At 51.4% G+C, this 244,818-nt stretch overlaps 88 protein-coding genes; 45 read left to right on the forward strand and 43 right to left on the reverse strand.

The window, feature by feature from the left end:
- Positions 1 to 3,185: 3,185 nt before the first annotated feature.
- RCC_08808 (uncharacterized protein) lies at positions 3,186 to 3,611 on the forward strand (the record flags this gene model as incomplete). XM_023774054.1 has 2 exons in its annotated part: positions 3,186 to 3,237; positions 3,298 to 3,611. 2 exons carry the CDS (start codon positions 3,186 to 3,188, stop codon positions 3,609 to 3,611), a joined length of 366 nt encoding a protein of 121 aa, XP_023629822.1.
- Positions 3,612 to 3,870: 259 nt separating this feature from the next.
- On the forward strand, positions 3,871 to 4,518 carry RCC_08809 (uncharacterized protein; the record flags this gene model as incomplete). The annotated part of the gene is made up of 1 exon (XM_023774055.1): positions 3,871 to 4,518. One exon carries the CDS (start codon positions 3,871 to 3,873, stop codon positions 4,516 to 4,518), a length of 648 nt encoding a protein of 215 aa, XP_023629823.1.
- Positions 4,519 to 4,681: 163 nt separating this feature from the next.
- On the forward strand, positions 4,682 to 5,070 carry RCC_08810 (uncharacterized protein; the record flags this gene model as incomplete). XM_023774056.1 has 2 exons in its annotated part: positions 4,682 to 4,733; positions 4,790 to 5,070. 2 exons carry the CDS (start codon positions 4,682 to 4,684, stop codon positions 5,068 to 5,070), a joined length of 333 nt encoding a protein of 110 aa, XP_023629824.1.
- A 5,035-nt stretch (positions 5,071 to 10,105) lies between these two features.
- Positions 10,106 to 10,828, forward strand: RCC_08811 (uncharacterized protein; the record flags this gene model as incomplete). Its single annotated transcript, XM_023774057.1, has 1 exon — positions 10,106 to 10,828. The coding sequence occupies one exon, from the start codon at positions 10,106 to 10,108 to the stop codon at positions 10,826 to 10,828; it is 723 nt and encodes a 240-aa protein (XP_023629825.1).
- Positions 10,829 to 11,979: 1,151 nt separating this feature from the next.
- On the reverse strand, positions 11,980 to 13,023 carry RCC_08812 (uncharacterized protein; the record flags this gene model as incomplete). XM_023774058.1 has 2 exons in its annotated part: positions 11,980 to 12,244; positions 12,308 to 13,023. 2 exons carry the CDS (start codon positions 13,021 to 13,023, stop codon positions 11,980 to 11,982), a joined length of 981 nt encoding a protein of 326 aa, XP_023629826.1.
- A 298-nt stretch (positions 13,024 to 13,321) lies between these two features.
- Positions 13,322 to 13,967, forward strand: RCC_08813 (uncharacterized protein; the record flags this gene model as incomplete). XM_023774059.1 has 3 exons in its annotated part: positions 13,322 to 13,513; positions 13,572 to 13,705; positions 13,760 to 13,967. 3 exons carry the CDS (start codon positions 13,322 to 13,324, stop codon positions 13,965 to 13,967), a joined length of 534 nt encoding a protein of 177 aa, XP_023629827.1.
- Positions 13,968 to 16,545: 2,578 nt separating this feature from the next.
- RCC_08814 (uncharacterized protein) lies at positions 16,546 to 17,370 on the reverse strand (the record flags this gene model as incomplete). The annotated part of the gene is made up of 1 exon (XM_023774060.1): positions 16,546 to 17,370. One exon carries the CDS (start codon positions 17,368 to 17,370, stop codon positions 16,546 to 16,548), a length of 825 nt encoding a protein of 274 aa, XP_023629828.1.
- A 2,479-nt stretch (positions 17,371 to 19,849) lies between these two features.
- RCC_08815 (uncharacterized protein) lies at positions 19,850 to 20,269 on the reverse strand (the record flags this gene model as incomplete). The annotated part of the gene is made up of 1 exon (XM_023774061.1): positions 19,850 to 20,269. One exon carries the CDS (start codon positions 20,267 to 20,269, stop codon positions 19,850 to 19,852), a length of 420 nt encoding a protein of 139 aa, XP_023629829.1.
- A 916-nt stretch (positions 20,270 to 21,185) lies between these two features.
- On the reverse strand, positions 21,186 to 22,385 carry RCC_08816 (uncharacterized protein; the record flags this gene model as incomplete). Its single annotated transcript, XM_023774062.1, has 1 exon — positions 21,186 to 22,385. One exon carries the CDS (start codon positions 22,383 to 22,385, stop codon positions 21,186 to 21,188), a length of 1,200 nt encoding a protein of 399 aa, XP_023629830.1.
- Positions 22,386 to 25,338: 2,953 nt separating this feature from the next.
- On the reverse strand, positions 25,339 to 25,761 carry RCC_08817 (uncharacterized protein; the record flags this gene model as incomplete). Its single annotated transcript, XM_023774063.1, has 1 exon — positions 25,339 to 25,761. The coding sequence occupies one exon, from the start codon at positions 25,759 to 25,761 to the stop codon at positions 25,339 to 25,341; it is 423 nt and encodes a 140-aa protein (XP_023629831.1).
- A 1,091-nt stretch (positions 25,762 to 26,852) lies between these two features.
- On the forward strand, positions 26,853 to 27,592 carry RCC_08818 (uncharacterized protein; the record flags this gene model as incomplete). XM_023774064.1 has 2 exons in its annotated part: positions 26,853 to 26,977; positions 27,184 to 27,592. The coding sequence occupies 2 exons, from the start codon at positions 26,853 to 26,855 to the stop codon at positions 27,590 to 27,592; spliced, it is 534 nt and encodes a 177-aa protein (XP_023629832.1).
- Positions 27,593 to 30,811: 3,219 nt separating this feature from the next.
- Positions 30,812 to 31,290, forward strand: RCC_08819 (uncharacterized protein; the record flags this gene model as incomplete). XM_023774065.1 has 2 exons in its annotated part: positions 30,812 to 30,863; positions 30,920 to 31,290. 2 exons carry the CDS (start codon positions 30,812 to 30,814, stop codon positions 31,288 to 31,290), a joined length of 423 nt encoding a protein of 140 aa, XP_023629833.1.
- A 1,537-nt stretch (positions 31,291 to 32,827) lies between these two features.
- RCC_08820 (uncharacterized protein) lies at positions 32,828 to 33,220 on the forward strand (the record flags this gene model as incomplete). Its single annotated transcript, XM_023774066.1, has 1 exon — positions 32,828 to 33,220. One exon carries the CDS (start codon positions 32,828 to 32,830, stop codon positions 33,218 to 33,220), a length of 393 nt encoding a protein of 130 aa, XP_023629834.1.
- A 524-nt stretch (positions 33,221 to 33,744) lies between these two features.
- Positions 33,745 to 36,480, reverse strand: RCC_08821 (uncharacterized protein; the record flags this gene model as incomplete). Its single annotated transcript, XM_023774067.1, has 1 exon — positions 33,745 to 36,480. One exon carries the CDS (start codon positions 36,478 to 36,480, stop codon positions 33,745 to 33,747), a length of 2,736 nt encoding a protein of 911 aa, XP_023629835.1.
- An 827-nt stretch (positions 36,481 to 37,307) lies between these two features.
- On the forward strand, positions 37,308 to 40,337 carry RCC_08822 (uncharacterized protein; the record flags this gene model as incomplete). The annotated part of the gene is made up of 1 exon (XM_023774068.1): positions 37,308 to 40,337. The coding sequence occupies one exon, from the start codon at positions 37,308 to 37,310 to the stop codon at positions 40,335 to 40,337; it is 3,030 nt and encodes a 1,009-aa protein (XP_023629836.1).
- Positions 40,338 to 45,067: 4,730 nt separating this feature from the next.
- On the forward strand, positions 45,068 to 45,538 carry RCC_08823 (uncharacterized protein; the record flags this gene model as incomplete). Its single annotated transcript, XM_023774069.1, has 1 exon — positions 45,068 to 45,538. The coding sequence occupies one exon, from the start codon at positions 45,068 to 45,070 to the stop codon at positions 45,536 to 45,538; it is 471 nt and encodes a 156-aa protein (XP_023629837.1).
- A 743-nt stretch (positions 45,539 to 46,281) lies between these two features.
- RCC_12176 (uncharacterized protein) lies at positions 46,282 to 48,729 on the forward strand (the record flags this gene model as incomplete). The annotated part of the gene is made up of 1 exon (XM_023774070.1): positions 46,282 to 48,729. The coding sequence occupies one exon, from the start codon at positions 46,282 to 46,284 to the stop codon at positions 48,727 to 48,729; it is 2,448 nt and encodes an 815-aa protein (XP_023629838.1).
- A 753-nt stretch (positions 48,730 to 49,482) lies between these two features.
- Positions 49,483 to 50,460, forward strand: RCC_08825 (uncharacterized protein; the record flags this gene model as incomplete). The annotated part of the gene is made up of 1 exon (XM_023774071.1): positions 49,483 to 50,460. One exon carries the CDS (start codon positions 49,483 to 49,485, stop codon positions 50,458 to 50,460), a length of 978 nt encoding a protein of 325 aa, XP_023629839.1.
- Positions 50,461 to 51,417: 957 nt separating this feature from the next.
- Positions 51,418 to 53,670, forward strand: RCC_08826 (uncharacterized protein; the record flags this gene model as incomplete). The annotated part of the gene is made up of 1 exon (XM_023774072.1): positions 51,418 to 53,670. The coding sequence occupies one exon, from the start codon at positions 51,418 to 51,420 to the stop codon at positions 53,668 to 53,670; it is 2,253 nt and encodes a 750-aa protein (XP_023629840.1).
- Positions 53,671 to 55,078: 1,408 nt separating this feature from the next.
- Positions 55,079 to 55,852, forward strand: RCC_08827 (uncharacterized protein; the record flags this gene model as incomplete). The annotated part of the gene is made up of 1 exon (XM_023774073.1): positions 55,079 to 55,852. The coding sequence occupies one exon, from the start codon at positions 55,079 to 55,081 to the stop codon at positions 55,850 to 55,852; it is 774 nt and encodes a 257-aa protein (XP_023629841.1).
- A 1,496-nt stretch (positions 55,853 to 57,348) lies between these two features.
- On the forward strand, positions 57,349 to 59,654 carry RCC_08828 (uncharacterized protein; the record flags this gene model as incomplete). XM_023774074.1 has 2 exons in its annotated part: positions 57,349 to 58,224; positions 58,272 to 59,654. 2 exons carry the CDS (start codon positions 57,349 to 57,351, stop codon positions 59,652 to 59,654), a joined length of 2,259 nt encoding a protein of 752 aa, XP_023629842.1.
- Positions 59,655 to 60,579: 925 nt separating this feature from the next.
- On the forward strand, positions 60,580 to 62,622 carry RCC_08829 (uncharacterized protein; the record flags this gene model as incomplete). The annotated part of the gene is made up of 1 exon (XM_023774075.1): positions 60,580 to 62,622. The coding sequence occupies one exon, from the start codon at positions 60,580 to 60,582 to the stop codon at positions 62,620 to 62,622; it is 2,043 nt and encodes a 680-aa protein (XP_023629843.1).
- Positions 62,623 to 63,313: 691 nt separating this feature from the next.
- Positions 63,314 to 64,321, forward strand: RCC_08830 (uncharacterized protein; the record flags this gene model as incomplete). Its single annotated transcript, XM_023774076.1, has 1 exon — positions 63,314 to 64,321. The coding sequence occupies one exon, from the start codon at positions 63,314 to 63,316 to the stop codon at positions 64,319 to 64,321; it is 1,008 nt and encodes a 335-aa protein (XP_023629844.1).
- Positions 64,322 to 66,692: 2,371 nt separating this feature from the next.
- On the forward strand, positions 66,693 to 67,961 carry RCC_08831 (uncharacterized protein; the record flags this gene model as incomplete). The annotated part of the gene is made up of 1 exon (XM_023774077.1): positions 66,693 to 67,961. One exon carries the CDS (start codon positions 66,693 to 66,695, stop codon positions 67,959 to 67,961), a length of 1,269 nt encoding a protein of 422 aa, XP_023629845.1.
- Positions 67,962 to 69,114: 1,153 nt separating this feature from the next.
- On the reverse strand, positions 69,115 to 69,681 carry RCC_08832 (uncharacterized protein; the record flags this gene model as incomplete). The annotated part of the gene is made up of 1 exon (XM_023774078.1): positions 69,115 to 69,681. The coding sequence occupies one exon, from the start codon at positions 69,679 to 69,681 to the stop codon at positions 69,115 to 69,117; it is 567 nt and encodes a 188-aa protein (XP_023629846.1).
- A 3,407-nt stretch (positions 69,682 to 73,088) lies between these two features.
- RCC_08833 (uncharacterized protein) lies at positions 73,089 to 74,198 on the reverse strand (the record flags this gene model as incomplete). XM_023774079.1 has 2 exons in its annotated part: positions 73,089 to 74,023; positions 74,078 to 74,198. The coding sequence occupies 2 exons, from the start codon at positions 74,196 to 74,198 to the stop codon at positions 73,089 to 73,091; spliced, it is 1,056 nt and encodes a 351-aa protein (XP_023629847.1).
- Positions 74,199 to 75,252: 1,054 nt separating this feature from the next.
- On the reverse strand, positions 75,253 to 75,492 carry RCC_08834 (uncharacterized protein; the record flags this gene model as incomplete). Its single annotated transcript, XM_023774080.1, has 1 exon — positions 75,253 to 75,492. One exon carries the CDS (start codon positions 75,490 to 75,492, stop codon positions 75,253 to 75,255), a length of 240 nt encoding a protein of 79 aa, XP_023629848.1.
- A 436-nt stretch (positions 75,493 to 75,928) lies between these two features.
- On the forward strand, positions 75,929 to 77,075 carry RCC_08835 (uncharacterized protein; the record flags this gene model as incomplete). XM_023774081.1 has 3 exons in its annotated part: positions 75,929 to 76,114; positions 76,217 to 76,698; positions 76,751 to 77,075. The coding sequence occupies 3 exons, from the start codon at positions 75,929 to 75,931 to the stop codon at positions 77,073 to 77,075; spliced, it is 993 nt and encodes a 330-aa protein (XP_023629849.1).
- A 4,512-nt stretch (positions 77,076 to 81,587) lies between these two features.
- Positions 81,588 to 82,324, reverse strand: RCC_08836 (uncharacterized protein; the record flags this gene model as incomplete). XM_023774082.1 has 2 exons in its annotated part: positions 81,588 to 82,033; positions 82,126 to 82,324. The coding sequence occupies 2 exons, from the start codon at positions 82,322 to 82,324 to the stop codon at positions 81,588 to 81,590; spliced, it is 645 nt and encodes a 214-aa protein (XP_023629850.1).
- A 3,041-nt stretch (positions 82,325 to 85,365) lies between these two features.
- RCC_08837 (uncharacterized protein) lies at positions 85,366 to 85,848 on the reverse strand (the record flags this gene model as incomplete). The annotated part of the gene is made up of 1 exon (XM_023774083.1): positions 85,366 to 85,848. The coding sequence occupies one exon, from the start codon at positions 85,846 to 85,848 to the stop codon at positions 85,366 to 85,368; it is 483 nt and encodes a 160-aa protein (XP_023629851.1).
- An 866-nt stretch (positions 85,849 to 86,714) lies between these two features.
- On the reverse strand, positions 86,715 to 87,296 carry RCC_08838 (uncharacterized protein; the record flags this gene model as incomplete). Its single annotated transcript, XM_023774084.1, has 1 exon — positions 86,715 to 87,296. The coding sequence occupies one exon, from the start codon at positions 87,294 to 87,296 to the stop codon at positions 86,715 to 86,717; it is 582 nt and encodes a 193-aa protein (XP_023629852.1).
- Positions 87,297 to 89,422: 2,126 nt separating this feature from the next.
- RCC_08839 (uncharacterized protein) lies at positions 89,423 to 89,767 on the reverse strand (the record flags this gene model as incomplete). The annotated part of the gene is made up of 1 exon (XM_023774085.1): positions 89,423 to 89,767. The coding sequence occupies one exon, from the start codon at positions 89,765 to 89,767 to the stop codon at positions 89,423 to 89,425; it is 345 nt and encodes a 114-aa protein (XP_023629853.1).
- A 549-nt stretch (positions 89,768 to 90,316) lies between these two features.
- Positions 90,317 to 91,564, forward strand: RCC_08840 (uncharacterized protein; the record flags this gene model as incomplete). The annotated part of the gene is made up of 1 exon (XM_023774086.1): positions 90,317 to 91,564. The coding sequence occupies one exon, from the start codon at positions 90,317 to 90,319 to the stop codon at positions 91,562 to 91,564; it is 1,248 nt and encodes a 415-aa protein (XP_023629854.1).
- A 1,426-nt stretch (positions 91,565 to 92,990) lies between these two features.
- RCC_08841 (uncharacterized protein) lies at positions 92,991 to 94,508 on the forward strand (the record flags this gene model as incomplete). Its single annotated transcript, XM_023774087.1, has 1 exon — positions 92,991 to 94,508. One exon carries the CDS (start codon positions 92,991 to 92,993, stop codon positions 94,506 to 94,508), a length of 1,518 nt encoding a protein of 505 aa, XP_023629855.1.
- Positions 94,509 to 95,387: 879 nt separating this feature from the next.
- Positions 95,388 to 95,690, forward strand: RCC_08842 (uncharacterized protein; the record flags this gene model as incomplete). Its single annotated transcript, XM_023774088.1, has 1 exon — positions 95,388 to 95,690. The coding sequence occupies one exon, from the start codon at positions 95,388 to 95,390 to the stop codon at positions 95,688 to 95,690; it is 303 nt and encodes a 100-aa protein (XP_023629856.1).
- Positions 95,691 to 98,177: 2,487 nt separating this feature from the next.
- Positions 98,178 to 99,852, reverse strand: RCC_08843 (related to glucan 1,3-beta-glucosidase; the record flags this gene model as incomplete). XM_023774089.1 has 6 exons in its annotated part: positions 98,178 to 98,672; positions 98,730 to 98,939; positions 98,989 to 99,096; positions 99,200 to 99,424; positions 99,487 to 99,726; positions 99,787 to 99,852. The coding sequence occupies 6 exons, from the start codon at positions 99,850 to 99,852 to the stop codon at positions 98,178 to 98,180; spliced, it is 1,344 nt and encodes a 447-aa protein (XP_023629857.1).
- Positions 99,853 to 102,710: 2,858 nt separating this feature from the next.
- Positions 102,711 to 103,256, reverse strand: RCC_08844 (uncharacterized protein; the record flags this gene model as incomplete). XM_023774090.1 has 2 exons in its annotated part: positions 102,711 to 103,058; positions 103,116 to 103,256. The coding sequence occupies 2 exons, from the start codon at positions 103,254 to 103,256 to the stop codon at positions 102,711 to 102,713; spliced, it is 489 nt and encodes a 162-aa protein (XP_023629858.1).
- Positions 103,257 to 104,525: 1,269 nt separating this feature from the next.
- RCC_08845 (uncharacterized protein) lies at positions 104,526 to 105,632 on the reverse strand (the record flags this gene model as incomplete). The annotated part of the gene is made up of 1 exon (XM_023774091.1): positions 104,526 to 105,632. The coding sequence occupies one exon, from the start codon at positions 105,630 to 105,632 to the stop codon at positions 104,526 to 104,528; it is 1,107 nt and encodes a 368-aa protein (XP_023629859.1).
- Positions 105,633 to 111,222: 5,590 nt separating this feature from the next.
- Positions 111,223 to 111,423, reverse strand: RCC_08846 (uncharacterized protein; the record flags this gene model as incomplete). Its single annotated transcript, XM_023774092.1, has 1 exon — positions 111,223 to 111,423. The coding sequence occupies one exon, from the start codon at positions 111,421 to 111,423 to the stop codon at positions 111,223 to 111,225; it is 201 nt and encodes a 66-aa protein (XP_023629860.1).
- A 786-nt stretch (positions 111,424 to 112,209) lies between these two features.
- RCC_08847 (related to nicotinamide mononucleotide permease) lies at positions 112,210 to 113,891 on the reverse strand (the record flags this gene model as incomplete). XM_023774093.1 has 3 exons in its annotated part: positions 112,210 to 113,522; positions 113,576 to 113,715; positions 113,782 to 113,891. The coding sequence occupies 3 exons, from the start codon at positions 113,889 to 113,891 to the stop codon at positions 112,210 to 112,212; spliced, it is 1,563 nt and encodes a 520-aa protein (XP_023629861.1).
- A 2,088-nt stretch (positions 113,892 to 115,979) lies between these two features.
- RCC_08848 (related to alpha-amylase A precursor) lies at positions 115,980 to 118,121 on the reverse strand (the record flags this gene model as incomplete). The annotated part of the gene is made up of 1 exon (XM_023774094.1): positions 115,980 to 118,121. One exon carries the CDS (start codon positions 118,119 to 118,121, stop codon positions 115,980 to 115,982), a length of 2,142 nt encoding a protein of 713 aa, XP_023629862.1.
- A 1,793-nt stretch (positions 118,122 to 119,914) lies between these two features.
- RCC_08849 (uncharacterized protein) lies at positions 119,915 to 120,828 on the reverse strand (the record flags this gene model as incomplete). XM_023774095.1 has 2 exons in its annotated part: positions 119,915 to 120,613; positions 120,670 to 120,828. 2 exons carry the CDS (start codon positions 120,826 to 120,828, stop codon positions 119,915 to 119,917), a joined length of 858 nt encoding a protein of 285 aa, XP_023629863.1.
- Positions 120,829 to 124,477: 3,649 nt separating this feature from the next.
- Positions 124,478 to 125,161, reverse strand: RCC_08850 (uncharacterized protein; the record flags this gene model as incomplete). The annotated part of the gene is made up of 1 exon (XM_023774096.1): positions 124,478 to 125,161. One exon carries the CDS (start codon positions 125,159 to 125,161, stop codon positions 124,478 to 124,480), a length of 684 nt encoding a protein of 227 aa, XP_023629864.1.
- Positions 125,162 to 126,711: 1,550 nt separating this feature from the next.
- RCC_08851 (uncharacterized protein) lies at positions 126,712 to 127,827 on the reverse strand (the record flags this gene model as incomplete). Its single annotated transcript, XM_023774097.1, has 1 exon — positions 126,712 to 127,827. One exon carries the CDS (start codon positions 127,825 to 127,827, stop codon positions 126,712 to 126,714), a length of 1,116 nt encoding a protein of 371 aa, XP_023629865.1.
- A 721-nt stretch (positions 127,828 to 128,548) lies between these two features.
- RCC_08852 (uncharacterized protein) lies at positions 128,549 to 129,034 on the forward strand (the record flags this gene model as incomplete). Its single annotated transcript, XM_023774098.1, has 1 exon — positions 128,549 to 129,034. One exon carries the CDS (start codon positions 128,549 to 128,551, stop codon positions 129,032 to 129,034), a length of 486 nt encoding a protein of 161 aa, XP_023629866.1.
- A 505-nt stretch (positions 129,035 to 129,539) lies between these two features.
- On the reverse strand, positions 129,540 to 131,007 carry RCC_08853 (uncharacterized protein; the record flags this gene model as incomplete). XM_023774099.1 has 3 exons in its annotated part: positions 129,540 to 130,499; positions 130,551 to 130,792; positions 130,905 to 131,007. 3 exons carry the CDS (start codon positions 131,005 to 131,007, stop codon positions 129,540 to 129,542), a joined length of 1,305 nt encoding a protein of 434 aa, XP_023629867.1.
- A 1,212-nt stretch (positions 131,008 to 132,219) lies between these two features.
- Positions 132,220 to 132,768, forward strand: RCC_08854 (uncharacterized protein; the record flags this gene model as incomplete). Its single annotated transcript, XM_023774100.1, has 1 exon — positions 132,220 to 132,768. One exon carries the CDS (start codon positions 132,220 to 132,222, stop codon positions 132,766 to 132,768), a length of 549 nt encoding a protein of 182 aa, XP_023629868.1.
- Positions 132,769 to 137,380: 4,612 nt separating this feature from the next.
- Positions 137,381 to 138,301, reverse strand: RCC_08855 (uncharacterized protein; the record flags this gene model as incomplete). XM_023774101.1 has 3 exons in its annotated part: positions 137,381 to 137,470; positions 137,525 to 137,992; positions 138,050 to 138,301. 3 exons carry the CDS (start codon positions 138,299 to 138,301, stop codon positions 137,381 to 137,383), a joined length of 810 nt encoding a protein of 269 aa, XP_023629869.1.
- A 1,137-nt stretch (positions 138,302 to 139,438) lies between these two features.
- Positions 139,439 to 140,387, reverse strand: RCC_08856 (uncharacterized protein; the record flags this gene model as incomplete). XM_023774102.1 has 2 exons in its annotated part: positions 139,439 to 140,116; positions 140,169 to 140,387. 2 exons carry the CDS (start codon positions 140,385 to 140,387, stop codon positions 139,439 to 139,441), a joined length of 897 nt encoding a protein of 298 aa, XP_023629870.1.
- A 534-nt stretch (positions 140,388 to 140,921) lies between these two features.
- RCC_08857 (uncharacterized protein) lies at positions 140,922 to 142,034 on the reverse strand (the record flags this gene model as incomplete). The annotated part of the gene is made up of 1 exon (XM_023774103.1): positions 140,922 to 142,034. One exon carries the CDS (start codon positions 142,032 to 142,034, stop codon positions 140,922 to 140,924), a length of 1,113 nt encoding a protein of 370 aa, XP_023629871.1.
- A 770-nt stretch (positions 142,035 to 142,804) lies between these two features.
- RCC_08858 (uncharacterized protein) lies at positions 142,805 to 144,044 on the reverse strand (the record flags this gene model as incomplete). XM_023774104.1 has 3 exons in its annotated part: positions 142,805 to 143,479; positions 143,532 to 143,768; positions 143,820 to 144,044. The coding sequence occupies 3 exons, from the start codon at positions 144,042 to 144,044 to the stop codon at positions 142,805 to 142,807; spliced, it is 1,137 nt and encodes a 378-aa protein (XP_023629872.1).
- A 762-nt stretch (positions 144,045 to 144,806) lies between these two features.
- On the reverse strand, positions 144,807 to 146,002 carry RCC_08859 (uncharacterized protein; the record flags this gene model as incomplete). XM_023774105.1 has 2 exons in its annotated part: positions 144,807 to 145,552; positions 145,609 to 146,002. The coding sequence occupies 2 exons, from the start codon at positions 146,000 to 146,002 to the stop codon at positions 144,807 to 144,809; spliced, it is 1,140 nt and encodes a 379-aa protein (XP_023629873.1).
- A 924-nt stretch (positions 146,003 to 146,926) lies between these two features.
- RCC_08860 (uncharacterized protein) lies at positions 146,927 to 147,957 on the reverse strand (the record flags this gene model as incomplete). XM_023774106.1 has 2 exons in its annotated part: positions 146,927 to 147,703; positions 147,754 to 147,957. The coding sequence occupies 2 exons, from the start codon at positions 147,955 to 147,957 to the stop codon at positions 146,927 to 146,929; spliced, it is 981 nt and encodes a 326-aa protein (XP_023629874.1).
- Positions 147,958 to 148,367: 410 nt separating this feature from the next.
- RCC_08861 (uncharacterized protein) lies at positions 148,368 to 149,520 on the forward strand (the record flags this gene model as incomplete). XM_023774107.1 has 2 exons in its annotated part: positions 148,368 to 148,510; positions 148,566 to 149,520. The coding sequence occupies 2 exons, from the start codon at positions 148,368 to 148,370 to the stop codon at positions 149,518 to 149,520; spliced, it is 1,098 nt and encodes a 365-aa protein (XP_023629875.1).
- A 2,259-nt stretch (positions 149,521 to 151,779) lies between these two features.
- On the forward strand, positions 151,780 to 152,703 carry RCC_08862 (uncharacterized protein; the record flags this gene model as incomplete). Its single annotated transcript, XM_023774108.1, has 1 exon — positions 151,780 to 152,703. The coding sequence occupies one exon, from the start codon at positions 151,780 to 151,782 to the stop codon at positions 152,701 to 152,703; it is 924 nt and encodes a 307-aa protein (XP_023629876.1).
- A 3,833-nt stretch (positions 152,704 to 156,536) lies between these two features.
- On the reverse strand, positions 156,537 to 157,168 carry RCC_08863 (uncharacterized protein; the record flags this gene model as incomplete). XM_023774109.1 has 2 exons in its annotated part: positions 156,537 to 156,649; positions 156,706 to 157,168. The coding sequence occupies 2 exons, from the start codon at positions 157,166 to 157,168 to the stop codon at positions 156,537 to 156,539; spliced, it is 576 nt and encodes a 191-aa protein (XP_023629877.1).
- A 2,371-nt stretch (positions 157,169 to 159,539) lies between these two features.
- Positions 159,540 to 161,287, forward strand: RCC_08864 (uncharacterized protein; the record flags this gene model as incomplete). XM_023774110.1 has 6 exons in its annotated part: positions 159,540 to 159,683; positions 159,737 to 160,006; positions 160,061 to 160,070; positions 160,132 to 160,284; positions 160,369 to 160,754; positions 160,808 to 161,287. 6 exons carry the CDS (start codon positions 159,540 to 159,542, stop codon positions 161,285 to 161,287), a joined length of 1,443 nt encoding a protein of 480 aa, XP_023629878.1.
- A 1,024-nt stretch (positions 161,288 to 162,311) lies between these two features.
- Positions 162,312 to 162,849, forward strand: RCC_08865 (uncharacterized protein; the record flags this gene model as incomplete). XM_023774111.1 has 2 exons in its annotated part: positions 162,312 to 162,564; positions 162,626 to 162,849. 2 exons carry the CDS (start codon positions 162,312 to 162,314, stop codon positions 162,847 to 162,849), a joined length of 477 nt encoding a protein of 158 aa, XP_023629879.1.
- A 6,042-nt stretch (positions 162,850 to 168,891) lies between these two features.
- Positions 168,892 to 169,563, reverse strand: RCC_08866 (uncharacterized protein; the record flags this gene model as incomplete). Its single annotated transcript, XM_023774112.1, has 1 exon — positions 168,892 to 169,563. One exon carries the CDS (start codon positions 169,561 to 169,563, stop codon positions 168,892 to 168,894), a length of 672 nt encoding a protein of 223 aa, XP_023629880.1.
- Positions 169,564 to 170,384: 821 nt separating this feature from the next.
- On the reverse strand, positions 170,385 to 170,941 carry RCC_08867 (uncharacterized protein; the record flags this gene model as incomplete). XM_023774113.1 has 3 exons in its annotated part: positions 170,385 to 170,414; positions 170,475 to 170,686; positions 170,743 to 170,941. The coding sequence occupies 3 exons, from the start codon at positions 170,939 to 170,941 to the stop codon at positions 170,385 to 170,387; spliced, it is 441 nt and encodes a 146-aa protein (XP_023629881.1).
- An 885-nt stretch (positions 170,942 to 171,826) lies between these two features.
- Positions 171,827 to 172,558, forward strand: RCC_08868 (uncharacterized protein; the record flags this gene model as incomplete). Its single annotated transcript, XM_023774114.1, has 1 exon — positions 171,827 to 172,558. One exon carries the CDS (start codon positions 171,827 to 171,829, stop codon positions 172,556 to 172,558), a length of 732 nt encoding a protein of 243 aa, XP_023629882.1.
- An 857-nt stretch (positions 172,559 to 173,415) lies between these two features.
- RCC_08869 (related to threonine dehydrogenase and related Zn-dependent dehydrogenases) lies at positions 173,416 to 174,626 on the forward strand (the record flags this gene model as incomplete). XM_023774115.1 has 3 exons in its annotated part: positions 173,416 to 173,707; positions 173,806 to 174,307; positions 174,362 to 174,626. 3 exons carry the CDS (start codon positions 173,416 to 173,418, stop codon positions 174,624 to 174,626), a joined length of 1,059 nt encoding a protein of 352 aa, XP_023629883.1.
- A 1,952-nt stretch (positions 174,627 to 176,578) lies between these two features.
- On the forward strand, positions 176,579 to 177,484 carry RCC_08870 (uncharacterized protein; the record flags this gene model as incomplete). XM_023774116.1 has 2 exons in its annotated part: positions 176,579 to 177,418; positions 177,476 to 177,484. 2 exons carry the CDS (start codon positions 176,579 to 176,581, stop codon positions 177,482 to 177,484), a joined length of 849 nt encoding a protein of 282 aa, XP_023629884.1.
- Positions 177,485 to 179,714: 2,230 nt separating this feature from the next.
- Positions 179,715 to 180,914, forward strand: RCC_08871 (uncharacterized protein; the record flags this gene model as incomplete). Its single annotated transcript, XM_023774117.1, has 1 exon — positions 179,715 to 180,914. The coding sequence occupies one exon, from the start codon at positions 179,715 to 179,717 to the stop codon at positions 180,912 to 180,914; it is 1,200 nt and encodes a 399-aa protein (XP_023629885.1).
- A 1,952-nt stretch (positions 180,915 to 182,866) lies between these two features.
- RCC_08872 (uncharacterized protein) lies at positions 182,867 to 184,384 on the forward strand (the record flags this gene model as incomplete). The annotated part of the gene is made up of 1 exon (XM_023774118.1): positions 182,867 to 184,384. One exon carries the CDS (start codon positions 182,867 to 182,869, stop codon positions 184,382 to 184,384), a length of 1,518 nt encoding a protein of 505 aa, XP_023629886.1.
- A 1,140-nt stretch (positions 184,385 to 185,524) lies between these two features.
- On the reverse strand, positions 185,525 to 187,208 carry RCC_08873 (uncharacterized protein; the record flags this gene model as incomplete). XM_023774119.1 has 2 exons in its annotated part: positions 185,525 to 185,731; positions 185,787 to 187,208. The coding sequence occupies 2 exons, from the start codon at positions 187,206 to 187,208 to the stop codon at positions 185,525 to 185,527; spliced, it is 1,629 nt and encodes a 542-aa protein (XP_023629887.1).
- Positions 187,209 to 187,906: 698 nt separating this feature from the next.
- Positions 187,907 to 188,395, reverse strand: RCC_08874 (uncharacterized protein; the record flags this gene model as incomplete). Its single annotated transcript, XM_023774120.1, has 1 exon — positions 187,907 to 188,395. The coding sequence occupies one exon, from the start codon at positions 188,393 to 188,395 to the stop codon at positions 187,907 to 187,909; it is 489 nt and encodes a 162-aa protein (XP_023629888.1).
- A 6,283-nt stretch (positions 188,396 to 194,678) lies between these two features.
- Positions 194,679 to 195,461, forward strand: RCC_08875 (uncharacterized protein; the record flags this gene model as incomplete). The annotated part of the gene is made up of 1 exon (XM_023774121.1): positions 194,679 to 195,461. The coding sequence occupies one exon, from the start codon at positions 194,679 to 194,681 to the stop codon at positions 195,459 to 195,461; it is 783 nt and encodes a 260-aa protein (XP_023629889.1).
- Positions 195,462 to 197,115: 1,654 nt separating this feature from the next.
- Positions 197,116 to 197,766, forward strand: RCC_08876 (uncharacterized protein; the record flags this gene model as incomplete). The annotated part of the gene is made up of 1 exon (XM_023774122.1): positions 197,116 to 197,766. One exon carries the CDS (start codon positions 197,116 to 197,118, stop codon positions 197,764 to 197,766), a length of 651 nt encoding a protein of 216 aa, XP_023629890.1.
- Positions 197,767 to 198,510: 744 nt separating this feature from the next.
- On the reverse strand, positions 198,511 to 199,551 carry RCC_08877 (uncharacterized protein; the record flags this gene model as incomplete). XM_023774123.1 has 2 exons in its annotated part: positions 198,511 to 198,594; positions 198,643 to 199,551. The coding sequence occupies 2 exons, from the start codon at positions 199,549 to 199,551 to the stop codon at positions 198,511 to 198,513; spliced, it is 993 nt and encodes a 330-aa protein (XP_023629891.1).
- Positions 199,552 to 202,246: 2,695 nt separating this feature from the next.
- RCC_08878 (uncharacterized protein) lies at positions 202,247 to 203,419 on the reverse strand (the record flags this gene model as incomplete). Its single annotated transcript, XM_023774124.1, has 1 exon — positions 202,247 to 203,419. The coding sequence occupies one exon, from the start codon at positions 203,417 to 203,419 to the stop codon at positions 202,247 to 202,249; it is 1,173 nt and encodes a 390-aa protein (XP_023629892.1).
- A 298-nt stretch (positions 203,420 to 203,717) lies between these two features.
- RCC_08879 (uncharacterized protein) lies at positions 203,718 to 204,143 on the forward strand (the record flags this gene model as incomplete). The annotated part of the gene is made up of 1 exon (XM_023774125.1): positions 203,718 to 204,143. One exon carries the CDS (start codon positions 203,718 to 203,720, stop codon positions 204,141 to 204,143), a length of 426 nt encoding a protein of 141 aa, XP_023629893.1.
- Positions 204,144 to 205,652: 1,509 nt separating this feature from the next.
- RCC_08880 (uncharacterized protein) lies at positions 205,653 to 206,995 on the forward strand (the record flags this gene model as incomplete). XM_023774126.1 has 2 exons in its annotated part: positions 205,653 to 206,519; positions 206,567 to 206,995. The coding sequence occupies 2 exons, from the start codon at positions 205,653 to 205,655 to the stop codon at positions 206,993 to 206,995; spliced, it is 1,296 nt and encodes a 431-aa protein (XP_023629894.1).
- A 2,039-nt stretch (positions 206,996 to 209,034) lies between these two features.
- On the reverse strand, positions 209,035 to 210,134 carry RCC_08881 (uncharacterized protein; the record flags this gene model as incomplete). XM_023774127.1 has 2 exons in its annotated part: positions 209,035 to 209,094; positions 209,154 to 210,134. The coding sequence occupies 2 exons, from the start codon at positions 210,132 to 210,134 to the stop codon at positions 209,035 to 209,037; spliced, it is 1,041 nt and encodes a 346-aa protein (XP_023629895.1).
- A 1,618-nt stretch (positions 210,135 to 211,752) lies between these two features.
- Positions 211,753 to 213,657, reverse strand: RCC_08882 (uncharacterized protein; the record flags this gene model as incomplete). Its single annotated transcript, XM_023774128.1, has 1 exon — positions 211,753 to 213,657. One exon carries the CDS (start codon positions 213,655 to 213,657, stop codon positions 211,753 to 211,755), a length of 1,905 nt encoding a protein of 634 aa, XP_023629896.1.
- Positions 213,658 to 218,562: 4,905 nt separating this feature from the next.
- On the reverse strand, positions 218,563 to 219,809 carry RCC_08883 (uncharacterized protein; the record flags this gene model as incomplete). XM_023774129.1 has 2 exons in its annotated part: positions 218,563 to 219,404; positions 219,560 to 219,809. The coding sequence occupies 2 exons, from the start codon at positions 219,807 to 219,809 to the stop codon at positions 218,563 to 218,565; spliced, it is 1,092 nt and encodes a 363-aa protein (XP_023629897.1).
- A 2,157-nt stretch (positions 219,810 to 221,966) lies between these two features.
- Positions 221,967 to 222,488, reverse strand: RCC_08884 (uncharacterized protein; the record flags this gene model as incomplete). Its single annotated transcript, XM_023774130.1, has 1 exon — positions 221,967 to 222,488. One exon carries the CDS (start codon positions 222,486 to 222,488, stop codon positions 221,967 to 221,969), a length of 522 nt encoding a protein of 173 aa, XP_023629898.1.
- Positions 222,489 to 224,745: 2,257 nt separating this feature from the next.
- On the forward strand, positions 224,746 to 225,750 carry RCC_08885 (uncharacterized protein; the record flags this gene model as incomplete). Its single annotated transcript, XM_023774131.1, has 1 exon — positions 224,746 to 225,750. One exon carries the CDS (start codon positions 224,746 to 224,748, stop codon positions 225,748 to 225,750), a length of 1,005 nt encoding a protein of 334 aa, XP_023629899.1.
- A 569-nt stretch (positions 225,751 to 226,319) lies between these two features.
- RCC_08886 (uncharacterized protein) lies at positions 226,320 to 227,141 on the forward strand (the record flags this gene model as incomplete). Its single annotated transcript, XM_023774132.1, has 1 exon — positions 226,320 to 227,141. One exon carries the CDS (start codon positions 226,320 to 226,322, stop codon positions 227,139 to 227,141), a length of 822 nt encoding a protein of 273 aa, XP_023629900.1.
- Positions 227,142 to 227,343: 202 nt separating this feature from the next.
- Positions 227,344 to 228,129, forward strand: RCC_08887 (uncharacterized protein; the record flags this gene model as incomplete). Its single annotated transcript, XM_023774133.1, has 1 exon — positions 227,344 to 228,129. The coding sequence occupies one exon, from the start codon at positions 227,344 to 227,346 to the stop codon at positions 228,127 to 228,129; it is 786 nt and encodes a 261-aa protein (XP_023629901.1).
- Positions 228,130 to 228,854: 725 nt separating this feature from the next.
- RCC_08888 (uncharacterized protein) lies at positions 228,855 to 229,038 on the reverse strand (the record flags this gene model as incomplete). XM_023774134.1 has 2 exons in its annotated part: positions 228,855 to 228,945; positions 228,998 to 229,038. 2 exons carry the CDS (start codon positions 229,036 to 229,038, stop codon positions 228,855 to 228,857), a joined length of 132 nt encoding a protein of 43 aa, XP_023629902.1.
- A 614-nt stretch (positions 229,039 to 229,652) lies between these two features.
- Positions 229,653 to 230,829, forward strand: RCC_08889 (uncharacterized protein; the record flags this gene model as incomplete). XM_023774135.1 has 3 exons in its annotated part: positions 229,653 to 229,713; positions 229,768 to 230,560; positions 230,634 to 230,829. 3 exons carry the CDS (start codon positions 229,653 to 229,655, stop codon positions 230,827 to 230,829), a joined length of 1,050 nt encoding a protein of 349 aa, XP_023629903.1.
- A 2,145-nt stretch (positions 230,830 to 232,974) lies between these two features.
- On the reverse strand, positions 232,975 to 233,579 carry RCC_08890 (uncharacterized protein; the record flags this gene model as incomplete). XM_023774136.1 has 2 exons in its annotated part: positions 232,975 to 233,197; positions 233,248 to 233,579. The coding sequence occupies 2 exons, from the start codon at positions 233,577 to 233,579 to the stop codon at positions 232,975 to 232,977; spliced, it is 555 nt and encodes a 184-aa protein (XP_023629904.1).
- A 480-nt stretch (positions 233,580 to 234,059) lies between these two features.
- RCC_08891 (uncharacterized protein) lies at positions 234,060 to 234,582 on the reverse strand (the record flags this gene model as incomplete). XM_023774137.1 has 2 exons in its annotated part: positions 234,060 to 234,520; positions 234,573 to 234,582. The coding sequence occupies 2 exons, from the start codon at positions 234,580 to 234,582 to the stop codon at positions 234,060 to 234,062; spliced, it is 471 nt and encodes a 156-aa protein (XP_023629905.1).
- Positions 234,583 to 236,733: 2,151 nt separating this feature from the next.
- On the forward strand, positions 236,734 to 237,372 carry RCC_08892 (uncharacterized protein; the record flags this gene model as incomplete). Its single annotated transcript, XM_023774138.1, has 1 exon — positions 236,734 to 237,372. One exon carries the CDS (start codon positions 236,734 to 236,736, stop codon positions 237,370 to 237,372), a length of 639 nt encoding a protein of 212 aa, XP_023629906.1.
- Positions 237,373 to 238,183: 811 nt separating this feature from the next.
- Positions 238,184 to 238,672, forward strand: RCC_08893 (uncharacterized protein; the record flags this gene model as incomplete). The annotated part of the gene is made up of 1 exon (XM_023774139.1): positions 238,184 to 238,672. The coding sequence occupies one exon, from the start codon at positions 238,184 to 238,186 to the stop codon at positions 238,670 to 238,672; it is 489 nt and encodes a 162-aa protein (XP_023629907.1).
- A 1,268-nt stretch (positions 238,673 to 239,940) lies between these two features.
- Positions 239,941 to 240,615, forward strand: RCC_08894 (uncharacterized protein; the record flags this gene model as incomplete). Its single annotated transcript, XM_023774140.1, has 1 exon — positions 239,941 to 240,615. The coding sequence occupies one exon, from the start codon at positions 239,941 to 239,943 to the stop codon at positions 240,613 to 240,615; it is 675 nt and encodes a 224-aa protein (XP_023629908.1).
- A 1,477-nt stretch (positions 240,616 to 242,092) lies between these two features.
- Positions 242,093 to 243,535, forward strand: RCC_08895 (uncharacterized protein; the record flags this gene model as incomplete). The annotated part of the gene is made up of 1 exon (XM_023774141.1): positions 242,093 to 243,535. The coding sequence occupies one exon, from the start codon at positions 242,093 to 242,095 to the stop codon at positions 243,533 to 243,535; it is 1,443 nt and encodes a 480-aa protein (XP_023629909.1).
- Between the last annotated feature and the right edge of the window lie 1,283 nt (positions 243,536 to 244,818).

Consider the following 244,818-nt stretch of genomic DNA (forward strand, 5'->3'; position numbering starts at 1 on the left):
GACCATGCTGCGGCGACGATGCTGCTCTCAGCACAGCTATGAGATCAAGTAGAACGCAACCCAGTGCTCAGTGTCTAAGAGCGAGTGATAGAGCACGTCCACACTCCACATCTCCACCAGTCCATCACGCGTCGAGCGGCGGTGAGCAGCATCCTCATAGTGATGGCGACACGTCACACCATCACACTCAAATCAAATCACACCAACTTCTTCCCGTCATCGCGTAAAGCAACGATCAAAATGAAATCAAGTTAAACCCCTCTGCAGCACGGCATAAAGCACGCAAGACAATGGGGTCAGTACATTCACCAGTTTTGTCGTGTTGGAACTTACCCGCGACGCCAGCAGATCAGGTGCCAACCGTCACCGCCTACGCCGAGACTTGCAAAATCTGTATGCCAGTGTATCACGTTATGTTGCCAGCACGCAGAGGAGGAGGGGGAGGAGGGAGGAGGGGGATGGTGCTGGTGGTGATGGTGATGATGATGATGGAGGGAGGGGGAGGGGAGTGGACTCACGAGAGAGAGACTCGACCGCTGGTGCGGCCGAGCCCCCGACCATGCTGTGGTTCAGACATGGTTGAAGAAGAAAAGGAAGTGGATTTGCAGGGGAGGAAAATTTTGGGTATAGGTGAGGGAGAAGCTTGGACCAGCGTGATACAGCTCGCGCAAGCGTGCTTCAAGATTTGCGGCGGGAGGGTGGGGTGGGGGTATTTGTGGAGGCCGAAGGCGGAGGGGGTGGCTGGGATGACACGGGGGTTCATTCACTAAAGGGCATCTTGTCGTGCTTTGGGGGAATTGAGGCTATTGAAAGATAAAGCGGAAGAATCAGATGCTTTCCTATTGCTTATGTATCTCTGTCTTGGTCTCTCAGAGTTGTGATATGCAGCATTCTTTGCGGTGGATCCACTTCATCCTTGTGAAGCTCAGGAGGGCAGACCACAGACACCGTGAACCGACAACACAACACCAGCAAGGATTCCTTTGCTCTAATCACAAAGACGAAGGAAAGGCCCCTTACGTGAGGGAATCCTGCGGCCGACACCGAGGAAGTATGATGGAGAGCTCCTCTCCGCCAAGGTCATTCGTCAGGAGCAGCTTCAAGCTTGCCAAGTCGATGACCCGCAGCGCCGTACATCTCCTCGACCCCCAATGCACTCAAGCCTCCTTGTCAGGTTTTCGAATAAAGCTTCCAAATCTGCAGGCCAAGAGCAACAAAACGCCTGCTAGCCGTCGAAAAGCTTCAGCAGCAGCACAGCATGCGGCCATCGACAGCACATCCACGCCGGGCCATGAGGTCTTTGCAGAACCAACTTTCAGTCCAGCTTGCCAATGACAGGAACAGGCAATGTCGAGACCTCGAAGTTTTCACCCGACCTGCAGCATATTGTGTCTCCGAATCGAACGAAGTCCATTTTTGCGGCCTCTGCAAACCTCCTGGCCTCTGAGGAGGCACTTTCTGGTCTGGAAGGCAGAGGGATGAGCAAGACGATGAAGGAGGTAATCGGAACCGAAATTGTACAACACGGGGTTTGCAACGACACAGAGCATGTCAAAAGGGACGATGGACAATCTTCAAGGATATGAGATTGCGGCAATGGCTCGCGTCAACATCTGAGGCAATGTTCGCGGTAAAGTGTAGAAAGCAGGGGAAAGATGGCGATGGTACAGCAAGAGACAGGAAAGCCGTCCCAGCTACAGCGGAAGGTGATATCAAATATACAGTCAGGCTTGGTGAAGAGGACGCAGACACTGGCAGTGATCTGCAGGCTACAGAATTCAGCCGGCGAATACCATACAGGGCTGATTTATACATGTCAAGCTACACGAGTCTTGCCTGTAACCTACCTTCATCGTTTCTATGCGGCCGAGAGAATGGAAACCGCCGGTCCCTCACGAGGGATCTGAACAATCTGGTCGGGATGGAGGAATGCTAGAACACTCATTGAYCAACTGCTCGTAACTCGCTCAAGGGAGAATAGATGGGGGCCGACCTTCGAGCTTTGGATGCGCTCAATGCGTCAATCCTAGTGAGTTAGGTCTCGAGGAGGCAGTGTCGGGATGTAGGGAAGTGGTTCGTGGCCAGTGAAGCAAGTTGGCCTTCGCATCCATGATGGCATCGCATCTTCGTCTCTCATGATACTGTTCATATCGCGCTCATCATGAACTCATGAACGCCGGCATTCAACGTACTTTCTTACGTGCTGCAGGCATGACGCTGGACATGTAGACCGCCTCCGGTCCACGCATCGAGACGGAATCTGAGACCAACATCCAGTGACGAAATGGAAACCAGGGCATTCCACGCGACTTTCTCCAGCATAGGCTGACGAGGATGACCAAGAGTAGAATGGTGAGAGCGAAGGCATTCAAGAGCGAGGATTCGTCGCTTTTTGTCACTGCCTTGACAGGCAAGTAAGTAGTAACGCCGCAGATTTTCTCCCAGGACTCTGTCATAACGTCGTTGAAAGCCATGGTGGGTGAGTGAACAGGTTCGAACGTTGCGTCGCCGTTCATGTAGGGTATCACGTAATGGCGACGGTGATGCATCAGGATTTGTTCGAGCAGGAATGGAGGCTGTCACTTGATGAACGATGAACCCCGGTTTTGATCGTRCTTACCTTGCCTTACCTTGTGTTACGAAAGGAACTACCTGGTGTCGGCAGTTACTCGAACTTCTTCATATAGTTACTACCGTATGAATCAGACATCATCGATGGTAGCTTCGAACAGAACCACGCCGTGAAAGTTTTCACAGCACCATTCCACCTTCATACTATCCCTGACATTTTTTGATGAACGCAGATATCGGGGCAAGGTGACTTGATTTGGAAGAGGGCTGATAGCCACTTTGATGAGTTGTAGATGATTTGCTTTCACTCAGAGTCTTGAATGCTCGATCATCTTGGGTATGCGGGGGCGTAGATGGAGTTTGTTATGCTTTTCTATTGTCGTCATCAACATTGTATGTAAAGCTGCAGCCGTAGAACCATGGAGACAAGTCTTCGTTGCAGAGTTTAGTTCAGCAAGTTGCCTTTCAATGAAGTCAGCAAAGCTTAGGGGTCCGTGCTCCGGAAATCCGAGATGGAGAATCTTTGCCTTCGAATTCTTCTTCCTCACTCCAACAACATCGATCAATCAAAGATCGACATCAACCATAAAAGCCCCTATCAAATCAACACCACCATGTCAGACGGCGGATACGACTGGGAGGGCATCACGCTCTGGGAAGAAAGCAGTAATTATCCCCACATCCCCCATCATCAACGCACACATACTAACACATTTCGCGCCATAGGATCTCCCGGAGCGGGTCCCCGGCCCACGGCAGAGATCTTGGCGGCGGTGGAGAAAGGCAGAGCGATGACGGCGAAGGAGGCGGGCGAGTTGGAGGCTGCGCTGCTGGTGGAGGATATGGAGATTATGAGGGCGGAAAAAAATGCGGCGATGAGGGCGGAGATTAGGCACACTCGACTCCGGATAATCATCTACCGAATCGGCTGCCGGGGTTGTGCGGTGGTGATTCGTGTGCTTCTGTGGATCATGCCTTTTGCCGTGGTGATTCGGGATGGGATGCAGGCTACGCGTCGGTTCTTCGGACGGTTTTTCTGAGTGTTTGGGCGGGGTTTCCGGCGGCCGGGGTGGAATATGAAAGCGCGTGGTGACTGTCCTTCTTCCTCTGTTTCCACGTGCCTCACAAGTGTATCAATCATGCGCTGTCTTACGTGTGCTCTAGGATGCTGTCCGTGTATCCCATGACCGGGTTGAATGATCCCAAGCGCACCTCGAACCCGCTCTGCTTGAGCCCGCATAGCCGCAAAGCTACTACACCGTACATTGTAACACATCCAACCGGAGCAAGACCCTCGAAATGAACACGTCCTACACCGCAAACCTCAAATCCTTCACAGAAGCCGTACACTATGCCCTTCAATCTCAAAACACAGTCCAATTATGCATGACGACAGCATGGATCCTCTTCAGCGACAAGTCCAGCAAGCCAAACARGAACCCAAACATCTACATGATGGCAATAGCTCTTGCAGTCGCCCGAAACATACAACGTGCTCAAGGAGGCGAACGAATGATCCGTTTCTCAGAAGGACCTCTCCTTACGGATTCCAACAGGGAAGAGCTTAGAGAGTGGGTCCGCAAGCAGATCGACCTGAACAGCAAGGTACACAATGGATACGTGGACACGCCGCTACAGACCATAGTACAAATACTATTAAGTCAGCTGCGAGCTGAAGACGTTCAATTCAAGACCGAGATGAGCAGAGCAAGACAAGCAGGCTCATGTATTTACACTCCAGAGGAACTCGAGAGGGAACTCGATAAGGTGGGACTTACTCCTGCTTGGGAAAACAAATTAAGCAGAGACGGCGCGACATTGGCGGATCTTGCCAGTTCGGTAATAAATAGCAGACTGCAAAGAAAGCTACATCCTTGGAGACCGCGAGCAGATAGGCTTATTGTCAAGATGCGAGACATCAAGGAAAAGTGCTTTGCATCCACGTAGAATCTTGAATAATACATACCCTTCCTTCGTTAAAACAACCCCTCTTGCGAACTCCTAAAGTCACGCGCGTCGTTCCCCGTAAAGCTCTTCATCAACAGAGATTCTTCCCACCAGGACCAACGCCATCTTCACCAACACCCAACCCATCAACAACAGCACCACCATGAGCGACATTGAGCTCAGAAACCTCCGCGCAGAGAGCCGCGCGGCGGAACGTAGGTCTTTCCTCATCTCGCAACTACTTGCATCTAACATACTTCCTCCCACGTAGTCCACCGCCGTGAACTCTTCATCACCAACCGCGTCCAGCGCCTCGCGGACGCAGAGGCCTCTGGTCTCTTCATGGAAGGCATCGAAGCTGAGAAGAAGGCTATGTTCGGGATGATTGATGTTTTGCGCGCTGAGCAGAAGAAGGAGTGGTGGAGGTTGTGGCGGGGGCGAGTTTGGCGACGGGTGGAGTTGTTAGGGGGTCGGGCTTTAGTGGATTTTTTGGGGTGGGTTGGAGATTTGGTGGGCTGGTTGCCGGAGGGGAGGGGAGGTGGTGATGGGTAGGATGTTGGGGATTTTGGATGGTGTTTTGGTCGGGCTTAGGTGTTGTTGGTTTTGTCGCGTATGGGCGGACCCCTTTTTGGACCCTTTTTTTCGGGAGTTTCGGATTTTGGACTCTTTGGAGATATCTCACATGCCTGAGCTCTCTCGGCGGTATGAAAGGCAGCTATGCAATGCTATCGATGCTTGTGCCATTCAGGCAATCAACAAGTACAGAGAAAGCGTATTCGGGCTTTGACTCAACCTAGGCGTCTCGAGGCCAAGAATCTCTGTGTGTTCGCGATATCATCGCGAACCAACTACCCCAGAGCCTCTGTGCGCTCTTTATTCGCAACCAAAATCTCAAATCACTCTGCGTCGGAACTACAATCTCAACATCCCAGACCTGGGGCGCTGATAGTGAAGGAGCAGCAAGGCGGCAAGATTATCAAGGACACGCTCAAGTCTATCATTCCAGCGGAAGAAGCCCACATCCCCAACCATCACTGTCCCTGCTACAGTTAGAGTCACTGTCGCTACCGATTGTACCAGCTCGGGTGAGAAAAGACAGATGTCTGAGTAGGAAGAGGCGGACAAGATCAGTTTCCTTTGCCCTGGATAACAWGCAGTAATATTCCCAAGTATCACTAACGACTCCTCTGTTGGCGAATAGCGGTATATTGCTTATATCGCAGGTGCGGCACACYCTGATGCCATAGCCCGCCGTGAACTGCTTCGAGACTCTGATTCGTCCGATAACCACCGATATCACAATGTCGCAAAACGCAGCATGAAGGCTACAGCATGCGAAGTTATGTGCTGCAGCCTCCCTTCTGCGGCACTGTATTCAACGATACTTCACAATCGGGTCGAAGTTTGAATGCTTCCTGTACGGTCCACTCGGCGTGCTACGGTCCACTCGGATAGGAGAACGTCTCGGATCCCAATGAATGCAGGTGGGGTGTATCGATTGTGATTCTGAGCTTTYGGGTATAATCACGGCTTTCGAGTACTTGATGCTGTTGTCGATAATTGTCTTCAGAGAACCGGGATGATGCTTGCTTGTAGGGGTGGTAATGATCAAAGAGAGAGCCACAAGAACCCACTTGCTCGTACGAGAAGCAGTAACATGCCTTCACAAGCGCCGGGGCCCATGAAGTGGGTGTGGATAAGCGAGTTGAAGAGGTAGCGTTGTGCGTGGGGTATCTTCGGCCTGTAAGTACATCATGTACTCGAAACATAATTGTTTCGCAACACTTGCTGGCTTCGCCACGCCGCATATCTCGGGCGTCTGGTTCCAAGTTCCTGGTTCCAGACCTGATCGGTACCTCTGCCGTTTCCTGCTTTCACATGCTACTCGATGAGCACGAGCACGGAGGGATTGCTGTAGGGAATATCCGGAAGGAGTACGCGTGGCGGGGGTGAACATGATGTGGGTCAGCGTCTATCGCTACATTCAACACGTCTTATGACCAGTGTCCCGCATGATAGTCTGCCCATCTTTCTACCCGGTTCTGAAGTCTCACCATCATCTATCAATCCAGCAGCAAGGTCTTCAAAGGGAATATCAAACTGACCGCAGCCCACCCAGCCGAGTATAACAACACCAATATCGTCATTTTTCAAGATGGAACAACAGCCACACTTGGCACAATTTCCGGAATCGATTCGGAGGAAACCGGTCTTTCAGTAAGTCGCAGATGTTGCTTATCACCGCCATCGCAATATTCCCCACACTCTTCCAGCCCGCCCGCTCGGCATCTCGAGCAGAAGTTGAGACAAAGGCCAAGAAAGGGGCTGAGAGGGCGGCGAGAAGAGAGAATTGAAGGCCGAGGAGTCCAGTCGAGCAGTGGAAGCTGAAGAGCCTAGAAGCATGCCATGTGTATGTTTGAGCGATAACGAGAGTGMCGTTGTGTGGCAAGCCTGACTTACGTGGAATGCTTGATGTGGCAGTTGTTGAGTGGCAGTTATTGAAGTCAACAAGGAGCAGTCCCGAGCCTTAATGGACCAATTTCTGCATGCCCCGAATGATCGCCTTCTGACGGTCATAGCCACCTTGATAGCTTGAACAACAACCTCTGAACACAAGATGCAAGATCTAGAGCTTGGAGTAGGGGCTTCCGTTATTCAGGATGACAAGGATACAGAGAAGGCCACTTGAGATGCCTTGGTAGAGGAAGTGCAGCAGAAGGCAAGGCTCGAGCAGGTTGATGCAAGGCAGGCGTTGAATGTAAAGGGCCGTGAGGAAGCGTTAAGGTCAACGCTCGAGCGAGAAATCGCAGTGGCGAGAGCGATTTGTAGACTTGGTTCTCCGGCATAGTGTTGAGAGCATTTGTTTGAGGAACCTACATGGTAAGCGACAGCTATCGGCTCTCCACTGACGGATCCAGACATCGATCATTCCAACCCACTTCCTCATTGCAAACCTCAGCTTTGAATGCGCGTTCCTGCATCCATGATCTGTCCTTGGATATCGAGCGGCCGCCTATATATGTTGAAGTTTGAAAGTATCTCATCAATCCACGTCGCGGATATGACATGCGTCGACATCGAACTCGCCTTCGTCTAGTCAGGAGGACTAGGCGGAACGATTGAGCTCAAGAAAGGATTTGAATTTTCGACTGTGATGTCTAGATGGCAACGGTGTTGACGGATGGTCGGAGAGTCAAGTGACGATCGTGAAGCGGAGAACGATCAAAGATCGTGGAGATTCTACGCGCGTGATCGCCGGACGCACTGTAAGCAAACATCGATCAGCTCAAAATAATCCCAATTTTCCTAACAGCTACATCCCCTTCTACTCGCCGAATCAACAACATCGTAAGATCGGCGACTACACGGGAGTGACTTCCTCAAGGGGACCAAGTTCGGCGGTTCATCACAACAACCTCACCGGGGGAGTAAGTTCAAATTGTCTGCAGAATGAAGAAATGCATTTATGCAGGTGAAAGAGCTGCAAACTGACTTCTGCATGCGGCAGTAACGGAGGACGTTCAGCCTAGCAGGCACGATTACATTAGGAGGCCATTCCATCTGGAGCGAAAAATGGCGGAGTCTTTTGGATGGAAGTCGTTCGATAATTCTTTTCTTACGCGCACGCGTACTAAAAGCAACGATCAACGAAGTCACCAGGTGATCGGTCGTGCCGCATGACTCCCGACCCGTGGCCAACTTACACCTAGCATCCGACGGTACCCTCATGGGCTACTCTCTTCCAGACCATCAAAGACATCGAGGCCAAACTACACGACCGACATCTACGCAGCCATCCTGCAAAAGTGACTAKAATACGGGCAGAATCAAACTTGCCTGGCCAAAGGCTGCCTGGCGGACCAGATAGATCCTCGATTGTAGGACACAAAGATGACCATTTGATGAGCAGTTGCAGTGAAGCAAAACTCAACTCTTTTCCCAGACGTGGTGGCTATCGTTGCCAACAGCAAAATCAGGAAATGGGACCAGGGCCTTGCTGGAGAATTCAACAAAGCCATGATAACAGACTTCAACTTTGCAACAGCATTCATGTGCTCAAGATGAAGTTCCCAGAAGAAGACGCTACGGGTGCCGAAGGACAGGAGTCCGATCTCTCCATGAACAACTGCAACAGTCATTGATTCAGCAACGAGAAACGATGTTACTCACTGGACATACGAACGACGAGACTGCAGATTGTATGAATCTGCCATGCAGCTAGTTCCAATCAAGAGGAGCCGAGAGCCTCAGTACCTCGAGAATCTCTCACCCAATGATCTGAATCATCGATGCCGATGATCGCCGGATAGTATCGCAAATGGATATTTGACATTGGCTTCGGTAGCGGTCAAAATCAGGCCACAACGAGCTTAAACTCAAGTGAGGCCGCCATCAAAGACCTTGACAGGGCAGAATCTCTTCAATGTATCGGGGACCATCCGAGACACCGTTGTAGAAATGTTCGCATAGGCCCAACGACCCAAGGATGACATGTCAAATGCAGTTAGAGGAAGAGATGATGATAACCGGCTATCAACTCCACGGGTATTTGACAAAAGCGGAAGTCTCCAACACAATTGCACTGCCCATGAACTCCAACTACACCATTCTCGTATCCCTAACCATTGCTCCAGTGGGCCAGCAGAGAGCAACGGCACATAAAAGCATATCGTCACGCTGGGGAAAGGTAATACTCACGTAAGTCAACGTTTGAAAGGCCATGGGTGTTATTAAGAGCCGCGATTTTGAAGATCGTAAACGATCCCGACGGGAATAAGAAGTTTTGAATGATCTCCTGCAGAAACGTAGCAGCGAGTCCAATCGAGACTTTGGCAACATGACTTTGGATCTTGTCTACGGCTGAGATGGAGGTCCAGATCATGGACCAACAAATGAGTCTAACGCGGTTGAATATTTGCAAGCCTCCTGAGCTACACTTTCTCAACGGCCTGTCTTAGCACCCAAAGATAGAGACGATCGACATATAGTCGACTTCTCGTTTGAGCTTGAATGCAAGTAATCTTTTCGTTACGTGCGTGGCAATACGGGCCAGAGGGAGATCAAGGAATAATTGGGCCTGGGCATGAGAAATCCATGCAGTCCGTGCAATCAATCTTTGAAATTATTCTTAATGATGTCGAGAGATATCTGAGAGACAAATTCCCACCCACTTTGCTGACTTCATACCTTCCCGGCGTTGAGTTGGGTAGAAGATATGCGTAACAAGTCCTTCGTCTCCCACGACGAGGAAATTGTATTTCAAAAGGCCAACAAAAGCCTTAGAGAGGAAGTCGGTGCTTTTTGCGTCCAATGCGGGGAATCTTCAATCCGATGGTCAGCCGTTGTCAGCGACTCAAGAAGCATATATACGTGTTGGTGAACTTGGTCACCCGCCCCCCCTAATCATCGCACCCTGTCTTCTGACCATCGCGGTAAACGTCTGATCGCGTCGCGTCCAACATACACAACAAACACATCCTCAACTATCCTCAAGATCCCCCCCCGTACAACACTCACTCCACGGCTCAAAATCGCAAGACATTCGAACCCCAAAACAATACATCCCGCTCCTCGCATCCAAAAAACCATGTCACCCCCCAATGCCTGGCCCGCAAACCTTTCCGAAACAGCCAAACTAGCCGCCCAAATGGCCAAAATCTCCAAGCTCAGATCCCACACATACGCCGGCGCAGCAATCTTCCTCCTGGACAAAAACCTCGGGAAACCCGGCCCTCACCCCATGGCTCGACGCGGGAGACGACTTCTACAAGCGCAAAATTTCATAAAAAGTCTCCCTGCTTTGCGAAAGTATTCTGATCTGGGTGGGGAATTTGCGGGAAAGACTACGACGGGGACGGATGAGTGGATCATTATGATTGTTAAAGAACAGCGGCGATCGAGGAGATGGAGGGGGGATTTGGTGAGATTGTTGGATGTTGTTCGATTGGAGATGGAGAGTTATTTACAGGCTCTGCGGTACGTTCGGGGTGGAGAGGGAGTGGGGAGGTGTGATGTTGGGGTTTGGTTGGATGAGTGTGAGCTTGATGAAGAGTGGGTTGGGGATATTGGGAATACTTTGGACTGGATTGAGGATTGGTGTGGTGGATACTCGGTGAGGCAGGGGTCGAAGGCTTGTGGATCGGAAGTGGTGTTCGGGACTGCAATGAAAGTTGGTATTGTGTTTCAGAATCTTACACGGACGAGGGTTACGCGAAGTCCACGCTTACGACTGGATATTGAGTTGGCGAATTATGGCGAGTTCCACAAGATCTTGCTGGATAAGGTCAAGAAGGGAGAATGTCTTCTGTGAGGAGGACTTTGGATATGTATGCTTGGATGAACTTAGTTCTCTGCAAATGGAGACCACACAGGTCTATCAATGGGTTTCCAGATTTGCTTAATCATCGAACCAATTCTGTCAATGGAACTGCCTCATGACTGAATCACCATGACCTGTCTGGCTCTGAATGGTACGTCCACGACATCGACTAGCGAGCAGTTTTGTCACAGGACTACTATCAAGTTAAGTGCCCAGCATTGTATGCGACCAGACTAGAAGGCCATCGGCGTTGTTCTCTTTGCACCTCACTGTGGCCCGATCAAGTGCTGGTGGGATTGAGAGGAATGCAACTCGAAATGTGTGTACATCGATGCACACGCGGTGTTCAACTCGCCAACCATTTCCTTCAAATCGCGGATCAGTGCCGCACAGAGACGAAGCCAGAAAATTCTGGAGTGAGGAGGATATCTGTAAGAGCGTGTCCAAGACTTCGCGTGTCAAAGAGCCTCTCGCCAGTTTTCTGATCATGAGCTAGTCTTTAAATCCTGCTAAGCCATGTTAAGAATAGAGAGCAGATTGCATAGAGACCTGGAATTGCATCATCAAAGAATGAACTTTTGGAGTCTATTGACAATTGAATCATAACGAAGGGGCTTGCTTACGTTCTGAACGTTGAATGGTCCAAATTGGTGCTCAAAAGCAGCCACGGCGAACGCGCGGTCCGCCTTCGTTGAAAACCCACCCTGCGGACGCGTAGCGAGGAGTCTTTTCGCGAAAAGATACTCCTCGTACACTCCGTGCAGAACGAAGCAGCTATAAGAGAGAACCTACGGAGTATCGAGGCCGATTAGAATGTTTCTAGCTCCTAGAGGCTGGGGAGTGTTTAGATCGGCGTAGTTACGACACTTCGGCATGTAGTCTCGGTTGTTCGCGCGCCAGAAACGAATAGAGATCGCCTTAGGGGAGTCGCCAATTGCACCGGCAGTCATCAGAGGATCGCGGAACTGGGCTGCCGGGCCGAACTGGTAGTAATATCGAATGATGGCGCGCTTGTCTCTGTCTCGTTCGTTAGTACCGAAGCAGCTAATATCCCTTCGGAGACAACGTACGCCTGAGTAGCAGTAGCCCACGCCCGACCGATCTCCTGGAGGTAGTGCTGGGCCTGACGGCTCGTCGTAGTGCTAAGGGAGTTGGCGGGGATCAGGTGAGGGAGAACCCTCTGTCGCCGCAAAGGCGCGCTGGTGTCCGAAGTCGTGTGGAGGCGCCGGTGAAAGGGCCGTCGTAAGAGCGGGAGGCGAAGGGGTGGTATGGAAGTTGCTATGAGAGAGGCTTTCCTCCTCCTTCTCATCTTTCGCCTTCTTCTTATCCCGCGCGGATGGCTTCTTCTTTTCGAACTCCACCTTCTTCTCCGGGTGCTTAGTGAAGCAGTCGGCCTCGAGGTGGCCACTCTTCTTATACTAAGTACAGCGCTTCGTGCTGTTCGAAATGTAATCCAGGATATACGCTTACCCGTCCTCTTCAACTTCCAGATCTCCACCTCCAGTCCATTCGCCCTTCCATCTCTCTATCCACTCCTCTTCTCCACCCGGCCTTCCCTTCTCCTCCCCTTCCCTCCCGAGCCGAGTACTTTTCTGTCTCTCAGTTTCCTCCTCTACGGGTTCCAAGTCTCCCCCTCCKCTCCATTCCGTCCTCCATCTCTCAATCCACGCCTCGTCGCCATCATCCCTTGCCTCTGGTCGCTGCTCATTTCCGGAATCCCTGCCCTCCTGTCGTTGAGCTTGCATCTCTGTCAAGACCATGAGAGGTGTCCCTTGCGCRGCGGACTCTGTGCGATTTGCAGGCGTGAGTGGTGCGGATCTAGCTTGCAGCTGTGCTCGCCTCGCGGTAATACCATCTCCTTCTGCGGCTCCGTGATGCTTTGCTGCGGCGGCGAGAGCAAGACTAGTGAGATTGCGCGTAGTGGAGTATGTCGCGTTCTCTGGCGTGTTTCTCTGTAGCGGGCTTGGTGGGTTGGCTGCTTGCCTCTTCTTTCCCATGCCGGCAGCTGCATGTCTTCGTCCTTGTCTCTCGATTGGAGCCGTTGGAGCAGATCTTCTTGGAAAGCGTCCAATTGTGGGGGAGGTGGCGGACAACTCGGGTGTTGGCACTGACTCGACGATTGCGAGGAGAGCGTCGGCCGCGCGGTTGTCGTTGACGGACAACTGGTCCTGGCGATCAGCGGCCATTGTGCAGTGTTGTTGATCTTGTTATACAATGTCGTTGATCTTGCTGACGAGGATGATCGATTCCGAGAATGTAGAAATTCAAAGCCTGATCCACAAAGTCATGGGGAAAGTCCCAGAGCCTTGCAGATATGTCGACGGCGTGCAAGAAGACGGAGTTCCGTGCCGCACGAGGTGTTCCCGTGGTTTGTTGATCTTCCGGGTTCCTCTACTAGCGCGCTTTATCTTCCCCAAGTTCCCCCACAGAAGAATTCCCAACACCAAAACTTTCGACAACAACAACAGCTTTTCGAACAACACCATGGAAGACCTCGAGACCTTGATCGCCCAATCGCGGTTCACGGCATCGCTCTACCTTGCCGTCGCCTTCGCTCTCTACACCGACAAAATGAAGAGCAAGGCCGAAGCGCATGACGCGCATATCATCGCACTCAACGCGTGCAATGTGTTCGAGAATGGAGGAGACCTGGTGCARGCTGGGGTTCTCAAACCCGTAAGTATACATAGACTTCCCCTGACATATATCTGGTAAAGGGTACTAACGCGCACAGATGGGACAATGGGCCAAAAGCCTCCTCGAGCAGCCCGACTCTCTCGAAGAATGGACCGTTCCCTTCCACGACCTGATCGGTCTAGCGGAACGCGAGTTGGCGGCATATGATGAGGTCATGGAGAAGGAGAAGTCGTAGGTCGTGTCGTCTGCCGTCTTCGTATCATCGATGCTGATGTTGAATCGTAGTGGTGAAGAGGATCCTGATTGGAGAGTCCAGCAGGGCGCCAATATCACCTTTCTACAGGGTCTTGGTGTCGTTGCTGGGGAGAAGAAAGTTGGGCGCTGGGAGGAGCGCAAGCAGAGGCTGCGTCGTGCTGTTGGAAGCGTCAAGCTGAAGACGAAGCGGTCGTTGAGTCGGTTGAGGGATACGTTGCGTGGGAAGGTGGATGGATGAGGCCTTTGCACATAGCGCTCGACCGGGGTTGAGGAGTTTTTTGGATGCATACCGCGGACTTATTTGTGTCTTTGGTGCTTAGCATAGCGTTCTATATCCAAAAGCTTTGTCGTTACTGGAGACTACTGTGTGTGATTCTGTCTGCTGTATACTGTGAGAGCTTCTTCTGAAGTGGCGTCGAATGATCCTTCGTTGGGAAAGGGAATGTTGAGCCAGGCTAATCGCTCACTCCCATGTGCAGAGGAGCAGCTAATGTACCCACGTATGAGCTGTTTGCGTCTGCTTGCCAGGCAGCTTTCACCTCATAGCAAACGAAGCAACTCATCGTAGGCGACAGTATGCTCGGTGGTCTTTTTGTTGAATACGGCGATAGCAAATGGTGGCGCGTACGCGTACTTAGGAGATTTCAACAGCAGAGAGTAAAATACAATTGAGATGCTGAAGGCCCAAGATTCAAATAGTGAGCCTTTCAAATGATGAGCCTTCCGATCATTACCACTGTCATTCTTTCCCTCAACGTCTCTTGTGTTGTACAGTGGCTTGGAAAAGACTTTGCTTACTTGACCATAAACACCGCCGTTATCCAGGGGCTTACCGTTACCCTGGGAGTCATCACCGCTTACGTTACCCTACTATTTATGTCATCGCCGACACCGCTGTCAGCCTACGCGTACACTGTAGTCTCCTTGCGCGAGCTGTAGAACGGAGAAGGTAGCATATATAAAGCCATTCAATTCTCCCCCCAACAATCTTCTTCCCCCAGGCGGTGTTGTTTGTTGTGAGTCGGCCCTCCATCCCCATTTCTTCCTCGATCATCCTAATATCTTCCACAGGTGCAGTGGCCTTTCGAGCTCATGAATCCGATTGGCCCGTTAATCTCTTCTCATTGCACATCGAGTATGAGATAGACGTTGCGTAAGTTTTGATTTCAACCGCTCTTTTGAGCGAGACCTTTTTTTTTCTTCATCAGTGTTGCTGCCTTGTGCAGTGGCTTGGAGAAGATCATTGGCTTTGTCTTCGTGATTGTTGTTGTGCATATTGTTTTGATGGGGGCCGACGCGTGCGAGCTTGAGTCACAATGATGCCCAGATTCGCGGACGGTGAGCTCTACCTTTCACAAAGCAACGATACAGCGGGCGATCACTCTTCTCTGCGGACGAGCATTGAAAGAAGTGGCTCTGACACCGCCGTAGTGACTTGTGCATATTTACACCAGGAACATGTCGTTGGCCAGGCTCAACGTGCGGTAGACGTGTTCTCATGCATTCGATGTGCCGCGTCTCACCCAAGACATTTCGTCGCTCCACGGTAGAGACATTCGATATTCTGACATATCCATAGCTTCTCATCGCCCTACTCATTCGACCCCATTACTCAGTATGCCTTGAATACCGTCAAGTCCTCCGGTAAGACTCACGGGTAAAGGTAACAGCGACGAAAACTATCCCCTCCCCCCCCACACCACCGACATCGGTGGTTTGAAGACGAGAGGAGCCGCAGAGTGGAGGGTGATGAAAGTAGAGGCCTTTCCAACGATCTTACAAGGTGCGGGTCAACTGCCCGCTACATTAGCACAAACCAGCGCACGAAAGCTGACAGCTGACAGCTGTAGCTCTGGTGGATAACGAGGAAGAAGATCATTGAAGTGCTTGACGGATGGCATCCCCAGCGGCGAAGCGAGCATTATTCAAGCACCCAAGCCTGGGGTCACCAGCCACGGAAAAGAACAAAGGAAGATGAGGGCTGCTTGGATGCTCAAAAGATCAAGATAACGCCTGGCGAACCGCCTGCCTGGAAGCCAGCATACTCCGAACAAAGTCACAAACTTCTGCAGCAAGCGATCTTGAATGACACACTTATGTTACACTTCACATGCGCAGTGGTGGCGAGATCTGGACTTCAAATTCATCCTGCGATGCAGACGTCTTTGACTTTCGTTGGATCATTGCGATCGCCCAAGAAGAGAAAGCAAGAGAAGCCATATGTGCTTCGAGAAATCCCGTCTTCCATTCTGTTAGCTGCAGCAGGCCTTTCCTGCGTTGTCCATGGATTGAAATTGATGCCTAGCGACGATCCTGCATCAAATGGCGAGGCATGTTTTGAACTTTGAAGTAGGCGCCTGGAATCAGAAACCATCGATACCTCCGTGCTACTTTCGGGGACATACCGGCGTGATGAAGATGAGGAGGAAACGTCAAGCGTTGGAAAGTCAACCAAGGAAGGGGCAGCGACATAGGGTGCAGAGGGTAGATAAAAGAAGATATCAGGCGTGCAAGCTACTCACTTGGTGGTGATGATATCCAATATCTTCAGCTCGTTCCGAGTTCCAAGCTCGAATTGTCTCCCATTCCTTTGTTTCTGGATGCCTATCGCGAAGATCCTTTGTTCGTGCTGCACTCTCCGTCGAGCCTTTGCATTGCCTAGAGCAGGTCTTTCAACGAGCCGACTTGTCATTGAAGCGTGCGCACTTTCGGACCGTCGACTCGTCTATTCTGCCAGTGAGGAAATGCCAATGTGCGGTATCGATGTTCGCCATTTTGTTGATCACAATAAACACTGACAGCCTTTTCGACGCAGCTCAAATTTTGCCATATCTCAAATTACCCACAGGAATCCACTCATCACTGTGCTCCGCAAGCACGACACCAAGTCTCTCCAATTCATCCGTCCCTTCCATCTCCCCCTCCCCCAAGCAAGCCATCTCCTTCACCAGCAATCTCTCATCCATATATACCAAGCAACTCAAATAAGAGTCCGCATAGCTTACCATGATGTACTTCTCCCTGACATCGACTCGCAGAACTGAAGCGATTACTCCCCCACAGAACTCATCAAGATCATCCCCAGCATCAGGTTGCTCGCCATTCCCATCCCCACCAAGTAAGTAGCGCCGCTTGAGCGCAACATGCAAGACTCGAAGTCGTGGATACGCGATACCGGCATCTGCGATCCTGCTGGCAATGGCATGCAGAGTGGCTTGTGGACCAGGGAACGCCACCCCTATCTCTAGACTCGTCAGGGCGGCGCTGTTGAGGTTCGGAAAGATTCCATGTAGGACGATGGTAGTCAATCTATCCGTGTGGATTTTGACGCGGGCGACTTCCGCGATAGCGTATTCGGCTTCCTTATCCATGACGAGGAGTTCTGCGGGAAGTAGCGCTCTTACGGCGAGCCGGGCGGCGCCGTTTACAAAGGTTGGCATGCGTGCGAAGAGGGTTGGTAGGCGGCGCGCGGCCATGGATCTTATTATATGCTGGCGGAGTTCACTTGGGAGGGCAAGGATCCTATTGCAGAGAGAAACGTGATCTTGGGTGGAGAGGGTTGCGCGCTTGGTCATGGTTCTCTTCGAGACTGCGACTGTGCTTGGGATGATACGGCCGTTGGCTTGGTTGGTTGGTGCCATGTTGAGAGTGACTTGACCTGAGCAGTCTACTCTTGTTTTGGGGAAGATGTCTTCAAAGACCTGCGCGGTCTCTGAAGAAGACAGCCCTGCTCAATGAACCAAGCTTTGGAGAAATTGTCCTGGCGAAAGTCAGCTTGATGTCGAGATATGTGCGCGCGGCATTGCACCTACAAGCTGGTGTAGCAAGACTGCTACAGCTCAGATGGCGTGATAATCGATCGTGTATACAAGATCTGTAAGAGAGGCTGCCGGAACTTGGACAAGAGTTGAAGCGATGTTGTTCTCTGTTGCGTTGTATTGTGTTGTAAGTGGTGCAATGTCGATGTTGAGACCCCAGAATTTGTCGAGATGTGAAGCGACCCCTGTTACACATCTGAAGCGTCCTTCTCAAGAGGCGGCCTGGGCTTGTCACACAGCCAAAGATCTAGCAAAAATCCAACAACATTGATTGAAAGGTTACTGCGAGATGTCTTCCATCCACATATGAGCTATGGCGGAAGGGGCTTCCACCGTACAGCCGATCTGCCCATATTGCGCGTTCCATCGGCGAAGGGATTCGGCAGAGGACCCAGAGCGTCCCCTCAATTCGAATGACTGGCAAACGAGGAACAGGTGAGATCTTGTCTTTGCACACCCAGAAGGCCGTGGATGAGTTCATTCGCCCGGTCGATCAATTGGCTTCAGCACCGACATCTCCAGATGAATATGTCCAGTCGACTGGTGCCCTCCAATGGTCGGTGGCGTAGTAGCACTTGTCGCCGCAGAATGTGTAGCGCACCTGGAACTCTCTGCTCGTCGGCGCGTTGAAGTAGTCGATGGTCTGTACGTCGAGCAGTCAGTGGATGTGGCGATAACGATACTCGAGGCTCCATTGCCGTCGTCGTGGATTTCTAAACTGTCAGCATCTCAGACTATCGAAGCTGCCGGACATACGGGACATCTCTCATTGAGAGTTGTCGGCTGAGCAACATCTCTAGCCTCCTCAAAATATCAGCTCATGTCTTCCTCCGATGTGAGAAATCTTGCGGCTACAGCAGCAGATGGTTGGGATAGGTCTGAGAATCGATGGCTATACAGCAGGAAATGAACTTCCGAGATCAAGTGAGCATCTTCCATGATTCCGACACCCCAGGAGATCCACTGTAATCGACATCCTGCCTCGCCTCGCCATAGCCTGATTCTCGATGGAGTGATGCCATCCTCGCGGATCTAACAGCCGAAGGCTGATGAGTTCTCGCTCTACCGTTTCTTTAAGGATTCTAAGCCTGAACAACAATGTGTACTCCCTCGATAGCTCCTCTGCGTTTCCCACAGCGGACAGGCAATGAATACTCGCTCGATAGCTCGCAGCGAAGGCTAATTGCCGTCGTCCAGATTCCGTCTTAGCTCTCCCGTTTCCCTGCTTCTGGGTCGTAGGTGTCGTCGATGAKTTCAGGAAGGAGGTCCACCATCGTATTGAGGGCGAATCTCATACAGTCTATCTGGTCTGCTGGCAGGCCTCGGCTATGGATTCGTACCTCTCCATCCGTAAAGGCCTTTTGCCCCGTCGCTACGTTGTATCGGACAAGTTCACGAGACACCGCAATCCCTGTAATATCGCCAAAGCGGGCCACCACACCTGCACCTCTAGGATCACTTCGCAAGCGGCCTCTGAGGTGAAAATCGTCCAGCAATGGCCGATTCCGGAGCACGAGGGTCGCGTGCCCTGCCCGGCCTTGTGAGTGTAGGGGAGGGGTGACGTTAGGCCAAGATGATCTTGTTAACGGCCATTCTACTAAGAGCCGAGCCGACTGTCGTCGAGTGCTGAGCAGGAACATTGCGAACGGGCTTGCTAGTGAACCCATGAGGCGGGTGGTCTGGAGGAATGACATAACAGCCAGTACCAGTTCAGCGAGATTGTCCCATTTCCTCTGCTTGCATCGGCGTGGAGGACGCTTATGCAAGTCCTTGAAGATATTCAACGGGTTGTCGACGTCGTCGACTTGGTTGCACCTGATTGCGCGAAGGCGGTGCGACTTCGATATCTGAACCATCTTGGGAGATGTCTTCGCGTTGGGTCTGAGGTCTTTGAGAGCGTCCCTTCCGTTGTACATATTCGTCGTCAGGGCTTTCTCGTTTCTTCTTCCTTGGCGCCGCAGTAGGCTTCCGCTTCGGAATTGTGGTCGCAGGGAATGCAGGAGCAGTGCCAGGGACTTCGTCTTGCTCGTTCTCTTCATCCCTCACGGGGGTGTCTTGCTGAAGTTGACCAACCATGATTTTTCCCAGACTCATATTAGCACCTTCCCGTGCGAGAGGATCCTACGCAGATATGGGCACTGCTGCACCCTTCTATAACTTCGATCTCTTGACGATTTGTATAGCAAAATCACATACTCCGAGACGATAAGTTAGCTAAGCGTGAATTCTCGCAAGCTGGTCTGGGTTGTTAAAGTTTCCAGCCTCAAAGTGACGAATCATGTCAATCAGAATGTTGTCCTTGTCAGTTTCTTGTGGGAAGCAGAGCGTGTGCGCCAGGAACCTCGGGTTGAGCTTGTGTCTTCTCCCTCTCTGCATCCGAGATCCACGCCCTGTGCTGCAACAAGCCAGCTAGCGAGGATTTTGATACGTTGCGTATCTCATTCCCCGCCAACCACTTTGCTACTGCATCCTCGATGATACTATACCAAGCCCCTTTGTACTTGAGCTCCCCGACGGAAAGTACAGGACCCTTCTCAACGACTTCCTCGGCGACATCGTCGTTGAGACGCTGGTGCTTGCGTTCTGACCGGCGGGCGACGATGTCTGCGTTTTTGGTCGCGTGGCCGATGTCCTGTATGAACTCGTCTTTGGCGTATTGGCGTGTCTTTTCACGCGAGGAGTTCGAAGAGAAGTCATCGTGGGGCTTGTTGTTCCATTCCATTGTGCTACTGGTGCTGGGGACGGGTGTGATATTGATGCGCGGGCTGTTTGTGTGCTTGTTGAGGTGACGGCTGCGCTGCGGAGGAGAAGCGACGCGATGGTCTGGTGTTTTTGATACGTTGATTTGTTGATGTGTATTTATAGTGAAAACGATGGATGCGGTGAATTGTCTCAGACTGTGAAGTGATCAAGCTTGTAGGGCGGCGAAGATGAAAGGCGCTCGGAGCTGTGGTGATTCTCGGTGAAAGGTTTGGATCAGGCGTTGGCATAGGTGTGCAGGAAGAACAGTCGGAGATCAAGAAGATGAAGTTCAAATGCCGCAGAAAGCTGGTGGTCGAGCAAAAAGCCTGAATGTGAATTCGTAGACTGTTCACCCATTCGCCAACAGCATGTGTGGCAATCGGACTTGTATTGGAGTCATCTCAGATAGAACAAGCACTATGGTGGMCATGGAGATGTCCAGAATGACCATTGAAGAACGAATGTGGATGATTGAGTGTAGACGAGTAGATTGAAGAGAAGGAGGACCTTGATGGGTTATATGCAGCACCGTGAGTCGGTAGTTCAGAAATCGAGCGATTGGATATTTGTTGGGCAAAGCTCTTTATTTAGTAGGCAATAGCGAATGACAAAGAACTTGTTTGTGGAGCTGTTCAGATTGTGTGTATCGAACAGGAGCAAAGATGCTTAGGAGACACAGATCATWTCAGCCACCAATAACGGCAACTGCATCATTGCTAAGTCGATCAAACGAAAGGTATGACGGCCAGGGCATCTAGTAACGCTGATAGTGTAGACGGTAACGTAACTAAACGGCAAGTCATGAGATGAAATTCACTCGGTAGAGCAATACGCTGATGGAAAAATGACCATTTTGAGAAGTTAAGAGTAGGGATTCTGGCTACAATGGACAGCGCTCAAAATTTTCCCTGCATGAGAAAGGTCCGCTCACCATCTTCATACTCCCCTTCACTGTCGGATTCCTCCTCAAGTGCGGTTGCCGTACGCTCATCGTCAGCGTCAAAGCCCCGCTCTGTCAACGTCTTCTCCACCTCGCTCTCGTCCTCCAAGACCGGGCTCGTCATGTCCACGTCCGCATCGTCAGCCTCCTCAAGAGGCTCGTTCGCTGAGTCGACGAACCCATCAGGCAATGCCTGTCCCCCATCCCCAAGGCGCCGCCAGGCCTCCTCCACATAGCGCCAATTTAGATCATCAGTCTCCAGGCACTGGTCCAGCACCGTCTTCCGCAGTGCCTCGTCATCGCAACCCGCCTTGGTGAGCCGGAAATCGTTCCGCTTTACCAGCCACTCTCGGTACTTCCACAGCCCCATGGGCTCCAGAGCACCGATGCCAGGAGACTGGTATGCGCGGGTTCCCGCAAATCCTTCGACACCACAAGTTGCCTGATCGTAGGTGTGTGGCTTCTGTTGCTTGGGCCACGCACCGAGGAAGTTGCCTTGCACGTCTGTAAGGAAGATGTTTGTGGCTCTGTCTGCGTTGGCGAAGTCCCGGGCGAGGCGATCGCTCATTGGAGCTTGTTCATCGCTCAATGCGTAGGGATGTCGTGGCGTGCTCGCGCGTGGGGCGAGTGGTGCTGCGAGGTCACCGCCTCTGATTGGGCGTAACGCTTCTTCGGCAGTGTCGATGTCCATGTCCACGCGCGCCACAGCAGGATATCCGGCTGCCTCACGCGCAGCAACGGCCTTCGAAGATCTTGCCTGTACCTGCGCTGTTCGAGCGGCTACAGTGCCCCTGTTACCGTTGGCCTCCCGGCGCTCATCAGAGACGTCGTCCGCCAAGATACCACCCCACGTGGTGGAGATCATAAGTCGATGGATCTCAGGAACATTGCGGCAGCGGCAGCCCCAGATCATGCCCAACTCATGCCGCTGGATGGCGACCCACCTCCCGTGCCAGTAGAATGATCCGAGGTCTTCTACATCCTTGTTGACCGGACCATTGAGGTACGTCTCAAGTTCGGCCAGGAGACGAGGGTTGGGAGCGGAGTTGCGGCGGAGGCCAGCGCGGGTGGTGGTTGCTGCGGACGCGTGGGTGTTGTTTGGCTGGTTGCGGCGGCCGTACCTGGAGCGCGCGGCGGCGGCGTTTGTGTTCGACATGTTGAATGCTATCGGAGGTGTTAGTCGGATATCTGGCAGGGTAATCATCAGGGCGACTTACTCGACGGAAAGGTTAAAAGGAAGACAGCGGCCTGAAAGTGCGCGTGGAAAACCGAAAGCTGAGGCCCGGGCAAGTCTGCTATTACGCGTTCGTTAGTAGACGCGCGGAGGCAAGGGGACAGCAACGACCATACCACAAGTCTTCGAGGCGGGACGTGATCTCAAGAGCAATCTATTCGGGAAAGAAGATCGTCTCGAGGTAAGCGAATGTCTGCTAGAGATGTCAGTACATGCGCGTCGCCTCGAGGTAAGAGAACACTAACCGGAAGTGTCCGAGTTGACGGTTGCTGTAGCAGGACAGCAGGGCAGGGGAATGCGCAGCTTGGAAGTGTTGATGTCGAAGAGAGCGTTCGACAGTGGGATGTTGTGAAGCTTTTGAAGTCAAAGTTGTTGATCACTAGCGCGGATCCCGAGAGTGAACAACAGCGGGAAGGGGGTGGGGCCGCAGGACTTCCGCTGCAGGGTCTTTATATTCATTTCTTGAATCAACGAGTGACTTGATAGAGAGGTTGGCTTGGGTTTATACTGTGTGATTAAGTTCATATAACGGGATAAGAAGTCCAAGGAGAGGAATAGAGAAAGGGGAAGGGGCATTAAGTATCGCTGGAGATCCCATTTGTCGCGGATGCCGAGCAAACTCTACTGGCAAACCACATAGACAAACCGTCAAATCACGACTACAGCGTTGCTACAGCTGGTACGACAGGAGCAGCAAACCCAGGCAGGCCATCTAACACCCCGGGATCTCAGTAGGGAGAATCAGGACCACTGGCGTCGTCCATCGACTTTCCATATTTTGACTGGGTCGGTCGCAGTACTCGCTTCATGCCACTCAGCCTGGATCTAGGATTGTTACAGCTGCCACTCGCGATCTCTTGTGCCTTTTGAGTTCACCTGAGGAGCCAAGGGCAATAGCCTCCGCTGAGCCCAACAGTTCCATGGTCGCTGATTCCTCGCACTCCGTCAGCTATGCGAACGAGTTCTCTGACTGCAAGCCGTACGAGAGCTTTGAAGACATGGATCAGGACATACGGAAGACATGTTGGCTCAGCGACTCTGATGGCTTTCGCAACAACGGTCCCGTGGTTGGGTATAGACTTTTTGAATGGCAGCTTGCGAAGCTTGACTTCAACTGGCTTGGTCCTACGGTTCACGGGAGATCGTAGGACAAGGTGATATGCCTTCTCATCTATGTTCGACCTCATCTCAGCAGGATACCCCAACTTGAAAGCCTCAGCAATTTCTGGGACGGACGAGAGGTCAATCAGATTATTTTGCTAATTGATTGAGAACCGCGTGGTCTGCTAGATGTCCACGATATTGGCTTTACACTAACGGACTCACAGGATAGCCTTCCATGTCTCAGCTCTCTTCTATGCATCCAGGACCTACATACTTGGCGCAGCCATCGTCTCGATCAACAACAACATGCCTGGAGTCGCCGTGCTGTTCCTTGGTGCCATTAAGAAGGTCTTCAACCGCAGGTAAGGTCTCATCGATCTTGTCTGTATTTGGYTCGTCGATGTTAGATCCCCACTTGCCATCCTTTGGTCCAGTAGGGACGTTTGCAGCAACGTACGAGCCAACACCGGTATTGGAGCCTGTGGGTGCCGAAAGTGTGTTGTCATCTGGCACCCCGATCAAGAGAAGACGATGCTACTCCGATACCATGATCACGTCCTCCCTTCACCGCCGACTTTGAGCATCAGGTCTTGTTAGCCGTTAGGGAGGTCGAAGGATTCCCGTCTTCGGTGTAGTGCGCTTCTTCTTGACATGCGGGCTGCTCGGTCGAATGCTGAAGGGGAAAACCTGCAGTAATCAGGGATTGCGTGAGAGATGTGCGGATCTGACCACAATGCTCCATTCGCGTGGTTTCTGTTAGCGAGGAGTATCAGGATGTCCACCCTAACAGCGGTACTCAAGACGTACTGACGATATAGCCCTCCGTCGGACAGCTCTTTCCCACCCGTTCACCACGCGCCAGCCTAGCTCACTACGATCAACAAAGTACGGAGAAACAGAAAGGAACGAGGCGGTATGGCACCGGTGTGGAATTTTAGACCCTGCGGATCCCCTGAATCTCAACCATGTCAACCATATGTCAAAATTTGGCAAACCATGAATCCCATTTTACAGTCCCCCGTTCACCGCCTAGTACCCTTCAGCTTCGCTCTCTCGAGACGATATAAGAGAGAGCCAAGCGGAAGACAAGGCGGAACGGATTAAAGTTGCTCAGCTGCCATGCTGCGAAACGACAACATGACGCTTTTTCGGCGGGTCATTGACTCCGTCATTCTCTGTAAGCTACTTCGTGGGATGTCCACGCTGCTTGAGCGGCATGACTGCGATTGCGATTATCTGTTGTCGCCGCCAAGAAAGACTCCCTTTCCGATTCTTTTGATAAAGACTACGAAGTGAAATCAAATTTGGGAAACAACCTTCCCGTTCAGGTCCCACTTTCACGCGTCCGGCAAGCATCAGGGCAGCTCAGTACCTGCAATAGATTAGAGAGACGTAGATGAGGACTGGGCGAAATAGTTTGGGAGTACGGTAACATGGCTTTGCAAAACGAGAACGTAGCAAAATCTCCATGAACCCAMAGAAGTATAAACAGATTTTGAAAGTATCCTTCCTTCCCACACACGTCTTTCACGCGTCCATCAACCCTCAACCCAGCACAATAGAGTCAATTCAAACCAGAGAGTGAACAACGATACGGCCAAACACGACAAGTGAAAAGGCGTAACACAACACCAGCAAAAAATCCTTCCATTCAGGGCGATTTGCCCAAGGAAGTGGGACCGCACCCCAGCAGCACACGCAAGACCTGATAATACAAAAAGCGCCTTTTAACGTCATGCAGGACGATTCCACACCCACACACAACCACCAATCATCTCCCGCGAGAGCGCATCTCCGCAGCAATCTCCTCCAGGCGAAGCGCAGAAGCAGCGCTCTCTGCCTCGAGGGCCCGGGCAGCCACCGCTCTCTTCTTCTCCTCTTCCTCCCGGAACAGCGCAGAGATTTCCTCGTCGAAGGCGGCGAGTTCTGCCTTCTCCTTCTTCTCCCGCACGAATTTCGCCAGCTCTGGCCCCTTTCTCTTCAGCAGTTCCTGCCGAATTTCTGCCACGCTCCGCTTCTTCTCCACGCGGCCGGATTTGATGCCGAAGGCACCGGGAGTCGTCGCTGGCCGGAGAGCCAGGGTGGTGGTGGTGGTGGCGGGTGGTGGTGCCGCCGGAGGAGGGAGGGCGCACCCGATCGCCGCAAGGTCCATGCTGCTGTTGTTGCTGCCTTCCGCCTTGTTGGGGTCGGCCATCGTGGTGTGTGTGTCTCTATGTGACAGTTAGCCTTTGGACAATGGTCTTCGAATACCGTTGCTTTGTCGCAGTTGACGGCGGTGAGAGGAGGGGGTACGTACGTTTTCTGATGGCGGAGGTCGCTGAAGAAAAAATGGAGGAGGGAAGCGAGGAAGTTGGGAGTTTTGGTCGTTCCGCTAGCGCGGTGGCCAAGCAAAGGGGTCAGTGCTGTGCAGGCCGCTGTCGGTAGCAGGCTTCTATATGTGAAGGTCGATGTGAGTGTATAGCGTCAGGAGGGTTGCCTCAGGAGTATAGGTGTGCTGGGATCTGTTCGTCAAGAGCAGGCATATTGAGGGAGACAGATAGTCTGTTCGGATGTGATGGATGTTGTGAACGAAGGAGGAATGGAACGCACGAAGGAAGGCTTCCTATATCATCCAGGAAGTGCTCCATCGACGACGGGCAGATTCTACATGGCTCTTGAGACTTGCTCTAGTTTCTGCATGCCGGAATTTTCACAACTGACAAGGACACAGGTGGTTCYGTCTGGAAGATGTACTCTGGAACCGGAGGGCCACGACTGCGATCTTCCTRAACTGACTGCAACGTCCGATCCTTCCAGAACTTGAGTGCCTTTTACCATGGTAGAAGAGCATTCCGAGTGAATGCCCCTTATCACAGCGCCTATGACAGCCTCGTATTCACAACACAAAGGCTCGACAGTGAATCAGTGCTGGCAGTTTCATTGAGACAATCGATCCGAACTGCCACGAATCTTCGATGGAAGATGAGTAAATACGCAAATAATGAGTGAATAGTAGCCGGAACACGGTCGCCGGGTTTGCTGATGACATATGGAACTACTTATACTTCAACATCGGATTCCTGCTGTTGACGACTCCAACAACTCCAACATCTTCCACCATCCCAACAAGTCCATCAACTTCAACAGCTTCAGCAACTCCAACGGCCTCAGCAACTCCAACAGCTGCAGATATCCTAACAGCTTCAGCAATCCCGACAGCTTCAGCGACTCCAACAGCTTCAGCAACTCCAGCAAACATAAATACAAACACAACATCGCCCTATATAACAGCCACCCACACGCGCAATGGCTCCCAACACCACCGCACCAACAGGCGCCGCATCCGCACCAACACCCCCACTCGCCCGCATGAAATGGGACGACCTCGACGGGATCCGCACCCTTCTTTTCGTCCTCTACAAGCGCTACACGTACGTAAACTCCCACCTGCATGCAATGAACCTCGATTCATCATGGATTTGCCTCATGGCGTCACGGTCTCAGATGCTCTGTTCGAACAGTTCAGTCACCTCGAGGTGATCGTTCCGTGCATGTTCACACAACACCGCGAGAGGGAGCACGATCAGATCAAGAACCTTACCATGAAGTTCGCTCTAACACCATGAATTTCTCACAGGTACTGGAACGCCACCCAGTACGCGCTGATCATCAACGCGATTTGTCAGAGGCGCATGCCAGCAATGGGTCTCCCTAACGGCATCGACAATCACCGGATCGGTGCGGAGTGGAGAGCTCGCAAGAACGCGAGTGTGAGGCATAAGTGGATTGTGGTGCGCTCGAGGGGAAATGAGGCGGAGGCCAGGCAGAGAGATTTCTGGGAGGCGATTGTGAGGATTGTGGCTCCGCAGGTGGAATTGACGTTGCGGGAGGAGGTGGAGGAGGAGCAGGACGATGATGGTAGTGATGTCGAGGAGGATGGTGGTGGTGATGATGAGTTGACTGCTGAGGAGGCGGCGCGGGAGACGAGGGAGTTTCGGAGGAAATTTGAGAGGATGCAGGGTACTGGCGAGGACGAGGACGATTAACCTTGGGCAATCTGTTCGTTTTATGATAGACTGCGACATAATATGGATTGGTGCATCGATGGTGTTCAAAATGTGTTGCCCATGTTCTATGAGCCGTAAAAGTCTTACTCACATTCTGGGCTCAGTTCCTCCAGCGCCTACGTCGCGTCTCGCGGTGACATTTCCATTCTACATCGTGTCAGCACATATCAACAGAGTTGAAAGGACTTCTCGATCGGATTGGAAATGCGTGTTAGCTACTCCGCTCACCACATTTCTCGCACGACGCGACCATTCTCCCGGTCCTACGCGCACGGCACCTCGTTCGAACATCTCAGCAACCAATTGTTCGAGCCACTGGGACCTTCATGCCACTCGATAAGTTTTCCCAGATCGTCCACCCACGCGCCATCCCCTTCTACGATATCCTCCTACATTTTTCTTGCATGTCTCACGGCCGCGTAGGTATAGCTCCACAGCACAACTCCTCGTTTCATGATGGCGGGGACCTCGGGCAACGATGGCTGCAGTTTCTCAAGATTTGGAAATGTACTCGAGACCGATTCAAGAGATAAATGGACATAACATTGGATCTGCATGCTTAGAGGCGAGCGTATACCTTGCTAGAAGGCGTCTCCGCTGATATTTGGGCAACATAGACTAGTGTCCAAGGAATTTACAGAACCTGCCATATTGGACGGAGAAGAACAGCGACTCTGCTACTCGTTGCAATGAGGAGCACCTCTGATCTTCCATCAAGCTACTTCCTGCGACCTCAAAGGCTATCGATCCGGGCGGGGGGGACTCTTCAGTGCAATGAGTATGATGACTGGCAATTTGGTCCGTCGACTTCGCGATCTACGCCCAGTCGAACGGGCCTTCCTATCCTTCGCATTTACTATAATGAAAGCTAGATTAGAACAGTTTGCCTTGTTGCGGCACCTCTCCTACACGTAGAGACTGCGAAGGTCTTACCAGCGAGCCAGCTTTCAAGATGATGTACTTGCGTCCTCCGACTTGTCGCCACGAGGCTAAATTGCTTCTCATCTCCTGAAGCGGAAGGACAAGAAGATTTTAACGATAGCATTACCCACGATGCACTGGTGCCAAGTCAACCATAGCCAAATCGAGACACTTCATGGCCGTACGTAAGTCGAGGAGTCTTCCAACTGCCCGGTAAGGCCGGGGATACTCTGCAAGAGGTATCCTTGTGCTGATAGTGGAGTACTGAGGCCCTGAGTGACTCGCCAGCATAGGAAGTGGTCGGGCGGCGAAGCTGTCGACGACGCATGCAGAGCTTTGAACAACTAGAGAAGAGCAGAATCTCCGCGTTAAGACCGCCGCCATGCTAAGGGTTCAAAGCTGCCAGCTTCTCAATTCGACAAAAGCTATCGAAACCAACATACTTGCAGCTAACATGATGTGAATCAGCTAAGATGCGGCTCCTCAGAGAGGAAAATGCCTATGGAACTTCGCGGCTTCGTTCCTGATGGATCTGTCGAATCGATAACCCGTCCTTGCGACAAGCTGTGTTGGGAACGGCATGGCTGAATGCCTGCTACAATCGGCCTTCTCCACAAACTGCAACTTCACTATCTTGAGCAAAGGCGGGTCCAGCGATGAGTTGAGCTTATTGGAAGGATCTGCTACTCCACTCCGACCGAGAAGATGAGATAAAGGCTCCTGGTCCACTACGAAACCATTTACATCCACTGAAGCGGACTCTTTTTTTACTCCGACAACAACTCGCAGCTGCTAGGAGAGAAGGATGAGGGGCAGCCGCCATCCAAGGCGCAGGCGATGTCCTGGTTAATTGGACATATCAAGCTATCATGTCATCCTCACAGCTTGACCCGGAATCAGCACCTTCATTACACCAATGGCTCCGTAGCTAAATGAAACTGGGTCCATCGACCCATGTACAGCATGTTGGCTGTGCCGATTCTTTTGACAGGAGCAAGATCCCTCAGATTTGACAGATGTTGTAGACGAGCCTGGCGGCAAGATGCCAAGCTTCGGGCCTCTGGATCGTTGAATGGAAACGGTCTCTCGCGGAGATCGCCAGAAGGGAAGCATTCCTCTGGCCACGAAGACCTCTTTTCTCGCGGAAGCTTGCTCCTTGAAATCCCGCAGTCGAGCTTGATGTGTACATTAATACGCCTGTCTTTGTAGGTATCGAGGAGCGTCTCCCGGAACGATAGCTAGAACTGAGAGAGTGTCGAGACCAGCGTATTTCAGAGCAGAAGCTTTCAGTCCTATCGTATAGCTGGCGGTCGTCGAGGGCCTGCTGTGTAGTAGCTACACCGTGGGAAAGAAACTTTCGAGAGGAGGAGGGTCTGATCTCAAATCTGTTCGGAGAGCTGACAGCGTGCAGCGTACTTATACGTTTAGGCAGACTACAGAAGTCTCTTRCCCCGGAAGGCTCAATTCGGGCGACAAGCAGAGGGAAAAAAAACCTAGATCGGCGTGCGACCATCAGGATCTCTAGGGCATTGATRGACGACATCTTGACGAGACTGAGCATTGTTGTCCTGTCTAGTCGCAGGCGCATCGGGATCGGCGAATAGAAATGTGCTCAGGGGCATTCAAGCTCCGAGATCTCTTGAAGCCTCCTCTCGGCGTTCAGGTGATATTGATCCAGCAGACTTTTTTGTTTGCTGTGGCCGGGTTTGGAAGATATTGTGATAGCGCGCGAGGATGGTGCGAGACGAGCGGAGTAAATCGCCATGTAGAATGAACATCGCATCTAATGCGTTGAATCAGTATGGGAGGGCGGCTGTTACACCCATTGTATCTGTTCAAATGGCAAGTATAATGGCATTCGTAAAAGATTCTCTGAATTCCAAGGATCGGCTTTTGATGTCTTCGATATGAGCGTCCAAGCGATGGACCACATGTCGTGCTCCTCCACTGCAAAGCAATGCCTCTCGGCATATAGAATCGGTGGCAAGTTTCAGTAAGCTGTCTAGACCTCATGCTTTTTGGCATTGAAATGAAGGTGAGAAGACCAGGTACTTGTCCTCTCCCGGMATATCTTCGCCCGGAGTGTCCCGCGTAGAGCGACGTCGATGTCAGCTGAACATCCAATTCGGACTAGAAGCTTCTCTAAATACACTTTCCGCTTCAAGTGTGCTTGTTTGCTCATTCTGAACTTTTCTACTTAAACCACCACCACAGCTTCTCATCCCTTCATCCCTCAAACACACAACATTCAAAAAACATATACGCACAACCAGAATCATGAACGACCAGCGCAACAACAACGAGCAGRACGGCGAGGCGCGCAAGAAGGGTATGTCTCTTCATCCATCGTCCCCAAGCAATAGGCGACTGACAACGCGCATACAGCACCAGACCGTAACCTCTACGGCCACGCCAAAATCGAGGCATTCGAGAAGGAGCGCCTGGCTCGCCGCGACGAGCACCAAGCGGACTCCATCGAGCACAACCGCAAGACGGAGCGCTCCCACGCCAAGTGGGCCTACTTCTCGGAGCGCAAGACGCGCCTCGAGAAGATCTACAAGGACTCCGAGGCGCGCATTGAAGCTCTGCGAGCGGAGATGACGGCGTTGGAAGAGAAGAAGGAGGAGACGACGGAGGCGTTGGAGAGGTTGGAGGAGGTGTATGGGGAGGGGGCGAAGGAGGGGAAGGAGGACGCGGAGGTGTCGAAGAAGTATCGGAAGTTTCTGGACATGGAGAGTAATGAGTTGGGGTTGTGAGTGCTGGGTTGTGAGAATACGGGCCGCATCGTCTTCTCATGTATGTCCTGAATGAAAGGCTTAAATGATGTCCTGTTTTCCCGTCACCTATCTTAATGGTTCGAGCAGCGACTTTAGGTATCTGCGCCAGTGATCAGGGAGGTTGTCTCTTCGTCGATTTCGACTTGGCAATGTCGCACAAAGTATCCCGACTTGATTTCTTCCCGCGGGTACGCCAGTCTGTATTCTCACCCGCGCTAGCATGTCTCAAGTGTCTGGACCCACACCCAAGTCTTGAGATGCAGTCTCCATTACCAAGAGCGTCCGTTATCAATCCAGGCAACTCGTTCTGTTGACTACAGTCTCGTCCACCTGGTCGAACTCAGAAAGCCACCCTTGTGGCTTAGTACCAACGCTTCGAACAGACGGCCGAGCAGAAACACTACAGGGAGGCTGTATACTCGAACAAGCTTAACTGGGACATTCGAATGGCCATGAAATCCATGAAGAAGAAGAGCGCGTTGATCAGCGAGAGGAAGATCAGCACCACCTACAAGATGCATGGAATCTCCCTGTGGGTAAGGCAAGAAGCTCTAGGCTTCACAGTCCTTTGACTCGCAGATGACGAGCTAGCGGGGATCAAGGGTCAAGCTTCAGCAGATCGAGAATTAGTGCCGCCATTTCTAGAGAGACTCACCTGGAACGTATCAGATTGATGTGCCAATCTACCTTTAGGAGAAAATGCATTACTATCACAGGCGAGGTTGACGAGATTTTAGGTGACGAGGCAACCTGGAGTACTGTGTACTGGTCTTTCAACGAAGCTCGGGTCGCTTGGGTCGCTGCCCTGAGATTTTTTGCTGATTAGAGGAAGCTCGAAGAGCTGAATTCGGAAATTGAGATGGTTAAGAGGAGACAGCAGCGGTACAGGAGGGTGTATCAAGATCAAAGATGTAAGTACAAGGCTCTTGGAGTCCAGAACTCAGATCCCGAAGTTGGTGCTGCGGCTGTAGAAGTCGAATAATTCGAAATCGGCCAGCGGTCGACAGGTTCTTTGACCTCGGGCGCTACGGAGAGGCGAAGGGAACAAAAAGTCGGAGGAATCTGTAATACTTCTGGTAAGCTTATAAGTATCTCAACGTAGGTTTATTTCACCGTGAGACAGAGTTGGGAGGCCGTTCGCAAGGATGGAGCTGTCAAGCCTGCGAAGCGTTCATGCTCCAGGACAAAAACTCCATGGACATAAGATACTCGGGTTCCATCCCATGTGGTCGAATTTCAAATATTTAAACGCCCCACTTTTTCCCTCTGCATTACCCCTTGGTCACGTAAGTGATGTCTATCACGTGATCCACTAGCACAGTCAGCAGCGAAATCGACCGCACTCTTTCGGCGACACCTTTTCGGACTCGACTTTCTCTTCCACACCTCTTCACAATCACAAGAAACTTCAATTCTAGAAACACCATATTCACCTCCAAGGTATGATAACGGAAACCCGAGTGGCAACAACTCATCTAACAAAATCCAGCAGAAACTCCAAGCAAAACAGTTCACTATGGCACAATCCGCCAACAAAGCCCCCGAAATCATTATCATCAGCGACAGCGACAGCATCAGCTCTGCCGCCTCCTCCGTGACAGAGGGCCGCAATGATGCCACCGAGGCATCTGAGGCGCATACCTCAGCGAAGGACTTCCATCCCAAGCGCAAGGCCTTCCTCGCCAATCTCAAGAAGATGATGGCCTCGATCCCGGAGAATCTCGCTTTTGGCAGTGGAAATGGGGAGAGATCTGAGCGGGAGAAGGTGAAGGAGTTCGCGGAGACGAATCTGGCGCTCAGTAAAGGTTTAGTGGAGAGGAACTATCAGGAATTCGCTCGTAAGGATGCGTTGTTGCAGGCTGCTGTCAGGAACTGGGAGAATGAGGTGAAGAGACTCGGTGGGCAGTAGATTGTCAGATGATAGGGAAGCTTGTTTAAAGACACCAATGAATTACGTGGAAGAATCTGCGCCGTACCATGATCTCAATCACAATTAATTTGAAAACAATTACACCAGCTTTTTCATGGTCTACTAGCTGCAAAATCCTGCCAACCTAACATAACAACGAACCCGCCAGTCTCGATGCCGTGATCAAGGGAGCCAGGAACAGGGTCTGACACTTCGTCGCAATACCAGTTATTGTATGGGTCAGACGGAGAAGCGATGGCCAACACAGCGGAAACAGGTTCATTAATAGGATATCGTGGTGTCCTCCTTCTACCTCCTCGTCGTTCAAGGCTCGATCTCGCCCGCTATCCTCCTCGCTACCGGCTTTGCTGCTGTCGACTTCGTTAACGACCTTGTATTCAACATTTCCATGCAGATCCTCCACCATCTCGAGCTCGGTACCGCTAGGAAGGTTGTGACCATTCGACACCGCGTCCGTCAACCTGCTGTTACTCCGGAAGCTGTCGAGGAATATCAAAGGTATACTACTCATCGTCGAAGGGATATCGTGCGGCGAAGTCCTTCGAACTAGCATCTTCCTGCTCCTCAATATACTTGTTTTGCATCTCGGTGTCGCCATGCTTTGTGTGCGCCTCCGCCGTAACGTCATCTCCGCCCGAGACCGATTCAACGACCCTGAGTTCGTCGTGCTTCTTGCAAACCTCGCAATGGTCGCGCACACAAACCATTACTTTGTCCGCGTGCCGGGTGAACTTCACGGTCTTTTCTTCCACCAAAGCGGGCAAAGAAGCGGGCTTCCAAGGTCTCGGATTGAGACTGTGGGTAACGTTCCGATCAAAGACCTTCCAGGGGCCGTGTGCTTTGAACACCAACTGCCCATCACTGTCCACATCGCAGTCTTTGCGATGGACAAGACCCAGACCCTCAGTTGCACCGAGCTCATCCGTGAGAGCATTGTCGCTACCTTCGTCGCAGAAAGCACAAACTCTCGGATCACACACCATACAAGGCTCGACGATCCACCACTTGTGGACTTTTTGAACCTTCCTCTCGGAGTCGAAGTTTGGAAACCACACGTCACCAATCGGACCACCGTGCTTATAGGCCTTGTCGTCGAAGTCTATAGTGCACTTGTTGCCGGCTTTCGTGCAATGAATCTGTGGTTCATCGGTCGTACTGTCGATGATCACGCGTATAAGCGAGCGATGAACCATGTTCATCTTTCCGGATGTGATCAGAAAATGGCGTAGCGCAGGACCTCCAACTAGCGCTTGGTTAGGTGCAGGGGTCGCATACGAGGCGTTGTGCTCCTGGTGTTCAGCGGTGCTGTCTTGAGATGATTGRCTCCCCTGGTGTGTGCCATTGCTGTGGCCATTAGACTCATGCCCTCGGTTCTCAGCATCGTCCTGTTCTGGAGAGTTATGCTCCTGGTGCTCGGCGTCATTGTGCTTCGTGGAGGTGTCGTCTAGATTGCCGGCTCCATTGAGCTCGCCAGAACTATACTGCGGGTCCTCGGCGCCATCGTCTCCAACGTCACTGTCCCCTTCATCGCTAGCGACACTGGAGAGCTCGAGCTCAGAGCCGACCTCGGATTCCGTCTCATCGCTGCACACGTCACAATCCTCCGCGACGCACATCTTCACCTTCTCCTGGTGTTCCTCGACTTGGATGACCTCGTCTGTGAGGCGTTCCGGGACGTACCAAGCCTGCTTGTCGAGTCTTTGGTCATTCGTACTAGCTTTCACGACCACGCCCTCAACTCTGCCATGGGGAAGGTCACCGTCGGGCTTAAAGACCATGACACCGTCGTCGACTGGAACGCAGTGCTTCTCGTGCACGAATGGTAAGGTTAACGTCCGCTCAGAATGCCAGACGAGAGGTTCGTCGAGTTTCCTCTTACAGAACGTGCAGGCCTCAAAGTTACAGATCATACAGGCTTCGTGTTGCCAGTGGGTGATCTCGTTCGCCGTGGACTTGAACCAGATCTCAGCAACGACGCCTTTGCGTTGGTACGTCTTGCTGTCGTATGGCACCATGGCCTGACGATCTTGAACATAGCATCCGACGACTTCTTGATCGATGCCGTTGAGCGAGACCATGCAGAGCAGAGAATAGTGGACCATGTTCATCTTTGATGGTCTTGCCTGAAGGTGACGGAAGTTCGGCCTGGGAACAGGCTCGACATCCGGACCCGCCACGACAATCGCTCTACCGCCTGTCGTCTTGCCAACGACCTTGTCAATATGGGCTCCACCACTGCTTTGTGGTTGAGAGGCAGAATGTGTCTCCGAGTTGCCGGTGCTGACTGTTGGTCTTCCGAGACCAAGCTGCCTACCGGCGACAGACCCAGTTGCTGGATGCGTGAGAGCCGTGCGATGCCCGCGCGGCTTGTTGCGCACGTTACTGTCATCGCGTGACGCCTCTATATGGTCCTTGTGTTGGGAATCAAGCAAGTCAGAGGGTTGTGCGAACACTGGAAGCTGATCCGCTGGCTGGTGTGCTTGGTCTCGGTCTGTCCTTGCAGAGAGAAACAACTGCCGAGCACCCTGGACAGCGGCGGCAACAGTAGCGCCTCGTGGCGAGTTCTCGTGATCGACAGGCTGATGGGAGCTCCGAGCTTGTCGTTGCTTGATGACCTCCTCTTTGCTTGGTCGATTCAGCTGATGTGCTGAGGTTCGAGGACGCTTTGCTGGTCCTGTCGAGCTTTTTGGAGGAGCATCTGCGGAACGCTTTCGAGACGATGCGACCACAATGTTGCTTAGGTCGTCTGCCTGAACGACCGTTGCGGGAGCGGTCTGGGGAGGTGCTGGTACTGGTGCTGGCGCGGGTGGGGGCATGGCGGGAGCGGCTGCACCAGGACCAGCAAGGCCAGCAGTCGCGCGCGCGACATTATGTAACGCAGTCACCCTGGCGATGGGTGCCAGTGTGATTTGCGGTGCCAAAGTCGCAGCGGCCTGAACAATGCGGACACGTACAGCCGCACGACGAGTCTGCTCCTGGATAGTGTACATGTTTAGACTTGTTTTCGAGTGCATGGCGGCCCAGTTCTTGTTGCGGCCGGTCTTGAAGCGGCCACGCCATTCGTCGCGAATGCGAGTCAACGCAAAGCCTGTCRTCGGAAACAGGTGGGTAAAAATGCTATGCGCATCTACCTCGTTGCCGTTGTCGAAGTCGTACTCCTTGTAAAGGATCTCAAGGGCGTCGCGCTCCTCGAACTGCCAGGTATGCGCGTTTTTACGGACCATCTTGTTGGTCTGCATGTTGATTATCGGAGAATTGGTAGGCGAGACGGGTCGGAGAGGCTAGGGGAAGTGTTAGTCGAGCTGGGAAGGAAGATCTTCTGCGCGCGGCAGGTCGAGTGGGAGGAAGAATCTACTTGCTGGTATGCCTGACAACTGCGCGCGACTTTGCCGGAGGCCCGTCTTCGTGTTCCTGGGACTTTGCTGGAGGTTGCTGTTGGAAGTCTTCGAGTTGTTGTTCAGTCAGCATATGTTTTCATCTGGTCTAGCCTAGAGTACTAGTCCGGATACCCTGACGGATGATCCTGGTACTGCGAGGAAAGACTTACAAGAACTTGTGTGGTCGGTGGGAAAAGGTGTTGTCGAGGAAGTGGAGGTTCGAAAGTGGAGGGGTGGTGTTAGACGCGTCGCGAGATAATTCATGTCAGGGTCGCGCTAAAACATGAACCCCGCTTAGCGTGAACCTRCCTGGTACGGACCCATTTCCGTCCTCGCTCTCGGTCAACACCCGTAGCTGGCGATACTCTGCTCAAGAGATATAGAACAATCAGGAGACAGAGCCGACATAAGTGCTATTAGCAAGTATAGCATTTGAACAATTGAGTAGAGTGAACATGTAGAGACGACTCTGCTCAGTGTAGGGCGAGAAGATCTTAAGCACTCTTTCTCGCGAGGTTTGCTCGCTGAACATGGTGGTATGCTTGCACAAATAACAAACGGCTTCTCGTTCGCTCCATATATTCAGCGTCTTCGTTGCAAGGCGGCGTTTCTAGATATATTTCCAATCTGATCCACCTTGTACACAACCCGCTAGAACTTCTTGCTGGACCCTCTCTACATTCCAAAACATGGGCAAGACGCGCACTCGATTTGAACCTGTCAATCTTCCCCACCTGCTAAGTCTCTTGAACTCCTCCTCCAACAACAAAACTCCAGCAACCTCCTCCGCTTCGTCTACCTCGAGCAATCCTGTCATAGCCAACCACAACGACCGCCCAAGATCATCCAACCACAAAATCATGCCAGCCCGCCACACCTGGCTCCCGGAGGAGCGCGACGTCCTCCACATCTGCTTCAAAGAATACAACCTCGACGACGGCCGCACGCGCGAAGCCTACACGATCTTCTCGGAACTCTTCAAATGGTCGCACAACTTCAACCAAGTGCGAGACGAGTGGCGTATGCGCAGCAAGGCTGGCAAGAATCTTTCTTGGGGTACAGCGCACGACAAGACGCTTGACAAGTATGATGTTGCGGAGCAGACAAGAAGAGCTGCGATGCGCGTCAAGGTCCTGCGGGTCGCTGGTAAGAAGGAGTTGGGGATGAAGCCCATTGCTGGATATGAGGAGCTTCATGCTGCCGGACTTGCTACTTTAGCGGTCGAGGATAATGCGGTCCGTGCTTCTGCCTCAACTGCTTTAACTGCCTCGAGTGCTTCAACTCCCTCGAGTGCTTCAACTACCTCGAGTGCTACAACTGCCTCCGGTGCGAATGCTGCACCAAACGCCGCCTTGGCGACTGCTCCAGATCCAGAGTCGGCCGGCTCGAGACCAGGTGCAATGACTTCACCTCGCGCACCAAAAGACCCCTTCAAGCCAATGTCTTCCACCTCATCCTTGATTGGGCATCTCCCACAGGATTCCAACGTGTCTGTTTCGCGCAAGCCCATCGCCGAGCAAATGAGACTGCAATCGAACGAGGCCGCACAAGACGTACCACCCGACCACATCATGCGTGAAGCTGCAGACAGAGCAGCAATGCCGCCTCCACCACTTCCAGTCCATAGAGACATGATGGACATCAATGACGCTCCCCCTGCGCAACAAGCAGCTCCTCACCGGCGTACGGCAAGTCGTCAACATCAAGACGTCGCAGTGGAGACTGGTAGAAACGCTGAGTTGTGGATGGTTCATTACATGGACCTTCACCCAAACCCGCACCACTCAGGTACTGGCCGTTTCGCAGATGAACCTCGCTTCCGCTACGCGCGAGGCTTCAAATTCAACGGCGACGAACATCCTGCTTGGAGCCATGCCGGTCAAGTCATGCGTATCGTGGCTGATCAAGACATTGCCACTACAGTCCCGAGGCGATTGGAAGATGTGATGGTCTGTAGCAGGCACTATTGCGAGATGTGCTTCGACACATCTTGGGACGAGGAGTTGGAGGGAGATAGCCCGACAGGTGGATTGCCCTTCGTCCACACAAAAGACTGCATTGAAGAGGATGATGGCATTCTTGTATTCGCTCCTGATCTTGGACAGGATTACGAGGATGAGGTGGAGTGCCGCATGGAGCGCAAGCGCGTACGGTTTTTTCACGGCGATGAGAGTGCTGTTGTGCTGAGCGCCGTGTGTGTTGCTGAGAGCTGTCAGCGCTGTTCTCACCGAACGCCTCTCTCAAATGCGGCTAGCTTCGAGGCCGCAAAGCTGAGGCATGGCGATCTTTCAAGCCAAGGTCCCAGCAATGAGGGATCGAACGACGCTGCTGTAGGCTCTACTGAGACAGGCGGCAACAAGAGCGCTTCCACCGACCAACCTCCGGCGAGAAGCACACGCAGTGGTGGCCGTCGCGATAAAGGCAAAGGCAGGGCCGTTGAAGTCAATGATCAAGGCAAGACTGCTAAGCGCAGTGCTGCACCGAAGGTCACGAACCTGAACGTCCCAAAGCCCGCCACCGAGATGCCTGTCGAACGCCTACCGATGGTGCACTTCACCAACCTCTCTCACAGAAGGGACGTCAACGGTAGCCGCTACCAAGCACTCCATCCACACAAGTTCGTCGACGATACTGATACGTACCTCCGTGGCGGGCAGGTGTACAGCGTCTTCTTCTACGCTTGGGATGATCTTCCTGCGCGATTTGAAGATGTCACGATTTGTTACGATCGTGCCTGCGAAGTGTGCTCGCCTGGTTATCAGGATGAGACCGGTGCGTCTGGGAGCGGGCTGCCTTTCGTGCATCTCACAAGCGATACGTGGAGTCGAATGAGCAGGCCGCCAGATGAGCTTTACTTCAAGCTTGAGAATCAGCTCAGGGGCGTTGAGTGGGACGTCAACGAGTTTCCGAAAGACGGCGTCAGGGAGGTGATTTGCAGTTCGGAAGGCAAGAAGATCAAGGTTCGAGTTGAGGTCTGTGATCTTGAGGGATGTAGGAGATGTCATCCAGAGGACATCGATCGACGAAGCGATGAGGAAAAGGCTGCTGTTGAGACGGAGAAGGGGCTCTGGAACGATCGCCAAGCGGCACTCTACGTGAGTCTGGGGCTGGCTGCTACTGGACCGGAATACCTGCCCGAAGACTTCGACAACAATGCTCAGGCCAATGCGAACCAGGCAACCCCACAAGCTGGTCCGTCGAACGCCATCTCGAGGAACAAAGCAACTATTCCTCAGCCGAAAGCTCTACGGATGGTTCACCGTAAGCAAGTAGTTTTCGAAGCTCATCAGGCCCGCTTGGACCAGTCTGGCCGTACCCTCAAAGTCATCGATGACTACTTCGTGCCCGAGGGCTCCGATGTCTACCTCTCTGGAGGACCAGTCTACAGAGTCACCTTCCCAGACGGTACCACGAGAGACGTGAAGTGCTGTTTGGTCTCAACATGCGGGCCTTGTCAGCATAAGAAAATGCTCAAGGTCCCTAAGGAGGGAGATCGTTGGTTTGGTGAGGGGTTTGTGCATCGAAGGGAACTCGTGGAAGATGGTGGAGTTGGCAGCGCGAAGTCTTTCGATCCGGTAGCGGGTCAGACATACGGCATTCCGAAGAAGGAGGTGCTGTTTGAGATGGATGTTGCATTGTTTCAAGGAGCGGATGGTGTTATGAAAAAGACTGGCTGTGCGGTTTGTGTTGAGGGAACGTGTGAAGAGTGTGATCAGTAGCAGGTGGAGAGGGAGAGGGATGAGGTCACGCGTGGGGCAGGTGCGATTGTGTTTCAGGGTGATGACAGCGACCGCATGGATGTTACTTGAGGATTAAGTTGATGCATTGCACTGCTGAGAATTGGGCTGAACAGGATTGAACCATCATGAATAGCAAGTTCCACTTCAACACGAGGGATCAGGACCCTTCCTTCAGCATGTCTTGAAATTGTATCTCGTCATTTTGGAACTTCAGCTAATCTGCGGTCTCCTTTCTAGTCATCAATCAAAAGCTCTCCTCTGAGCGCTTATGCTCGACGACCAACAACAGAGCCCGTTATCAGTATCCCGGAGAACAGGGGCATCCTTCTATGTTCTTTGTCCTGACCCGGCGCATTGGAAGCCTTTGAAAGACTTGGACCATGGCTTTTTGTGACTTGAAGTGCCGGAAGCGTCGATAATGATCACAACAAAGACGATGTTCTCCTCGAACAGGACAGTACGGTAAAGAGAATTTCCCTCCTCCCTGGGTTGAACTGATATTACATTACGAATCATACCGTGTTCTACATCAGACATACATCCAGCTCAGCGAGACTACGCGTCTCGCCATGCCACCAAAAGCAGCGAACGGCGCRGCGGATACGTATCGACACCAGTGGCGTCCAGAAGAGCGAGATACACTCCGGATTTTGTATGACGAGTACAATCTCAGCGATGCAGACACATTCAGCATCTTTACCACCTTGTTCCCTTGGGCAGTCGGTAGACATGTCGTCGTCAAAGATCATTACACTAGTCGTAATGCAAATAACCGGTCCGAGAAATGGGGCCGTTACCACACTAGGAACCTCAATGACTTCAACTTAACGGAGCGGACTAATCGTGCTACTGCTCGAGTGCAGATTATACAGGCCGCGAGAGGACTACCAATAACACTCACTCCAACCCCCGCAATCCTCGCACTGCACAATACCGCCCTTACTACCATTCAAAATGCTCCACCAGGGACGACTTTTCTCCCGGTATATGCGGATCACAAGGCTTTGGATCGTGCTAGGCCGAAGATGAAAAAGGACGGAACTACTGCTGCCCCAGCAGTGGGATCTCAAGCTCCTCCATCTGGGTGGGTTCAGCCTACTACACAAGGATTTCAACAGACAGGTGCTGCGGGTGCAGTAGCCGGACCTTCAACGTTACCACCCCCACCGCCAGCGACGACACAGTCGACGAGTTCACAGTCTAACCCGAATATACCGCGCTTTCCATCCTCGGCGATCGATCCTCAACTCGGAGGATCAAACTTCAACCCGACTGGGACTGCCTCAGGCCTCGATAATCTTGACATTAATGATTTCCTCCCGGATCTGGGGAACTTGCCGCCACTGGCCCAACCATCTATTTTACAGAGCGGCTCAGGCGTAACGGGAGCGAATGGAACTACATTACCTGGCCAAGGATTTGGAGGTGTCGGTCAACTCGTTCAAGGCTCTCTATTCGATCAAGACGCTCCATTTGATCAAGGTTTTCCGGAAGGGAACGTCACGAATGAACCCACGCAGACGGGGGGAAACGCGACTCTCAAAAGATCAGGAGGGCCCCTTGAGAGTTCGGGGCCGAAGCGGCCAAAAACTGGCACCAACGTAGATGATACGCAGCAGAACTTACCTGGAGTCAGTCAGGCTGTTGCCATAAATCAACCGACTGAGCCCGAGGATAAGCTAGAGATGGTCCACCAGAAAGACGTGAAGGTGAACCCAAACTTCAATGCCAATCGGCCAGCTTTCCGGGTTTCTTTCAAAAATCTTTTCGATACAGGGAGAGTGTGGGAAAATGGCGGAGAAGTGATCAGGGCTCTCGTTATGGACATGGGTGATCCAAGGGGAACCGAGAGGGATGTGATGATCTGCGATGCGAAATTATGTCCGGACTGCGGAGGTTCCGGTACCATGCCCAACACAACATCTCCTGGTCTTGCTATCCCGCTCGTACATTTCCGACAGTGCAGTCCAGAGCCAGCGGGCGCCAGTTTTGTGCCCCTCGTTCGCGGTCGGAGAGTCCAAAAAGGCCGGATGGGTGAAGCTCGTCAAGCAAAATGGCTCTGGTTCTCTCGGGGGGATCGAGACAAGATCTCCGTGCAAGCTAGTGTCTGTGTGCCATCCTCTTGTGAGATTTGCACACTAACAGATGGAATCGGAGGTCCTATTCCGATCGACCCACCTGCTCAAGTCTCGTCCAACACTGCATTGGAAGAAACTCGTATCACTTTTTCGAATGTTCTAGCCCTGGGACCCCCATTCTTGCCAATGGTGCATAGGAGTGACCTCGTTTCCGGTCTGCTTGGCGGACTTCCCGTGGAAGGTGAACCCTTATGGCAGGTTGAGCAGGTCAAGCTATTCGGGCCAACGAATCCGATGTACAAAAGGGGCGGTCCTGTAATCCGCATGCGCATTCGGATGGAGAACAAGACTACGGGCAAGTCTGTAAATGCTTACGGGCCTGTGATGGTCTGCGACCGAGAACATTGCGGGAATTGCGCAGGGGAGAACGCTCTGCCTGGTCCTAGTCCGTACAGAGGATTTCCCTTCATTCACAGCAGCGAGTTTACTCAACCAGAATCATTCACGCCTCCTGAGCATAGCACCTTACTTACTGACGACGCAACCACCACTGAAGCTACCTTGCGGCCAATCAGATATGATTTGCAGAACAACTCGCAAATTGTGGTGACGGCAGTGTGCAATCGAGGAAAATGCACTCTTTGCCCATTGCCGGCGGAGCCCAACAAGTTGAAAATGGTACATTACGTTGATGCCGAGCAGGTGAACCGACCGGTTGTTGGCGCTCCTCGATATCGCACGACTACTTCAAATATGTTTGACGACTCTCATTCGACACCCAGCTTTGTTGAAACCTGGAGACGAGGAGGGCCAGTAATCAATATCCAAGTCACCGGAGACTCCTCGGGCTATCATCACGTTATGCTCTGCGATGTAGCGCAATGTCAGTATTGCATTTCCAAGGGATTATCCGGGATGAGCGCAAATCCAACTGGCGACTTCTACAAGGGACTACCGTTTGTACACACATCCGAGTGCACAAGCACTGTCTCAGGACTCCTCTTTGATCCGATTGGAAACGAGACCAAAGCTGTCTATGCTATAAAGGGGGGAGATCCAACGCTCTCCGACGTGACCTACTTCCAAGCAGGCGTTCCAGTCGTGCAGAAAAGCATGATTTGTCAATCCGAAACTTGTGCAAAGTGTAATCMAAGAGAGGCTACAGGTTTGAAGCTTGTTCATCGAAGAGACCTCCAACCTGACGGGTTTCCATCTCGCTATCGATGTCAGAGATCGGACATCAAAGGACGTGAGGATTTAGAATGGCACCAAGGCGGACCCGTCATGAGCGTTTTCATCGCCGAAACCCAGCCTAGGCAGGACATGGAGGTCATGGTCTGTCAATTCCAAGCTTGTGAAGGTTGTAGAGACGGTACCTCTCCCGAAAGGACTCACGTCGCCTATCGTCTTCCATTCGTACATTCGAAAGACTGCACCGCGGATGGTGGTGGCGGTAGGGTTACATTTCGTCCAGACCCAATTGCAAGATTGGATCAGGGAATAGATTGTCCGGTCACGCAGCGGCAAGTCATATATCCAGCAAGAGGCGGCCCATTTGACGCACCTCCGAGATTGACGAGTGCAGTGTGCGTTCGGACGGACTGCGAAATCTGTAGTAGGACAGAAGAGGGTCTCGAAATATCTCTTGGCCTCGACGGGATAGCCCCGGGAGAGGACGATGGTGATGATCCTATCGATCTTGATCAGCAGGACTTCACTGCAGAAACCAACGTAGGGAATGGCGGTGGAAATACCATCCGGCCGACAGGACAAACTACGAACAGTAGTGGAGGAACAGGGACTCCATCAACCACTAGACCTATTGGCAAGAAATGGCCGCCGACAACAGGACCAAAGGCACCAAGAAAGCAAATTCGTGAGAGAACGCCTGAAAGAGTTCAGCCCCCTAGAGTAGCCAAAGCTTCCTCTCCTGCAGGAGGCAGCAGCACGAGTGGAGGAATAAGCAAGCCTCCTCCTACGAAGCCAACGACGAAGCCGACGACGAAGCCGGCAACAAAACCGACGACTAAACCAACACCTTCGCAGACGATTCCATCGACAACAACAACGACTGCAGCACCTGGAGGAAATGCACTACCAGGGGGCAAGACGACCTTCCCAACTACTTCAGCGATCAAGACGACTCTCCCAGCCACTTCTGCAGCACCAGCGGGTGGAACAGCTACTACAAATACAGCAGCAACACCAGCAGGCACTGCAGTCATTGCAGTAACACCAGGGGCAGCGAATCTCTTCCGAATGTGCCATTATCGGCACCTCGAATTCGCTGCCAACAGTGTAACATGGTCAGATCTCAACAGCAGGGGTAACTCCAAAAAAATCGGCGGAGTCCTTGTCAACAACTACTTCCTCCCCAACACCGGATTACCATGGGAGTGGCGAGGTGCTGTCTATCGTGTCAACTTTCCGAATGGCACAGTACAAGACGTCATGTCCTGTCGCAGACTCAAGTGTAAGACATGCCAGGGCAAGAGGAATGCGGTTGCTTCACCGAATGCTTTGAGATTTCCTTTTGCGCATCGGAGAGAGCTTGTAYCGAGTGCTGCTACTGGATTTAACTTTGTGCCTATTTTCAGGGGCAGAGATCATGTTTATACTGAYGATGCCAACATGGCTACTGTTACTGCACGGTTTGGACGAGCTGGGAATGCGGGTGCGTCGGCTATTATTACGCAGTGTCATACTTGTACGGCTGGGAACTGTCCGGATGATTGTGATGTTGTGGAGTCTGAAGAGGAAGAGGAGGAGGGGGAGGTTGAAGAAGAAGAAGAGGCAGAAGAAGAAGAGCAAGTTGAAGAACAAGGTCCGGTGGAAGAACAAGAAATGGCGGAGGGAGAACAGCCAGTCGAGGGAGAAGAACCAACCCAAGAACAGATTGAGCAGGGGGCGGGCGATGAAGGCGATCAAGGAGAGCCAATGGATGGCGAGGTTGACGAAGCAGAGGGCAGTGAGGAACAGGCTGACGACGATGGGGAAGATGATCTTGACGCAGACCCAGAATTCGAAGAGCCGGACGACACTCAGGATGAGGACTTCAATGAGTTGTACGACGTTTCTCCGCCTCTTAGGCGACGTCGGTGATGGACGACGCCATTTTGGAGTGGTGGATTGTGAGGTAGATGGGTAGAATCGTTATTGTTAGGTATGCCATTTTCGCACTACATGCGACATTTGTCATTGGTTCGTATGAAATCAATTCAAACTTCGTGAGCCACCACACGATGTTGTTGGGATTCGTTGATGTACAACTGATTGGAAGTCATGATATCCAAATGTTGAGACTTTCTCTTGCTGATACATCTTAGCTTTGAGGGCACTGCAAGTCTTCCTCCCGCCAGGGTCGTCGCACGTCAAATTAGAAACGGATCAAACTTGGTTCCGATATTCTAAATTGCTTGGAATCAACTTCATATTGGTTTCTGCGGTCACTCCGGTTCATGCGGAGTATAGGGGTCAAAAAATTACTGTGGCTTAGAGCTGCATGACCCCTACCCTAACCCTAACCCTAATTTACTTGCCTCAATGGGCGACGTCAGAGAGAGCTGGAGGTATCAAACAAGGGAGACAAATGTCAAAGACTCCCGCTTTGTTCCATTAGAGTCAGAAAGTCAGAATCTGGATCATTGAGTCGGGCTTTGTAGTGTTAAAAAGTGCCGGAACCGGTGGAAGAGCTCATCACAACAAAGACGACATCTCCTCTCGACAGCAACTATGAGGAAAGATGACATTCCGAGTCTTCCATCGTCTCATACATTACAGTAAGAGGTCACCAGACGCGCCTTCACTCGGTCCAGCTCACAATCGACAGCACTTTCAAGCAAGCCATGCCGCCCAAAGCCTCAAGACATAGATGGGGGAGCGACGAACGTGACGTCCTGCACATACTCTTCATCGAATATCGACTCCAGGCCCTCGGCGGCTCCAAGACGGAAATCGACGCTGGCACAGACATTGCTCATGCGCTCTTCTCGGAGCTTTTTCCATGGGCTTCCAATGAGCGAAACAAAGTTCGTGATCAATGGCGAACGCGTTTGGCTCCCAGAAGACCCTCTACATGGAAGAGCGCTCACGAGAAGTCTCTTGTCAACTACACGCCCGAGGAACGGGCGAATCGTGCCAGGCTCCGAGTGTTGATTGTCCAGGCTGCGGTCAATCAAGGGATCATTTTGAACCCGCCAACCTTGTTCCTGGGACTGCACAACGCCGCAAAGACGACAGCGCTGGCTGTAGGGCCTGTGACGAGCGAGGAGATTGCCGCAGCCGCAGCTTCAGGAGGAAGTGCGCAGACCCAAGGATCTCTTGATCTCGGCATCACAGTAGCTCACACGGCCACCCCTTCACCCAGGAAAACACTTGCCAAGCCCCGCCAGAAGGATCGTAAACTACTCTTCTCCCCAGGAGAGGGATCAAGAATTACTCAAACTACCACAAAAGTGCAGAAAGATCAAATACCAGGCTTGAACAGCAATAGCATCTGCATGGTCCATCGTTCCCAGGTCGTTCCTTTCGAGAATCGTGGTGAATCGGGACTGGAGCTGATTTCCAGATATCAATGCCAATTGGATGATTTGATGGACTCCACATCACCAGTCTGGCTTGCCGGTGGACCAGTGCTGAGGGTGCTTGTTCGCGACAGCTCGCAGAAAGCTGGCCGCAGTGCCTCCAATGATCGACAGGGCGTGCTCCGCGATGTCATGCTCTGCCAGTATGGTGTCTGTTTCTCATGCAACATTGGCTCGCGGCGTGCATACAAGCCTTACACGACTCCATTCGTTCATCGCAAGGCATGTGTTGTGGGGAACGGAAAGATTATCTTCGCGCCTTCAGCTCGGGCAAGGAGAGACCAGGTCGTGAACTGCCTGGTTGAGGTTGAGCAGAAGTTRGTCAACTATCTCCTTCCCAGAGGCRATGGGGTGGAAGGGGTGAAAAACACCCCAATCATGAGTTCAGTCTGCATCGTTAGAAGTTGCGCCGTGTGTCGTACTTCGACAGAACTGGTGCCAACCAGGAAGCGCATTGGATATACGATGAAGCCTTCACGCCCGAGAGTATCGAGCGCACTGAGCAGTAGGGGCTTCGTGAAACCACCACTAGCAAGCAAACGTCCTGGTGAGTCGTTACAGACACCGCTTTCGAAACGAAGGTACTTTGGCAACTCTAGTGGGATTAATCAACGACAGATCAGATCTCGAAACGTTGAGACGGGACAAGGCTCTGACAAACAGTCTGCACCTGGACAATCTGATCCATCCTCGTCCGGGGCTGTAAATGCGCACCAAATTGGAACTGTAGGCACTCTATCTGGAGGTATTCGCACAAAGCCTGGATTCGGGAAAGCGCAGCAGGATCAATCCATCCCAATAGGAGCTCAAGAGAAGTCCAAAACAACGAAGCCATCCGAGCCGCCGCGCAGGCTGCAGATGATACATCGCGATCAGCTGTTCACAAACATTGGGAACGTCGGTCCTGTTCGCCCTGACGAAACCAAATGGTGGACCAATTATGGTTCGATTTTCAAAGAAGGACCAGCTTGGGAGCAAGGTGGTGAGGCTGCCTTGGTCCTGGTCAGGGGCTCACCGGCAGGAAAATTCGTCGAATGGCATCTTATGGTGTGCAATCCGAAGTACTGCCCAGACTGTCTTCCCGAAGGCTCAGACAACGGTCCGGGACCATTTGGTGGCCGGCCCTTTGTCCACACCAGTGAGTGCGAACGCTCACCTCAGGGTACCTCTTTCAATCCTCCACGAAACAGCATCTTGATCCGCCGCGAGACAGACTATGCTCGATCTGGCCCCAAAAATGTATGGTTCTCAGAGGATGGTGAGCGGTTTTTGGTGGAAGCATTGATGTGCGATACATCCAGATGTCGGTTCTGTACAACACAGCCGGCCTCGCCTTCTGGGAATGGAGGTGCCTCGCGAGAGAATGGGAGGGATACAACGCCCAACAGTGGAAAGAGAGCCCAAGAGGATCGTTCTAGCGCACCACCCAACAGCGGAGAGGCATCTCAAGTAGACGGACGCGGCTTTGCATTGCTCGAGCCAGGACGAGTCGACGATACAGACGCTACTCTACGCATGGTGCACTATCGAGATCTCACACCAAACGAGGACGAAGATGGCTTCACACCGGACGGAGTCCCTCAAATGACCACAGAACACAGGCACATTTTTGCCGCACCCGAAAAGATGTGGCGCTTAGGCGGCTCGGTAATGAACGTGCTGGTCTTGGAGACGACACGCAACGGCCAACACATTCCAGCCGCTGAGTAACATCTCATGGTATGCGATAGGGACTTTTGCGAGAGTTGTGTTGCATCGAGCGCTACGGCTAGACCAGGATTCGTCGTCAAGACCAAGGGACAATGGTACAAGGGCTTTCCATTCGTTCACCGGAAAGACTGCGTGGTGACTGCCGCAGGCTTAACCTTTTCTCCGCATTGGGCTGTTGGCAACTTTGGACAACCACAGGTCACTGCATATCAAGACACCGTAACCTTTTTTGAAGCTGGTAAAAGAATCAAAGCCAGAAGTTGGGTATGTGTGGTCGCGAATTGCTTTTCGTGTACGCGCTCAAAAAATGATCCACGGCCAACATTGGACAGCGAGAATATGCTTCGCATGGTACACAGGAGAGACTTGCATGACAACAAATATCAGGATCACTTTGCAGATGGTCGTCAGAGTCGATATGCATGCCTGTGGAACAGGACCTTTGGCCGTGCGGTTTCAGAGTGGCATCGTGGTGGAAGCGTGACGAAGCTTTTCGTCCCGGATGAGAACCATCCTATGCTCACTCGAAGACGAGCTGACGCACCCGATGTCGACGTCTTGAGTGAAGATGACCCTGCGGGTGAAGTCCTTGATATCATGCTTTGTCAGTGGGGACGATGCCAGTCGTGCCCACTTGGCGCACGACTGGCCTACAAGAGTTCAAGGTCGCCTTTTGTGCACAGCAAAGACTGTGTAGAAGATGAAGATGCCGGAACTCTTACATTCCAGAATGACTGCTTCGATGATTTGAGGATGGAGAGTTCGGCAACTAGACAAGCGACTGTGGTCTTCAGTAATATCCGGAGAGACCAAGGCGCGCCTGCAACTATTCAGAGTGCTGTCTGCTTGCGGGAGGAGTGCTCCGTTTGTGTTAAATGGGATGAGGAGCAGGCGGCCTTGCGCAAAGCTCAGGAGGAAGAGTACAATACGGAAGAGAGCGACGAAGATTCAGAACTCAGCGATCCAGAACCACAGACCAAGGAGAGGGACGACTCACCAGAAGGATCGGGGTTGGAATCAGAAGATTCGGCGTCGGAATCAGAAGACGAGGAGCCACCGACGAAGAAGGCGAGGACAAGCAGGGCGGCAGCGAAAAAGGCTGCTGTCAAGAAAACTGCAGTCCAGAAGAGCGCAGTGACGAAAAGTGCCGTCAAGCAAGCTGCAGCAAAGCAAGCCGCAGTAAAGACCCCCGCAGTGAAGAAAGCCGCAGCAAAGAAAGCCGCAACTGTTCCAGCAGTACCCTTAACAACAGGCCCACAAAACCCTCTAGGTCCAGGTCTCCGAATGTGCCACACAGATCAACTCCAAATCACCGCGACCAACATCGACTGGATCGGTACCGCCRGCCTCCGGGCTCAGACCACTGATCTCTACTATATCGCCGAAGACCACGCCAGCTATCTATATGGCGGCCAAGTCTTCCATGTCACTTTGCCAGATGGTACGATCGTGGAGGTCATGGGTTGCGTCAGGGCCAGATGTCAGAGTGATAACAAAAGTGGAATCGCCGCGGATTTTGCGAATAGTCCGCTTGCTGGACGACCTTTTGTTCATAGGAGGGATCTTACGGTTATTAATGGCTTGTCGACTTTTACGCCTGGGGCGTTGCAGGCTATTGAGACTTTCAGGCCGGTTATACAGATGCAGAGTAGGCAGGTGAGATTTGCGATTGCTGGGAAGACTTTGCAGACTCGTGTTTGTGTTGCTGGAGGATGCCGCAAATGTGGCTAGAGTTTGTTAACTGTCTGGGACGACGGCGGGACGTGATGACTGGTAAGGGACAAGAGAAGGAGGTTCGCAAGTGCAGTACTTGGTCAGGAAGGACTCAAGAGCTGTAATGAGACGGAATTTTGCGGAGACGGTAGTGAAGCCTCGAAGGTGTTTGGAGATCGGGAGTTGATGGAGGCCTTTCGCAAAGTCGACGAGGAATTTGAATTTCAGGGGAAGGAGAACCTGTCTAGATTTTGGGCAGGCAATTCGATTGCCGTGTTTGTAGATTTCATTGAGCTTATACTTGTCAATATTCAAACGATTGCTTTAATATCTTGTCCGGAGCACATTACTACGCACATGCACTTTTCCTCGGTGTGAAGCTTGAGATGTGGTTGTTCCCAGCTGTCGATGCGAGGGTAAATATTTTTCCGGTAGCACCTCAGAGTACACACAACCTTGAGATATCTACGGATTACAGTCATAATACAACAAGCTGATATACCAGGCACAGCTCAATGATCCATATACTCTAAACTTACACCCCAAGTTTCCACCTCACCCCAACCCTTGCTATAAGCTTTGCTTCACCCAAAATTACCTCGGATGAGGTCGCAATATGGAGCATCTTTCCTGCTGAGCGACTCGACCGAAGGAGCTGGACAGACCGCTAAGCATGCGGAGCGACATCTCACGACCAGTATCTTCCGGATCCTGCTCTGTGGCTGTTCACGGGTACACATGTGACCGCTGATTGGGTTCAGGAGTGACTACTACGGTCCGAGAGCTTGCAAATCTGATTGGAACTCATCTGCCACAGCTCACTGATCGGAGTACATTGGTTGCATGAAACAAAGAACGATCTTCAATCTTCCTCCACTTCAGGCTGAAATATCGAGTTCTTTATCCTCAAGGCCATTGTTCTGGCATGGAACCACAACGAATCCGGCCATAACCCATTTATCCCTGTTGACGACGATGGCACCCGCGTCAACGCTTCAACACAACATTGAGAACGTTCCCAAGATCAGAATGGGACAACAAGGCAGCACAGATTCCAATGATGATCAGAACAAGCGGAAGCGGGGAAATGACGACGACGAAGAAGACAGAGCAGCAAAGAAGTCCAAGGCCGACAACGATCCATCGAATATCTCTAATGGCGCTTCGTCCAATGTACCCGCCCCAGTGGAGAGACTCATCCCAGTGGTTGATCCTACAAATGCGATCGGCCTGATCATCGATCCTGCGCCGATTCCAGAAGACAAGATGAGGCTTAAGATGGTTCACTTCTCCGATCTTGTCCTCAATACAGCCGCGAATGGAGCCGCTATCCCAGGCGTACCAAAGTACAGAGCATCCTACGACGACCTTTTCGACCACGATAGCGACGACATCATGTTCGAAAAAGCCGGGCCAGTCATGTCATTGTTCATACCAGGAGATGCCCAGAGGCCAGATGCCGATCATCATGTTATGATTTGCGCTGTACGATGTTGTCAACATTGCTTGGATGCACCGAATTCTAAGATGTCCTCACCTTTGACCACATTGGATACGGGTAACATCTACCAAGGGCTACCTTTTGTGCACAGTACCGACCGTATGATATCATRGGACGAAAATGGCACGAAAGCTCCAGTATTYCAACCTCACTGGTCCATTAACCTCCTATCTGTCTTTAAAACACCGCCTAGAGCAAGGATTGGCTACGTGTTGTTCTACGAAGGTGGCGAAGGCTTTGCTCAGCAGTCCATGATCTGTGAGCCCGCAATGTGTCCTAAATGCAGACCAAACGACGAGATGGAGCTACAAATGGCTCATCGAAGGGACTTGAAATCTATTCGGGATGGTTCATTCTCCGCTAGTAGAGCAGGCCCATCGACAAGCTTTCAATGCACTTCTCAAGACTTGTTTGGCAGAGATAACACTTTCTACCATTCTGGAGGACCAGGCCTTAGGATACATGTCCTCGATGGATCCTACGATACCGATGTGATGGTCTGCCAATATCAGGTTTGCTCTTATTGTGGTGACGAGAGCAGAGATGCGCGAACGCCCAATGCCTATAGACTTCCCTTTGTGCACGGCAAAGAGTGCACTGATAATCTCACAACCGGAGAGTTGGATTTCACTCCCTCAGTACACAAAGAGTTGGACAAGGGCGGAGAATACAAGATGGAGCGTGGAATGGTTCGATACAACGAAAGGGGAACAGAAAGAAGGAAAAGGGGCATCATTAGCGCCGTCTGCGTCGTTGCGAGTTGTTCCATTTGTAGCCAGGCAGATGTGCAGCCTGTGAAAGAAGTTATCACGATCGATGATGATGATGATGGAACTGATTCGAGTCTTTCCGAGCTTACTTCGGGGGAATCCTCGGCAAACGATACCTCAACTGGAGCAGCACAGCCTAACACACCCAACGCTGCTCCTTCGGGCGGTCAGGAAGATGAAGACGACTCTCCTGCCGACGGCGACAATAACGGCGATGCAGCCGTGAATGATCTCCTGGCGGATGACAACCAGGAAGCCCCTGAGACAGGTCCAGTTGGACAGTCGACGACTRGAAAAGACGCTACAAGGCTTGGGAGCCAAGCAGCGCCGCAAAACGGGACTTCGATAGCGTCAACGGCAGGACAAACTCAAGCATTACCTCAAGCTCAGCAGGCTGGTCCTGCTGCCGCAGTCACCGCTCCAGTAGCCCCAGGACCAACCTTTGCATTCAGGATGTGCCATTTAAAACATCTTGACTTCCGTTCAACTGGCGTATATTGGAACATCCCACGTGGAGAATCGATATCAACCGACAACGGCGGCTATTTCGTCGCCAACAATTGGATAAGCCGAAAATACGGCGGCCCTACCTATCGAGTGACATTCCCAGACGGCACGCAGCAGGATGTCATGGCCGATCGGCGGCATAGATGCAATACGTGTAGGAAGAGAGGGCCAGTTCGTAGTGGCAATTCGAACAATGGTATGCCTTTTGCTCATCGACGGGAGCTGGTTCTTGWCCCTGCGACGCAAATTCGAACTTTTACGCCGATGCATTGGGATGCATATGGCTTTTTACGGGATGGTACGCCTGTTGCGACTGTCTCTGCGACGTTTTCGCGTGCTGGTCCTGGTGGAGCGACGGCTATTTCGACGCAATGGGAGACCTGTACGAGTGGCAATTGTACCGATTGTGACGAGGCGGACGCTGCCGAGGCAGCTGCGGCAGCAGCGTAAATGGTGATGGAGCGAGAGAAAGATCATGAAGATCAGGAGGCAGGRGCTTGGAATTGGAGCGCGAAGAGGATGAATTCATTGTCAGCAAGGAGAGAACGACGATGATGGTGAGCGTGAGAACGAAGATGGGTGTCTCGACTAAAGGTACAACTGAGTTGGATAATAGTGATGAAGAGCCAGCCTCCTGTTAGAGAATGCCTAGGCTATATCTGACGCGAGTCTCACTCTTCCCATTCCCATGTGTGTTGCTTCGAGAGACTTTTGCTTTCGACAGTTTAGTCAGAGCCCAAATCCAGGGTCCGGTATGGCTGGACTTGTTACGGAACGGAAAAGGGGCGTGGATCACTATGTTGTAGGTATCAATCGGTCTCCCCGGAATCATCTACTGACGACCCGTCAACTCTAGAAATGGAAGTCTCGCGCTAGTTCCACCATCTTGGTCGTTGTCGCTTCAAGTGGTTTGTATACCCACTCCATCACAATTTTTCAGAGACAGCAAGCAAGTTTGAGCAGAGAAGGATGTCAATGAAGGGAAAGCACCAGAATGTGAGGCAGGAAATCTTGGACCTGGTTAGGAAGAGTATTCTTGATTCCGTTGAGTGTCTCATTGGTATCCTCTGCTGATTGAAGGGTACCCGAAGACGTCCGGTGAGCGCTGAAATAGTGAGGTGGCATTTACATGATGTGACTTTTCCGATCCGTGTCTACAATACGACATTCGTGTTAATATCCCTTTACAAGAGTGCAGCGGCCGAGAACAGAGATCTGGCACAGCCGTTTGCCATCTAGTAAAGCTGCTGGGACCCCGAGTAGCGTCTTTACATAAACCTGGGCTTTGCCTACCGCGCACTCAGAACGTTCGATTGCCGTCCGTTCGCCTTTCAATCCATGTTAGCTTCGTTGGCTTGCCCATGGTATATGTGGTCGGTACGTAAGGAAGATTAGATTAAACCTTGCCTCATACATATATGGAAGGTATCATGGTACGTAGAAAGAGAGAAGCGTCTGAATGAAGGTAAGGCTTTGCTCTCGCTGAGAAGGAGAGATGTGGGCGGGACAAATGGGAACGTTGGCGTATCTTGTAACGACGCGAACAGTCTACTACATCTACTTGACAGTCTCGAAGGATCTCACGGGGAAATCTTACGGTAGAAGCTCTTTTCTCTTTCTCCTAGTTTCTTTGGGTAAGAGTCGCAAGACTAGCAGATCATTCTGCGAACATCGATTCTATTGCAGTACATTCTTCCACATACTATCGTCAAGAATGGAAGCAAAGCTTGATAAAGAGCTCAATTGATAAATACAGCACGTCCGGCCCTCTGTTCCCTCCTCACCCACACCTTGCTCAGGAGTTCTTACAGACAAACACATTTTGGTTCAACTCAACAACAACAGCAAAAAGTTCAACATGGCTACTGATCCCACTGACGTCGGTCCTGCTCCTGGGAGCTCCGCAACAAATCCCGGCAGATTGAGAATGTGCCACTACCGTCACCTGACTTTCACCAAGTTCTATCCCATATGGGGCAATCCCTCAAGAGTGAGCGCAAACCTTGTTGATAAGTACTTCGTTCCGGAAAATCTGTACGCCTACAGATCAGGAGGTCCCGTGTATGAGGTTCAGTTCCCAGACAATGCGGTCATGGAAGTGTTGACTTGTCGCATGGAGAAATGCTTCTCTTGCAAAGCCAAAGGCCTGGCAGCAGTCAAGGAAGGTCCAACCTCGAATGTGCACTTGATCCATCGCGTCGATACGAAGATGGATCCTGGAAAGACAATTCCGAGGTACATCGCCAAGCCAAAGACACGATACGAGCATCCTGATTGGCAGGCGATGACGGAGTTGAAGACAGTCATGTTTGAGCTCGGGGGTCCAGATGGAGAGTCTTCTGTTTACGTTGCGTGTCGGGTTTGTGTGGAAGGACACTGTGAGGCGTGTGACGATCGGGATAGGCGGAAGCGTGAAGGGCTGTTGTTGGAAGATGAACTCGATGTGGAGGAATTGGATGAAAAGTATGAGAAGGACAAGATCGAAAAGGAAGAACGCCAGAAAAGACGCGAAAAGAGGCGAATTCGCAGGGAACATCTCAAGAAGAAAGCTGAGCAGGAGGCGCTTGAGGCGGAGAAGCTCAAGAAGGATGGCCCGGACGAGGAGCCTTCTTGGGACGAGGATACCAATTAGTCAGAGCCGTAGGCAAGCGACTTGGAGGAGGCTATGCAGTAGGGAGTTGACGAGGAGGGAAGGAAAACAAGGTTGTTCGAAGTTGGATCAACGGAGAAGATGAAGGAAGAAACACCGTGCCGGGAAGGCCAGTGAACCTAGTGATCAGATTCGAGAATTCAAGCCTTTGCCAAAGGTGATGCAGAAGCCAAGGTWGGCAGAGAAGCTTCCCATTATTGGTTGTACTTCAATTTCCATCTCTTGATAGAAGTATCTTTTATGAACCACAGGGAGGTCCTCCCCTTGAGCAGATAAGAGCGAGCATTATCAGTCGCTTCGTTGCTGTATTGTCTTCTTCTTCTTCTTCTTCGGACTTGGTATAGTTCAATAAGGTCATTGAGACTCTGCCAGGTCATGTTGCCAAGAAGAGAAGATCATGACGAGATAGGGAGTATACTTCCAGACAGTACCTTTTCTGAATATGCTTAATACGTCGTCATGGTCCAGAGGGGATTGGACATGTCGGATTGCGGCCTTCCCTCTCTTGCTATGCTGTCTAGAGTATAGTCAGGGGGATGAGCATAGAGCCGAAGGTTTCTATAGACTCCTGGATATACGAGAATTGTATGCGGCGTTCGCAATGCTCGCATATTATTCTAAATATCCTTGGGAGAAGACGTGCTTGCTCTTCTACAAAGATCAACTGAGCACTTCCCACGAAGAATCAAAAATTGAAGAACGTACGTCCTATTGACTTCCTCATAAGAAAATGACATGTTTCTAATCACGGGTGTATTGTTTGGATGTGGCGTCAAAGAGGGCGCTTAACTTTCGGCAACAAGTCTAGCGTCGGTTAGTTGGGCTTAAGCGATGACATGAATACCTATGCAGGGTCTCCATCCCGACTACCTAGTACCTAGGTACCTTAGGCGGACAAACATGGATTTTAAGGATGATCGGTATGCCGTAATAGCAATGTTTCATAAAGCAATACTGTCTACGCATACGAAGGGGACGATACTAGGGGGGGAAAGTAGCGGTATCGTTAGCGTTGATGGCATTGATGGCATCGATAATAGCATCGATTGGTATCATTTTCAAAAAACTATCACTAACTAGATAGGGACAAGCGCGTCTTTTAATTGGCTTCGGAAGCGATCGGCACGCGGACCGACCTTAGTACACGATGACTAATAGCGTCAATGGCATCAATAACTGTTGATGGCATCAATTAGTAAGGATTAACTATGATGCCAACACCACCCTTAGACGCTGCTCTGTCTTTAGATGAGTAAGGGACATAGGGGTGTTCCACGGTATCTCCAAGTTGCAAGGCTGAGCTTTCTTTTAGCATGTACACAGCCACATACCACGCGCTAACATCGCCTACTAGCCGATCGTGCTGACGCCCGTCCCTCCAATGAAACGCCCATACCAAGGACAGGCTGCGAGACTACTTATAGACTCCAGGCTCTCAGCCGCTTGACAATCCTTCATACTCATCTCAATCATCTGGTATGGCCGAAGTACTAGCTGTGGTCTCCGGTGGTGCAGGCCTCTTGTCCTTGACTATTCAGCTAGCGGACAGTGCGATGAAATTAAGGGCTCTCTACACTTCCTACAACGCTGCTCCCGAGCTACTGGAAAGAACTGTCCTAGAAATCGACACACTTGGCCTCCTCATTGCACAAATCGAACGGGATCGTTACTCCAACAGCAAGTCCTGTGATACATCAATACTCTCACGATGTATCGAGCTATGTCGGCAGGGGGTTGGTCGGATCGGATCGTTGACCAAGAAATTGGAGGGCACCATGAGAGAATTCAGAATGCTTGGCCAACTTCGAACGGCGTTCAAAGAGAAGGATGTACTGAATCTTTGCCATGAGCTGGACAGAGCAAAAAACACACTTGCACTGGCATACAGCATATACATTGAATCTAAACGGGAGCAGGATACACGCCAGATCCTGGATCTCTTCGCACAGAACAACACCCTGAACAGCCACCTTGACATGACGATGAGCTCCCATAACCGCCTTCTAGCAAAGCTCACTGGTATACCCAGTGCCGCCCTGGACTCATTCGACTCCAATAGCGTCAAGACTGTGTCAGTAAAACAACAGGATGCTGGTGCGAACTCGAATGCTGGAAGATTTACACTTCATCTTCGTCCCTGGCTGCTGAAATGGGCGTGGGCGATATCGATACGGCAAACAAAAATCGGCTGGGACATCTCACTCCGCAGCTACAACATGGTACCTTACAACGCACGAATCATGCAATTGTGCAGAATCGGCGACTTGCATGGGGTTCAGCAGCTGATACGGGAAGGAAAAGCGTCACCTTACGACTACATACCATTTAGCATTGCAGATCAGTCGCCTTTCACAGTTCGTCAATCGAAGTTGACGTTAGCGCGGTTCTAATTTTGTTCTAGGTTGCATCCRTGTACAATCATCGAGACATAGCAAGATATCTGCACGGACTCGGAAGTCCAGTGTCATTGAGTGGTCCAAGGCTTTGGTACCTTGACGGAGTCAACCACTTCAAACAGACTCTGCGGATGATCCTTTTAGAATTGGAGGTCCACTCGGAAGAGCTATTACTGCCACCAGGGGCTGGAGATACGTGCTGGGTACATGTCCGCGACACGGAACTTGCCCAACTCCTCCAAGATGGGTACTGTGTCCCGTATGGCACCCTGCCAGTCTCAGAGCGATTCTGTAATGCCATGGAACTGGATCAAGGCGTGGATCTGTCCCTTTTTTATAAGGTTCTGGGTGATTTCGTACCTGTATCCACATTGATTGGATTGAAGGCTCAACGTGGGAGAACACTCATACACCTCATTGCATCTCAAATGGCTCTGGAGTGCGATGAAAGCGGCCAGTGGACGGATTTCTTCCGACTCGCATTACAAACTGGCGCGGACGTCTCTCTGCTCGATGACGACGGGATTTCACCCCTGCGGGTGCTTTCATACGGCCCGGAAGGAGGTTTTATATACGAAGAAGGCATCGATCGTGAACTTCATGCTTTACAGATCTGGACGATTTGCGTATTTGAGGCTGGACTGGATCTGCTCGTATACGGCAAAACAGAGTATGAGAACTGGCCACAAAGTGCGTGGCGACGATTGGAGTTCGGTCCGACACCTCTCGACTGGTACTACTCAACTGCTTATCCCTTACACACATGTGTAGAGCTCGATCTGCCAGGTCGGTGGCCAGGTGATATCTCTAACGCACCAGTCACCATCCCTTGGAAGCCCTCTGATCAGGATTTCGCATGGCTACCTACGTGGACACATGATATCCATCTGTGGCAGGAGAAACCATTAAAGTTGCAAAGATGTAGAGACAAATCAATGGCCAGCGAGTTACTCGATGACCGACAACGAATAGGGCTGCTCGATGCTAGTCAAGATGACATCGGGTTGGTGGCCCGGCTCGTCGCTCTATCTCCAATACATGAGCAGCGAAAAAAACAGAGACGCCGCAGTTCAAGCCAACCTCCTGCTTCTCAAAAGCATTCGGGAAGGGACTTTCATTACACGAAGCGTGTGTGGCTAACAGTCCATCTTTGTCGGATTGACCTACGATGGCGGTCTCCCGGTGCAGTGTATGAGACTTGCAGGGAATGCTGCACGGCACAATGGACCACCGAAGGCCCTTGGAAAAGCATCAAAGATCAGATGCTGTACTTTCAACTGCAGTACGCGACGCTTGATCAGTTACGCGAGCTTCCATTCGCGGCTTACCGGTGGCAGAATGGATTGGACTGGGACGAAGTCGGAGCCTACGCCTTTACTGGATGGTGAACCATGCCATTACGTTGTCGGATTCTTGGGCTCATACTTAGCGAGAAGAAATTGGGTGTTCACTGAGCGGTTGGGGTGTTTTGGTGACGCTTTATGAGCAGACGACCGCACCACACTGTAACTGGGTGCATTTACGTCGAGCCAGAAACACAGATTGAGCTATTCCGCCAAGAAAACTTGATTTTGCGGCTGTTGATGGTATCGAGGCGGTGGCATGATCATGCAGACATGCCAGCTCTGGGAACATTCTCCTAGCTTCCGTGAACAGCGAGCGTCTCATGTTTGGTTTGCTTCCATTAGCACTTTCTTGCTTGTCTCAGCTCCTTGTTGATGATTCTTGAGCAAAGACGCCGCAAAGCAGTCTCATCCCTTCTTCACAGTGCTCCAGTAGACAGCCAACGGAGCAATCGGGCCCAAAGTCGCACTGCCAATGTCGCAGCTGTAATTGCTTCAGCTCCCCGGTTGCTTGCGACTCTCCAACTGGACATAAGACGAGTCACGAACGGTGAGTTTAGACATTTCATGCACACATTACAATCAATATAGAGCACACACTTTCGCGTTCATTGATCCGTATACCCTCTCACCGGAACCACGTAGGGTGGAGAGAAGAATGTTTGCTGGATGACCGCATTTGGCAGACATTCACTCCTTAGCGGCTTCTTAGCGCGGGGAAGTTCACGTGGTGCAGATCTTCGCGCGTCTCCACTTCTTGGAGACTACTTGAGTACCATCATCTCAATCTTCTTCGAAACACCCACACTTCCGAATCCTCTTCCACCCACACGATTACTTCTGCATCTTGCCTTCCAGCGACTCCCAACTGCTGCCTCTCCATCACCCGTCATTCACTTTGCAGCGATACCCCTCCGTTCTGTCAACAGACCAAATTGGAGGAATGATTTGAAAAATCAACATCATCAAGATGGGTCGCATCGCAACCTCGTCGAGCAAGAGGGGCGCGGCTCCAAAGCCGAAGTCGTCTCGCAAAGATACACACATCAACACCGTGGCTTCCCGCCGCCCCACCATCAAGGCCCGCCGTGGCATCCACCAGTGGAACCTGGAGAAGCGCTGCTTTCTCCATCTGCTATTCACCGAGTTTGAGCGCGATCCGGTGGCGTTCGCCGAGTTGACCCAAGCATGCTTCGAAGACATGAGGCAGATGGAGTACAACTGCACCTACAAAGACTTGCGCGATCTTTGGAACGCGCGCTACCTCTCCTCGCATTCCAAACAATGGTGGAGCATCGCGCGTCCCTATAATGGCATTCTCGGCGTTAGACCTCGAAATGATGTGCCTTACAACATGGCCGAGCTTGCTGAGTGGGCTCGACTTCGCGCCATGATCAACCGCGTCGCCGCTGGCAACGGAATCAACCTTCGGCTGAAAACACCACTCAACAAAGAGCTTCACGATCCGAATGGCGCTTTCATTGCTCCCGCTACCTCTTCCCTGGCAATCTCGCCAACCTTCTTCGCGCCTCTCGCGCGTGCAGCCACCGGCATTGGACCGCCGCGCAGCAAGACTGGTGCCTCCTCGGTACCGAAGAAACGCTCCCAGAGGGCACCGCGGAAGGCCTCTACTATTTCCTCATCAAGCGCAAAGCAGCTCAAACACCAGAACGCGACTCCAGCGAACAGTCCGCGCGAGAGAAGACGGGCATCGATACCTGTGTATCGTGAGGACAGTGATGATGAGGACGAAGAAGGCGGAGATGCTGACAGCACTAAGAGTGACGGCGAATACGCGCAGGATGCCGGCGAGAATGAGGGCGAACAGGATGGTGAAGAAGATGATGCCTTTTATCAAGACGAGGGCCTCTACCTCTCTGGACATGATGACGACGAGCAGTGGGAAGAAGTTGTTCGCTTCGAGGATGCTCAGGATTTTGAAGAGGCTGAAGATGACGAAGTCTTCTACGCAGCACCAATCTCTGAGCCCGGCTTTGATCTGCGTCTGGTCAAGGAACCACGCACTCGCAACACAAAACAAGCGCCGGTCCATCAACGCAAGCCAAACTTCACTCCCAGCAGCCTACCCATGGTCCATCACGGCGCTCTCACAACCGTTGAGCTCGACGATGGCTTTACCATTCTCTCTGCAGCAACCTCGTCTCGCTTCGGCGTCGGCGTGCCCTTACGTGAAGATGACCTTGAGGATGCTGATACCGCAGCGTACAACGACGGCGGCGCTGCGCTACGCCTCTACTATCCTGGAACCGATCTTTGCCCAGGACACTTTGCGGACACTATGATCTGCAACCCTGAGCGTTGCCAGAGCGCAGGCTGCGATGCCATCGAAAAGGCATACACCTTCACGGCGATGGACTGGGCTAGCAAGCCATTCGTGCACTTGGACGATACTGTCAGTACCAGCGATGGTGGTCCAGAGTTCTTTCCTGACAGCACCCTCGGTCCTACGTTCGCTGACGTTAATCCCGACTATCTGTTGGAAATCGATGTTATATTTCACAATGGCTTTGAGCAATTCACTGTTCCAGCTCTGGTGTGTTCTGAGGGCGACTGTCGGCGGTGCGAGCTGAGGAGTCGTCAGGAGCCGGCTGACACTACTGATGGTATGTCGGAGGACCCGACTCATGAGGCTGATGAGGATGATGAGGGAGATGAGGGAGATGATGAGCAGGAGGACCAAGACGATAGAAGAAACAACCGGGAACCAGAATACTTCTTCGATGAGCAGGATGATGGACAACCTGGTGAGGTCATCGACTGGGACGATGACATGGAGTTTGTTGGCGATTACGAGGCGGTGCTTCAGAGTATCGAGACGGCCGATGCTGGCGACGAGGAGGAACGCCACGACAAGCGTCCTCTCCAATCTCTTCCTACTTCTTTTGGCATGCCCGTCCTCGGAGATATGGCGTTCGCTGGTTTTGGCGAGTGGCTTTTCACGAACCATGCGAGTAACAGCGACCGGCCACGCGCATTCCAGGACGATGAATAGGGAAAGGAGGGAAAATGTTTCGTTTGGCGAGGGAGCTGGCGGCTGCCGCTGTCGTGAAGCGATGACCTCCATCGATACAGCAGGCTTTAGCTTTGCATGAAATGAGTGATCGAGGTTAAAAACGGTGAATATGCTCTGAATGCTATGCTCCAAATTTTCCATACTGGCGTAGACGGCACCATTTCATGACAAGGGTGCTCGATGTTTCGCCTGCAATCCATGCTTCGTGTCTTCTCCTATACCTCCCCGCTAGTATTTTCTCGCATCTCTCACCAGGAAACGAACACGGTAGAACAATTTGTCTTTCTAGGTGCAATCAACCCAAAGTGTATGCTAATTGTGCCTCGTACGTTTTGATTGTGTATGTTGCCAACAACCCGTTGCCACTTCGATTGTCAGGATCTAAGCAATCTTATAGCCATGCAATATTAATTCCAGGCTCGGCTTCCTACATTGCAGCCATCCATCGGTCTTTCCCTCTAAGTTCCAGAGCAATACTATTCTCGTCATGGTAGACCCTTCTCCAACACCTGGGGAGAAAACACAGACTCCCGCTTCTCCTTCCACGAAACGGCGATCATTACGGCTTTCAACCTCGTCACCCTCTCAATCTCCAGGCCTCATTTTTCGAGACACCGCCGCTGCCGCAAGAAGGTTGTCGGAATTACCAAGCATATCGGACCCAGCAACCATGTCGATGCCTCCTCCGCCTGTGCCTGGCTCTTCGAAGCAAACCTCCCGATCGGGAAGCATGTCCATGCCTCCTCCACCCGTCCCTGACGCCTCGAAGTCGAGCAAGAACGAGATATCCGAAGGAACAAGCTCGTCAATGTCTACTCCAGCAGTTCCCGGCTCGTCCAAGACCAAGAAGAAGAAGAACAAGAGCAAGAAAAAGGCTCCCAATCCCCAGCCAGCAGCAGAAGACACTGTCGAGCACGAGTTCTACGCTTCTCCAATTCAAGAACTCGGCTTCGACACCACCCAAATGAGCTCGACACAATTCCGCAACACCGCGCGCCAAACTAAACCGGCTTCCCCTCCCACCTCCCTCCCCATGGTCCACTATGCGACTCTCTTCGACTCGAAACGCCTCGATGGCCATACAGTCCGCTCCGCGCACTCCTCCGAGCGCTTCATCGGTGGAAGCCCAACCAATGCCGCAGCTTACGAGGCAGGCGGCTATACTCTTCGCCTCTACTTCCCCGCCACGGAAACTTCCCCCGCGCATTTTGCGGATTGCATGGTTTGCGACCCGGACTTTTGTCGGGATGAGAGGTGTCGAGCGGGTATGCCTGCTCGGGTGAGACCTTCTATCGGAGTTGTACAAAAGACACCTAGCGTGTTGCCTTTTGTACATTGGGGCGATTGTAGCGAGAATGAGAAAGGGGAGATTGGGTTCTACCCGGGAGTTGTCAGTGACTATTCGAAGGGATTGATTGTACCCGGCGAGACGCGGGAGATGGAGATGGAGTTCCACAATGGGTTTGAGAAGATGATGTTGATGACTAGGGTTTGCATGGAGGATTGTTTCATCTGCGAGTTCTGGGGGGAAAAGGCGAAGAAGGCGGTGGCTATGTTGGACGCGAAGGACAAGAAGAAGGCGGAGAAAGCGCAGAGGAAGACGAGCGTGGAGAAGGCAATGGGCGAGATGAGTATGGCGGGCAGCGGCGGAAAGGTTGCGGACAAGGGACAGGGTTGATTTGTTGGGGTATGAGACCATTGGTGGTGTGTTCATTGTAGCATAAGGACCCTCACGGAGGGTGGATGCCACACTTCAACGGCTGATGTGATTTTAGACGACGGAGGTGAGATGAATTGCAATGATTTTCAACGCTTGGATGCGCATAGACGCTCTCTCAGTACCGGAGGGACGGTTRCAATCTCATCTGAACTTTTCCTTGTTGACAGACAGTGTATCCATTGCCTGCTCTCGTGGAACACAGTACTTCGATGCAAGCTTAGCTACTGGACGTGCTGTGTACTTTAGTGCAACTAGAGCACTACACACGACACTCGTGGCGGCATGGTCTGAACCTCTCATCATCATGGCACAGTTCGAAGCTAATACCGCACAGCATACGCGACAACATTGCGAATCCCGCAGAGGATGTTGCTGCTTCTACTCTCTGATAGCAGTTGAAAGACGACTGTGAACTTCCTCGTCTGGACTCTTAAAGATGACTGTAAACTTCCTTGTCTGAACTAATTACAGTAGATGACGGAGCCATTTCCAACTTGAAATCAAGCAGGGAGCAGGCCTGTTCAGTACATATATCGCTTCTTCTCTGGATGATCGATTGAAATACTATGCCTTGCCGCATCCACAAAGTGAGTCGGCAGACGCTGCGAGTGTCTGGACTAACATTGAGATGTCTCCTGCTAGTCTTAGATGCACGGTCTACCATCGAGAAAGGATCAGACAAGGAAAGCATCATTTCGATCCGGTGTAGCCCAATCATCCTGCCGTTCCTCAACTTGGTCTGTCGACGACCGCTCCTGATCTCGCTTCGAACATGCGGAATGAGGTTCCACCTGTCCTCTCCTCTTCCTACTGCATCGTYATTTCAATCTCGATGCCGTCTTGCTCCCGAGACCCTACGCGAGACGGCAGACTGCGGCAGATATGGACAAATACTGCGTTTGGGCAATTCCGCATCTCCTTGTGGCATTTTTGACGAAAGTGAAGTGCACATGCGAAATAGGTAAGCCAAGCGCATGTCCTTCCATGCACATGGAGACGCCCAAGCTCATTTCCTAGCTATCACAATCTACATGGCAGTGTCATACACGATCTCAGACCGCTTCTCGCTCTCCAGTTGAGGGCTTTGGCTCCGTCCAGCCGGGCAAAATACCAACAGTTTCTGGAGCGAGCTTCGTGAAGCTGAATTGGAAATCAATGTAAACTCTACTAATGGCTACAGGTGATTCAAGGCCGATAGTCTTCTGTGCAGTTGGGATGAATGCAAGATCTGCAGGCAACACTTCATGGTCGGAGATACTCTCTTCTGCAAGCAACTTGATCCAAAAGCTGAGGCTCCGTCGGTCAGCCAAACCCCTACGAACACGGAAATATCCAAGGATGGCCGGGGTGTAGTCCAATCACGAAAGCATTTCCTACGACCAGATGAAGTTATCCAGGTCTCGAGCTCCGTGAACGTGTTAGTTCGCTATCCGATCACGTTACTTTATTTCATCGACATTCGAGCAATGCGGAAGAATGCCTGTACGGTCCCAGCCACTAGCGGGGACGATAGTCCTACTATCACCATTTCACGACAGTACAGGGGACGATATGCTCATTGCCTGCTTTGTCCCCTTGAAAAAGCAAACAGCTTCGTATGGGCATCTGAATGCTATGACAAAAGCACAAAATGCAGCACGCTTTCTTCATCTGCCGGTTTGGTAACAAACCAAAAGGAGACGCCGAAGCATGAGAAACAGTCATTACCTGCGTCGCTTGCATACAGCAAACCAGCAAACCACTCGCCGTCGTACACCAACAGTGACGTCTAGGACTCATGGCCTTGATTTAAACATTGAAGGTGTCTGACACTTTGCGGCTTCATTTGCACCGCAAACTGACTCCTCTTTTGATCAATATCCTGGTCTTGCAGAAGTCTCTTCTCACCGGCAATACTTTTCAGTTGAGTATAATCTGCATTGAGCATCAACTCTCGACTGACGCTAGGTGACAGCTCGTTTGTGTCAACATGACAATACCTCCACCACCATTTCCAGCAGTTGGAGAGAAAAGTGACAAGGGCGGCCTGATCTACCTCGCCAAGGTCGATGGAGTCTGGTAGRAGACTTCTAGCTTGCATGACAGCCATCCAGAATCAGAGCATAGGGACACTAGCAGCGGTTGGACGTTGACGAACGAAGAGTGCCTGACATTGCACGTGCTGCTGAATGAGTACGAGTTCTCAGACGAAGAAACAGTGAGCATTTTCCATGACCGCACAGGTCTGACCCAGTATTGCTGCGCGCATATTGCACAAGACTACTATCAACACGAAGCAAAGTGGGATTCGCACTGGCGTGAAATCGACAGACCAAATCCTTACAACACCATGTACTACACCAACGAGGAACTAGATGGTTTTGACAATAAGCGGACCGAGATTGAGAAGTGTGCGGCCAGACTCAGACTCGCTGCCGGTGGTGTCGGATACAATATCATCCATCAAACTGGAATCAGCATCTTCGGAGTACAAGTCAACCTGATGCACCGTCAAGGCACACCTTCTGGTCCACCTCTGGTCACAACACCCGCAATCGCGAGCTCAGCGATTCCTGCCTCTCAGGCGGTACAGTCTGACTCCACAAGTCCGCCTGAACCATCGTATCCTACACTCCGCATGCTCCATCGTTGCGTACTGGAAAAGGCCAGAACTGAGCGAATTGACGGCTTCATGGCCCGCTCTGTCGCTTTCTCCAAGTCCTTCAAAGACGATGCGGATAATGCGTTTGATCGAGAGACCTACAAGCGCGGCGGTCAGGCAATGCGGGTTCATTTCGAAGAGTGCGGCGCACAAGCCTCGTATAGCGCCGACGTGATGGTTTGTGATGCAAGCACCTGCTATTCCGACTGTGCTATATTACCTGGTGTGCAGCTATTGCCTCCTTTGGCAACTGGTGGCCAGCCATTCGTTCACTCCATTCGCGACTGCTTCAAGCCTAGTAACGGAGAGCTGGAGTTCCAACCGCTGGAGACTGACAACTACGCTTTCTTCGACAAAGTGCCAGAGCTGGAACATGGAGTGCCCGTGTGTTTCGATATCGACGCTTCTGGGAGCAAAGTCCAAGTCCTTACAACAGTTTGCAGATGGGATAAATGCGAGACATGCAAGCTATTCCTGTGCGATGATGACATTGCGAGATTGGAGGAGAACAAGGAGAATGATGGTATCACGGAGGAGAAGGGGAATGCCCTTGCTCGACCTCGTTCGAAGAGAGAAGACCAAGAATACCAACACGATATCGATCAAGGCGAGACTTGGGGGTATGCGAATGAAACTGGATGGGATAATGGATCTGGATGGAATAATGGATCTGGATGGGCTGATGGATCTGCATGGGGTAATAGATCTGCATGGGATTATGGTTCTGTCATTGAACCACCATTTGATTATACCGCTCTTGTAAAGCGCTTTGCAAGGAGCACGAGCACAGACGGCTTGGAAGGGCTGATTGAGCATGTTTCTTCGATGGACCCAGATCTTGCCGAAGCAACACTTAGGAGTTTGAACATGCAGCCGTCAGAGGAGGATGACCGACTGGAAGATGGGGGATTGGAAGATTGCTTGAGCTGCGATGTCAAGAAAGGGAAGGAAAAGTAGATGCTCTGTATGATTGTGGATGTACTCTTGCATTTCCTTTCACATGATTCTCGTACGCGCGCAACTTATCACGTCTTACTTTCGCATTTCCTCCAGAACCCCAACAGATACTGACGACCAGCGCTATGCTAGATCATCCAGGGGCTTATAGTTGGTCGAAAAAGAGAACAGTCCTTCCAGTGACCATCGCTCGCTGTCGTGGTTTCGAAGCTGCAAGCAATCCACGACATCTGCCTTGCTCTGGGCTATTTCTATCTACCTTCCTGCTGTGAGAATAACGATGACATGAATCATACTGTGATGTACAAGTTCTCTTTGGTTTTCCTTTATTCCGACATCCTTGCCGATGAGAGAGACCTCAAGTAGCTGAGAGCCTCACGCTAATCCATCCGAGATGATACACATACTTCTCCCCTTTAGCACTGCGATATTGTTGTACAGTAACTGTTACAAGCAATCATCCCTCCTACTTGCAGCTCTCCGATTTGTCAGGGCCGCAGGCTTTTAGACAGCAATATAACACCGGGACGTATGCAAACAGCCCGTGGCCTTGCAGACATTTCTCCGCTAACAACGAACTGCAGCTGAGCGCCGCTTCAATAGACGCAGAAGGAAATAAAGGGCGGCAATGAGACCATGGACTAGGAGGAGAAGAGGCAGGCTCAGGGCAAGCGACCTGGGGTACTTCTACATTGGAATCAGCGGTTGAGGACATGAACAGGCTTTTTGGAAAATAACTGGATGATCTTGAGACAATTTTGATTCCTGAACGACTTCATCATATCCAACAGCCTATCTTCCTCCAAATCACTCTCGTTGACCAAGAGATGCACTATCGGCATGCTGTGTCAGTATCTTGCATTGCTGTTATGCATCCTTCGCGCCAGCTGCTTCCAAAACCCCACCCCACAACCATCAACAGGCGACATTTGTCCATCTTCATGATCACATCCTCCGGCACGCCGTCGCGTACGATCGTCGCATCCAGCATCATGGTTCTCGAAGCCTTCTCAGAACCATGGATCGAATCTGGCAGCTTGGCAATGAGAAACTTCGTTGCGGTCAACAGAAGTTGATGCTGACGATGGCGGGAATCGCTACCAGGAAGATCGTCGAAGGAAACCGGGTCAATGAACTCTGGCACCAAAGAAGATCACTTCTTTCCAAGGTGTTCCTTTCCCTTGTCCTCAATCTTCCTCCCCTGCCGCTCCTTCGCCCGATTCGCCAATCCCATCAACAAGTTCCTATTTGGCCGCGGAGCCGGTGGACCTTGCGGCGGCGTCCAAGTCGGTAGCGCGAGAGTCGTACCCGGAGGTCGAAGGAGTCCAGCACGCGCAGGTGGGAGAATGGCGCTCGCCGGTGCAGCATTCGAAGGCTCCGTCACCACGATCTCTGGCATGGTGAAGGAACGCCGATGTCCTGCTGTCGGAGCTCTGCCACCTCGAGTCGCTGTTCTTGACTCGTTGCCTTGGGGTTCTCTTGGTCCCCATTCACCTGCCTCTAGGGATGGTGAGGGTGCGGTGGTGGTGCGGCGGTGGATGACGCGCGGAACTTGCGAGGGGGGCACAACACCGAGACCGGCGAAAAAGGTGGGTTGCGCGGACGATGTGCCGCGCGCGGAGGTGGAGGCGGGGTTTGCATGCCTCTTGCCTTGTGCTGTGCCGTTGTCGCCGTTGTTGGCGTCCATTCCCAACATCTTCTTGTCTTGTGAGTTCGACATGTTGTTGGGAAGGGTTGAGTATCTGTCGCATTTGTCAGTAATCGATCGAGGAAGTATTCAGGGGTTGCGTACGTTGTCGACGGGGTCGAGAGTATCAAAGAAGGAGTTGTTGTTCGAGGAATGAGCTGTTGAGCTTGTTGAAGATTAAAAATCAGCGAAAGCGGTGCGAATGTTTTGATTGTTAATTTCTTCAATCGCGCAAGATGTTTCGGCGCGTGCTGGCTTGGCTGTGTCAGCGCGGATGTGACGCGGGAGCTGCCAGATTACTCAGATGTCTTCAGAATGAGAGGATGACGTACTGTCTAATTTTACAAGACACTCAAAGTATCTGTGAATGCGCTCATTGATGGACGTCGGGTATATGTGGAAGGTAAAAGAGCGTATAGAGGGCAAGAAAGTCATATACAGCGCAGGAAGAAGAGCCTCAAGAATGATTCCAACTCTGGTGGATGAAAGATGGAAAGTCGCTTGACAGCAACTCCCAGTCATAGGAACCAGCCGATATATACTCCAAGATGACCTGTTTGCTGCCTCTTTGCTGCGCATCTCCCGAGTGTTTGCATAGCCTCCAGGAAACAATCCAGTTCTGGACCATCTTTTACGCTTTGTCCCTAAACATGCTGGCCGATACGGCATCAAACAGACTTCGATGAGCGATGATTGACCTTCTGGAACCATCGAGGTGTATGGTGCATTTCAAGACACATGAGCTCAGCTTACAAAGGAGTCGCAGATACACCTGGTCCGCGCGCTCAACGAGAATGAAGGAATATCTCAGGCAGCCCAGGGAAGGAGATCTTTGCCGTAAGCAGGAAGATAGCTACAGATCATTCTACCACATCTTGCCATGCAGGATGGAGCCACCGCTTCTCCTCGTACCAGCGCCATTGTCGTGTCTTTGCCGCAAATCATGGTCTCGTACGCGTAGCCTACAAAGAGATCATCAGGATCTAATCATTGCTGCATCATCTCGACAGCCTGGTCATGCTCAACTCACAGACACGGTCTCAGCACGAGAACCACCAATCGCAAGAGATGTATAGGCTGTACATTGGATCCATTGACCATGCATATACAATTTCCCTGCGAGACATGGAACTCGTACCTTCGCCTTTCCGGCCCCCTTTCTGAGTCCTGACCGAAGCCAAACTTCGAAAGTAAGAGCGTGAACGTTTGTACATCTCGTCGCTCACGCAGACGTCGCGACCAGGCTATCGTTGTCCATGCGAAGATGACCAAGGACCAGTGGGGAGGGAGGCACACTTCCAAGGTGACCGGTGCGGAGGAACAGCAGTAGGAAGCTGCTAGAGATGCTGCGTAGTCTCAGCGGAGTGGGAGTTGTTTTGAGAAATGCCCTTGGTCTCATCCCTGACACTGTTCACGTGCTTGTATGATTTCTCTTTCTTGCCGATTCCATTCTCCTGAAACTCAACAAGATAACACGTCTTTCTCCATTCCTCTCCTTCCCCAGTTACTGTAGCGTCAAAGCAATCTTCCATCTTCTGGACACTGCCATCAGCTTTCCGCTTAATCTTCCTCCACAACTCTGGAACGTACGGTAATCCACATGGAGTCCTGTTACCAAACCCTAACTCCGTCCTGAAGGACGAATGGCACTCATTAGCTTCTCACCCTCACCATCATGCACTGCTTACTCGCCTGGCTGCCAGAATGTCAGTCAGCTCCCGGAGTATCAGGGACTTTGTTTGGTGTCGCTCGGCGAGCAGATAAGAGACCGTGGGGGGACTGCAAGATTGAGGTGTGGTGCGATTGTCGACGCTCGTTAAGACCACCCTCCGTCCTCTCTGATGGCGTTTCGAGCACATGATGCCGTGGGAGAATGGTTGTTTACCAGCAGGAATCAATGAGCAGTCCTTGGCAGCATTAAGCAAGGAATCGGGGATCTGTTTGCGGCGGCCGGGCTATGCATCCGGAGACGTTGTGCTTCCCTACTGCTCGACGAGTCGATAGGGCAAGTTGATAATCGAATCGTAGGGCCCTCGGTGGGCTTGCTGATACCGGCAGCCACATTTCTGACGGCTTCATTTCCCTTTTCCAGCCACGATCTCTCGCTGAAAGATGTCGTTAAATAAACCTGCAGCTCTATCCTTCGCAGGCAGCGGCCATTTCTCAGACATTGTGTCCAGCGCGCAACGCGTCTCAGATTTGGTAGAACGGTTCGCGGGGCGGCAGACGCTGGCCATGACCGTGCGATTAGACTCGGAACTTGATTACTGGCCGGTCTACTGCCTTATGCCCAGCGACGTCCTCCTCCGACTTGCTCCTGTCTTTCTTTGTCTGTCTAGAGGTATGTGTTCTATCTTTCCATCCCTCGGACTCGACGCTCGATTGGATTGTTACATGTTGCCGGAAATTATTATGGCAGAGCAGATAGCGAGGATACGCGCCCGATAGGAGTTCGTTGTGTTGGGAAACAGATTTGACCATCAAGGTTGCTTGGAGAAGGGCCGCGCAGGAGTATACTTGAGATTTTGGCAGCACGGACGCGGTTCAAGACCCGGGTTTTGGTACCGGCGACGTATTTAGACGTGCTTTGGAGCAGAATGGCCAAGAGGATTGTGTGATGAAGGCGACATGGCGTTCTAGTGGTTTTTGGAGCTGGCGAAGTTGAGGCGAGCTTTGAAAGGGATCGGGAGACGCGTCTTAGCGTCGCGCTGCGCGTGGGACATATTTTCCTGCACGCATTTTTGACGGGTAGAAGCAGAAGACATATATATGTAGATCGCTGTACATGGTGCTGGAACGATACATCGGAAGAGGGACAATACGAGGGAGTGTTCGCGAGTAGTTGTAAAAGGCGAGGAGGAGTGGGCATTGTTGAAGATGATGGACGGAGCAGTGGGCATGGTTAAAGGCGATAGATGGAGGGAGAGAAAATGTATGCCTTATGCAATGCTTGTGTCTATTTCTTACAAGACCGAACCTACTCTGCTTATGATAAGAGTACGTCGGGGCAGACGTAAGAAGCAAGAGAACAATACATGGAATACTCCACAGCAGAGGAGCGTCAAGGGCAGAAGGAATGGATGAAGTATAGCTTTTTATTTGATTCATTGCAGTTCATCCCGCGCTACGAGCATGTATCGCGTTGCTGGTGTGAAGGCCGTTCTTTGACACTTGTTGTGTCACTCTCTGTCTCAGTCAAAATCAAATCCCAGAACGCCTTTCATCGTTATCGTGTGAGCTTGTAGCATCCCACAGGATTACCTCTACTCGCTCCGTCCGACGGACCTCTCATGCCTCCAACTCATCCAGGTCTCCAGTCTCTCCAAGCCATCCAGAGACCCGCGCTCCGATCTTCTCATTGCGCTCAGATCCTCTTATTGGGAGGAACACTACGAAGAAGTTAGCACCACGGCAGCCCAGAAAATATCGAAAGAACCGACTTACTCCGCAAGCCCCGCCAGCGTCGCTGGCGTTCCGTTCTTTCGAATCGCGGCGCCCATTCCTGACAGCGGGATGATCGGAGCCTTCGAGTCGAAAATGCTCGGGAACTTGAAGGGCGCGTATGGCCTCACCAGCTTCTTATTCACCGGCTCTTCTCCGAGAAGCTCGTTGACCATGTCCACCGAACGTTCTTGTAAGAAGTCCGGATCATCGAGGAGATGCGGGAGAGGGTTTGCCGTGACGTTGGAGAAGTACTGGCGGCCGGCGGCAGCCCAGGCGGCACCGTTCTCCCACGGCGTGGAGGGGGTAGTCTTGTTGAGCTCCTTGTTGACGATGTTCGTCAGGAATCTGTGCGCCGTTTCGTTGGCTTGGCGCGATGCATCGCTGCTCACGGCTTGTGCGAGATGCGCGGCCTTCAACTCGCTGTACGAGCGGACCTTGGTGGGGATGGCAGCGGTGATCTCTGCGTGCTGCTGGTCGGGAGGACTTGACTGGCGGAGGAACTCCCGCACGTTCTCGTGCCAATTGCCAGCGTTCGGCAGAGGATCGAGTGCGTCCTCCAATTCCTTGGCGCTAATAGTGCGCGCGGCGTCAACCTCAGGCTCGTTGAGGTAGAGGGTGCCGGTGGCGATGCCGATACCATGAACCGCGTTGTCATGCTCCGCGATGTTGTGGTCCACTTCGTTGGCCTCTTGGTCAACAACATCGCCGCGCGGAAGGTTGGGGTCGCGCTCTTCCGCATCCTTCTGCTCTCCCTCGTCGGCATTCTCAACTTGGTTGAGCCTCGACGGACCGTGGCGCTTTCCGCGWTTCTTCTTCGCGTTCTGCCATTTCTTCTTCTTCTCACAGTACTTGGCGTTGTGCCCAAACTTGTTGCAGCTTGGGCAGCGAGGACCATCGCTATCGAAGTACCCGTGGAAGTCCTTCTGGTGATCTGCGTGGGAGGTTAGTGTTATGCGCGGGGGAATGGAAGAGTCGCGCGGCTTACCTTGAGCTCCGCAGATGTAGCACCCGTGGTGCTTGTCGGTTCGGCCGTCTCCGCGCACTGTGCACTTAGGAGAGGTGTGCCCGATGCCGTGGCAGATGTAGCAGGATACTTGTCCGACCATGGTTACTGCTGTTGGTGGAAGGTTTGTTGTGGTGGTGGAGGTCGTTGGTGAGATGGTCTCAACCTCGAGGTGGTTGGAGGTTAGAAGCTTGAAGTGTTGGAAGGTTGGAACCTCGAGTGGTCGAAAGGTTGAGGTGTTGGAACCTGGAAGTGTTGGAGACTTGTGTTGCGGATGCGCGGAGTCAAGTCAAGGTTGCCAAATCGAACTGGTTGTCGATGATGTTCAGAGGAAGTCGAGCAGTCGGAAGTGGAGATTTATAGACTTGMGGCCGCGCTGGAATCACACTAGCCGGATTATTGCCTGAGGTGAACTTCAAGTCACTTGGTGCGGCAAAGTCACTATCGGCTGGAGCCGAAGGTACATGACGTCTCAGGTCGTCTATTCACTCGTTTGACCTGCGGATCCTGCTTATGGTGCCTGGGGAAATCGAGATACATCGCGGAGTTAGGGGCAAGCCGACAAGAGGCAGTCTTCTTCGCCATATCTGCCCGTCGTGGCTTTTTTGGATGGCGTCAAGCATGTAACGTTGTCTTGCATAGGAATATACGATCTTGGGGACTCAAAATATATACAGTCTGCAACAAATTGGATACTGGACTTTCCTCTGGCAGAATTCATCGTTCTTATAGAATATCATCGTTCGTTTGCTGCTTGCAAACCTTCCTTTCACAAGCAAATGCTCCGGCTGATCTTCTTGTCCAGGGCTTTCCACGATACCTAGAGCGTCGATCGTCAGAGAATTGGCTCTCCCCATTGTCAAGAGGCTCTCACTACTAGCCTTGCGAGCCAATACCTCAGTATCGTCGGCACAATTCTGAAGCACGGCAAGGCCCGCAGGATGCTCAACGCGTCTGGCGAATAAAATGGTCTTCCATTTGCGCGGAGGTGGACGATATCCTGGGTGATTCTCTTGTCCTGCAGTTCCTGTCAGTCCCGTCACACTGGATCATCCCCATCTTCCTCTCCCGCGCCGTGCTCAAGGATTCGTCAAGGATAGCGCAACAACGGCTTTGTTAAGGGCTGCTCACTTTGTCTTCCGCCAGCGCCGCTGCTCTCAACCCTCCAGGCTCATCTCATCGATCGAGAGCCTTCTCTTGATGGCATTGTCTTCGATGAGTACTACGGGGTAGTATCGCTCTTCTCCGGAGGCGTCGACGCCGCAGATGTACACCGGTTCGCGCAGCTTCTCGGAGGCAGGGCAGACTTCCGCCGCTGGAGTTGATGCTGTCGTCTTCTTGAATGCATTTATCAAGATCTCTATGGCGTTATACAGTCTTGTGGATRGGGATCTCATTGTGGCGGCTTGAGATGTTGTTGTTTTTTCGAAAGTTGAGCCACGCGTCGATCGCTCCRCTGGCTTTGACAACGTGAAGTGATGGGGGTTTGGCGATACGATCAGGCAAGCCCTTCAACAGACGGGGTATCATCGAGAGTTGCATGCATCTATAGAGCGACATGTTCCTTCCTACTGCTATCAACATCGATCGCTGAGCATCTGGCGCTGCTGGACGATATCGAGATCCATATCCAAGCCGGCCTCACTGCCTCACCCCCTCCACCCCCACGCCCACCCCGCCGTGCAGCTTGATCTCAATGGCAGCCTGGCGGTGCACCAATCAAGCTCTAGCGTGATTTGTTTGATCCGCACAGCTGGGCGTGCAGTATAAATACCCAGTCATCGCCGGCCCCCTCCAACCTTTTTCCTTCTTCCTTTCATCAACAACACCAACATGATCAACAACATGTCACCACACACTTCCTTCCTTCCTTCGTCCATCAACATGGATGAAAGCATCACCGCCGCACTCCCTCTTTGGGACGCGCCTGTCGCTGCATGGAAAGATGTGTTCGCCGTCGCCCTTCCGGCGCTCGTGGTCGGTCGTTGTCGTTCTGCCGCTTGTCCGCGGATGAAGAGTGTAAGTCTCCCCTCCATCATCATCCATCATCCCTCCTCCCTTCCATCACCACYGCTAATATCACCACCTCACAGGACTGGCGACTTGCTCTGGGTTCGACAGCACCGATTCAAGTCTATCACAAAAGTTAGTGGTCAGACTTTTCAAGTCTGCCACAAAAGTTACCTCCGTCGCCGGCGCCTTCAAGTCTATTACAAAAGTTATGTTCCTGGCCTCGGCATCCCGGACATGACACTTCAAGGCACCGGCGAGATCCCCAACCCGCTGTTCCTCGGTGGCAAGAGCGATGATTCCCCGGCGGCAAGAGCGATGATGAGGAGACAGTCTCTGCTGCGAACAGCGAGCGCTGATACCACAACCGGCAGAATGGACGTCTTACGCGACCAATATCAAGACTTAACGACCCTTCATGATCATACGATATACTTTACGACAGCCAGACCCACCGGCATGACGGCATGTTATTTGCTGTCGACCCGCGGGTCAAAAGCACTTGGGAGTGCGCCCACCAGGTCGGGGCTTTATGCCTTGGCCTGGAGGGTGCACTCTCAAGTGGTGCGAGGTCTTGGCAACACATACAGAAGGTCAGTTCTTTTTGACTTATCCCGTTGTTGACCATCACTGACTTCATTCCAGCTTCATGATGTCGAGTCGTCCTTCAAGCAGGCCATCCATGTCCAACATCAAGTCAAGCCACAGCATCATCGTCGTTGTCCATCATCAACACAAGCAGCAATATCATCATCGTTGTCCAACATCAACAACCCTCCACCTCATCATCACACTCCAACATCAACATCAACATCAACAAGCCTCAACCTCACCACCACCCTCCACCACCACACCAACACACCATGGCGGGGCCTGCCACAAGTGCCCGTGGGTACCACGAGAACGCCAAACGGTGCAGTGTCGTAATCCAGCATCTGCGGGCTTTCTGCCGCGTCGGCAAGACCCATGAAAGGCTCGCGAAAGGTCCGGAGGAAGAAGGGAAAAGGGCGAGAGAAGGAAGGATCTGTATCTTGAATTGAGGCTGTTTTTGGGTACTTCTGTGTCTGTTTGACTTCGTTCGTGATGTGTTTGATCGCTTGTGGGTTTGTTGTTGTTGTTGGAGAAGTGTATTCGGTGTACTGTACATGTGTTTCTCAGGCCCTTCTTGCCAGATCTCTTGTCACGTCACTTTTCGTGTCTGTGTGTTCGCCGCTTGCACAGGCGCCGGACCTGACTCCTCCACCCCCCGCTTGCTGAGCAATATAGGCCCGACTGTTCAACCACCCCCGTAGCTGATCCGTCGTATTCAGCAATCCCGCCTCCCATTCATCAACATCCACCCTCCAGCAACGCAAGAACCATTCCTCCAGGATCTCCACCGACATCCTCCACAGCACACCGCAGACTTCATGCATCTCGAGGTGCACGAAACTCGCTGCCGATCAGAGCAGCAACGCCACAACGACACCACAACACCGCATCCAAAGAAATATGGCTCTTCTTCAACCACAGTATCGATGATGGCATTCAACCTCACCGATCATCCAATTCCACCAACTGCACGATAAAAGCCGGAGGCAGCGGTGCAGRGGAACACTCTGCATGCTCGTCTCTGAAGTCCGAGGAAATCTATGGACGCGTCGAAGAGCTAAGTGAGGAAGAGATAGAGGTGTGGAGGTTGAGGAGGTGGAAGAATCGCTCTGGTGAACGAGGACAGTAGTTTTCATGGCTTTTCATTCCTTGAATTTGCTGCTTGCAAGGACATGGATTGGATTGACGCTGATAGCCGCGGGATCGCCAGGGATGGAGGATGTGGGAGGAGAATGGGAAAAGTATGGATGGGTGAGCAGTACGAGATTCTCGAATGTTGGATTCTACTGCTTTGCCCCCTTTACAGCACCTGTCATCGATGATGATGCCTCGCTTCATCAGGACTATGAATACAGTGCCCCGAACCGGGAGCGACGATGGATTGTTCCATCTGTCTTGGAGGCAGACCTGCGGACCCTCTTGGAGGCAAACCCAGGACCTTGAATACCATGCTTTTCAACGAGAGAGCATGACCGTTTCGGAGTTCTCGATATCAGTAGGACTCTGGGATCTTTCGGGGATCATGTTGGTGTTGAGTGGACGCCGTGATCAAGCACAAAGGATGGAAGCGCCGTTCGAGAGGTGTGTTCAAAAGGGAACTGTCAAGACGCTTGAGCCGGGCCGTTTCGACTGGGAACTACCTGAATTGTGTTGTCTGGACATCCACACAAACATGGCCAGACGAGCAATCACAGGGATCTCTCAATCAAACGGAGTCTTCAAACATGACCTCTCCCGATGGACCACCTGTGTATCATGATGTACTCAACCCCTCATTATTGCGCCTCATCTTATTGATCGCCATCTCCTCTATTCCGAAATGATATACAGCGCATCCTCAAGACTTTCACGAACTCCAAATCTTCTGGAAACGGGGACGTGGATCACAAGTGAATATCAAACTTCAAATCTAGCCCGATTGGGAATTCCGTAAACTTCGAGAACTCCTCCCTCTACAAAACCGTATCCACAACCTCCACAACCTCCACCATCTCCCCCAACAATCCTGTCTTTCCATCTTCGCCAACGCGCGCGCGCAAAGCAAGCAACCAAGTAAACATCCACCGCCAGTTCTCCCATCCACATCAAAGAAGAACGGCCCCCTACAACCACACCCCCTTCCAACAACGCCGCGACCTAGAAGTCCTATCCGACCAACTCCTCCAAATGCGCACCCATCTCTCAAATCTCGAATCCCAAACCCTAGTCCGCCTTCCCCCCTCCCCCCCYTCAAATAAAACAACTCTAACAAAACTCCACAGGCACTAGGACAAGCCGAATACAACCAATCCCACCTCCGCGAATATAACATCATGTTAGCCCGACAAAAAGTCATGGGAGGAGAGATCGCGCGTTTGAAGGGGATTTTTGAGGAGAAGGAGGAGATTTTGGAGGTTTGTTTTTCCTCTCTCTTTTCACTCTCTGCTTTGTGGATGGGGATTTTGGGGTTCTCTTGCTGATCGGTTGGTAGGAGGAACTTCAAGCTGCTTTTGAGAGGCGCTTGGAGATTGAGAGGAAAGTTGAGAGGAAGAGGGTTAAGCGCGCGGAGAAGGAGGGTGGAGAGGAGAAGGGGAAGGGGAATGGGTTTTTGAAGAGGTTGGAGGGACTTTTCCGTGGGAGGTAGAGGGTGGAGGACTCTAGAGGGGGTTTTGGTTTTTGATATTCAGAGGAGGCGGTATGTGCAAGCAAGGCAGAAGCTTTGTCCAGGCGATTTCTGGGGTTTGGAGTTTACATTCTGAGGAGTTTGGTTTCCTGGGAAGTCATTGAATGGGATTTGGCTGATGAGCAAGGATAGCATTTGCTCCCTCGCAGGAGATGTGTTGATGTTTCCATCACGGCTACAATAACAAGCTCATCTCAACACCAAGTTCCCTCGAATCCTCCATGGTCCGCCTGCCATTCTCTCAGATCTCTACACTCCAAGTCTCTCCCGTCCGCCATGAAAATGACATTTCTTCCACCCGCCAGAAACCACAAGCATGGAAGAAATTCACTTCCTCTCTACCCTCCCATCCTCAACCCTCTTCTCAACTCGTTCAAACCACCCACCTCTCGTCCTCATAATCCTCTCATTAATTCCTTTGATTTTTTTCCCCTTCCCCTTCACTCCTCCCCTCCTAATCCTCTCCTTCCAACCCTCTCCTCATCCTCCCAGATCGAACAAAGCCCAGATCAACAATCTAATGCTTTCCCTTGAGCTTTGGGGCTTTTCAGCAGGGTTATTCTCCGATTCGGGATGGTTTATCCTGCATGATGCATGATGCATGCTGCATGCCGCATGCTGTAGGCAGTACAGGTTGTGGGATGTTGCGTTTCTGAGGGAGGAGGTGGTTGAGGGGAGGAAGGGTGTGGTTCCGATGATGGGAAAGGTTTGAGATACTCCATGCTGACGTTGTCGTTGTATGCAGAAGTACGGGACTTCGATGAGGAAGGAGGATTCACGAWTGGTGCCTGGAAGGCCTGTGGGATGGTTGGCGAGGTGTCGATCGTTATTATGTTCTCACAGCCCAGCGATGCTGTGGTGCCTTCTCAGCGGTCGAGGCTAGGGCTACTGGAGCCCCATCAACTGGTGGCTCTGCTATCCCTGACTCTTTCCCACGGACGATAGCATACTCTTGATGGTCTGTGATGAACCAATCGCATGTCTCTCTCTATTTTCCTTGTAAATTTCACCACCCAGAATCAGACCTCTTCTTACCAATCTTCCAAGAATCACTCAGTTCCGTCTCAATACCTTCGGACTTGTGAAGTGGAGAGGACATAGACCATGGTCGACACAAGATGGATCTCTCCAATCTTTCTCAGCCGCTGCCACGTCGTGTACGAGTCCTTGTATTGACTTCCGTCCCCTTCCACCGACATCCAAGCAGTCATGAATATCCCATCTGTATGGCCTCGAAGTCATAAGTCGTAGGGGAAAGAACCCATGATCCGTGGCAGGTGGTCCATTCTCAACGGCTTTCCTCCTCAAACCCACTCTGTAACGCTCAGAAGTGCTATGGGTAATCCATAGATCCATAGCATCTCCATTCCAATGAACCGCAGAATCCTCCCGTTCAAAAAATCCAAACTCATCAATTCCAGCCGTTGTAAACACTTCTCGACTCTGACATACAGCATCCCGCCATATCCGCCTCCCATAACAATCCACACCAAGCAGCACCCCATCCACAGACCTTCTCACCCGTAGACTTCCCTCCTCTGGCCTACATCTCTTACTAACACGATGCGAATTCCCGCTATCCAGAGACCGTTTCCGGATTCTGGGGATCTCACCCTGCTGAGCGAAAACTTCTTTGTTCCAGTCTTGAATTTGTTGGAATGTTAAGGAACCGCCGTATTGGATTTCGAAGTCGCTTGTCTTAGACTCGGGGGACGCATCCGGAGTCTTTGTGAGGTCGATTATGTTTGAGGGGATTCTTTGTTGGAAGGCGGATTGTTGAGACATCTTTGGATGGGGAGATTGTTAGTTTGGTTTGGTCATTGTTGTTGAGGCGGTGTTGAGATGTGCTGCGATTCATCAGTTGATCAAGACGATACTGGTTGTATCACGTGCAGGGTTGGAGGGAGCATGACGGTCATGTCACGACGAATGTCTTGATCAGGCAGGGTTGTTGGGGATTAGGCTATGCACCAGAGCAGGCTCGATGACCGTTATGCTTCATCAGCACAAGGTGGTGAAGGATCCTTGGAACATGGACATTTACGGATGTCAGTGTCTGAAGATATCCGCTTCATGCATGCATATAGACAATGTACTTGTTGTGCCAGCGAATCCAACCGTCCTCCAGCACCCCGACCGCCAAGCTTCCCTGTATGCTGAGGACCTGTATGTGGTATCATACATCAGTCTCCATCCAACCAATATAACGTGACAAACACGCCCCAATCATCAATTACGCCGTCGGTCTTTGAACATCCACTCCGGCAAAGGCTTTCCCGCCTCGACAAACCAGCCTTGTCTCTTCCTCAACACCCTCGTATGCACCGAGCCCGGAAGCCTCTTTGCATGTCGCGTTCCCGACTTATCATCTGTATGAGGGCCCAACAACAAAGGCATTAATCGCTCATGATGCTTCGTAACCAATTCGACAAGCAACCCTCGCCACTCCTGCTTCATGTCTTCCGTGAAACCGGGATATGTCTCCCAGGTTGTGTACTTGCCGAAGAACTGTTCGAGGCGCTCTTTGCGGTACTTGTAGTGCCTTTGGTGCCCGCTGAAAAAGTCGGAGCTGGGAAGGGAAATGGCGCGAAGTTCGGCAAGGTTGTGGGCGATGGTCGCGTCGGTTTCTGGRGGGAAGTCGCCTTCTTGGGGCGTTGAAGGGCGATTGATCGGGCCTGTCTCTCCTGTCAGTATTTACCGCTTGCATAGAGGACTACTGGTACACTGTCGTTATGTCCAGACGTGCGGATGAAGCGGGAATACTCACTGCTGCTCAAAACCTCGCCGTCGTCGGACAAACCATCGTCAGAATCGCTCAGGGCCTCTTCCTTGACGGTGACCTCTTGCTTCTGCGTGGTCCACGGCCCAGAAACTGCGGCGTCGACGGTGGTGTTGTTGCCGCTCTCCTTGTCTGCTATGCTGGTGGTTGGGGGGGATTCCTCTTCGTTGCCGTCATTGTGGTCCATTTGGATGGAATGAGATGCGTTGGAGGTTTGTTGGTTGGATGATGATTGAGATTTGACGGTGGAGCGAGGACGTTGCGGTGGAGCGGGGAAGTCGCGGCGGAGCGAGGAAATTGCGGTGGAGGAAAGAAGTTGATTTGAGCAGCTGCGTCACCCGTGGGTCTATTCACAACATCATCGGATCTTCCTCGAATCTCCTCGGGCCGCCCGACGTACTCACCAGCTCATATCCTTTCCACGTGAATCAACACGCTTTTACGCAGTCTGCATTCTGCGGTGCACATATAGGAGAGCAAGGGCCATGTACAGCTAACTCCTTCTCAGAACCTTGGATTGCCGCCTACGTCCCTTCTTCCTGGAGCGATCGGAACGAAGGAAGACCTCCGCATACGACATATACAAAGGATAGGTACCCCCTGGCAGGGTAGGCACGCCAGCAAGGACAGGAACAATATACACGGAAGGGATACAACAGGGTCTGAGAAGGAGTCAAGGTAAGGTAGATGGAAAGGCACACCAAACACAGATGAACTAAAGCCGCTTGAAAGAGACATCTTTCACAGGAGTAACACTATCCCCTGCTCTCGCCGTTAATTACGGCTGTCTTGCTAGTAGCTAACATGCTAGGTCCAGGCTCATCGATCTTGCGAACAGCAAGCTCTTTCAGCAAAAGAAAAGATTACCCGAGTGTGCCTTTTCTGGATTGATCAAGATCATTCCAAGAGCTCTAAGTTGAGGTCGAAGAAACGAGCAGCAACTTACAATTCTGAGAAGATGGTCAAGGGTCACTGGCGAGGTCGAACCATTCTTTGCTGGTGAAGCAATTACCGTGACTCTTCAATAATCCCAAAAAGAAATCGAAGCACCTCCATCTTTCAGAACGGCGGTGACACCACCCAGGGCTGCCAGCTTCATCAGGTAGGGAAGATCAAGAGTAGTCCATTGTCCCTCTCCAATACCTGCGATCCATGGAACAGACTAGACGCCCCTCGAATGGCTTCTCAAGAAGCATCTCCTACCTTCCTCCACGGTTCGAAGATGACGGAACTGTTCAAGAGACCGCKTTCTCGGCACGTTGGAGAGATGACAGTGGCATTGGAATCGAGCGGAACAAGAGTGATCGGGAAAGAATATCCCACAGCAGTCAGACAACCTGAACTTTATCGCTCTGAAGTGTGTACAGCGAGGAAACCGTGATTATCACTTGATTCACATCTTACTATGTACATCGTACCGACACCGAAGTGCTTCGATAGCCACAGAACAGGCACCCCCAGGAGCCACAAAAGCCTCTCGAAACCCCAACCGATCCTACAACATCCTTCAAACACCCATCCTTCCAATTCCCCCTCCCAGTAGAACCTTTCTTCAATGCCGTCCATTACTCCTCGAATAAATATTCCAAACCTGACATCCCCCCCGTCCAAATCTCTTCCTCCCAGCCCCAAATTCATCCCCATTCATACAAATCTCCCGAAATTGCACCAAACAATATCTCGTCGGGGCCCATTGTGGTGGGTTACACGTACCTAAAAAATCCCTGTCATCAGCCAAAACCTCTTCCATCACCGCTTGTTAGTTTTTGGGAAGGGGGATCACGTACCATCAATAGTAACAATCGCATTCGGAACATCCCCTCCTCGGCCCTTGTTGGCGTAGGCAGAAGGAACGATGATGTTTTTCACGTGGCAGAAATTGTTGATTGCGCCGCCTACGTAGGGGTTTTTTGCGTTGCAGGCTTTTTGGATTTCGGAGGGGGTGAGGGCTGTTGTTAGAGTTGTTAGGAGGAGGAGGAGGAAAGTTGGGAGGTTGAGGTTAAGGGCGAGCATTGTTGTGCGGATGAGGATGTGTGGTTGGTGGGATTTATGGGAGTGGAGGTTATGATAAGAGGTTGAAACTTGGGGGTGAAGTTGGTTATTGTGGTATCTTTTCGGCGAGATGGAATGGCGTTGTGGCTTTGAGGAGACAAAGAGGGATTGGATGCGAATTTTCTTTGAGGTTGATGTTATGTGCGGATGACACGGCCCTTGAGCTTACTTGCTATATCGTAGTGCACAATGTATCTGCTACATTCTGTTCTTTAGCAAAGGGGTTTCGAACTGATGGAGTTGGTGAAACTGTTGAGGGAGCGTAATCAGTGACGAAGAGTTTCCTTGATTGTACAACCGATTATTCCGATCTGGACATCTGATCTTTCTGCATATCATTCACCATAACATACTCCAATCCCTCCAAATTTGCGAACATAAAACTCCCTCTCAATCCATCATCCCCATATCCCGCCACTCCCTCGCGGCAAACAAAATGCCAGCGGGTCCCAAAACCACATCTTCCTCCCTAGCACTCTCTCATCGACATTCCACCGCACCACTCCTCCGTTCCTCCACAAGCTCCTTCCGTAGCGCCCTCTGCAAAGCCTCCATAAACGTCTGCCGATGACTCGCCTCCCACAAACGCGGTGCCGGAAATCCCCCCCCACCTCTCAATTTCCAACAACGCCTCACCAGCCAACTCCCGGACCTGCACGCGCATGTTCACGACATTCTCCATGCGGGGAACATCATGAAACGCAATCGCTAAAGCTTGGACTTTGGAAAGCAAGTAATCCATCATCGGGGTGCTCAACCATTTTGGATGGGCCCAGGCATTGCGGACTTCGATCGCGTCGAAGATGCGGTACCAGAGGGAATATGTCTACGGAYGAAGGTTCCGTTCGCTTGAGTCCCGAGCGAAATGCATTGCGGAGGTCTTTGTAGCCGAAACGTACGAAATCCGGACCGCCCGGGCCAGTACTCTTTTACGAAGGCAGGCATTAGATCGTGGAGGCCGTGCCAGAGGATGTCTTGGAGGAGTTTGTGGGATTGGTCGAGGAGAGATTGGATTTTTTTTGGCGGGGAGGTAGCAGTAAGCTGCGTCGTTGTTAAAGTCGAAGTAGTCGTTTGAGTCGCGTGGAGGTTTTTTGGAGGTTTGCTTCTATTGAGCTTTTGGTGGCTGGTGCTGATTCGTGGTGGGTATAGGGAATGTAGACTGTCTGGTAAACATCATCATCGACCGGCTGCTGCCATGGTTTCTCGACATAGGCGTGTTTCCTCATCTGGAATCGGTCGTCGAGATGAGGGAACCGCGTCACAAGTCTTTTTGAATTCGGCTATTGTGAAACGAAGGAAGTGCTCCATCCCCGAGACACGTTTTGACCTAGGGGCGGTGCGGTTGTCGGTCTTCGATGCTGTTGATGTTGCATATAGAGGTGGGAGAGATGCCGAAGATGATGTGCTTGCCGGCCTTGAAGTCTTGCTTCGCGAGATTGAACCTGATGTCGTATCCTGTACAGAAACACGCTGAGATGAAGCAGCGGTAGACTTCATGAAAGATGGAATATAGCCCGCCTTGTTCGTTCGGCGCGCTGGTGCTGCCGGGATCTTCTCGTACTTGGCAAGTCTAGACTGCGTCTCACTCAGTGCGAGCTCGAGGTTGCGGATGTAAGTGTTCCGCTCATCCACCTCGGAAGATGCAATGATCTTGCCCATGGTGGTGATGAATGCGCGGGAGCCTGTTGGAGGACTTGATTCTTTTGGCCTGGATACGGAGTTGGWGACTTGAAGGCTTGTGTGGTAGTAGCCGATCCGAGTGCGCTATAAAGATTTTGCTGATTTCCGCGCGCGAGTACTGTTGTTGAATATCGATCGAGATATCAAAACCAAAGACTCGTGAATGATGGTCGCTCTCGTGCAAGGCAGAGAAGAATCCGAGAGTGATTCCAGGCGTGCGACTGAGCAAAGCCTTGAAGGAAGAACTTGCTGAACAGGGTGGTGAAAGTGTTGAACAGATGGGAGAAGTTGTTGTGTAGTGTAGAAAAAGTCGAGGATGTTGTAGATTGCTCGGCTCCAGCCTCAGGATCACGGGAYGGGCTCATATTCACTTCCCCATAAGCCTAGAATGTACCATGACGTAGGATTCAATCGTGTAATCTCGATGACCTACATGGAGGTGATCATCTGTCCGATTATCTGAACGAGAGTTGCACAATTGGTGGATGGTGTATATAGACTAACATCTTGCTTGGGGTCCGAAGAGGAAAGAAAATGAGGTGAGAAAGGGATATCCATGATGCACGGATAATTGAGTTATGATTCCCACTGCGAGATGTGAGCGAATGCCTGATATTATATGCTCGCAGTTGATATGTTTGTGGTCTATTTGCTGTGTGTTTGCAGCAATAGCCCAGAGTGAGACGCAACCGAGATCAGCAAAGTCCGAGAAGCGGCAACGGACAGAATCGTGACCAAAGCAGGCGATCTACCGTCTTTCATGCCTTTTCCTGCACCTTCATACCATCTCCTCATCCCACTCCTTCACGGCCGCGATTTGCCCATCCGAATGCAACCTTCATTTCCTAATCGAAACCAAAGGTCACCTTGGCCTCCTGATCATCGATCATGGCCCATTCCCGCATGACTTTGACCAAGTCCGAGACACGCACCCCAACCTCGCTGGTGATGGTATGTTTGTAGGAATGATCGAAGAAAGAAGTGAGTTTCATCTCCAAAGTGACTGACTTGACCGGTGGCTGAGTGAGGAACATTTGCTGAAAGGAGTGCTGTTCGTTCTTAACCCGAGCGAGGGTAGTGGAGACGGTGATGTGGTATCCGTGGGAATTACCTTTCGCGTTCAGGTCGAAGAAGATGTTGGTTCGCTCATCGAATAGCAGGGCGTTCACCCGGTTTTTGATATGATTCAGAATTCTCTCGGCCAAGCGGTTTTTTTCGCTACGTTCCTGCATGTCATTGTTCTGAGCTGGGTGCACCGGAGCCCGCTCGATCAGGCAGCTCATACGTCGCTGCAGCGCGGTTGATTCGTTGACTTTGTTGTAGAAATTCTTGCTGGTGCCCTGGAGAAACAAAATGTCGCGGGCAGGGAGATGGAGAAAGATTTTCTCGAGGAGCGCGGTGGTGGCGAAGACCTTGGAGGCTGCCATTGTGAGTTGGTGGAGGGGTGGTTGTTGGTGATGGTGGTTGGTGGACTGTGCAGATGTTTGGAAATGTGTTTGATGAAGACAGGAAGAGGGTGCACCCCGGCTGGACTCGCCAAGCAACTCTCGAGAGATGCTTAGTCAACTTCATACCAAGTGCCCGAGCTGTCGATATGAGGATTATTCACCAGGACAAGGTATCCTCAAGTACATAGTATCCTGAGGCCTCGTTCTCTGCAGGCTCGACAATTTAACTTCTCTTCGTCGAGAACAACAAAAGCTGCAATACGGGAAAGCAAGGCCCACAGCATTCCGACATGATGATAACAGCAGCGCCGACGCAAGAGAACCGKCCGACGCAAGAGAACTGACCGAAGTCAAAATACCGCTCACGATTGAATCTCTTCCATCCTACGACTCCAACACGAGGCATGACGTGAAGACAGCCATACGGCATGGCACCTATTGGCAAGAAACATGTGATCGGAAGTTGATGGCAGATCAGACGCCCTGGAACCGGTTCACTAAGAAAGCGAGAGAGAAGACACTGAATCTTGATTCTGTCCATAGAGATCACGACAGTAACATACACAAAGCCAGCTTCGCAGCATCCCGATATGATGACCGCAGTGCTGATGCAAGAGAACTAGCCAGAGTCGGACATGGCGTTCACAATCATTACTCTTCCATCCCACGACTTCACCATGGCAGCTATTGGCAAGAGGCATGTTGTCGGAATTTCTCGGAAGTTCTTGGCAGATCAGACACCCACGGACCGGTGCAGTGAGAAAGCGAGAGGGGAGTCACTGAATCTTGACCGTTTTCATACAAGAACAATGACAGTAACATATACGAAGCCACCCCAATCATCTACATCGACCGGGCATGAAAGCATCCTCATGCTTATATAAAAGAAACACGAACAACCCGACCCCAAGACCGCTCCATCCAATTTTCACCAAGCCAGTGTCAATCAGTGGGATACGACACCCTCAGTCATGCCCATCGTGTCCCAAGGCTTCGCTCTCTCTGCAGAGTCCACCATTCCATGCATCCTGGAACGATTATTACCAGCAACGTAGCCAGTTCATCAATCCAGAGAGTACTTCAGGCCACTGTTATCGCTCATGACATCAACAACTCAGCCTCAAACAACACTAACTCCAACTCTCACTCCTTTCCACCCAATCCTAACCTCTTCAACATCCCACTGACTGTCCGCCAAATCATACTTCATTGAGGCGCAGAAGAATTGTTCTTGCTCCGGTTCTTCTTCTTCTTCTTCTTCTTCTTCTTCTTCTTCTTCTCTTTCACCTTCTCCTCCCCCTCTCTCCTCCACCCGCAAACCCTCTCCAATATGTTGCATAAGCATATCATGGGCGTCCTTAACTTTGCGAAACAGAGCGGAATGATGATTCCTCTTCTCCACAGTACATTTATCTGGATGCAGCAGAAGAGCGAGACGTTTATATGCGGATCGGACAGTCGTTAGAGTTGCTTGCTCGGTGATCCCGAGGGTTGTTTCGGGGGTTGTGGCGCGTTGGATTTGAAGGTAGATGGATCTCATTGAGGATTGGGGAGGGGTGTTGGGGGTCTCCATGGCTGTTGTTGGGATCCTATTTTGGATTTTGTTGAATTTTGGGTGGTGGAGAGAAGTTGTGATGGTGTGAGGAGAAGAAGTGAGATGGGGAATTGCGCGGGATGGAGAGTAGATTATATATGGGCGATAGGGCGTCCTCAAATATAAACTCTGAACTTAGAATTTAAAAGTGTCCTCAAGGGAAGACTTGTCCCATGGTACCGTACAGTACGACTCATCCAGGTTAAACTACTCGATATTGTAGCTTGGGATGTGCCGTGAGGAGCCGAATAACTATGTATGCAGTGCACCAACTTCACGACATTCCATGAATCCACATCATCGATTGACCCTTCGTAATGCAGGCCAATTTTTATTTTCTTGGCCATCTACAGCCTGTCGTAGTCACAGATCTGGATACAACAGAGCAGTAATATTCCTTCGATGATTCCACCATTCTTCCATTCTCCCATTCTTCCAGTCCCATTCACTCCTCACGCAACACAAACCTCCCCATCTCCCAAAAGCTCTTCCTCAGCTCTCTCTTCTCTTTTTAAGTCTCCCCAGCCACAATCGGATATTCCATAACGTGTTCAAAGAGTGAAACTGTCTGAAGGAGCCGATGGCGGAGTTCCCTGTCTTCAGGGTGCTGGCATTTCTCGGGGTCGACAAGGGCTGTCAGGTGCAGGTATGTTGCGTTTGCAACGAGGAAAGGCACGGTGTGGCTTTCCGAAGATTCCTTCGGGTGTTCCGGCGTTGTTGATTTGAGGGTGTAGATGGATCGTGGAGACGGTGGATGGAGGTGGTATAGATAGATCATGGAGAGGGCTGTTGAAGCAGGTGATTGCGTGGAGTTTTGGCTTGATGGTTGCGCGGCGGCGTTGTTTGAGCCGTTCATGGTTGTGGTTGTGGTTGTGTTATTGGGGTTGGGAGAGAACTGATTCGTGGGACTTTTTCAAGTGTCTGGGAAGATAAATGGGAAGCGAAGTGCCGGACTGTGGGCATACATGCAGGAAACATGGTGTCCTCAACCTCAGGACTGTCCTCAAAAGCTTCTCGGGTTGGCCGGACTGGCCTCACATCTTCCAGCCACGCAGTATATTACCTTCTACCCCCCGTGGTCCTACTTTGCCCGTCCATGGATTCGGGAGAAGCTTTGCATGGTGCAAGGCGGCGAGGTAGCGAGGGTTCCAGATGTCTTCCAGTTGAATTTTTATTGCTGTTGAAGCGCCAGATGATGTTGTCCATCGAAGCGTTTATTCATTGCAGAGAATGTATAGCTCAGAGAAGAAGGATCTGTCCTTTGCTACATGTATTCCAGGACGTCACTCCGCAGTTCGTGCCTCTCCGTCTAGCGCGAAGCAGGGTCACCATCCCAACCTAGTCGGGCTTGACTTTCCTCGAGCCCTTCCCAACAACACCCACGGCAACATCATCCCTAGACAAGATGCTTCCCTCCTGCCCGCCCGTCGCCCCGTCGTCTCTCCCTGGAGCAAGCTCGACTCCAGCAACAGCAGCAGCCACCACGCCATCCATCAACGCTCTAGACGAGCAACAAGTAGTCGCGACATCGAGCTCCACCACCCCGACCATCCACCGCGGAAACGCGGCATTCACCGCTCTCTCGAAACTAGACATGTTCACCCCCTCAATGATTCTGGCTTTAATATATAAAAACAACAGAATCAGCTGCACCATCTCCGGCTTTGTCGCCTCTCATCCCATCATCGATGAGGCGCTACAAACGCGCGTTCAAGCAAACATGCAAACTCTCCAGCAGGATATCTTGGGTGCTGCCGTTGAGAGTTCCGTTTTGATCAAAATTGCCATGCGGATCGGACATCTTAGGACGAAAGATGGGAATTCGGCGATTATACCTAGTCGATTGGTGCATGTTGTTATGGCTCTGTTTGATTTCGGCAGCGTGGACAACGTTGCTGTGGAGATTCGGAGAGCTGAGGTGGGACTTGTGACGATTGGAATCCGAGGGTTGAAGTGGAGGGATTTGAGCAAGTTTTCTTTGGAGTGCTGTCGGGGATTCAAGGAGAGTTTTACTAAAGATGGGAAGATGACTGCTGCGGAACAGAGGTATTACGATGAGATGCCTCCTATGGTGGGGTTGGAGGATATCTTCGACGACGATGAGGAAGATGGAGACGGTGATGTGCATCTGCCCATCGATGCCACGCTATCCGTCACGTCGGACGAGTCGCTCAGACGCGACTCTCTCATGGAAGACTCCCCACAACCTCCTCCCTGCTCCAACTCCGATTACGCGCGAAAGCGCGCAGACCCTGACCTTCCTTCGATCAGCGACTTGAAAGAAGCTCGTACTACGAATGACTGGACCTCCGTCACCAAAAAGTCCCTTCGTGCTTTCTTGGACCATGGGGGGGAGCATCGGACGTGGCATACCCCCAAAGCTTCACTCGTTGTTGTTGCTGCTGCGATTCTGGATCAGAAGTATGCCACAGATGAGGAGGGGGGGGAGGAGAGCTGGGAGGAGGCGGATGATGAGGAGGAAAGTGGAGAGGAGGAGGATGGAGAAATTGAAGACGCGATGGAGCAGCAAGTGGAGACGCGATCGGGCTTTATCTTGAAATTGAAGAATCCGGATTTCCCGATGAAGAAGAAGAAGATCGTTAAGCACGTTCATTGGGAGGATGGAGGGGAGAGTACGGATGTGGATGAGTAGTACTGGGACGGGGGAAGTTGTGAGTTCCGCCAAGACTGGTCATAGAATCGGTAAGGAGCAGTGATGAATGCACAAGAAGTGAGTGGATCCTCTATTCTCTATATCATCGATCGTCTGTCATGTTGATGTTTGTGGATGACCGTCAGACTTCTATCAGCGCGCTGGTCGTCGATAAGCGCTCGTCGCCAAGCGATCATCGCTGTTGAGCTTAGGGTTAGGGTTGATGTAGTGAGCTTGTTGGCTCGTATCGTTGTTAGCAGAGCTGTCGACATGAGAAGTTTTCATAGGAGCAGAGGTCTCTATTACTCTCTCTATTGAATAACGGACTACCTTGTTAGTAGTAAGGGTACTAGTAGGTTTACGATCGTCAAGTCTACCGAAAGCAAGGTTTCCAGATAGAAACCGGGATGGATGAGGATGATGCATACACCTGGTCTTGCTAACCACTTCTGATTGTTTGCTTGAAGTAATTGAGGTAAGATTTGGAATGGAGAGTTTCTGTGAGATCGTTCTTTCCATTGCAGATGATGTGGTTGAACGATGGTTGGAGGCTTAGTCTACTTCTGCGCCTTACAAAACTTCTCTCTATGCACTGGGTATGTCTTTTCGACGCGGACTCTTTTAGGTTGGATTGGAGGACGGATTTGGATATGTCTGGGCCAGTAATCTTACTGGGTCTTTGGGGTAGCGTTCGTCTTGGTTGGAGTGCAGAGTTTTTGTGTGGTGTGTAGACTTTGCTGGTGTGCATGGACGATATGCGCGGTTGAGGATATGGGATGGCTCTTCGCTGTCCAGGAGAGGTTTTTGAACTTTTGTTGTGGTTTCTTGTTGTTGTTGATTAACACAGAATGGTCGATTTGAGTTCAAAGCCTTGAGGCCCTTGAGAGAGACAGATGTGGCTCGTACCGCTGTGAGCACGCAGACTTGATAAGAATGCATTGCTGGAAATGTGGAGATCCAGAGAGCACAGCATGCCTGTTTAGGAGTCGTGGAGCTGGGTACACCAGTCGATGGAAGGTTCTACCTCTGTCGAGTGTGACAAATGGCACTCCAGTTGCAGTGACCCCTGAGCTGTGATCGTCGAGCTGTGAGCAAGTATACCAACCTCCCACCTGGAACTCGTGCTTGAGACGAGTTGTTCATATTGAAGAGTCGAGTTGTATTCTCCCTTGTGGTCGATCTGCCTGGCTGTCATGTCATGGCAACGCTCTCGGGTAACACTGACTTGGTCAGCCAAAATCTTACCTGTCCGCCCACTCGCCGAACTCTGGGATCTTCCAACAACACAACAATCGACCTGCATCTTCTCCGTCGAACCCTTCCTGTTCCACGTGCGCCCACAGACGCGCTCGTATATCCATCGACAAACCAACAGTAACCATACACCAAGCACTTCATCACCCCTGAAGATCCCGCGACCGCAAACATGAGCCAACCCTCCAGCACCTCCCAGCCTCGAGATCTCCGCGCACCCGCATGGCTGCACTACAACGAAATTTTTCCTCGACCTGCCTACGTCCCTCCTCCACCAACATCCAAGTTTGCACCCGAAGGAGTCCGGCATGGAAAGGACGGAAGCCTAGTCGAGAAATTTCTCTCGGAAGACGCGGCTGCTTTCCTGCGCCATCTTCCCATCACCAGCACGACTCTGCGCGTCAGCTTCACTAGCCATGTGGATGGAAAGCTCTCTGCTGAGATTCATGGCTATTCTCCGCGCAAAGAATTCGATTCTGCGGTGAGGAAAATGGTCGAGGAGAATTTGCGACAGTATGGACTGGAAGTCTTGGGGGAGAAGATCAGTGAGGCGAGTATTGAGCAGGTCGTGGAGAAATTCCGTCTGCTTGGTACCGTTGATGAAGAGATTCAGCATGCTGACGCATGGGGACGAGTTGGTCTGGCGGTCTTGAAGTGGATTGATCTGAATGATGCTGCTGTTCTGGAAGCTGTCGCTACAACGACAAACAACTGTGAAGTCAGTATCAAGGTCACTGGCTTCCAGATGCCCACGACGGATGAGGGTGTGGTGAAGACGGAGTTGCTTGCTAAGCTGATCGCCGCTGAATTCCCGGATCATGGGCGGGAAGAAAAGGGTCGGCTTGGCAAGGACGAGTTTGAGTTTTATTGTCAGAAAGCCATCGACCTTGACATCCTTCCCCTGCAATTCCGCCGACCGAATCTCCTGGCTACTTTTGCGACCGCGGCGGATTTCCCTGACGCGGTGACGACTTTGACTGCTGTGGACGAGACGGAGGACGCGCCATCAACCTCGCATCATCATCCTCTGGAAGAAGAAGCGAAAATGTCGCACCCAACATCGTCGAGCAAGAAGAAGGGAACGGCGAAACTTCCATCCACTCTCCCCTCACCTTCCCCCACCTCCAAACCTCCCACCAACTTGCTCGAAGCAGCTTTCGGCCCAGCAGCTTCTTCTCCCAGCAAACAAGCCGAAGAAACCGACGTAACAGACCTGCTCGCCACCCACAAACAGCCCAAAACAACCATCCTATCAGGCCAGCTTCCTCCCAAAGTAGCCGCTCAAGCTGAAGCACACCTCCGCTTCGGAACCACCAATCCATCCCGCTACGACAAGAAGAAGCGGGATCTCGAAGCCGCTGAGCTGGAAAACAACAACTCCCCGAAGACTCCCGCGGCGAAGAAAAAGCGGCAGAATAAGCAAGCTGCTCGAGACTCCGACGTCGATTCCGCGGGTCTTCTCCCAACTTCTTCTGCCGCTGCTGGTGGGAAAAAGGCCAAGAAACCTGCGAAACCGATCCCGAGTCGTGAGGAAATGCGTGAGGCGTGGACGGCGGGAAATGTCACCAAGTTTACTGTTCCGCAACTTCGGGGGTATTTGAAACAAGAGGGTTTGTTTGAGGGGTTTACGTCTGAGACGAGGATGAATGAGTTGTTGAAGCGGGTTAGGGATAGTGAGGATGGTGTGTGAGGGGTGGGCGGGTTTGGGATGGAGTTGGGCGGTTTCGGGCGGTTTTCTCGTGGGTTTTTTGTGGTTTTAGATTATAAAATGGGACTTTTGCTGTGTTTTCTAGTCGTTCTCAATGATGTATACTCCCTGTCTGTGCTCAGCAGTAACGATCTCTGCATATCAAAGTCGCCGTCTCGGAGGAGAGTGAGAGTAGAACGATCATGAAATCGTAGGCGGCAATCACTATCTCTCGCCAAGAAACACCATCTATAGTAGGTAGGACGATCGCAAGGGGAGATTTGTCGAGATTTTAGACTAGTCGCCTCTTGGTTTTGGTCTTCACAAGGCTCTATACTCCCCGTCTGTGCCCAGCAGTAACGATCTCTGCATACCAAAGTCGCCGCCTCGGAGGAGAGCGAGAGAGAATGAGGTATGAAATCGTAGCGGCAATCACCATCTATCGCCAAGAGACACCATCTATGGCAGGTAAGACGATCGCAACGGGGTTTCTCGGGAGTTTGGGCTAAACGCCTCTCACGAATGACAGCCAAGTCTCCCCGTTTTAGTGTACATGAGGTTGTATACTGCTAATCTCTGCTAAAGAGTAGGAAACTCTGCCTTTAGAAACCCCTTTCGTTCAGGAGAGTGAGAAGAGAATAAGGTATGGAATCGTAGCGGCAATCACAATCTCTCGTCAAGAGATACCACTTCTCTGACGTGGAATTTTCGCAACGGGAGGATTTCCGACAGTTGAGGCTGGTCGCCTATCAGTTTCGGTCTTGAAATATAGCCAAGTCTCCCCGATTTAGTATCTCCGAGGTTCTACACTGCTTGTCTATGCTAAGGAGTACTAAACTCTGCCTTCAAAGTTCCCTGTCGTAAAGGAGAGAGAGAGAAGAGATGGACATGCTCGTGGCGAAGGACAACAATCCAGGCGTGTTTCGGTTCAGACGTGTKCGTGGCGAAGGACAACGATCTAGGCGTGTTCCGGTTCGACGACATGTTCGTGGCGAAGGACAACGATCCAGGCGTGTTCCGATTCAAGGACGTGTTCTTGGCGAAAGACAACAATCCAGGCGTGTTCCGATTCATGGACGTGTTCGTGGTAAAGGACAACAATCCAGGCGTGTTCCGATTCAAGGACATGTTCGTGGCGAAGGACAACGATCTAGGCGTGTTCCGATTCAAAGACAAGCCGTATGAGCTGCATTAAGAAGCTCTTGCMAATGGCGCTCAGCAAAGCGAGAGCAGTCCAGATCTTCATTGAGATCACCGCTCACGGACTCGGCATCTCAGTGGACAAGGTGCGACAACTAAAGCGGTCTCTACGGGCAATAGGTTCGTTGATCCGCCGCAACGAAACAGAGCAAAGCGGGCTACAGGAGTTGAATATTAGGAGTTGAACATTACAGTTCAATACACAGATCAGAACAGTGCGTGGATTACCAACCCGACAATCAAGCAGCGCTTACCGTCGGAATAGATGACCTCTTTACTCGAACCGTTAGCAGTTGTGGAGCTCAACCGCTATATGAACTCGTAGGCGACGATGAGGATGTCTCATTGTGAGACGTCTTTGATCTTAGGTAAAGCTGCCTTTAGGGAAAATTTGGCGAGAACTTGAGTAAGGCGCCTGTTAATCGTTGTTTCAAAACGACTGTATCTCCTCACTCTAGTCTTAGTGAGGCTTTACACTGCTTTGCTATGCTAAAGAGCAGTCAACTACACCTTTAAAACTTCCCGTTATAAAGGAGAGTAAGAGGAGAGATTCTAGCTAGAGATGGGGCGGAATGTAGCATCTTCAAATATACGGCGGTATTAACTTTAAGTAGAAGCCTTATAGTAGAGGTTCTGTAAGATTTAGGTAGACGCCTATCTATCGTAGGCCTAGGTATAGGAATGTACTGCTTAGCTAAGGTCGGTAGTAGTACCCTATGCCTTTTAAAGATGCGGTTTAAGAGGAGAGATAAAGGAGAGATATCCGTGGAAGTATAGGCGATATGTACCATCTCTTGTTATGTATAAGGTCTTTTACTTCAAGTGAAAGCTTTACGGCCTAACATTTCGCAAAATTTAGGCATACGCCTACCGATCGTAGGCCTAGTATAGGAGTGTACTACTTCTCTAAGGTAGGCAGTAGCACACTCTACCTTTTTAAAACGTAGTTCCGGAGGAGAGGGAAAAGAGAGATGTATATAGAACCACGGGTGACATTTACCATCCTCTAGCATATAAAAGTTTTACTACAAAGTATAGGCATCGGGACGGGGAGAAGTAGGACTTTTTTTATTTCATTTCGGACAAAGTACTTACTCCCCTCCCTTGGAGAAGATTATATTCGATCCTACTATGTGGCTATAGTAGGCAGTTCCAATCTCTGTCTTTAAAAAGTGCCTTTACGAAGGGGAGCCGAGTAGAGAACCATATCTCAAACTATAGGCGACGTTCGAGAAAGCTTCAATAAATTACGCTGTTCAATATCATGTAATTGTATTCTCGTGAGGTCCATGGAAAGTGGCGTAGAAGTCGATCGTTAGTAGACGGGATTATGACTTTTTTAACCTCGTTCGCACCATGTCACTTCGTTCTCGGTTCCTAACCAGGGCGGGTAGGGTCTAGTAGTTCTTCCTTTTGGCTGCCATCTAGGACAATGTGGTCCCACAGCTCTCGTATTCGGTTCCCGAACAGGAGGACAATGTCTAGCAAATCTTGTTCTCGAGCCCCGACTAGGAGGATGTGGGCTGTATGTAGCAATTCCCCAACCTGGCTGAAAAGCACGCTCGTACCCTTCGATGTGCTAGCAGTTAGCTGAGTAGGATATGAACTAGAAGGGGGTAGGAGTACCATTGGGCATTGAAGAGAGGAAGTGCTCCGAGCGGGGAACACGGACATGATTTTGAGGACTGGGGTAGGGTCTCTGGAATGGATTGATGGATTGATGATTTTCAAAGGCTGTTATGTTCTTAGTGTGAGAAGATGGGTTGAAGTTTACGTTGGATATATGTTCGTGCATTCGAAGACTTGTCGTTACCATGGAACGATAGGTTCGTATGCAGATAATGACCTTCCGTGAGGCATTTCTCTTTTTAAGGAGAATGACCTTGTAGGTGAACAACGGTAAGCCTGCTGATGGAACTCAACGGTATAGAATAGGGTGACCACAGTTGAAATCTACAACGCTGGGGGTTGGACACGCTCAGGAGCATTTCCTTTCTTCGTGACGGAATGCCAATCTACGGTGCAATGATATGGATCAAGTTGCTGTGGCTATCGTTCTGAAGTGCTACTGATGTAGACAAAGGCTCTGTCCTCCACGATGTGCAGTCCTATGCCAAGACTTTCTGATCAAACAGCATTGCCTGGTATGGTCTGCCCGTAGGTGGGCGATCGTTTTCAAACGGTAACGAACACTAGGGATACCAATGCCCTGTAAGATTCCGAAGTGATGAGTTCATCTCCATTCTCGGGCGCTTACTGTGAGCTTGCGAAGAGAGATCACTATCCAACCCTCTGATCGAAAAATCGATACAGACTAATTGATGGTGCTTTCGGGTTTCGAAATCATGTAGGTTCGCTTTGCTCTGTATACATATACAACATTCTAAATCTGAAAGCCACATTTTGTACATAACAAGCATTCTCAACGAACCCTACCAATGATTCCAATCACCATAGCACATCTCCCAAAATCTACAAAACCCAAGCAGCAAAACCAGCAACAAAAGCAGCGAAACCACCCACACTTCCCGCACGCACCGCACCACCATCAAAAGTAACAGGCATAGAACTAGTAGGAGCAGAGGGCAGACCCTGAATAACAGTATCATTTCCACCGGCCGTTGTTCCAGGAGAATATCCAGTAGCGAGCGGGCCAGCAGCAGCAGTGGAAACAGTAACGTCTTCGGAAATGACAGTTGTGAGCATGGAAGTGGAAATCGGAGTGAGAGTTGCTGGGCGAGAACCTGAGGGGGTGCTGTAGATTGGTACGGCCATTGTTAGAGTTGTGGGCGAGGATGTGCCGGTTGATTGTTTGGAAGAGGCTGCTGTTGAGGAAGCTATTTTGGAAGAAGAGGAGGAGGAGGAGGAAGATTGGGCGTCGCAGGAGAGATCGAAGAGTGGTTCGCCGAAGAGATCGGAGGGGCTGACGAGGGAGAAGGATACGTCGTCTGATGTGGCTTGGTCGTCCTTTGGGGGAGAAAAGTCAGTATGTAATTTCAAGAGAGCAGGGCTGAGATGACTTACATCGAGAGTGWACCACCAGAAGTTAACATCCATGGATTGGAGACGGCAAGAGACGGCATCCCAGTACTGCTTGGCTTCGGATGTTCCAGTCTCCGCCTCGTTGCTCTTGGGTCCTTTTACGGGCCAACCGGTCTCGGTCACCCACACGGGCTTTCCTTGAGAGGCACCCACGACAGCATCGTAGGCGGAAAAGAAGAGGTCCGCACCGGCCTGGAAGTGTTAGTTGGTGTGGTTGAGAATACGATGGGATTATACGTACATCAACACTGTTGGCCTCCTCGGTTTGGAAGTAAGGGTATGCGTCTGTACCGACCCAATCGACGGCTTCGACGACGGMACTGTTGGAGCCATTGACCCATGCAGTCCACTATGAAAAGACACGTCGATTAGCAATGTCTCCTATACACGAGCATGGTAGACGGGACTGCCATGTCACAAGCCGTCTCATGCTTGTCCAAGCATATACTCACAGTATCAACGTGGCCCAAGCTCGCCTCGGAAAGGGCAGTTCCTTCAATCAACTCCCTGACCTGTCTAATGTAGCTGACCAGCTGCTCGGGATCCGCACCAGCGCCGCTCTTGTTTTTGATGCCAGTCGGCGAGTTTCGGTAAAGATCTTCGGAGCCAATGGAAATACCAGCAACACGAGAGCCAAGCTCCTCACCAAAGTTGTCGATGGCGAATTGCAGAGCGGCCTTGACACATCATTAGCTCTGCATACAATTCATCATCCTTCTCCTTGTGATGGAAGACGAACCAACTCCAGATCAAAGGCCTGTTGTCCAGCACTTCCCCACAATCCCAACAAAAGAGTGGTGTCGGTATCCACAGCGGCTTGAATAGCGGAAATGAGGTCTCCCGATGTGCCGGCCTGGATCATGGTGAAGAGACGAGCGGCGGTGAATTTCCCATCCGTGCCAGGAAGAGCTTTGGCGGCTTTGAACTGGTTTTCAAAGTCCTGTTGTGTTCGTGGCGAGCCGTCCAAGTCGAGGTTTCCCTATTCCCACCCGACGTCAGCACCTCCATCTCCTTTACCAGCGAGTTTCTTTTTCCGTACATAGTTGAAGCCGCGGAACTGAGCAGCAGCGCCACTGGCAAGTGTAAAGAGGGTGGAGTAACGCATATTAAAAAAGAATTAGGTACGATTTTCCAAATGAATGTGAATTGTCGTGGGAGTTGGATGGATGTTGGAACGAGAGGGGTAAGAATTGTCAAACTGATCAAAGGACTTTGTTGAACAAAGAGATGCGTCTAGAAAGATGACGAGGCGCCCAGCGTTGGCATGTGCATTGGCAGGAGAAATACTAACGATTCGGACGATTCGGAGCGTTCCTTGGCGGGGATGCCGAGGGCGGCAATTCTTGGCCCGGGGATCGGCTTGGATCCGGTGGGGTTTATTTTTAGGTGCCTTGGTCTTCGTATAGAAATCGCAGGTTGTCTAGATTGGAAACTACATTTTTTGTATTTACAACAACATCGATGTTCCTCCTGATCGTGATGCAAGTGAGTCAACACCACAGGACGACATCCCACGATGAAGGACTTCGTATAAGCTCTCCATTTTGCGGCGTTGTTTCATCACAGCGACGGTCAATCACATTGAGTACCTCCTACACCCTCTTCCTTAATATTACTCTTGTCCTGACAACGTTATCACGACGTCTTGCCTCGCGTCATCATCCATCGACTGGGACAACTGCGCGATGAGGCCCGAGGAGTCGCCACCCTGTGTTGCATACAAGTCTTTGATGAGCTGTTCCCCTTCTCTACTGTCGAGAAAACAGTTGTATTTCCACTCTGGACCATTATTTCCAGAGCTACTAGGACTTTCTCCCGCCTGCGTTAGTAGCTCGTGCACCACCTGGCACTTCACCGAGAAGTCGAGGCGGGAACTTGACGGACCGTATTGCTACGCCGCTCGTGATTCAAACCACTTTCCGAACATTTTCAGACTCAGAACCGCATGCTGGTATTCATGATGCGTGTGTGCGTCTTTGCTCCGTTCTTTGACCATGATCTCGCATACGCTTCTTCCCGTCTGCTCGGTCTTTTCCCGCTCGTATTGAATCGGATCCTTTGGGCAGTTGGAGGGGAACTAGTGACTATCGCATCGGACCATCACATGAACTTGCCCTTCGTCGCTGAAGTTGGTTCGCACTAGCCTCCCGAGTGCATGGTTGACCGACTGTAGGGCTTTCTCACCAGTTTGGTACCGGTAATACTTCTCGCCACGAGGCTGGAGAGCCTCCTMGATATTGACACACTCAGGGCGCAGTTCGTTTGCGAAGATCATGTGGGACAATTCCAGTGGTAGGGTTGGAATGCCAGTGGACATCTCGCCCGATCAACGTCAAATGCGGTCGGAAACGGCCAGTGGGCCTGGAAAGTCCCCTGGGCCGCTGGTGCAAGATCAGCGACGATGGAGATGATGTTGATGATGGTGGTGATGATGGTGATGGTGATGGTGGTGATGATGGTGATGGTGATGATGATGATGATGGTGATGATGATGAGTCTGCGTTTGACGCGCCGCTTTCAATCGCCAGCTTGATGGCCTCCCTGGACCTTCCGTCGTCTCCTCCACCTCCTCTGGGTCGTCGTGGTCAGCACCGTTGAAAAAATCTTGAGCAGTGAGCACTACCAGAGAGCTCGTCGACGCCGCTCTCCATCGCAGTCTTGGTGGTCTTTTTTGCTCCCGTCGTCTCCGCCACCTTCTCTGGGTTGTCGTGGTCAGCACCGCCCATAGGATCCTGACTACCGCTCAGAACCCGCTCAGCCGCATCATCGTCCTTGCCCTTGGTCGTAGACTCCCATCCTAACTGTCTTGAGGTTCCTCCTTGATTCCGAGGACSGCGTTGAACAGCTTCAATCCCGACACATAAGTTCCGTAATAGTGCACTGTGTAGCCATCTCTCTCCGGATTAATGTGCAGCTAGCGGCCTAGGTATCGAACAGTTCCTTAATAAGCTCACACGCTTAGTAGACTTTGGCATATAGTTCTTAATGTCGGACTAGAGAGTGCGGAGCTTCGAGCGCCATTTCGCGTGATCCTGGGGTTCCGCTTCGGCCTCAGTGAGTGTTACGGAGGAAGGTGGTATAGCTAGGTAACGTAAAGTCAGAACTGTACTTAGCCACTTCTTCATACAGTGCAACAATATATCTTTTTGCACCCTTGACAATGAGTGCCTTCTTGCCCTTGCCCTTGGCCTTGGCCTCAGCTGGGGTCACCGTCTTGTTCGCCAAAGTCGCCGTTGTCGGGATCGCCGCGGTTGTCTTCCTCGTAGTACTTACTCCCTCCTCCGAGAGCGGATCGTCGACGTTGCCGAGGGTGTAGTTGAGAAAATGTTCCATAAAGGTGCCCAAGGCTGCCTCACTACCCTCCTGGCAGAGTTGGCACCAATGGTCTTCTGGTGGATCACCTCCTGCATCTCTAGGATCGTTACTAGGTCCTCGTTGTTAGCAGAGGAACTCGGCGTGAATTTATAGGCCGTCAGCGTTCGGAAAGCTTGAAGGTCGTAGTTGCGCTCGGTGATTCTCGTCATCATAGTTCTTCTTCTCTTTGTTGGTGCTGAGGTTAAGCCAGTCAAGATCCTCCGTGTAGGTGACGAACGCCATAATGGTAGTGTGGTGGCGGTTCGATTCGGTAATTGTGACGGACCGTCAATGAAGACCGGCCGTGACCTTCTTGCGGGAATTGAGGCACATCCGCCATTGCCTTCTTGCAGCGCTACGCAGTCGCAACGAATGCCGCGTTTTTGTAGCCAGCCATGTCTTTGCCTGGCAGTGGCTGGTTGGTGGAAAAGGGAAGATGGCAAGCGCTTACAGCAAGTAAAAAGGGTTGATGTGGAAGTATCGGTGATTCTTTCGACGGTAGCAGAGCGGCGGTTGGTGTAATGTCGCAGATGATGGACGTCAAAATTCGATTTGCACCACGATGAATAAGAAGCTCTCACACACAACTCCTTTCTCTATACCACCACTCTACAACCCAGCAGCATTATCCCTCTCAAAATGCCCCCTCGCATCCTCCACAGTCCAAAATTCCACCCGACATTTCCGACAGCGATACCCAGGCAACACAAGCCGGAAAACATTCCAGCTCTTCGGCTCAAAGAGAATCTTCTTCTCTTCCTCCCCTTCAATTTCCGAAAACGCCATTCCTCCCCCGGGTAACAACGCTCCCAACTTCCTCATCGCCATCTCCACATCCCCGAATGTCTGTCCTTCAACGAGAAGACGTAGCTTCTCACTCCAAGAGGCTTCTTCCCCTGTGGGATAGAATCTTCCCTTTTGCGTGATGCTTGTGTTGGTGCTGGAGGCGATCTCAGCCTAGAATGTCACATATTAGCAACAGTTACTTGGTTCTTCATAATTTGTGAAACGTACTAGCGTAGTGCCTTTCATAACCAAAGCGCGCACTTCACGACCATAATCATTGATAGGCAGATTCGCCTCAAACTTATGCGCGGAAGCAAGTCTCGCCGTGACATTAGCAGCGGCAGCACGAGCGAGCGCTAGTGGATCCATGGTTGATATGTCTCTGTTGTGCGGTTCGATTTGAGAGAGCGAGAGCGGAGGAGCAGGGCTTTGTGGATGACTGTGTTGGTGAGAGAGGTTGTGATGGTTGTGGGTGAGTGAGAAGGTTGAGTTCAGGTCTGGAGGAGCGAGGGTTTTGGATGTTATGGCGTTTGTATTCACTTTGTAGGCAGTAGGTAATAGAGTTTTATAGTGGGGATTTGGCATTGTGGATTTGTGTATTGGGTTGAAAAGATGGAGTGAATTTGTTTATTCGGGTGGGAAAAGATGGAGTGAATGTGTTGATTCCCAAGAAGGAAAAGCTCGTGCTCTATATACACCTGCACATTATTACGTGGATTGTTTGCGTCGTGTCTAGTCAATTCGGAGAACAAGGAAGACCATTCTGGCGAAAGCGAAAAATTCAAGCAGGATCTTGTAGAATCTACCACCGCAATTCCCGACCTTCATTCCACTTGTTATGAGATGGATCTCTGGTGTAAGACGAGCGACCACGCTACGACGGACGATGCCAGTCAGTCGAATCTCGCGAAAGACGGAAGCCAAATGGAATGTCTTCGTATAGTGTTTCTATGCCAGCGAGGCAGAGTTTCCGGCAAAGTAGCATTTCCCCCATCTACTCGAAGCAGATACTTCGAATTTAGTCTCATGGACCGTTCGCCAGAGAGTTTACGTTAATACCACTCATTACAAGGCATGTCTCTATCATATTGAAGATGAATATACTACCACAGAATATGCTAGATGTGCGAGTCGCCATTCCGCTAGTGAGAGAGAGAAAGAGAGAGATATAGGTAGAGAACAGAGATGGATATATAAACCGAATGCATAAAACTTCTTCCTATGGTATCTCCACCACAGCAACCCCCCCGCCCTCAACGAAACAGCTCCACCAAAGCAGCACTAGTCGCATCAACAGGAACAGCCAACTTCCCATCCTTAACATCAACCTTTAACGAATCATTCAAAACCTTGAACCCCAATCCCCCACTCCCATAAGTCCACCTCAACCCCTTATAAGTAAGCGTACGATTCGCCTGCGCTCCCTCCCCAGCAGTCAAATAATGAATCTTCACACTCCTAACATCCCTCGGCAAACCCGCAAGATGGAATTTCCCAGTCGGTCTCCTACCTTCCCCAAACCAAAGATTCATATTCACAAACACAATCTTATTCAATTTCCCCCCTACATACCCCGCATAAGCCGACAAAACATCCTGTCCCGGAATCGGAATATTCAAAACTCTAGGCGGCGTCTTACTAATGAAATCCCCAATAAAAGGCTGCGAGTAATAATTCGCTCGCACGAGAGGAGGTCCCCCAGTGTGAAGCTACAGGTTCCCAGAGATTAAACCCCGGAGCGACGATTTGTTGCATGTGGATTCTATCCACTCCAATAGACATGCAGTAGAGGAAATAATCGACATGCCAGAGCGCTGTGGCGAGGTTATTGAAATTTCCCGTCGTGTCCATGGAAGCACCCACTTCATCCATCAGGAATTTTAAATCTGGATGATGGGATTTCAACCAGGCGATGTTGGGACGTAGGAGGGACATTTGTGTTACTGTGCGAGTGTGGTTTGATATGTGGGATTGGAGTTGTCCTGGGAGAATTTGGCCCGTGGAGTGTTGGTAGTAGTGATATGCTACTGCTTTGATGCGGTTTTGGGCGTTCATTCCTTTGGCAAAGGCTTCGGAGACTGGGAGGGAGACGGGAGGGTCCCAGCCTTTTTCAATTCCTTGGAAGATTTTCCGATCTAGAGAAGGGAAGGCTTTGACGAGAGCGGTTTCGAATTTGATGAAGCGGTCGACGTACATTTTGATGCTGAATTTGGGGTAGAAGTCGGGTTCGTTGCCGATTTCTAAAGCTTCGAGACGAGGTCCGATGATTTCTAGACCTTTGCGGGCATATTCGATTGTGTTTTTGATGTTGTCTTGACGGAGAGGAACCATGAAGACGAATTTGGCGCCGGGGAAGTTCTTGAAGGCATTGAACCATGATGGACCTAATCGTTGATATGGAGGATCAAGAGCCGGACCGCCTTCTGTCGCAGGTCGACTAGCTGGGATCTTCAATGCTGCATCGTAAGATCCGAGATCTCCAGAGGTTCCTCCCACGCGGRGGATTGGTGTTCCACCTGTTCGATCGAGGATTCCTTGGATGAGGTTCGCCACGAATTGGTTGGGATTGTTATTCGCATCGAAGGAATGGTTGTAGAAGGAGGATACTTCAAAGGCGAAAGCTGGAAAGGATGGATCGACCTCTTTGCCTGCTCCGGCGGGGACGGTCTTGGGGATGGTGATGCTTTTGTCGGCGTAGGTGCTACCAAATGATATCGCTGCGAAGAGGAGTGAGAATACCCTCATGATGATCGGTCAGTTGCAGATGTTATGTGATGTGTTCTTGCTGTTGATGTCTACGTCTGCAGTAGCTATGGAACGGGTTCGATTGGCATGTGATGGCCATTCATTGAGACCTGAATGTGGAGAGTCACATGCCAAGACCAGTTTGGACAAAGAAATTAAGACATGCTTGCAGCTGAAAGAGAATCCAATCATTTCCGAGTGATGAGGCTACAAAGACAAGTTGAAACGACATATCGCATCCCAGGGAGACCAGACCTCCAGATCAAGACCGTCGAGTTTCGAGGGGGCTCTTGGTGACCGGTGTGAGGCATGTGCCCGTAGCGGCAAGATATATCCTCACCGTGCTAGCCATGAGATTGAGAGCTGATAGTCGCAAGTCATGCAGTTGCCATTGTCCAGTAACCCCAAGTCTTTCCTCCAAATTCCATTCCCACCCCAAATGCCAACAATCTAACCCTCCATCTCTCATCCTCTCCTTCTGCATTCCTCCCATCATTACCGACCACAACGAGTAACAGTCTTCGTAACAGCATCATCAACCGGCGTCGGTGTCGGACAAGGAGCAAAGCAAGGTAAACCCGGCGTCGTGAAATACAATGCACACGTCCCGCAGTTCGTATAGGAAGTCGTCGTGTGTCCAGGGATTGGCGGACAGCATTCGCTTGGGGATTTGGTGATGGAAGTTGTACACGTTGGAGTTGGGGCGGGGTAGGATGGTCGGATTGCTGCCATGACAGATGTAGAGAGGAGGAGGAGGTTGAAGATGATGGCCATGTTGATTGAATTTGTTGGGATTCGGACTGCTGGTTGGTGGTTTCAATCCGATTCGATGGCTTGCGGTGGTAGATGATAAGGCTGAGAAGTGCGAATCTCAACTCATCTATATGATGGAAATATAAGAGGCTTGCAGGCACATACCAGCTGACGTGAGAAGATCCTGCATTGGAATGTAAATCGGAACAGATGACTACATTTTGAACTCGCATGGAAAAAAAGAATCGGGTGTGTCACTATGTGCCATGTCACGGATCGTCGGCGTGGCTTCCGGTGTGAGTTATTCATGCTGTGCATGAAACTGCCGCTGTTCCAGCCAATCAATCAAGCCACATAAATGCAGGACCCTTGACTTCCCTAAACAGAGGTTGGGAAGCATACCTAAGAAGGAACAAGAGGGAGTGAGGTCACAGTCTTGGCGACAGCCCTGTGTAAAGCTTCCATGGAACTATACGATCTCCAGCACGATGGTTCTTGGCAAAATGTAACTTGACATGATGATATGTCCATTAGTGAGCTTGTTGGTTTGGTTACCGGTTAGTGAAGGGCTCTAACCATACCAACCAACTGCTTCTGAAGTGAATACCAACTTAACCAATAGTTACCAGCTTCCTAAATAGGCAATTAGTGTACAAAAAGCGACTCCTCTTGCTCTGAGAGCTCTATAACCTCCTTCTGTGCAATAGCAGCTTTCTTAGCAATATCCCACTGCTTAATTACCTTATCGTCGTCCTTATTAAAAGCATCCTGCTATAGTAAACTATACTAGCTCTTTAAACAACTGCATGCTTTAATTATCTGCTCTTAAAGGCGGTTCCGGCGGTAGGTAATTATGTCACGGCCGTCTGAAAACGAGCGTTCTAGCTCATCTAACATAAGTGGTATTGCTAGCGTGTTAAAGGCAAACTTGGCTAGTTCTGGCTCTAAGAGTCGTCTCTTAAACCACTAATTTAGAACGTTTAGTGGAGCCTCTTTAGTATCGTGTACGTAGTCGATAGATAGGTAGCTATCGAGTGTATTAAGCCGTGTAGTTGCTGTTGTTTTACGACGCTTAAAACTGAACAAATGGTCACGGAGGTCCTTACTATCTACCGGCGTTACGGTAATAGCAGTTAGTAACACTAGAGCCGGCCGGTAGTCGTTTATCTATATGTCCTTAACCAACCTCCGCACCTGTTCGATATAGCCCTACTATTCCTCATTTCCTATACCCTAGAGGTCCTTAAACTAGCCGTGTTTAAGAGTTGGATTAAGGGCAACGGCTATATACAGGATTAGTGTATTATCCGCTAGCTTCTAGTACTTCTTAGCTTTTTGCTATGCATGCTTATAGTAGCCTAATAGGTAGCTAAAGCTGTTATTATGTAGCGCTTCTTCTCGGAACTCTACGGAGTACTTGCTAGTGTAATCGAGCGTAAATTAGAGGGTAGGGTACTAGTCGTGTAGGTACTTCTCGTTGCCTTAAGTGCTTATTATCGTAAGCTCGAACACGTGTAGAGCGTCGTAAAGCCGGTTAATCTGTTCCTAATCGTTTAGTGTTAGTGCATTATTACGGATGGTTCTATCTGTCCTATAGAGCCTATAGAACTCGGTAATTCGCTCTCTAACGTCCTATGCCCTTCCGAGCATGTAGTAGAAGGAGTTCTACCGCGTAGAGTTGTCTTAGATAAGCTATAAGGGTAGTAGTAATTAGTAAGGTTAGTGAAAGTTAGTAAGAAAGCAAGGACGAATTGCTCCGGATTTACCGGAGTTAGTAGCGGAGTTACCTCCGGAACGGTATAGACCCACTTTCTTAGACTTACCTTTAGATTATTAAACATCACCGCCTCTATACTACTGTAATGCACCTTCTTAAACGCCTCTAACCGGTTTGTCGACCCTCTAATCCATTTAATAATGTTGTGTAGGCGTCTAACGGCTCCACGGTTACGCTAGAACTCCTTAACTTTCTCAAAAGCGCCCTTTTCGATATTGCGCTCTAAATCCTTTATCGCTTTGCTACTACCCCTACCGAGCAACATCGCCTTCGTAATAAGGTTTATAATGTGGCTAAGACACCTTAGCCTACGCGCCTTGCGGTGCTTAGCGCTTATCTTTAGATAGAGCGTACTAAGGACGAAATTAATAGCCGGATCGTTGTTACTAGCGTTGTCCGCGATAAAGTATCTAATCCGCCCTCTAATGTTCCACTCTCTAACTACTTAAAGCAGCTTCGTACCGATATTATCGCTAGTATGTTCGCCGCGGATCCTTCTAAAGGCTAGTCGCTCTGTCCTACGCTTCCCTTTCGCATCGATAAAGTGTGCATTAATGCTAAGGATTAAGTAGCTATTCGGACTCGTCTAGCTATCAAACGACACATAGATGTCGCTTAGCGCATCTAGCATCTCTACCTGCAACACGACCTTTCGCGCCTTATACTTATCTAATACCTACTATCGAATTATCGAAGTAGCGCGTAGTAAGAGGCCACCGAGGCTACTGTTTATAAAAGAGACGAGGGCGCGAAAGTACGTGTTTTCGAGCATACGGAAAGAGATGTAGTAATACATAACCTAGCGAACAAGTAGGCTCTTAAACCTCTCGAGGCTCTTAACGGTAACTAGCGACAGCATTATAGTAGCAACACTAGCCTTACGCTCCGGTTTTAACACCTTCTTACCCTCCTTATCGATACTATGCTCCCTTAAGAGGTGGTAGAGCGGCCCTTAATTGCCATTAAGAATTGGTAGAGTTTGCTTCCGGCCCTTACGCTCGTAGTAATAGTAGTACTAGGCACTCACGCCGTCCGCCTCTTTTACCAACTGCTTACCGTATTGCTATATCGCGCTCTTTCGCTTTCTTAGGTCCTTTACGCTAGTAACAGTAAGGTAGCGTATATACCGCGCTCCTTAGATAGTAATACGTATAGGTAGGGAAGTATAGTTGTATAGTGCAWTGTCCGGATTAAGAGTAACTACATTAGTTACGCCTTAACTTATAACTAGCCAGCCACCGAACGGCATTGAATTGATAATAATAATGCTATATACAGCTAATCACTTACTCTAGCCCTTGCCGGAACATTAAGGTTACGGACCTCCGAGGGTAATGGAGCTAATCGGAACAGTTCCCTGTTAGTTACCGGTAACTAACCTACTCCATACCAACTACAACTAACAGGCCAAAAGATGCTAACCATACCAATTAGTAACTAACCGGTTAGCTACCAATAACCAACTTAACCGAACCAACAAGCACACTGATGTCCATGTTGTGTGCATGGACCCTGTGTCTTTCCTCAAAACGTTGATCGAGGTTGGACTGCCAAGCAGATCCTGAAAGCTCAAAAGAAACCATGCCGGAAACCACCCCGGCAATCCGCGACATGATGTATGTTTAATGTAGTAGAGTATTTCCAGATGGTGATGACTTACAGTCCATCTACATTGCTGGTGATCCGACGAGTATCAGAGGAAGGAGTTAGTGATCACTTTCATTCAATCAGTCGTCCGTCCATCTAATGGAGGTGAGTAGAGCACGTCGTCACTGTGGAGTGAAGGATTGAGTGTATCTGGAGTGTAGTACGTTGCTTGGCTTCGTCGTGGAGTGTCTGAAAGTAGATATTAATGGCGTCATAAAGAGTAATCGCAGGCCAGAAACTATAGTGAGAAGGCCTGTGTACTTAAACATCAAGAAATACAATACCAAAGCCAACCACAAGCATCACAACACCCATCACAACTCCAATCCCCTCCTCAAGCCCTCCCAACTCCAACAAACCCCCTCCCAAACTCCTGAATCCAACAAAACGCTCCCCCAGCAGAAAAAAAATGCAAATTCAACCCATGTCCCGCCCCCACTCCCCAAAAACCCCTCCCGAACCTCGCCCATCCGGATCCAACATCTCCAAAAACCCGCTCGGAGAGATTAACAGGAAACGTACAAATTCCCAAAAACAAAAAGGTAAAATCCTCCGCCCCATTCATTCACCACAGCCACAGGCTGCTTGAAGGCTTCCGCGACACCTCCGATGGCTTGTTGGGAGAAGAGCTGGCCGAAAGTTACACGGGGCTTTTGCTGGATTCTGCGGCGTGGAGGATTCTCTAGAGGGTCGAAAATTTGGAGCGCGGATGAAGCTGATTCGGGTGGAGATTGAGGACGAGAAGACTAGGTAGGTGTTTGGGAGGGTGGGGAAGCGGAGGGGTTGGTTTTAGTTTGCGAGGGCGAGTGTTTAGGCTTGTTAGGAAGACGGGGAGGGCGGTGGAGTTTGTTGAGAAGCCGGTTAGGATTGCGGCGTCTGTTTTTTTTTCTCTGAAAGTTAGTGAGGATAGGAGGGTTTGGGGGGGGTTTGGGGGAGTGGTACGTAGTTCTGAGGGGTATTCAGATGTCAAGGCTTGGGTGAGAATTGAGCCGTAGGAATGGCTTGCTCCGATGATGGTTTGGAAGGAGTTGTTGCTTAGAGCGCCGGACTTGAGCTTTTCGACGAGGCTGTGGAGGACTTCTCATTCAAGAGGGGTTTAAGCGACGTTGATGCCGTCGGGTTTGGAGGAGACTCCGGTGGCGAGACGGTCGTAAAGAATGTTGCATATCATTGTTAGTTTCAAACGGCATACTAGACTGTCTTGAACGAGTCTCACCCAATAAGAATGATCAAATCCAACACCATGTGTTAAAGTTTGCACGTCTGCAGGTTTGGTCTCATTCCCCTGCGTGCAAAGCGTAGCACCAATTTTGATAGGTTTCATTCACAGCTTGCATGCCACCCATATTCTTCTTCATAAACGTCGATCCCTGAGTGATGGATGTATTCCAGGAAATTCTCTGTAACCTGCGTCTAATTCGCAGGGATTCCGAAGTTGAATTTCAAGTTCATGGCGCTGGCTTCGACGGGGATGACTCCAGAAACGCAGACAGCCTCACCACCGTGGGAAGGCAGGCCGATTGGATTGGAGCCGAATCCTGCGGTATCGGGGCCTGCGAGACCTGCTGGAAGAGATCCGCCTGGTATTGAGGGAACGGGGGAAGTGAGAATCATGTTTTGAGCTGTTGCGCCAGCCACGAGGGCGAGGAGTGGGAAACTCACCGTGGAGGAGGCTAGACGGGAAGGGAATGAAGACGGGGAGGTTGAGGGAAAGCGTCTTACCTTTAATCCTTGCATGCCGTAGCTTCCGGAGATGATATCAGCGTTGACTCGAAAGACAGTAAGGAACTTTTTCAATGTGTGAGAGAGTTGAAAAGATGACGACAGTGAAACAGATCCCCAGGAATAATAGGAACCACGTTTCGGTAGAAAGTGCACTCGGTCGTGAGATTGAGTTCAACGTCTGCCGCCCAGCCGCTGGTGGCGATCTGTTCCGTGGAAATCCGCTTTGACGCTTGCATGCCATCCCATCTCTTGTATGCGGAATGACGGTGTCTGAAGAGGAGTCAAGTCCGGGTGCATGTGCGTGTGACTCCCGATCCAAGGTTCAGATGCCGGAGCTCGGTGATGGTATGTCATCGACATGCTTTTAGCGCTGTCGACCACGATATGAAAAAGCTGTGAGGGGAGGAAGAAAAGTGGTGGGCTTGTAGCGGAAGAAGATATTAGTGAACATACCTCTCTCTCTTTCTCTCTTTCGTCGTTTTGTAATCATGCTATGATGAAAGACCAGCAGAATAGGAATTGCATTCCGCGTTCCATTATCATCATCAGTACACATGCGCATGTCAACAGCAGCAGCAGCGAGCATTTCCCTCTTCTTCTCTCCCAAACCCTTCTCTTCCTCCCACATCTCCCAAAACCCAACCAGCAGCAACCAGCAATAAACACATCAACACCTCAAGGCTTCCACCTAAAATCCGGATGCCTCCAATCCAAATCCTCGACCTCCATCTCACTCATACCCACCAAATCCTCATGTTTGACTTTACTCCTCCCCTCATCCCTCTTCTGATTATCCTTTCTCATCCACACCCACAATCCAGCACTCAGCAGCAAAATACAAGTCGCAGTAGCGAGATTCAATCCATTACCCGTAGGATAATTCGGCGCATCATCGGCCAAGAAACTCCAGGTACTGATAAGCCCTCCAATATTGCCAAACATGACATTCGTTCCAATCGCAGAGGAACGAGCAGTGTCGGAGACGACGTTGGCGGAAACTTGCGCGTTGGCTAGAGCGCCGAAATTGAATGCTCCGACGGTGATGAGAAAAGTTGCGCCGTAGCGAGTCAGGCCCTCGGTGGTGTCGGTGGCGAGGAACATGATGTAGCCGATCATCATGAGAGGAGCACTGCCAATGTACCAGATGACTCGGCGGTCCATCTTACTGGATCCGTACCCTGAGAGGAGAGTGGTGACGGCTCCGACGGCATATGGGGGTACGGTACGGAGTTGTTGTTGCACGCGGGAGACATTCGGGTAGATTCCTCGCACGATGGTGGGGAGGAAGAAGGCGAGACCTTGGACGGTGATGTTATCCAAGAGGAAGATGAGACTGACGGAGAGGGTGATGGGGTTGAGGATTCCAGCTTTGAGCTTCTTCTTGTCGAGCTTATCGAGCACTGCGGTTCCCGCTGTCCTTTCGGATTGAATTCGAGCAATTGAGAGAGCTTTCTCCTCTGCGGTGAGCCAGATGGCGGTTTCGGGACGGTCGGTGAGGGTGAAGAAGGAGATGAGGGAGACTCCGACGGTGATGATTCCTTCAATGGCGAAAATCATGCGCCAGTCTGATACCGAGCCGAATTGGTTGAGGGTGAGGATTGCCGAGGCGAAGAGTCCTCCGAAAGCTCCAGCGAGAGGTGCCATGACTACATACATCGCCAKACGGAATGCCAGTTCGGAGCGGCGGTACCAGCGGGACATGTAGTATGCGATTCCGGGGAGCATTCCAGCTTCGAAGATTCCCAGGAGGAAGCGAACGGCGCAGATTTGGGCCCTGTCGTTGACGAAAGCGCATGCTACAGTCAGGACACCAAAGGCGAGCGATGTGGCGGGGAGGAACCAGCCGGGACCGATGGCTTTGCAGGCAATGTTGGCGGGGATCTCAAAGAGAATGTAGGAGATGTAGAAGGTGGTGAGGACGATGTTGTAGTCGTAAGACTTGGGGTTCATTTTCAGGTCCTTTTCCAGCCCGGCGAGTCGTGCATTTCCTGGGAATGGTGTCAGAAGAGGTGTGAGTATTCGTGACATTGATGGGACAAACCAATATTCGCCCGATCGATGAAGCAGAATAGGTACAGTATCGCAACGGTCGGGACAATGTACCAGTCAATCTTCCTGCGAAGTCGAGTTTCTGCTTGCACGTCGACTGTGAATGGGGCAGGAAGGCCATTGTGGGAGGATCTGATCATTCAAAGTCAGGAATGGCTTGTCTCTTCAACACCTGCATTCACCAAACGACCGACTCACCCATTTCCCTCGCCCTTCGCCGCCACCACATCTTCATGTACCGCCGTCTCGCCCATCTTCTCGTCGAAATGCGAGGATTCCGGTGGTGAAGGAGTCACTCGATCTTTCATCCTGTTGATGGTTTCTCCCATCTTTCAAGCCAAAGCAATCAACAGCCAAATAAGCAGCAATCAACCAGCAGCGAGAGGTCTTCAGCTTGTATCCCCTCTCCGCCTCAAGGTTCCAGAGACTGCGGAGGATCTCCCGGCGAAATCACGGGTCTCAAAATGATTGTAGTTAGGAAATAGTCCGGGTCCTTTGTTGATCTGGTGTGATGTGATCCGCAAGATTTCATCAGGAAAATCCGGGGCAGCGAGAGACCCTTTCAACCTTTTCACAATCTTGCTCTTTTTCTGGAGACGGCGAAATAATAATATAAACGAGGCAAGGTGCGAGCGTTTGATCAACCGAAAGAAGGACCCGATGCAGCGGCAGCTCCGGACGGGTATCAATGCTCACACGTGGTGTGTGCGGGGCTGTGGCTTGGCAATATATATAAGACGTATATGATTGGTCGAGGGAAAGCTTGGAGGGCGTGGCAGGATGCAGGGTTCGGAGGGCGGTATGAGAAAATTGCCGAACACATGGTGAAGAAGGGTATAAAATTTAAAGGTATTGCTGGTCGATGTTATTTGAAGTGAGACATGTCGTGGGTCATGATAAGCTGACTTTGAAAGATCTGGGGTAGAGGGTCGGTGGATAATGTTGCTGCCCTAATCGTTTGAGGAGCGGAATGCAGTCACAACCCTAACCTAACCGACATTCGCCCAGCCGAACTACCAGGGTCTATGGAACACCCGGATGCGCTTGTTTCTGTCTGGAACGCAGGGATATCTCCATTGTACCTGTCACTTCTTGTCAATCATGCATCCTGTGTTACCACAGAATATCGACGAGAATCTCTTCTCTATTCCTAGATTTTGTCGGGGTTCCGCGTCTTCAATCTTATCATTGATTCCATTGTTCGGTGCTTACAGAATGATTGGATCCTGGGATCACTATGCACGGAAACATCTTCTGTGAAGAGCGACATGCTATCGAAACATCCTGACACGCTGTATGCATGCATGCATACATATCTACCGCCGGAACAACATCCGTACTCCATCAGCGGCAATACAACATCTATTCTCGGCGTCATCGATGAATGTAACCTGCACCGAAAATCTACGTTGAGCGAGATCTGCTGTAGGTCAAACGCCATTACGGATCTTTACTATGCACGTCTACATTCAACGACGCATGGCATCTGTTGTTGTCACGCACGAGAATCGATTCTCTGGCCTTCCATGCATAGAAGGTCCGTCTTGGATCTATTTCGAGAGGGAACGATAACGCTGCTTTGAAGGATGGTGTTCATTGATAGGTATGGTATTGATTGAATGGTAACGCCAGCCACATACATCGTAGTCAACGATTGGGTAGGATTCGGCTTGTGTCACTGCGGGACGAGAAGACTTGTGCTTTTCTTAGAGTTTGCGAGGAAGTGCTGTCCGTGAGCTAATCGTGACCGGCCTCTACCTTGATTCTATTGCATTTTCCCCTTTGCAAGTGGACATAGAGAGATGCAATTGGAATATCGTTGAGCTGAGATATCGACCGAGAGGAATGCATGAGCTGAGCTATACGCCGCAAACCCATTAAGCTCTCTGGCTCCATAACTGGATGCATCCTTCTCAACATTCCAATTCGGCCCTTTCTTCTCGTCGATTCTAGGCGATGCACGTGGGTTACTAATGATGTGTATCGATAGGATTCCATTCTTGGAGGTCGACAACTCGCATCGAGTAGCATGCTGTATCAATTCAAGGGTTCGGAGCCAGTATCCAGGTATCGAGCTAGGGTTAGGGTTGGGGTAGTGTCTGCTTGGCTTTCCCCAACCTTATGGGCGCTATATACTGTGCGATTTGGGGATGCATGTACGTAGCAGATGATCAAGCATTTGAGATCTGTTCAATTGTGACGTGGGATCGCTGGCGTCCAATGGGTTAGGTCAACGGATGGTCGACACACGTCTATGAGCCAGGCTTTCAACTCGTGACTTTCCGGTCAACATTCTTCTAAGCACACTTCACTCGCAGACAACATTCTGTGGGAATACAATCATACAGCTCACCCGTCACTATATACAACCTTCTCCTCATCCCTCTCACCAAAATCTACCCCTGCCAAGTCCCATTAACAACAACCCCCTTCGCACACCCCCCACTCGGAACCGTAAACTTCCTATTCGCTCCCCCCTCATACACAAACCCACCCGTCGTACCATTAACCCTCAAAAACTTATACTCCAAATACGTCCCCGCAGGCACCTCATCAACCGTAACATTCCAAATCGTATTCCCAGCTCTATACGCCTGACTTCCCAGCGCCACAGCATTCGAAACATTCCAAAATCCAATCAAAGAATCCGATCCCAAAAGTTCAATACTCTCCATCCAAGCCGTCGTGACGTTGACATTGAATGTCACGGAAAGACTTGTGGCGGGAGTGCAAGGGATGAGACGGGCGCCTTGGACGCCGTTGTAGATTGCTTTTCCCAGGGAGGATTTCAGGTAGCAGGCTGTTCCTGATAAGGCGGCATTTGTGCAGAGAGGGGTTGTGGCGCATTTTTGGATGCATTGGGTGAGGTTTTTGACGTAGAGCATTGAGAGGTCGCCGCCGGCGTGGTCGATTCCGCATTCGATGACGAAGGAGCGGCCGGAGTCGTGGTTGTAGGTTGTTCCGTTGGAGGCTGGGCAGGTTATTGCTGTTGGGGTTGGGGCTGCGGTGGAGGTTGTAGAGATCTTGGTTGCGGTTGTTGGTGTGATTGTGGTGGTTGTGCTTTTCGTGGGCGTTGATGCGGATGCACAGGGATCGCTGCCGGTTAGCTTATCGGTTCTGTAGAGGGCTCGTGGGGCACCGTTGACGACGCTGAGAGCTACTTTTCCTGCCGAAGTGGAGGTGAAGACGTTGCAAGTCAAGAGATCTGTCCAGGAGACACTTCCCGGGAGGCCATCGACTATGATGGATGCATAGCCTCCACTACCGTAGTTGTTGATGAGGGATAGAAGAGGAGAAGCAGTGGATCCTCTACTCAATACAACAACCTTTTCATCACTGTACACAACCTTCGACTTTGTACCCGCATAGCTCGCATCCTTGGAGATGGCCACCGCTCTCGCAGCATTCAACTTTGCAATGAACTCGTACATGGCCGTCTTGGAATACAAACTCGGCCACAAAGGTTCTCGATTGAAAGGATCCTGAGCACCAGAAAATCCTTGTTCCTGTCCATAATACACCACCGGAATTCCATCATGAAAAGTCGTAAACGCCACCGCATTACTCGTCAATCCCACATCTTTCGTATAAGATGCAAAACGAGGCTGATCATGATTCTCGAGGAAATTCCCCAACAACGTCGTATCTGGCGCCACGGTATTCAACCACCCGATGTTATTCGCCAACTCCGTCATCGTGGCCGTTTTGGCTGAAAATGCCCGGATGATCCAGTAGTAAGCGGGATAGTTCAACATACCGGGCATGACTTTCTGCCAAGCGCTGAATGTCGTGGGGTTACCATCCAGCACTTCACCGATAGCGTATACATTCGATGCAGAGATGAATCCAGGCCAGAATTCGGGGTTGATGGCCATGGCGCTGTCGAGACGGAGGCCGTCGATGGAGTAGTTTGATACCAGCTCGCCGACCCATTTGTTCATGCCGAGTTGGACGGCTGCATTCTCGGTGCGGAGGTCTGGGAGGGAGACAACTGTGTCTCCTGCCCAACATTGTTGAATACTTGTTCTGTTGTTGTAGTCTGTTGCGCAGTAGGGGTGATAGTAGGAGATGTCGTTGAAGGGGATGAGTTTGGTGTAGTCGACTTTGGCGGGAGCGCCGTTGAAGGCAAAGTGGTTGGGTGCTACGTCGACCATGAGGTACATTCCCCGAGTGTGTAGAGCGTTTGAAAGGGCTTTCAAATCAGATGCTGTTCCGAATGCGGTGTTGAGAGCGTAGAGGTCTGATGCCCAGTAGCCGTGGTAGGGAGAGCCATAAGCTGTTGGACCATCAATGTTCTTGACAATGGGAGAGATCCAGATGGCTGTGAAGCCCATTCCTTGGATKTAAGGGAGCTTGTTGATGATCCCACGATACGTTCCTCCGCAGTAATTGCCAAGGTTGCATGATTGTGTTGTTGTTCCCTGATCGTTTGCAAACCGATCTGTGACGATTTGGTAGATGGATTGTGAGCGCCATTCTGCGGATGATAGAGCCGTAGCCGTAGCCGCGAAAAGTGAAAGAGACTGCAAGACCCTCATCGTTGCAAGATGTCGACTTGTTCGATCGAGAAGCGCTGGAGTAGTAACGCAGTGCTTTTGATGTTTAGTCTCATGCCATCTCAAAGGATGGCATTCTGTGGTGTACTCTGCGTTTGGTCCATTCTTTGGGCTGTTCCTCGGTGCTATCGGTTGGCCAGGCTCCTTCGATCATATCTCTCCCTTTGTTCGATAAAAGTCTCGATCCTGCCTGAGACTTTGGGCCAACTTCTGCATCCAGTAGAGATTTGCGCAGACAATGAAATGGTACAAAGACCGAATCGTCGGGAATTGCCGCCAGTCCGGTCGTGAGATGCTTGTTTTGACTTGTGGATGGTTCACCCGAGCGAGTGGAACCGGATACAACAATGGTAGACTGATAAATGATGTAGTCACGACAAGGCCAGGCCTTGTTGTCCTGGTTGTATGCACCCAGGAGAACGGTCAATACATTTGTCCAGTAGTCGCATTTCTAGCGACCTTGCGGCGATTTGAAGAAAGTTTTCCCGACTGCTGATGCTGTCAGCTTCGCTGCATGTCCAGTGAGGGCCAAGCTGGAAATCTGCCACCGCATATAGAGTCCTAGGAACAGATGTCTCAGTTGGAGATAAAATCTCGTAGATCGAGCCAATCTTCCTTGAAGCTGCATCCAGACTGGTCTATGCAACATTCCACTGGATGACCTGTATCTTATAAGCGTATAAGGCTACTTTTAAATCGCTTGTACAGCCAGTCTTTGCCCAAAATATTTGCGATCGACGGGAAACTGCTGCAGGCGTTGAGCAGCTATCTCATTCAGTGGTGATCTTTCGGGCTCCGACTATAGGAGAACCTCGGAGGCTCAGCTGGTAGGTCGCATTATTGGAAGAAAGCTGAAGTAGAGTCTGATCCAAGTGTGATGGTCACCGAGTTGGCTGCGAGTATTGACGTCGCCGAAAGAGCCGCATTGCAGACTTCCAAATCGAAAGGAAATGACTCCAGCCGTCGCCAAGAGGAATTGCGGCGATCGCTTGGCTCTGACGACGAACATATCTCGGCATTTCCTAGCCCCTCTACATTTGTACTGCCAACAGGCCACTCATCGTCCCTCGGAAGAACGGGATGGAAAGCTGATGGAATTCGTCTTGATGCAAGATGGGAAGGATCCCATATAGGTCATTTGGTCTATAGATGTAGATCGAAAGTGGCTGGCTGCGTACGCTCCTCTGGTTGTAGTAGATGTCTTTCGGAGTGAACCCTACCCTAAGATAAAATGTCAGGGACTGTGTCTCGGTCATGGCAGGATGGAACTTCGTCACCTCGGCGAGCTGCGTATCTCGGTCGCCCACCGACAGAACCTTCACTGCCATCATTGTAAGTTGTGTCGACATCGGGCCGTACGCGGTGGATTTGCCAGGCATTGCATGTAGAAAAGCCAGCGTGTCGACAATGTAGGTCGGTAGAAACGGTGAAAAGCGCACCAAGACAAACGATATTGTCAGAGAAGAATTCTGGGTTATTGCTGAGGTATGAGAAGAGAGACTGGGATGATCGTGGATTCAGCAGACTGAGCAATATGAACCATGGAAGAAGCTTCTTAGCCCAACACGCAGCGAGGGAATCTTCAAGGACGCCTGCTATACAGAATCATCAGTCATATACAAGAAAGCAATGGTATAAACGCTCTCTGCTAAAAGCACACCCTTGATCCAAACAACGCCATGCTCCGCTGCAAAGCAAGACAGTCAAGCATGTGGGTTCATCAGTAAGAGACAACCACCCGTTCCTCCCCCTCGTGTTCCCCTCACTTGAATCACTCACAACAACTCCTCCCACACACTGTCGACCCCATCCCTACACGCCGACCGATACATCCTCGCAGCCTTCTGTCTCGATTGCTGCGCGTACTCCCCAAACTTTGCCGTCTGAACCATCGGGGGAGCCTCCGGCATAACGCCTTGCTGCTCTCCGACCAAGACTCCCGCCAATCGCTTTCCATACTCCCCGAACCTGCTCACTGGTAGATCAGGCGGCAACTCACCAGGCTCGTCCATTGTGCCTCTCGCAATGGCCTGCTGCAAGTCCCACAGTAGCTTTGGGTGAAGCGGGGCTTTGGGATCCGCCTTGTGGGCGAGGAGAAGGACGTCCTGAATAGCCTCGCGCATGCTCCGGGTGATGGTGGCTTCCGTGTATCTCGCGATGTGTTCTTGCAGAGGAGGATTCTTGGTCTTGAGGACTTGCCAGATCACAGGGAGGACACCCCATTGTCCGTCGAGTTTGCGCTGGAATTGAAAGGTGAAGCGGCGGAGGCAGTCGTAGCGCTCTGAAGAGGCGGGCGGCTGGTGGGTGTGCAGGATAGGTTCGCAGATCTCGAAGCGCTCCACGTGGCTGATCATGGAGGCCGGGATCGGGTTGGGGAGCTCGCGCGACAGAGTCGAGATTGGGTCGGAAGTTACAGAGAAGTCGTTTGCGAGGTCGAGGCGGATCTTGTAGAGGCCGCGGTGAGTGGCGCGCAGCTTTGGAGATGTTAGCATGATTCGCTTGGATGTAGTGCAGCTTTGGAGATCCGTACCTTTGCGAAGTAGGCGGTTTGGCCCTCCTCGATGGAGTGCCAAATGTCGCGGACTTCTTGAGGACTCGTGCAGTTGATGGTGAAGACATCCTCGCCCGTCCCGTTGGAGCAGGAAACCAGCAGACGGATGTCTTGGAGAAGGGCCACGTTGAAGGCCATGGTGTGTGAGTGGAATGGATCTCTTCAACTCGAGAGTGGGGTGTCGATGGAGGTGTTGATGTTGCAGGAGATAATAAATTGTCGAGGGTTGATTGTTGACGGTCAAGAAACTAAGCCAGCTACGCGCGAGGAATATCTCTTGGCGCTAGGCGGGTTTGGCGGGCAAAACAGACACCTCAGGCCACTTTGGAAGACATGACGACAGAGGTACAAGAAGCATGCAGTGTTACGCGTGTAAAGACTGAGTTTCTCTGATTGGAAATGCGTCAGGCATGTCCTCGCACCTTGCTGTAAGCCATATCAACGGGCTATAATGAGAGGTCTTCAATCCCGCGCCTGTCGAATCAAGAGATGAGAAGCATAATAAGCTATGCCTCGAGTGCCCATCAATGTCGGAAGCATCCATCAAGAGATGACATTACAAGTCGTCTCAAAGTCTTTCTCAAGGCTCGCTTGCAACAGGCCCACTGATCTTGGGCTTGTGAGACCCCCTCCATGCATAGCGTTATGTCAAGCAGGAGGTGAACATGTTGCTCGTTCCATGCCCCATTGTACTCCTCCTACAACACTTCCATCCGCGCATTCCCTTTATCTGCACCATTTCAGCCTCCACTATGGCATCGATCCAACGACCGTAGATCCCATTGCGTCGTTCAAAGAACGAACCCAACGGTTCCAGTTGTTGTAAACCAGCAAATTGTCGACCAAGAAGCTTTTGGTCACGCCGATGGGCACCCAATCCTCCATGACCTCGCTGTGAAGAATGCTGTCTAGCTTCCGGAGAACGCTCATCTTCCCAGCATACCGCACTTTGCTGGAGATGCACATGGTTGGATTCTTGTTGAAGATTAATGAGATAGAGAATCCCAACACGTGGCGTACGTCCAGAACCTTGGTGAATAAGTCGGGATCGGATCGATGGAGGTGTGGCATATACTGCAGCCGACGGGCGACGAAGCTTTCGATCTGTTCCTTGAAGAGGTCTTGATCCTGAAGGTTGAGGCGCGCGTGTTTCTCCCCGGTGTACTCATGCCACTTGACGGCGGCGAGGTCAAACTCGCTGGGATTCAGCGGGCGACGATCAAATTCCAAAGTCAGACGAGGTCTGGTGCGCGCGGTAGACCGAATTTTTCCAGCTCACCATTTGACGACTGTGCTTAGTTCCATAGCACTGGCGTACTTCGATGTGGTTGATTTGCTGGAGAACTTTCTGATCCATACGTGAGAAATTTAACTGGTGAGGAATGTGACGGGACATGTCGTGGACCAGTGTGAGCTTTCCAACTTGCTCGTCTAAAAGCAGTTCTATGTCGGCTCGAGTCTTCTTGCATACCTTGCGCAGMACGTTACAGGTGGTCCGACTAGCGCAGGGCCTCATCAAGGCCTCTTGGACGGTTGGGTTGCTTGAGGTAGGGCTTGACTTATCCATGATATCAATCTCGACCMGGTCTGGCAGAAGATATGAGAATATCTGGTCGCGCAACTCCTGTGGGATCTCGAGAAGGTGAGAAGTGTTGATTGGAGTGCTTCTGGTCGTAATTGAGAGCTGGAGGTATATATTACGGATATACTCGAGTGACCTCTCCATCTTGATGTGCTTGTTGATGGTGATGTTATGGTGTCGATGCTGAAGAACYTTGAATGTTTTTACTGGATGGTGCGCTACGCTGCGGCTATACGGTACTAGGAAGTAACAGATTCAGTAAAAGTGTTGGATGATGCTCGATCTACGGAAGTTGCTTACCAGGCGCGCAGGTGAGATTAGAGGCGATTGTTGGAGCAGCGAAGTACTACTTCAACTTTGAGGCCGAAGTGAAAGCGTGTACGGTTGGAATCGTGTTGAGCGCTAGGTTGGAATGCAGCCAGTAGAGGCTAAATGCAGTCGAGAATAGGTCGGGTGGTCGCTGGTGATGTTGTTGTAGGCGTAAATGTTGTAAGATTGACGTTGAGGAGGATGCAGAGATTCGAGTGATGCGCGCGGAAGCGGCTTAGCGCAGCCAAAGAACGTCGAGACAAGTCACAGACACAAAACTGACATGTGAATCTTGTCGACCGATCGGAGAAGGATGTGATACTCAAACGATTGGTATCGACATAGATTCACATAGCTGTCGATGTGGGAAACGGCTTCAGGACAGCATGGGTATGCCCTTCGCATCCTACACTTCCTGCAGCGTTGACTATGCTGGAGCTGTCTGACCTGTCTTTCTCAAAAGAGCGGCCGTCAGTCGATGGAGGCTGTGGCATAAGAATGCTGATATTGTCGACGAATTTAGCATAGAGAGCTCCAAGACCACACCCTGTTGATCTGAGCAGGGCCGTAGCAAGGAAAGACTAAGGTGATGGTGTGATGATGATATACTAGCGGAACTGTATGTCCTAAGAGGTGTGACGGCATACTGGCCAGATTTATGAATGAGATGATTGTTTGATCCATCATTGTTCATCGGCTGTAATTGGAACCAGCAATCAAAGATCCAGTATCAAGCACACTCTAAGCTCACCTGTCTATCCTATAAACAATACTGGCTTGAAACATGCCCGAACCAGTGGTAGAAAGGAGATCATGGGCCAAGACTCCCAGGGAAACATCGATCTTTGTTAGACTATGGTGCTCTCGATATGCTCGGTCCATTGCTGCTACTGAGAAGATCATCGGTGGACGTGGAAAGTGTAGCACTAACATGGCCTTGTTATTCCATCACATCAGGTTATGTCTCAACGTGAGCTACTATCGCCGTTTTTGACGGTCACAAGCTTGATTGCAAGCGGGATCAGCTCTCGAGCTTCTAGACCATCAATGGAGGTCTGATATACGTGTGAAAGGGTTGGCGGAGGCTGTGAATGGGCGAGAAACCTGGTGGGACTCAAAATTTGTATCAACCCAGGCGTACTGCACGAGCCTTGATCTTGTGTATACCATCTATGTTACCATAAGCCATGATGGCATCTATCTAGAACGCCCCGTCAATAGAGTCAGTTCTCGCGAGTCAAGGCTATGAATGCCAGACTGAAGTACGCTATGAGAGTTCGGCCGCTCAAAATGAAAGAGGAGAAGACGACAGCGGATTGACTTCAGGGCGGATCAAGACTCGCAAGCGTTCCTTCAAGGTGTTTTCGCAGCTTATCTCAGCGTGGATACTACCCATGAGCGCCTGCTTGACGCCACAGTCTCTCACGTATGAGGGCCAATGATATAGTCTTGGAGTTTCCTAGAAGAGGTCAGAGAGGTGATACGGTAGAAGAGAAGGTCGTAAAAACTCAGCCTGCCGCACAGGAGACTGCTGCGACTTCGTGTACTCGCAGCCAAGAGGGTATATATACTGGCCGAGAACGCCCACTCAATGCATCTGTCCCTCGCCGGTGGCTGCCATTGATGTGTTGCTAAAGTATTGTGGAAGAGGTCAGCGAGGATGCTCAGTACAAGGGAGGAGGATGATGGGTACTCACTTCTTTGCCTTCATTCCAGACGGGTGCTTCAACTCTGCTACTTGTCGTTCCCATGACAAGCACCCAGAGACCACGACGTGGACGTGTGAAGCTTGGTCTCCGACTGCCGTCCGCGCTCCATGGTACACTCAAACTCATGGCCATGCGTACCCGGCAGCCCTCCTGATCAAGAGAAGAAGGTCGATGTGCAAGCGGGGAATCACTCCGCGAACACCTCCCCACTTTCGTGATTGACACTAAAGAGCTGTCGCTCAGTGGACCAGTTGCAATAATCCCGGTCTTGCGAACCGCATCCGCAGCGCTCCCTTTCCGGTAAATCACTCCATTGCCAGTGGAGCCTCATTGCATCGGAACCTTCTTTCGCCAAAGCATCTGCGTGGTCATTAGGCAGTCCCCTGTCCTGATGACTTCTGCATCTGACACACTCGAACCGCAGACCAGCGGCCTCAAGAGCCACGAGCCTCCTGTAAAACCGCTCGCCGAGACGAGAGTGTGCGCCGTGGTTCAGCCGATAAGACTCAATATTCCTGACCACTTCGGAGCTATCAGTGTAGAATTTGACCCAAGCGAAGTCCTCGGACGTGCCCCCATGAATCTCCTTGCGCTCAAGAGCCAGATTCATCGCCACGAGAACAGCTTCGGTCTCGGCCTCCCACACTTCAAGTCCACTGCCAATGGCGTATGACGATCCATGCCATGTATCATCTTGGTGTCGAACAACAAGGCCAATACCGGCCCATTTTCTCCGCCAAGGATCCAGAACAGACGCGTCGCCCCAACACTCAAACCCGCCAGGTTCGACCCAAAGTGCCTCAGTGTTAATCTTGGCCTCACTCGCCGCGGCCTTCATGCGCTGATGAGTAGGACGAATCTTTCCCGCCATTGCGTGAATTTGACTACGCGGGACTCGACGATAAATCTGCGGTGCAAGAATTCGTGGCGCTGGTTAGGCTAGTAGAAGACGTGATTGCGGTGTAGAGTTTAGCGTTTTGTGAAGGGGGAAGAGAGGGTGCGAGCAGCACGCGGATATCAACAATAGTTGTGAGTCGAAAGCTTGGCAAAGGGGTCCAAACACATCCCGCAGCACAGCAACGGCATCGATCTAGCAACGAGGACACAATTCGTCGTTACGTAGATTGTCAGAGATGCAGTGAGGTATGCAGCCAGGTAGAGAGGAAGAAGAGGAGCGGCGGCAATGCCTTGATTCGATCTGCGTTAGACGGACCTCCCTTTGACGCAGGCAGAGTGAACGACCTTTGCTTCATCACGACAGATGAATGGTATGCAGGTAATTCAAAAGCTATCCCAAAACGCAACACTACACACTCTAGACCAAGCTGACTCGCGATGGAGGTCTGGCAGAGAATAGATGTGACGGCCATGTGGCGTCGGGGGACTGGGCAGGGAGAAAGAAGGCATTGAAAGACTGACCACGAACGAGGAGCTCCGAGCGACATCACCAACGACTCCGATGACCAGATCCCTGCCAGGCAGCTATAAATGGCGTATGACGACCTCACAATGTAAAGAGACGGCGCGGCGCTTGGTAAGATCGTTGACCTTGCCTGGACAAAGATGAGGTAGGTCTGACGATCGGTGGCCTACAGGTCACTCATAATACTACTGCACCCCAGACATGGCCAGAGACACAGACTCATRGTGCAAAGTGCCCATGGACGTCGTCACCAACGTCGGAATGCAGGCAGGATATCCCGTAGCGCTGAATCGCTTCTACAGGCAAGTGCAGCAAGCAAGAACGAGGAGAGGACGAGCTTTGAACGATTGGACCACCTACTTGATGAGAAAGAAGCAATGAGTTCACGTGGCTGATCAAGGCGAAGTGGCGCTGACCATACAATCGAGACATTCGTGGAATCAAACACAAGCATCAGATGCTATTCCAACAATCTTCTAGAGAACACATCCGCCGCCCGACCAGAGCACTCTAAAGTCTGCATCAAGCCGCCGCCGCCATGGGAAGTAAGAACAATAGGGTGATATCTTGCTAGAACAAAGTCATAATATGAGTTACCTAGGAATGATATTGGGGGTTCGCTTCTTGCTTGTTTGATACGTAAGACACATGTTCACAAGTCATCGATTGATATATGGGGGTAAGTTCAAAGAGTCAGTGGAATTGCTGTATACGTGGATGTAGGCTGATTGACGCTGAGACTCTGGCAAAATGGAATCGAATAGCTGTCACTTGCTCGATGGTATTGTGGAAGCAGGATAAAAAAGGACAGGAAACGATTGGCCATGRAACATTGATGTTCTCATTATTGAAACCTAAGTGAAACTCCGATGCCAGGCTGCACTGCACGTGTGCTTCCTTCGATAGCATATTTCCTTCGCTTGGTGGTTGACTTGTGGAGYTGACCTGGGTATGGAAGACACCAGCAAGAGTAGCAGCGAGGCCGTGGTTTCGATGAGCTATTCGAAATGAACATCAGTCTCATCTTCCGTACCGAGCAGCAGCATTTGCTTGAGGAGCTCCGTCTGCTTCTCCGCAGCGGCAACCTCCTGAAGGAATGCGATGTCCAGCGCAGCCTCAAACTCATACCCTCGCTTCTTCAGCTTGGGACCCAAAGCCATGCGGATATTCCAACCCACGACCATTTCAAACACCGCCGTCATCAGAGGGTTGTATTCCAGACGGTAGTCACAGCCGGCATGTAGTGATCGGATCCAACTGCAGTACATCCTCTTGCAGTGGTTCCATATGCCGCTTGCAGTCCCCGACTGGACACCATGGCCATAGGAGAGCAAGAGACCTTCAGAAGTGGTCTGCAGGACAAGATTGGCGTAATGGTCCGCAAATGCGGCCACGCTCAGGATGCCGCGAGTGGTTTCGTACTCCATGCCCCAGTCAAGGGGGCGCCAGGTGAAGGCGTCTTCGGAAGGTTCTTCAACGCATTCGCTCTCAGCATCGCTTTCGGTGTCGCTTCCAGCCTCACTTTCGGAGTCTTCATCGGCTCTGGCGTTCGATATTTTGCGCTCTTCGCCTTCCATCTCATCCATACCATCCACTCCCAAGTAGCATCCACCCTCCTCCTCGTCATCGTCAATTCCGTCATCCGCCACGGTGCTGCGGTCGTCCCAGGCAGAGAAATCTTCCAATTCCTCCTCGTCGTCGTCCTCAATTCCGTCATCGGCGACAGTGCTGCGGTTGTCCCAGACATAGAAGTACTCCAACTCCTCGTCCTCTTGTTGGTCGTACCAGCCCGACATACGCAGACGATGTTCGCCAATCGCTTGCAGCTTCTCTGCCATCTCGAGGAACAATGAACGGGTAGGCGCAAAGCTGCTGGCAAGGACCGTGGTGCGCGCGACTTGTTTTTTGTGTCGTGAAGATTTTGTCTTCGGCTTGCTCACTTCTCGCCATGGTGCTCCCAAGCTGCCATCGGTTGGCGCGCCTTGGTTTGGTTCTTGAGGGAGCTCTGAAGATTGCGCGGTCGCAGGCGGTGGAGTAGTAGGTGCTGTCTCTGCGACTGCTGAGGCGGCCCATCGACCAGCTGGAATGTGTGCCAGAACGGATCCGAACATCATGTTCGCGGTGATTTTGTTGTGCTGTAGGGGTTGACGTAGAGTGTCGCAAGGATTGTATGGATCGTTGCAAGACTGGAAGTTGTGTTGATTGGAGGTTGGTGGTTGTGTAAGAAGTCGAGTTCCCAAGAAAGTTGGTTGTCGTGATTGAAGGGTGCTAGTGTGATTTGAAGCAAAACCAGTTTGCGGATCAGTGGGACTAGCCGTTGTTGGGATGAACAGCAGTCGAGGACTTGGTCACGCATATATATACAAGAATTGGGATTCCAATTGTAGGAGTCTGCTCGACACGCCTTTTTGGGGTAGAGGAAAGCTGAATGACCTTGTTCGTAATCAACAATGGAGGTTATTGTGATGAAGAAAGGGAGGCTTTGTACAACGCGATGACAATGGACAGGGGGAGGTACAAAGAGAAGTAGGTCGATGGTCCGAGCTAATTGATTTCGCGACGTTCTCCGCAGCATCGCGACGCGTTCGTCGCGTCGCTTTGCGCTTGTTAAGCTCGAGATTGGGGCTAAGCCCGATTAGACATCGTGCGAGGTGAATGAAAGCTGACTTCTCTATCCACAACCAACAACAAACATGATCGTCACGAAACATCCAAGAACTCAGTTTGCAGCGCGCCTTCATCCACATTCATCCAATCGATCATCATAGATGAGATCAGGTACGTCCCTGTCATCCTCATCGCTCCCCTCGATACTGATCCTCCATCCAGAACACAATGGCAGCGCTTTACAATATCCCGACGCTTACCTATCTCCCCACCCGCCACGAGTTCCTTCAAGTCGCCGCATTCTATAAACGAGTCCACGCGCATCGTCAGCGATACACTCATGTAGACTTCGACCAGCCCTTCGAGACCTACCTCCGCTCCCTCAGGCAGAATACTCAAGTGGACCAAGAACTCTTGATCGAGGCAAAGAAGGCGGAAGAAGCGGCTGACTTTCTCTTCAGGAAAGAATGGATGGGAATGGTGTTCGTTGTGACTGCTCCTCACTGGCATAGCACACAGCTGGAAACGGGATGGATCAATAAGAGCAAGTTCGATCCAGCGTCGTTGGTCAAGATCTCGCGTGGCTTGGACTTTTGCGCGGTACATGATGCTTGGTATGAGATTGTGCTGAGACTGAACTTGGAATGGTTTGAGCAGATTGAGAAGGGTGTGGAGTGTCGTTGCACGGTGCTGGATGTTGTCAGGCGTGCTTGACGCTGCGCGGGACGAAGCTATCTGCTAAGGAATATGAAATCCATGCGGTGATGGCGAGAGACGGTCATGTCTTGTGCTACGACCTGTTGTTAGGGTGGCTTGCAATCGTGGGGGATATAATGCGTTCTGCTATCAGTACCAAGGCGACACGAATGGATCAAGTGTTGCGAACTTGGGCTGAATTGAAAACCAGATGACAATGAAGGCAAACGTGCAAATACGGAAGCGAATAATGCACCCGATAGTCACGATGATGGGAGTAACATGTTCAGAACGTGGCGTTGAAACACTTTGAACAGCAGATGCGCCAACAGAATTTCCTCCGATCATATAACAACCTTCGCGATCAAGGCAGACAGCAATGTATACGCAGAAAGGCTATGGTCTACTCATTTTGCTTCATTCACAACAGAAAGCAGCGACAGCAGCGAGGGTGCCGCTAGCTCATCTGTATGTCCCTCCACGCACCGAACAGTGGGCCAGTTCCACCAGGGCCATCCTCCAACTATAGCAACTCTCCCGCCATTTCCTCACACTCATCGCTCAAAGCACCGACCTCATCCGTCTCCTCTTCAATGGCTTCCGCTAAGAGGCCCGCCGTGTGCTCGTACATTTTCGCTAGGAGTCGACCCCTCGCGATCTTGACCAAGAGCACATCGGTCTGCGCGTCGATGCCGATCTCCTTGATCTCCTTGACAACGTTGCCAAAGAGGACCATAGTCGCCTCCTCCACGCCAGGCTTGTTGACCCAGTGAAGAGCGTTTCGGAGTAAGACACTTGTCTGCGCGCAAAGCTTGATTAGCGCCTGGCGAGCATCTTCCCAGCGATAATCCTTCGCGCTGCGCAGCGCCACCTTGCTGTTGAGGTAGACGCGCGCGACCCTGCAGGTAGCAACGACGCGCACGAGATCTGCACAGAGATGACTCTCGTCCACGAAGTGCTCCGTGATAAAGCCAGGGCACTTGATCGGCGTTGGATCTTTTTCTGAGCTGCCAAAGGGTGCGAAGCGGGTAACCTCCATAGAGGAGGCGTCAACGAAGTGGACCGACGTTCTTGTGGCGGCGTGAATGATCTCAGGGTGAAGATCCGCAGCGCTGTTCCAGGATCCGCCCTGGCCTTCCTTACGGTAGAGGTCGACCATCTGCCGGGCCTCACCGTGGTAGAAGCTGACGAGTGCCGTCAGCGTGGTGTCAACCTCCTTCGGGAGTTTGGGGAACCACAGCATTATGCCGTGGGTACGGACGGCTGTCTTGGCGGCGAAGGCTGCGTCTTGCATGTGGGCCTCGAAGTGCTGGGAGGCGGGAAGGTCATCCAGCTTGTACTGCTGGAGCGCTGCTTGGAAGGCAGCGACAAGGGTGGGCTCTCCCAAGCGCCAGGCGTTGAGTCGGGCAGCGCGGCGATCAGCGCTGGCGTTCTCGCCGGCATGAGCGCCGGCCTGGACCTGGTTGTGTGCTTCCATTCTGATCTATCAATCCTGTCAGTACAAGCGTTATAGTTCAAGTCAGAAGCAACTTACGATAGTGAAAGCGGTGTTGAAGTGCGCGGGTCTTATGCGTCTTGTGTTGGACCCGTGAGGTCGAGTCGGGCGCGGAGGACTGCGCGGGACTTCGAGGGCAGTGTTGAGGTAGAGATCGGGCGTAGGTGGGATCCAGACGTCAGACACTGTTGGTGCAGTAGCGGTAGGGATGTGAGGGCGAGGATGGACAATGAGTGATCGGGGGTTGTCGAGTGCTTCGATTGTCAAGTGGTGTTGTGGTGCTAGAACCGAAAAGTCAGCTCAGATACATCAAGGGCGAAATTGAAGATCCCGTCCCGCTTGTGCGCCTGGCTCCTCCCGCTAGGAGTCTAGGTATCATGATTAAGCACTTACCACGAGTTGCTCCACTTCCGTCATTGTCTCCTCCCCCAGATGGCGCTGTGTTCGGAGGCAGGTTGCCCCCAAGGCCTCTGTCACCGAATAGGTTGGCTTCCATAGTTGGTCTTGGGACGTGGGTATCAAGGTATATTGCTCTAACTTGGGAGCCTTGCTGACTTGCTGTATAGTCGTGTGCAGAGAAGGCATTTGAGAACGGGACAGGAGGATCTTTTATTGCCCTGCCTGCAAACATTCTGGATCAATCTCATGCAACGGACAAACCGGCAAACACCCAAGAGCTTCTCCTCGTCTCCCTGTGGACAAAGAGTGCAAACAAGCGGTGCGCATAGCATCTGGATGCTAGTATGCAAGAACATGGCAAGATGTGGACAAGAGAGAACACCATCTGGAACCCACTCGCGATACCTGCGCGTTGCGAGCTGAAGAAGCAGTTGGGAATGTAGTCAAGGGCTGATCTTGGGATAACGAATCGCGTACTTGTCTCAGTGTTCGTTGGTTCCAGGAGGCGAATCTTGGCGATGCTCTGTCGTAGGCTTACATCGGAGGCTTGGTAACAATGATCTGTAGACAGATACCGGTGGGAACATAATCGCCAAAGGATGTCTGAGGGTGACGGGCTGGAAGAACCGGTGGCGTTGACTGAGGATAAGCGATGGTGACTCGGCTTCGTTCGACAGCGCAGTGAAACTCCGGAGCTCCGCAGGCCTCCACGGACATCACTACAGCCATATTAGATCTTCTTGAGGCGTTGGACCAAGAAGAAAGATCGATAGAAGTTCCCCGGGAGTGGATCAACGATTTGACCGGGGAATGATCGAAGGAAGGGATTCCTGTCGCTTTGCAAGATCCGGTGCAGAAGCGGAAATTATCCGGTGTTGTGCTTCGACCAGCTCTCTCCATTGCTCTTCCAGGCTTGAAAACGAATATGTCAAAGCCATGTAAAAGAACTGCGGCAAGTCATTCCACGCATCTCCCGTCGTGGACACTCGATCCGGCCAGCGTGGGCGCATTGGGTGTGCATGTTCTAGTGGTATTGTTGTCCAGCCAGTGCCTACCCATTGCGGAACTCCTTTTCTTCTGGTGATGGCTTGTTTGGTTGCCCCTTGACGATTGCTCCCGCTCTCCGACAGTATTGCTGATGGATGATGGCAGCTTTTGATGATGTTGATGCTGTGAATTGATAGAACGCAGCCAGGTCCGCAGCTAGCCAAGCGCTCACAGCGATTTGCAAGCTTCACGCTGCTATTGCACTTTCTCTTCTTCAACACAACCACCACGCGCAGCACCGATGATGAACACAGCGACAACGATGACTATCTCTGGGGTGGACTCCCACGAGATCAACGTGTACACTGATGGATCGGTGAAGAACGGTGCGTATGGTGGGTGTGCCTGGGCGATCGAAGATCACTCCGTGAAGCCGCTGAAGCGGCCCCAAAGTCGTGGCTGGTTCGGTCGATGCATTGCTCTCGGTAGGGAGGGCGATGTCCCTACCACCGAGTTGCAAGGCATCCGACACGCGCTGGAGTACCTTGTAGAGCGGCAGGAAGCTGGTCGCGGCCTGGGAACCGTGATCACCATCCACACCGACTGCTTGGACGCTCTCAACATGTTGATCCACCTGATTGATACAGGTGGAGTCGACCCTCTCCGGGAGGATGTCCTTCGGGTCATCATGGCACTCCTAGAGAAGTTGAAGGCCTACGGCATTGGCTGCTACTTCGGCTGGGTGAGGCGGTGTACGACGCCTGGGAATGTTCAAGCCGACGACTGGGCGTATGCTGGCTCTTCTCTTGCGCAGGAGGGCAAGAAGGGCATCATGCTTCGCCATGGTCTCGGCTGGGACAAAGGCGTTTGAATGGTGAGCGCAAGGAACTGGAGTGGTCAGGTCACAGACCCAGACAGAGACGCGTGGCGACCAAGGACAGAGGTCACTAGAAACCGGAGGATCAGGTCACAGATCTGACGATGGCGACGTGAGGTGTCTGTGGGAAAGGCGGCTAGTCCGTCGGAGGCAAAGTCCTACTCTGCACCTCCCCGTGGTTGCCTCTGGGCAATGCCTGTTGTGAAGCAGCAGCAGGTAGCGAGGCAGAGAGGCATGAATACTCATTGCAAAGAGTGTCTTCTGGGGAAGATCAACATCCTGGATCAACGACTGGGACGTCCAAGCAACAACGAAATTCTTCGGACCTGGAAGCCGCAACTTGCGCATTGTGCCTGCTATCCAACATCCAACAAGATCTCRAAGTCATTTCTTCTCAGCACTCGGGGATATCAGTAAGATGGACGATGAGATTGAGAAGAACCCACAGAATGACCCTTCTGCTCGATACCATCGCCGCTTTGTGCCGCATACCGCCTTGCAGCACCAGAACTTCCATCAAGCGACTCAATCTTAACAGAGCCATACCCCAGCATTCAAAACCAGGCGAAAAGATGCGCATCAGCATGTCTTTACCAACCGTGACGAGATCGTCGTTCTCCAGAACAGTCTCAACCTCTACCAATACCGGCTTCATCGCCGGATACCATCATCTTCTACAACAACTCTTGGGGACGCCTGCAGCTCAGCAAAGCGTTTCCTTCCCGTGACGAGATCGCCGTTCCTCTGAACAGTCTCACTTCTTTTGGCAATTCTCTCGCCACGATTTATCAATATCAATCCCAACCCTGGAACTGGTCTGCACATCAGCAAGCCATTCTCACCTGTGACGAGATTGCCGTTCTCTTGAACAGTCTCGCTCTCGACGTTTCCTTCAGCTGGATTCATCAAAAGCCATACAAACCATCAACTCTCGGAATGGTTCGCAAATCAGCAAGCCATCTCTCCAGTGACGAGATCGCCGTTCTTCCGAACAGTCTCACTCCCCTTGGCACCTCCTTCGCCTTGATTCTTCAACAGCCACACAAGCTACCAAATCCCAAAATGGCCTGCACTTCAGCAAGCCATTTCTCCTGTGACGAGTTCGGCCTTCTTCCGAATAGTCTCACCCCCGACTGGCACTTTCATTCGCCTCGATCGAACAACATCAATACCACCAACCAACAAACAAATTTTGTCCATGATTTGCACATTAGCACTTCATCACTCCCACCATGAGATCGACGTTCTTTCGAACAGTCTCACACATTCGGCGCCTCGCTCGCCTTCACCAATCTCAGTCCACTCATCAACCTCTGGCCGTGGTTCTCACGTCAAAAGCGCGTTCTTCCTCTGCCATGAGATCGCAGTTCCTGCGAACCCTTTTTCAACAATCCCATCGACTTCCTGCGCGCCAAGCAGTTACAATCGAGCCGAAGTCCATCTCCAATGGACGAGCAACCTCATAGCCTCACATCAAACACACGATGAGCTTGTGGCTCCTCCGAACAGTCTCGTTCTCCCACACGGCAGCACTTCTTTCGCCTCGTGCCGCCGATATCTATGCCAAAGACGAGATCAAGGGCGCAAGCCACGCACGCTCGACCGCAGTCCGTACTTCAGCAGCAGTCTCGAGATACTGATTTTGCTCTGCCGCTGCCAGCGGCTTCCTTTTCACCCCTTCTCGAGCATTGTCTGAAATGCGGCAAGCAAAGTCACATTTCAACAAAGAACCATACCTATGGAGAGTTCTGCGATCAGCCTTGCGATCCACCTTTACTCCGACTGTAATGATGGCTAGACGGACACACCCACGATTCTACGCCCAGTAATGATGGTACGCGGGCAGTCTGACGACAGATACCAGCGCCTTATCGACCATCTAAAGGAAAGACTGGTATTTGCTCCGATGAGTCTCTCGACCCCGTGGTCAAGTTGCAGCCTTTCAGCGGCCCGCCTATCTGTCTTTCTACCTGAATGCAGATATCGCGATCCTCCAAGATCTCCTTCGATCTGGCAATGGTGAAGTTCAGGCCTGGAAGTTTTACCCCGAGACATTGGAATCACCYGAGTGTATTCATGCTGGAACTGCTCCCTGGATAGAGATACCGGCAAGCAACTTCTCTCCTGGATCCCGACCACCGTCGACAGCTTCGACCTCTCTGTTTGATCACCTGGACAATCTGATTCCTTCGTAACTTCTACTCAAGAAGGTCGATGGCTTAATCCTCCCCGTCTCGGCCCTTTCATCTGGAATCGCGCCTCTTCCAGCTTGGAGCACTCGTTCGGCGCTACACCATGCTCATCAGTATCTGCGGCTCAAAGTGCAACTTGCATATTTCGGACACGCACTGCTTCTCATTGCAGTGTCCCACGTGTCACATCATACGTTCAATCCGGAGACTGCACTCCTTTTGTCAGCCAGCCGAGCGTTATCATATAAAGCGGAGGCTTGGACACACCATCTCGAGCAGCTTCCGCACCTCCTCTGCCAAATGGAACCCGCAGCAGCGTCGATTTTCTGGTKCCATTCGATCGGCAATTGATGAAAGCTCGRTCTGCTCAAATTGACATCCCAAATGCGCTGCTGTGACAGGATACGGGCCATCATGGCTGTCTCGCTCATCAGCACATACTTGCATAATACGCTCTCCACTGCCTTGGATCATTCTTTGGAGCGTCTCGGAGTTTTCGGCGTAACTGACTCATTTCCGACATCAACATGCTCTAGACTGCAGTCCAGAAGGGCTGCCAGGCAACTCTTTCCAGACCGGGCTGCACCATGACTTGTGCTCCCCGCCTATTCCACGACACACATCGTTACTGGATTGAACAATACAAAGTGCGAGCGGCCCTGAGGACTATCGTCTGCACGATGGAAGTCTGGATCTCTTGGAGGACTCGTCCAGCAGCAATCTCTTGCAACGCGACATCTGCCATGAAGTTTGTAGCGAAGCTTCGAACACAGGCTTATCAAGTGACAGCATACGACAATTCGCAAGACAGTGCCAGGGACGGAGGCCGCATTTGGTCAATGAAACGAGTCAGAAGATCAATATGGCCTAAATTGATCCCATCACCAAGTGGCATCATCCTTCGGCGCATCGCTTGCCACGATCAGATCTGCCTTGTCAACCCCAGCCGAATGATCATTGCCCTGACTTGGCCTCCTCTCGGCGTATTGAAGCATTGTCTGAGACTAAGTTGGAGAGTGCGGACAGTTTGCACTATCATTTATGCTGCTGGGTTGTTCAAGCTGCCGAGTGGATCATGCTTGCCGGACAACGACAGCAGGAAACCCACTTCTCGTTTCATTCGCGCGAGGCTTTCGACCAGACTCCCTTTACTACGGTGCAGCCAGCTCTACACTGTCAACTATCGCCTTAGGGTAAGCGCTGCAAGCCTCCTCAACGATGTAATCTTGTGCAGTGACGGTACGTTCCAGAGCACCACTTTCATTGCGTAACGGAGTCACACGTCCTGAGCATCGAACGGATGGATCTGGCGGCTGGAGGAAGAAGAAGAAGAAGGTGGGTCGTAAGTTACACGAAAAGGAAATGCTCTCCCCCCTTGGCGAGATCCACTCATTGCAAGATCGATGAGCTTGAGAGATCAAAGTCTGGAGTAGGTGGCCACCGGTCATCACCTTGCTGGAGCGGCGAGCGAAGCTCTGCTACTGTTTTCAGGGGAGTTGCATGATGAAGAATGCAGGATGTTGCCAGAGGGAGGAAAAGCAGTTGAAGAATGGGTAAACTCGGAAGAGCCAGCCGGTAGCATAGTGTGGAGTGACAGCGTATCCTGACGGCATTCTGGGTGGATGCGGCGAGCAGCTGGCACACATTTTGGATGAAGTCATTGATTTTGCTCGGGCACAGGTTTCCAAAGATCGCATCTTTTACGGCAGAGCTGGACCTCGTGACCCTTGAGACAGAGGTTTAATGATCCCTGGGACAAAGTCCTGTCGTCAGAATTCCAGTGCGCGTCTACCGTGCGCGGAGGGCAGTATGGTTCCTCACCTGGGAAAAGGAGGTGGAACGGGAGCCGAGCAGGGAACTCGAATGGTGCATTTCAAGGTTCCATGAAGATTAGCAGACGCCTGACTAGTCCGACTCTGACCAGGGCTATTGATATAAGGATTATTCAGCGGGACAATAAATCCTCATTCATTCCCGCTATGACCTAAGGCATCGCTCTCTACAGGCTCGACGACTCCAGACCTGCTAGAATTCTAACCACTAGCAGAGCAGCCCGTCAATCAAGCGAGGGAGCAGTTTGGAGGGCTGCTCTTGTTGCTAATTTCTCATATCGACAGCTCTGCGACTTTCACTACATACCCTGATGCTATCTACAGCTTCAAAACGGCTGCAATGTTCACAAAACGAGCATGTCTCATCACTTTTTGCTTGAACTCCGGCGGAAAGACTGTGCGCATCGCGCGTGCGTCCGCGGCGGTCTTGAGTTTGACCGACATTGCTGCGAGCTCTGTGGAGCGATGGCGATGGCGATCCTCATTCCCTCGGAGTCTGGATGATGAGAAACCTTGCGGAAGCGCATAGTGCGCATGTCACTTTCCGGCACATGTCCATCTTGCTCATCAAATTATCGCAAGCTACTCTCCATCTTCCTGCTGGAAGCTGGCGCCCCACGCAGCCAGAGCCTTGTCCTTGTCGCCATCATCCGCCTGCACCTCGCAATTCCCCTACGACAACATTAGCAACAAGCCGACGATATTGAAGCGTTGGGGGGATCATACAGTCTCTGCGCTCTTCTTGACCTTTTTGGGGACAGCAACGACGATCGTATCTTCGCTGTCATCGTCCACCACGATCGGGAGGGCAGCGTCACCGCTCGGTAAAGCACCGCTCATCACAAGGTTCACGTCCTGCTCACCGCCAGTAGCTCGAGCGACAACCCGATCGATGATAAGGTCTTTGATGCCATCGTCCTCAGCCGCACTCTCCTGGGCGAAGTTCGATTTTGCAGGGACTTTTGGCTGCTCGAAATCAGTGTCAGTAAGCTTCATCTCTAAACAACGACTGGGCGCATATACCTCGCGTGTCTTCTTCCCGCTTGTCTTAGGATCGGTCCAAGTCCGAACGGGTCTGTCTGCAGGATCTTCAATGATCCCAACCGGAGGATCTTCCGCGACCTCGGTGAATAGCATCAAGTCTTCGAGATGCTCATCGTCAAATGCGTCCTTTTCCAAGTTCGTCTTGATCTCCTACCGCAACGTCAGCAACTCGAGCAAGTATCACTTAAGCAAATCCGGAGACCGCACCTCCTCGCGCTTATCCAGGTTCTTCAAGTCGACTTTCGCGCGCTTCTCCGCTTCCGCATGCTGCTTGAACACCCTCACATATTGAGCCGGGCCGTCAGACTTGTCTTCAACAAGGCGTGCAACTTCCGCTTTGGTCAGGTTCAAGGCCATCTTGCGCAGCTGCACGTTGATTTTGTGTACTGCTGCCGAGACAGCAACGCGCTGCGTTTCGAGGCGCGCGAGGGCGTTTCTGGCGTTGTTGAAGGCACTCATCTTGGCTTGAGGGTTGACTCTGATTTCGTCGGGAGCTTTGCGCTTTCGAGAAATGGAAGGCGAGTGGTCGGGCGTTGCGAATTTGGAAAGTAATGGGTAAGACTGAGAGTGGATGTTAGGAGGGAGGTTTGTGGTGGAAGATCCATGCGGGTTAAATAGGTGGGAAAAGTGCGGCCGGGGAGGTGGGGTGGGGGTGTGTGACGCGGAGTTATTCACTTGCCATTACGAATTAGGAGGGATTCTGGTCGATCTCTATTTCGGAAGAAGATTGCCGGTTGCCAGATTTGGGCGGGATGAGTCGTAGAAGATGGATCTTCTCGCAGAACAGGATGAAGTGGTTCTGAATGGCAAGGACGTGACAGGCACGAAATATATGTATCGAGGATAGAATGCTTATACTGCTTGCAAACATGTAGAGCAAGCTGCGCTCAAAGATAGCTGTGCCAGTGCAGGGCAYATATACGAATAGCAAATAGCTTGACAAACAACATCTCCCGAGAGAATCATGAGAAAACTAGAGTAGATGGAGACGAGCGGCTTCTGGACGTTGGTAGCAGTATCCAAGCAACCAGGAGCAAGATAACGTAGGTTCCATCTAGGAAACTTGACGGCAGAGATCATGTGTCCGAGCAGCGAGTTGTTGGCCTTACCTAGCAGAAGACTCCATGGAATCACTTAGTTGATCTGAGACGCAATCAGCAAAGCGCTGCCCACAGGCGATGACCAAAAGAGAGCTTGCGATGTAAGTCATGAAATGGAAATGGAATAACACTGAGACCAAAGAAATATATTAGACAATGGACAGGAAAGCCATGGAAGGAAAGGCGGACATTAGAGACCTCCAAATCGGCCTCGCGGCATTGGCAAAGAGATCGTAACGTAGAATTTGATGTATGGAGAACTCTTCAACGAGCGATGTACGTGGAAGCAAACGGCCATGGTGCAACTATGCTTCTCGCTTTGAGTTCTGAGACCGTCGAATTAACGTGATCGGCTGAGCCTTCGTCCCATCCATCGAGACACTTGGCAACCACCTGGTCGTAGCACGAGGTTTCAATCCCTTCTTCCGGGGATTTCCGCAACTCCGTACCAATGACAACATGGTATGTTGGATTCCGCATCTCTCCTTACCCGGAATCACTTTGGTCGAAAGGCCAGACCGCTAAAAGTTTGGTCGTCGGTTGACTCCCCCTTTGGAAGAAAACTCAAAGACTCCGCGAGACCTCCATCGGGTCCTTCTTCAATCTCGTCATCCGTCATGACTTGGTTGTGAGGCTTCTCGATGGATTGCTCTAAATGTAGGGCCCAGCGAGCCGCGACATTTCTCAGTGCTTTTTGCAACTTCTTCTTCTCTTCCCTGTTCCGCTTGGAGATTTTTGCGAGAGATCCGCTGGAGCTGCGAGATGAGGCGCTGACCTTCTTGCGCTTGCATGTGTTTGACGACCTACGGAAGTGTGGTGCATTTGAGCACTCAATCGGCTTTCCCTCGGCCTTGTTCAAGGCATCGAATTCCGCGATCTCGAGATCGGTGGCTGGTGGTTGATCATGCGATATTGGCCGGGTGTCTTTTTCCGTAAGGATGATGGCATATTGCCGCTTGATTTCTTCCGCGAGCCGGACGAAGGATAGAGCGAACCGAGAATCACTCGGGTTCATGACACCAAAATGTAGCTCCCGATCTGTGTTATCGCTTACGCCGGTCTGCCACTTCAGGTCTGTGGAGGGGTTGACGGTGCGGAGAGGAACTTGGTTGAGGAGATAGGATGGTCCGGCGTTCTTTACGACGCTATCTTCATCTTGGAGGGCTTTGAGTTCCTCCCAATCAGTCAGCTATTTGCACTTGATTATGGAGTAAGGATGAACTTACCTCCTTCCGTGCGGTCAACCGCGCGCGGTCTGCTACGACGGTCGCTCTTAACCTTGCATATCTGAGAATTGCGCACTGTGCTTCTTCCATACGAATGTCGAGAAAATCCTCCAATTGACGTTCTTGTTCCTTGATCCGCTTGAGTTGGTCTGTCACGTCCTTGTCGTAAGCGAGGATACGCTGTCTCTCGAGATCGAGTTGTTCAAAAGGGGTATCCATGTCAGAAGAGGAAACTTGGAATTCGTTGATACCTTTGTTGTTTTTCTCGTGTGGCAGTCTGCTGGTGATTTGAAAGAACAAGTCAAAGTGGTGGCAGTAGACGAGTGTATTGATGTGTTGATGGAGGAAAAGGTGTCATTGACGAGCATGATGTCCTATACAGGTTTTGGCCTCGTGAAAAGTGGGACTTCGATGACCCTGTTGAGCTCAAAGTAGGGGGCGATATCTTGTGCAGACTTCACTCGGCTACGCGCGCTGCCAGCGCATCTCTAGTACCAGTCCAGAGATCAGATGGTCCAGGATGGATAGGCAGAGGCCACAAAGCTCATGTCATACATGGGCGTTCAGGAAGGTGATTACAATAGAGATGAAAGGGGGAAAGTACGGACGGTATTGATGACGGTTCGTTGATTTGTATGCTGCTGATAGTAGTACCACAAGACGGATGGTGAAGACGACCAAACAGCGCGAATTCTGGAACCACGAACACCGGGCCTTATCAAGGGAATAGACTTGTCATCTCTCCAAACTCTCCTACAGTGGTTGCGAGTCTTGAGACAATTTCACGCTGTCCCACTGTTCTTCCAGCTTCTCATCCTTTTCTCCATTCGATCCAAGCACCATGCCGCTCAGAAGCTCGGTGGCCTTGGTAGTTCGAGCGTCTTGCTCCGCTCGCTCTGCCTGACGCTCAGCATCGCGGGCATTTTGGGCGACCAGCTCATCAATCACGCTCATCATTGAGGGGCGTCTTGGAAAGCCTGCTTCGGTTACCAGACTTTTCAAGAGAGCGTTGCGATCTTGCTGGGAATCTTTGCCGACCTTGCGWGGTTTCGTCGAGGCTTTGGCGATCTTGCCCGTTGATGATTGAGCTTTGCGAAGGTCGTCTTGTCGCTTCTGACCCAGGCTTTTCTGGTTTTGTTTCATGGCACCTCGGAAAAACAGTGAACTCAGATTCTCTGCGCTGTTCTTGGATCTTTCTGCTTCCACAGCCACGCGAGTGTTGTACTTTTGCACATCGTCCTCGGTGGCGGGCGGTTGGGTCTTGCACATTGGCCGCGTGTCGGGCTCGAGRTGTACAACGCCTGCCAGTTTGATCTCAAACGCGCGCCTGTAGAGTTCCAGAGCCGTCGAAGAGTCGTTGTGGAAAGTGACCTGGTAAGGCGGATCTGTTCCCTCCTCTCCACTGCTCACGCCGACTTTGCAGTCCGTTCGACGAGGATTGAAGGACTGCAAAGGAAGTCGCTGCATGAGGAACACGCTGGCGAACCTGACGACGGTGCCACGATCATCCTTCAAGGCATTCAGATGCTTCCTCCTGGCGACGAGGCGACACTTGTCCAGCCCGTAAAGGTTCCTCGTCTCGGCGTACTTGAGGAGCGCGCGATCGACGAGTTGGTATTGGAAGTCGTTGGCGGAGTCGAGTTGTTGATACATGATGGCATTTTCAACATTGCCCTGTTCGAATGAGAGGAATTTCTCCAGTTCGTACTCTTGCCGTTTCAATCGCTGGAGCTGCGCGTGGATGTCGAAGGCGTGGTATTCAAGGGCCTCTTGCTGGTCAGAGAGCGCGAAAATGTTCTTGTCGCCGTCGAATCGCTGCGCGCCCTCTTGTGTCATGTCATGGCCGGTGAGCTCGTCTTGAGCCATGTTGTTGCTGGGTGGGGAAGAGAGCTGTGGAGTAATGCTTGGTGGCTTTGTCGAAGGAGACTTCTGCAAGAAGTTGGTGTTGCTGTCGTGGATGGTGTTGCAGCAGCAGATGATGGTGTTGCAGCAGAAGATAACGTGTTGCAGAAGGCGAAGCAGGTTGTTGTAGGAAGTCGGAGGTTTGGAGGAAGAAGTTGAATATTTTATTTTGACGCTGCCGCTAGCGCAGAAATCCAGATCACGGAGGTCGCGTAACAAGAGTTGGATTGTTACAAGTGAAGCCCGTCTGTGAGGCATGAGTGCCGAGAATAATGTGATTGTATAGATGGTCACACCAGTCGACTTGTCGAGAACAATTGGATTGTGCGTACATATATCGATTGGATCATTGTTACGATGGCGAGAAGGCATCGTTCTGAGATGCTGCCAACAGGGGTATCGCCAGATTCAGGGACTGGGATACCGCCAGCTGAACGAGATGGAATGCGGTGCGTGAGGGACGTTGATAGTGTACGATGTGAGTGATGGATATCAATGGAGTATAATGGGCAGGGCCGGTGGAAGGTAGGACCTGGTCGGCAGCAACTGTAATGCTGGATTGGTACAATCAAATATCTTGACGGAGAGGCGGATTTGAAAGGGGCATTACGGTGCAGGCTCTAATGAAGCCTCTGGCTTGCAAGTATCCGGACGAGGAGATCAGCTTCCTGTCCTCCATGTACTAATCTCCAGCAGTATCCTTGCATATCGCCCCACCATCACAACTCAGTGAACTACGATCCCACTCCCCAGCTCACCTTATGTCGTGCCCTATTCACCTTCATCATCCGATGCTCCTCCCTCCGCTTCGCAATATCCTTTGCCCAAGCCTCCTCGTCCGCGGCGTTCAAACGGACAAACTTGCCAGTATGCTTCGGAAGCGGCTTTTTCGGCAGCGATGCCTCGAATTTGCGTTCTTCTTCGGCCTCTTTCGCCTCCTCAGCTGTCAGAACACTTTTCTTCGCAGGAGTGACTTCTTCTCCCTCTTCCTCTCCAGCGGCCGCCTGACTTGTCGCCTCCGTCTCATCAGCAACAGGATTGGTTGGCATCTTGCTTTTGCCCGATTTCTTTTCGCTTGGTGGTGGGGCGTCTTCATCCATGGTCAGCTTTTTTGCAGCGTGGAAGAGAAACTTACAGAGTCCGTTGGTTTTATGCGTGAAGATGACTTCGGGGTTTGTCAAACTGGCAGTCCTGGGCTGTTTCTTGACCTTTCTGCGTCGTTTGTTTTCCCCGCGGGAGGGAGGTCCTTGGAGTACGAACAAAGCATCCGGTTTGCCTTTCATGTTTGGTCGTTCACTCAACGGAACCGCAGGCATATCTTCAGAATTTGCCTCAAGAAAACTGGACAAACGTGAACGATTGTGATGAATGGCAGTGGCTTTGCTATCGTCCATCTTTGTTGAGACGTCCTGCTCCATTGTTAGTCCATTGTACTTGAATGAGGCGTCCAAGAAGACGTACATCGCTGCTCTGCTCGTAACTCGATGCGAGATCCTCCTCCTCCGTCGTCATCAACTCGCCGTCCGGCACGTCGCGTAGAGCAGGCACTTCATCAGCTAAGTCCACTCGGAGTTGATACATGCGGTCTCTCTCAATAGCCATACCTCGTCGAGCAGAGCGTACCGCCCAAGCAGCCAAAGTCAGACCATTGTCATCAAGGACATTACTGCTGCTGCCCTGCATTGTAACGGAGACATCCTGCTCAAGGTCAATAATCGATATCAGCATCGGGTCGGAAGGCATACTAACAAGAATCATCTGCTCTGCGCGCAATACTTCCTCTTGACCCTGCTGCTGCTGTTCGTGCGTGCCATCCAGGTATTTGTAGAACGAGGGCAGTTTTCTCTGCGCCTGGGAAGCCGGTCGGATGATTTCGGGGTCGCTGCTAAAGCCGCCATCTTCTTCCTCGACGAGCGTGTATGATGTCTGCTCGGCGAGCGTGCGCATCAAGGTCTCGTCCGCGGAATGCTCCATTGTGCGTAATGTAGATGGGTATTTCCTTGTGTTGATTGTATAATAGAAGTCTTGCGGCGAGTTCCCGATGCAGAGGTTCCGGAGACTTTGATCATCAAGTGTATCAGCAGGACGTGTGAAGTCAGCAGGACGTGTGAAGTCAGCAGGACGTGTGAAGTCAGCAGGACGTGTGAAGTCAGCAGGACGTGTGAAGTCAGCACTCGGGCTAGATCTGGTTTCCAATGTGGGCCCGGAACCATCTCGGGATCGTTTCTTGCCTGCATCCGAGAATTGACAAGATCCAGAGAGGCTAGCGGAGATGCACCATTCGTCGCCGCGTCGGTTGGAAGGATTCGCCATATATACAGTCATTGTTGTGGTGTGACCATGTCAAGGGCTGCAGAAAGAATCACAACTCGCTTTGCATGGAGCATGTAGCAGACTACAGCAGGCTCTAGATAGATCGATCCTATATCAGAGAGTTGCTCCCAATAGATGAACGTGTACCAGGTGGGATATGAACAACTAAGGAGGGAGCAGCAGTAAGTGGAAAAGCGTATTCTAATCATGATAAACTTGCAAGCGTATGTACCCTCCGCGGCATGATGCTCAAATAGCGAGCCATTGCCAAATCAAAGCGCCTCGTTCGTCATGCTTCTACACCAGTCCTGAAGTCTACCGCAGTATTTTCGAGACTCATGCAGTCAATCCTTTCAAACCTCGCATAGACGCCGTCAACGTCCAAAGCTCTTCCATTGTAAGCGGTAATCCAACTGGCTGCGTTCACTTCATCCGAAATACGAGGTCGTTGAATGAGAACTCTGCCGCCGGGCTCTCATCTATTGCAACTTGCTCGAGATCTTGACCGTCGTTTGGCTCCTCAAATCGAACATGCTTCGCGCTATTCGACCCACCATCCGAGGAGCCCTGCACTCCCGCATTCTTCGCTTCGACTGTGGGCTTGTTGCGGGATGCCTCGTCCGCCTTCTCCTCCTTCTGAAAGTTGACGTCGTTGTAGAAACGACCTTTGCTGTCGACTTTACGGGACTGTGACTTGAATGGCTTATACTTTGCCATGTTGATCTGTCTCACCGGGAGGACCATGGTATCTGTAGACATCGAAGCTTCACGCTTCCTGGTTGCCGCCTGCGCCTGCCCGGACGTTGGGCGAGGGACAGATCTCGTGAGTGTGGTGGGATCAATGGTATCCGCAAGCTTCTCGATAGTATCGTTATGAGTAGCTACGCGCGAGACCATCCGTCGAATACGACGTATAGCTCTGGTGGTAGGTCGGCTGTTGACCCCGTGGCGCGATGTGACCGATGTGTTCCTCTTCTCGCGTTGAAGACGTGCGTTATCTTTGATTTCCTTCCCGAATTGGACGAGTTTTCTGGCAATGGCTACGTCTTCCTTTGGTCTCGAAGCGCCGCTTTCGCCGTTTTCGCGCTCGMGGAGGGAGTTCTCAATCTCTGTCGGGTGAACGTCACGGATGAACGAAGTGCTCTTTCCAAGGTTCTTCTCTCGACGGACTTGCAGTTCCTAAGCGACAGTTAGTGACGGATCTTATGGACGGAGGTTCAGGTACTTGCTTTGATTTGTTCATAGGCCAAGGTCTGTTCATAGCAGGCATTCTTGAAAATCCTGGCATATCTTGTTATGGCCTCTTTCGCGGCTTCCTCAGCTTCGTCAACCTCTCGCGCGATAAGTTCAAGATTGGATCTGTGGTGATCGATGTCGTTGGCGATCTGAAGCTCCACTTTTTCCGCGGCTGCGCGGCGGGAAGCTCTTCGCTGGGCGTCGATGCTGGACTCTTGTCCGAAGTCGTTTGCTTTCATGCCCTCGTCGAGAGTCTCGGGCAGCATGGCTGTGGTGGAGTCGCCGTCGTTCTGTACATCTTCCCACGTCCCGTCCACTGGATCATTTTCGGATTCGTCTGCGAGCATTGGGTCGCAGACCTCTGGCAGTCTGGAGGCTGCCATACTGTACAGTGGTACGAGTATACTTTCAATTGTCTTGAGGATTAGATACCCAATGAATGTTGACAGAGTAGATGGGTGAGGATCGCGCGGGGGAAGTTGCTGTTGTCGAAGCAAATAAACCGCGCTGAGGTAGAAACTCGAGAGAGGATCCGGGATGTGGAGCCGGGATTATTAGCTCCATTTGCCCTGCATGGATGCAGACAACGACCGCGAAATAGTGACGGGGTACAATTTATACGCATCGAGAGAGTGGTAATGTAGTATGGACATTAGATGGAAAGTAAGTCCTAACCAAGGACCCTAGTGGGAAACACTGTTATAAGTATTGAAGGACTACGGAGGACAATTGACTGATGTGCTGCTGTGTATAGACAAACAACTCCCGTATCTGCCTTGGGCAAACCTGCTGCTCAAAGATGTCAACACGAGGATTCTTCGTCGAGGCAAACAACCCTTAGTCGTCTTTATGACGTCTTGAGACCTTGCTCTCTGCACAATATACAACTCTAGGGCTGCTAGAACTATTACTACTAGCAGAGTGGTTTGTTATGCAATAGAGAGGGCAAATAAGGGCGCTGTTCTGTTGAAGATCTCTCATATCGACAGCTCTACTGCTACTGGCCTTCCTTAGGTTGTTCTTTCCAAGTACATCAGTATCAAATGAAACGGTGCCCTATATCAGAGAGAACAGTATGTTATATTCACGGTCGCTAAGTAGGAGTGTGAGACTGCTATGAGCAGAGACTCAAGGATTCGTCCCCTATCACCCAAGAAAGCACAACGTTGGTGCTCCATCGCCACTGACTATCCTGTCATTCCCTCGCCCTGCCGCTACGCTTTGGATTCACCATCAGTCGTTCCTCCTGTCCCCCCGAGTCGCAGTCGTGTATTGCGATGCACAGTTCCACCCCATTTCATCATACGCTAGACTGCATCCCTAGCGTTTCGAATCGGCAGGTTATTGAACGTGAAGCCGCCCACGGGACCGTCAGTCTCATCGTTCACGGGACGGTCACTCTCATCGTTGGCAATTGCACCTGGGTTTGACTTCTGCGCCGTGGCCTTGCCTCCAGCCTGATGCGCCGGAGTCAAGTCGACGAATGTCGCATTTCTCAGAGCGCGCCTGGAAGCTTTCTGCCTTCTCTTCTCGCGCTTACGAGCCATCTGCTCTCTCACGCCATTCGAAGCCGCCGAAGCCTCGTCACGCGAGATATTCTCATGCTTCTCGCCCTTTTTGACATTGGGATCTTTGTGATCTGTGCCCTTCTTGTCGGCACGGCTGCCCTCCGCTGACTTCCGAATAGGAAGTGCGATCTCGGGAGGTATCGGCGCGTCGCTCTGGCGTTGCATCCTTTCGATCTGCGCACGACCACTTTCGAGGCGGTCGGAGGGTCTGTTAGGTTTGGTGACATTGGGGTGTCCAATGTACCTCRGGTGCGCTTGGTTGTATTCACGGAGATCATTCGCGTTTCTAGTGCCGTGATGACTAGACGGGCGATTTCGGCGGGCCCCAATCACCGTGTTGCCAGCTTGAAAAAGCCCCTTGGCGATCAGAGCCTCTTCGTTGGACCTTGGTGAATCGTCTCTACACTCCAAAAGCTCAGCCTGCACCTCCTGTGGGGCTACTGGTGCGGGCTTGCTGGCGATCCATCCGGCGCGGTCCAAGTAACTCATGCCCTGCACTTGTTGGTCTCTGAGTTCCTGCGCGATGGTTAGTCATGAATCAACGCGACTCTCATGATCACACTTACATCGATCTTCTGGTAGATGGTACTCGCGTCTCTACTAGCGCTGTTGACCTTCTCGGCGTATCGCGCGGCAGCCTTGCTCGCAGCGTCCTCAGCCTCATCCACTTCCTCGATGATGCTGTCGAGCTTGTCGACGAGGTGCCTGATCTCTCCCTCAATCGGATTCTCGCCACCGTCGAGACTCATACGCGTATATCTTCCGACCATTGCGAACGAGCGACGCGACTCGGCTGTATCGTGGACTGATGCTTCGAAATGGATCGATGAGGATCCAGTAGTGCGAGATTTGAAGGGTGGTTGCGTAGCTGGCGTGGCTGAACTCGTTGTTGTCGAGTCAAAGGGGTGGCGGGAAGATGTTGTGTCGTGACGTGTTGTAGAAGACGATCTCGGGTGTTGAAGATGTACTACTTTCAAAACCTCGAGTTTTGGAAGCACGGACCTTTCATGTGATGAACGTCGGAACGTCCCGCACCCCGTACCGAAGAACATCAAAACATCGATCTCGAAAGCAGATCTTCCGTCCTCTGACACCAGTGCAACGTCGACCTCAGCGAAGCTCACAACACTCGAACCCACCAATGCTTCCTTCCATGTCGGGGAAAGTCCTCAGGGACACGATGTCGCTCTTCGCCAGCGTCTTGGCTATCTGCCTCCACATCGTCTGCGTCCTCATCGTGGGCATTGCTGTATCCGGCATGATGGTCTTCAGATTCATCATCAGTGAGTACAAGCGGAAGGAGTGGCCGGAGGACCAAAGCGGGTATGTCTTCCACCAGCAAGAGGCTCCTGAACATGTTCAGCTAACGATACCGCAGATACGCGCRCTGGCTTTTTGAGAAGAGACGCGATGCCCTATTCAACACAGGTGACGGAATCAAAGCAAAGGAGACGTTCGCGATCCAAGAGCTGCAGGACCAGATCTTCTCCCACTTCAGCACCGCGCAGCTTTACCAGCTTCAACGCGTCTGTAAGCAATGGAAAGCTGCCACCACCGACAACAAGTCCAGCTCTGCCATGCAGCTAGCCGTCAACAAGCTCCAGGTACCCTCTCTCACCGGAGAAGATGAGTGGGCGCCTTGGCTCAAAGACATGTTGACGGCCAAGGACGGCTCCGCGCGCAATGTCATCATACCCGGCGCGCAAGTCGACTTCCTCCTGACCCAGACGTCCCTGCGGAGGAGAGAGAGGTACCATTTATGGTACAATGTATGGATTGACGCATACGGACCAGCTCTCTTCATCGAGTTGTTGCTCAAGGATAAGCATGCCCACAAGTCAATGGCTAGACCCCGCGAGGGACCTGTCATTGCCACATATCTTCCAGACGACTCCCGTCTTGACATGCTCATGTTCCCTTCTCCAGGTTGCGGCAGATTCCACGCCAACGTTGTTTTCCGCGAACCTACTACCAGTAAGCACTCTGAATGGACCTTCAGATTGTATTCCAAGACCGGTATCGAGGCGGATAAGCTTGGCTGGAAGGGACGGTCGGATTACGTCGAGGGGAAGAATACTGACCGGAAGTACACAAATGATTACACCGAGGGGGATAAGCAATGTTTCGTATTGTCGGAGTGGTTGCCTTCGCGCGAGATGCATGGGAAGCTGGCGGCACATCAGGTTCCAGTTGCTGGGACTTTGAGGGAGATGCTGGCGGTTCTGGAGGCGTACTGTTTGAGAGAGAGCAAAGGTTGTACGGAACTGACGTACTATGACCACGGGGATTGGAGAGAAACTTTGAAGATGTATCGTGTGCCGGGCTGGAACTAGGATCCGGGATGTTTGTTGGTCGATATACTGAAGTCCAGTAGGTATATGGGAAACTCGGCCGGCTCTATGATGGTACGATACAAGCCGATGATTTGAGGGATGGTGGGTCAAAAGTTGAGCGGAAAGGATATCTGAGCAAGGGAGAAAACTATCACAGTCGACCACTTGCAATCAACCTTCTTTGTGCCTTGCAGATCTTACAAAGGCGTCTCTAGCTTCCTGGGGTACGCAACTTAAGAAAATAGACGAGCTCAAAAGAGCAGTCCGATGTGATGAGAGCTGGCTCGACTTTTACGCCTCAGACCCTAGTACAGACATTCTAAGCTGCCCTGTTTACAACCTGTTTGCTGAGTGTTTGTGCTAAGATCATTCGACGGTGCCAAATCTTTTTCCTTGTTCTGCCTCAACCCCGATCAAATCGTTTCTTCATTTCAAAAAGGCGTACCTCAGTCTACGATGGCGAATACAAGATATCCCTGCGATCTGCTGGGTACATCAAAGCGGGTACAGTTCATGAGCTCTGAAGAACACCCTCCACTATCAAAACATTGTCCCTCATCCAGGCCTTCAGCCATCCAGGCTTTGCGCCATCAAAACTCGCACGATCTTGTAAACGACATTCAACTCAAAAGCTCAGACGTCCTCTGAGCAGCATCAATCAGACCGATCATGCCTCCATGCGAAACTGAGCCGTACCTTCATTGATTGTGAAGGCGTAGCCGGCAATAGAACAAACCATCTGTACCGTTGTCCTCGAGTCGCTGTGGACTGCAGCTCGCGAGCCAGACAAAAGCGAGGAACGACGCAAGTCTCCCAATGAGCTGACGGGTATTCGACTCTATATTCGACTTGGCTGCCAATTCGTTGACTTGGAAACTTACATGAAAGGCTCATATGTTGGGATTCGGTGGTAGGAGTAAGCAGGTGGGTCATTCTTCTTCTCGTCCAAGACATCTTGGACGGCTGGCGTAAAGACTTGCGGCCTCCAGACCGATCGATTCATCGTGACCTCCGACTCCATCCACATGGTTTGTAGTTCTTGAAATCGTCTCGTACTGCCAATGAAGTATCCGCCGTCAGCAAATTCCAGGAAGACTTGCAAGGAGTGGAGCTGTCGAGCCTGCCGAAAAAGGCAGCGCCCTCGCTACGCTTCTCATTGAGAGACTGAGCGCTTGTGTTTTCGATACTGCAGATTGCAAGGCGTCAAGGTGGTATGGACGTAGAATAAGGTGCCTCGTCTCACTGAGCAAACCTCGTGAGCCGGGACCGTAGGGATGACACCCTCCATGCTTGTACACCTCGCTCGCTTAAGCGCCAGCCGAGCTTTGTTTCCACTTCGGGCTCAAGCTCAGGCTCACAGGGACCCAATATTGGTCCACTGTCGGTAACTCAATCGGCCTGGGACGGCGGGAAAGGAATACAACATATCGGGTGGAGACGGGCGGCTTGAAGTTGAGCGCTCCGAGGGTGGTGAACAGACCAACAGCCGTGTGGAGGAGTACCGCGTCGACGAATGGGTTGGCATCATGTCCGGGCAGGATGCGATCAGATGGAGAATGTGGCGATTCTCTCGTGAGGTTTAGGGAAAGGTTCCACCTAATCCATCCCGAACAGCGGCCATGGAGAGGCGACTGTGGCAGGCATCTGCGGTTGACTTCTCGTTCGGTTCGCGTCTCTTGCGCATTAAATGTAAGCTAAGATGTATGCTCGTTCATCGCTTGCCATATAGGGTCACCAAACTTCACTAAGCTTCTTCATCGTGATATCCGCATGGAAGTGGCCCTGGTCGTCGTGGACCGACTCCAGCAGCGGAGCCACCTCGGATTCCAACATGCAGGTCATCCTCGGTTCCTTTCTTGATCTCTGGTGCAGCGACCTCCCGGTGCGTTCATTGTGTCTGAATTGCACCGCTCCTTGCTCGAAGGCGGCTCTCTTTGCACCACGCGTTGGAAGGTAGTTTACGCGCCTCGCAGCAAGCGGAGACTTAGCTGCAAGAGGATAATGGGGCCGAGCATGTCTCTGATTCCGTCTCGAGCAATATGAGGAGGTAGACCATGGGCAAGATAACTCTCCAGGGCTGGTACGATAGTGTAGACTCTGCACTGCAGAGGTCAAAGTGTGGGATACCAGAGATCGTGGAGAGACCTTTCGAGATCACTCAAAAGGGGTCCAGTGAGCTAGCTGACCAACGCCAAGCTTCCTTTCCCACCTTCCACCGACAACATCACCACTTCCAATCTACATCCCACCACCACCACCATGGCGACCTCAGATCCACCAGCAGCACAAGGCGACCATGCAGCAAAGAGGGTCCTTGGGACTCAGGAGCTGCTCGAGCAGATCCTCAAGAATCTGGGCCCTCGCGACCTCACTCGCGCAATGCGCATTTGCAAGCATTTCGACCTCACCATCAACACCGCCCCAGGCTTCCCTCGCCTGCTTCTCCGACAGCATCTCCCAGCTGAGGTCCGTCCTTGGACCGAGTGGGCACCTCCTCCTCGCCTCCCGCTGGGATTGAATCTCCACCTGAATGGAAAAGAACCATACGGGCTCCTCGGCCCAAGAAATTGCGAATGGTACATCACCAGTGCCTTCCCTCTTCGCCTCATCACTCAAAATCCTTTCTCCGGCATCACCAACTGGGACTGGGACCTACGTCTCAACAAGCGCCAATGGAATGCATCACGGCCGCTTATTGGGGAGAACCACGTCTTCAAGATCTTCTCGATCTATGGAGAGGCGACGTGGGATCCGAAATATGACGAGATCATCCTCAATCTTGAGATGAAGAAGATTGATTCCTGGAATGCTAGAGGATGGCGTCAGGACGGCGGCAGCAGTTTGGAAAAGACCTTGCTGAGCAAATTCAAGATGGAGGGGACTTGGTCAATCACCGTCAAGGATCGGAAATGGCGCTTTGAGATTATCAAGCAGACAATCTTTCTGGATGAACTGCAAGTGACGACACGAAGGAAATCCGATCGCGGGCACGTGTGCATTATCAGGGACACGTTGCCAATCAACGGGACTGTGGGGGAGATCTTGATGTGGTTGGAGGAGCTTATGGAGGTGGAAATCGAGAATATCGAGTCGCAGCCGTTGGTGGAGAAGTGGAAAGACCGGACTGGTCGCTATACGTTTCAGTATGTCAAAGATGCTCTTCTTCGGCGCTTTCGGAGGTAGGCTTGGAAGGTAAAGCCAGATACAGACACAAAGATGGAATCAAAGTACTTTTGACTACCTTCCCTCTTTCACACTTGATGCTTATAACGGTACTGATCAGAGCAGTCGATGTGAAAAGTTATGACGAAGATTGAAGTCCTCAGCAGCTCTCTCCATCAATGAACGGGTGACTCTACTGGTGGAGGGGATACTAGAAGCTCCAAGATGGATGACTGTCGGGAAGCGATGCTCCAGATTGTAGAGCTGCCAATACAGGAAGCGATGCTCTAAAATGCAGAGCTGCCAATACGAGAAGTCATTAACAAAAACAGCGCCTCTACTCCTCCTCTCAACTGATCAACGGGCAACTCTGCTAGTAGCGGCAGTTCTAGCGGTACTAGACTCCTCGAGTCTGCAGAGAGCGATGCATGAAGGTACTATGGGTATGACTGAGGATGTCAACTTCCACTGTATGAAACTCATGAAAAAATGACCGAGATCGGAAACCTCAGCAGCTTTCTCCATTACTGACATCCGTGGCTCTGCTGATAGAACAGATCACAAGAGCCGCATAACAGACTACCATACAGAAAGCGAGACTCTGAAATGATACAAGAGTAGCCCCGAAGAGTTCAGTCTCGGCGAGTAATCCTGAGATCGGCCGACTTGGTGCTGATAGACGTTCCAAAGCTTTCTTCCCCGCAATGATTTCGCAACTGCGTATATCTTCGCGCTTCCAATGGCAATCCGTCGTAAAATCTCCTCCAGTTGAGATCTGTCTAAAGCAGTATCACTTCAACCGACCTTCTTCATCGCGGTTGCTTTCCACCCTTAACAACGGAATGTCGTCGCGTACAGCGATCAGTCATGTCGATATCTCCGCTCGATAGTACGGGTATCAATGCTGACTTAGGGGCCAAACGTGCATGCTTCCATCGAAAGTGGTGCCGTTCTCGGAAACGATTGTCACAAGGTAAGACATCTTGATACGGATGCTTGCACTGTCGAGGAAATCTGAGCTCATGATCCTTCCATTCGCGAGTTCAAGTCGACCGTGGATTCCTAAACCCCTCTTGTCATCCTTCATGCAGTTCTCAGCCACACAGACTTTGCGTATGCTAGAGTCCTTCAACCTTAAGTGAATCGATGCAAAACATATTTCTTCAAGGTTCTACCGTCAAGGCCGATTGAATCTCCTCGAGACTTTGCAACAATCGGGATTGCAGTCAGCGTCTACGGAAACAAGTTGAACTAGCACCGAACGAAGGTATGCGCCGGGAACTTGAGTTAGAGATCGATGTGCGTTTTGCTACACGAACAGCCGTTCGGGAAACCATGAGAGTACACTAGAAAGCCATTCGAAGACCGTAAACTGCATGACTTTTGCAGCTGAGATCGAATCCGGGGCTGGACTGTCTTCATTCATGCTGGAGCTCCTTTCTGTGTACGGCACCAAGAGGTTCAGGACAAGTGGGAAAGGTGAAGCAATACTATCATAAATCTCACAGTAGTACTCGTATGGTCGATATCTCGCCGTGGAGAACGCAAGAGATCAATAAAACGTGCTAAAAGTCATTCTTTTGTACCGCACTACCACCTGCAACTGTTCTTCCCCGACACTCCTCCCTCTTTGCCTCGCATCCTGAGTGTATGCGTATCCATGCCCTCTTCCCTTTCTCTGCTCCTTCGAGCCCTGCCAGCCCCGATTCCGTGCTCTTACGATTCCTATCCAGCATTTGTCTCACTTCCTCAAATCCGGTCCATGCAAGGCCAGCAACGAATCCCTCAAACGGCATGCTACCCACGACACCTGAGCAGATGTCCCAGCTGCTGGAGCCTGCGCGGAAGAGCCTTTCAGCACATGGCTGCAGATCTTTTCGATGATGGACAAGAGTGGCAGCAAGCTCGGCCCATCTCTTTCGTTGGTCCGAAGCTTCCAGCTCTTCGTTCCAGGCACCTGCGTCCTCAGTATCATCCAGAGCAATGACTTGATCCTACCTCGACTTTTCGGACTGTCGAGCTGCTCTCCGCCTTCGCTATTGATTTGAGCATAGCTAAAGCTATCCGTTCCTCTCAATGTCCGTCTGCAAGCTTGTCATGGTCGAGGTGGAACGAGAAGCCTTCGGCTTGTGCAGTATACCTCATGTGTTGGAGATCTGCTCGCTGTTGCTGGCTGCTGGCAGGAGGAGACTGCTGGACCACCTTATCATGTCGGTGGCGCTGGGTGTGGACTGCGGCGGAGACGGTTGGCTTTTGAGGCTGGTGAGATACACATCTCTCTGCGCCCGGAGAAGTTCACGTTTTTTCTTGGCTGAGTTGGCGTCGCACTTCATGCCGGGTATCATGACCATCCAAGCGCCAGGAAAGGCAGAGTCGGATCATGTCCTCGGCGGCTGCACGAGAGGCGCGTTGCAAGCTCTTGAGCGAGCTGCTTGAGATTGGARAGAAAGTCTGTCTTCTGACTGCGTCGGTGAAACCACTACCATGTTTGCGATGTAACAGCCCGTTCCAGCAGCGAGAGATGGCGTCTGGACATGCAGAAAGAATGCTCAAGTGTTGTTACTTTGACTATTGGCAGTCGGATTCGCCGGCTCTTGGAATATTGGCTTCCTCTCTGGGTGGAGGCGTATACGACAATGAGCAAGGAGGCCCACGGAGCGTACAATCGTAGCATCTCGAAAAACAGGTGATGGCTTTTCCAGCAGTGATGCATCATTCGGGTCGGACGTGTTGCTGGGAGTTGACCAGACCGATCCTGGAAGCCGCTGTGGCCGGCAAGTCGATTGTGAGCAGAGTTTGTCGAAGAGACCCGGCGAGCTTGACAAGTGGCAGTCCAGGTACGCCCTCCGGCGTGGAGCATTAAGCCCCACGCCGATGGGCGCACCCTTGTACCACTCGTCAGGCCCGCCCAGCGCCGTCGGGTCTGTGAAGACATCGTCGGCGTTGTCAGGGTGAAAATCCGCTGGCTTGGTCTCGCTGATGGCTCCGTTGGACCTGTAGGCGAGGTACCTTGTGGTGTGGGAGAAGGCTGTGACGCTATCGAAAGTCATCGTGGGAAGGATGAGCTGTTCGTAATCGCGGAAGTTGAAGTGCTTGACGTGTGGTTGGTGGTTGTACCACTCGTCAAACCACAGAGATTACTTCCAGAACAAAGGTATACTTCTCGGCGATGCTGCAGACATTCCCAAACGCCGTAGATGTGCAGCTCGTACGTGTCTTTCGCTACTACCGATTGAATGGCTCAGTGGGGCCTTCGGACTGGCCCAGGGAGGTCGGCAACGACCACCAAGGGCCGGAAAGTTGGTCAAACTCGGTCATTTAGAAGACTTTGTTGAAGATCTGCAGGAGCGACAGGACGACTCTTGAGATTTCTGCTCCAATCGTGGGTCTCCCACGGCCTTCTTGATCATCTCCTCAATCTTGGCGTACTCGATCTTGGCTGCAACAGCGAGCGAAAGGCCTTCTTGGTTGTCTTGACCCTGGTACTCGATGTTGACATCACCCATGGGCAGAGGGCAGAGGTGTAAGTTCACACGATCCAATTGCCACAACCGAATTCCCCAAGGCGACTTCCTCTGACTCTCAAGCTCACACTCAGAGTAGCAAGTCTACCGGGCGCCCCGATGGGCTTGATATCTTCGTGTGCCGGGCCACATGGGCTTGATATCTTCGTGTCCCGGGCCCCGAATGGGCTTGATATCTTCGCGTGACAGACGACTCCTGCGTATTCGGGTGGGTGAACAGCTTTTACGGGGGAAAACGTCTCAACCACTCTGTTGAACAGTTCGCAAGGTCTTCCACCTAGTACCWGGGCTCTGGCTCTATCGTCCCTCGGGATGCAGCCATCCTGGGYTCTATTGGTTGATCGCACCGCCACGGTTGCACTTTGATTCGCAAGGATCGGGCGTACATTGTGGCGGCCCGAAGCCCGTCTCTTCGATTACTGACGAGGCGGCGCCGAAGGAGTCTGTGGATAATTGGCCGTTGGCTGTCATCATTATCGAAAGACACTCGAGGATATACTCGTGTACCGGTAGCCGTTCCTCGGCATGTGACCCGGTGACGAGAGGTCTTCGCTTGTGACGTACTGCGGTGAAGATGTCCAGTTGCTGTTTTCTGCAAAATGAGCTGCTGCAGTTGTCCGGAAGTGCAACGTCGTTGTCTTCTCCGGACAGAGAGAGAGTCGTGCGTTTGAAGACACGTCTCGGTACTCGTTCGCATCACAAAGCTTCTGAGGCTGGTCCATTGAAATGCCAGCCGCTGCCCACAGGCCACCCACTGGTGGGCCTTGTAGCCACTCCCCCTCGATGCCCTCCGCATCTTCGAGGATGTAAGTCTCTGACTCTTTCGACAATGAGATGCAGTCGTCGTCGGCAAACGCCACTTGCTCCTCAGGGAACTGTGCCGAATGTCTCTGCTTCTTCCGAGACCGAGATGCGGTCGTCGGCGAAAGCCTCTTCTTCTCGGGGAATGGTGTCGATGTCATTCCATTTCAGCCTGCTGCTGTGGTGCAGCTAGAACTGGTGATGGAGAACAGTCCTTCAGCCGACTCCGCAACGATGGAGCGGAAGCGAATGCCGACAGACAGTTGGTGAGGCTACTGATAGGTAGTCATTGAACTTGTGATATGTCGGCAAAGGCGCCGACGGAGATGCTCGGGCCTGCTGCTGATGCCAAGCTTGGCCGGCAGAAAGTGATGCTACCAATGCGGCGTGATCCTGAATCATGCCGTTGCTTGAAACCAACGGTGGAGGGTAATTATGGGCCTGCTGCTGCCGATAATGAAGTGTCGCTGACGCCAGAGATGTTGTTGAAGGATACTGCTTGAGCTGATTGCTGAAGAAAAGCACCGGCGAACTACTTCCTGCAGCCTGCTGGTGATGGCTCGACGTCTTCGATTCCGCCAAAGGTATCGATTGCTGGTGTCTTTTGGGCGCGATTCTTGATGCTGTCTGAGAGAATGCTGTCGGCAGATCCCTGCGGATGTAGTCAAAGGTTGCCCGGAATCGATGCTGTTGTTGGTTGAGGAGGGCAAGGTGCCGCTGGCTCAACTGAAGTTGACTGCCCGTGTGACGTTGCCGCCTTGTTGAGTGTGAAAACGGTCGCTGGCGTCGTTCACGAGTTCGTGACCGACATGCGGCGGCTGGACATTTCGAGARCTGATCGTTCATTTGCCGCTGCTTCTTCTTCATCTGCGCTGCTGTCATGGTCGTGTGTGGAGGATTTTGGGATGCAGGTGGATGTTTTCGATACATCGTTGATGGAAGAATGTGAAGTTGCTGCTTTCATGTGCGTTGACAACCTCAGAGCACTCGGCTGACTTGCCACCTCATACCAAGTGGACCTGCAAGTGCAGACTTTGCAGCATGGACAGGCAGCATGAGCAGGCTTGTCGTTCCTCTAGCATTCGCTACGTGATAAAAGAATGAGAGACAGTTGCAGCGCCGTTCTAGCAAGACCTTTTCGACAAGCCATTTGCAGAAGCTCCCGTCTCCTGCCTATCATCCTTCCAATCGCCACTCATCGCTCCTCTGAACACTCCTTTCAATATCTTCRCGGGACAATGGCGTCCTTCCGAGGCATTTGCGACAACATATCGAGTCACACTGCGGTCCATTCCATTCGGATCCCTCACAGTCTTCAGACCACTGAATGAAGATGCTCAGCCACCAAGACCGCTCTGAGCGAAGGACTCCATCAAGCGCGCTTGAGTCTGCCAAACGACCATCGTCAAGTTTAAATTGGTCGGTCGTCAGAAACTCCCAGTCCCACGGCCTTAGCGACGCGAGAACTCCTGTCCACCAGCGAACGGTGGCTATGACTTCAAATTGCATCAGAGGCCACTGAACTTCATCATGTCCGAGCCGTGATGTCTCCCACGTTGACCGGCTCCCTGCATATACATTCCCTGGATCATCCTTCTGCTGGCCGGAGTTGGACTCCGGAAAGCTCTCAAGAATGGCATGACCTCAGCTCGACTCCTTCCACGAGCAACCTCTGATGCTAGGATCCTGTGGATGGCTTGGAGTCACTGCAAAACCACAACACAGTAGATCTGGAGACGAGGACTTCGATTGTTTCCACACTGCGCAAGAATTGCAGAGGCTCAAAGGTATCAATGTTCGATCGCACCTTATATCGAAGAATGCAATAAGATGTGTCTTAACAGTCACCCTGTCATCAGAGGTCCGCCACGTCTCGACTCGTGGGCAGCGACGATCAGCATTAGCGGCCGTTGAAGCGATATTCCCCCGATCGCGCTAGGCTCAATGATGATTACCACAGAGTCGTGCATTCCAAGAAGGATTGAACCATCTTCTTCCTATAAACACCATCGAGACCACCCGAAGCTCGCCCATGCGCCGGCTAGAGGCTAGATCCGGCCATTCTTCTGGAAAGCGATTCACAACAAAGTATGCTGCGCTATCCTTATATTTGATTGCGCCCAGCACATCCTTGGCGGATCCCAAGAAATATCATCAACCACGCTGATCTCATTGTACACGATACTCTAGCTTATTGGATTCGACTTGCTCTACGATCAATGGCTCGAATTTGTCGATTGAGCATTTAGCCACAGGAAGCTGAAAAGATCACCACTAGCAGGCCCAAAACGGTAAGCATCGCGCTATGCTGTGCATTGCCGATCATACCATCCAGATTGTAGTGATGACCCGACCTGGCTGGATCGGCTTGGTGCATGACATATGCCCTGATGTTTCACGACCGAAAGGCGTGTGTGAAGAACAACGGCAGAGTCAAAATCACCCGCGGCATTTCACCACCAGGGCACATTATTAGAAGTTCCAACAATCTTCCTGACAAGTCTCACTGGATTCCTTGGACAATCGCAAACAATGCAGGCGAGATTGTGGTTGTTGCTGTTACCTGTCGCCTTGCTATCGATCGGTCGTGTTCTTGGCGATGAGTTGACCTCGCCGCCTTCTGGAAATGCAAGCATCCTTCTTCCACGGCAGGCCGGGGTTGTTTCTCCATGTGTTGTGAGTCCGATGTTTGACGCCGGACTGGGGTACACAAATGTTGACACTCACAGGCAAAATGCTTCACTGACATCTTCCCTCAATTCGACTGTCCGGACCTCACGGAATGCGTCTGCCACAATCTCGAGTTGAGAGATGCTGTGGGAAATTGCATCCTTGCAAGTGGATGTAACATTGCCGAAGCATTCGCATCACAGGCCTCGCAGGCCGATATCTGCCATTACCCTGTACGGGACAGGAGTCCGACTATTGTTGTGGTTGGGGCTATTCTGCTTACATGTGCGATTGCTGCCGCGATTCTAAGAGCTTTGGCCAGAGGGACAGTAAGTCTGTATGTATGAGGAGCTTGCGATCAGTGCTGACTTTTGCGATCACAGTGGTCTGGTGGTAAGTCTCTACGATATTGGCATGGTCCAAGCCCGATGTGACTGACTTGGATGACTCTTAGGAGCCGGATATGGTGCTGATGACTATGTTCTCTTCCTCTGTTGTCTGCCACTGATTGGCGTTACCACGGCTGTCTACAAAGCAGTCATGGAGGGATTGGGTCAAGACATCTATCGATTGACCATCCCAAGAATTCAGGGTGTTTTGATGGCAAGTACGTCCATATCCTGCGAGTAAGACTCACCTCTGACGAAATCCCAGTGGTATTACATCGGAAATACATTCTACGCACCCGTAGTCTTTGGAACCAAGGCCTCTTTTTGCCTGCTTTACCTCCGAATTTGGAAGGATGGTGATGTCATCTTTCGATGGGCATGTTGGATCACTCTTACAATCCTCACCGTAGCTTTGATCGGCTTCGAGTTCTCAACCATCTTCATCTGTGAGTCCATCACCCAACCCCGTCAAGCTTTTCTAACAGTACCAGGCAATCCACCGAGTCATATCTGGGAGGTCCTAACCAGGGCTTCCACCCTGAACTGCATCAACAGAAATCCCCAACTCTACACCGTCTCGACTGTCAACATCATCATGGACGTCGTGGTWCTCTTACTGCCAGTCCGTAACATTCTTCAATTGCAGCTCAATCTAGCCAGAAAACTAGGCTTGCTTGCAACATTCATGGTACGTAACATCACCTCCTCAACACCTACCATCCTGCTCACAACCCCAAAAAGATTGGATTCGCAGTGACAGGAGTCAGCATAACCCAACTCTACTTCCTCGTCAAAAACGTCAGCAAAATCCAAAATCCCTCCTGGGACTACTTCCCCATCGCCCTCTGGCGAATGACAGAAGTCTACCTCTCAATCGTCTGCTGCTGCATGCCAATGATGCCCGGCCTCTTCAACAGACTCTTCGCCCGCGCCTCCGAGAGCGTGCATGTCCCGAGCATCGTCAATCAAATCTGGTCAAAGACATCCGGCACGACGGCCGATACGGTAGACAGTGATACTCTGCGGGAGTGGAGAGGTCCTCATGGAGAACCTTTGGGGAAATGGCGGTCTGTGAGGAGACATGATCGTGCGGGCAGAATTTCTGGGCCGTATGATAGTGAGACGGCGTTGGAGATGGCTGATCGGGGCGTTTCGCCTTTGGATGCGCCTTTGCAGGCTGATGAGATTGCGCTAAGAAGGGATGGTGATGTTAGCGAATGAATGGGGGGAATTAATGGGCGTTTTGACGGGGCGATGATGACATGTTGACTGCATATTCAAACAGGGGCGGCGTTCTTCTATACCCAGGACCTTTATAGCGACAGCATATCTACGAATACGACGAACAAGTGGAACTGCTTTCCCATTCGAAGGTGCCATCACAGCACGAAGACCAGTGTTGGAAACACTACACCAACATTCTTGCACTGGTCAACTCCTCCCACAGCTTCTACATAACGTGACTGTTGCTTACAACCCCACGGCCCGTCGGGCATGAACGCCGTCCAAGAGAGAGTCATTGCTCCCGGAGTCACAGCCGTTGTGGCGTCCTGACACAGCTAGGTTTCGGGCTGAATCCCTTGGTCTGAACTCTGCTTCACACTGGCTTTTTCGCACCGGTATGCTTGAGTCAACGACACACCATCAATTTCGTGCATGTGGATATCGTGTGGTTGCCTCTGGTTTTTTGCCCCCCATCATCTCGACAAGAAAGAATGTTTGCCTTGCTGAAATCTCCACCTTCACAATACTGGTTGAAAAGCCGTATCGCAGAAGAAGGGTCGAAAGTCCCATATCCTCCAGAAGCTTTCAAACGGTTTCAAAAAGCCTATTGCGTAGCCTCGAACCCCACGAGTCGCACTAATCCCCACCCCCGTCTCATGATCCGCCGCGCAAGAACCCTTCAATCGAAGACTTCTTCAATGACGATCGACGACTTTGACCTCTGAAATATGCAACGAAGAAAACGAATCCAAGAACGTTTCATATTCAACCTTCTGTCCTTCGACGTCACAGTAAGATTCGGTTTAGCGTAACGGCCTCCTGTCATTTGCGAAATATGCTTTGAACACAACTACTAAGCTACACCCAGAGAACCTCCCAACTCTGCATCAAACTTCCAACCGCCTAACCGCTACTGTCATTATCGCTACTTCCCACTGTCACTATCGCTTGCTTGCATATACGTCGATCACAGGAACACCTCACTCTTCTCCAAAATCTCACACCCTCCACCAAAACAACCATGCAGCCAACCCTCGCAGCCAGCGTCTTCGCGCTCTTCGCCTCCAAAGCTCTAGCAGCACCAGGTCTCGTACAAGACCTCACCCAAGCCCTCCCTCTATCCCACGTCCCAGATTATCAAGCCCCGCAATGCAGAGACGGAGGACAACTGCACTGCTGCCAAGCCACATTCTCCGGAAGCGCAGCTCCAGTCACTTTGCTCGCTGATTTGGCATGTTATGACCTTACCCCCGCGGTCGTCAACTGCGTTATCAGTATGTCAACTCCTCCTCCTTCCCAAACATGTAGTGCGGTTCACTAATATCCCCTGTGTAGCCGAAGCCCCCATCGATCCCGAACACGGCTGTGTGGGCGAGTATTCTTGCTGTCAGGTCAATGATCTTAACCCTTTGCTTGGGTTGTTCTGCTCGAAACCTCCGGGTGATTGTGTGGGTGATGAGGCGAATGGACGTTGTACGGATGTGATTGGTGGGAGGTTTGGACATTGTTCGGATAATGATGTTCGGAACAATCGGTTGTTGGAGGGACTTGGACTTTGAGTGGTTGGAAGAGGGGTTGTGGGGTTTGGGGAGGTTGGTCAAGGGAGGGGCGTTGGAAGTAGTTGTGAATGGAAAGAATTGAAATGTTTATGTTCACAAAGTTGCTGTTTAAGCCGAGAGAGACGGTCAGTGAGGTCCGTGGTATTCCATTATGAAAGGTAGTCTTAAGATTTCTGATCTCTGCTAGAAGAGGAGGTATGTACTACCTGGAACCTTTGATAGCATCAAAGAGTGCGGCAAAGGACGATGTGGCACTACCCCAACCTTAACCCTAGCTTCTTTGCCAGATCAGCTCATGAGACGTGCACCAACAGACTTGGTGAAATGCGAGCTACAGTCGAATACACGGACCCGTAACGATCAAAGACTGTTCTCGATAAGGCTGACTCGCTCATGGATCTGAACATGTACTTACTCTAGGTTGGTCCATCCCAGGTTCAGCAAGGAGATGCCCAACTATCACATTTCCAGCACAACGCTCTATTGTCCTGCCAGAGAATCTCTCCTCCAGTTTCAAAATCCTCCCTCCAATCAAAAACATATTCTCCCGTTTTCTTCTTCCCACAACGTCTCCCAGGAAGCACAGTCATCACAGCCTTTCCCATCACAGCGGCCCAAGAACGCCCCTTGCAAAGCCGAAATCGCCGCGATAGGATCCACCACAAGTTGTCCACGAAACCTGTCCGATTCCTGTCCGATTCAGAATCAAATGGCTGGAAAGTGCTGGAGAAGGAAAAGCCGTGGCCTTAGCAGCGATAGATATCGCGTCAGCTGGCCCGTCCTTCGGCTTTTGTGGCTATACCGCGAGCCTCGCGGAGGACTCCGTGGAGGTCCAGGAGATGATCGTCTCCTTGTACCCAGCTGATTAAAGCGGCATTCACAGACGGGTTGGATGGGAGTGGATATGATTCCGGGAGGAAAGTGGCTGTGGTGCGGTTGGCAGGAGTATTCTCGCAGGTATTGAATTGACGGAGATTGGGTCGTACGAGGGGCCATTTCGATCTGTTGGCCACGGCGTCAATCCTTGACCTCGAACTCACAATGTGAAAATGAAATAAATGTCTGGGTAAATTGAGGAAGTGTAAGGTGCGACAGATGGGAAACTGGGGATACTTCCACCAGCACTCTTCTAGCTTCTCGCAACCTCTTGAACATGAGAGGTTCTGTAGTAATCATTCTCTGAAGCTGCTTCCGGTGCTTGTGTACTCCGTACGCTCACTCTTACGGCTCACGCACAAGCTGCACAGCCTGGCGCTGCCCGAGCTGTGTATCCAGCCAATCTTGATTCCCTAGATCATCTTCGTGCTTTGCTGAGACGTTTGCTGCCTGGTAAGGTTGAGAGATATCGCGGGACTCCTCAGGTCTTTGGTGGAGAGCGTGCTGTGAGGATTGGAGAAGCGCTGCGGGCAGAGTAGCAGTAGTCGTGACACTGCTGCGTTTCTGTGATGCTGTTGGTCAGTAGAGCCATGGCGTATTTCGGAGCTGAAGAGCCTTTGACAAGACCTGGAGAACAGTAGACGCGAAATGAAGTGCATGCTGAGCCTTGTGCTTTCAGGCTTGGCTGATGTGCTTCTACAAAGGGAGGACCGTCATCAAAGAGCACCGGCGCACCAGGAGCGGTGTGGAATTCCTGATGAGAACTTGACGGCCGTTCATGAGGAGCTCTTCTTATGAGCAAATGGGAAAAAGGTCCGAGAGAGGGCAGTCTCATCGAGGAATGAAGAATGGAGTACTCGTACTATCGTGATCATCTTCCCAGCAGAAGCTCAGATCGCGTCTCTCTCTGAGCGACGCTCTGACAGCCGTCACGGTCCAAGTTTGAATACTGTATCGGCCGTTGAATACAGGCACCGTATGAGCTCTAGACCATGCTGCTTGGATTTGTCACAATACAGACCGCAAGCTCCATCAACGCCGTTCCATCTTCTCGTCGCAAAAAGCAACAAAGCAGCATCGAGGAGCACGCCAATCCACCTACACACCAGCGGCGCCTACCTTCAACATGTCTTCCACAACTCCACGCACAACAACAAACAACACCAAGCAAGCCAGCGAATCTCTTCTCCAACACACTGCTAAAAGCAAGCGTGACGATGAAAAAATGTATGTGTGTGTGGCCAAATGGCCGGTTCCAAAAATTATCACTTACCTTTTCATTATGAGGAAAGGAAAGTTGGTGTGAGGCGAAAGTTGGAGGGCTTTTATAGGRGAGGCACGCTAGGTGCGATCAAGGAATTGTAGCGTGCTGGGGTGTACGGTCGTGCTACAGCTCGCGCGGCGGCAGCACGGGGTGAGTAAGGTAGAGGTTTGATCGGGAGAGGCCGCTATTGTGGGGCGGTAGTGACGGGGACCTGCTGCGCGGCGGGTAGCTTATCTGCGGAGGACCCATTAGTGTGCCTCCCTTAGTTCGTAGGGGTGAAGGCTATGAGTTGAAGAAGATGAGGGCTGTGTTGTTGAAGGGTGTCTCATGGTACCTACAACCCAAGGCCTTCATGGCACCTCTCTTGCTATTCAGAGGGCATCTCACCGTAGGTCTGTTCGCGCGAGACTTCTGGTCCGTTTCATGCATTCTCCTTCACCTCATGAGCTTCTTCTACTGCAAACGATCGCATTTGTTTCACTGAAGCCTTAATTACTAGTCCTTTCCTCTCTTCACCATTCGATGACCGTTGCTCACCGAGAAGACGAGCGTTTCAACAGATCTCCCGCCTTCAACATCGCTGGGTTGAACGAGCTTGCCATTTACAGAACATCACCCGAACCAGGAAGAGGAAGATGATACGGCTATCTCTGCAAGTCTTACAGTATGTCTCTCGCTCAGTACAAGCAGCTTGGACGAGGAGATGACCAGGAACTGCTGTTGGATACCCAGTACTATCCCGTTTGATTCCACATGGGACACCAGACTTGGCTTCATGCTGCACCCTCCCACTCCAGGTAACCTCCAAACAGCACCGACAGCACCGTATCTCTTCCCCGTAAACGCGAAAGCCCCACGACATCGCCATGGGCATGGACACGCAAAGTACCAAGCGCTCGACGAACCAACCTCCTCCTCCTCCTCCCCCTCCTCTTCCTCCGGCAAAGGTGGGAACGAGGCCTCCCACAGCCTTGAAATAAGACATCGCCATACAAAAGAATCAGAAAGAGCCTGACCGCCCGACCGAAGGCGATAACGCCGACAAGAAGGTGCTGGAGGAACGCACACCATCGACCCCGAAGCGCCCTGGAATAGCACGCATGGTCAATCCACCTGTCTCGGCGTCTACTCTGCCATCGGAWAGGATCGCTGGTTTGTCGCGCATATCAGCATCGTACCTCTGCTAGCTGGTGCGATGTTGCTCGCCGCCAAGTAGCGAGGTCCAAGGGACTGCCAAACCAACACTGCCGTACAACGATACATTGTCTGGTGGGTGAAGAGAAGGTTTGATGATGAGACTTGTGCCGAGGACTTGGGTTCTATTGAACAGTTTGAGGGAAGCGTGTGCCCGAAATCGAACAATGCCGAGAAGCATTTAGTCGACGAAGCTGCTTAAGTGTCGTYGAAGAACTGTTCGAAATCGACGACGATGAGCTTCATCCAAAGACAACGTATGAATTTGTGGCGAGACATACGGTAGAGGTGGAAGCCCAGGAAGTGTGTCTCGTGGGCCCAATGAGCAATTGGGAGGCAGTCCTGGAGTGTGCGAGTGGCAAGGAACCTGGGGATAAAGACAATGACGAGAGAGATACTGTGGGAGAAGATACCGGGGCGCGGGCATCCGTCATGTCAAGGCTTGGAAATGGGAGTGGAGTCAAGTGCGGTATGATAGTCGCGTACACATTTGGCCTTCGTGGGCTGCAGGGTCCGTATCATGCTGACCAGGACTAGCAAGCGGGCTATTCCAACCTATACTCTCCAACATGAATATACACATGCCTTCATGTTGCTGGAAAGGCCCTCTCTTGGCTGTGGGGTGCGTCGCCAACCAGCTTGAATGGTTCTTCTCGTACAGAGAAGCATGCGGGCCTTCCACGAAAACAACGTATCAGTCGAGAAAGTGTTGCAGGAGAAACAACACATCATTGGCGCCAATCACGAGGCTTCAATATGCCGAATCCGTGCTTGGAGCTCCACATCCAAGGATTACCGACGCTGCGATCGGGGCAGCCATCGTTGAAGTAATCAAGAAAAAGCGACATCCTCCTTCTTGGAACACGCTACATCGCTCACGAGACCTTGTGGCGGGCTCGAGATGATGAATCACGCTGGTTCGGGAAACAGACCGCAGTTGAATCCCTGCCGGAAAGACTCCAGAACAGGAAGAGCTGGAGGACATGATAGCAATAATGGGCGTGACGATTGAACTGCACGCTATCGAGAATGAATCATTCACCATGGTTTCCTCCCGCCTCTTGAAAGAGCCGCAGGGCAAGGCGATTGCTTCATTCTGGTTCATGGTACGCCGTAAATCGACCACGTTGATCGATAAAGTTGATCGAGATATGCTGGATGTCACCTTCTATGCATTTCCTACCCAAACGAAGCAGTGAAGCAGGCAGGAAAAGTCGAAAGACATGTCGGTACTCGCTACCTTTGGACCTCGGACAGCTGCGTGCTGATTCATTRTTCAAAGAATGTACATTCTACGATTTCTTTGATCAAGGCCAAATTCTGGAGTCCTTTGACAGACGCGAAAATGATTCTTTGTCCGATTCCGGATGCAGATGCAGATACAGATGCGGATGCGGATGCAGGAGGAAAAGATGTCTACCATCTCAAGCTCACGATCAAGTTCCCCGTCCTCAACCAGATTTACAATATACAGCCAGCAAGAGAAAACGCACATTCTCACCCGCCATGTACTCGCACTCGCCAAGGAGAAGGTTTCTCCAAACAACAGAGTTACTCGAAGCAGCGCTACTAGACGACGGCTTCAGCGCCAAAGAACTCCTCCGCCTACACGGCACAAGCCACAGAGTCATGGAAACCATCGACGGTTCACAACAACTGCTCCGAAAATTATGGCTTGCCCAACGTCTCCTTCCAAAGGACATCCTACCCGGAAGATTCAAAGCCGCGGCCGCAGTTCCCAATTGGCCATTCCTCCAACGAGATCCCACAGAGCCATTCCGAATCCCATCGCAGCCCGGTCGTACATTTTTAATGTACTATATCGAACGACATGATCCTCATCCCAGCCCTTTTGGAGAAACGTCCTTTATGGCTCTCAACTTATATAGAAGTGAACTCAATTACCGCTTTCCCGGGGGTACGACACCGGATCTGCTGGATCTGCCGGAACTTATCTTGGATATGTATCTCACTGATCTTCCCATTGCGAATGTCGTGCATTTTCAGCAAGGAGTGGGGCCTGGGGAACCCATGCGACAGACACATGCGTTTTTCCCCGCTGGGACGACGCTGAAGAGTGTCTTGCAATTTCAGGATCTTTGGGCTGCGGGAGCGGTTCAGGAGGGTCAGGTTTTGACTGGGGTTCCGGGACTTGATGGGTCGTTTTTTCATGATGACCTTTTGAGATTGCCGGGTCGGAATCAGTGGGCTAGGGAGATTTGATAGGGGTCTTTTGGTGCGAGATGATGTATTGCATGCTTTATATAATGACGGCAGCCGTCCCGATGAGAAGTCTTCTTGAGTTATCCAAAGTTTCACTTTCTCGTTGTCTTTACGAAGCATGGTCATGGAGTGGTGTTGCAGTATACATCGTAGTCCGGTATTAGGTAGAAGTAACATGCCAGCCCAGCAGTATCCAACAATGGTCTCGCGTCAAAGTAGTGGGTTAAAAGTGCAGTGGGAGCGATGTTGACTGTTGAAAGGATGTCGATTGAGCATCGGGAATCAGACATTGGAGTCCGTATTTCCAGTACGCCACTCAACAAATCAAAGTAAAAGCTGCTGAAGTCGCCCGACAACGAGCTGCCACTTTTCCCTCAACCACACATCACCGACAGCACCATCTCCCGATCGCATCCTTGCAGCGCTATTCAACGGCCCAACTGTCATCCCCGGCACGCTCCTCCCATGTCCACGTCAACGAAGAACTACTCCCAGTCCCACTCGTCGTCCGCCTCCCCGGCATACCACTCCTCCAGTTCCCCGCGGCCCCACCGATTGTAAGCGTCGTGTAGTCCTGCAACCGTCGTTACAGCCGGAGCCCACATCCTGCTCCACTTACTTGCGGTGAAGCCGCGGAAAACCATGATGTCGACGACGAAGCCGCACTCGATGTCCGTAAGATGCATCTTCAAGAACGCGGATAGAAGCTTGAGCGGCTCGCACCATGAAACGTTGAGATACGGACTGGCAGCGATCCTCAGAGCCTGATAGTGTGCTCTGGGGTTTACCTCCGTCCACTGCTTATCTGTTTCGGAGTGCCGGACCCAATTTAACTCGAATTGCCAGATGGAGTCATTGTCAAGGCGAAAGACTCGAGGTCGCACCGACCGGTGTTCTCCTTCTTCTGGTTCGACAAGCATGATGTTGTTGGCCGTGAAGGTGTTGTACCAGAAGTCGGTTGGGTCGAGTTCGGCAGGACATGGCAGTTGGCGCATGAAGAGCTTGCGCTGGAGCGAGGGGGAAGTGTCGATTGGCATCTTGAAGGTTTTGTTGACGCGCTCAAAAGCCGACAATGTGGTGGTTCTCATGGCTGAGTCGAGGAGAATGAGCTCGAGGAGCTCAGGGGTCTGGAGAGCGCTGCACGCGGAGGAGGCCATGCTTGGCGATGGGCTCGTGGCTTGAAAGGGGCATGCGGCGAGTGTTCGTTGCGAGGGTGCACAAGGTGTGAGTGGACTCTCTGAGGTGTTGCGTAGTGATAGTTGGCGCGCGGAAGTCGAGGCGGAGATGGAGTGGATAGTGTTGATGTCTCAAGAAACGAAAGCTGTGAAGGCGAAGAGACGCGGCTTGAAGCACGGAAACGCGTCATGATCTAGCCCAGGGCAGATAGGGATACCAGCATCGGGTGACCACGTATACTTCGCCGCTCGCTATGGTACTTGCAGGCAGACCCATCAGGGCACTATACCTTACTATTGTGGCTAGTAAGGAGCTGAGAGATTCTAGAAGAGGTCCAATGGCCAGCTTTTAGGGCGCTCAAGCGCGGTAGGAGATTCTTCTCGCACTTCTGAAAATGACTGCTCTTGCGCGCCCGAGCGCAATTGTATTCATCGATGCACACGAAGACACGCAATTGTATTGATCATAGCACAAGAAGACGCTCGCGGGGGGATGGAAAGCAGAGCGAACAAAATCGTTCTTTAGGTGAGGCCAGCACTTCTGGCGATGAGAGCCATGCAGCGCCTCGAAGATCGCGGTTCGATATCACCAGCATCAAGTCTACGGTGCTATTGGCGCTTCTCTTGCTGCCTTCGTGGTGGCATTCCGTACAAGAGACGTGTAGTCCAGCGTTACTGGGCGGCTATACGCAGAAAGGAATCATGTTAGGCTGCGCGGAAAGCGATAGGACAATGATGAAGGACAATCGTATGTTGCAAACCGCCGAACTTTTCTCATTACATCACTCAGAGCAGTTCATATACTACTCCTCTGGTAGATCGAGCAGCACCAACTGCCGCACAAAAGCACCCGAATGGTCTCCACAGTTAGGACATCGTCCCCATTCTCGTACTGCGTTAATAGCGCAAATCCCACAAAACACATGCGCGCAGGCCGGGAATATGGCTGGCTGGATCATCTTTTCCTCCATGCAGATACCGCATTTCTCCCTTAACTGCCTCTTGATCATCTCCACCTGCAGTTGATTGTATTCGGATGGAATTTCATCCACAGTGTAGAGACGCTGGATACGCTCCTCGACAGGCTCGTCATGATCCTCCATGCCTGAGCCTACAGTATGTTAGTCGTTAGGGAGGTTTATTGAAGATGGAAGAACTTACTGGAGGATTCAGAATGGTCGTCGCCTTCCGCACCATCGCCATCGCCGCCTTCGCCCTCCTCCGCCTCCTCGTCCTCCGCCTCCTCGTCCTCCGCCTCCTCGTCCTCCTCCATCTCCTCGTCCTCCATCTCCTCCTCCCTCTCCTCGTCGTCGTGTACTGCTGGCGGTCCAACAGCGTTCTCGTTGTCTTGGTTGCTCATGTTTGTGAGCAAGAGCGTGTGAGTTTGTGTTGTTGTTGTCACGAAAAGGCGTCGAGCCGCAAACGCGTATAAAAAGCCCGCACGGTGGCCTAAAAGCTTGGCAGATGAAACTTTCTCATTGTACCACATGTCCGTGCAAATTTACGTTTATTTGTGCCTAAGATCTCACGCTTGGTACACTTGCTCCTCACTATCTCCCTCCTGACCACAAATCCTTTCATCTGTCTCCTCAATGTCGCCTCCGTCGTTGCACACCCCCTTTTTTCTCATCACTCCGTCGCCAGGTGACGGCGAAGACATGGCAAGGTAGACACTATCGTGACCAACCGTTCCCCTACGTAGAAGCGGTTATTTCTTCCGTCGAGCCATACGCGTCAAACGGACGACGTCTACGAAGACCTTGCGCTCTCCCGCCATCTATCGCGTATTATGGCCTGCAGTCCCAGGTTTGAGAACAATACTAAAAGTACAATGTAACAGTTCCTGGGAAACGCCGTATATCTTGTTCAAATGCTATCAGTATAAATATTACCAGCCGCTCGAAACGCGGCCCCCATGTCGAAGACAATCCCCAATGTTCCCGAGCATGTGACATTCTCAAATCCTACTAGCGTCCGAAAGTAACGCGTTTTGGCCTTGACGTGTACATCCGTCCACTTGAGGTACACCTCCCCATCCAAACAACAACAACAACATCTTCCGATCCCCCTCATCCTCCAACTACATCTGAACGCTAAGGTATGATGTCTCGATTCATCTCGCATGCATTGAACTGACGCCGTAGTCAGTACTCCAGCCCGACTTGATCTCCGCGCGCAGAAAACCACATCGATCGAAACAAACACCCAGACTCCCATCAATATCGTCGACGGCATCATGACCAAAATGACCACCCGCAAGTTGTCTGCCATCAAGAAGCTCGCCCAAACTCCCTCAACCACCGCCGCGCAGGTCTTCACCACCCCGGAGTTACTCGAGGCCATCCTCCTCGACCCCGTAATCTCCCCGAAGAATCTCCTCATCCTCCAACGTACCTGCAAGACCTTCCACCAAACCGTGCTCGGCTCCCCATCGCTCCAGCGGAAGGTCTTCAGAAAACAACACCCCGCATCCACAGTAACCGAGTCGTCGAGCCGCAAAATCCTCCCAAACGGCATGTTCGTGCCTATTGACTCCTTTCCCTACCTGGAGAATTCCAGTCACATACACTCGTCTGGCGCTCGGTATACCCTCTTTAAAGACAGGACACAATTCTACAGGTTGTCGTGGATTGTCCACCGGCGCTTTCAAAACGGTCAGCCAGTCCTGTGTATCGACGTCTTCAAGCGAAGAGACGAGCAGGCGCGCAGGTGGGAGGACATACCCAAGGTGTTCAGGGAAGCTTTCATCTGTGATGTCGCAGTGGATATGATTGTGTTTATACAAGCACGGAACAGAGCTGGCAAGACGAGATTTACGAACTTGAATGTTTCGGGTGGAAGCAAAGCCTCTTTTGACCGGATCCTCGGCGTGGCGCGCGCTTGGGCAGTGCAGATGAGGAGCCAGAACGGGTCGATGGAGGACATTACGTCTGTTGAGGATGGGATGTCGTTTGGGGGGAACATGAGAATCGGGTAGCGGCGGCTCCGGCAATCGAGGGCTGTGATGAGAAGATTATGGGGTCCATGGAATTACCGAGATACGGAGCAACAAGAAGCTTTGCATCTTGGTGCTGCATACTATACCATGCTCCAACTTGTGCAGTCTCGCTCTAATATTTGCACTCTGACACACCCCCCATACAGGACAGAATCAGTTGTTGACTGGGCATATACCTGCACATCAGTGAATAGCGCATATTTTTTTCCCGGTTGGTCTCTCATTCACCGTGTCCTTTACACCCTGTTCTCATTGTCATCTCATCAATCGTTTGCCTTTTTGCACTGAATTTTGGGTCAAATGACTCCAGCAATAGCGGCGAAGATAAGTTGGGTTGCCTCCTTGCTTGTATTGCTATTGACGGCCCAATTCACCTGTTGAAGGCGTGGTAGGGTAAGAGGTAAGGTCAGGAACCCTGCCCGTGGTGGAGACTTTGCCAGCCAGTTATTCCCGACCATATTCCCGAGACTGCGAGATCGTCGGGGTAATCTTTGATCCGGGACACACCCCCCGATCAGTGCCGCCATTACACCGAGCAGCACTGTCTTCAGTGTTCACCATAGTGATCTTCAGACCGTTTACCTTGATTCATCGATCTTCGACAGCATTGATTCAATCCTTCCGCATTAAGATCTGATATGACCACTACCACAATGAAAAATATATCCTCGGTAGTCTTCCAACCGCGATATCGCTCCCACCTCCACTCAGCCCCGCACAACCCCTCATGACATCGATTAAGCAGACCAATATTAAACCATCATCCTCAAAATCAAACCACCAAACCATCCCAGTCCTCCATCAAGGTCCCCAAACCCCCCATCCCACCGCCCAAAATGCCACCCAAAACCATGCGAGCCGTAGTCTTCAAAGAACCCTACAAAGTAGCCGTCGAAGATCGACCCGTGCCAACCCTCAAACACCCCACCGACGCAATCCTCCGAGTCACATCCACAGCTCTCTGCGGCTCCGATCTCCATTTCTACCGCGGACATTTGAAATGTCCTACGGATTTCATCTGTGGGCATGAATTCGTCGGGGAGATTGTGGAGAAGGGGGATGCTGTGAGCAAGTTTAATATTGGGGATAAGGTTGTTGTGCCGTTCTATACCGCTTGTGGGGAKTGTTGTAAGTGGACGTCCATGCTTGCGAATGGCTGAAGGTTGTGTTGACCATGATTGGGATAGACTATTGTGTTCGAGGACAAGCTTCTCGATGCTCCAAAGGCGAACTCTTTGGCAATTCTGCTCCGGCCAATACTGTTGATGGCGGGCAGGCGGAATATGTTCGTTGTCCACTCGCGGACTCCACATTCGTTGCTGTTCCCAAGGGTATTCCCGAAGAGATGCTCGTTTTAATGGCCGACATTTTCCCCACGGGTTACTTCGCCGCCGCCCGCTTCCTCAAGAATCTCTCCGCGAGGGACAAGAAAGAGTTTACGGTGGTTTGTGTAGGCTGTGGACCGGTGGGAATCTGTGCCATCACATCTGCATTGACGATGGTGGATACGGTCTATGCTATTGATAGTGTGGACGAGAGATTGGAGCAGGCGAAGGRGTTGGGTGCGATTCCGATCAAGTTGGATGATGATCCTATTGGGAAGATCAAGGCTGCTACGGATGGGAGAGGAGCGGATGTGGTGATTGAAGGTGTTGGACATGCGGATGCTTGGCAGTTGAGCTTTGATATGTTGAGGCCGTGGGGAAGTATCAGCAGTATTGGCGTGCAGTGAGTGTGATCTGAAGATCGAACGAGGAGTGTGATTACTGACTTGATGGGTAGCACGGAAACCTGGCCGATCAACGGATTGTTGATGTACGGGAAGAATGTCACCATGGCTTTTGGTCGATGTCCCGTTCGCTCCATCTTTGAAGAGGCGCTGGAGGTGCTGGTGCAAGAGCAGAATAAGGTGGCCTTTTTGTGTGGAAAGACGATGAGTTTGGAAGATGCACCACAGGCTTACAAGGACTTTGRGGCGAGAAAGGTCAGCAAGATTGTCTTCAAGATCGGAGATGTTGAGGAGAAGGAAATCACTGCGGCAAAGTGAACTGAATGGATGGATCCTGGTTGTACAGCCACAGATGGGAAATCCGAAACAAATGGGGATCAAAGTAGTGCAACGGGGTTTGTTGGACGCTTTTCATGCAATATGGGAAGCTTTGCAGGGTACAGCGATTCTTTTACCAGGCCAACTCACGACAGAAACAGACACGTCATGCTGCCTCATGGCAGCATTACATGACAAGGGCGGTTCAGAAACCGCTGCTCTGTCTCCTCACAATGGCAGCCAATTCGCCTACATTTCCACACATCGTCAAATCATCGCCCCACTCACCAGCGAATCTCCTTCGAAATCACAGCTGCAACTCTATTCTTCCTCCAATATCTCTTTACAACAATGCTTTCCATTCTTCAAGCTCTCTCCGCCTCAAAGCCGCAACCATAGTCCAACCCTTGATTCAAGGACATCTCGTCCACTTCATTCCGGCAAAGATGGTTGTCTGCGGTGACAAGCGCATGCAGAAGGTGATGAGAATCCTGATCCATTCTTAAACATTAGACATCCCAGATCGTTTGCAGCAGCAAAGCAGGTAGCCGGCGTATGTGGCGGGATGCACATCATGTTCTCTAAGCCAGGAGCTTATGCTGTCTTTCAAAGAGTACATTCCGCTTGATGCCACCTTCCTCGCAGGAAAGCGTACGATTTTTGACTTTCCGTCGAAGAAAAGGCACAATCGTCGTCCAGGAGTAGAGCGTGTTCCTATTCACGCTTTTTCTTTCACAGAAGCGTTAAGTAGCACACTGTATTTTGATGAGATGGAGAGAAAACAGCTTCATTTTGGGGCATCTGCACCTCAATCAATCCAATCGACCCTGCATCCCATCCAACAACCTGGAATCCACCGAGTTCAGCTAGAAAACTCCAATCGGCGATTCTTCATCACACCCCGGAGACTCCCCTTCCGGTATCTTCCTACACTCGTAGTAATGTGCACAAGGTCTTCCGACCTATGGTAGGATGGCTTCGATGTTCCATTGCACTGAGAGTTGAAGTCGACGTTGATGACGCCGGAGAGGCGGTAGAGGCGTTGCATCCGCACCTCCCACCGCCAACTCGAGCCTTCGGGTTCTGGGTTCCGAAGATCGTACTGCTTCGTCGCTGCGAGAGTTTTGCTAGAGCTGATGGTGTTTTCGATGTGCGATCACTTAGAGTCCACTGGGTCATAACCAGCGCTGTTCTGACTTCAATATTCCCGACATTATGGGTAGGTATGTCTGTCTTGGACGAGTAGAAGGGAAAAGTAAATGTACGCTTACTCTGCTTTCCTTGAAATTTTCCTTCCTCTTCCTGCTACTACTCTTTCTCAATCCTCCTCGGAGTCCCTCAAGTCGACGGCTGTGAGGTTGTTGTTGTTGTTGTTGTTGCTCAGGATGTTGTTGTTGCTCGGGATGTTGAGGAAGCGGGTACCTCAGGATAATAATGTAAAAGTAAAAGGTAAGGCATGAAAATCGTTTTGATCAAGCGAGCCTGGTGGACGTACATAAATCAGCCAAGCCAGAGGCCCCTGAATGTCATAACAGCATAGCAGTGGATGCCGCATGGAGAGCAAAGGGCCATTTTGACTTATATCTCGAGTTTGCGCTGAATGCCGTGCGAACAGTAGAAGAGGAGAGGCTTAAAGTAGCAGCTTGACGTAAGAGAGCCTTCGTATAATACGCAGCCCCGACTCCTCCGCATTGCGCATGACTAAGATCCCGTACATATCTTTACTGAGCCTTGGCAAACTCTAAACTCTAAGAAGTGGAGTTTTGAGGACCGGGCAAACCATACAGATCGCCCGAACCGTCGACTTTCCCTTTGCATCCTCCCTTCAACATATCACARTCTGTCTCGCCTTTTCTTCCCTCCCCGGACCACATTCATCGGACTGTCAAGCACGAAGCCATACTACGGCTCTGAACAACTGCTTCTCAACGAGGGACAACAAGCAGCGTAGCATGGATATGGATACCAACGAGGAAGAGAACCGCGCGCAAGAAGTGCAAGAAGATGAAGCAACATCGTCTTCTCCCGCAGTTACAGACCAAGCTACTGCAGGAGACGTCGCCACCCAGGCCACCCAGGCCGCCGTCTCTCCACCAGGGACACCGCCTCCCAGATATTCGTTCGGTCTTGAGGCCATCACAAACAGTGGCGCCTTCCGTGCGCTCCTCGCGATCCAGAATCAACAAGGCGCTTCAATCAGACCTCCTCTCCCTCGCACGGTTCAATCTGGCGCAAACCGCCCATCCTTCCCTCGTACTGCGCAGACTACCTCCAACATCCCGCCGAACCCTCGCATCTCCATGACAAGTCCGAGTGCTCTATTAGATGAATGGATGCGTACGATGCCGGAGAGAGAGCGTGCGGAGCTGAATCGTCGTATTGAGCAAGTCTTGTCACGATTGCCGACCTTCGCAATCAACAGCGATCCTGCAGCGAGTGCGACTCACACCACTTACGCTCTTCGCAAGGAGAGACTGGCTGAGGACTGCGCCATCACTCGTTCTCCCATCACGAGACCTTGCGAGACGGTCTGCGGTCACATTTTTCAGGCGGAGGCCATGGCTCGCTCCTGGTTGCGGGATAGGCTCTGTCCAATCTGTCGCACCCTGCTGATTGTGTCACCATCGCACACGCAAAGCAGTGACATGCATCTGCTGGAGGGAGAACTCAAGGTGAACGGTGCGGAGGAGACCGAAAACGCCGTCAGCGACGATGTGGTTGGTGATAAGAGTCAGAGTGTGYAGGAAGACATCGCTGAGCCGAACGGTGACGGAGCGATCGATGGTAATGCGGTATGTATAGATAATTGGATTGACTGGGAGATGCCGTGATAGCTAACAAACTCCTAGTCGAAGTAAATGGGCGGACGATGATGGCTGAATCGCATTTTGAATGCTTTTCACAAGTGGCGAGCAGCATTACGATAACTAATGCTAGATTAGATAAAGTAAGCTGCTTGACCATACACGGCTATCAGCATTCCAACGAAGATACTGTATCGGGTGTGTCGGAAACCGAATCGACAATGTTCGATACCCCAACTTCCCATTCCTGCATCGCAGAATATCGTCTATAGCGCTACCTCTCTAACATTGTACCTCGTAGATCGGAATGCCGTGTTGCTATTGATTGAGAGACAAAGCAATCCTTTGTTCTCGAGGCCATGCCGTCTTCCAGGCTGGAGCCGATTCATCACACTGCCAAGGTTTCTCGACGTTTTGGGACCCTTTGTACTGAACTTGATGCGCGCCCATACTGCACGATTCTCTGGAGATTTCGACGACCATGCGACTCAGATACTGCAAATATCAAAGATGGAGATACATGATTATGATCCCCTATGTCAAGGATACTGCTGCTCATAGTTCCGACGATATAAGGAGGACCCTGATGTAAAGCCACCTGAACCCGATCTCCAAAACGCCATACATCCTCTCTCCTCCCGTGAAAAGTTTCACAAAGTCAATCAAGCCGCATACCGTGCCTTGGAATTACCGCTGAGACTTGCCTGACGGTACTGGAAGACGACCGTGCCGTTGAGTGGATTGTTACTACCACGGACGGGGGCTTGCATCTTGGCCATGCATGCTGAGGATGAGTCTCCAGGAGAGCAACAGCAGCTTCCTGAGATTGATCGTTCAACCGCATTACCCAGAACACCATCGGTACGTCTGCTCCGCTATCCTCGGACAGAAACGGTCGATGATACCATGCGGCAGCGTCCCAGAGATCTCGACAGATCCTGCTTGATCCGGTTTACGTTTTGAAAAGGTTCGAGATCAGAAACGATAYGGGAGGCTCCAACGGCCACTCCGGATATGATGCCAACACTCCTCTATCAGGTGTTGGTCTAGAAAAGTTCCCTCGTGGGGAACTGCCATTGTAAGGTTGTCGAAACCTTTCGTTCGGGGGCTTCCACAATACCCAAAGCTTTCTCCCCTGCGCTAGCTTGTCGTTACAATGTTGCCCGTGCGATACTTCACGAGATGGGATATGTCTTGAGCCATGCGGTCAATGGGAGACGGACGGAAGAAGTCTTCTWCAAGAACAGCTGTTGCGACGAAGCTGGTTTCGACTTGGAAATTGTATTGTTTGGAGGATATGTTCTTCCCGTCGAGCTTGAGGAGTATACTGGGCATATTTGTCAGGAAGTTGCCCTGATCTCACACGCCTACCCGTCCAAGGAATTGGTTGACAACTATCGAGACTTTTCCAATGAAACGATCTCACAGCGGTGGGAAGGTGACGACTGGACGCTGAAGACTCGTCTTCCCCTATCCTTTGCTGCTTCCATGTTTATGGAAACTTTTTGGACTCATGATATACCACGAATGGTGGGACATATTCAACCCACGACGAGAGTAAGCTGGTTTACAAAAGTCGTGCAGGCTGGGGACGAGTTCGTCGACGGAGACGGGGCCTTGCGTGTGTTCGAGGAGGGGGAGAAGGAGAAAGTTGTCACGAGTGCTCTGGAATCGAACATGTCGGAACAGGTGAGGGAAGACTTCCAAAAGAACATCATGGCTCGACTCGAGCATCGGAAGGCGAGCGGTGAGGAGAAGCGTCAAGATTTCGAGGAAGAATAAAGGAACACATCCGGGAAGAACGCAGTTCTGGGATTGACAGGAACATCGGCACAAAAGACTGTGCCATTCCATCATCCACCACCCGGCAATGGGACTGCGAACGCTCAATCCACGCCCATCCATCTTGTATCGAGAGAAACCACACACTCAGTCCACGATTTTCTCTCCTTTTCAACGGCTYATCTTTGAACAAACAAAGGCCCGCCACTGTCTTCTTTCACGCTGAGCGGATCACAATAGGTGCAACAAAGTCAGTGACATACTGCAATATCAGCTCATTTCCCTTCTTTATGGCAACATACAACGAGACTAATTGGTTAGATCTTGGATCCGTATAAGGTTCTTGACGTTCCCCGCGAGTGATGAACGTCAATCAATCTACTTCCTTCTGGTCATTTCTACCCAGACGCCGGGCGTCACGATTCCACTCTTTTTTCCATCACAATTCATATCCCTGCCTCCCTTACACTTCACCGGTTGAAGTTTCAAACACACCACAGTCATGGGCAGAACAAAGATATATCAGCCCAGTCTGTACAAACTCAAAGACTCTGCTTTCGCATTACTTGTAGACGACGTCAATGGCGTGGTGCCTGCCGCAGATTTGCCGAATTATATCCATCCACTTTTCAATCGATACAAGTTCCTTCGTCACAGCGATGCTGAATACAGGGAGCTGAATATGGCCCTGAGACTAGCCTCGCGCATGCTATTAGACGACCGCGCAGCATACTTCATCACCACCATGGTAGATGGCAGTTTACACATCATGAACGATGACGGAACACCAGGTCAAGAGATCAATCCGCACGACCTCGTCACGCATAACTTCGACGCAAAGCGGTTGATTCGCTGCGCAAGAAGGATAGCTAACCCAGGATCAACAGAGCCTTTCATAAGCGAGAGTATGCGTGTTCGATCCCGAGAGATTCTCAAAGATCTCGACCCAGTGCTTTCCGAGATCATCGTGGAGCCACCCAATGCCACAGGCGATGATTCCACGCACTTCAGATTCTCAACCGGGTCACGCGGCGAGGCCGACATCTACCTCAGGAACTCGACGGCTTTCAGTCACAGAAGGTACAACGGGGACAGCAATGCCGCTCGGGCTTACCAAGCTCATTGCGCCCGTACCCTGGTCCACGAGATCGCTCATGTTGTCAGTGGAGGAGCTCATGGTCGACGTTCCACTCAAGAGGACGTCTTCTTTGAGGGTCTCTGCTCCAACGAAGCGGGATTCAATTTGGAGACACTCCTTTTCGGTGGCATTGTTGACATTCAGGGCCTCGCTGAATTCCTTCCCGGTTCGAATGACGGAGGGAATGTTTTGAAAGAGTTCCCCGATCCCAGAATTATCAGAGGATATCAACCTCCACTCGAGGAGATTCTACTACGCTGGCCAACTGACAAATATATTAGAGTCACTAGAGTGCCTTGGTCATTCATCTCCTCCATGTTCACGCAGCGCTTCTGGAATCAAGACGTCCCCGCGTTTGGCATGGGACCGATCCAACCTTCCCTGGCGCCGAGTTGGTACTTTGTGGATGTGTTTCCTGGCGATATCACAATCTCGGAGGAAGGCAAAGTTACGACGTGCATGACGTCTGGGACAATGCCTGGTGCTACTTGTGACAGCACCCTTCCTTTAAGGGTACGCGAGGGGTTGCGAGACATCACTGGCCATGTGACGAATCCATGGTGATAGAACCCGTCAGACATGTTGTTGTGGTATCCTCATCAAGGATGAGTACTCAGGTAAGATGTTGGATCAATTTCGTTTCTTTCCAAGAGGTCCATGCGTAAGAGCTTTGGGATAGTGTTTGAGTTCGTCTGGCTACTAGTAAGCTACAAAATCAAGAGCTCTAAAAACAGTTTCCCCCTTGATCAATCAACGCGGCTTTGTAATCTTTCTATCATACTTTCCGTTGTACAAAGTGCCTTCACAGCGTTTAAAATCAATGTCCCCGTCATGGACAGCGTGGCTTGCATTAGCGGTAGTATTGTACTCCCTGACTCTGCGTTTAACAGACTTGAGCTCTTTGCAGCACTTCACCGTAGGGCTCCTACGCATTCAGTGCCGTAACAGCTGACAAATGGGCCTTAAGACGGTGCATTAGTACACGTACTTGCAAAGAAGATGCTTTCAAGAGGGAAGAAATCTTCGATGATGTCGATGCCGTTTAGTTCGATCCTGTAGTCGTGAACGTCGAAGATTGCACAAGAAGGTTGACAGAGGAACTTGAGCAACAAGCAAAGAATCAGTTATTAGTGAACACAGTGAACACATTGTTAGTGAAGAAAGCACAACTCCCTTGGAGACCGGCAAATGGGTTGATCGTTGGACATCCTAGCATACGTTGAGAAGTATGCAAAGGGTTTCAAAATTGCAGTACTAATACATGAATGAGTCTTTTCAGCTATTCGTCTGACTTTCTCTACAAATTGGGCTGAAGCGGGCTATGTAGCCGACCACTCCTAACCCTAAAGCTCTACCCTAACCCTAGCCCCTGAGCTTATGCTGCGAGTAAAACGTATCCTCATCAGTGGAGCGGAGACCGCTTTGATATCGGCTGTATGACGGTCTTGGCCGTGGGATGCTGTTTAAAGGCTATATGGAGCTCCAGTAGAAAGTACTAGATGCATGGAGAATTTGTGGTCGAATCTACTCCGAAATGGAGTGGCGAATTTGCATTGTTCCTACGTCCGTGCGTCACAACACATCTCTCGAGCTCTTCAAGGATCTGCAGTCGCATTCATCAAGCTCGACCAGTAGTAGTACACGGTCACCAGCATGAATCTCACCTTCTTCATACCGATCTTCTCTGATGCTTCAGCCGTTCTCCACGACTTTCCCCTTCCGTAAGCGAAAGCGAGGTGCCGAAGCTCAGATTTCCACATACACAATGTTCGACGCGCACAGTCAGACAAAGACGTCGGCAGAGGAGACCAATTGTTGTCATCATGAGCAATGAGAATGGACGCCGCATTGACCGTTCCGCTTCTTGGACGAAATGTCTTCAATCCGCCTGAATTTGGGTGCTCGCGATCATCGTTTGGCGGCGTGAAGAGTATGTCGATGCTAAGATTCCGGGAACAATGGACAGTATGGAATGGAAGGTTGGGATACCGTGGATGTGATCGAGGAGATTGTGGGCACGGTTAAGAGGAAAAAGAGTGCCTTACGATGCGTGCGAGCAGTGGACACGACACCATTCAAGACTTGACATAGATGTTGTCGTTCTGGCTCTCGATCATGCTTTCCCCTGGTATTGACCAAAATAGACATCACATGCGAGCGAAGCGGTCGAACAGCGTTGCAAGACCAAGCCCAATCTCTTAAATGTGGCGAATTCAACGACAAAGAGGACAATGCGAGCGGAGGAGCAGAAGTTCAAAGTCCAAAAGCCTGACGATTGAGCCAATCTTACCACAACAAAGCAGGACTTGCTTTATGCCTACTGACTTTGTTAGGAAGATCAGTATAAGCATGGCCTCATGTGTAGTCCTTCCCTCGGTCGATTTACATTGCCCGTACACACATTCTGCCGGACGGTTCCCTTTCCTGCACATTTCCATTCCTTATACAGCTTTCTTTACCACCTTGATCAATATCCAAACCAGAGTCTCGCCGGACGAGCAAAATTATACAACAAAATGAACCACTTCTCAGACAACGGATCGGACGCTAGCGACAACAGCTGGGATCACGGACCCGAGGCTAGCACGCGAGAGGAACAGCTTCAACTCATTGCAGAAGGTCTCTTACCCGCAGGTAGGTGGGAGGACTCCGCCCCATGGCGCTTTGGTCTCGACCCAACCGAGACTCCACTGGAATTCCGCGCTCGGCTGGCCAGAGAATTTTCGGAACAGTTCCAGGAAATAGAACTTAGCCCAGCAGAGATCATTGCCATGCATGAAGCGATCCAGGGACGCGAATCAGGCGGCGATCTAGGTGGCTTGGATCAACTCAATGTTCCCGACCACAGTGATACTGATTCTGACATCTCTATGGGGAGCACTGGCGAGTATATACATGAAGCACCGTTTCGCGCTGTCCAGTCGCAGGCACCCAATACTGCTCCTCCTCGTCCTCGCTACATCATCGGGGAAGATGGTGCAGCTTTACAGTTGGTCGATGATCGTGCGACCAGTATGCTTGAGCCAGACATGCCAGCGGAACCGGGTCGTCCTGGAGTAACCGTCGTGAACAGTAACGCCATTCGTGTCCTCTTACATCGGACTCGGACTCTCGCTGCTCAGCAGAGCGAATATGATGGCGAGCAAACCCTTCGCAACTTTCACGACATGATGCTTTTCGTCGGTGTTCCCCGGCAAGTTCTTCAAGCCATCTACTTTCCCCGTCAGAGCGAGCAGGAGATGGACGAACAGTGGTTAAACAACGAAGAGGACTACTACCAAAACCTACGATGGGAAGCCATCCACATGATGGAAAGCCTCCTTATCGACTTTCACTTGAGCGGCGCAAATTTCGAGCGCGATTATTTGCAGAAGATGTGGGCATGGGACGCAGCAGATCCCGCGGTTGCGATTCGGTTCCGTGAACATTGCGCCAATGCCTGCCAATTAACCGATTACATGCCACGCAAGCTCGCCATCTTCGGCTGGTTCTCGCAATTCCCCGAAGAAGTCATGGTCTCGTTGGATCATCTTCTTTCGCACCATTGTCAAGTCGTAGCGCTCAAGCGTAGGATCCGACAGGCCAGAATCGATGCTGACCAAGATCCTGAAGAGATTCCCGCACGATTCGCCGCACACCCGCATGAGCTGTTTGGAGAAGCGAACGAGCGGGGCTTCCAAGAAGAGATAGTCTTTGGTTTCGAAACTTACCCCGATGGTATTACCGAGCCTTTGGGAGGTTCGGCAATCTTCACGCCACCCTCCTACAGCGATCAGAACGAACATGTTACCAAAATCCTCGCTGGCTTTGCTGTCTACCTGCAACGCTCGATCCGAACACCCGAGGACTTTGAAACTGAGAGGGGGTATCTCATCAACCATACTTCTATAGCACAATGGACGCGTGGGGCCGATCAGTATCTGGCAAACAACTGGCAGGCGTGGACTCAGCCGCAGATCGACGCCGTGCAAGCGGCTTTGAATGTAGCTCTTGTCATGTTACAATCTGGGACAGCAGACGCMGCGCTTGCTTGAGACTTTGGAGCAGAACCTAAATGACGAGGACATGGATGATGTTCTTGAGGGGGCGGATGATGCTTCTTCGTCTTCTGACTCATCTGATGGGTCGTTGTAATTGAWAGTGTGGGAAGCTCACCACGATCTTGAAGATTTTGGGTGGGTGAGGCCGTATTCTGATGCATATTCCTTCGCCTAGCAAGTTTTGTAATGTATAGAATGTTATCTATTGTCTTCCTCATCTGGTTCTCCAGCGAGTCCTGAAACATGCCAATTACCTTCAGAATTTATGCCAAGCCCGTCAGACCGATGTCCCTGCATGGCATGCATTTGTTCTCTTGCATAATAATATCTCACCGTCTGGGAGCACGTTCGAAGCCATCGCCAGAAGAGCTTGCGACAGAATCCGGACGTAGAGATACAATTCAAGCTCGACTTAGTGCTGACGTCTTGAATGCCCGACTACACAGTATCGGATGGCCTGAGCAGTTGGCCCGATGCTCTTCGTCAGGACACCTTGGACGAGCAAAAGACACGGGAGGAGAAGCTGAGCGAACGGCGGCATCTGGTGGATCCGATCAGAGGATTTCAAGGTAGTGGCATCGAGCGGTCTTATACTCCTGCGCCCGATCGATCCAGGAAGACATCGAGCATGAGATGCGAGAGACATGATAGCGCGAGGATCGGGCAGGAGTTTCCATGTTACTTTTAAGATACGAGTTAGTGGCAGGGCCTTCACGACTATGTAGTCTGTGGCCCAGCTCTGGAAACACGTTCTACAAAAGTCGGGCTTGTCTTCGTCAAGCTACAGCGCTCTATACTGAATACTGGGCAACATTTGTGTGTCGCATGATCAGCTGTAGATTGGAACACGAAGAGCACTTCTTTTTGGTGTTGCGTTCTGTCAAGCTCGATTGAAACTAAAGTCTACGCTTGGCAAGCAAGACCAAATTCACTTTCGGACTATTAGCCGCGGGACCCGCCCTGTGAAGGAATCATGAGTCGTCTTCAGTCCTCTCGCCGGGCTCTAACAYGTTGGCCCAACCGTATCAACCACCCCACTCGCTTGCTGAATCCATCCCTCCGAGACTCGGAGAGGCCGTTCTTCCTTGGATCCCAAGCTTCTCGAAACTGATCATCCGTTATAAGCTTCTTGCATCAAATGGAGGGGCCTATCTTGTTCTTCTTCTGATTATCAATAGCACGTTGACGGATCGTATCAGTCCATCCAATCATCCCCTCCGGCACCTTATAGTCCAAGATGCCTGGTGTGAGTGACAGTTCCACCATGGAGTCCTCTGTCAATTTGAGCATGTTGAATATGCCACGCTGCGAGTACTTTGGCAGGTCGAGGAGGGATGAGTCCTATGAGTGGTCAGTTTGTGTTCGTCGGTAGTTTTGAGAGCGAGGGCAGACTCACCTTGGCATCGAGATGTAACTTTTGGACAGCAGCAGCATCATCCACCCACTTTGAATCAGCCCCATCAGTGTAATTGAGCAGCCGCAAGTTCCCGGCCGCCTTGGTCAACTTGTCCATTCCACTTGCGGACCTGACGTCCTCGATGTTCAAAAGATCGAGGACTGCCCTGACCCACAGATAACCAGGGTGCCGACGAAACTCTCCAATCACGTCCACAAGAGGATCAGGATAGTCGATATTAGCTAGATATCGACAAGTACTCCCGAGCTTGTCGTAGATCATCTCGCCGAAGCACTCCAAGTTTTCAAGGCAAAGATCCGCGGCTTCCCATCCGCCTTTGCGTAGTTGAAGAACCGCTAGAAATGTGTTCAAGTCCATGAGCAGGATCATATACCGGCAGAGTGGCTCCACTATGTGAGGATTTCCCAAAGCTTGCGCAGGGTCAAGTTGGGCCGAGATTCGCCACCAGGACATTGTCTGCGCGAATGCAAGAGATTCCGCCATGCCGAACTGCTTGTTGCCGAGTGCGACCTTGATCTCCTCGATGGCCTCGTGGGTGTTTTGCAGTACCTTCCAGGACCACGCGTTGACCCAAAGACCGTGTTTTGGTGCAATAGCGCGCTGGAGGCTTTCGGCATGGTTGGAAGAGTGATCAAAGTTGACGAGTGATATGTCAAGCTGGCCCGCATTGCATACGAGGAATGGGTTAAGATATAGCCTCTGGGCTTGTTGTGAGGACAGAGGCTTTGCGTTGAAAGCTCGAACCTGGGTGATGGTGAGACGCGCAGATCCTGGCCATGGAGCCACGTTGGACGTATGCGACCCGCTCTGATGTCCTGGTATTCTTGCCAGCGCCGTGGCATATGCGCTGGAATGAAGGAGTCGCAAAGCTCGACAAAGCTTTAGGAGGTCGTCCAGCAACATGATGAACTTTGGAACTTTCGGAATGGTCTTACACTCGGGAACAACAATGTCTCGGATCTCGACTTGGAGAACGCAGCAATTCTGTAACTTTGGGGTGATTCTCCCCTCATCTGCCACGATTGGCGTTCCCATCTGATGGATCAAAGTTTCGAGAGCGCCACAGTTGTGTTGCACCATGACGAAGGCGTTGTCGCGGTAGAGCACCGGCTCCGTCTCGGCCCGCGTGGTCTTGTTGAGGCGTAAGATGGCAGGAGAGAAACGAAAGGTGTGCGCGGGCTTGCGACAAAAGATTCCTATCTGGTGGTAGCCGTCAGCGCCCTCCGGGGCGTGCGGAATTGGGTTTGGAACGCCGTGAACGTGGGTCGCCGACAGAAGATAGTCGTAGACGCGTAGACGAAGCTCGGTTGGAAGGGGGAGCGTGATGCGCGCTCTCGAGGATGGCGAAGGAAGAGGCGAGCCACTTGGCAGTCGAGTGCCGTTGGATGTCGCGCACGACATGTTCAATTGTGATGTTTTTAGGTGCACACCACTATGGGGAGGTGGCGATGAGTCCGAAGAATTCGATTCGGGATGCATATTTGCAGGTTTTAGTGGAGAAGTGGTTGGTGTCAACATTTAAATCTTGTCTGGATGGCGATGGCTTGTAATGTAGGCGGGGTCAAGATCCCGGAGTAAGGGACGGCCCGCACCGCTACCCCTTTAACGAGTGAATCGTTTGATCATTCCCACGCCGTATCTTCCACCCGCGTGTGAATACCGACCAGGACGGACGAAATGAATGCCGCTATCCAAGAGACTGTCACCAGCTCCCTGTAATCGAGTTGAAACGACGGAAGAGCTACGGAACGGCAGCCGGGAGGGCATGAGAATGTTGAAATGACGCTCATAGGAATCATTCGTTGTAGGGGTCGGAAACGAATGGCACGTACGACACCAGCGGCCCGATTGTTCTCCAAGTCACAATCACCACCGATGCTAGAAGCAGATCCCACGCTGGAAAGACAGTGACACCAACGTGACGCCAATTCAAAGTGATATGACTTTTTGATCTCTTTAGACTACGAGGCCGTTCGGGTGGCCGATGAATAGATTTTTCTGATATAGCAACATTTCCGTCTTTTCCCAAAGCTGGCATGATGATCCTAGATTCTGTGGTTAGTTCTGGCTTTTGATCAAAAGAGATTGCATAACTCACACTAAGAACCATCGCGTTGCGCGCCCAGCTCGCGCATACAGATCACAATCTCCATCATGAGATCCGCTCCCCAAACAGCAGTGGTCTTCGTCTTCGCCAGTTCATCAGTCAACGCCTGAGTAGCATCGTTGGCGGAAGCACTTGGAATGCTCTTGATCTCGGGAGTGTTCGTTGGTGCGTGGATCTTCATGTCGATTTGCAGTCTCGACCGCTGGGTTCCGGTCCCACTCCAAAGGCTCATCGATTCGTCCGTGTCGCCCCAAAGATTCATCCAAGGCGGGACGAGAATGCTGAGCTCGCGGAAAAGGGGCGCGTAGGCCAAAGGAAAGTCGCGCGTAACATCGCGGGCGAAACGGCGGCGCGTGTAGTCTTTTGCGCTGATGGTGATTGAATTCGCCTGGAAGAGTGTGGCGAGAGTCTCCCCATTGAGTTGGGAGTGACTGCAGCGCAAGGAGATCCATGTGGCGAGGGCGAGGTTTTCGTCGTTCATGGGTCCGTCGTGGTTGAGGACCGGGTGGCAATCTCCATTCGTTATTCCCAGAGGGCGGAAGCGGATGGAATATCTCKCGCGACCTTGTCAATTGTGAACGTCCACGAGTTGAAGATGAATGCCCTCTGGGGCGGAAACAGCCAGTTCAAAGATCTGCTGTCGTGTCTCGGCGGGAAGGCTGAAGATGGTGTTTGATGGCTTGGCGGAGAGGTTCATTTTGACGCCACTCGTGGAGCAGCTGTTCGTCATGTTGGAAGTGTATTGAAGGCAAGCTTTTCCCTCTATACTCCGGGAAACAAGTGGGTCTCAGATCTATGATTGTTGTTAGTCTTTGTTTTGGAATGTATAGTCGAATTGAGCTTGCCTTTGCGAAGGGAAAGGAGAGAATGCGAGCAGATGGTGATGTCGTAAAGAAAAGAAAGATATGGGAAGTCTGTAGTTTATAGATAGCTGCGCGGTCTGTAGAACAGGAGTGACTGGTGGACATCAGGTCGGAAAAGTGAACATAGCCCAGACACTCTAGGCAGCCATGAACATTAGAGTCACTCCAACACCCGATGTGTGTGGCTGCCTGATTCAAAGTTCACTCACCAAGACTGGCGGCCCTGGGTGAATTTGGCGCGTGTTTCCATATAATGCAGACCTGCTGTAACTTCCTGGGATCTTCGTAGTCAGAGCAATTGTAGGAACGTTGGAAGAGCCCAACACGGCGTGTATATTCTAGTGGCATTCGGTTTCGGTTATATGTTGGAACACTATAGTGATACGTTTGATTCCCTTGAGGTTGGGCATGGAGTTGATCGCCCTCAAATATCAGAGCAGCGGCCTGTAAGCGTACAAAGATTGTTTGCTCACCACGCAGTGGCACTCAAATCAGAAACAATGCGATGATACMCATGGATGATCTCCTACAGAGAATCGACTGTCAGCAAGCTCTGATATTGGTTTGGCAAACCCATGGACGCAAACATGTGGTCGCAAAAAGCAAATGTAGGCAAATCAGGAAGACAGATTGCGCGCGCTGTGAACAATCACCCAAAATCGCGCGAGTGACCATCGGTGGATGTCAATGCTCCACAATACAGTACTTCCGATCTTTGCAAATGGATTTACTCRTCTGTCAGAGGGATTGCAAAGATTTAAGACTGACTTTTCCAGCCTGTAGTCACTCGGGTCCTATCCGCCACCTTGTATGTCCTTCCGCATGAAGGACGGTGCTTTCACCGCAATGAATTCTTCTGCGCCCACTGCGATCGTTTCCAGAAAGGCTGCATCGAGCCGCTCGAATTTGAAGTCCTTCCCATCCCTTCGCGCCCTAAGCCAGCTGGTACTCACTCCTCTCATACCGCAAACCGATACTCTTCTTCCCGCCTCTCAACGGCAACTCCATACCGGCGTCGAGTTGTTCGGGAGCAATCCATACGAGGCGATTGTGCGCCTACCCTGTCTGGAGGAGACATCAGAGTAAGAAGAAGAATTTCAGGTTGAGCGTGCGATTGTCGCGTGCACTGGAGGAGCCGTCGCGCGTATTTCCTTCAGACCGTGCAAGAGGCTCCATGTGCTGAATTGAGGGAGAATGCTTTGCAAGCGGCCCAAGCACGAGAGAGTGCCTAGTAGCCTGATTGGTGGCGGCAATGATATTGATCGTTGCGATACCGATTGGGGGTATTTGGCAGCAGACCTAGTCTTCCGGGATTCTTGATATTGAAGGTGCTTCAAAGGTGTTTCAAATAGGAGTTGAACATTGTCAACGACCGAATCCGTCCGCAATCATAGCGAACAAGTGCTGATGAATTTCCTCCATTGAATGGCCCGCGACCTCAAAGACCTCCGAACGGCAACGCTGAAAGCTGAAAAGCTCCAGAGGGTCGTCAGGATTGTAAGGGACAACATTCTGACTTACTGTCGGGAGGCCATGAAAGTCCAGGAACGCTCGGCCGTTCAGAAAGTGGGATGAGACCATTCATGTATCAGGGGCCGTCGTCCCGGTGATCGTCGTCTCTTGCTGTGCGTCGGAGACTGCCCTGTGGAGTTTGTTTGACGCTATCATGCAGCCACCACCCACATCGATACGCTTCCTCTTTTCCTTTACGACTGTGCCGGGCGGTTACTCTTCTTTTTTCATCACCTTGTTTGTTCGGTGCGAGTGTGTGGTGATTGGCGGGCGCGGTATCGCATGGCCTTCAGGCGACGCCTGACCAGCCATTGTAGTACAATCGGAGCCCGCGCAACCGTGTGATCCTGCGCTTCCTCGGACTGTAGCATCTTAATGTCGTGGTCAATCAACACGCCGAGGGTGTTCTTCGAAGCGCAAGAGAGGAGTGCTCGGACGGATGGCTATCCGCGCCGGACGTTCTGTCACGATCCGCTGGAAGATTTGATCGTACTGCGGCGGAGGCTGATGACGGTTCGGCTGACCCAAGTGATTCTGAGATTACTGGACTTACATCGAGCCGTGTTACAATGTGCGTGCGTATATTGGAGGCTCCTTGGCATGCTGCTGAATGTGGTCAGGCCAGTAGCTCTGTTGCGGGTTTCTGTTTGGACCCGCGAGCATCAGCTGCGGGGACAATCGGTGCTTCATCGGGCTGTTGAAGGTCATGTTGGAAGCATCCTGCTGTAGAGACAGCTGGTATTGTTCATTTGCGCGCTGAGCACCGGAAGAACAGTATCAGGAAGTGATGTTGGCGCAATGTGACTTTTGGCCGGTGCCGTTCGAAGCCTGTTGACGTTCTCACTGGAGTGGTGGATCAATCGAACCATGGCCGGATTGCGGGAAGAGTGCTACCCAAGAGAGCGACACTCTCGCAGCGATGCATAAGGAGAACATTTGCGCGCCCTCCAGACACCCTTCGACCTGATGCGACTTTCCGGCGCGAGATACTCACAACCGCAGTACCGCTCACTGGCACTTTTGCGGCACGATGGGCTGGTCGCCGTCTTCACCACCAAGTGCGGTGAGAGTTGTTCATGAGTTTATTCTGGTTCTCTTCGTGTACTGGTCCACTTATCGGGCCGGACGATAGGCACGCCGTCGTCTCCACCACCAAATGCCGCGCGAGTTGTCCGTGTGGTCCTCCTTGAATTGCAACGGACCGATACATAGCATCATCCTTTCGCGAGTGCAGCGAGAGTTGTTCATGCGTTCATTCTGGTCCTCGTCGAGTGCTCTTCAAGCAGTCTAGTTGCAAGGATCTTGTCCTGCGCGGTTTCTCCATCACCTGAGTCCATTCTGATCGCTCATCTGCGGAGTACCGAACTCATCTCTGCGCTTCAACAAAGATGTGGCGATGGTTGATGAAGACCGCGTTCTAGCCTCCTTCGAGGAGATTCAAGCAACCTTGCCGCAGACTTTTCTCGCTATCAAGTCTTGCAAGGTTGCAGCATTTGATGATGTGCTGACGTATTCAGTTGGCCTCGGCTCCAAATATTTCCAACTTTTGCGCTTCCGACCCGAGCTGGTGCTTTCACTCTGTGAAGATACTCTCGTAGCATATGACTATTGGACTTTCAAGTCGGTGAAGTCTGCTAGTAAACCCTGCCGAAATGCTGCCAGGGTGCCACAGTGTCGCAGCCTGGATATTCTGGAGCAGTGAAGGAAGCCCAGGCCAAGCGATGGAAAAGTGCATGTATGACTTATCGCCGTGCCATGTTGTAATGTGGCGATTACAGGCTCGTCGATGGACGAGAACGACGCTTGCTGGCATTGTAACCATCTTGGTCACCTCGTTCTCAACTCTCGGAACCGAACGTCGTCTCCTTCTTGGACGGGATTGAACATCTCGCTCATTAGACTTCGTCTTTTGACGGCCGCCGAGCCGGAGCTGCAGGGATCATGAGACCAGACCATGACGCAGTGAACTGCAGAAGACTTCGATGCTGCAGGTGGGCCCGATCTTATTGTACCCGGGTAACAGCTTTCTCCTGCTCTTGTCGCTCAAGCAGGCTGAACTCGTGGTCATCGCTGATTGCCACTTTCTGTCAAGGAGGTGGCCAAGGGGGAGTGCGTTGGTTGATCGGCGCCGCCACCATGATTCGTTGTTGGAGTTGAGGAAAAGACTGTTGATTGAGCATCGTCGCCCACAGAAGATGTTCCGAGTGAGACGGTCATGGTACGGGGGCAGAGAGAGTGGTTATTGGTGAATGAGCGCTCATTGATAATGTAAGCGAGCTGAAGCTGTCACGGAGAAAGTCGCTGGCCCGGGGTGTTGTTCGGTGGCGGAGGTGCAGAAGAAGTTGCGCAGACGATGTCGAACAGCACGGAAGATTTGGCGGCTGATCCCTCGTTCAAGCGGCGGTGGTTCAACATTCAAGGTCTTTTCTGCAGTGTGGAAGTGGGTATCTTCTGTTGGAGTATCTCCTGAGAGTGTCCGCTGCTCTTGTCGACCTTGCTACTTGATGTTGTTGCCGTGGACGGCTTTTATCGTCGCGATGGAAGGGGGGTTGTCGTTGTCGACGGAGGAAACGTCAGCGGCGGTGGTGGTCTGAGACTGTTGATGATGAAGCGGCGAAGAGCTCGCAAAGTTGCTTGAACTTCACCTCCGGGCAACGCTAAAGCAGAGCATCCTATCGATCGCCGGCAGGCACTGAACCATCGCTGCTGCTGGTGCCTTGATTGTTTCCGGATGTACGATGTATCGTCGACAGAGGCACTGGTGATACCAGGTAGGATGCATCTGCATGCTCTCGGTGTAGACAGTTCGGTGGAACTCTTGTCGCGATAAAATATGTTCGCCATACACGGCTTCGTGGCTATCATGGACTTCTACAGTATCTGAACTCAGGTCTACTTGCAGAATGATAGATTCACAGCCCGTTGCCAACCTTCGTTCTTCTCTAGACGTCATTTGGACAGGACCGGAAGGACATAACCAGCTGCTTCTTGTCAATAAGCAGGCCAGCTTCGAACATCATTCTTACAGTCGCATGTCGCTCCACTTCGATTGTAAGACAGTATCGTCATAGCATAGTCTGACGGGTACCAGCTTTACTTCTCAGCAAGCACTCCTGCCCTCGCCTCAACTTACCCACCTAGCGCCCTCCTCCCGCCATATCCCACCAATCTCGCGTACAACTCCCTGCAGCCTTGTGGCCAATCGCCAATCGAGACCCGATGAGTACAGACTCCAAATTCTTCTTGCCCTTCCCTCCTCTTCTTCTTCGATCAACAACGGTCGCTATATCGTCGCGTGTGAGTCACTCCACCACACGTGGTAGCAGACAGGCCGAAGATCAATGCATCGTCTTTGATGATGATGCTCTGCCTTTGACCCATTTGATGATGGCTCGCAGCCCCGGCTGAAGCTTGCTCGTTGACGTGGTTGGTATACTTGATGCGCTGCGGCGGTTGAGAGCAGACAGTTCCTATTCCTTCATCTCATGTATGTGTTCCTCTAAGTGCGTTGCCTGTCTATATTGTCTTGGGCCTATTCTCTCCCTGCTTTCGCGAATGACCTGCCGGTGTCGTTCGCTGTGTGTCATCTTCTACCTTTTGCGTGACTCCCCTCCCTCCCACCTGCACCATTCTCCTCCGCTATCGCTGCCAAGCGGTATCGTCAGCCCAACGTGTTCCCGTTCCACGCTAGCCTCCCGTGCAGCTCCATCAAAAGCGTTTCTTCCTGCGCTGTTCGCCCTCTTCTTCTTCTTCCTAAACACCGGTAGCTCTAAACACTGCGATGTGGTCACCCAGCCGCATCGTAGTATAAAGACTATCGTTGATCAATGTGGTCAAGGTTTCATCCCTTGAACTACGCTGYCTTACTTTCAGCTCGATCGCTTCCTCATAGCAATTCGAGCAAGAAGGGGAAGAGGGGAGGTTTGCAGTCGTCTAGGACGGCGCCCTCTTTTTGGCAGACATTCTCTTGTTCGCGATGTTCGCAAACCTCTGTCTCTCTTCGCCTGTCAACTTCTTTAGGTTCAACAATGAATGTACGTGATCCGTGGCTGAGACAACCATGCATCGTAGTGACACATCCCGTGATGGAAGCAGGTGATCGTTCGCTTCGGGCGGCGGACCTACTGTCATTTCGCCGTGGGTTATAAGTCCTCTCGCTCGCCCTCATCAACTCAACAGCCTCCTCTATACACATAAACAAGTGGCACCAGCATCTAGTGAAGATTTCCCGGCCGAGTTTTAGCAGCGAAGGCGGCGAAGGCAGACCTCATAAACTCCCTTGGCGCCGCGGGCTTCAGGCCTCAACTCCTCGACTTCAACAACACGCCCAAAGAAACCCATTGCTCTCGATATCCCATTCGCCATTCTCCCGCAATTCTCATTGCAACAATGCTCTTTCCATTCGAATTTGCCAAGCTTGGCTTCCTGGCGCCTTTTCTCAAGACGTTATCTTACGGGTTGGGCGCAATGCTCATCAAGCACATCATCGAACTCTTCTGGAAATCGAAGCTGCACCCGTCATCTCCAAAATCGCTTGTCGTCATCCTCAAGCTTCGGCAGAAATCTCCCGACACGGCCAACCTCATGACTCTCCCGCGCGAAGTACGCGCCATCATCACCGCAAACCTGCTCAAGATGGACAAAGACCTGCGCTTGTTGGCGCACGAGTCCTCCACCGACCCGGCCGTTCCTTACAAGTTCACGGCGGATGTACGAATGGGACACGCYGCATTTCAAAAGCTGAAGGTTCTGAGGACCCTCCTACTCATCAACAAGGAGTTTGCCGAGGAAATCCTACAGCAGTTCTTCACAATCAACAAAGTACAGATGGAGATCCGCCGGAAATGTTGGCGCCATTACCGGGAGGTACCGGATTCCATGTGTCTTCCTCGTGAGACAATCCTGATCATTCCGAGTGTGCGCTTCACGATACGGCGTTGTAGTGGGGAGTTGGAGGAGCAGGGTGGTGGGCCGGACTTTGAGCTGCTCATCAAGACGATGAAGCTGGGGAATGGACCAGAGAGAGTAGTTGACGGTGGTGAGGCGCTCTGCGGTGATGCGCGGGTGATGCAGCTGGCGGAGTTCTGGACGGCCGCAAAGGGTATGCGTTGGAATCAGCAGAGGGTTTTCCTGGCGATCAAGTTGCTCAAGAACTATGCCGATGGAGCTTAGTTACCTTTCAATGGCCTGGCTCTTCCGCTCTGCTGACGCTCGTCATGTCAGGCAACCTTACACTATACACTCCAAGAAGCGTTCAATGCGGACTGCCGAGGGGAATGTGTCTACGCAATGGAACGTGTCCACCGCGGGGAAATGTTCTACTACAGCTTGTTCTCCAAGATGGAATACCCATTCTGTGCAGAGCTAGTTCGCATGAATGAAAGACGCTCTATTTTTCTTCCCTTGTCCCAGTCTCAACTCATTCACGCGGATTCTACTACGCTGCTCACACTACTTCAGAGCAAATCTTTGCCGGATACAAACGGTTTCACTTGTCTGATTGTTCTGTCCAGCTTCTCCAACAAACCAATCCCAACGCCAACCGTTCAACCCTGTAAGTTTTCAGAAAACGACATGCATACGGACTCCAGCAAGCGTTTGCTTGTTTCCATCATCGTAGCAAGCAGCAAATATCAAATGAAAGGGCACCCATTGTCGTGGCACGCATAGCCTTCATCCGAAGCAATCATGTCATCGGCATATAACCTCTCTGTTCTGTCCACAATTCCGTATTCTACCACGCCTACTACGACAACTGTACTCGCCCACAATTCCTTGTATATCCCGAGCATACCGATTGAACCATTATATATCTCAACGCATGGAGTCCCACTCCAGAAAGGCTTTCAAGAGCTTCTTCCCCAGCAGCATGAACCACCTGAATAGCACAGTCTCGAACTTCCAGTAAGTCCTTCCATCTTTGACAGACCTCATAACCAACATACTGTAGGCTCAGGAATGGAGGATCATGACGAGCCTGCCGAGAAGCGCATTCAGCGTCTCCTAATTGCGGATGAAATTCCATCCGAATATAATCAACTGCAGGCGGAGATGCACACCCTTTCTAGTACAGTCAACTGGAGAGGGAGTTGATTAGGAGGCAGTCAAGGGAGGAATGCGTGATCTGCATGGAGGACAACATGATCCAGCCAGCGATCTTACCGGCCTGCGCGCATGTATTCTGATTGCGTGGCCTGCTTCGAGGAACCGACGAACCAGCGAAGATGATGTGCCCCTTCGAGAAAAGTAGAACAGCTCAGACCACACTAGCCTTCGGGTGGCACAACACGATGCACTGCCGGCCGGACTTTGACTGGATATTGAGCTTGGTGAGGATTGCGTTGAAGTCATGCTATACGAAGCGAGGCACACCTGCCATGCCACCTTGCTCTCCTTTCCCACTTTCGGACACATATTCCGCGATCATCTGGATCATTTCATCCACGATGAAGTAGCTGTATCGCTCCATTCCTACGCGGTATCAACATCAATCGGCGTCTTGCGTCAGCTTCAACCCCACCATCGACACCCGCGCAACGCTTTACGTGGATCTGTAGTCACTCTTACCAGACCCTTGAAGATTGCTCCCTATACGACGCTTCCTACTGACAAGCGGGGCGATAGAGTCACTCACGGCGCTCGATTCCATTTAGAGGGGTGAATCGGACTCCACAGTTCCAGCAGTGAGAGGAGAGTCGGTCGGACAGGCCCAAGTAAATATCTCATATTCACTCTTGAAGTGATCGGTCTTGGCCCACTTTCTGCAGGACAAAGCCATCACGACTGAAGAGCTCTCTCTTTCTAACAACCCCCAACAAGAACCATCATGGCAGCTTCCAACTCCCACATTACGCCCACGCTTTTCAACCTCCCGCGCGAGATCCGCGCAATGATCTACCAACATCTCTTCCACGTTCCCGGCGGCTTGCCCCTTCTCGCTGGCACCCTAGTCCAAGGCAACATGCCACCAAAGAACGGTGTTGTGCGCGATATGCAAACTTTCCATCTCAACCAACTCCAATTGGACGAAGCACTGGCTACTTACCGCGCCCTCCGCCAAGTCAACTCACAGCTTGCCGAAGAGGCTTTGCAGGACTTCATCTCTTGCAACAACATCACCATCCGGGCAGATTTGAGAAATCCACCGATACACGTCATCAAGAACTACGCCGTGCCCTTCAAGTTTCTGGTCCAGTTCCAAACGATCAACCTGGTGGCTCCTCGCCATGCCGGCTACTGGCCAACCATCGCTGACCTTGGGGGTCCTCACCTCCACGTTCTCATCAAGACGAAGAGGAGGAGCAATTTCGCAGGCGATCCTGGTTTGCGCGAGGTGATGGATGGAACTGCATTGTCGAGAGATTGGGGCGCGAATACACTTGCGATGTCTGTCTCTGGTCATCAAGGCCGCGGCTTGAGTGGTGATCTATTAACGGCATATATCYTGGTGCTAGAGCGCTTTGCAACGTATCTTTGAGCGGCAGCGGGAGATGCTGCATAGCATTCTACTGGCTCTTTTGTACATCTTCGCGGAAGATGCTCTGCAATGGAGACGAATACACAATCTGCCTTCTTGTTACGCCAGATTTTCTGATTATCTTCATTTTCAACCTCATCGTGACATCAAGCCAAACATAGCGAGCTCTATCACTGTGTCATCAGCTTTGCATCCAAAGACATACCTTTTCGGCCGGATTCATCGTCCACTACATCGCCTGGGAACTCGGGAGCATACCAGGTTTCTTTTGTTGATGACCTGTGACCACGCTCGACCGTCGTATTTAGCCCCGTCCCCCCGGTACCTGTGGCTCAGTGTATGGCCTTGCTTTAGAATCGTTGTCGAGTAGATCCCACGCCGTACAATCCTAAGCAAGGTAGGTGCTTCGATATGGATCTCCATCGAACCTGAGCCGCGCATGAATTGGCGGAGCTTTCGTATGATCACAGTAATCTGGCGATGTTTTTGCGGGTGGTCTCATCTCCCTACAATCTCGTGGACAACTGACCTGGTATGGAGAGCAGGCGCGCCTGAGAGGAGGTCCATTGTGAAGCAGATCTATCATGGAAGTAGTTCTGTGTGCCGCGCTTTGAGCTTCATCGCTCCAAACTACCAAACTGCAAGGCCTGCATGTCCGATTCTAATCATCGCATTTGTATTTAAAAAGCAAATGCGCTCCATGCGCTCCGTGAGGCTAGGTCTTCATGTCTGATCAGATCTCGCTCAGTCGCTGTCAAAGACGTAGTCGTAATCAGCAAAGTCGCCTTTACGTGTCTGCTGATTCTTCCAGCCTCCCTTCTTTTGGTCCTGCAAGACATTAGCATAAACCCCTCAAGGATTGTAAGATGAACGCACCAACTCAGTCCGAAGAGCCTTCTCATCATCGTCATCAAGGATGGGACTGACTGCAGAAACGATCTTGTCCGAAGACTCGTGATTCCAAACTGCAGCCTCATACTCCACTTCGTCGTTCATGATCATTGCAGCCACCTCTGTCCTCGACTTCATGTAAGAGACCACACAATCTCTCATCAACGCCTCATCGCCTCTCAACTTGTCGGGCTCGTTGGTCATTGCTTGCCATGACGAAAGGACGCAGACCTTATCGTCCTTGACAAGGATGCGGTGGCCAGAGTCCTCAATGGCGTAGGTGAGAGCTTCTATCCAATCACTCTTCTCGTGGTCCAGCGCATAGGCGTACTCGTGCGGCTTGATGGTAATTTGCACGTTGCGCATTTGGTCCATGATGCACGAAGGCATCAGCCGGCGACAGATTGGGAACTCGTCTAATACGAGATCGGATTCGAAGAAACAACAGCCATAGTCCTTGTTGCGCCAGAAGACACGGTGGCGCTGAATCTCAATGCTCCACCGCAGAACGCCCAAGAACAGCGGGCGTACCTCGGCGAAGCAGGTCTTATTGATCAGACAGAGTGCGCGATAGCACTGCAGTGCGAAGTGGCCGTTGTTGAGGTGGACCTCCTCACCGCGCAGGTCGGGCAATGGATAGCCTGCGGGTATGTTTCTGCCTCGTACGAAGCCCTCGAAGAGGTACTTCCAGCGCTGCGTGTCGGCAAACTGGAAGGCGATCATGTGGATGTGCGCGGGGCGCTTCATCTCGAGGTTGCTGTAGATGCGGCAGCGCAGCTCGGGTGTGAGCTTGGAGAACATGTCGACTGGAGCGCGCTTTGCTGTTGGCATTGTCTGTGTGGAGCGGGAGATCATGGCAGGCTTGCTCAACGACGACTGATTGACTTCAGCCATTGTGGAGAGATTGTCGAGGTTCTTGATTTCGTAATTTCTATCAAGCGTGTCGGTGTCTTTCCTGGATGGTTAGAAATAGAGCTTCTGTGGAGGCAGGGGATAATACCTCGGAGTGTTAATAGTCGAGGCTGGTAGAAGGTATTCGGTGGGCGGCTGTGCGGAAGATGTTGATGTGGGTGATTTGTTGGCGTCAGTCTCGAGATTGTTGTTGGCTTGGAATCGGGAGTTCCGCTCCCGGGCACGGGCAAGGGGAAGGATCGGGCAGTACCCGTACGTTAAACTTGTGTAGATTCATTTCCTTCGCACTACCTAGTTCTACAACTTCGATGCTGCTCCCCGTGATACACGTAGAAAGGCATGACTATGACTCGAGGCTTTGCTGCGACTATATCTGCGTCGCTGATGTAGGTGTGTCCGGCAGGGAGAGTCCAACAAGCTCGATTCACCTAGATCTGGWCAATATCTGATCAGACAGCCGGTCGAGAAGCTTTTAATGTTGGCTCCTGGGGAGAGTGCTAAGACATCCAGTGCRCATGAATGACCTCTGAACCGTGTTCAAGACGATAGAGGAGGCTTGGATGATGAGGCTTTGTTGAAGATTAGAACAGAACTCGTGATGTTCGTCGTGGCATTACTATGTAACCACATCATCTCCTGTCTCCTGGAAAGATGGTTTCGCTGCTCGTTCCTCGACAGATGCAGACCGCCTTTGTTCGTCTCGCATTTGCCTTTTCATGCATCCTTTGTCCGAGCCTCCATTGTTGCTTCCGTCCACACCATATTCGTTCGCTCATAAACGCCAACTCGCAAGTTTCCCAAAGCCCGGAGCGTTCAAGTTTTCACAACACCGTAGCTACTCCAGCGCCTGGGACTCCTTTTTCAGCATGGAGTAATCGCCGACGCGGTCTCGCATCTCACTCTGGGTGACCGAGTCACCGCTTAACGGACCTAAGTAACATTATCAACGACGGGTGCCATCCCGAGGAAACTGTGGCATTCCAAATTGCTGGTTGGCAGTGCAGTGATTTGTTCCCTGGACTGGATATTGACAGTTGGCAGGACGACGTGCAGATCGTCCTTGAGCAGATCGAAGATATCGTGGACAAGCCGAACAGGCAGTTTGTCAAGAAGATCGAAAGAGGTTGGGATGYGCTCATGAGTTTGTGTCTTGATGGTCGTGTATTCGGGCCATTTCTCTCCGAATATCTCCTCCATGCACTACTTGAATGCCGCGAACTTCTCTCGCTCATCCTCAAAGATGGTGGTCTGTCTGCTTTTATGGTGTTCCTCCTTTGCCAACTACAACTCCCTCTGTCGTCCCATGAAATGCTGGTATATCATATCGATCTCCGAGCAAGTAGGGGCTGGGCGAGGAAGGAGACTTTGGATCGATCCATCAAAGTAGATAACCTTGCTGCTCCATCGCTGTGACTTTGGAAGAGCACGCTTGACGCTCTTACGCTAGACTTCGGCATGGACACTTGGCCTTGATGAAAGCTACAAAGAACGCTGTGGTCTGCTTGGCATCATAGGCTCCCAGTTGATTGGTACAGGAGGATAGATTACCTTTGGCCTGTGTCTCAGAGGCTCTTTGGGCCGTGGGGGTTGGAGATACGTATTTCCAGGGCTAGATACTCACAGGACTTCATGGATGCACCGCCTGATTTTCTCCGACTGGCGCTATGTGGCATCCGCTGGRATTGAAAGTGGACCGAATGTAGGGCTGAGCATTGAGCACGGCCGTGCGGTTAAGGACTCCTCGCTCGCGAGTCCTCACCAGAAGCAGTAGCACTTGGTTTGACTGCCAGCTCTGTCGAGAAGCCGCATCCTGTGGCTTGGCCGGTGGAGCGCGCGAGCCATCACGAGATGCGTGGCGAGAAGTTTGTGATGTTTCCACTGCTGGGAGGATGGTGTCGGCTGATGGAATGTTACTCTCGGTGATAGCAAAGAGCTTTCCACCTTAAGGAGGATTGGGTGGAGGACGGGATGCATCGGGAACGACGGGTATACCCGTGATTTTCACATGAATGACTAAGAGGATCGAAGCGGGTAGTGGGCATCAACAAGCCATGAAAAACTTTGTCGGTAATTATATTTTCGTTTCGACTTCTCGCTCTCGGCATCTGCTGTATATTTCTGGCCGTCAGAACCCTCCGCAGTAGCAGAGTCGCACTGAAATCAAGAGAGAGAGACCTGCAAGTGACTGGTCTTTGCCATTTCCATCACATTTGTAGCTCTCGGTATTGTATTCTTCGTCCTCGCTCAACGTCAGTAGGGACATTTTTCGGACTTTCAAGTCATAGGGATGAACTTGAAAAGCGATCTGGCTCTCGTTTGGTCACCGCTCTCTCTTGGCGGCACTATCAAGTGAAGGACATATGGATCCCTCCACACTAGCGAAGTCGAATGAAGATGACAAAGAGAGCTGTTCGGGCCGCCAGATTTATACTTCTATGAATTTCTATGGCTCTTTCTCACACTCACCGCCATCGCTGCGGCTTGAACGGGCTGAGATTCCCAAACTTCCACAGATCCATCAACTCCTGCGAGCACTTTTTGTGCCGGAAAAACTGGGCTATCTGGTCATGATACATTTGTCTGCTCGCGTACTGTCCGCCTAGCTCAAGGTGGTATGGATAAGGATAGAGCTTCATTCGGTTCCCCTTACCCTTACTGCGTGGCCCCTGAAAGACGATTAGACATTGGTGGCATCCAAACGAGCAATTTTACTCACCGTGTTGGTATAAACGTATGCAGTTTCTTTACCCCATCTACGAAACGTCATACCGAGGTCTTCGATATTCTTTGGGATAGACGACAGCGGAACCCGGCGATCCCCCTCGCACGACACGTCGAATTCCCTTTTACTAGGGACGTTTAAGTGGAAGCGGACGACGAGATGCTTGAGATTGGGCGCATGGTGGTTCAGCGCCCGCGTCAGGAGTTTGACGATACCGGTGGTGTCCCAGAAGTTTCTAACCATGGCCTCGGAATTTGTGAATCCCCTGGCCTGGTAAATGACGTGAATGTACACGAACAGCGATTTGGTGTCTTGTGGGACATCCAGAGTCGACGGTGCCACTGACTCTGGTGGCTCGTCGTCATACGTTGAGGTCAGCTTCAGGTAATGTCGTGCAGGATGGCTGTCGAAGAGATAGGTGACGACCTCGCTTCGAAGCGCCTTACTGGCAGCGGTGAGGCCGGAAGACCGGCCAAAAATGCTCCATCCGTTGGAGAATGACGTGAGCTGCTGTCTGATTTCTTGTGGCGTCTGAATATTGATGGTTGGGAGGGCCACATGAATCTCGTCTTTGAGATAATCGACGATACACTGGACCAGCTCGACCGGAAGCTTCGCGAAGAAGCCCAGCGACGACGCTTCGCCTGCATTCTCGCCGTATGGCCTCACTCGTCCGGATTCGAATTGCGGATTGAGCAGGTATGAAGTAGTACGCGTGTAGTCTTGCTGCCAGGGCTCTTCCATGGGCGGGTATGGACTTCCAATCGGCATTCCCAACTTCCAATCTGGATGAGCACTGAAAAATCTCTTTGTCTGGTAGTCGGCGAAGTCTTTGCTGGTTGGTGGTGGTGGGGCCGTGCAGTATCGTGGAGCCCGACGTATCTGACGCTTGATTTTCTCTGATGGAGGCAGCGATGGCTCGGATTTGGTCACTTTCCCTCGCGTCGTCGACTTTCCTAGACGGACATCCCACATCGCCACGCGATCAAAACTGCTGGCGGGCGATGCATCGCGTTCGGCTTTGATGGACCGTAGATACTTTCGGCGACGCCAACGCTGCTTGGTTGAGGGAGTGGAAGGCAGAGTTGTTCCGCGAGAACGAATCTCGATGCTGCTAAAGACCGCCATTCTCAAGGAGAAGGAGGGGTTCCAGCAGGCGAGGCGCGCATCAATGGCCAGATGTGGTGAGTTGATGGTGAGTGTTGAGGTCAAGATGCTTCCAAGTGATGCCAAACAAGTCGTCGCCGCTGAAGTTGGTCACGGGAGCAGCCGGTTGTTTGTCGGATACTTCGCCCACACCTTGTCCACTCGAGCTACCTGACATATTTCAGAATGCTCGATCTCGTGTGATACAACGAAGGGGAGTGCGCTGCAGTCGGCTCGAGCAGCAGACGTGTCTATCAAGTAAGGGAGACAATCCAAGAAGATGCTGTTCAAGAGGGAGGCGGAGACCAAGACTTCAACCAAGACTTCAGCCAATCTGGTAGGCCGCCAGCGAGCATCAAAATCACCACCGAGATGCGTTAGCAATCTGGCCCTCAGCGAAGATGATAGTCCTGAGGAACACGGAGGAGACCCAGACTTCCAGGCTGGTGAGCAGCGAGTGCCGCATCCCGGCCAAGACAGTGTGGAATCCTCGCTGTCGGCCAAATCTCAAAACTTCTATGACACCAACTACGATGCTCTCCGCCCTCTCGCTTCCTATCGACTTCTTCACCAGCCATGTCGTTTGGCGGCATCATCTATCGGAGGTCACTTGCGAAGGGGACCGCAGCGAGATACGCCATCGGTGCCTCAAGACACAAGGCGCGAAGCCCATCGAGCCACTGCTTCTGAAGCGATTCGGAAGTGAGAAGAAGAGCGAGACATCACCATTCATCCAGCCCGACCTTCACGTGACTAGCTCCCTACTAGACTACCAACGAGACGAAAGACACAGATATTGTCGGCACCGATGCAGTGAAGTTYTACAAGTTCAAGTCAAGGCCTCTCACGCGCTCAGCTCGATTTCTCCCATAACCTCACGGTTGGGTGGAGGCAYGYGGATGCAGCGTTGAGGAGGTCAAACTGCTGTCGATGCAAGGAAATCGTAGCGATGTCACGGGCATGACAACACACACGGCCGACAGCCTCCCAACACAGACTCAGGCCAGTAATTCAAGCGAGAATTGGCATCATCGATCGTTCCGAACGTCGAGCAGGCCGACTATCGCGTTCATACTGTCCTGTACCTCCAGGACTCCGGACTTTAGTTACCCGTGTACCATCCAATCCTATTACGCATGAAAGATCTCTCGCTTTTGGTGGACAAACGGTTGGTCATAAAATGGAATTGGTTGGAAAGAAAGCTTCAATACCACTCTACGGACTGGTACATAGGGTAAAGACGCCACCCATGAAGAGCGTTTCCGAACACTACGATATGTCCTGGAAGAAGAACAAGATTGGATTTTGACATAAAGCAGGGGACGTTCCAGCCAGTGTTCCTCCGACCGTTGTATGTCAGCTCATCTTCAGCGTGCAGGTCGAGACCGATCTTGACCCATCGAATGTTCGGCACCCGTTTTTTCTTGCATCGAACTAGGTACTGCACGTCGAACAGCGGTAACAAGTCATATTCCCTGGAATCATACGCCACATACATGACCACCTTCTTGAGGCTGAAGCTTTGAGATGCCAATGATCCCCGCCCAAGACCAGCGATCGTAATGCTCGAACAAGACTAACTCAGGCGGTGCAATCGTATGTTGAAAAGCATGTAACCAAACCCAGGAAGTCTCTTCTTGGCATTTTAACAAGTTCAAGGCAACTTTAACTAGTAATCAGTGACAGCGACATGCGGACCACGGTAGACAGCGACATTGCTGCCCATCAGATATTAAGAATGTTACAGGTCTCTCGGATTGCCCGTCGCTTTCAAAGAAGAGGCTTCTCGAAGACGCGAGGATTCTGGTAGCTACGAGAATTCGGACGTCTGCAGACTCATTCCGAATGACCTTCACCGATCGGGAAAGAAGCATGTTCGACGTTGCGCCTTTGACGGTTCCGGCTCTTTGCTTTGACGGTCATTTTTCCGGAGCCAAGCGTCCGCGATACCAGTAGTCTTAGGTACTTGCCGAGGAATGTGCACAAACCTCTACCGAAGCCAGGAGTTGCCCTTTTAGGTCACCCCGGATCCAGGCACCATCTCTGCGGGCTTCTCAACTCCAAACTTGTCATCTACTGCAGCACAACTGAATGCTATGTTGCTATGTCAGGTTCAGCTACCTTGGCAGAATGAAGGAGCCAAGGTCTTCATTGCAATAACTATGTGCCACTTCCCAGCATTCTACCTGGTCCAATGCCCATCATCATGGCCAATATGATTCACATTACTCTGTCCCTCGCCATTGGTCTTGTCGTTACCCAGGCTCGGCCCCAGATTGCCGGTATCCCTTCTATCGTTCCTCGGATCTCAGGTCAGCTTCCATCCACGATAGTGACCGGGGTGCCGAAAGCTACGATTGCATCTTCGCCAAATCTGCAGCTCACCATCCCCACTATCGTTGCACTCACTGACAAGGCAGCCATCGCCTCCTTACTGAAACAACCGGCCAACTCTGGTCTTCCACAACTTTCCAGTGCGCTCAGAGTACTGTCCAATGGATACGTCTCGGCCTTGCCAACAATCCCTCAATCGATTCCTGTGCCAAGTATCGTCCCGGCAACTGGCATTGCACTGCCATCCGACAGTATACCCGCCATAACGGACCTAGCTCTGCCGTCTTTGAGCGCTCCATCAGCAACACCGCCAGCAATAATCGGAATCCTCCAGGAAATCGGCAACGATGTCTTCCTAGGCCTCGCTGGAGATCTCAGTAGTCTTCTCAGTGTCATTTCCACCGCCGTCGCGAGTCCGACCGCAGCTCCGGGACTGATCTCTATATCGGCTCCGCCTTTGTCTGATCTGGTACGACCTACAACTGGAGTGTCAGAAGCAATCCCAACGGCCGTGAAACGAGATGCCGAGGCCGAGCCTCAAATCCTCGGAGCACTTCTCTCGGCTTTGCTTCCGCAAGCGGGTAACCCTCAGCCTGCACTGCCAACTCCTCCGGTTCCTTTGATATCCGGCTTGAGCATCCCATCCATTCAAACAGGGCTGGCTCTCCCATCCATTATATCCTTGCCATCAACTTTACCATCCAGCCCTGTCTCGATCAAGGATCTCGGCTCCGTGGTACTGAATATCGTGAGTACATTTCCATCGATGAGTGATCTCGCTAATTCAGTTCACAGGTCAAAGACATCCCAACTCTCCTCACCACAGTTCTAGCCGAGATAACTCCCGATCTCGCCAATCTGACACCSCAACAAACATCCGAAGCAGAAACTGCACTCGCTTTCCTCAACCTCCTCTCTCTCCTCGACCCAATCACTTTCAGGGGATTCTCCCAGCTCACAGACCTTGCTGCCGTGCACACCTTTGCAGAAGAGCTCCCACCCTTGGACTTCCTGACTGTGGTGGAGGCGCTCGGATGGAGACGTTTGTTCTTCAGCACGTCGCTGGATCCTCTGTTGAAGGATCCTGTTAAGTTCTTGGGTGAGATCGGGGAGTTGCAGCCGATTGTGGAGAATTTACCKGCTGCGGTCAGTTTTTTGGTGCTGCAGCAACTGGGCGTGGCGGATGTTTTGGGGTCGTTGGGGCTGGATGTGCCGGATGTGTGAAGTCATAGTCAAGTGGTTGTGTGAGTACCATTTGACGAAGTATGCCTACCATCTTGATAGTTACGAGACTTTTGAAGGGAGGCTTTAGGGGTCATTTGTCGTCACGCGGACTTTGCACTCTCTTGGTATTTGGAGCTGAACGGAGAGATAATGAAAAACAGATAGATACCATGTTGATCTTATTACAAGAAAGCCATCTACTCTTCACGAATCAGAACGAGATTGCGAACCATTCAATGACGATGTGACATTTCTCTCGTTGTATAGCTAGTTCCTTCTCCCCTGATATCTCACATCCCCTCATTTCTCTTCGTGAGACTCGCTACCAATGTTTCATCCAAGGGTTCAGACACATTTCAATAAGGCCAGTAATTGGGTTATAGCTACGAGGTAACGGCTCCAGTGCGATTTGTCTTGCGCAGCTCTCGCAGTTACGACGTGCTGGGTCTATTATCACGCGGGATTCTTTGACGCAAGGGCCGTCGATGGTTGGATCGCAGGGGTATTTGTGCTCGATCCGATGGCCGCAGTTGTACTTGACGAATATCGATCTGCACATGTTGGCTTCGTTGGGGTTTGGGTGTTGTTGATCGTGGTGAAGTTTGGGCAAAGGTTTTGTGGGAGAGGTGAGTAGAGTTGAATTGCTGGGGTTGGGGCTTGTTGTAGTGGCCGTAGATTGAATTTGTTGCTGGATGTTGGTGAAGTATTCGTTGGCAAAGTTCGATGATCGATCTGTTTGTTTCGATGTTGGTAAAGAATTGGATGGAGATTGCAGCGAGCGGATGTACCTGTGCTCGCTGTTGATCAGCCGTAGATTTTCACCCCTGGTCATTTCTGACTGCTTCAGATACTGGTCGGGCCATTCAATGCTGCATTTCAGCGTCACCGGGTTGCGAGAGCGTGACGCCATCCAGCACTTCGAAAAGACGCCTCCATCATGATCACATCATACCACTGACAGCGTGCTTGTGTGAAACGGTACATACGATCATGAACTGCATCTTGATCGAAAAAATGGGAGTGTTCGACCTGCGTAAATGCTTTGTGCACCAAAGCCTTCGCTGAAAAAAGGATTGCAAAGGATGTTTCCAAGACCGCGGAGGATTCTGAAGACATCTGCACTTTCCCCGTGACTTTCTTTCTAAATGCTTTCGCTGGATGATTCGACGATTCGGGTGTTTTAGCCACGAAAAGCATGTCAAGAGTGACAAGATCGGACCGGACACCCAATACCGGGCGCTTTCAGTGGCCGCTACCGGAATCGCCCATCCATGAAACGATAGGTGACTCTGGCTTCAGGCCATGCCTTTTCAAATCGATCGACCAGTTCACTACAAGCAATACAAAAGTCCGGTTTATTGATCGTAATCCTAGGCTCAAGGTTATAGCTCGGCGGGAAGCTTCTTTCTCCATTTGGCATCTCAATGGTGTGCTCCTGAACAAGAAACGCCAACAGTTGAGGTTCGACATGTGTCTCTGGATAGATGATCGACGATGGTCCCACGCCGAGATTATTGATGAGTTCTCGGCCTTTATGCGACCACACGACATTATTAATCACATGGGCGTGATCGGGTTGAGAGCCGCCGCTCATCGCGTATACCGTCTCAAATGCTGGTCCTCGACTAAGAGCCGCAAAGGCTTTGTTCTTGGCGGACGGTGGTGGGATCAGAGTCTTTTGTAAGACGTAGTGCTCGACTTCTCCTGTTGGATAGGTGTACAGGATATCGTATGGAAGCAGTTTAGTTGGGAATTCGGCAGGCTTTGCATAGAATGAAGATTGGGACGGCATTCTGGCGGGCTGTGGTACAGAGAACGTGGCTGGTGTGCTTTTAGATGGCAATACGACACCAAGATTCTCCACGGCCGATACAGAGGCTAATGGGGGAATTGGGACCTGTTTCCGCAGTGGAGGTTGCACTGGATGAGTTCGTGGCTTCCATATGCATCGTGAATTGCTCATCAAGATTACTTGAATCTCTTCGCGATCCAGAATCGTAGGTGGGCTGGAGATTTGCCCATGTCGTCTCTTCCTTTCGTCACCTTCCGATGCTGGTAGGTGGGTTGATGGGTTGTTTGCAAAGTAGACCGCTCGATGACTATTGATATCTTCAACTTCAAAATCAATTGACTGCAGGTGTTCCTCAAGATACCGCACCTGCTCCAGAGAACCCCATCGAGTAGCTTCCATGAGTGGAGTCCTGCTAATGTGATTGGTATGCGTGATTGAAACCCCTTGTTCGTGGAGGTAATGCATTGTCTCTATGTCTGAGCTGCTCTGGGTAGCGAGTAGGATTCCATTGTTGCCTTCTTCGTCGACATATCCTATCGTCTCTTGCCTCTCCTCTGCGAAGAGTTGTTTKAGCGTGGAAGTGTCGCTTTCGCGGCAGGCGTTCAAGTACTTTTCCCTCTTCCCGATGTCAATCTGGATGACTGCTGGATCCTGCCCTTGAATCACAGGCTCCTGCGGCTGGCTTTTGTCTTGCTGCGGCTCCCCGTCGTCGAGTTTGAGCGCATTTGTAGTGGCGACTAGATCGGCCAGAGGATCCCCTGGAGACTCCTGTTCCGAATCCTGAGTAGGTTGACCGAAGACTTGTGAAATCTTACCGAAATCAATTTTGATCGGCGTTGCTCGGAATGGCCCTGATGCGCGGGCGTGAGAGGCGTGCACATCAGGCCCACTCTCTTCTACCCTCTGTGCCTGCAGATCGATGAAGAGCTTGGGATTTGGAGTTAGGCCACTGTTCAACACACTCGCCTGGTCAACTCGGAAATGTGGAGGAGCCGTCTGGCTAGATGTAGCTGCTGTGTGGTTGATGGATGTCATAGCTGCGTCCTGCTTCGAAGGACTCAATGTTCCGACAGCTGACTTTGCACCGCTATCTCTACCCCCACTCGAGTTCTTCTCATCCAATATCGCAGCAAATGGATTTCCAGAGGTGACGCTACTGGCAGCATCTCGATAATTTGATTGTCTTGTCCCAAATGTGAACACATTCCGGAGCTCAGGAACGGCATCATTATGCGGTATTGACTTCGTAGCCAACGAGGAAGCATGCGAATCTCCCGAATCGACGTCCTGGCCTTGCTTCGATGCCTTCTTGAGCGGCAGGATGTCCCGGAAACTGAGATCTTTCATGTTTTTGAGTGTCTTCTGTCGCAGGAGAAGGGAGGAAGATGGGCTTCGACGAGATAACCTACTACCTTCTCGTAGAAGAGGGGAAGAACAGGCAGGAGATCCTTCGCAGATATCGTGTCGAGATACCTTGTCGACGATGCAGGGATTGACGACCTATCATTGGCGGCTGGCTAAAATGCCAAGACATCTCCACCAATCATGCCACGGTCCAAGCGAGCCTACATGAGCTTGAAGCCACAAAGCTATCACGAGGATACAGGGCATGTTCAGCTGGCGGTTCTCGCCCGCTCCGGATCCTAAAGCATATTCTGAGCCAGGCCGCCATTGGACAGTCTGATATCTTGAAAATGGATTGGATCACAATTGGAGAGTCGGCCGTAGGGTCAGGTACAGTTAGGGTCTTTGTTGCGGTTCGTAGCAAACACCGCTTTATGTATGGTCATGCCCATATGAATGTTTCCGTGACTGCAGCTCGTTTGTACAGGCACTACCAGGTCGCGTACCTGTGAGATTGTAGTCAGAGACATTCACATAGCATCGTTGAGCTCGCATCGACCTTGATCTCCAAAGGAGTASAGATCGATGAGCTCTGGACCATAAGATTGATCCTTGGAGTGAGAGAAGAGGCTACTTCTAGTTCCCAAATATGTGTGGAGAAGGAAACACTTGTAAGAAGTTGTGAAACCAATGCCTATGTGTAGCAACATGTACCAGACTTTGACTCCCATGTCATGCATATCGAGGCGGATATTCTCTTCATCGCGTCATCCTCCCCCTTCTAGAAGATAACACTACTCTTCGAAGAGTCGCTCTCTTTTGCGACACCTATACCCTTGTTGCCCTTGTACTCTGCGATCTGAGTAGGCCACAAACACCCGAAACAACAAAGCATGAGATCAATTTTTGTTGATTGAGCCGAGGCGATGGCGAAGTGAGAGTGGTCGCACGATTCGAGTAGATAGATAGCCGAGGCGATATGAGTCAGGAATAAGACTTTCACCTGTAACACTATTAGATGAACAGGAAGGCCATGGCGAAGATCTTGAGATAGCAAAGGAGATTTCGTGGGCATGGGCATGATGTTGTTAGAGACAAGGGTAGAAAGCGTCGCGAGGAGAGGAATAGAAGGTTCTTGGGCATAGACGTGAGATTTTCGGGGCCGAGAACGACACCGTTGGGGAGGATGGTGAGAATGTGGGAGAATAGTCAGGTATCGATGAAGGAAGAGAAACTTTGAGGATTCATAGTTCGAACGTCTTCTAGAATTCCGGGACATGTAACGTCAAGTCATTGAATGCTAGGAACACTTGGAGTTGGTATATCGTAGTCTTTCACAGAGCTGTCGATATGAGAGAATGATCAAGAAAACCGCGCCCTCAGCTGCCCTCTCCGTTGAATAACGGGGCACTCTGCTAGTAATAAAGGTTCTAGCAGCTCTAGAGTTATCATTTCTGCGGAGAGCAAGGCCCAAAGACGTTATAAAGACGACTAGAAGTGTCTCATCCCGACGAATAATTCTCACATCGACAGCTCTGGTCTTTCATGTCGTTGAGATGCTGCGGTGGTCAAGAGAGTGCATGTATTTCAATATCGCCAAATGATGCCGCCGATAACCGGCTCATCTATCGTCACTGTCTACTACGGTTTCCCAATCCTCCTTTTCCCATTGCTCATCATCATCCTCCTCAGCATCAAAGTTACTTGCGTTACTCGCTGCTGCTTCTCTCTGCAAGGGAACATGTTCCCCCAGACCCACCAGACTCACAACATCTCGTTCCCCTCCGCATGCCTCATCGTCTGTGTCTGCAAGATTCTCAGGCGCCTCGTTCTCCGCAAACTCGCTATTGGTCGTGTTGTCATACAAGTAAGCCACTGCTTGATCCGTGAAGTCCACCGCGTTGTCCTCCTGCAATTCCCACGCATCACTCATCATACCAGCCGAAGGATCAATTTCCCATGGTATGTGTGGACCATTGACTTTCTCCAGCATCGCGGCTKGCGACACCTCAAGATTTTCTGGCAATGCACCGAGCGCCTGGATTGTTGCTTTGAAGTCCGATGATCCGGCATCCCACTTGGCCTTGTTCACTCGCTCGAAGTACTGGTGATCCTGGCCAGGAATACGCCTGTAACCATCGCCATCTTCAATATACCCAACGGCCGGGAAACCTTGACTGAGAGGATGACCGCCTCGATTCCAGATTTTGGCAAGCTGGAGGTAGAAGGGCACAACTGTCTCTTCGTCGTCCAGGGCATGGCGGAAAAGCCACTCATACTTGATCGGCCATCTGGTATGCGGTGTCTGCAACAAAGAGAGCCGTCTTATCTCTTCTGCTGACTTTTCTAGCTCTTGCATCGTCCGCACGCGCAAAGCACGGAGTTCGAGAGTATGCTTTCTGTCGTGGAGATTCGCAGTCAGTCTTTGAGCCCGCTCGAGGGTGGCGTCGATGTATCGACCTTGATTGGGCAAATTCCTTCCCGGATGACAGACATCATTTCGGAGGGTGATCTGTGCAAAGAGCGACAGGTGTGCGATGCCCTGAGCGATTTCATTGGACTTCATACCGGGGAGACCAGCTCCAAGACCTTGCGCAGTAAGATCCTGATGTCCGAATTTGACCATGCTTGGGCCTTCGCTCCAGTGCTCATTCTGTATCTCAGGCAGGGTAAGACGCAACGTCTCGTGGACTGACTCTTGCACGATGCGAAGAGCCCTGGCCAGAACTGATGCTTGCTCCTCCTGCGATATGCGCGATGATCCCGCCTCCGAGGTGTAGAATTCGTCGTTATCAAGCGAAGTCTCATGCATGAGAAGTTTTCCGTAGGCATTTTGCGTGGGCGGTGGCAACATCGAGGGGCCTTCGACTTGGCTCTGCCAGATCTGGATCTGCTCCGCTTGCGTCTCCTCTGCATGAGCTTGCTCCGCCTGAGTTTGATCTACTTGGGAGTCCCCATGCTCAGAATCCAGGTCGCGGGGATTCTCTGGTTGAGACTCCTCTTCTTGCAACTCCACCGCATCGAGATGCAGATCAGATACGGGTCTCTCTCGTGCCTTGAGTACGCCAAGAGTAGGACGATATATAATGAAGCTCGATTTGATATATCTAGGCGAGCGTACCTGACGGCGTGAGATCACACATCCGCGCAGGCTCGTCTTCGGGAGAGGTATAAGGCCACGAGGATGATTTCTTTGGTGGGATGACGATGGATCCTTCGGCTTTGCAGATGGTAGCAAAGACGTGAGGCATCTCTGTGGGGAGTTGAGAGGCTTGTTGGAGAGGCGATGCGTGGTCTTTCGCAATAGACCATTGCTTCTGGCGGCAGTCTCAAGAGCGGATGCTTCAAGCTCGCGCACTCGGGCCCGCAACGCATCGTTCTGTTCCTTGTACAGATCTGCTTGCGCTTTGTGATGTGCGTTGAGATCTGTCAAATCTGTGTACAGTTGGGCCTCGTGCTGAGGCGCAAGACCACGCTGTAGAGAAGGAGGTGGTGGCTGTAGCTCAACTTCAGCTCTGTGTCCCATCAACAAGATCTCACAGCCTGAGTCTTTGCGTAGCGGAGGAGGTGACTGTACTCTCCGAAGCAGGTACCTGGGCTGATCTGCTGAATTCTCGGTCGTCGACGATTTCTGAAACCAAAGGCATTGCGGAATGTCCCTGGTCAGTCGAGGTTTCAACAACCGCTCTGCAACCAGGGAAGCTGGTGAGGCTGGACTTGGACTTGTTGATGATGAAGATGCTATCGAGTCATCTTTAACGGGATTGTGGCTTTCTAGTGAAGGCCTGGTAGCGGTTGGTGAAAAGAGGGTCGAATGTGGAGTGGCAGGCAGAGATGCCATCTCGATGCTGAGAAGATGCGCGTGTAGACTGAATGTAGCGGCGCAATGTCCAGCTACTAAGGACGTAGAAGAACGTGGAATGTAGACATTCGAAAAAGATACCAAATTGTCGAGAGCGGGAAGAGTGGGTCCGCACCACTTCCGTAAGTACAGTGACTAGATCCAATTCGTGTTCGCAACAGCTCACTACTTCTATACCTGGATCGTTCTGCGCGCTCTCCAGCGGCGACCAGCGAGTTGTGGAGTATCGGCAGCATCCTCGAAAGTGTAGGTCGCTACGATCGAGCCTCATTATCGTGATGTGATCTCGWGAGGCCGACGTCTCGGCCGGAGTACTTGAGGCGTACTCCGTAGGCGTGGTGGCCTCAGGCAGTGTGGCTCCTGCGCGGGAAGAGCTTGCAGGAGTCGGTGGAGTCTCACGTTGCCTGATTACGAGTCGAAAGGTGCTCATGCTCCATTCGTCACTCGAAACGTGCAAACCGCTAATGTTGACGACTTGGCGTGGTTTGCTGGTCAGCATACGCAAGAGCCCTATGGGTTTTCGACCATCGGCAGGACATGGTGCTCCGCTGCAGCATCTTGACTAGCAAGGTCATCGTCGTCTCTGGCATGCAGTGCCGCGTCGCCTGGCTGGCGCAGTATGAATATGGAGGAGAATCCGAGAGTCGCCTGACTGCCGGCGAAAATTTCAATCGAGTGAGCTGGGGACGGCAATGGCGATATGGGCACTGCACAAGAGCCGTTCGCAATCTTGAGATGTGCTGAATTGCTGCATCCTCTGCCGGATCGCAAAATTGGCCGGATGGCAAGCAACATCTTTTTGGCCTTCTGTGCGTTAACGACGTCGCCAACAGTCATTACCAGAGACGATCCCAGAGAATCGCTATGAGACAAAAGCCTACTGACTTCTCTGGGGAACTCATGTCGATGGAAGCTCAGCAAGCGTCTTTTGATGTGTATCGTGAATTCGGTGTGGGCAGTATACGAGACCTAGCGACAAAGGTCCGAGCTGCAACGACGTATGCTGAGATCGCACCAGAGCATTACTTCTGAATCAAGAAGTACTCCAAGCGATCACGGTAGTGATGGAGCGGGCAAAATGATGATTCAGCAGTCGCTCGAGGTGGAAAGACTGCTGTATCCTCATGCCGACTGCTCGGCGCTTTGTTTTGGTGGGTTCTTGGCCCTTTCATGGGTGCCAGCTTCTCCTTTCTCGACACCGGCATCCATTATACAAAGCTTGAAAGGTTCTTCAATGTCGCTCGTCCACTCTCAAGCCGCAGCAGGTCTCTCGCGTCAGATTCGGCATCATCCATCGGGTTCTGTCCTATGGCCGGAGACATAATGGTGAGCCGGTTTCGTAAGGCTCTGGTCGAGTTGAGTTGAAGAAGTATGGGATGAGTCGAGGGATGTGGGTGAGCATCAGACTTGATGGTAGTCGAGGTGAAGTGCGAACTTGTAGAGGAGAAGTTGGAGGCTAGTCCACAATCGTCATACAGCGGGATTTTGCGGCAAGATTCGTGAATTGTKAGGTATGATGKGCAGCGACAGCAGTGTGGTGCGAGATATTGTATGATTTGTATGAGAAGTGTAGGAGTTCAGCTCACTAGATGAGAATGAGAAGACTGTCTTCTTCTGGCAGAAAGGGGAAGGTATGTTGTTCTCCCTATTTGCAGTACTAAGCAATCAGCTCATTGGTCTCCAGGCAAACGCTACAAACAGTTGAGTCATGAGTTCAATGGAAGTTCCATCTTGCAATCGCTGAAAGGAGTTGTTGATCTTGTATACACATTCCGGAAGATGTCTGGCAGTCGCTTGACCAAATCGGCATACAGGAATACCGCAGAGATCGTATCGATGCAGTTTGCTACTGWTAAAATGAGTCCAATCACAAAGGTATCCAAATTGCTCAAAGGAAATGCAGATATCGTCTCTAGGATGAAGAAGCTGAGACTTGCAGCCTGCAGCTTCTGAGGAATACCTTATACAAAGGTGAGATCGTCAGAGTGAACAGGTGTCAATGAAGGGAGAGAACTGACTGCTTGAACTACTCGWGCTTACAAGAAAACAGGTCGAGACCCGGCTTTGATAGTCCATTCTATGCTAGGATACATTCTATGCTAGGATACAACACATTCATGTAAGCATGCAGCAATCATCGGAGAGCTTCACAGACACCAGCACTTCCAATGAACAGTACCACTTCTTTTTCCTCCTCCCTTTCCGTCTTGGCAACGGTCCTGCGATTCGTATGACTTCTATTGTCCTTGCAATGACTACCTCTACTACCTCCTTGGGGTAAATCATTTCGRCTTCCGGCAGCGTTTCCAACTCGGATTTAAGAAAGTCTGTTGCCACATGAGGCTGGTGTGATCGAGCAAAGCTTCCATCATCTTCGCCTGCTTCCTTTTTCGGCCTTTCTTTTGGTCGCCATGGCTGGGAGGATGGGTGCTCGTGGTCTCAATCCTTCCTGCAGTCTAGACCTTTGGAAGTATTCCAAAGGGAAGCTAAAAGATCGATGGATTAGCCGCTCGTGCTTCTTATTTGACTTTCTTTGTTCTAGCAGAAGCTTCGCAGTAGACGTACTCTGCCGGTAAGATTTCTTTTTTCCTTACTGAGCATCTTCGGCCCACAGCTCATGGAACTTCACTGTGTATTAGCAGTCGTGGAACTAGCAAGTCGGTATTCGTCCTGTCAACGGCATACATCTTCCAGACCTCATCAACATGGGCTATACTCAAACACCGTGGAATTTTTCACATGAGATGTTCCACAAGCCGAAGACAGGGCCTGGCCGCACGAAGGCATAATCAACACCTTCAGTTTCCGCACAGGACTTCGATGACATTTGCCCCTTACCCTGAACCTGATTGGCCTTACCGATACTCTACACCACAGAGGACAGCTGCCAGTACTGTCTATTGCGGGATTGAATTGAAGTGAACAAGATGCCATAGACGAGACGGCATGAAGGTAGATCGCGTGGGATATGATCTCGTTACCTTCGCACTTGACTCGAGTCGGCAAGACACTAAAGCCGAGCCATTATTCACGATTATTCCATTGCAGGTGTAGGGATAGGAAAAAATAACAGTGTGCAACGAGAGGAGCTCCGCTGGAGTCGTGGACTTCAATTAGGGTTAGGGTTGGGGTATCGCTGGATGCTTTATCTTCTCGACGTTGTTGGAACACAACAGCGGTTAGCCAGAATGGCTTGCATGATATCTTCTTGAGTAGTTTTCTTCGACTCGAGGATGGTACAAGCGCTTCGTGACGCAGTTTACGTGACAAGTCGTTGTCTCTGACGCCTTTCGACTCTCCGTTCAACTTAAATCACAAACGCAATGCTATTATCACACTTCGCTGATTATATTCCAGGTCAACTCGGACGCCTATGGCGGGAAAACTAATGAGTCTTCTCATCCAGAGCTTCTTAGTTTTATGTGCATGTCGATCAGACTGGATTGACACCTTTAGTCGAACCCCTGAAATTCACTCCGCGCATGGCAGTCTCGGGCCRCAATTTTGACAAGAGATTATCTTGATGGATGATTTGAAGCTGTGCGTGCTATGCTTTGAGCGAGATTATGCGATCAAACTTCGCAAGCTCCAGAACAAGCTACAAGCAGAGCTGCCAATTTCATTTGCCAACATCGAAAAAGGCTGTGTCTCTCTAGTACAGGTTCCAGGAAGGGGAAGTTATTTCGGACATTTCAAACGAAGCTGTCGGGGGTATGAGTGGTTGATCCACAACGAGACTATGTTATGTTACCTCTTCGACCTAGATCGTTTCGACTACATGAATGTGTCCGAGAGGATCGAATCTTTGGCTAAGATTTGGAATGTAGAAGGGTATCTTTTCAGTGAAGGGCACTCACATGGAAAACGAAGAGAACAGATCATTGACGCCAACGAACATCGCCGCATGTCTGGCCAAGACGATGACCCCTTCAATCGGCTGTATGCCACTTCATTCGGCGTGGATAGCTTAGCCCTTACAGAATACATGTAAGCCTATGGTATGGCCGGGAAAATGGTCTCCGAGTTGTAGGCAAATGATGGCCAAGGTCGTGGAGCAAGGACCTGAGTTTTGGGATCCCCCTGAACAGGAGGCACAGTACCAGGCGTAAGCAGCACAGAGCCTGTAGAATGACATGGATGGCGGGGTCTTCGACTGCGCGAATAGGGCAACTGAGGTAGCGTATCGTCCCGAAAGCAGACTCACTTGGCCAACGACTACTAGGGTAGAGGCATCCACGCGATGGATACCGCTGTTAAACCATGACCAGAGTGATCAGGCTGAAGAGTATGTGAATGCGGACGGAGGGTAAATGATGAAAGGGAAGAACACAAGGAAGAAGATGCGATCCCTAGCAGATTGGCAGGCCAAAATATCGACGAGTCTGAGCTCCGATCACCGTAACAGAAGGATCACCGAACTTTCATAGGTATATAGCGATCAACTCCAATCATCTTCATGAAGATAACCACCAGAGTGTGGTTCATATCGACCTTCCTGACATTCGCCACCATAGTCTCTCTAGCCTACAACTGCAGTATCTCAAAAAAATAAGATCGTAGTGATTTTTTTCAAGGGGTAGGAGCCTCTGCGTCCGAGTCAGGTTCGGAGGGCGCAATGGCGTAGCGAGTACTCCCACTAGAAGTACTTCTAGTGGAACGATCGGACTGGATGCGTGCGTAATTGAAAGCTCCCGCATCCACGTTGCGTTGTAGATTGCGTTCTTGTTGTCTCACTCTCCCAGCGACTACCTCAGGCTCGTCTTCCCATGGTTCTGCAGCGGGAGTCTCGGCATCGATTAGCATCCTCATTGCATACGCAGACATTGTAGAATCAGCACGGGATGCTCCGAGCTTTCGGACGACACGTTGGAATGTTGGCGTGTGTGCGTCCCAATCATCTCGATGCAACCGTGCGAAATAATCTTCGTCTTGGCCAGGAACTCGGAGGTAGGTCTCCTCGTCGACTGCGAATCCAGAAACAGGATCCACTTTGCTCAAGGGATGCCCGCCTTTATTCCACGCAATCGCAACTTCAATAATCACATCTAGAGTGTTTGCAGGGAAACGGAGGGCATGCCAGAAGGTTCTCTCCTGGTGAAGATCCCATTTCTTGGCAACAACATCCTGATAGTTTTCTCTCAGTGCGGCGTGGGCAAGTTGTATCTCTTTGTAAGAACGCATCACTTCTGTCTGCACTCGGTCTCTCAGAGCCCGAAGTGCTCCTGCGTGCTTAGAATCGTGAAGGAGCACAGCCATATGATGTGCGTGGTATAAAAGGTCATCGATGTTCTTGGTCTGCTGATCGGGAAAGTCCGTGCCGGGATGGCAAACGCTATTGCGAAGAAGTGAGACATCCCTCATAGCGTCACGGGCTGACGAGTCGACGTCTCTCGATTTCATCTCAGGCAGTCCTACGTGGGGAAAATCAAGGAGTTAGCTTTGCCAGAACGAAGAAGGAGCGAAGGATTAGCTGCACATGCCGTAGGATGCGAGATATCCAAGCAGGGGCATCTCGGAATGTCACTCCGTGACCAATAGCTACCACAAATATATCTGTTAGACTTACCTTCACCAAATTGATCCGTGAGATCCTTGTTCTCCAACCTCACCATCCATGGCCCTTCGCACCAGAGCCTGTTCTGGACCTCCGGCATGTATTCACGGCTAGTTTCCCACAGAGACCACTGGGCTAGTCTTAGCCCTTCCCCTAAGAAGAAAGCCTGTCTCTCGTGGGAGATCCGCGCGAAACTTGGTGCTGTTTTGGAAAACTCCCTATCGTTAAGTCTCGTTTGAAGAGCTAGAAAGGTGCCGAACATGCTTCCTCGAAGAGGATTCCCTCTCAGATATGCCGCTCGAGATCTCTCCTCCTCCATAGTTCTCCGAAGCTCTGCTAGTATTGTTGCAGGTGGAAGAGTTGAACGAGGTGAACGAGGTGACGTGGTTGAAACACTCCGGGGCCTTCGAACGGTATTGGGACCGGAGCTAGGGGGTTGATTTAACGGTCCCTTGCGACCGGGACTCCTTCCTGAATCCGACACCGGCATTCTGTCAACTGAGATTGCAAATGAATGTTGTTAGGTTGGAGTGGTGTGTCTCGGGAACCTTGTGGTCTCAACATTTACCGGTCTCCATCCACCTAGTACCCGGAGAATTTGTTGAGTCCAAGCATTGTCTCTGGTCTTTCACTGAGCTCACCGCATTCGATCGAAGATAGGTCAGGTTCTTTGTTCAATTTCCGAGATTGAATGCCGCTTTGATCCTGATCACTTGGAGCAACAAAGCGGGTCAGATTCGAATCACGGATGTGTGCATGCAATTGTCCTTGAAGCATATCGAGCATGATCATATCAGTTTCCACGGCGATGGAACGTGTTGTTCACTTTGGGCCGGGGGAGCGCTATAGTGTACTATGACCAGCGTTCTCTGTCAAATCACTGAACGAGTGACAAACCCATCTTCCGAAGAGTCGAGAAAGTGGTTGGACTTCTCGTCCACATTCATGATAATATTGCAAACCCCATCGGCTTGTATGTTCTCCGCCCGGGGATACCAGATGTATTTCACTTCGCCTTCTCCTTGCCCACGAACACATAGCGCACGGACAAGAGTCCCTGCTTTTTGGATCAGGTCCATGTTACAGACTTGAGTGCCCTGCGTTGTGATCCAATTGCTCTTCTGCCATGCATGTATCCAAGAAGTCATGCAATTGATCGCGTGTTGGGAGTCCGAGTAGATTGTAACATCCATTGCAAAATGCCAGTCGTGTTGGTTAAGTCTCTTTTCCCATTCGAGGGCTTGTTCCAGACCGAGAATAATTGCAAAAAGCTCTGCACGTTCGTTTGTTGGAGGTGGATTGGTCGCTAATCGCCGTGCAGAGAACGATATTTGCCCTGCGAAATTCTCCATAACGGCAGCAGCCCTGATAGCGTGGGGTGATTCATTCCCACGACAGTCACCGTCAACGTATTATGTGACGCTGTACGCTGACATTTGGAACACTCTTTGCTGTGAGCGAGTTTGAGCAGCTTGTAGAGGCTACTCAAGCGAGAATGCTGGAATGAGAAGCCAAAGGGAACCTGATCTGAGATTTCCAACAGTTCGACCATAATGTATTGACTCAAGGTAAGTGAAGGAAGGAGTGAAGTGAAGACCAATCTCCAAGTTTGGGCGGTTTTCGGAACCACTAGCATTGGCTTGTAGGGATTCAGTATATTACGAAATGAAAGCCGAAGTCTCCCGCGTCGCTGAGAACGACCCCAGTACAATGATATGGGTACAGTATGACTGCTTGCTTTCCAGAGTATGACTCAAATCAAGTGCCACGGCACAGTGTATCTCCGTGTACATCAGAAGTGCGATAAGGGTGATGGCGTTTCCTCTTCCAGCACCTCAGGGAGACATTATCGTCACCCTGTATATCTGTTGTCCGAAAGTAGCGTTTCGTCAAACCATCTCTTGAATGATATCACACTAAGCTTAAGATACTGCGCAACAGCAGCCTCAAGAAGCATCGAGAAGAGGCCAAAGAGCTCCTGTCAGCATCCGATTGTGTGTGAAGAAGCGTCGAGGGGGTCAGAGTACAATGAATGATGACCTCTGCTCCAGCAAAATTCCAAGCGATTGTCATACAGTCTCTCTACAATTCGAGGCTCGGCTGCGCCCATCATGGGGGTTCTTGCAGGTGAAAAGGTGGTGGATGTCAGATAGCTGATGAAAATACGTWGAGTAACCCTCGTTCCAATTGATCTGGCTTCGCTTTGGCGATTGTCACCCATTTGAGGTTGTGATGCAGCCATGTTTGGCAAGTTGAGTGTCATGTAGTGCTCCTATGAAGCACATCGAAAGGTCGTCCTTCCGCGTAGACCAAGTTCGGAAGTCGTAAGAATCTGCTAAATCTTCCAAATGTCTCGTAGAGCAAGAGCAAAGACCCCAAAGCCAGAGACCGATCAATCCAACGTCCACCGAGAAATCATTCAGTAGTCGCTGTCCGAGGATTCATCGCACATCTTATCCAATTCCCTATTACAAGCTTCATCCGCGATCTTGTTCGGACTTCGAGGAACCCATACATAGTCCACAGTCCCAAGTTCCCGAACCCGATCATCCAATCTAGAAGCTCTCTGGATGAGCCCCTTATTCGCCACTGGATTCCCAACCGAATTTCTCCAGTCCCTACCCGGCCACAAGTAGATCCAGTCTGTCAWACAGTTGACCGCATATCTGGAATCCGAGAAGATTTTGAGTCTCAGTTTGGGTAAGCCTTCGAGCGAGTCGTACTTTTCCAATGCTAGTTTGAGGGCCAGGATGATAGCGGTGATTTCTGCTCGCTGGCTTGTGGGATCGTGCTTGCAATGGCCACCGCTTGGAAGCCGCTTCGTCCAGGTCCGGGTACCGCCGTACCTGTATTGTCTCACTGCAGCAGCTGCTCCAAAGGCCCAGGGTTGGCCATTTCCGCGGCATCCGCCATCCACATAGTACACCAGAGTGTAGACCATCTCGTAAAGCTATTGCTTGCGCATGCTGCAAGAATAGGAGCAATTTGCCTTCGCAGAGTGTGGTTGTTTGTGCGTGTTTCAAAACCAAACGAGATGGCACCCGTGTCACCAATGTCGGACAGGGGTCGGAAGAAGGTTGAACCAAGATTCCTTCAACCCTGCTAGTTCTAAGTCTCCTCCGGGGATATCACCGACGATAACAGTAGGTCKGTGCCTTTTCCTGTTGCCTCTTCCGATAGCAGCCCTAACATGGCGAGAATGTTGGCTCGAAGCAGCTCCCATGCAAAAGAGGAGTGCATTCGCTTGTACAAGGAGTACTCGGGCAGGTCGTATGGCAACACCATGTCGAGAAGATTGTGGACAATCAAAGAGCTCACAGTAATCGGTTTGTAAGCTGAACGATATCGATCATGAAGAGTGCAATAGACATTGATCTGTAAAGCCAAGGTGTGTGTTGAGGAGATGCCCCTACACAACCTACGATCTGCGCTGCATTTCGTCACTTTGATGGACGAGAAGCAGTGGATCAACCGGCGGGTAAGTCTATGCAGACACGATTGTCTTGGAAGCCACTCGAAATGTTCTCAGCCCACAACATGTCACCGGTATGCGCATCGGTGTCGTGGCGAGCCGACCAAGTACATCGAGAGTCCAGGAGTAAATGCTCCAATCGAAGATCACCCTTGATTCCAGGAATCAGTCAATCGAAACTCGGATTGCCAAGCTAATCCAATTCAGTGTCCCATTACCATCTGCTTCAACTCTGCTCTACACGCCTCACCTGCAATTTGAGCAATTTGATTTCCTTCTCATGGGATCCAGATGTCAGTGAGACTGTCCAAAGCTCCCACTCCATCGTCCAGATTCGACGTCTTACAGATCAAATGCTTTTTCGATACACACTGTCCCACGAAAGCCATCCAGTCGTTCTCAAAAGATAACATGTCCCAGTTTGGGAAGTGCTTGATGAAAGTCTGCATCTATCGTTCTCCGCAGTCTGGTATTCACACGGCTGCTGCAGCGGCGTATACCCCTGGTAGATCGTTCCTGGAATATGGTCCATCGATATACGACTACATGGTGAARGGCTCTAGGCCGAGGGCAGTGGGCTTCGCTGGCTTGATCGACAGCGCCAGATGGTGCGACATATTGAAGAAAAAGCGACAGACGAAGAGCACGTGAGTAGTCGTCGGTAGTTTCCAAGATGAAGTGGAATCTCTAAGGAAAGTTCATGGGGAACKGTAGAGCTAGTCGTCCCGAGGCTCCACAAAACTGGTGCTACTGAGTCGGGTGATCATGGACCACGGACCAAATGATGTATCTGCAAAATGCTCATCAGCTTCTTTGATTGAATCTGTGTCCTAACAGACAGAGATTCGGCTGGCGTGTAGGTGGCATATAACAGCCATGTCATGTGCCGACTGACACGTGGACCGCGTACCTCCGCCATGCTAACCCCATTCTCAACATGCCGTCTTCGCCCAAAGAATCTGGGTCAAATGGTCGATCTGATAGCAGCATGGAGAGACAATCCGCGATCTTGCCCAATCCTCATGGTGCGACATTCGAGGCAAGGAAAGACGAGCCGTCATCATAGCCGGTCATCAGTCCGACCACCACATTTTCGCAGAGGCATCCAGAAGAGGCAATCTTTTCCTTGCCAGATTCAAGATGAACATGGTGTTTCGCATCGCATGCCAGGATCTCCTTTCAAAATCTTGGGCGTCCGGCAAATTCTAAGCCAGGATTCCCCGTTCCCCAGAAAGCCAGATCCCAGCTCGCAATCAGCACGGGATCCAATTCAAGCACCTCTCCCCAACGATCATCCCTGTTGACATCTGCCAACAAGGTGACAGCGCTGTGAACAATTGCCCGTAGGCAAGCACGCGAGGGACGGAGGTGCCCGAGGAAAATGAGATGCTGCCGAATCTGCGATCTCAGTACCTGGACATCCCACGGATGATGTCAAATCCTTCTCAAATCTCGCAGGCATGATGAAGCTACTTCAAGTACATGCATGTCGAGACTTTTTTTCCCGTGGTGGTCGGGAGAGAACGCATGGTATGGGATGGCTCCACGTACCTCTCTTTTCATCACCCTGCCACCTCATCAGCAATACTACTGCCGGCCGAGCACGCACACATACCCAGGGTAAGGTAATATCTCACCACCTCACCTTCTTGTTCTCTCCTCCCATACCTTCTCTCTCTCTCCCTCTCTCGTATCCCAGCACACACGAGAGAGTCAGTCACCCATCATGCCCGAACAAGCCGATCGCTCACGTTCACGTTCCCGGCCTCGCCCACGGCCTCGTCGCTATCCGTCCGAGTCCTCCTCACGCTCCCCTTCTTCTCGCCGTCACCGCTCTCAGCGAAGAGGTCCACCTCCACGTCGCCAGTCTTCCCGCCGCCGTTCTCCCTCTCGAGACTCCGACGTCGGACCCCTCCCGTCCGACAAGCCCTTCTACAAGAAGAAARCACTCTGGGCGACGCTGGCTTCAGCGGCGACAGTAGTTGCCGTCCTGCCAACCTGGCGTTCCGCAAACGCCTCTCGCTCTTCCGCCACAGCGTCTCACCGCTCGGCGGACGCCTCCCATCGTTCCGCAGAAGGATCCATGCGCTCCGCTCGCGCCGTGGAGAAATCTCTGGAATTCTCCGAAAGATCAGCGAATGCAGCGATGAGGTCTGCAGAGGCAAGTCTGAGGTCTGCCAGAGCTGTTGAGAGGTCTACAAAGGCTGTGGAGGCGAGTGCGAGAGCTGTTACCAGCACGGCTGTTGCTGGCGGGCATATGGACCACGATGGAAGATATTTGGGTCCGCCACCGGGGACGGGTGGGAAGAAGGCGATTGAAGCACCGAAGATTGACGTTAAACCTAAGAGCGAGGTGGGTGGGGAGAAGAAAGGGGATGCTGCGAGGGACAGGTGGAGCAATGCTAGTAACGTTGGGAAAGAGAGGAGGAGTGATGTTGGGAGAGACAAGAGGAGTGATGTTGGGAATGTCGGGCGKAAGAGTGATGTCGGGAGGAAGAGTGAAGTTGCGAATGTGGGGAGGAAAAGTGATTTAGGAGGAGGATCGAGAGGCAGCGATGTCGACAGAGGAAGGAGTGGAAGGAGAGATGAGAGGAGCCGAAGTTCTCGTCCAAGAGAAGATGGTGGGAGGCAGATGAAGCAGATTGAGTATGAGCCGTTGAGCAACTACTTGGGGAACGCGACTCTTCCTTCGAGGTTGCCGGTGCCGGTGCCGGTTCCCGTGAGAGTGTAATGGAAGTTGGCGTGGAAGATGTTGTGGGTGCTGGAGTTTCTCATTTTTGCAGCGTTGTTGATGCGGTCGGGAGTTGTAGGATTCTGGTAATATTGTTGGCTTCTGGATTGTGTAAGTAATAGGAATACGATGCAACACTTCTTCCACCTTGACGAAGATGTTCCAGGATCGTCATTCCCTGACTTGACCAAGATGCTTCAGCGGTTTGATTCCCCGAGGAAGATGTTCCAAGGCTGTTATCTCCTCACCCGAGAAGATGGTGTCAAGTGCAGCACTAACATTGCATCAGCTCCAACTCGATGCGACTATTGGATCCGAATATCGTCGGATCCGGACATGGGCGGATGGTGTGTCAACCTTTGAGCAGATCCAGCGGTACTCCTAAGCCAACGTGTTCACACACGGCAGACCTTTTCGGAGCTCTTTTCATGAGCCACGATATTCCTCTTCTTCTTCTTCCCAACTCTACCTCWACTCACCTTTTGCAAGATCGTGCTTGATCTCAACTCCAACAACAAACGCCACTCCAACAACAGACGCCACGCCAACATCAACCGCCTCCAGCCATCATGTCGACGTCGCTAGGCGATTTCGGTAAGCTGCCAGCGGAGCTTCGGACGGAAATCTTCTTGCTGGTGGTGCTGGAGAAAGTGCACGCGATCGAGCCCTTTCCCATCCTTCCCCTCTCCCAGACATCGCGAGACATACGGTGGGAAGTCCTTCCTCTGTTCCACAACAAGGGCTCCTTCCAGTACCTGAAGGTGTTGCTCAGCTTCTTTTCGCCCCTCGAGATCCAATGGACACTTCATAAGCGGCGCAAGGAGCGGGATCGGATTGTAAGTCGCGGTGTGCCAACCCCGATCGTCCGCAATGTGCAAATCGCCTGGCAGAGCACATTCGATTGTCTAGAAGAGGTGTCAATGAGCACCAAGACGGTCAAGGGGGTGCAGATTGCCAATATTCAGTGGACGTGGAGATGTGACATCCGGCGAGGCCAGCAATGTTGGAAATGTAATGTCGATCCCGCTCACCAGATAAAGTTGCACGACGGACGCGAAGAAAGAGGAAGAAGATGGTTCCGGGAGTATGCTCCGGGAAGCCGAGGGGTTTCGTTGACGGAGATTATGGCCATAGAACAGTGGCTTCTGAGAAGCATCGACTCTGCTCGAATTCCCAAGTACCCGACGAGGGAAAAGTCATCGACCTCGAGGGTGGAAGGCGGCGACATCGGCTCTCGGCGACCCACTCCGCCGATCTCCGACTCAATTATCGGCCTATTGTTCCGAGAACTAGTCCTAGGCGTCGCAGGCCTTTTGTTCATGGTTTGTTTAGCTCCTGTTTTTTTTTTATATGGAATAGTGCTTCTGCTTTCCGAGATCCGCATTAGGTAGCCACTCTATAACTTATTAGGACATATAGCCAGTTGGTGTGCGAGTAAGGGCAGATACTCCTTAGGTCGCGGCCCTCCACTCCGCATCCGGGGAAGCCGCAACCTTATCTCCATATCTACCCCGCATACACTCTATCGGACAGCGAGCACGAGCGTTAACACTCGTTCCTTGACTGTATACACATCCATACCGCCAACCCACAATGACTCTCCTCCGCCCCGTAGTCACCCGCATCTCCTCCACCCGTGCCTTCTCCAGCACCTCGGCCGCCCGAGCATCCCCACTCTTCCACCTCTCCGCTCTTTCCAACCGCAATGAAACGGCGCATTTTAATCAGCTTTCCCGCCTCAATCGGGTCAATCATTCGCCCGCCTTGGAGTTGATCCGAGAGAGCGAAGTCAAGCCGTTTACGAAGAAAGATGCCGAGACGCAAGAACATGAACATGAGCAAGAACATTCTGCTGCAGTCCACAACACACGAAAGGAGCCCGAGGTGTTGACCTCCAGAACGGCAGCAACTCCTTCTTCAACTCCCATCCTGCAGCTCGCATCTCATTCCTCATCTCCCTCTCCGCCCGTCGACATAGCAATGCTGCAGACGCTCCAACAAATGTCCACCCAACTCGCCAATCTCGAAGCACGCCTGGTGGAGATGGGCATGGAGACGGAAAAGGATGTCCGACGAACGGGAGCACTCGTTACGGTCCTCGTCTTTGGAGCCGTGGCTGGGCTCGGAGTCTGGAAATTCTGGCCGCCGGAGAGTGTGAGAGAGGATGCTTTCGCGAGGAAGCATGTTCAGGAACGGAGCAGGATTCTGCCGGCTGACGTCGTGGCTCATCATCACCCTGCGACGAGTGTGGGCGCCGCGATGGGGGAGCCGGCTATCTTCCCTACGCAGCATTCGGTTGTTGCTTCGCCTGTTGCGGCGGTGCGGGTTGAGCAGAGGGAAGGGAGTTCCTGGAAGAATTTGTTGTGGAAGAAGGATTGAAACTTGGGAGGTTCGGTTGCTTTCAACATGATCTGATGAGTGATGAGTAGACGAGTAGACGGAGCTGGGTGAAACCGAAGGTATGTTTGCGTCGTGGCGGAGAGATCTGAGCACCATCTCTGGCATGCAAGTCTAGCATTTACAAGAACATTTACACAAACACACTCATAGCCAAATTCCTGCTTTTTACTCCCATTTTCTAAGCACAGCCTGCATCATCTCCTTCACTGCAACATCAAGCCTTTTCAATTCGAAGCGTCGTTCACTACGGTGCTCACGGAAACACGGAAGAGGTTATTCGGACTTTTTTGTCTGTACATTACATCGCATTGCTACTTCATCTGGACATGCCAGAGTTCTCCTCCTTCGCAAGCCCTGACATCTGTCTTTTCCGACCCGGGAATTCCGCAAGCCAAACACCTCAGCTGTTGAATGTTTTCTGACATATCTTATGTTGGAAGACTTGGTGTACGTGTAGGATCATGAGCTACAGGCTTCGATGAGGTCTGTCGTCGTGTCCAATCAACGGATTACATTCCTCCTCAGACAAAAAAATCTTGATGTTCCTTCTACAACGCCTTGACTGGCAATTTCAAGGCGAGAGAAGAGACACCGTCCCTGCATCTGACACCATCTAACTCGTGGCCGTCGTAGGAAGCCGGCGCCAAAGAGATGAATCTCTTCGATGACGATCCCCAAGCAGTCCTCGGCATGCTCCGCTTCATCTACGGCTTCGGCAAGATTGCCTTGTGCGCGTGCACTTTGTTGCCGCTGAAGCAGATGGTGACGTCGGAGAATCTGGCGTCATTGTAGAGTCTGCACGCGATCAATCATAGGCATGCTGTTCTGTGACGGAGGAGAGACTTACCTCTGACGTCGAGCCAGATCGACATCTCTGGGATCAGCCATGATCATGCTTTCTCTGTTTGATGATCAAAAGCAAGTCTCCAAGGACGTCCTGCTGCACCTCTGATGGATGCTAATCCCACTTCCAGGAATGAAGTCTTCGGGAATTAGCTTCATGATATACTGCTTGCTGATGGTAATGTATATACAAGTCGTGATATTCCGTTGGGGAGGAGGTGTAACAGTGGAGAGATGAAGAGATTTGATGATAGAAGAAGAAGTTGGGAAAGGTCTTTGGGACCGATACTTGTACTCTTCTAGCGAGTGTGTCTGTATGGAAGGATATGGAAGCGCTTGTTGTCCTCTTTGTCATACTGGAGACCTGGCGGGTTCCTGCGATTGCGAGTGATGTCTACTTGTTCTAGACATGGACCCGGATGATTCGGGCAAGCAAAGGATCGGACCCTTTTCCGCGCGTAGCAGCGGTCAGCATGGACAGCAGCGTTGCCAAGAGACCGACATCGGGCATCTGTTACGATCTAGACCTCACCTTCGACGATGACATCTACACACACCATCGAACCTTTGACATCGACCTGTGATGAAAGAGTTGCTTGCCATCAATTCACAAGCCTGTAGAAGCCAGCCGTCTCCAGCTTCAAATCCACGAAGCCGCCATGGCTGACCTTCAAGCATCGCTCGGCAATCTTCGGTTATCAGAGCCACGGCCGGAGCAGCGTAAGGTCAACATCTGAGCGCTTTCGAAACTTGGTGTTGATGGAGTCTCGATAGCACCRTCCGGGAACGAGTACTTCCAGATCAAGCCTGCAAGCCTATTGGGTCTCTCGGACGAACTTCTTGCAATCATCTGCAGCCATGTCATGATAGATCCGGGATCAGAACGCCAACACATCGACAAGGTCTTTGCCTTTCCCCAAGGAGTCATTCCCGACCGAATCAATGACCACCTGCGAATACTCCTCCGCCCATTTCGATGCCATCCAAGATTGTACAGAATCGGCCGGCATGAATTCCTCGCTTCCAACTTGGCAGTCTTGAATTCCGCCGATCTCAAAGCTTCTGCCGCTATCCTCCTGCCGGCATCGGTATCGCCTCGAAATTCCATATTGCTCCTCAAATCCCTGGTCCACGTGCAATGCCATGTAAGCGTCAGCGATCTCCGAGCGCCTTTCACCCAGCGTTTCAACACCCACCATGTAGATGTCCTGAACATGGACCGGGAGTGCGAACAACTTCGACGCATGTCCGAACTCTGTCCCAACCTCAAGACACTGCATCTATTCCTCAAGATTGATGAGTGGTATCTCATGCCAACAGGACCGGACATTAGGATGGATTCTGGAAGGCCGATGACGGAGAGAGAGGTGAGGTATCGTGGAAGGGCGCAGACGGTGGTGCAGTTGGTGAGATCTCTACCATTGGGGAGGGTTACTGTTGCTTTCCATCACTGGCGTAAGGATGTCGCTGTTCTTGACATGCGGGATATGGCGACTGAGAAGGTCATTGATGTGATTCTGGCAAAGACGGTGCCGGAGACTTGGGATGCGCCGATCGCGAGGGTCAAGTGAGCCTCCTTTCCGGATGTATGGCGAAAATCCATCAAGACCATGTGTGACATGTCATGGAACATGCCATAGCAGACCGAAGCTCTCTACCTCTTGGGTTCAAAGCAGCCGCAAGTCAGGGGTGGTCGTCTTCCATGGGAAGGAGCTGCAGCTTACAGTACCTGCCGGCTTCCTGTACGAGTCTCGCTTGGATTTGGGGGTCAAGATTCCATCTCTCCTTCCCACTCTCCGGCGAACCTTCACCTACGCCAACGATGCCTACTCCTAGCATTCGAATCATTGGCCTCGCTCGTTCAGTCTCAGATGCCATCATCTTTTGCTACGATCATAGTTTGCTGCGAAGAAAACCAAGCCGATTCGTCGGCAAGATCAGCGAACAATTTGGCAGCTATATCTGCGATGAGCACGACCTCGAGAGATGCGTGCGTCAGACCGGATGGTGGTGGAATCGTTCTGTGACTTCTTCCGAGTCCCTTGTCTTCAGTGCTGGCAGCGAGTATTGCAAGATGTGGAGATCTCTATGGGCTTTCTGAACTGCCATTTTGATGAGATGGCGTCTTGGACAGGGCTTGCTCTATTCCTCTACCGTTTGCTGGTATTCTTTGGAGCAGTACGTCTTGCCATCTCCTTTGGCGGCTACTCGACACTTCGGAGTCCGCAGCTGCCCGTTGAGTGGATCGTTCGACATCCAACGCGAGGTATTCTATACGTCAGCATGTCACAGAAACCGATCATTTCTCCTCACACGCATCCAGCTATTGCTAGACAAGAACTTTCAACTCTTGCGTAGGTACATCAGAGCACATTGATTGGTCCAAACTCATTGGGTTCTTGGCCCGAATCTAACTTAATCCCGAGCCTTGGCAACATAGGTGGCTTCCACCAGATGTAGGGCCACGGAGCGCTTCTCGGGTGAGTTTGCTCGACCAACCACCCTCATTGTTGCGCTTTTCATCCTTATATCTGGTGTTTCTTTCTCCTTGGATGATGTGGGCGATTCTCTCCTAAGAAGTCTCGTCTTTTCTCATTCCCGCAACTCCTGTGGCTTGACGTACCGAATGTTCGATCACGACACCTGGCCTTTCCGCTCCGCCTCTGGATCTTTATCCCCCGGGAAAGATGCTGTGATATCTCACGAAGAAGAAGCTTACAGGGCACCCCGACAATCTCGAGCAAGTCGTGGGTGACTTGGTGATTTTCTCATCGAGATAAGCCAGCGACTCGTCCTTGTACGTCATCACTTCTTGGCTTGAACGACCGGAACCATCCCATCACGWTCAATGAAAACCCTCTCAATACGCTCAGCACCTTGAACATAAGTCCCACAACGGCCTATGCGCATCGCCCCGACTAAGACCCCGATAGCGAGAGCGACATGCGCTCCCCGAAGCGGTAGAGGCACGATGCGTCAGATTCGTCTCCCAAGCAGAAGCCGTTTCTTCATTGTCAAGCCTTTCCCTTGCGCATCGAGCTCGGCTAAGTTTCATGGACTACTCCCTCCTGCTTCCCATCGCCCGCCGTGTGCTCGATATGGCCGCCACACCTCCAGCTGTCTTACACGAAGATTGAGGCTTTGAAGAGGCGTTCGTACCACCTGCCTTCCTTTATTCAATGCAGCAGGGAACGACAAGGTATTAAGAACATCATTATGTCCGCAAGACCCATCTGGGGTTGGCCAGGTATCTGTCGCCGAAAACCGCCTCCTTGAAACTGTCTACGATGTCCGAAAAGTTCGACGCTACCTCGATCGAGATCGTAGACAGACTTCACGACTGCGACGCACAGTGCCTCCTCCTCTCAGACTTCCTATCTAGACCTCCTACCCAAGTTTGACGCTGGCGGCCGCAAGATCACTTCGAAGAGCTACATCACGGCACCGAGCTTGGCCATATGATCTATCCTAAACTGGAGTCTATTGCCTGGCCTGTGGCTTCGCACGCTATCTCGGCACTGTTCTCCCTGGACTCGCCATTTCTTCTTACCAACAGATTCATGCAGTATCATTCAAGCAATACCATTCAGTAGCCGATGTCCTTCTTCTTGCTGGCCAGCAATTGTGTTCGCGTACAGAATTTTGCTATTGTGACTCAACTTCCACTTTCAGTAGTGAGTCTTGAGAGCAATGCGAGCATTGCATTCTTTCTTCCCTGCTCTGCTCTACTCTCTGATGTTATGACACATTACGCATGACCGCCGCAAGCCTTATTATCATCATCAGATTCACCATTATGAACCGCTTCACCCAAATGACCACTACTTCCGCCACGATTGCCCCATCAAACTCCTCCGCTTCGGCGGCCTCCTTAGGCTGGCCTTCCACTAGGTCTTCACCAACATCACGATCGACTCCGCCTTAATTAGCACTGCTCCAGCCGTCATTGCCGCACCAAATTCCGCCGCTCCGCCTCCATCCTCAAGCTAGTCTCCTTATCCCATGCTGGATACCAAGGATGGCGGCAAGGCTGAAAAGCTCCAAATATCGACCAAGCTCTACAAAGTAGTCGATTCGTCCAATCTTTTCAACGTGAAACGTACGCCGATCATCGATATACACAGCTATAGCTCTGTCATCACCATCTACAAGCTTGAAATCATGGCCTCCCATCAAGCTGGCACCGTTTGATTTATCGTGCATTCTTCAGCACATCAGTAGAGGCAGAAGCATGAGGGCTCTGATTCAGCTCACCTTCGCCACCAAAACAGTCTATCATCAAACATGAAAGCGTGCTGGCTACTCCTCCTTCCCTCGGGAAGCACATCTGCCCAAGCATCTTTTGGAAGTGCATGGGGATTCGGACCCAACATGACTCGGACGCTATAAAAAGATTTGGGCATGACTGCAGCGAGTGTCTGGAGACCATYTCCGTCGGAAGTGATGTTGATTACACCAAAGCTCGTCCCGGCCCATAGAATCGGGACTGTGTTGTGTTGAATCTCGAGCACTCGCTGGGTATGCACATGGTCTGTTCCAATGTCATATGTCTTGATGACTCCGGGTGTCTGGTATTCGTTGGACATCTTGACAGCTTCAGTCTGGTACAATGGTGTGGAAAAGGCAACTGCGATTAGGCACGAACGACATATTATAAAGCAWCGAATGTGCAAGGGGTTTCTCTATGAGCCAGGTGTTCGTTACCTTTGCCTAAGCAGGCAAGGCGTCCGGTGCTTGGAATGTGTCTGCAAATGATGCCAGAGCTGACGAACAGCTGGCTTACCGAGAATCTCCTCGCACATGTTATCCAGATGAAACGCGATGATTGATCCTACGGTGCAACTTCGAGTGACGTTACTCTGATCCTTCGACGATCATCTGCAGCCAAGACTTTGGAGCTTAGCCGGTGTCCTTGTTAGCGCCAAGCTGTTTGCTGCTGAAAACGCATCGTCACCTGGTGATACTTTTCAACTCTTCATCTTAGACGATACGTCGTCGAATGCTGGTATAACAAGCTCTACCGTGATGTCTTCCAACCTACAGCTCCTCATATCCACGATACTCGCCTACCATCCATCCGATTGTGTCCAGTATCCAGCCATCCTCGAAGCTGCCCATACAGCCAGCCCGGCATTGATCAGAATGGTCCCAAGGAACCCAATCGGCCTTCCCTTGCCCTTGTAGTTGCTGCTCATCACTCCCGCCTCTGCGTGAAGCAGTCTGACCACACACAGAGCGCCCAACACCCAAGTCAAAACTTTCTTGTCTCCGCCATCTCTTTCCACCAGTCCCGCCAGGATCAAAGCAAGAGGAACATTCTCGTAGTAGTTGGTCTGCGCTCGCACTGCGGCAAGAAGACGATCGGGACGCTGGGCGAGCTTCTTGTCGGCTGGCGAGACGGAATCTTGTCCGATGACAGTGTTGGACGTAAATCGCTGTACTACCACTCGGCCTTGGAGGAAGATGTAGTAGGCCGTAAGCGGCAGTGCAAACGTCGTGGTGACGGGAAGTCTGCCTGAGAAGTCTTCTTTGGCAGTTGTCAGCATTCATACAATGTCCTACAGCGAATAACACAGTACCGAGCGGCATGCTGATTTATGGAGCAGGTCTACTGGCGATGATAGGTATGAGGAGAGGTAGACAACGATTTGAGGGAAGATTGTGTTTGATATGCTTGCCAGGGATCAGAAGCAGGGATCAATGGTCGGGGAAATAACGGCCCTGGCAGTTCGGCATTGACCTCACCTCTCGCTCGAGAGCAGTCCCAATAACTTATCCGCAATCTCAGCTCGCTGGTCGTGGCGACATGTGTCCCTGATGGAACAGCGGCCGACCGTCAAACGAAAAGACTGAAGCTGATGGTATGGGCTGTCAACGGCCGCATACGAAGACCAATAAGGACACATGTTCCCCAGTCAAGGTCAATTGATCTTACAGGTGATGGAATTGAGCGCCACAAATGGGCTTAACGACACAAAAAGAGGTTGAGGCACAGATCTGAAGGCACATATTCATGCCCGTCGGCCGTGTCATCAATAGCAGTCAGCATACCATTCTTTGATTCGCAGCATACCAAGGCAAGCACCCACCTGCCCGTTCATACCTACGCTTGGATTCGTCAACCAAAGCCATACATACGCTGTTTACGCCCGTTATCTGGAGACGATCACAGGAAGCAAAAGACGATGCCTACTCCAAGCAACGCGGGCTGGATCCGGCTCGATATGCACCTTCGGGATAAATTTACGGGTTACAACTGTTCACGGGCCACAAATGCAGCTCGCCCAGTTGACCTTCGTGAGAGACCGAGGCTGAACGACACAGATGGATCGACCAGCGTGCTGATCGAGCAGAGCGCAACCTCCGAGTAAGACATACCGTAAGGTCTAATCGTAACCAAGCACTCTGGTGCTACACAGATGAGAAGCAAGACTTGATAGCGCATCCCGACCACCCTCCCGCTGCTGAATGGGACGACATCGATCTGTATGGTACCCATTCTGATGACTACGAATGGTTTGACACTCACAATTTTTTTCTCCAACTGATCACTGAGCCAGGGCAAACAATGAGCTACTTCCAGCAATGGGAATTACAGCGCATTGCTCGGGCTGGTAGTAAGTGCTGATGATGAAAAACATACAGCTACTCGCGCCTCCGATGGCACCTGAGACTGCCACGAGATGGACTATGACATTCGAATGGACTCGCCGATCCAGCTGTGGGGCGACATCCCTCTTGCAAATCAGGAACTTGATTCTGATGACAGCCAGAGTACGTACCGAGGTACCATGGAGGGTTGGAGCCACGAAGCGTAGTTCAGCTCACCTCGTGGCCCAATTCCTCCCAGCGGCGATAAGACTGAAGACCGTCAAGGTAGGGTCTTGGACATGGTTGTGTCACAGCTCGCTGACGCTGATGGCTGCGCCATCCGCAGATTGGGTGAGTCCACCAACCCTTGTCAGACCAAGTGCTTCCACGTCTTCTGCGAGGAGTGTCTCGATGAGTAGCTTGATCACAATAGGTCATGCCCGACATGTAGAGCATTTGTTGATTCAAGCGAGCTACTTGAGGTCCAAATGTCGAGGGCTTTGAGCGAGGTATCAGAAGATGACGAGGTGAGCGAGTGAACCATGCAAATTCAAGTATAAGTACGAACCTGAATGACCTGTTTTTCGTATCATACAAAACCGATTCTTATTTTATCTTGTCAATATCTGCTATGTGTTCCAATGTCCGTGAAGTAGTCCCATTTGAGAACTTCGATGCAGCATCTCCATTGAGAGAATTCATCCCATTCTCGGTGAGGAGCACGTCAATCCATGGTTCAAGATTCTCTTTGTGTGTTCAGCGGGTGGATGCGTGATAATGAGCTGGAGGACGATTCTTCGGATCATTGACGCCGTGGCGTATCCGTAATTGATTGTTGTGTTCGGCACGTCTCATGAAATCATTTGAAGGAAAATGAGCCGATCGACCGCCAGACAAAGACCACAAAGCTATTTCAAGTTGTCGGCGGCTCAGCTGTGGAGTCGTAGTGACGCGGATATGACTGTCTGCTGGCCGCAAACGGTGAAAACGTTTCGATAAAGGAGCACGATGCGCAATGAACGATATATATATAAGTGCAACGCAAGCTCGCCGTGATTATGCAAGTTCCACCAAACATACGACTCGGGCTTTGCACATTCAGCAGACAACAATCAAGAACACGACAAATACTTGACTCAAAGTCCGATCATGGCGACGCCTAGCAAGTCGCAGTGGAGTCGCCTAGACATGGCTCTCGGAGAGCTATGTATTGACTACCACCGAACTGAGCGAGATGCCGGTGCTAGAGCAGCGCCGGAAGCTGAGTGGAAGGCTTGGCTCGACAAGCGCATCGACAGAGCCAAGCGTAACCGCCTGGCGAGACATGCTGTTGGAACGGAACGCAATGAAGGGCTTTATGAGGCTTCAATGTCCATGGAYAAGGCCAAGCTTGCTTCCTACGGATCTCAGGCCAACGATTATGAATGGATTCTGAACCCTGAGGAAGATCCGGCTGGCGAAGGCGGTGATGACGAGGCTTGGGGAAAGTTTCCGCCTCCAGAGGGAAGATCCAACTATCAGCAGTGGATCTGCGAGCGGATTGCTCGTGCAAACAGAAACCGCGAAGATGGTCAACAGCCTACGGCTAGACGTGCTTCAGACGTCAGCGAGGACCACCACGAGATGGATTTCGACATCTGGATGGACTCTGAGATTCAAAAAGAGGGTGGATATCCCCTTGTGAGGGATAATATGGAGGCTGATGATGACAACAATCCGTCTCAGAACAGCATCGAGGACAGGCATGCTGAATGGTACAAGCCGTCTCGCGAGTTGAAGAAGAACTGAAGATAGCTACCCACAGTTGAAACTGCAACATCAGTTGAGGAAGGGAAAAGTACCATCAGTACATCAAGCCGTAGCGACTCCCATCTCAATCACGAAATGCTATCAGTTTCTCAAACATTTTATCACTCATCCTCTGAGGTATCACCGTTTGCATACAGATTCACCGAAGCCGGATAGATAAAAGGAGGTTTCATTACTCCTTGACAATGCATGTAGAAATAAGCTATTACGTTGCAGCACGAGGATTTTGCACATCGCTGTCTGTACCATCCTTCTGGACTTCTAGCTCATCATGCTGCCTTGTTGCTCGTCGCCGTTTTCATGACGTGTTCGTTGAAATCGAATCATTCACTCGCAATTGTCCGAAAGTAGGTAGGCTAGCTCCCGTTGTCTTGGCTTGGTATCACCAGCTTCAAAGTTGTCGCCTCGCTCCTCAACAGCCACCGCTTCCCAACTGACATCGTCTTATAGTCAAGCCATCCATTTATCTTTTCAACGCCGCAGTTGTTTGCAAGTGCATGTTCCATACACACCTCAGCCTCCCTTCCTTCACGAGTCATCAGGATTTGCATCATCTTCAATCGCCATCGACAAGATAATGAGTGCTGGGAGTGCATCTCCAGACCCCTCCTCGAATTCCAGCCAAGTTGATGTCTTCTTGATGTCTTCTTCGACCAGTACGTTCGATACAAGCCTCAGTCTGCCTTTCCTCTCGAGTCATATAGCTAGGACGTCGGTGCCGTGGCAGACGAGAGCGTAAGAGATGTTTCCATTTGCTCCCTGAATGGATCAAGGTACGAAGCTACAGAAGATGTCGCCGAAGAGTGGGAAAACGACGAAGGCAAAGCATAGGGAGTTCCAGAATGGGCTGAGTCTGAAGCTCGTGATTCTGTCGACCAACGTGTATTTGACGTGCGATTTTGAAGATCAGTCGACCATCCGCATACACCCTCACGTCATTCATCGTATGAGTTWTGTTCACGGCTGCTTCAAATACTCCTGTCACGATTGTACGGGCTCAGAAGTCGACCTCACACTTTACGATACGAGACGTTCCCCTGTCTTTTCGCTGTTCATCGGCAGCCGCTTAAACCACTCGAGTCCAAGCTCGGAGAACTTCCAATGTAGCGGCCTGAACAACGAGACAGAGGAGTGCTGGGAAGATGAACGTGGCGAGCGATGGCTCAATGGTGCGAGGAGAATGAATGCTCGGGAGAACGATCAAGACGGTATGATTTGGGCTGAAGAAACTGGAGAGGTCTGGCCGACTTGGAGGGACGAGACTAGACAAGCTTGTTAAATTCCCACTCCCGCCTGTCTCATGAGCCTTAGAGATGGGAATTGGGACATTGTACAACAAGATACCTCGTGGCACACGCAGAGTTGCCATAAAGTAGCCAGCTACATCGCAGTCGGCGATCACTTGTAAGCTGTGCATATTGAACCTTTTGCTTGCTCTTCACCAGTCTCTGGAACTGGTACTCGTAGCCGCACAGAGGAATCGGCGAGCGGTCGGCGTGACTCACACTATACTTCCCGCCCATGCCATCGGAATGTAACCGTGTCACATGCCTCAAATGGTCGTTGTGCCCCGCAATTACGTCGCAGTGATGAATTTTTCCCGCCAAGACGCTCTGTTGGATGCATATTCTGGCGATCAACAACAGAGGATCCGTGACCTGCTTGCCCGTGAGTGGGAGCAGCGTCTTCGCAACTTTCCGGAAGCCTAGATAGATGGCCATCCTGTGCTTCAAGAAATCGTTGAAGAAGATKCGTTCGGGAAAGCTCAGTCCTGGCAAGATCTTCCCGCCAAGATCAATTTGCGCGGTGGAAAGCGCAAGTTGGTGATTTATCTGCCCGACGAGGATGGTGAGTTGAACAAAGTTGGYGAGACTAACGGTGTTGGTCGTAAGAAGCAGCAATTGGCGGTTCGGGATGCGATTGCTGGGTTGATCGTTGGTTTGATAATGGTAGAGAGCTGTTGCGGAGGATTTGGCATCTAAAGCTCAAGTAAGGACGGGAAGGCAAGACGATCTGAGGTGTGATGGTCTTGTCGGAAGAACCGCGCCTGACTTAGCACAGACTGCAAGGCATGATAAGCGACGAACGGTGGCCTGGCGAATCAACAAGCGAGGAACAGCTTCTCCTGAGCAAGATCAAAGATCTCTTGTCTCCCAAATCTGATGTTATTTCGAGTTCTTCTGGTCGTCGACCTGAGGCACGCAAATTCTGCCAGCAACAGTGACACCTAGCCGGTAGACTTGCCATCTGTTCACGGTACCACGCCTAGATTCTAAAGTTGACAAACAAATATTGGTGAAGAATCCTGTACTTATTGCCAACAGTAAGAGAGCCAGACATTCAATACAAAGCTGTTCAGGGCTCGAAAATATCATCAAATTAGAGCACTATGGAGGAAGGAGCATGCGCTAGCGCAGGCGTGAGTGAATCTCCCTACTACCCCAACCCTAACGCTTGCTTATCTCCGCAATCTCCATTACGTCCCACGCCCTTCCAAAATTTCCCCGGCCGCCTCGCAACATTGCGCGACACATCCACACCTTCGCAATGGCGCCCATCAAACCCGGCAAGCGCAACAACATTCGCGCTCGTGCTTCCAAATCTCTTGATCCTCGTGGAAAATATGCGCCACCGCTTCATCCCGTTGACGCTTCGGAATCGACACCCACCACAATCCCCGCAGTCCCCGCGGAGGAAGCGAGAAGTAATGGGATGCTAGATGCAGAGTGGCGGTTGAACAAGCAAGACAAGCGAGCGATCAAACATAACGCGCTTTTGAACAAAGTGCGGGAAGCAGGCGTCACGAAGAAGAAGGTCTTGAAGCGGAGGCGACCGGGAAAGAAGCTGGCGGGCGGGAATCTTGATGATCTCGCCGATGCGTTACCGGATGCTGGGGATGAGGAAATGGAAGATGATGGCGAGGAATGGGAAGGTGTGGAGGAGGAAGGAGAGGGAGGAGTCGTGAAGAAGGCAAGGCGGAAAAGAAAAAAGGTGCCTGTGGGTGGGAGGATGGAGATGAAGAGTTTGAGTATGCGGCAGGGCGCGATGAAGAGGAAAGCGGAGATGGAAGGAAAGGAAAAGGAAAGATTTGGGAAGAATCTGGCCAAGATGGTGGAAGGTGGAGGAGCGGGCAAGGAAGGTGGGCAGGCGGAAAGGTGGGCGGCATTGAGGGCTTTCATCGGTGGGACGATGCAGACGAATGAGGCTTTCAACAAGGTCTGAGTGGATTTGCGGATGGTGTGCAACCATGCCAAATGTTGGCCGAAGATGCTGGCTGAACACTTTGCTAGAGATGATCACTCCAGCGCCAAAGGAATATACCCAACGACGATGTGCATTTCGAAATCAACTGGCCTTCGCCGTTCAGCCCCAATCACCATCGTGCATCTTCGAGCCGGCGGAGGCGCTTCACCCAAGGGCATACCTTCTCAGCAGCACGGCCAAGCGAATCTGCGAATGAGACAGTCGCTCCACAACATTCCGCAGTATTGAAGCTCTGCGGGTCACCAGTCAGACGTCACTCAGCATGTGCTGGATGTGCAGACCTCTGGGTGTTCTTTCGCTTGTATCAGGGCTTACTCAATACCGGATATCTCGCCGATATTCACGATCCTCTTCGCCCCAAGTCTGGTTACGTTGGACATTGTGCTTTGCTACAGGTGAACAGCATCCCCATCGGGGTCGAGCAGAGATTTAGCGGACGGTTCTCGAGGATCCAATGAGAGGGCGTGGGATGAATTCGTCTTTCTTGTCATGCTTATCGTCATCCTTGTGAACGGACCGCAATAGCTTTGTAAGATGCTGATCCTTCTCGTAGGCCGTCTTCGCCGGCTCGAAGTACTCTATGTCTTCTCAGCCCCGACACCTGGTGCTCCGTCTCTACGCAGGCAAGTCATCTCCTATAGAGCTTGGAACGGACCGCAGCTCTTGACATTTATGTGCCTCGACAGCAGCCTCTCCTTTTACTGCTATCGCCCCTCGAATGCATTGCTCCACAGCGTCGGAGAAGGGGTCGAGCATGTGGAAGCGATGCTCTGGCAGCTACGGCCAGAGTCGTCGTATCGTAACTTGTATTTGTCAATGGCAATCTACTCTGCTTGAGAGGCCGCCTGATACGCTACGAGGTGCTTCCCCGGCCGAAGGGACAATTACGTTAAATGAGAGGTCATCAGCTCCATTGGAAAGACAGGGATGTGGACTGATTTCCTCATTGTCGGAGAGAACTGTCTGCTTATTCCTTCCCGCTTGGTTTTCATCCCAAGTCTAACGCTTACAGTACTCCCGATAGCCGTCTGCCATCGGACGTTGAACAAAAGCCCGTCATATCTCGTTGGCTTGCATGCGAGAAGATGAATTAAGAGTGACACATACCATTGACCGGTCTGTTGATCCAAGTGCGCGAGAAAGACGTCATGTGGCGGGTGGAGAGTGTCTACGCTGCCTCGCTCTTTCTTGACACCCACATCGTTTAAGACCCCATGCCTTGGTGTCATGGGGGAAGTCGAAGCCCGACAAGATGTGTACCACGTCGACTCAAGTGTGTACTGCAGAATATCTCCTACAAGGTCTAAGGCCGCGCATTTGACAGACCAGGTATTGTCTGGACGTTGGGGCGGATGAGGATTCGCCTTGCATCGTCCTCGCTGTTGTCCATTGCGAGGGGAAGATGAATGAGTACAAATGCCTTCAAGTTTCCATGATGTCTCGAGCAAGTTCAGGGTGCGCTGGCGTTGTCGATCCTCCACGATCGGAGTTCGGCTCGCGGAGACAGCTCCGTCGGGCGCAGTGTCGAATCCAACGACGACGACCTCCTCCCATCTTCACGACATTCACGACATTCGCAACATTTACGCACCCCTCCTCTCCGGATTCTGTAATGTCCTCGCAGAAATTATCCTCATCGCCGGCCAGCATTCTTCCCCTCATCGACGCTCGACTCCCTCCGTCTCCTCCCGCGTCGCCCAAACGCCCGTCCTCATCGTCCTCGCGCTCGCCTGTCGACCGCATTCTCCGTGTGCTCCATCTTCTCCACGCCGGGAAATCTCCTCGTAGGACCTCATTCCGTCTGGCAGAAGTGCAGCTCGAGAGACTTCACGAGCGCATTGAMGCGGACTCTCTGCTCGCGGCTTTTTACCACCACAAAGTCCGCTGGGCTTACCAAGACGGCGTCTACTTTCTGCGCATGCCGAGTGTCGTGCATGAAGTCTTCACCGCGAGAGTTGTGGACGGCATCGCCCATGCTATTTCTGCGCTGGCGTTGAAGCTGGGAGGCACGGCGGGACACGCACTCCGGGGAATCAAGAAGGGCGGGAGCCCGACGCTGAAATTGTCAGGACCAGCAGCACCAAGCAGCAGCAGTCAGGAGAGTGAAGAGCAAGTCCTGGTCGAGACACATCGCAGTCCGGATGGCACCTTCTTCCATGACTCTGCACCGCAATGGCCGGGCGTGGTGGTCGAGGTTAGCTACTCCCAGCGCGACCACAAACTGGACCGGATCGCCGAGAGTTATGTGGTGGACAGCTTTGGAGGGATTCGATGTGTCATTGGTCTGGAACTGCCATATGGACGGGACACAGGAGTGCGGACTTGTACCATGGGCTTGGATTGCACCGCGGCACTGAGTGTTTGGCGACTGAAGGTGGAAAAAGACGACGATGGAGAGGAGACGCTGAGCTGTGCGTGCGAGACGGAGCATGCGCCATTTATGGGGAAACAGGGAAAGCTACAAGAAGGGCAGTTGGAGCTGACAGTGGCAGATCTGTTGCCGTCAGAGGTGCTGGACACACTGGATACTGGGGTGCGGGGAGAGAAGATCTTCATACCCTTCGAAGATCTTTGGACATGGCTCCGCGATGCCAATCGTGCAGACGAAGCGCACAAGGCCAACAAACCCAAGCCCGTAGAGAAGGCCACGATGAAGAGGAGGAAGCGAAAGCGRACACCCGAAGAGGAGGTGGATGAGGAGAGGGAGGGCCAGTTTCAACGCTTGGAGGATGCAGAGGTGGAAAGGGAGCTGCGACAAAACAGTGCTTGGAGGGGAGCGGGGATTGGGAGCAGTACCAGGGAGCCGGAGAGAAGGAGTACGAGACTGAGCTTAAGAAGCAGTGGTCCGGAGAGTGCTGGTAAAGCTGAACCCAGCTGAATGTAGTCGAGGAGAATCGGATACACTTATCATTTGCAATACATGTGTAACATTGCTAGCGCCTCTAGTTCACTTGAAATCCACATATACGCGCCATCTCGCTACGAGGTAGCGAATTTATCGGGATAGAAGCCGTCTTTACATTTGGCCTTTTATCCTAAGGTAAGGCTACTTCGTAGTAACCTCCGTCGACTAAGAATATAGCTTTCCGTAAACGGAGAATATCTATAAAATATATATAAACTTCTAAATATAAGATATATAAAAGATGTCGTAGTATATAGAACGCTAACTAGTCGTCTAACTAGTAATAAAACTAATTCTTACTTATAAATAGTAAGGCGCCTACGCGCCTCTTAAGAGACGATTATACGTTACGTACGTAGCGTTTACTAGTACGCTTAGTAATCGTCTAACTTTACGTCTAGCTATAGCCGTAACCTTAGTAATTCCTAATAATTATCCCTCTTCTTAAAGGAAGACGTCTCGGCTTCTATAAGCCTCTTAATTTCTAACTATAATATACGTACGTCTCTCCGTTATATCGCTATATTTATAAGTACTCTTATTCTTAGACTATTCTTAGATCGAGTACGTATAGCCTATACGTACTTAGCTTAAAGCGTTTAATTAATCTACTATATTTATCTACTTCTAGTTAGTTCTATTAGTTTCGGTTATTTTCCGTCGCGTAGGTAGTTATGTAGCTAGGTTATTAATAGAGGTAACCGTAGCTATTATAGTAGTAGATACGCGTAGGTTATCCTAAACTTTTTTCTTTATATTTAACGCTCTTCTCTTATAGTCTTACTTTAAGTAATACTATCTTATACTACTCGTACTACTACTATAAGCTCTTAGTACGTATAAGGGTAAAGATGTAGCAATGTATTAGACACCCGTAATTACTCGATTAGAGATAAGACTAATTCTTGTAGGTTAAATGTACGCTATACGTAGGAGTTATGTATACGCTAAGCCTACGCTAAGCAGTTAGGTTATATTATACTCCCTTCTCTAAGGTTAGTTAATCTAGCTACCTCTATTAATCCTGTTATTATAAGGGCTCTTATACGGCCCTTATAATTACCTCCTTCCCCCTATACGAACTAGCCTTAGTTCGGGGGCTTAGGAATAGAGGCGCGCGCGCGTCGTATACGTCGCGCTCGGGGTCCGTAGACTCTATATAGTAAAGTGCCTATTTTCTAAGCAACCTTCGGGCTATTTATATAAAAGCCGGCTAGTCAAACTAGCTATATAGGAAGTAGCCGCTTTCGGAACTT

This window comes from Ramularia collo-cygni (genome assembly GCF_900074925.1).
Source record: "Ramularia collo-cygni strain URUG2 genome assembly, contig: RCC_scaffold15, whole genome shotgun sequence".
In the NCBI taxonomy this organism is placed as follows: domain Eukaryota; kingdom Fungi; phylum Ascomycota; class Dothideomycetes; order Mycosphaerellales; family Mycosphaerellaceae; genus Ramularia; species Ramularia collo-cygni.